This window comes from Bombina bombina, chromosome 4 (assembly GCF_027579735.1).
Source record: "Bombina bombina isolate aBomBom1 chromosome 4, aBomBom1.pri, whole genome shotgun sequence".
Taxonomy (NCBI): Eukaryota; Metazoa; Chordata; class Amphibia; order Anura; family Bombinatoridae; genus Bombina; species Bombina bombina.
Window position 1 is genome coordinate 538,566,301 of NC_069502.1, and position 288,358 is coordinate 538,854,658.

The window sequence follows — 288,358 nt, forward strand, 5'->3', positions numbered from 1 at the left end:
AAACTAGCAACTTGGAAATACTTTTCAAGTAATTTACTATAATATGAAAACGTACTGTGCCTATAAGAAGCACAGAAAAAGTTATGACAGTTGAAAATTAATAAACTGAAAAGTTATAGCATCAAATCTTTGTAAAAAACACAATTTTAGCAAAGGATTGCTCCCATTAGCAAAGGATAACTAACCCTGATAGCAGAAAAAAAAATACAGAAATAAATGTTTTTTTTTTTATCACAGTCAACTACAATCTCACAGCTCTGCTGTGAGTGATTACCTCCCTCAAAACAAGTTTTGAAGACCCCTGAGTTCTGTAGAGATGAACCGGATCATGCAGGGAAGACAATAAACTTCTGACTGAATTTTTTGATGCGTAGCAAAAGCGCCAAAAAAGGCCCCTCCCCCTCACACATAACAGTGAGAGAGATCAGTAAACTGTCATAAATTAAATAAAACGACTGCCAAGTGGAAAAAAATAGTGCCCAAAACATTTTTTCACCCAGTACCTCAGAAAATTAAACGATTTTACATGCCAGCAAAAAACGTTTAACATTAATAAATTGAGTGTTATTAAAAAGCCTTTTGCTAGTCCCTGCAAATTAGGCTAAAGTTTTATGCATACAGTATAATTCCAGTGAAGTGCCATTCCCCAGAATACTGAAGTGTAAAATATAAATACATGACAGCCTGATACCAGTTGCTGCTACTGCATTTAAGGCTGAGTTTACATTATATCGGTATGGCAGAATTTTCTCATCAATTCCATTGTCAGAAAATAATAAGCTGCTACATACCTCTTTGCAGATTAATCTGCCCGCTGTCCCCTGATCTGAAGTTTACCTCTCCTCAGATGGCCGAGAAACAGCAATATGATCTTAACTACTCCGGCTAAAATCATAGAAAAACTCAGGTAGATTCTTCTTCAAATTCTACCAGAGAAGGAATAACACACTCCGGTGCTATTATAAAATAACAAACTTTTGATTGAAGGTATGAAACTAAGTATAATCACCACAGTCCTCTCACACATCCTATCTATTCGTTGGGTGCAAGAGAATGACTGGTAATGGCAGTTAGGGGAATAGCTATATAGCAGCTCTGCTGGGTGAATCCTCTTGCACTTCCTGTTGGGGAGGAGTTAATATCCCATAAGTAATGGATGATCCGTGGACTGGATACACTTAACAAGAGAAACATCCTTTGCCTCTGAAGCTGTCTCACTCTGCTGACACGCTCCCTGAAGCCGTCCCATTCTGCTGACATCACTCCAGGTTCAAAGGCGTGTCCTTCACCTGATGCCCGTGTTTTTCCTTGCTGTGGCTTTGTGAGTACTCATTTTGATACTTTGTTGCCTGATATTCTGTTAACAAACTTTGCTTGCCTGACCACGTCTCTGTTTAACCCCTTCAAACCTGAGGATACTTTGCTGCCTGATTTACTGTTAACAAACTTTGCTTGTCTGACCACGTCTGTTTAACCCTTTCAAACCTGAGGATACTTTGCTGCCTGATTTACTGTTAACGAACTTTGCTTGCCTGACCACGTCTCTGTTTAACCCCTTCAAACCTGAGGATATTTTGTTGATATTATTACCTTACCAAATCCTTGCCTGCCTGACTACGTTTAATCCTGACCCCTTATCTTCAATCAAGCATTTTGTGGTATTACTTGGATTATGTGAGTAACATCTCACCTTGTATTATTCTTTTCCAGTGAGGCTGTCGTGGGGTCAGGTCCTGGTTTAGATTTAGTGTGCTAGTGTGTTGTTAATTATCATTCTAGCATTCAGGTCTGATTCGGGACTTCACCTAACCTGACAATTTTGGTCATGTTCTCTTCAAGGAAGATTCCTCCTGTCTCATGTCCTACAACATCCTTTAATGGCCAGAGCCTTCTTGGCATGGGTATTAGACCTGGAAACTATCATAGTACAGGAACAGAATCAAAGGATCTATTCCAATGTTTTGATTGTTCCAAAGAAAGCAGGGATCTCAAAACTAGAAAAAAAATCTTAAAGTTCTGACTTTCAAAATGGAGATGATTCGCCCTATATTTCATTTAGTTCAGGAGGGTCAATTTATGTCTACCATTAACTTAAAGTGATGGTAAATCCTAGTTTTGTTTGAAACACTAGGCCTTACAAGTGCTATAAATAAAGGGGACTTTCAGTTATGAAATATAAAAAAACTTCATGCTGAAAGTAACTTTATTTGCCCATGAGTTTATGCAGAGCTGAGTGACCTCCGGCCTCCCATAGCAAAAAAAAAATAATTTCAATAAAGTGATGCTTCCACCTTTTAGTCAATTACGGCTAGCATGGCTATTGGCTAAGCAGTGAATATGTCATCTCATTGAAAAAAAATAGCATTTTGCTGTGTTCATTCAGCTTGGCATAAACTTGCGGGCAAATAAAGGTACTTTCAGCATGAAATTTTTATACTTCATGACGTAAAGTCCCCTTTATTTATAGCACTGGTAAATCCTTGCATTTAGAAAACGCTAGTATTTACCATTACGTTAAAATATGCTTATTTGCATATTCCTATCTACATCAAGTGTTTTAGATTTTCCCTCTAACACAGGCATTATCAGTTTTTGGCACTTACTTTTGGTCTTGCAACAGTGCCCAGAATCTTTACAAAGGTTCTGAGAGTGCTACTGTCAGTAGTATGAGCTCAAGGGAATGCTGTAGTTCCATATCTAAATAACATTCTGGTACAAGCAACCTCTCTTTAAATGACAAGGAAACATACTGGTAACGTTCTTCAGTTTCTTCTCAATCACAGCTGGAGAATCAACCTATCAAAGAACTACATAATTATTCAAACCAGGGTCTTCTTCCTGGGTTGCATTATAGATTCATTGTCAATGAAACTGTATCTCATGGAACAATGCAGACCAGTGTTCCCTCTAAGGCCACATATTGTGAGCGGCAAAACAGTAAATTAGGGAACCACACCCGGCAGTTGGCAAACACTATACAATGCAGACTGCAAAGTATGGTTCCCTAATTAACTGTTTCACTGTTGGGTAGATTAAAAAATGTGATCTTAGAGGGAACAATGATGCAGACTCAAGTTATTGAAGGCATGTACACTTACAACTTACTTACCTTCCTTTAGTACACCAATGCATGGAAGTGGTAGGTCTGGTTTTCATAGCTTCAGATGTCACCCTATTTGCCAGGTTCCACCTATGTCCTCTATAACTGATAATGTAGTTTTTGTTTTTGACTATACTCTTTATACTATTGCTGTTGTAACCTGAATCTTTAGTACCTATTTAACTTGGAGGTCTCTGCTCTCAAGAGATCTGCATTTAAAGGAATAGTCTAGTCAAAATTAAACTTTCATGATTCAGATAGAGCATGCCATTTTAAGCAACTTTCTGATTTACTCCTATTATCAATTTTTTTTTTCTTTGGTATCTTTATTTGAAAAAGCAAGAATGTAAGCATAGGAGCTGGCTCATTTTTGGTTCAGACCTGGGTAGCACTTTCTGATTGGTGTCTAAATGTAGCCACTAATCAGCAAACGCTACCCAGGTGCTAAACCAAAAATGGGCTGTCTCCTAAGCTTACGTTCAAATAAAGATACTAAGAGAACGAAGAAAAATTGATAATAGGAGTAAATTAGAAAGTTGCTTAAAATTGCCTGCTCTTTCTGAATCATTATTTAATTTTGACTAGACTATTCTAACTTTAAGTTACCTGTGCGAGTTTGTCTTCGTCTGGATAGTGAGATTAAACTTTTACAAAGGTGATGTTTAAAGTACCAGAAAGTTTAGCATCCAAGTTTAGTCTCATTGCTCTCTTACCCCTATCTCCTGCTTGATTACTATGTATAATTTGCAGTGTCCCAGAAAGGGTTTGTGGTGAGTTGGGCCTCTCAGCAACAACAGTATTCCACCTGACGCAGTAAAAGGCGTGGGCCTGGCCAGGAAAACAGTGTACTGTTTGCTACAATAGAAAAGTGATAAACAAGTTAATGTAGAAAGCAATAACAGCTTCAAGGAACAGCCCTTTATTGGATACGTAGAAGCACAACTCCAGTGGTGTGTGGGTGAGACTAGTGTTGTCTGATATAATAATATTTAATATAATGAGTAGTCACACTGGCTCCATCCCTCACGCAACCCACCGTAGAAATGCGAGATTAAAGTGAAGGTAAAGTTACCTTCATCTCGATCCTGAATATTATGCTTTCCTCAAAATGAATATGACTTTCATTTATGATTTTTATTTTTTATTCTAAATCTAAAGAAAGTTATACCCATTTTTACTCACTGTTTGCCGGTCCGCAAATTCAACCCAAATATTTTTTTTTCTGTGTGGATCACGTTCTTAGCTTAGAACAGCCAATTGAAGATTTGTTCCCTGCGTGCCCTGATTTGCGCATGTGTATCAATCAATGCTGCTAATAATTTTCATTTAAATATATCAATTAAATGTTATTTTTATAAATTTGCCAAACACACTTATTTATGTGTAATACTTCTATTACACTTCCATAATGACATTTATTCAATAAATTCGCCGGTTAGCGCATGCGTAGTAGAGAGCTATGTCGCTGATTGCGCATGCGCAGTTCAAATGGGGCATAGTGAAGAGAGACGGGTGGGACCGCTCTATATGTCAAAGAACAGAAAAGCAGGAAATTGGGTTTGGGAGGCTCCAGTAATAGAAACGGTAGGGAATTATAAATGTATATGTTTTGAAAAGTGAAAATTATATAGAGATAAGAAGTTAGCAATTAGCTTATGTAAGGATCAAAAGAAGCTTTGATGTGTTCCAACTCGGAAAACTTTACCTTCACTTTAATATAAGGAGAGCCTGGATAAAATGCTGTGACACCAACTGCCCACTCACTTCCTGTGGTATCAGCGTGGCAGCTCACATTTAAGTCACCTATCCCTGTGTACACCACAATGTAAGGATTAAAATCCTGGATTCAAAATTCACTTACCCGCACACATGATGTGTAATTCTTGTGAGATATTCCACTATTAGACCAAACTTGGCCAGTAGTCTTCTTATCCCGGCGTCAAGTGGAATGATAGGAAATATCCCAGAGCAGAGAGAGAGTTTGTAAAAGGAGGTAAGCAGTACTCACAGCAGGCAACAGGAAGGTAATCCAGCAGTATGGCAGTTCAGGGGTAAACCAATAGAAGAACTGGGAACAGGCAGGAGTAAGCAACAAAAGGGTATCCAGCAGTATAGCAGTTCAGGGGTAAACCAATAGAATGGTCAGAGTAGTCAAAACAGGCAGAGTTCATTAACAGTAAAGCAGTCCTGCAATTCAGGGGTTAAGGCAAGCAGAGTAGTCAAAACAGGCAGAGTTCATCAACGGTAAAGCAATCCAGCAATTCAGGGGTTAAGGCAAGCAGAGTAGTCACCTACCGAAAAGGCACGAACAGAAGTTCTATGATGATCAGTAAACCTCTTGTATCTGGAGACAGCTGAACGTAACTGAGAGCTAATACGTTGCCAATGAGTAGTGAGGTTAGTAACGTGTCGGTCTGCAGCAGGAACCCCTGTGGACAGAGCAGAACGAGGAAAGACACAAGGTTGGTAAGCTGCTGAAATGGAGAACATTGTAGAGAAGAATGCCAATGAGTGTTCTTTGCCAGCTCAGCTAGGGGCAACAACTCAGACCAGTTGGTATGGAGAGAATTAACAAAAGTTCTGAGATAGGCTTCGAGATCTTGATTCCTGATCAAATTTGAATCCACAGTTACTATGTATTTGCTGATTTTACAGAATAAAATAAATACATAAATAAAACAATTAATGTGGCGTGTACAAACGTTTGGGCACCCTTCCAGTCAGTACTTAGTGAATAACCCCACCCTTATCAGAAATCACATCCTCTAAGCTGTTTTAAAGTCAGCTAATAGTCATTTGATTCTTACTTTAGTAATATTTCCTCACTCTTCCTTACAGAATGCTTCTAGTTCACAAATCAGAGATTTTGAATAATATTCAAGCCTGAGAACTGCAAAAGTAATTTTAAAACCTGGATCTTTAGTTTAAATATTTTCATAGACAATTTTGGGATGTTTAGGATCATAGGCTTGTTGGAATATCCAACCTCTTTTTAGCCTGTTTCATTGCTGACTGTAGAACATTAGCTTCTAGTATTTGTTAATATTTAGTAGAATCCATTATTCCCTCTACATCCTATAATATAAAAGGCCAAGTGTGTTTGTCCGAAGCTGTCATGCGCAGTAGAGACAGCACGAGGACAAACACACCTGGCCTTTGAGTCCCTAGCTGATCTGCTGCAGAAGTGGGCATGGTCGGTGTGAAGGGGGCATGGCTGGATGTGAATGGCCGTGAAGGGGGCGTGGTCGGGTGTAAAGGGGGCGTGGCCGGGCGCATTCGGGCGATAGAGAGGAGAGAGAGATAGAGAGGGGGGAGAGTTAAAGAGGGGAGAGAGATAGAGAGGGGAGAGGGATAGAGAGGGGGGAGAGATAGAGAGAGGGGGGAGAGATAGAGAGAGGGGGGAGAGATAGAGAGAGGGGGGAGAGATAGAGAGAGGGGGGGAGAGAGAGAAGGGGGGAGAGAGAGGGGGGGAGAGAGCGCAAAAGAGATGGGGGGGAGAGAGAGTGAAAAAGAGAGGGGGGAGAGAGAGCGCAAAAGAGAGGGGGGAGAGAGCGCAAAAGAGAGGGGGAGAGAGAGCATCAAAGAGGGGGGAGAGAGAGCGCAAAACAGAGGGGGAGAGAGAGCGCAAAACAGAGGGGGAGAGAGAGCGTGCAAAAGAGAGGGGGGAGAGAGAGAGCAAAAGAGGGGGGAGAGAGAGAGCAAAAGATGGGGGAGAGAGAGAGCACAAAAGAAAGGGGGAAGAGAGCGCAAAAGAGAGGGGAGGAGAGAGAGCGCAAAAGAGAGGGGGGAGAGAGAGAGCGCAAAAGAGAGGGGGGAGAGAGAGAGCGCAAAAGAGAGGGGGGGAGAGAGAGAGCGCAAAAGAGAGGGAGGAAGAGCGCAAAAGAGAGGGGGGAGAGAGAGCACAAGAGAGGGGGGAGAGAGCGCAAAAGAGAGAGGAGGGAGAGAGAGCGCAAAAGAGAGGAGGGAGAGAGAGAGAGAGCACAAAAGAGAGGGGGAGAGAGAGAGCGCAAAAGAGAGGGGGGAGAGAGAGCGCAAAAGAGAGGGGAGAGAGAGAGGGGGGAGAAAGCGCAAAAGAGATGGGGGAGAGAGAGAGCGCAAAAGAGAGGGGGAGAGAGAGAGCGCAAAAGAGAGGGGGAGAGAGAGAGCGCAAAAGAGAGGGGGGGAGAGAGAGAGCGCAAAAGAGAGGGGGAGAGAGAGAGCTCAAAAGAGAGGGGGGGAGAGAGAGAGATAGCTCAAAAGAGAGAGAGAGCAAAAGAGAGGGGGGGGGAGAGAGAGAGCAAAAGAGAGGGGGAGGGAGAGAGTGCAAGGGGTGGGACCGCTGTACTGCAAAAAATGGCCCGGGTGAACGGGCTTTAGGACTAGTTTACAATATTTCTGTGCTACTGACAGCCACACAACTGCAAAGCATAACAAATCCATCCCCAGCTGGCAAGGTGTTCTGTTTATCAAATGATTTTCATTCTGCTCTTTTACTTATTTTTGGGTTATTGTAGTCAAAGAGCTGAGTTTTTGCTTTGTAAGACCCCTGCACTTCTTTCTAAAATGCTTCTGGTGTATATACGTGTTATATTTTATAATTCATGTATTGAGTTTTGTGATGGAAATGCAGATAAACTTTCTGTCTACCCTTCCATTTAAATCATGCACGTGCAGCGAAGGCCAGTGCAGCACTATTCCAATTCCAATGCTAGTTAAATCTTATAGGAAATTGGTTTTGCATTCCTGACAAGTCTACAACTAGTTCAACAGAATATTTTGCCTACTCTTACGAATCTTCTTTACTTTAACCCCTTAAGGACGGGGCATTTACGACTAAAACTTCCCCAAAAGACCAGAGATTTTTGCCATCACTCCATTTAAACAGAAATAAAGCCTTGTTATGTTTTTATTTAACTATCAAAACTATATATATCTATTTTTTAGTAGACAACCCAAAGTATTGATCTAGGCCCATTTTGGTATATTCCATGCCACCATTTCACCCCCAAATGTGATTGAGTATAAAAAAAAAGTTAACTTTTTCGCAAACTTTAGGCTTCTCACTGAAATTATTTACATACCGCTTGTGCAATCATGGCAAACTTGGTTGTAAAAGTTTCTCTAGGATCCCCTTTGTTCAGAAATAGCAGACAATTATTCCCAGCAGTGAAGGGTTTAATCAGGTATCTTATAAGGTTAATTTTAGCTTTAGTGTAGAGATTACCCTCCCATCTAACACTTCCCACCCCCTGATACCTCTCAAACAACTCTCTTCCCACCCTCACCCCCCCCCCCCCACTGGTCACCCCCATCATAGGTACTGGCAGACAGTCTGCCAGTATGCAGTTTTAGACTTTTTTTTGGAGTCTTTTTTATTATTATTACTTTCTTCAATGTATGATTACCCCCTTACCTTCCCACCTCCCTGATCCCTCCCAAAAAGCTCTCTAACCCTCCCCCTCTAATTTCTGCCATCTTAGGTACTGTCTGCCAGTACCCAGTTTTCAATAATGTTTTCTTTAATAAAAAAAACAAAACCTTTTTTTTCTGAAGTGTAGCTGACCCCCTCCCTCATTTACCCCACCTCCCGCTCCAAGATTGTTTCCCCTACCCTCCCTTCACCCTCTCCACTCTAGGACCCCCCCACCTCTATTTCCCCTCCTCCCGCTCTTAGTATTTATTTTTCCTGCAGTGTAGCGGTCCCACACATTCCCGCCTCCCCTCCAGAGATGGGCCGCTCACCCACCTCCCTCCTAACCCTCCCACACCACCGCTACCCAATGCAGAGAGGGACATAGAGTGTCTCTCTCTGTATCAGTAACTCTGCAACTCTATTTCTACACTGCCCCACTCGTGGGGCATGCAGAGATAGCGCTATCTCTACTGTTAGTGAGATTGCGGCAGTTTTTGAGATTGTAATATAAAACGTTTAATTATGCAACGAAAAACAGCTTAGCAATATATTTTCATTATCTATTTTGCCCATTTTACCTGTAATTGAAGCACAAAAATGAAGCAATTTTTATTAGCTCAGTGTTACCCAAACTTCTGCATATTACTTACTCTCTCCCTATATACTTTAATGCCCCTTTAATTTACGAAGCTGTGCCAAGTCTATTCACGAATTATACCGGCCTATAAATTGCTCCTGTCCACTATACCAAATACGTAATCTATGTATCTACAATTGTTGGCATAAAAGCAATGTGGGTGCATCTCCTGTGGAATTTTATATTAATTTAGCACCCGTCTTGCATACCCTACCACATTCATTAGTGATTTAAATCCCCCCTTGCTGGTCTCTCAGTGCCTTGCGTAGGGAGCTGTAGAAAAAGGGGAGTGCTGAGATTAGCTTCTGTGTTAACACCCAACATTATACCGCCCAACATTTCAAAATTCTAAAGAGCAACACCCTTTGTAACGATATATATATCACAGAAAGACACCACACTCTCTAAATTTAAATCCAGAGAGTGCGGAAACTTTCTGTGATATTAGTGCACCCTAGTACATGAACATTTGCTATTATTATTATCATCAGGTATTTGTAGAGCACCAACAGATTCTGCAGAGCTATAAACATAGGCGGTATACAAGGTAACATTTATAGGGGGTCAAATGGGTAGAGGTCCCTGACGAGAATTGCACTGTTGTAATTGGCTCTTATGTGGGTGATCTACAAACAGCTGGGCTCATAGACTTACATGCTAAGGGGTTCAATGGGATAACAGTGGAGTTAGGAAAGGTTAGTGTAGGTTGTATGCATCCCTGAATAGTACATTCTTTAGGGAGCGCTTGAAGCTTTCAAGACTAGGGGAGAGTCTTGTGGAGCGTGGCAGAGAGTTCCACAAGATGGGAGCCAGTCTGGAGAAGTCTTGTAAATGGGAATGTGAGGAGGTAACAAGAGAGTAGTAGAGGAGGATAGACGTACATATACTAGCTTTTAGAGAAGTTTTGAGGAAAGAGGGAGTAGGGAAATAGGGCGGTAGTTGGATGGGGAGGTTGGGTCGAGAGGTTTTTTGAGGATAGGTGTGACCAGTGCATGTTTAAGAGAGGAGGGAAATATACCAGTGCTTAGGGAGAGGTTGAAGATGTGTGTGAGTATAGCGGTAAGGGTAGAAGAGAGGGCGGGGAGTAGCTGTGAGGGGATGGGGTCGAGGGGACAGGTAGTGAGGTGCCCAGAAGCAGAACTTTTTTTTCACTTTCTGCGATGAGATTTTTTGTAGTAAAAAAATGTCTGCAGGTCATTTTGAAATAAATTTCAGTTTTAAATTGTGTGTGTGTGTGTATATATATATATATATTATATACACCCCCCGTGCATATCAATATCACCCTGGTCTCTTCATGCATACCCCTCTGCATATCCATATCACCCTGGTCTCTTCATGCATACCCCCCTGCATATCCATATCACCCTGGTCTCTTCATGCATACCCCCCTGCATATCCATATCACCCTGGTCTCTTCATGCATACCCCCCTGCATATCCATATCACCCTGGTCTCTTCATGCATACCCCCCTGCATATCCATAACACCCTGGTCTCTTCATGCATACCCCCCTGCATATCCATATCACCCTGGTCTCTTCATGCATACCCCCCTGCATATCCATATCACCCTGGTCTCTTCATGCATACCCCCCTGCATATCCATATCACCCTGGTCTCTTCATGCATACCCCCCTGCATATCCATATCACCCTGGTCTCTTCATGCATACCCCCCTGCATATCCATATCACCCTGGTCTCTTCATGCATTCCCCCCTGCATATCCATAATATCACCCGGTCTCTCCATGTATACCCCCATATCACCCTGAACTCTTTACACATACCCCCTGCATGTCAATATCATCCTCTTCTCTCTATGTATACCCCCTGCATATCAATATCACCCTGGTCTATTTATGCATACCCCCTGCATATCCATATCACCCGGTCTCTCTATGTATACTCCCTATGCAGTTTTTCACAAACTCTCCATGTTGTAAAAGTGACAGCCCAATACCATTTATTTAAACCGTACTGTACTGGGCAAGCAGGCACATAGTTAACATATATATTATTATTATTATTAAGAAGCTGGGAATGAAAGGGAGGCACTTGTCAGTGTCACATGTACTGCTGCTTTCAAAACAGACTTTGGACCGGCGGCTACAATAACTAAATGACATGCTGTAATTAGTGCACTACTCACCACCTCCTGCACACGATAGCGCGACAGCGATCCAGGGAAGGGACTAAATAAGTTTCAAACAGGAGCTGCAATGATAAAAAGCTTGCGGTTGCGGTACACTTACTCACCTCGCAGACAGTCACAGAGATCGTGTGAAAGCAACTCCTCCTCCTGTTCTGGAGGGTCAAAGTAAAAAAAAAAATAGCGCATCTAAGTATCAATTTCAGGAGCAGCCAATAATTGCACAGTACTGCACTAAAAATGTTTGTGTGCCGGTTGTCAGTTTGAAATCACTGCGCTGGCCAATCAGAAAATAAAAAAATCGGGTTGAAGAAAATTCTCTGCACAACGGACCTGCCCATTCTTTCTGCGGGTAGGCTGCAGTTTCTGCGATGAGATCGCAGATCGCACTATGTTCTGCCTTGGGGGTGAGGTGAGAGGGTAGTAGGAGATGATGGTCCCAAAGAGAAAAAGGGGAGTTTGTGAAGGAAAAGGGGAGTTTGTGAAGTTTGAGATAGTGCATTGATAGCTGAAAATCAGATCAAGGGAGTGACAATCTTTGTGAGTGGGAGAGTCAGTCCATTGAGACAGGCCAAAAGAGGAAGTGAGTTGCAGAAGTTGTCTTGCAGAGAAGGCAGTGGGGTTGTCAACAGGGAGGTTGAAGTCGCCAAGAATGAGAACAGGGGTGTCTGAGGAAAGGAAATAGGGTAGCCAGGCAGCAAAGTGATCTGGAAATAAAGTTGATGATGGCAAGATACCAGTGCTGAGGGAGAGGTTGAAGATGTGTGTGAGTATAGCAGTAAGGGTAGAAGAGAGATGGGGTGGAGGGGACAGGTAGTGAGGTGAGAGAATAGTATAAGGGCAGAAACTTCATTTTCTGTAACAGGGGCAAAAGAGATAAATTTATAGTTATGTGGGTTTTGGATGATAGTGAGGTTTTGAAGGGGTTTGAGACCGTTTGCATGTTGAGAACTGATTTCATTTCTGATGGAGTCTCTTTTTTTATTGAAGTAGCTAGCAAAATCTTGAACTGAGAGAGAAGTTGTAGTAGGAGGTGGGGGTGGGCGGAAAAGAGTATTGAACGCTGAGAACAGACGTTTTGGGTTTAAAGAAAGAGTAGAGATAAGAGTGGCGAAGTAATGTTGCTTATATAGATTAAGGGCAGAATAGTAAGAGATCTAGATGAACTTGTAGTAAAGAAAGTCAGCTGAACTCAGAGATTTTCTCCAGTGTCGCTCAGCAGTACGGGAACATCTGCATAGGTACAGTGTCAGAGGAGTATGCCAGTGCTGAGGATGAGTGTATGATTTCCGAGCTATAGTAAGTGGGGCCAGATTGACAAGGACCAATGTAAGGGTGGAGTTATAGTGGCAGATAGATTCATCAGAGCAGAAAAAGGAGGGGATGGAAGAGAGGAGAGGTTTGAAAGAGCTAGCCAGCTGTTTCTGATCTAATGACTTGATGCTTCTGTGAAGTTTAGTGTGAGGGGTAAAAGGAGGGAGAGTTGTAGGGAGGGATGTGATGTTACAAGTGAGGAGATGATGGTCCCAAAGAGGAAAAGGGGAGTTTGTGAAGTTTGAGATAGGGCTTGGCACCCACGGGAGCCGGATTTACTGCACGGCTATTGGCTAAGAGGTGAAAACGTCAACTCTTAGCAAAAATTTTTTGAAGCCGAGGGCTGCTGTAGCAGCTAAGAACGGCGATCGGTTGAAACAAATAAAGGAGCTTTCTACATAAAGTATCTTATACTTCATGAATGAAAGTCCCCTTTATTTGTTTCAATAGTCAATCCTAGCGTTTGTACAACGCTAGGATTGACTTTCACTTTAATATATAGGTTTTCTCAATCGTTGTACATAGCTCCTCTAGGTTTCTGTTTAGTTAAATAGTTTTGCAAATACATAAATTTATTTAAATCTGTAAATAGTTAATTCCATAAACCTTAGGTCCGATCACTTTATGTAAACTATGTAGACACTAGACAACTGTAAGATTTTTTGGGGCCACATGACACTGTACATTAATTTTTTTAATTGTTGATAATTTGGGATTCACATTTTTTTAATATTATTTCAAATTGTATGTTTGTTCCCCCCCATTGCAACTCGCCTGTATAAATCCTGGACCCTCTGATGCCGGTGTTCTGGTAAGAGGGCAAACTTTGGAAAACAGCGAACCTTGTCACTTCCTGTGACGTTACATCAGCTGTTTCACAAATGTTGGACCTAATGGGCATGCGTGCCAGCGTCATCACATACCTGGCCGCATACGTCACTGGTAAAATATTTAGAGCTGTGAAATTCCGGAACCCTTTCTAGAGCGCATGCGTGGGATTTTGTATCTCAAATGGTGCGCTCATGGAAAGCTGTTTATTCGGCTCCTCTGCAATATTCGGAACTCCGCCCCCCACTGCAACTACTCCCATTACTACTACTACTCTAAAGCTGAGTCTCTGTGCTCGTGCATGACAAACAGCTGCTTCTTCTGCTGATCCAATGCAGCTTTTCACAGGCTCCCTTCAATGTCATTGTGTTTCATACATCTCCAATTCATTGTTCTCTTTATTAATCAACAATAGTAATGGGAGTAGTTGCAGTGGGGGGGCGGAGTTCTGAAAATTGCAGAGGAGCCGAATAAACAGCTTTCCATGAGCGCACCATTTGTGATAAAAAAATCCCACGCATGCGCTCTAGAAAGGGTTCCGGAATTTCACAGCTCTTAATATTTTACCAGTGACGTATGCGGCCAGGTATGTGATTACACTGGCACGCATGCGCATTAGGTCAAAAATTTGTGAAACAGCTGATGTAACTTCACAAGAAGTGACATGGTTCGCTGTTTTCCAAAGATCGCCCTCTAACCAGAACACTGTGCGTATGGGCGGAGTGTAGTGAGCGCATGCTAGGGTTGCCACCTGTCCCTTAAAATACAGAACACTTATAAGTTACACATGCTGCAGGGTGTGCAGGGAGGAATATAAATAGTGCTGTCCAGAAACACAATACATGTTCCTCCCTGCACACCCTGCAGCATGTGTAACTCATAATTATCCAGGAAAACATGGCTGAGGTGGCAACCCTAGCGCATGCGCAATAAAGGCTAATGTCCATATAACTCCTTGACCCTTTGCTGCCACCCAAACATCTGATTTTGAGAGGTTGGCCACACCCCAACAGCTGATGACGTCACCGGAAGTGACGCGGGTCCTGCATTCTTATGCGTCGAGACAAATTTTAGAAGACCTCCTCCACTAGTAATAAAAAAAAAGTAATTTCCAAATCCTCAGCCCTTCTAAGATTTGTATGTTTAGCTAATGTTATATGAAAGTACAAAACGCATCATGCGCTGTGACCTACTACCGATAATAGAAAAATTCGCTTATAAAAATGTAAAAAAAAAAAAACTATAATAACATTAAACTACCTGGTTTCCATGGGATTTTCTTTTCCCTTTTGGCAATAAAACACCCCACGTTCCTGTTTATATGTGTCCTTACCTGAACAAAAATGGTGGCGCAGGTTACAACTAGGGTAGCATAGTATGACAATCACTTCCTGTTCCGCTTGTCCAATCGGCTCCCACAGTTGCGGATGTTGCGATTTTCAAATCCACAGCGGGCTGAAAATAGGGCTGCGGCAGGGAAGTTGCAGGGTTTTTGAAACGGGACTAGCAATAACAAGTGGAGAATAAACAATATCTAAAGTAAGTTTATATGGATGCGATAAAGAGAGTTAAAAAACGTTACTGTATATTATACCGCGAACGAATCAACGTCCACTGTTTATGTTATATTGTGAAATACAGAGATCAATGGGTGCATTGTGTATGTTGCACCGAGACTACACACTGGACGTGGTACAGTGTGTCTGTTGTTCAGAACCTAAGATAGACAGTGTGTGTGACATGCAGTCTACTCTAGACACAGGAGTTTTTATACAGAGGTGAGACCCAAAATATGTCGTTGTATGTAGTGGCAAGACTCAAAGCTGTCACTCTGTATGCTACTTATACTGGGGAACCTCAAAGTGTGTCATAGGGATATCTGGACTAATCTCAGTCTTATATCCTTATATAACTGCACCAAGTTGTCAACTTATGTATGTATGTTTCAGTTTTACAGCAAGAGAGGTGTTGTGTTAGATTCAAGGTTGGGACATTTTGAAATGTACTATTGTTGACCATTTATTTTATATTCATTACCGAATCAGAAATGTATGCTTTGGCCACATATTGAGAGTATGTATGTGATAAAATAAATGTGTGTTTATATATATATATATATATATATATATATATATATATATATATATATATATATATATATATATATATATATATATGTGTGTGTAAATTCCGCACTCACTGGACTTCATCCTGGTCTGAAGAATCATTCATAAATTACAATTTGGTACAAGTCCAGTGAGTGCAGATTTTACGTTATATGGATTAATTTATGTTTCTTGACACCATGCCGGATGTATATGGAGGTGTGAGTGCAAATCCACTTTTGTTAACTGTATGTACAGTATATAACTGTGTGTGTCCTTCCAAAATAACAAGAGTGCCAATTTGGTGTCCATGGCTGTTCCAATGATTTGTAGATAGACCGAATTATTGAAGGTGAAATAATGGTGGTTGAGTATAAATTCTGTAAGTTTACTTACTATATTAGAAGCACTGTATTTACAGTTTAGGCTGCCAGAGGAAAGGAATTTTAAGCAGGCATACCACAGTATACAGACCTCTTTATGGCTGACTTTGAGCAGAGATTCCTAGCCACTCACCCTCGCAAACCCTTCAAATACTTTCACTACATTGATGATATATTCATCATATGGACAGGAGGAGAAGACAATCTTGAACATTTTCATAAATCATTTAATTTATTTCATGCTTTATTTCAATCAAGCTTTACATTAACTTTTCTAAAGACTGTCAGTTTCTTTGGGACCAAGGACCATGATACACACCTTATCACACTGTCCAAATCATTCAAACAAAATGGATACAAAACAAGTTATAAAAAAAATATATATATCTGCCCTCAATACACCACGTTAAAGGGACACTGAACCCAAATTTTTTCATTTGTGATTCAGATAGAGCATGCAATTTTGAGTAACTTTCTAATTTACTCCTATTATCAAATTTTCTTCATTCTCTTGGTATCTTTATTTGAAATGCAAGAATGTAAGTTTAGATGCCGGCCCATTTTTGGTAAACAACCTGGGTTGTTCTTGCTGATTGGTGGATAAATTAATCCACCAATAAAAAAATGTTGTCCACAGTTCTGAACCAGAAAAAAACTTAATGCCTTCTTTTTCAAATAAAGATAGCAAGAGAATGAAGAAAAATTGATAATAGGAGTATATTAGAAAGTTGCTTAAAATTGCATGCTGTATCTGAATCACGAAAGAAAAAATTTGGGTTCAGTGTCCCTTTAACACATAATACAGAAGAAAAATATATCACGTATCCCACTAGTAGTCAATTACAACCCTACTTTGGAGGGGATACGAAAAAGCGTAAGACTTACAGCTACTACTCACAGAGGATCTCACACTCAAAACTGGTCCAACATAAACTACCCCTTGAGAAAGAGAAGACTCAGAATGGAACCAAGCGCTGCAATAAAGCTCTGTGCAAACTATGTCAACATATTTGTGAAAACAGCTCAGCAAATTACAAGAATAAATCCTATAACTTTAAATGGTCATATTCATGTATATCTACAAATGTGGTATACATGATACATTGCTCTGCTTGTGAAATTGGATGCTATACTGGAGAAACAAGCCAAAAAATGCACCTTGGGAAGAACTTACACAGACACTCAATCAAAAATCACTGTGAAACAAAATACTGTACTCCTGTTGGTCACCATTTCACCCAACCTGACTACTCCATCCAAAACCTCAAAATCAAGATTCTCAGAGGCATCTTCAAAAACACCCTGGAAAGAAAAACATTTGAAATTTAAAATAATGCACTTCAACTCGTTAAATTCTGGACTAAATGCTAAGTTTGGGTTCTTATAATGTGATATAAGGTGGCGAAATCTGAATTGCTGATCCCCAGTAAATAATCTGATAAAAATATAGCATTTTTTTTATAAAAATATATATAAAATTAACAATATATATATTATATATCTTATAATATGTGCATATGGACAACCAGTATATTATATACTCCTGTTTTAAAGATGAAACACACTTTGTAGTGTGTGTATGTGTGTGTGTGTGTATATATATATATATATATATATATATATATATATATATATATATATATATATATATATATATATATATATATATATATATTACGATAATAAAATGTTATAAACAAACAAGTTCCAAAATATATAGAATGATAGAGTGAAATCGACACCGGTGTCAACAATATGTGTATCTGTGTGAAGATATTGGGCTCTAAATATAATACGGGATAGTACATAAATCATGTATACCACACAAAACAGATAGTCAAATCAACGACAATATATAAGCTGCAATAATGTATAAATGGCAGCAATATGTTACATAAATATTGTAAACAACGAAAGTATATACGCAGCTACAATGTCTCTGCAACAATAGTATGTTAGCTGCAACAATATATAAGCGGCTGTGTATGCAACAAAATTATGGCCAGTGTTCACTAGAAAGGTGATGATTAATCCTTGATGAATTTCTTAAATGTCCCAATGTTAGTTGTTCAAATTTTAAGGATGTGTGGTAGTAGATACATATGTATTTCTTTGGCTTAGTAGCCCAAAACAGTACCTGATAGTGTTCCGTGTGGATACACTACTGGATGTAGTAAGAAAGGGGGTCTCCGAGTCCTTCGAAAGGATCCGGCTTGTAGTCTCACCTGCAGTCTCTTTGCTGCGCTCTGTGTGTCTGTTCCGGTCCTTGCTGGTATAGCGGTTTCGCTTACAGACGTCTTTAATGTGTGTCTTCACCTTCTCACCGCGGTCAATATATATACCTCTTGTCTCTCTGAAGTGGCAGACCTTGTTGGTATAGTGGATCCGTTTAGGACGTCTTTGCTGTAAATCTTCACCACCTCTTCGCGGTCAGTTTGTATGCCGCTTGTCTTACTGAGGTGGCGGTTTTGAGCTGGGATTTGAGTCCGGGAGTGTTCAAACGTTTATCACTCCATACCTTGTCTCCTCAATCAATATGCCATTATTATTTTTTTTCTGACTTTTATATTCCCCCCCCCCTCTCCGTATACATATATATGTATCTTGATGCCAGGTAGATATAAATTATGTCAGTATATGCTCTGTGTATAATTTATGTTTCTCATGTCTGTTTCCTTGCACTGGATATTGTCAGCCTCTTTACACCTCAGCCACCCTCATGATTTTACAAAACCCTCTCCTCTCCCTAAACTCAGACCTCTTTAACACTTTCTTTCCTGTTTTAAAGGTACAAACTGTAAAATACATATATATATATATACATATACATACATACATACATATACATACATACATACATACATACATACATACATACATACATACATACATACATACATATATATACAACTTTAACAGGTAAGTCCAGCACCTTTCTTAATGCTATTTTTTCAGCATTTTTTCAGCAACCTTTTTTCAGATTACAACAGTGCACGATCACTGAGTGGGGTCTGCCAGCCCACATTTATAGATATGGAAAAAGCAAGATAGCGTCAGCACTTCTTCATATAAAATTTCACTTTATTGAGGTTTCAGACAAAGATAAAAACAGCGACGTTTCGAGTCAACACAGACCCTTAGTCATGCAATGGATTATGGGAAAAATCACCTTCTTTTATAGCACCTGTGTATCAATTAACTTGATTTGCCTACAAATAATCAAAATGCCATTTTGGAAATTTTGACCCCTAACAGGTCAGAATGATTAGTGAATAATCTTTGTATCTAAATTACAATTTTTCTTATGATGCAAGGTTTATGTTTGGTGATTTTAACCCAAGGCTATGTTACAACATATGTGATACAACCCACATTGTTAAAAACATATCATACAAAGTTACAAAACTATTTTATACTAGTACTTATAAAAACAAATGAAGATCATAGTCTTTGTTTAGACCATTCGGACTGAGTGTTTTTAGATGCTGTATCCACCATACCTCTCTTTTCTTTAACAGTAACTCTCTGTTACCCCCTCTCCTTTGTTTTGGTATGTGGTCAATTATTTGGAATCGTAGCTGGCTAACTGTATGTCCAGCATTGATAAAATGTGATGACACAGGTAGTGTCATGTCCTTACATCTGATGGAAGATTTATGGGCACTTATCCTATCCTTGATAGGGTTAAAGTGAATGTAAATGTTGATGCTGAAGTGCCCGGTTTTTAAAACTTTGATTAAAAACAGGGTCACTTTAATTCATCAAAATTTACATTTCACTCCTGTTGTGTAAAAAAACTTACCTTTTAAACTTCACAGCAGCTCCAGCTTCTTTCAGTCTCACAAGCCATTTCTGGTGTCAGAAATGATTGATAGGTCATCCTCCAATCACAGCTCCCCCCCCGGGGGATTCAGTGTCTGATTCACTGCTGTGATTGGAGGAAGCCAGATATCTCATTTTAGACCCAGGAAGAGGCTTTGAAATGGGTGGAGGTAGCTGGAGCTGCTGTGAAGATTAAAAGGTAAGTTTTTTTTCACAACAGGAGTGAAATGAAAATTTTGATGAATTAAAGTGCCCCTGTTTTTAATCAAAGTTTTAAAAACCGGGCACTTTAGCATAAAAATTTACATTCACTTTAATGGTCTCTCCCACATAGCCCCGCCCACATGGACATTTCAGAATATACACTACATAATCAGTATAGCATGTATATAAGCCTTTAATTTCACGTTTCTTGTTATCATTTATTTGTGCTATGTATTTCCCCTTAATCATGGAATTACATTGGGCACAGTTAAGGCAGGGGTATGATCCTTTGTTAGCTGTTGTAAGATAGTTTATGGTATCTTTCTTATTGGTACCCACATCAGATTTTACAACTAGGTCTCTAATATTTTTGACCCTCTTAAAGGAATTAATTGGTGTTTTTTTAAATTCCTCAATGTGTGGATTCGTTTTGTTCAATATATACCAATGTTTTTTTAACAATTTTTGTGATATTATTACTAAATTGATTATATGTTGAAGAAAAAATAAGTTGTTTTTTATCAATCTGATTTTTGTTTTTGCTTTTATTAGATGTTACATCATTTGGTTCTCTAGTTTTTTTAATTTAACTGTTTGTTCATTAGTGGTTATGACAGCTTGTGGGTAACCCCTATCTAAAGATTTCTTTCCCATTTGTTTTAATCTTACTTCTTGTTGATCTTTTTCTTTTACATTACGCATTGTTCTTATGAACTGACTCTTGGGGATGGCGTTAAATACCCTATCTGGGTGGTAGCTGTCAAAATGAAGCAATGTGTTACGATCTGTTGGTTTACAGTATAGATCCGTTACTAAACAGTCATCTTTTTTGTATACCAAAGTATCAAGATAGCTTATTTTGAACTGTGAGTGGCTGATTGTGAATTGCAAACTTGTTGTACAATTGTTTAATTCCTCCACAAAGTTCTCAAGGGACTCCAATGTGTCCCCCCCCATATGCCAAATATATCATCTATGTAGCGTAGCCATATTTTACAGTGGCTTTGATATTCATTGTTTAAATAAACATATCTGTTTTCAAATTGGCTTACGAATATATTGGCATATGAGGGGGCCACATTGGAGCCCATGGCGGTTCCCTTCCTCTGTATATAATATGTGTCTTGGAACAAAAAATAGTTAAGATGTAATATTATATTCAACATATCTTCTATGAAATCACATTGAGCATTAGTATATATCTTATCTTTTTTGATAAGATCCAATACAGATTGAACTCCTGATTCGTGTGGAATTGAAGTGTATAGACTCACTATATCTAGTGTAAATAATATATCCTTTTCACTTATTCTTACTTCATCTATTCTAGTCAGGAAGTCCCCTGTATCTTTTAGAAATGATTGCTGGCCTGCCGCTATTGGGTTCAAAATTTTATCTAGAAAAATTGCTATGTTTGCAAAAACTGATTCCGTGCTTGCCACTATGGGTCTACCCGGTGGTTCCTTAAGATTTTTATGAATTTTCGGGGTAGTATAAAATACAGGCGTAATGGGGTCTATTTTTATGAGAAATGTGGCTAAATTCTTAGTAATAACTTTATTTTCCAAAGCCTTGTCTATTACTGCCGTTATTTCTTTTTTGATGTCTGGTAAAGGGTCATGGTCTAATATAAGATATATTCCACCATCTGATAGTTGGGACAAAATTTCCTGTATGTAATATTCCTTATCAAGGACCACTACCGCACCGCCCTTGTCTGCATTTTTAATCTCAATTAGATTGTTGTTGGATAGGTTTTTTAGGGCCTTACATTCTGCTGTAGTGACATTGGAACTCATTCCATATTTAGGTGTTATATATAATTTATGGATATCCTCTTGAACTAGCTTAATGTATGTTTCAACTCCAGAGTTGGAAGTACTGGGTACATACTTAGATTTATTTGTCAGTCCTAATGGTCTAATGTCAAATGTCTCCCTCTCATTTACTGTGTTGCTAAATACTTTATCAGTGTCTACAATATTACCAAAGTATGCTTTCAACCTTAAATTTCTAAAAAAACGATATAGATCTTTCTCTATGGTAAATTGATTAGCATGTACAGTTGGACAAAAGGATAGCCCTTTATTAAGGACACTTAGTTCATCTTTAGTGAGTTCATATTTTGAAATATTAATGACTAATGTCTCTGCCGGGACTGGCATCTCGCACTGGTTAGTGCCATTACATATCGTATCATTTGATGTTATGCTATATACGTTACCACTCCCGGCAGTTTGTTGTAATATATCGGAAGTCCCATTTATTTCTTGCGACCCTTCGGGAACCGTTTGTTCCTCAACCTGTTCGATTGCCGGTGGTCGGGGTTTCCAGCTCTTATGTTTCCGTCCTCCCCTCCGGTATCGGTATCTGTGCCCATGTATAAAAAATCCTCCGATGAGGATGAATCTGTGGCTGTTGTTGTCTTTTCTATGGCGTGTCTCCTTCCTCGCCATGCTCCGCGTCCTCTTCCTGGTCGCCTCCATCCGACGTCATGAACCTCTTCCTCATTGGTCCAGCGGTACACGTGATTTGCCTTGTAATCCTCGTCGTCTCGATTGAACTTATTTCTCTTAATCTCCTTTAACTCCTTCTGGTAGTCGTCAAGGATCTTGTCAATCTCTTTCTTTGTCTTTAGCAAATCATCAGCAGAGAAGTGAGTATTTACTTTATTTTCACTTTCAGATACCACTCTTTTTTGTATCTCAATCTCTTCCTGCAGGCATTCCACTGTCCAAACAATGATATCGAATGAACACTTATTCAGTATACATTCAAATCTTTTTTTGTATTTATCATTGTTGGTCATGATTGTCGGTCTCAGCTTTATTCTTAAGCCCCTTGGAATTCGTCTTACACGGAAATATTCCGCAAGGGTGACACTATGTAGTTCATATGACAGGAGCTTTTTCCTTGCCTTTTCCCACACTTTGACAATGCTGGCATTTGATATTCCTTTCAAAAAGTCTCTTGGACCTCTGGCTAAAGCCGTAATTCTTGAAGCATCTAAATCCGAATATGAAAAAACATCCGTGTCTTCATCTGTTACCTCCATTTAGTTCTCAGGTGCACGTAACTTGTAGCAGGAAAGTATAGACACAACTTTAACAGGTAAGTCCAGCACCTTTCTTAATGCTATTTTTTCAGCATTTTTTCAGCAACCTTTTTTCAGATTACAACAGTGCACGATCACTGAGTGGGGTCTGCCAGCCCACATTTATAGATATGGAAAAAGCAAGATAGCGTCAGCACTTCTTCATATAAAATTTCACTTTATTGAGGTTTCAGACAAAGATAAAAACAGCAACGTTTCGAGTCAACACAGACCCTTAGTCATGCAATGGATTATGGGAAAAATCACCTTCTTTTATAGCACCTGTGTATCAATTAACTTGATTTGCCTACAAATAATCAAAATGCCAAAATGGCATTTTGATTATATGTAGGCAAATCAAGTTAATTGATACACAGGTGCTATAAAAGAAGGTGATTTTTCCCATAATCCATTGCATGACTAAGGGTCTGTGTTGACTCGAAACGTCGCTGTTTTTATCTTTGTCTGAAACCTCAATAAAGTGAAATTTTATATGAAGAAGTGCTGACGCTATCTTGCTTTTTCCATATCTATAAATGTGGGCTGGCAGACCCCACTCAGTGATCGTGCACTGTTGTAATCTGAAAAAAGGTTGCTGAAAAAATGCTGAAAAAAGCTGAAAAAAGGTTGCTGAAAAAATGCTGAAAAAATAGCATTAAGAAAGGTGCTGGACTTACCTGTTAAAGTTGTGTCTATACTTTCCTGCTACAAGTTACGTGCACCTGAGAACTAAATGGAGGTAACAGATGAAGACACGGATGTTTTTTCATATTCGGATTTAGATGCTTCAAGAATTATGGCTTTAGCCAGAGGTCCAAGAGACTTTTTGAAAGGAATATCAAATGCCAGCATTGTCAAAGTGTGGGAAAAGGCAAGGAAAAAGCTCCTGTCATATGAACTACACAGTGTCACCCTTGCGGAATATTTCCGTGTAAGACTAATTCCAAGGGGCTTAAGAATAAAGCTGAGACCGACAATCATGACCAACAATGATAAATACAAAAAAAGATTTGAATGTATACTGAATAAGTGTTCATTCGATATCATTGTTTGGACAGTGGAATGCCTGCAGGAAGAGATTGAGATACAAAAAAGAGTGGTATCTGAAAGTGAAAATAAAGTAAATACTCACTTCTCTGCTGATGATTTGCTAAAGACAAAGAAAGAGATTGACAAGATCCTTGACGACTACCAGAAGGAGTTAAAGGAGATTAAGAGAAATAAGTTCAATCGAGACGACGAGGATTACAAGGCAAATCACGTGTACCGCTGGACCAATGAGGAAGAGGTTCATGACGTCGGATGGAGGCGACCAGGAAGAGGACGCGGAGCATGGCGAGGAAGGAGACACGCCATAGAAAAGACAACGACAGCCACAGATTCATCCTCATCGGAGGATTTTTTATACATGGGCACAGATACCGATACCGGAGGGGAGGACGGAAACATAAGAGCTGGAAACCCCGACCACCGGCAATCGAACAGGTTGAGGAACAAACGGTTCCCGAAGGGTCGCAAGAAATAAATGGGACTTCCGATATATTACAAAAAACTGCCGGGAGTGGTAACGTATATAGCATAACATCAAATGATACGATATGTAATGGCACTAACCAGTGCGAGATGCCAGTCCCGGCAGAGACATTAGTCATTAATATTTCAAAATATGAACTCACTAAAGATGAACTAAGTGTCCTTAATAAAGGGCTATCCTTTTGTCCAACTGTACATGCTAATCAATTTACCATAGAGAAAGATCTATATCGTTTTTTTAGAAATTTAAGGTTGAAAGCATACTTTGGTAATATTGTAGACACTGATAAAGTATTTAGCAACACAGTAAATGAGAGGGAGACATTTGACATTAGACCATTAGGACTGACAAATAAATCTAAGTATGTACCCAGTACTTCCAACTCTGGAGTTGAAACATACATTAAGCTAGTTCAAGAGGATATCCATAAATTATATATAACACCTAAATATGGAATGAGTTCCAATGTCACTACAGCAGAATGTAAGGCCCTAAAAAACCTATCCAACAACAATCTAATTGAGATTAAAAATGCAGACAAGGGCGGTGCGGTAGTGGTCCTTGGTAAGGAATATTACATACAGGAAATTTTGTCCCAACTATCAGATGGTGGAATATATCTTATATTAGACCATGACCCTTTACCAGACATCAAAAAAGAAATAACGGCAGTAATAGACAAGGCTTTGGAAAATAAAGTTATTACTAAGAATTTAGCCACATTTCTCATAAAAATAGACCCCATTACGCCTGTATTTTATACTACCCCGAAAATTCATAAAAATCTTAAGGAACCACCGGGTAGACCCATAGTGGCAAGCACGGAATCAGTTTTTGCAAACATAGCAATTTTTCTAGATAAAATTTTGAACCCAATAGCGGCAGGCCAGCAATCATTTCTAAAAGATACAGGGGACTTCCTGACTAGAATAGATGAAGTAAGAATAAGTGAAAAGGATATATTATTTACACTAGATATAGTGAGTCTATACACTTCAATTCCACACGAATCAGGAGTTCAATCTGTATTGGATCTTATCAAAAAAGATAAGATATATACTAATGCTCAATGTGATTTCATAGAAGATATGTTGAATATAATATTACATCTTAACTATTTTTTGTTCCAAGACACATATTATATACAGAGGAAGGGAACCGCCATGGGCTCCAATGTGGCCCCCTCATATGCCAATATATTCGTAAGCCAATTTGAAAACAGATATGTTTATTTAAACAATGAATATCAAAGCCACTGTAAAATATGGCTACGCTACATAGATGATATATTTGGCATATGGGGGGGACACATTGGAGTCCCTTGAGAACTTTGTGGAGGAATTAAACAATTGTACAACAAGTTTGCAATTCACAATCAGCCACTCACAGTTCAAAATAAGCTATCTTGATACTTTGGTATACAAAAAAGATGACTGTTTAGTAACGGATCTATACTGTAAACCAACAGATCGTAACACATTGCTTCATTTTGACAGCTACCACCCAGATAGGGTATTTAACGCCATCCCCAAGAGTCAGTTCATAAGAACAATGCGTAATGTAAAAGAAAAAGATCTACAAGAAGTAAGATTAAAACAAATGGGAAAGAAATTTTTAGATAGGGGTTACCCACAAGCTGTCATAACCACTAATGAACAAACAGTTAAATTAAAAACTAGAGAACCAAATGATGTAACATCTAATAAAAGCAAAAACAAAAATCAGATTGATAAAAAACAACTTATTTTTTCTTCAACATATAATCAATTTAGTAATAATATCACAAAAATTGTTAAACATTGGTATATATTGAACAAAACGAATCCACACATTGAGGAATTTAAAAAACCACCAATTAATTCCTTTAAGAGGGTCAAAAATATTAGAGACCTAGTTGTAAAATCTGATGTGGGTACCAATAAGAAAGATACCATAAACTATCTTACAACAGCTAACAAAGGATCATACCCCTGCCTTAACTGTGCCCAATGTAATTCCATGATTAAGGGGAAATACATAGCACAAATAAATGATAACAAGAAACGTGAAATTAAAGGCTTATATACATGCTATACTGATTATGTAGTGTATATTCTGAAATGTCCATGTGGGCGGGGCTATGTGGGAGAGACCATTAACCCTATCAAGGATAGGATAAGTGCCCATAAATCTTCCATCAGATGTAAGGACATGACACTACCTGTGTCATCACATTTTATCAATGCTGGACATACAGTTTGCCAGCTACGATTCCAAATAATTGACCACATACCAAAACAAAGGAGAGGGGGTAACAGAGAGTTACTGTTAAAGAAAAGAGAGGTATGGTGGATACAGCATCTAAAAACACTCAGTCCGAATGGTCTAAACAAAGACTATGATCTTCATTTGTTTTTATAAGTACTAGTATAAAATAGTTTTGTAACTTTGTATGATATGTTTTTAACAATGTGGGTTGTATCACATATGTTGTAACATAGCCTTGGGTTAAAATCGCCAAACATAAACCTTGCATCATAAGAAAAATTGTAATTTAGATACAAAGATTATTCACTAATCATTCTGACCTGTTAGGGGTCAAAATTTCCAAAATGGCATTTTGATTATTTGTAGGCAAATCAAGTTAATTGATACACAGGTGCTATAAAAGAAGGTGATTTTTCCCATAATCCATTGCATGACTAAGGGTCTGTGTTGACTCGAAACGTCGCTGTTTTTATCTTTGTCTGAAACCTCAATAAAGTGAAATTTTATATGAAGAAGTGCTGACGCTATCTTGCTTTTTCCATATCTATAAATGTGGGCTGGCAGACCCCACTCAGTGATCGTGCACTGTTGTAATCTGAAAAAAGGTTGCTGAAAAAATGCTGAAAAAATAGCATTAAGAAAGGTGCTGGACTTACCTGTTAAAGTTGTGTATGTATGTATATGTATATGTATGTATATGTATGTATATGTATGTGTATATATATGTATATATATATGTGTATGTATGTATGTATGTATATATATGTGTGTGTTACTATGCATACACAATATAGTTTTTCCTTCCTGACACCCCATAATTTGCACCTATAAAAAAAAATTAGTTTATACCTGGATTTATTCAAATGTATATCAATTATCCTTAAAGGGACAGTTACTCAAAATTTTTCTCCCCTTTAATTTGTTCCCAATGATCCACTTTACCTGCTGGAATGTATAAAATTGTTTACAAGTAGCTCCTTTACCCGTATATTGGCATTTGAAATAGTTGATATAGGGCTAGATTTATCAAAGCTGAGGCGTACAGGGGCACGTATACGCGCCCCTGTACGCCTCAGCTCACCTGTGGCGGGGCGAAATTACCTGCAGGTAATCAACATTGCACACAAGCGCAATTTTGCGCTCACGTGCTATCCCGCCCCCTGCCCGCACACAGCCAATCAAGCGCTGGCAGGAGCTGTCAATCTCCTCGGTCGGACTCGATCACGGAAATTGAATTTCGCCACCTTAGAGGTGGCGAAGAGCTTAGGGAAGCAGCAGTCTGGTGACTGCTGCTTGATAAATTACGGCGAGCAAGTTCTTGTGAGAACTTGGCAGCCGTAAGGGCTTGATAAATTGAGCCCATAAAATGTGCTATCCCCACCTATGCTGAAAGTTTATGGCCGCAGGTCCAAGCTATAGATAAGCTGTGTAAACACAGCCAGCAGAAGAAATTACACTCCCAGTGGGATAAAGCAGAGATAACGTAATAAAATGTTGATTTTCCATTGTTCTCTCCAAGTATTGGTGATTGGTTTATGGACAGATATAAGATAAAGAAACAGGTATGTGTACACAATGTGATAAAGTAATGAGATCTGATTATACCTACAAGCTCAACCCATTTTATTAGGTTGTGGCTTCAAAACACAAAATCAGAGCTTTAATATACACAAACCTTAAAAAGCTAATTTTCATACATTTTTAACTCTGCAGTTGGTAAAAAAAAAGCAATTGTAAATGCATTAAGGGAAAAACAATTTTACAGTATACTATCCCTTTAACTGATGTCGCTTCTAAGATTAATTTGTCTTTTTAAACTTAGATTATTGATTGCAATGGAAGAAGAAGATATAAGTGAGAGGAAACTGAAAATTGCTTCTATCTTGGATAGAGTTAAAAGTTTTAAAACAAAATATGGCCTGGAAGACAACTGGACAGATGAACTGACTTTTACAAAGTCTTCTGCTGACACTACAGGTGGGGATAGTTTTGTTCTTATGTTTATCCTTTCTTTGTTCTTTCTGAAAGCTAAAAAACAATACCCTTTTTCTCTTTATAGAACACTCAGGCTTTTTTGGCCATTTGGTGACTGAAAAGACTCCTGAGGAGTGGCAGATTTATCTTATAAAACTGGAGAATACGGGCCTTCCTCAGAGTGATAGGGCACTACTTGGTAAACTGATTGATAACTACAGTCAGGCGGTCGAGTCATTGCCTGCAGACCAACACAGCAATAATGAAAGTTATGCTAAAATTCTTGTTCGATTTGCTGAACTGAAAGCGTAAGTATATTCTTTTGTCTTTATTACATTTCATATTGTTTTGCCTTGATTTGAAGTAAAAAATACCTGCAAAATGCGTTACTGATCTTGGTTGTTTAGATTTCTTTTTAGGATAGATTATAGTTTTTTTACTTACACTTTATCTGGACATCAATTTCTAAAAAATAATAAAACAAAATCGGTATGCTCAATATTTTCCTTTGCTTATAACACCCTTTTAGTCTGTTATTTCACTTTTATCAAGAGGTTTGTAGAGTGTTAAAGCAAAATAACCTTCACAATTATGTTTAATGTGTCACAAATGACTCCTTATTAAAAACTTGTTTAATAATGTTAGATATTGTTGCTACTTGTTAGCATCAAGCTATTAAAGGGACATAAACATTTTTCTTTCAGGATTCAAATAGAGCATACAATTTTGAACAATTTTCCAATTTGCCTCTATCATCAAATTTTCTTTCTTGTTATCCTTTGTTTAAAAGCAGGGATGTAAGCTCAGAAGTGTGCACGTGTTTGCAGCAGTATGTGGCAGAAGTTTTGTAAAAATGTTATAAATTAGTAAGAGTCCTAGATGGCAGCACTATTTCCTATATATGTAGTGCTTCAGGCATGTGCACGATACCTACCTAGGTTTCTTTTTAACAAAGAATAACATGAGAACTAAGAAAGTTTGGTAATAGTAATACATTGTAAACCTTTTTAAAATTGTATTCTCTGAATAATGAAACAAACATTTTGGGTTCCATGTCTATTTTAAAGAGGTATAAAACAGTCTGTTTCATTGTTGTAATAAAAAATCACTAAGCTGTAAGTTATACTTAAAGGGGCAGTCTAGTCATAATAAAATTTTCATGATTCAGATAGGGAATGCAATTTTAAACAACTTTCCAATTCACTTTTATCATAAAATTTGCTTTCTTTTATCAAATTTGCTTTGTTCTCTTGGTATTCTTTGTTGAAAGCTAAACCTAGATAGGCTCATATGCTAATTGAAGATCGCCCCTTATTTCAATGCATTTGGCATTTTTTTTTACACCTAGAGGGCGTTGGTTCATGTGTAACATACAGATAATATTGTGACCCCACCCGTGGAGTTACAAATGAGAGGGCACTGATTGGCTAAATGCAAGTCTGTCTATAGAACTGAGATAAGGGGGCAGCGTGCCGAGGCTTAGATACAAGGTAATCGCAGAGGTAAAAAGTATATTAAAATAAATGGTTATGCAAAATAGGGGAATGGGTAATAAAGGGATTAGCTATCATTTTAAACAATAACCATTCTGAAGTAGACTGTCCCTTTAACAGGAATCATTAGAATATTTATTATTGGTCATTTTGACATACATTGTATGCGACAAAGCTTAAATCATACAAAATTGCAAGATAACTTGGTGCTATAGACTATCGACTGTCCCATTGCTAGTGTCACACATTGTCTATTATTGCTGTTGTTCTTTGTTCTTCAGTTCCTCGTATTGTTGGGTTGAGCATTTACTGAGTTCAGTCCATACAGGATTAACATAGGTCAAGTTCAAGTCTTTCTGACATCAAGGTTAGATATTTCTAGAGTCCAGTTTTGTTCCAAATTCACAGGGCACTACGTGTCTATGTAATATATAAACAACTATCAATATACAATCAATAAGATTCTAACCACTCGAGCCTCTCCATGCAGTAACTATAGAGAGTTATTAGGGGAGACTGATCCCCTTACATTATGTACGTCAGCTTGTGTTTAGAGTGTGCCTCTGATTGTTAAGGTTTGGAGAAATGTTTCCACATGAGTGTCATTAATTTGTGTGTTTCCGTGGTGCCTGATTGTAAATGGTGGTATCTTTCCAAGTGGAGAAAATTTTCCACTTGTGCTCTCCATTCCTCTACTGTGGGTATTGTGCTTGATTTCCAGTGTTTAGGAATTAACGATTTAGCACTGTTTTTTTTTTTTTTTTTTTTTTAAATAATTTTTTTATTGAAGTCATAAACAAATATAACAATAATGAAACGTCCAACAATAGTAACAAAGGAGAAAAGTACAGTACTAATACCATGATCTTGCCAGGTAAACAGCACAAGTTATGCCATCATTGTATACATTCAAAAATTTCAAGAGTAGTACTCTATAATGAGTAATAAAAGAATGGAGAAGCAATAACTGGTTAGTGTTATGAAGGAGCATGGTGGTTTACTAGGCAATAAATCTAAATAGAAGGGGCATATAAATCCCGTTTATTAAAGGGACAGTCTAGGCCAAAATAAACTTTCATGATTCAGATAGAGCAAGTAATTTTAAACAATTTTCCAATTTACTTTTATCACCAATTTTGCTTTGTTCTCTTGGTATTCTTAGTTGAAAGCTTAACCTACAAGGTTCATATGCTAATTTCTTAGACCTTGAAGCCCACCTCTTTCAGATTGCATTTTAACAGTTTTTCACCACTAGAGGGTGTTAGTTCACATATTTCATATAGATAACACCGTGCTCGTGCACATGAAGTAATCTGGGAGCAGGCACTGATTGGCTAGACTGCAAGTCTGTCAAAAGAACTGAAAAAAGGGGCAGTTTGCAGAGGCTTAGATACAAGATAATCACAGAGGTTAAAAGTATATTATTATAACTGTGTTGGTTATGCAAAACTGGGAAATGGGTTATAAAGGGATTATCTATCTTTTAAAACAATAAAAATTCTGGTATAGACTGTCCCTTTAAAGGTATTAGTAAAGAGTTTGGACTATCCAGATTAAGACCTCAGTTTTTATTTTTTTATATGATATGTAGACTAGAAGTGACCCACCTTGTGATGGATAAATACACCATAAAATATTAATTTAGAAAATATAAAAGCAAGGAAGGGTTGGTTTTATGGGGGTAAAGGGAGGGGGGAGATAGAGTATATTCTCCACATTATCATGAAAAAAGCATTTATAGCGTTATATAATCTAGTAAAAGTAGGATAAATGTGGAATGGCCTGTGTTTGGTCACTTATGGACCAATTTAGCGGGGAGAGGGATAAGGGGACGCAGCGGGCAAGAGCCGCTCAAAGTGGAGTGGGGCGGGGAATGGGGGGCGGAGCCAAATAGGACTTGAGAGCAAGTATGGGAAGACTTATTGGATGGATATAAGGGTGGGCTTCACAGGGGGGACCTGTTATTTACATAACTACTGGGATGGGCATGGCTCCATCAGAGCGAAGTAGCTATCTAAATATAGTGTTATGCTCATATAATGAGAAAGTAGTGACAAATGCGTAGAATATGCGACCAGGATAAAACCAGAGCTCAATTATGGGAAGTAAGGGGCCTTACTAATCACACTGTATTATTATGTGAAGAGGGGGGGCTGTAGAATGTTCGGGATATAGAGAATCTCCAGATGAGCCCCTCTCCTAGGGGAGTGTCATCTATAGACGAGGCTGGAAAAAGGAGTGGGGATATGACCCGCCGGCAAAAAGCTCCGGCGAGAAAGGGAGGAGAGAGGCTTATCATGGACAAGGGATGTATACTGATAATGTGGAAAAAGCCATGAAGGAGCTAGTTATGACAGTTCTTCAGTCACTAATAATGATAGCATATACGTATATAGATATTCATACATACATTAACTGCTATACTCGTGGGCGATGGAAGTAATTGGTATGGAGTAATAAATATTACCTATATGTTGAAACTAACCTTCAGCCTATGAGAATCTGATAACTGTGTGCTCCAACCACTGAACTATAAAGTGGGGAGGGGGACATTAGCGTGTATGGAACGTAAGAGATTTCCAGGTGAGCCCCTCTCCTAGGGAATTACCAGCTATAGGCGATGTGGGAAAAAGGCATAGGGATATGACCCGCAGGCCACCAGTACCGGCGGGAAAGGGAGGGGAGGAGCCCACCAGAGACAAATAATTTTGTATTAATATAGAACCCAACATAAGCCCTAGGAACATAAATATAATAATAAAGCCTAAGCAGACCATGATTCCATAAACAGTTAGAAGAGCAAAGAGTATGAAATACATTAAGTGTATCTACTAGTGCCTAAACATATACACATCTTTGCGGGCTAATGGAAAAAAAAAAAAAAAACTCTATATATATATATATATATATATATATATATATATATATATATATATATATATATATATATATATATATATATATATATATATATATATATATATATATATCTATATCTTAGCTTAGTCTTTGAACCTCTGAATAAGAGAGCTATCACTCTTAGATATAATGATCAATCAGCCACTACTGCAGTAGGAGGACTGGTTGTAGTGTTTGAATGTAGTTTTAAATAGCTAAGGGTATAGGCATAATTTACATTGCACCAAGTAAAACACGTGTACTAAAAAACAGCTATATACCTAGGTAGACCCAAATAGGACAATTCAAGAGATTATCATGGTTCTGGTTAGTACTTATACATGAGAATGGGGATTGATAATCCTCACTACCTAACTTAATCAGGATAGCCAAGGGAATGCATCCCAATATAATTACTCTATGTTCACTATAAAGGCAGTAACTGAGGTGGAGTAATATAACATCTAAAGCATATAGAGGAGGAATTCAAGAGTACTCCTACCTCAGAAACTTAAGGGGCTGGACATTGATAGGGACATCGCAGAGTAGGACATTAACAAATAAAACAGAGGGCTATTCTGTAAAACTCTGCTTGCATGGGAGATGGGGGCGGGAGCATCTATTCTTCTGGCGATGACGTGGAACATAAAATGAATAATAAACTGAACTATGCACCTATACGAGTGAAAACTAGTTAAACAAAAACATGGTGTATATGCAAATATGTATATAACGCTAGAACCATAATATAGGCAGTTTGTTATAAAGACATAGTCTAATTTAGATCATAGGTTAGAAAAGGACCAGTCTAGATAATGTATATATAAATAGAAATATTGTCCAAAATACACAAGCCAAAAGTGAGTTAGCTGTATTAGGGGTAACTGGCACCAGCAGAGAGCGCAACTTACTCTAAATTAAAGAGATATATAACAAAAATATAACAAGTGTAGTGGAATGGAATGGACACCGCTATCTAACGTAACCGTTCTCATTAAGGTGTCTTAATCTGTTAGTCCTGCAAAGTTAGTTCAGACTATAATGACGGAGTCTAAACGCTGGGGATTCCTGGATAGGAAGAAGAGTACAGATTTTACCCCATTCCGGTCCTAAAGCGGCACAAGAACAGTGGCGGCAAACAGCGGGCCAGTCGCAGTGTCCATTGTAGTAAACCCAGCAGTGATGGTGAAGTGAAAAAGTCAAAGTCAGAGGCCATCAGAGACCGGCAACCAGATGTCATCTCTATGTTACTCTGAAAATTATAGTTCCCGATGCAATGCAAAGATTTGTCGCTCTCTCGCAGGCCAGCCAGAATTCGTGTTATAGTCCATGACCACCCATAAACCTCATCTTCACCTACAAAGAGGCCAATCTCCCCTCCTCGGGTTTTGGGTAAATAGAGTTCTGTGGGATAGTCCCTGCACTGTGCGGTATGGACAAGGACAGCTGTCGTATTATGTTTAGGGGACTGCAGCGCTGCTGTGTCAAAGTGTGGCTCCACTTCCTCTGTGACCGCACTTAATATGTGACCCTGAGTTTGTTCAATATAGTGCGGTATGTCGACCATAGTAGTCCGCAGAGAGCGACACTGAGAACGATGTTGCTCGCAGTATACCGGTAGATCTACTGTGCTAGGCGCAGAGCTCCGTTCGTCTACATAACTCCTGTCTTCTAGATCTGGAGGTACGTCTCCGCCATAGTATGACCCGTTAGGTGCCCAGAGTCTTGTAGCCTCCTCCGCCACACATGGCATCGATGCCTCACTTAGGTTCACCACTCCTCTCAACTCTTCTATGAGGTCTTGGTGGCGGGCTTCCATATAGGCTAGCAGGGTGCGTAGTGCCAGTGTAACTTGCTTCTCCATAGGTGGACTTAGGTCTGGGTTCATGTACAGGAGAAGGGACATAGCTCTGATGATATCTGTATAGCGGGGATGAATTGTATAATGGCGGCTTTCCTCACATAATCATCAGATCAGGCCAAAAAGGTCCCAGAGCTGTTGCGACGGTATATTCTCACACAAAATAGCTGATATCAGTTACAACTCATTCCAGGGTGTAATTAGAGTAGGAATTCCAGTGTAGGATACTATTTCTTATTTCAAATAATAACTTAGTGGATCCTACAGCAGGAGCTCAGGAAAAAGGCGTCTTGTTGCTCCAACAGCTGGCTCCGCCCCCCACGATTTAGCACTGTTAATCATAAGAGTTAGGAGGTGTTTGGCTATGTTATTGCTGAGTTTGTGGAGAGACAGGTATAGAAGGATTAGTGGGTCGTTGGGCAGTTGTTTTCCTATTATATCTGCCATGTGTCCGAGTATCTCCGACCAGAATGCGTCCAGTCTATTACAGCTCCACCATGTGTGTTGGATTACCCTCCTCTCCGCAACCCCTCCAGCATTTGTTGCTTGCTGTCTTGTATATTTTGTGCAGTCTGCTAGGATTAAGGTACCACCTCATGAGAAATTTGTAATTTGTTTCCAATACCCTAACGGAAATGGACGATTTTTTGGTTGCAAGAAATGCTTTTTGCCAGTCCCTTACTGTTATGTCTGTCCCTAACTATTTCTCCCAAGTTCTAGTGTAGTTGGGTAATTTTTGTGTGTCTCCTTTCAGTAATTGTTTGTATAATATAGAAATTAAATGTCTGAGGGTAGTTTTTGAAAGGCAAAGAGTTTCAAAGGGGGTTAGTTTTCTGGTCGGGTACTGTTTTTTGGGATGTGTGTGAATATAGTGGCATATTTGCATATATGTATACCAGTTTACTGAGATATCTGTGTGGGAATCCGTGATAGATTCCAAGGGCCTAAGTTTCCCGTCCTGAAGAAATATAGATAGAATTCTATGTTTAATGTGGGTCCCAGGGGCCCTCTGGCTATCTTTGTGATTCCAAGGGAGAACCGCATTGTTGCATATGGGCTGCATGGGGGAGAGGGTATTAGATATGTAAGTAGAAGTGTTTGTCAATCTGTCCCACGTCTGAAAAAAGTCATCCAGCACCTGGTAGTGTTGTATAATTGCAGGTCGCTGTCTAGCAGGGAGCCATGCTGCCATGCCAGCGTTGCTCAGTCCCATTATATGTCTATCAATTTGGACCCATTGTTTGAGTGTTTGTGCACCATTCTACTAGATTTTGTAGGGCTATTGCTGTTTTGTATGCATAGACATTTGGAACTCAGCCCTCTGCTTTCTCTCGACAAATACATTGTTTATTTAGCTATTCTTGGTTTAATTCCCTGCCAGATGAATTGTTCCATTAATGATTGAATCTTAGGTAAGTATTGATGTGCGAGTTGTATAGGGGTGGTTTGCAATAAATATAAGAGCCTGGGGAGGACATTCATCCGAAATGGACTTGCTCTTCCAGCTAGAAAGGTCTGTAATGAATGTAGCTTCTAGCTCTTTATAATTAGCCTGAAATACTACTTTAGGGTCTGTCGCAAGGTAGACACCTAGGTATTTAAGTTTCGATTTTTGCATTTTTAGTGGACAATTTTGTGTCAGTTGGTGAAACACTTTTTCATCGTACGTTTAGTAGTAAGTTTAGCATCTCTGATTTGGTGGTACAGTATTTATTAAAAAATGGGACACCTTCCCGTAGTTCTGAAGTATTTCTAGTGTCATTGGTAAGGACTTCTCTAGCTCCGTGAGTGTAAGTAGGACATCATCTGCATACAATGCTAACTTGTGTTCAGTGTCTACTTGTATACCTTTTAATTTGTGTGTTATTTCTGGGTTTTTTTGTGCCAGCGCTTCTATAGATAATGCGAAAAGGACTGGTGAGAGTGGGCATCCCTGTCTTGTTCCATTTTTAATATAATACTTATCTGACAGCAGGCCATTTACTTTAATCTTAGCCATAGGACATGTATAGAGGGTGAATGCGTGTTTAATAAATTTGTCGCCAAATTTCATTTTATGCATTACTGCTTTTAGAAATTGCCAATTTACCCTATCAAAAGCTTTCTTCACGTCAGTAGAAATCAGGACCGCTGGTATTTTGTTATGTTTAACATGGGATATAAGTTGTAAAGCCTTTAGGGTGTTGTCTTAGCCTCTCTCCCCGGGATAAAACCTACTTGATCTGTGCTTATTAATTTGGGTAAGAATTGGTTTATTCTATTAGCTAGAATTTTAGCGAAGATTTTGACGTCCGAATTCAATAATGATATCGGGCGGAAATTCTCGGGCCTATTTGGTTCTTTCCCTGGTTTCGGTAAAACGGTAATGTGGGCTTCTAACATGCTCTCTGGGAATCCATTTGTGTCTAGGAGTGAATTAAACATATTTGCTAACGGAGATACTAGGTGTTGAGGGTATGTTTTGTAATACTTCATGCTAAATCCGTCTGGCCCCGGGCTCTTACCGCTTGGCATGGTCTGAATTACTTTTTTTATTTCTTCTATAGTTATAGGGAGTTCCAAGCTCTTGGTCTCTTCTGCATCTAGTGCAGATAAATTTAGATCTGATAGATAACTCTTAATACTCTGTGGTGTAGTTGCGTCTTGTATGTTGTACAGTGATGCATAGTGTTGTCGAAATGTCTCTGCAATGCTTTTGCTGTCCTTGTGTGTGGCCCCTTGTGTATCCTTGACGTAGTGAACATATGTGTTGAGTTGACGCCGTCTCAAGGCCTTTGCCAGTGATGTGCCTGTTTTGTCCTTTACATCAAAATATTTTTTTTTTTAGTAAGGCTGCTTTTCTTTGATATTCTTTTGTGAGATAATTCCTAAGGGATTGTCTGATTTGTGTTAGTGATGCTAAAATGGTTTTGCTTGTGTTCTTTTTCCCAATACCCTATTTGTGCCAGTGTGGAGTTTAGAACTCTTTTTTTTTTTTTTTTTTCTTTTGCCTTCCACGCTATAAGTTCCCCTCTAACTACACATTTGTTTGCCTCCCAAACAATCCTTTTAGATATGTCCTCCGAGTCATTTTCTTTAAATAGTTGCCTAATGTCTAATCTATTGCTTGCTTAGTTAAGGGATTTCCCAACATATGCTCATCTAATCTCCATATATATGGTCTATGTGGCATATCCGGCTATTCCACCACACATTGTAGCGGAGCGTGATTTGACCATGTGATGGGTAGGATCCTGGATTCTGTAATCAAGGATAGCCCTAATTGATCAGTAAGTATATAGTCTATTCTGGTAAACGTATTATGTGGATTCGAGTAGAACGTGTAAACTCTGGTGTGGGTGTTTATTGTTCTCCATACATCATGTAATTTCAGTTGGTGTATATAGTTCTTAACAATCTTCATCACTCGCTAGGATGCACTAGTGGACCCTGTGGATGTATTTATCTGTGGTTCTAATGGTAGATTAAAATCCCCTCCCAGGAACAATGTCCCCTTGGTGTGGACCAACAACGAGTGGAATACTGTTTTAAATAGATGATGTTGATCTTTGTTTGGCAGATATATATTTGCTAGGGTGACTGGTCTATTATATAAGAGGCCCACTAAAATTATATATCTTCCATTTTTGTCTTTTTCTATGTATGTGGGTTGAAACTGGACTGAGTTTTTAAATAAGATGCCTACTCCACCTTTTTTGGATGTACCAGAGGCCAAAAATACGTTCCTGTATTTGTGTCAGTAGTTTGGCTCTCTGCCTCTTTTAAAATGTGTTTCCTGTATAAACAGGATGTCGCCAGTGGTTTTGTATAGGTCTCTGAAGACCATAGATCTCTTTTCCGGGCTATTTAAGCCATTTACGTTCACCGTTGTGAGTGTAAGTGAATGTAGATTTGACATCTTTTCGGTTTTGATTATTCTAAACTTATCTGGTATAAATATATTATCGTGTCCTAGCGATGTTTGTGACCCTAGATGGTGTCTGGTATTCTGGTTTTTTTCTATAGCAATATCTTGATATAAGACCTGTGGTCAGCACTATGCTTCTGTTAACAGTCTAAACAACAAAACAATATCCAGTGCTCGATTTCTTCTAAATTAGAAGTTAAAAGTGATAATATGAACTGTTGCTACAGTAAGGCAACTAACAATACAAATTTCAAATATTATAGCAGTAAATTCGGTTATAAGTGTAGTATACCCACCCCCAAACGTATTTCAAAACATATTTTAAATAAAGATAAATATATGACCTTTAGCTACAAAGGCATGGTCAGTCCAGGCTAGACAGGTTCTGATATCAGATGGCTGCTATATCCGTTGTTTGCATCCTTGCTGGAGAGTGATGCGTTGACTGTTCTTTCTGTGTCACCGTAGTAGTAGGCCTGTCTGATTGTGCTTTCTCTTTTGTATAGGGCCTTTCTTCTTCTGGGTGTTTGATGTTAAGTTGTAGAACCTTGTTGAAGTGGGGGAGATCATCCAAATTTTTGAAAATGGCTGTGGTGTTGTCTTTGGTAGCGATGATGCTGACAGGAAAACCCCACCTTTAAGGGATCTTTTGCTCTCTTAGTATTGATGTGACAAAGTGGAGGTCCCTTCTCTTCTGTAACATTGTCAGGCAAAGGTCCGCAAACATCTGTATATGGTTGCCTGCATGAGTGAACTTCTGTTTCTGCCTAGCATGGCAAAGAATTTCCTCCCTGTCCTTGTGATTAAGGAGTTTTAAGATTATGTCTCTGTGTGGAGCTTTTGGTGGTGGCTTTGCACGCAGAGCTCTATGTGCTCTCTCAATACAGACATCCAGGGAGTCATTTGTACCTTTTGAGGGTACTAAACAGGTCTTGGAGGCATCCTTCTATAGCAGGCTGTTGTACTGATTCTGGGACACCGTGTATGCGTAGGTTGTTACGCCTACCCCTGTTATCAAGGTCTTCAACTCTTTCTAGCAGACGATGGATGGTCTCCTCTTGCTCATAAGCTAGCTTTGAAATATATGTTGTATATCGTTGAAGGTGGTATTGTGATTCTCCTCTAAGGCTGATACCCTGTTAGTAACTTTTGACAGATTTTTATTAAGTTCACCATACCAGCCCTTGACTTCTCCAATGATTTCTTTTATATCTTCCTTTGTACATAAGGCTCTCAGATCATCTTTGGTTAGTGGAGTGCTGGTTCCCGGTTCTATTGGCGGTTTCTGTGGTGCCTCAGATTCCTGAGCAGTTACTCTCTCCATTTCTGTGTCTGTAGAAATTGATTCCTGAGGTTTTAGATATTGGTGGATTGGTTTAGACCTGTTTTTATCTGCTCTGTTTAATCTGCGGCCAGGCATGACCACCATAAAGAGTGCAGGTGAAGAGGTTATACTTTAATGGGCAAACAACCACCATAAACACTTGGGTAAAAAATTTTCAGGGAGCTTAGGAATATCACTCCCAAGGTTTTTTGCACAGTGGGTTCTGCGATTACGTTTGTGCTTGAGTTGCTCACTGTCTGCTGTATAGTGCTTATGTCCCTATAGCTGCGTTAGCTCAAACATGCAGGAGGGAAAGTATTATGTGGGTACTTCACAGTATGTGGGAATCTCAGGCTACATACCCTCCACTGACTTCCTCATTGATGGTTTTTAAGCCCCTTAGTGTAGTGCCAATGGGGCCATGCAGCCTTCTTTCTTATATAATCCCTGTTTGTAGTTTGCTGCTAACCTGCACGAGTGAGAGAGGTTGGACTATATCATACCCTTCTGCAGATCACGTAGCCTGACTTTTTCCCTCTGTCCCTTGCAGCTAATATATCCAACCGGGACTTGCTCTCCCCTCCTTCTATTACCGCTCACATAACGGATCCCTCTCCTCTGTGTATACTGCACTAGCGTATCTCTGTTCCTGTGTGGCCTGCGGTGTACCTTTATTGCCGCCCCATGTAGCGGAGGAGGGTCTGACTGCACTTCTCAATGCGACTGCTGTCTACGGTGCCCTATTCTCCCCTCCTCTTCCCCTCCACTTCTGTGTCTGTTTCGGGGTCCGCTCTCACCTTTTGTTATGCCCCAGGGTCTCTAGGTTCTCTTGCCGCACTGAGTGCTGTTGCCGGAGCACCACGTGGGAGTTGCGTATGTCACTGTCAGCTGAATACGCAGTGCTCCTGGTGCTATACTTTTCTGTAAGTTCTCTCGTCGCGTGTTCTGGAGAGGTTCAGTGGGCTCCTGTTTTATTTTTATATTGGCCAAGTAGCTTTTTTATCATGTTTGGGCAGTGGGGCCAAGGAGCTAGTGTCTTAAGCGGCCATTTCCCAGCGTGGCCAAGCTCCGCCCCCCTATTATTGGTCATTTTTAAAGGATTTTACTTTTTTATTTTTATTTTACTTCCTGTCATAGCCACACAAGGGGGCTGTGGTCTATACAGGAAGGCAGAAGAGGAGCTTCCCCTCTTGGTTGCTAGATGTACTAGCTCTAGTCAGTTTCTTGACCCTGCTCTGTAGAGTAAATCAAAGTAAACGATGCTCCGCTGACTCCCCAATCCGAACTGCTAACGGTGAGTAAACAGATATAAGGCAATGGTCTCACCTTCTCCAATTGATTCCACCGTCTCACCCGTCTATTCGCAATCGGTCTTTAGCCTCGGTTCTTCGCTACACCACGCTTCCAAGATCGTGGGATTCCTCCGATGGCGTCTGACGTCACTTTTCACGTGACCTTGTTTGACCAATAGCGGGACAGGTTTGGTTTTCCTGTTGGACCAAATGCCGGCTGTTGTGAAAAATTTTTATTCCCCTCACCGATCCTGGCAGTAAAGTAAGTGTAAACCTCCGGAGCTCCAACGGGTAGTTAGGGCTGCTAGCCCAGTTGCAGCAAACAACGGCCCTCTCCTCTGCCGTAATGATACAAATAGAAGCAGGATGCTGCTATAATAAAACGTTCATTTTATTGGATAATGTTAAAACTTGATGCAAACATGCAGTAACAAGTGCTTAAAACAGCTGTTCATGTCATAAACAGGCCAGTCTATGACATGAACAGCTGTTTTAAGCACTTTTACTGCATGTTTGCATCAAGTTTTAACATTATCCAATAAAATGAACGTTTTATTATAGCAGCATCCTGCTTCTACCTGCTCTGTAGAGGTCTTTTGCGGCAAAAGTCATGTGATAGGATGAAAAAAAACATACTGCCATATAGCAATACCACCTCTTCCGAAAGGCAATTAAGTATGTACTATCCGAAATGACTACTACTGAAAATGATTGTCCTTTTTAATATTTTGTATTTGATTCTTGCCACTATTATTATTTACAGTAGTAGTTATAGCCTTAAACTGCGTGTCAGAAGAGGTGGTAAAAAAACACTTATGTACAAATACTAACTCTTCCGAAAAGCAATACAAGGTAGGAGTGGGCAAAAATGTGGCATTCGTTATATAAACAAATGCCGAATATCTCTACTGGCTGCAGCATATGGCTATTTTAGGCACCTAATTCCTAAGTGCAACACACAAATGTCTGGATTTTCATAGATATTTGTGTGTTGGACTTTTACACTTATAAATCTGACGCAGAAAATAGCAAATGCTCTGAGATACAAAAATCATAGTAGGCGCCTCCTAGTGGCCTCTGTGATCATTCGTATAAACCACTATAGCAATGTAGTATTTCTACGTTGTACAGGGTAATGTTATTTTCCCTTTTGATTTGAAATCTTATTGATGGTTTTAATACATTTATTTAACACTATTTGGAGATTTAACAGCAGGTGAGAGTGCTGCTCCATTTGTGAGTATATTGACTAATACAACTGATCACAGAGACTCGCAGGTGAACCACTGATTTACACTAGGCAAAAATTCTGCATTTGTTTCTATAATGTCAAATTTTTTTTGCCAATGCCTAATTCAGAGTATGTATTAATACTAAAATGATTGGCGATTTTTTTTTTTTTTAAATAATCATCTGATTCTTGCTACCATTATGACTAATGGTAGTTATTACCGTTTTAACTGCTAATAAAAAAAAAAATCTACATAAGCTTAACCCTTTCCTGACTGTGCTAATTTGGCTACATCGGAACGAAGTTCTTATGTAAACAAATTGAATTCACACGATCGTTCATGCGATCGCTTGATTTTAATATTGGGATCAGGTCAGGGGGGAGTGCCTATGACGCTAGGCACGCCCTCCAAGCCGCTATGGCTTTAGGACAGCCAAAGAGCTAGGACCTTTCATGCTGTCCTAACGACACTAAAGCCCAGCACAGTTAGGGCGGCACGAAACGTCCTAACGGCGGGAAAGGGGTTAACTTGAGCTGGCTTTATAGGATACACGGCCTACCTGGGTTCCATTGTTGTGGATGTGCGCGGTACCCTGCGCAATGCCTGTTCATTACTGCTGACGTTACCAGTAATCCAACATGCGCACAGCAGCTGTGCTCGTTTTGTTTATGCTGTTCTGACTGGGGGTCACGTGATAAGCTTCCAGACATCATGTTGATTATACCCTTATTTTCTCCAACATAGGTGTGTCCGGTCCACGGCGTCATCCTTACTTGTGGGATATTCTCTTCCCCAACAGGAAATGGCAAAGAGCCCAGCAAAGCTGGTCACATGATCCCTCCTAGGCTCCGCCTACCCCAGTCATTCTCTTTGCCGTTGTACAGGCAACATCTCCACGGAGATGGCTTAGAGTTTTTTAGTGTTTAACTGTAGTTTTTATTATTCAATCAAGAGTTTGTTATTTTAAAATAGTGCTGGTATGTACTATTTACTCAGAAACAGAAAAGAGATGAAGATTTCTGTTTGTATGAGGAAAATGATTTTAGCAACCGTTACTAAAATCCATGGCTGTTCCACACAGGACTGTTGAGAGGAATTAACTTCAGTTGGGGGAACAGTGAGCAGTCTCTGGCTGCTTGAGGTATGACACACTCTAACAAGACGATGTAATGCTGGAAGCTGTCATTTTCCCTATGGGATCCGGTAAGCCATGTTTATTAAGATAGTAAATAAGGGCTTCACAAGGGCTTATTAAGACTGTAGACTTTTTCTGGGCTAAATCGATTCATTATTAACACATATTTAGCCTTGAGGAATCATTTAATCTGGGTATTTTGATAAGATTATATCGGCAGGCACTGTTTTAGACACCTTATTCTTTAGGGGCTTTCCCAAATCATAGGCAGAGCCTCATTTTCGCGCCGGTGTTGCGCACTTGTTTTTGAGAGGCATGACATGCAGTCGCATGTGTGAGGAGCTCTGATACATAGAAAAGACTTTCTAAAGGCGTCATTTGGTATCGTATTCCCCTTTGGGCTTGGTTGGGTCTCAGCAAAGCAGATACCAGGGACTGTAAAGGGGTTAAAGTTAAAAACGGCTCCGGTTCCGTTATTTTAAGGGTTAAAGCTTCCAAATTTGGTGTGCAATACTTTTAAGGCTTTAAGACACTGTGATGAAATTTTGGTGAATTTTGAACAATTCCTTCATATTTTTTCGCAATTGCAGTAATAAAGTGTGTTCAGTTTAAAATTTAAAGTGACAGTAACGGTTTTATTTTAAAACGTTTTTTGTACTTTGTTATCAAGTTTATGCCTGTTTAACATGTCTGAACTACCAGATAGACTGTGTTCTGAATGTGGGGAAGCCAGAGTTCCTTCTCATTTAAATAAATGTGATTTATGTGACAATGACAATGATGCCCAAGATGATTCCTCAAGCGAGGGGAGTAAGCATGGTACTGCATCATTCCCTCCTTCGTCTACACGAGTCTTGCCCACTCAGGAGGCCCCTAGTACATCTAGCGCGCCAATACTCCTTACTATGCAACAATTAACGGCTGTAATGGATAATTCTGTCAAAAACATTTTAGCCAAAATGCACACTTATCAGCGTAAGCGCGACTGCTCTGTTTTAGATACTGAAGAGCATGACGACGCTGATAATAATGGTTCTGAAGGGCCCCTAAACCAGTCTGAGGGGGCCAGGGAGGTTTTGTCTGAGGGAGAAATTACTGATTCAGGGAACATTTCTCAACAAGCTGAACCTGATGTGATTACGTTTAAATTTAAGTTGGAACATCTCCGCGCTCTGCTTAAGGAGGTATTATCCACTCTGGATGATTGTGACAATTTGGTCATCCCAGAGAAACTATGTAAAATGGACAAGTTCCTAGAGGTCCCGGGGCTCCCAGAAGCTTTTCCTATACCCAAGCGGGTGGCGGACATTGTAAATAAAGAATGGGAAAGGCCCGGTATACCTTTCGTCCCTCCCCCCATATTTAAAAAATTGTTTCCTATGGTCGACCCCAGAAAGGACTTATGGCAGACAGTCCCCAAGGTCGAGGGGGCGGTTTCTACTCTAAACAAACGCACCACTATACCCATAGAAGATAGTTGTGCTTTCAAAGATCCTATGGATAAAAAATTAGAAGGTTTACTTAAAAAGATGTTTGTTCAGCAGGGTTACCTTCTACAACCAATTTCATGCATTGTCCCTGTCGCTACAGCCGCGTGTTTCTGGTTCGATGAGCTGGTAAAGGCGGTCGATAGTGATTCTCCTCCTTATGAGGAGATTATGGACAGAATCAATGCTCTCAAATTGGCTAATTCTTTCACCCTAGACGCCACTTTGCAATTGGCTAGGTTAGCGGCTAAGAATTCTGGGTTTGCTATTGTGGCGCGCAGAGCGCTTTGGTTGAAATCTTGGTCAGCTGATGCGTCTTCCAAGAACAAGCTACTTAACATTCCTTTCAAGGGGAAAACGCTGTTTGGCCCTGACTTGAAAGAGATTATCTCTGATATCACTGGGGGTAAGGGCCACGCCCTTCCTCAGGATCGGCCTTTCAAGGCCAAAAATAAACCAAATTTTCGTCCCTTTCGTAGAAACGGACCAGCCCAAAGTGCTACGTCCTCTAAGCAAGAGGGTAATACTTCTCAAGCCAAGCCAGCTTGGAGACCAATGCAAGGCTGGAACAAGGGAAAGCAGGCCAAGAAACCTGCCACTGCTACCAAGACAGCATGAAATGTGGGCCCCCGATCCGGGACCGGATCTGGTGGGGGGCAGACTCTCTCTCTTCGCTCAGGCTTGGGCAAGAGATGTTCTGGATCCTTGGGCGCTAGAAATAGTCTCCCAAGGTTATCTTCTGGAATTCAAGGGGCTTCCCCCAAGGGGGAGGTTCCACAGGTCTCAGTTGTCTTCAGACCACATAAAAAGACAGGCATTCTTACATTGTGTAGAAGACCTGTTAAAAATGGGAGTGATTCATCCTGTTCCATTAGGAGAACAAGGGATGGGGTTCTACTCCAATCTGTTTCATAGTTCCCAAAAAAGAGGGAACGTTCAGACCAATCTTAGATCTCAAGATCTTAAACAAGTTTCTCAAGGTTCCATCGTTCAAAATGGAAACCATTCGAACAATTCTTCCTTCCATCCAGGAAGGTCAATTCATGACCACGGTGGATTTAAAGGATGCGTATCTACATATTCCTATCCACAAGGAACATCATCGGTTCCTAAGGTTCGCATTCCTGGACAAGCATTACCAGTTCGTGGCGCTTCCTTTCGGATTAGCCACTGCTCCAAGGATTTTCACAAAGGTACTAGGGTCCCTTCTAGCTGTGCTAAGACCAAGGGGCATTGCTGTAGTACCTTACTTGGACGACATTCTGATTCAAGCGTCGTCCCTTCCTCAAGCAAAGGCTCACACGGACATCGTCCTAGCCTTTCTCAGATCTCACGGATGGAAAGTGAACGTGGAAAAGAGTTCTCTATCTCCGTCAACAAGGGTTCCCTTCTTGGGAACAATAATAGACTCCTTAGAAATGAGGATTTTTCTGACAGAGGCCAGAAAAACAAAACTTCTAGACTCTTGTCGGATACTTCATTCCGTTCCTCTTCCTTCCATAGCGCAGTGCATGGAAGTGATAGGTTTGATGGTAGCGGCAATGGACATAGTTCCTTTTGCGCGCATTCATCTAAGACCATTACAACTGTGCATGCTCAGTCAGTGGAATGGGGACTATACAGACTTGTCTCCGAGGATACAAGTAAATCAGAGGACCAGAGACTCACTCCGTTGGTGGCTGTCCCTGGACAACCTGTCACAAGGGATGACCTTCCGCAGACCAGAGTGGGTCATTGTCACGACCGACGCCAGTCTGATGGGCTGGGGCGCGGTCTGGGGATCCCTGAAAGCTCAGGGTCTTTGGTCTCGGGAAGAATCTCTTCTACCGATAAATATTCTGGAACTGAGAGCGATATTCAATGCTCTCAAGGCTTGGCCTCAGCTAGCGAGGGCCAAGTTCATACGGTTTCAATCAGACAACATGACAACTGTTGCGTACATCAACCATCAGGGGGGAACAAGGAGTTCCCTGGCGATGGAAGAAGTGACCAAAATTATTCTATGGGCGGAGTCTCACTCCTGCCACCTGTCTGCTATCCACATCCCAGGAGTGGAAAATTGGGAAGCGGATTTTCTGAGTCGTCAGACATTGCATCCGGGGGAGTGGGAACTCCATCCGGAAATCTTTGCCCAAGTCACTCAACTGTGGGGCATTCCAGACATGGATCTGATGGCCTCTCGTCAGAACTTCAAAGTTCCTTGCTACGGGTCCAGATCCAGGGATCCCAAGGCGGCTCTAGTGGATGCACTAGTAGCACCTTGGACCTTCAAACTAGCTTATGTATTCCCGCCGTTTCCTCTCATCCCCAGGCTGGTAGCCAGGATCAATCAGGAGAGGGCGTCGGTGATCTTGATAGCTCCTGCGTGGCCACGCAGGACTTGGTATGCAGATCTGGTGAATATGTCATCGGCTCCACCATGGAAGCTACCTTTGAGACGAGACCTTCTTGTTCAAGGTCCGTTCGAACATCCGAATCTGGTCTCACTCCAGCTGACTGCTTGGAGATTGAACGCTTGATCTTATCGAAGCGAGGGTTCTCAGATTCTGTTATCGATACTCTTGTTCAGGCCAGAAAGCCTGTAACTAGAAAGATTTACCACAAAATTGGGAAAAAATATATCTGTTGGTGTGAATCTAAAGGATTCCCTTGGGACAAGGTTAAGATTCCTAAGATTCTATCCTTCCTTCAAGAAGGATTGGAAAAAGGATTATCTGCAAGTTCCCTGAAGGGACAGATTTCTGCCTTGTCTGTGTTACTTCACAAAAAGCTGGCAGCTGTGCCAGATGTTCAAGCCTTTGTTCAGGCTCTGGTTAGAATCAAGCCTGTTTACAAACCTTTGACTCCTCCTTGGAGTCTCAACTTAGTTCTTTCAGTTCTTCAGGGGGTTCCGTTTGAACCCTTACATTCCGTTGATATTAAGTTATTATCTTGGAAAGTTTTGTTTTTGGTTGCAATTTCTTCTGCTAGAAGAGTTTCAGAATTATCTGCTCTGCAGTGTTCTCCTCCTTATCTGGTGTTCCATGCAGATAAGGTGGTTTTACGTACTAAACCTGGTTTTCTTCCAAAAGTTGTTTCTAACAAAAACATTAACCAGGAGATTATCGTACCTTCTCTGTGCCCGAAACCAGTTTCAAAGAAGGAACGTTTGTTGCACAATTTGGATGTTGTTCGCGCTCTAAAATTCTATTTAGACGCTACAAAGGATTTTAGACAAACATCTTCCTTGTTTGTTGTTTATTCCGGTAAAAGGAGAGGTCAAAAAGCAACTTCTACCTCTCTCTCTTTTTGGATTAAAAGCATCATCAGATTGGCTTACGAGACTGCCGGACGGCAGCCTCCCGAAAGAATCACAGCTCATTCCACTAGGGCTGTGGCTTCCACATGGGCCTTCAAGAACGAGGCTTCTGTTGATCAGATATGTAGGGCAGCGACTTGGTCTTCACTGCACACTTTTACCAAATTTTAAAAGTTTGATACTTTTGCTTCTTCTGAGGCTATTTTTGGGAGAAAGGTTTTGCAAGCCGTGGTGCCTTCCATCTAGGTGACCTGATTTGCTCCCTCCCATCATCCGTGTCCTAAAGCTTTGGTATTGGTTCCCACAAGTAAGGATGACGCCGTGGACCGGACACACCTATGTTGGAGAAAACAGAATTTATGTTTACCTGATAAATTACTTTCTCCAACGGTGTGTCCGGTCCACGGCCCGCCCTGGTTTTTTAATCAGGTCTGATAATTTATTTTCTTTAACTACAGTCACCACGGTATCATATGGTTTCTCCTATGCAAATATTCCTCCTTAACGTCGGTCGAATGACTGGGGTAGGCGGAGCCTAGGAGGGATCATGTGACCAGCTTTGCTGGGCTCTTTGCCATTTCCTGTTGGGGAAGAGAATATCCCACAAGTAAGGATGACGCCGTGGACCGGACACACCGTTGGAGAAAGTAATTTATCAGGTAAACATAAATTCTGTTATCCTGCGCTACATTGTACTTAATGAATAAAGTGCAATGCACATTAAAAACACATTGAGCTGTAACAGCAGTTAGCCGATGCTGCGTTGCACTCTGCATGTTTACAATTTCACCAGGGCTTGTTATGACAGGTGGTCATGTGATCGGCATGTATTGATTTTGTATTGAGCACCCGGTCTCAATTGGCTTGTGTTTGTCTATTTTGCTATTGTGCATGCAATGGGGAGCGAGCTGGCATAATGAATATTATGCTAAGACTCATTATGCAGAGCGCCTGCAGTTTCAGTTGGCAGTCTGGAGCTGTTAAACGGAAGACAGACTATTTTAAAGTAATGTTTATTAAACATTTTAAATGGGTAATGCACAGTTATATTAAAGGAAACATACATTTAGGTTTAGAAAGTATTTACAAATACAAAGTTTACTGTTTTTTTTTTTTGTGTGTTTTTTTTTTTTTTTTTTTTTTTTACTAAAGGTATGCCGTTTCATATTCTTTAATTTGGTTTAAATATGAAAGCTATAAATGTAATGAATCATATAGGTAAATACATTGATCAGCACTCCTTATTCAAACATTCGGTTACTTGATGGGCTGGCAGTCCATACAGTGGGTGCAAACTATTCTGATCTTCCCCAAGCTCAAATGTACAATCCAAACGAGCAGAAAAACGGCTGCACTCCCAGTAATGTCTGTTAGTATTGAGACCATATCTTTTGTTTGAAGGAGGAGTCATGGAAAATGCAATTCAAAGAGCTCGTTTTTTGCATTTCAGATTTTGCATAAATTTCATAGGCTTAAAGACTTTGAAGAGCTTTGTGCTAAAATATAAACCAGAATGAATTGAACAGATAACAAGGAATTTTTTTTTATTTTTTTTTCCCTTAAAGGCTTATTGACCCAGATGAGGCACGTGACCAATTTCAATTTGCCAGATTAAACTGCAAGAAATATGCTTTTGTACACACATCTTTTGCCCAGTTTGAACTATCTGAAGGTATTTGCATTTTACAACCATTAATGTATGTCTTTTATAGTGTTGATTATATATATTTATATAAAAAAAAAAGTATTTTAAATAAAGTTTGGCTGGGTAGTAAGTGCTGTTGATCCCAACATGACAGAAGATGCATATACAGGTGTAGGTCGTATCCTTATTTTGTATTGAAAGATGTGGGGGATAACATTTGTTTGATAGTGTAAAGAATTTTAAAAATTTGAATTTTCTATCGGCATCCAATAAAACAAAACTCCACAAAATGTTGCAATAGCATTCACCTGAGACAGAACCGAGTTCAGGAGTGTTATAACTCTGTTATTAGTAAGATGTTACTTATATACTTAAATTGACAGTCTACTTCAAAAATGTTATTGTTTAAAAAGATAGATAATCCATTTTATTAACAATTCCCCAGTTTTGCATAACCAACATGGTTATATTAATATACTTTTTTCCTCTGTGATTACCTTGTATGCCCAGAGGCAGAAATTTTTTACACTTTCTGTGATGAGTTTTTTTTTTTTGTGAAACATTTTCTGCAGGTCATTTTGAAATAAAATTTAAATTAGTTTACCCTACAGCACCGGCTCAATTGCAATGTGTTGATTAATTAAAGAATAAAGCATCAACCAATGTGCTTTGGTCTGTATTTGACTGCTCTCTTCAAACGTTTCTTCACTCTTGCTGCACTGTATTGAGTAAAACATACACAGTGAAGCCAGAACACAGCACTTTTTGAAGAAAACAGCCTGATGTGGAGCAGTGCCGTAAAGAAGTTTCTGCATATGTCCCATTTTATATTTATATATATATATATATATATATATATATATATATATATATATATATATATATATATATATATATATATATATAATTTATTTAAGACACAGTGAGTCCACGGAATCAAGGGACAGTACACTGTAAAAAAGTTTTTCCTTTAATGTATTTTCAATGACTTGTTATACCAGCTGCAGAGTATAAAATATTTGAGAAATTGTATTTTCAGGTTTATTTGTTTATATGAAGTAGCTGGTTTTGTGCTTTGAAACCACAGCCTTTTTTCAATGGGTTGAGTGAACCTTTTTGGTTACACCCCACTGTGCTTGTCTTTGGATTGTCCCTAACGGAGCTGAGCATTGATTGGCCCTTCAAGCTAAAACATTTGATTGGCCTACTGGGAACATATGTTTTAAACAGTTAATTCGTTTGGCTGTCATACCAGTTTTAATCCCCTAGGGGACAGTAAACAACCAGAAATGCAGTCTCATTATCAATATTGCTAACAGCTTAATTATCTAACCTTTAAAATGTTTATCAAATACTTTAATTTCCAGTATTCATCACTTACAATTTTAATATAGATGGGACCATAACGTGCCATTTAATACAATTTTATTCTGAGTATTTCAAGACTAGGCATGAATATAATATCTTAAAATTGCGTTTAAAAAACATATTTTCTATGGAAAGATTTAAAAGTATTATAATACCTTCATCATGGACTCAATTACTTTCTCAGTTATCATCTTAATATCACATACATACCTTGAGATCAGCAATTGGATGTGGTTTCATATTTATTACTATCCCATATAAATATTTCATATCTGTATATCTCTTGCTGAGTGTATAAAACATATATTACTTAAAGGGACAGTATACACTTATTTTCATATAACTGCATGTAATAGACACTACTATAAAGAATAAGATGCACAGATACTGATACAAAAATCCAGTATAAAACTTTTTAAAAACTTACTTAGAAGTTCTAAGTTTAGCTCTGTTGAAAAGGTGGTTGGAAAGCCCACTGCAAGCTGGAAATAAGACACTCCCCCCTCCCCCTTCTTTTGCATATAAAAAGACCCTTTACACAAACAGGAGCAAGCTGCAGAAGGTAGCTGACGGTATTCACATAAAACTTTGGGGCTTGGTTAGGAGTCTGAAAATCAGAACAATGTTACTTAAAAATAAGCAAAACTATACATTTAAAAAAAACAAAAAACTTTATGGGCTATATAAATAGATCATCTACAAAACATTTATGCAAAGAAAAAATGAGTGTATAATGTCCCTTTAAAACACCAATTATATATGTACTTATTAGATGCCTGAAAAATATAAGAATATGTTATCCATTAAATTTATTACAAACCTGAAATGCATTTCTCAGATCCATGGACATATACATCTTTATACAAGATTGAAAATTATACAAGTTTGTATTTTAAAAATTAATTTCAGATACCTGACACATACTAAGCCTCAATAGAAGTCCTTTATATCTTATCATTGGATTTTATAACTACATACATAACTATGACGTTGCTTATATTATACACAACCTTATGTGTATGGTTCATAGTTTGCAAATAAGGGGTGACATCATGTGTTTGGCTGGGCTCGCCTTTAAGGATGTATACAGATCTTCTCTAGCCTACTAAACATGTATTTCTATATATAATTAGGTTCACTGAGCTAGACTACATATATAAGCCCCTAGTGGTGGGTGTTCTGCTTCTATGATCGGGATCCTAAAATGTTTTTATATATATATACGACAGCTCCCTTATGAACATCTTTATGTTGACGCTCCTCAAATAGTTAGCTTTGTATAAAGTTTTTCCCCAACATTTTTTACAAATTGCTGTTAGATATACTATTAGGCAAACTAATTTACTTGAGAGGATTGCTTACTTACCTATTTTTTTAGTTTTAAATAATTATCATAACCCAGCAGAAATATAAAGTATATATACATCAAGCTTGATTAGTTGGGTTTCAATATTTAGTTTGGATATTTATATGTGATTAAGATATGTTACCTATAAGGATGTCTGTATTTTGTGACATTGTTTTCTTTTTTGTTGTATATGTACAGGCTGTTACATATCAGAGATGTTATGTATATCATTACAGTAATCATATTGTTATGCTAAATACCTTAATAAAAATCTCTGATTTAAAAAAAATGAATTTCAGTTACAATACAATATATGTTTCTTGGCTCAGTGCAGATGTGTATCCAACACAGCAGGGGTAATCAACTCTTGCTATTTTCCCTTTGAGACGTCTGTCTTCGTGTATTCAAACAGCAGGGGTAATCAACTTCCACATATATTTAAGCCTCAAAGAGATTTTTTCCAACAGACAAAACATGTCCGTTTATTTACAGGGGTCATTATCTGATAACATTTTATTTCATAGAAGAAAGGTCAGGAAATCAAACTTTAAACACAGCAGCCATATAGTGAACATCTCTTTGAAATAACTGCCTGAACTAATGAGACCAAATGTTTTCCCTTTGTTCTCATTTGGATGTACTGTATTGTAATCAGGATAAAATGGGTGTTGGGGCTGGTCTGTTATGAGACCAATTCACATCATATTAGATTTTACGATACACCTGTAGTTTATTTAATGTTACTCACAGATACCCTTAAGTGTGTGTGTGTGTGTATGTATGTATGTGTATGTGTGTATATATATATATATATATATATATATATATATATATATATATATATATATATATATATATGTGTATATATATATATATATATATATATATATGTGTATATATATATATATATATACGTGTGTGTGTATACTCAAATATGTGTGTGTGTATGTGTGTGCATTTCTTTGTGAATCTAGATATTCTATTTTCAATGTTCCCCTTGACATCTGCCTGTTGTATGAGCATCTAGGTATGTAACTTGGTGAGTAATTTTTGAAATGGTGGGGATATTCTGTCCGCCCAGTTTTGTAATATCAGTTGCCTTGCAATTAAAATGGTTATATTAACTAGAGTGTCGTAAGTGCATGCTGTTTTCTGGGAGTAGAAACAAGACTCGCTGCGCCGAGAGAGATGTCTGCCTTTTAGTCACTTTGGTCAGCCAGTATGTTTTACTCCAAAACCACTTTAACTTGGGACAATCCCAAAATAAATAAATCCAGTCAGGGTTCGCTTGGTTACATTTAATACATACGTCTTTTGCACCAGGTATACATTTGGCCCTAAGGGCTGGGGTGATGTATGCTTGTTGAAGGATTTTGGTATGTGTTTCTCTCAAGTTTGCAGATAAGGTTATGTTCCTAATCTCTGTGAAACTGTCCGCAAGCCGTTCACTGTCGGTCTCAATGGCTCTACACTTGGCCGATTTCAATTATATTTTTTTAGTAGCAAGGGTGTCATGGTGCTTAGGTATGAGATCATACATGTTTGCTAGCTTATATGAGCCCTGTTTAGCCAGTGAGCATAATGTAGTGATATTGTTTTCCATGCTGAGGAGACCATCTGTTTTTAACTTTGTGACATAATGCCTGCATTGGAGATAAGCGAACCTGTGTGTGTTTGGGAGTCGATATGTGGTTTGCAACTCCTGAAATGGGTGAATATCAAGGGTTAGTGGGTTAAAGAGTTGTCCGATTTTAGTGAGGTTTTTCTCCTGCCATGTTTTTAAACACCTCTGTGGTGTGTCCAGGTAAGAAGGATAGATTACCCTGGATAGGGAGGAATTTACTGGTAGTAAATTGTATTCCATACAGCCTACACCATTTGGAAGGCCGAGGTGATAATGAATGAGAACGTACCTAATGAGATGTGTGTAAGAAGTTTAATCCTAGCAAAGACACATAAAAGCATACAATAAAAACAGTGATAATAAAATTATACAATAAAAAATAGCATGGATCCATGTAAACTGTACAGTGATTGCAAATGACTACAAATGACAGGTAAACTACAGTAATTGCATATGAGAGGTAAGATTGATAACCTGTGCAATAATTACAAGTGACAGGTGGAGTACATAAAATTGGTGTTAGTACCAAATATGGAGCTAGTGAGCACCAGTGGTAGCAAAAGCAAAAATAAAATTCCAGCAACAAATGAAATGCAAATGTCCAAAAGTCAATCGTGTCAATTGGTCCTATGTGAAGAAAAAGATCAAATTGATTCCTTAGTGAAGTGAAGCAAGTGGAAAAATCCAAAAAGTGAAAAAATGTCTACAATAAAAAAATGATGAAAAAATGTGAAATGTGGGGATAAAAATAAAACCAAATGCAATGAGTAAATGTGATGCAGTAATCCTCAAAGAGAAAACCAAAAGGTACCCCACCTTATTATTTGCAGAATAATATAGTTCATATATAGTTCTGCAAGTCCCTGTAAAAAAATAATAGTGTAGATGGTACAGGTCTATTAAGTAATATTGAAATAGTTCTTACCAGTTGTCAACGTATTTCGGCCTATAACAGGGCTTTTTCAAGACCGTAATAAAATTAGGGGCATCAATGGCTTTATATAAGGTGACTGATCAAATCATAAGTGGTCATTTTGGTGCCAAAATAGTGATACGCCCACTTCCTGTTTAGGGAATTGTGGGTTATTGAGATGCATAGAGATACGCCCACTTCCTGTTTAGGGAATTATGTTTGTTTTTTTCTTTGTTTTTGTTTTTTTCTTTGTTTTTTTTTCTTACACACAGTGGCACATAACTGTCGGCAGTAAAAGAAAAAGGGGGGAAAAAAGGGAAATTACAATAGTTAAGGATGTCGGGAACATGATCCCGAACTGGTGACAGTTAAATGAGACCATAATATGGGGACATATATTACTAGCTCCTAGTATGATTATGGTCCTGTAGGACTGATCCAGAGGGCATGGGGATAAAGAGACAAACCAAAAAAACACAATTATAATTCGATTCCATATAAATATAATTAGAAATGTATATATTAGCCAATTACGGTGCGGGTAAGTGGCATTTATTTACGGTACTGGAAATTTATAGATAGGGATCATGATCCAAGACAAGGAGAAGGGTGGATACATTGAATAGATCCATAATATTAACTTTGTAATTAGATACATAATATTAACTTTGTAGGTAGAAACATAATATTAACTTATAGATCCGGACACAAGAAATGTGTGTAAAATTGTAAATAAACTTATACTTATAATAAAGCATGAACAAAAACAATTGAATGAGATGAGTGGGACATAGAGTATAGGAGAGGGCTTTTTTCGTTTGATGGGTAAAAATCTACTCCAAAATTTACTGGAGAAGATAATTAGATAAGACTTAACATAAACTGCCATAGAGGAGGTGATATGGCAATACATGGGAAATACCTATGTGGAGATACAGGTGATCCTAGAATGTCTTAAGAGACCACTCTAAAAACAGTATTTAAAGTGGTTAAATATTTAGGAGGTGGGCAAGATCTTCTTTGTTGTTGAGTCCTTTTGGATGTAGACAATCCAACAGAAATATCCATTTCTCTTGTTAAGTGTATCCAGTCCACGGATCATCCATTACTTGTGGGATATTCTCCTTCCCAACAGGAAGTTGCAAGAGGATCACCCACAGCAGAGCTGCTATATAGCTCCTCCCCTCACTGCCATATCCAGTCATTCTCTTGCAACTCTCAACAAAGATGGATGTAGTAAGAGGAGAGTGGTGTATTATAGTTAGTTTTTTAACTTCAATCAAAAGTTTGTTATTTTTAAATGGTACCGGAGTGTACTGTTTCATCTCAGGCAGCATTAGAAGAAGAATCTGCCTGTGATTTCTATGATCTTAGCAGAAGTAACTAAGATCCACTGCCGTTCTCACATATTCTGAGGAGTGAGGTAACTTCAGAGGGGGAATGGCGTGCAGGTTTTCCTGCAATAAGGTATGTGCAGTTAACATATTTCTAGGGATGGAATTTGCTAGAAAAATGCTGCTGATACCGGATTAATGTAAGTTAAGCCTTAAATGCAGTGATAGCGACTGGTATCAGGCTTATTAACAGAGATACATACTCTTATAAAAGTGTAATATAAAACATTTGCTGGCATGTTAATCGTTTTTATATATGTTTGGTGACAAAACTTATTGGGGCCTAGTTTTTTTCCACATGGCTGGCTTGATTTTTGCCTAGTAACAGGCTTTCCACTGTTGCAATATGAGTGGGAAGGGCCTATTTTAGTGCTTTTCTGTGCAGATAAAAATACTGACAGAGACATTCAGCTTCCCTTTGCATGATACAGGACATCTCTGAAGGGCTCAAAAGGCTTCAAAGTCGTGTTTGAGGAGGGTAACAATCACAGTAGACTGTGGCAGTTGTTGTGACTGTGTTTAAAAAACGTTTTTGTCATTTATTATTCTGTTTTTGTTATTAAGGGGTTAATCATCCATTTGCAAGTGGGTGCAATGCTCTGCTGACTTGTTACATACACTGTAAAAATTTTGTTAGTGTAACTGCCTTTTTTCACTGTTATTTCAAATTTTGTCAAAATTTGTTTCTCTTAAAGGCACAGTAAAGTTTTTTTATATTGCTTGTTAACTTGCTTTAAAGTGTTTTCCAAGCTTGCTAGTCTCATTGCTAGTCTGTACAAACATGTCTGAAACAGAGGATACTTGTTCATTATGTTTAAAAGCCATGGTGGAGCCCCATAGGAGAATGTGTACTAAATGTATTGATTTCACCTTAAACAGTAAAGATCAGTCTTTATCTATAAAAGAATTGTCACCAGAGGCGTCTGTCGAGGGGGAAGTTATGCCGACTAACTCTCCCCACGTGTTGGACACTTCGCCTCCCGCTCAAGGGACGCACGCTAATATGGCGCCAAGTACATCAGGGACGCCCATAGCGATTACTTTGCAGGACATGGCTGCAATCATGAATAATACCCTGTCAGAGGTATTATCCAGATTGCCTGAATTGAGAGGCAAGCGCGATAGCTCTGGGGTTAGACAAGATACAGAGCGCGTAGATGCTGTAAGAGCCATGTCTGATACTGCGTCACAATATGCAGAACCTGAGGACGGAGAGCTTCAGTCTGTGGGTGATGTCTCTGAATCGGGGAGAACTGATTCAGAGATTTCTAATTTTAAATTTAAGCTTGAGAACCTCCGTGTATTGCTTGGGGAGGTATTAGCTGCTCTGAATGACTGTGACACAATTGCAGTGCCAGAGAAATTGTGTAGGCTGGATAAATACTATGCAGTGCCGGTGAGTACTGATGTTTTTCCAATACCTAAAAGGCTTATAGAAATTATTAGTAAGGAGTGGGATAGGCCCGGTGTGCCCTTTTCCCCACCTCCTATATTTAGAAAAATGTTTCCAAAAGATGCCACTACACGGGACTTATGGCAGACTGTCCCTAAGGTGGAGGGAGCAGTTTCTACTTTAGCAAAGCGTACCACTATCCCGGTTGAGGACAGTTGTGCTTTTTCAGATCCAATGGATAAAAAATTAGAGGGTTACCTTAAGAAAATGTTTATTCAACAAGGTTTTATTTTACAGCCCCTTGCATGCATTGCGCCTGTCACTGCTGCGGCGGCATTCTGGTTTGAGGCCCTGGAAGAGGCCATCCATACAGCTCCATTGACTGAAATTGTTGACAAGCTTAGAAATCTTAAGCTAGCTAACTCATTTGTTTCTGATGCCATTGTTCATTTGACTAAACTAACGGCTAAGAATTCCGGATTCGCCATCCAGGCGCGTAGGGCGCTATGGCTCAAATCCTGGTCAGCTGATGTGACTTCAAAGTCTAAATTACTCAACATTCCTTTCAAGGGGCAGACCTTATTCGGGCCTGGTTTGAAAGAAATTATTGCTGACATTACTGGAGGTAAGGGTCATACCCTTCCTCAGGACAGGGCCAAATCAAAGGCCAAACAGTCTAATTTTCGTGCCCTTCGAAATTTCAAGGCAGGTGCAGCATCAGCTTCCTCTGCTTCAAAACAAGAGGGAACTTTTGCTCAATCCAAGCAGGCCTGGAAACCTAACCAGTCCTGGAACAAGGGCAAGCAGGCCAGAAAGCCTGCTGCTGCCTCTAAGATCTAGTAGGGGGCAGACTCTCTCTTCGCCCAGGCGTGGGCAAGAGATGTTCAGGATCCCTGGGCGTTGGAGATCATATCTCAGGGATATCTTCTGGACTTCAAAGCTTCTCCTCCACAAGGGAGATTTCACCTTTCAAGATTATCTGCAAACCAGATAAAGAAAGAGGCATTCCTAAGCTGCGTACAAGATCTCCTTGTAATGGGAGTGATCCATCCAGTTCCGCGGACGGAACAAGGACAGGGGTTTTATTCAAATCTGTTTGTGGTTCCCAAAAAAGAGGGAACCTTCAGACCAATTTTGGATTTAAAGATCCTAAACAAATTCCTCAGAGTTTCGTCATTCAAGATGGAAACTATTCGAACCATTTTACCCATGATCCAAGAGGGTCAGTACATGACCACAGTGGACTTAAAGGATGCCTACCTTCACATTCCGATTCACAAGAATCCTCATCAGTTCCTGAGGTTTGCCTTTCTAGACAGGCATTACCAATTTGTAGCTCTTCCATTCGGGTTGGCTACAGCCCCAAGAATTTTTACAAAGGTTCTGGGCTCACTTCTGGCGGTCCTAAGACCGCGAGGCATAGCGGTGGCTCCTTACCTGGACGATATCCTGATACAGGTGTCAAGCTTTCAAATTGCCAAATCTCATACAGAGATAGTTCTGGCATTCCTGAGGTCGCATGGGTGGAAAGTGAACGAAGAAAAGAGTTCTCTATCTCATCTCACGAGGGTTTCCTTCCTAGGGACTCTAATAGAAATGAAAATTTACCTGACTGAGTCCAGGTTATCAAAACTTCTAAATGCTTGTCGTGTTCTTCACTCCATTCCGCGCCCCACGGTGGCTCAGTGCATGGAAGTAATCAGCTTAATGGTAGCGGCGATGGACATAGTGCCATTTGCGCGCCTGCATCTCAGACCGCTGCAATTATGCATGCTCAGTCAGTGGAATGGGGATTACACAGATTTGTCCCCTCTACTAAATCTGGATCAGGAAACCAGAGATTCTCTTCTCTGGTGGTTATCTCGGGCCCATCTGTCCAAGGGTATGACCTTTCGCAGACCAGATTGGACAATTGTAACAACAGATGCCAGCCTTCTAGGTTGGGGTGCAGTCTGGAACTCCCTGAAGGCTCAGGGTTCATGGACTCAGGAGGAGAAACTCCTCCCAATAAATATTCTGGAGTTAAGAGCAATATTCAATGCTCTTCTGGCTTGGCCTCAGCTAGCAACACTGAGGTTCATCAGATTTCAGTCGGACAACATCACGACTGTGGCTTACATCAACCATCAAGGGGGAACCAGGAGTTCCCTAGCGATGTCAGAAGTCTCCAAGATAATTCGCTGGGCAGAGACTCACTCTTGCCACCTGTCAGCGATCCATATCCCAGGTGTAGAGAACTGGGAGGCGGATTTTCTAAGTCGTCAGACTTTTCATCCGGGGGAATGGGATCTCCATCCGGAGGTGTTTGCTCAATTGGTTCTCCGTTGGGGCATACCAGAATTGGATCTCATGGCGTCTCGCCAGAACGCCAAGCTCCTTGTTACGGATCCAGGTCCAGGGACCCAGAAGCGGCACTGATAGATGCTCTAGCAGCGCCTTGGTTCTTCAACCTGGCTTATGTGTTTCCATCGTTTCCTCTGCTCCCTCGTCTGATTGCCAAAATCAAACAGGAAAGAGCATCCGTGATATTGATAGCGCCTGCGTGGCCACGCAGGACCTGGTATGCAGACCTAGTGGACATGTCATCCTTTCCACCATGGACTCTGCCTCTGAGACATGACCTTCTAGTAGAAGGTCCTTTCAATCATCCGAATCTACTTTCTCTGAGACTGACTGCATGGATATTGAACGCTTGATCCTATCAAAGCGTGGCTTCTCCGAGTCAGTAATTGATACCTTAATACAGGCACGAAAGCCTGTCACCAGGAAAATTTACCACAAGATATGGCGTAAATATCTTCATTGGTGTGAATCCAAGAATTACTCATGGAGTAGGGTTAGGATTCCTAGGATATTGTCCTTCCTCCAAGAGGGTTTGGACAAAGGATTATCAGCTAGTTCTTTAAAGGGACAGATTTCTGCTCTGTCTATTCTTTTACACAAGTGTCTGGCAGAAGTTCCAGACTTTCAGGCATTTTGTCAGGCTTTAGTTAGAATTAAGCCTGTGTTTAAACCTGTTGCTCCTCCATGGAGCTTAAACTTGGTTCTTCAAGGGGTTCCGTTTGAACCCCTTCATTCTATTGATATCAAACTTCTTTCATGGAAAGTTCTTTTTCTGATGGCTATTTCCTCGGCTCGAATAGTCTCGGAGTTATCTGCCTTACATTGTGATTCTCCTTATCTGATCTTTCATTCAGATAAAGTTGTTCTGCGTACAAAACCTGGGTTTTTACATAAGCTGGTTTCTAACAAGAATATCAATCAAGAGATTGTTGTTCCATCATTATGTCCTAATCCTTCAAAGAAGGAACGTCGTTTGCATAATCTAGACGTAGTCCGTGCCTTGAAGTTTTACTTACAGGCTACTAAAGATTTTCGCCAAACATCTAACCTGTTTGTTGTTTACTCTGGACAGAGGAGAGGTCAGAAGGCCTCGGCAACCTCTCTTTCTTTTTGGCTTCGGAGTATGATCCGTTTAGCCTATGAGACTGCTGGAGAGCAGCCTCCTGAAAGGATTACAGCTCATTCTACTAGAGCTGTGGCTTCCACCTGGGCCTTTAAAAATGAGGCCTCTGTTGAACAGATTTGCAAGGCTGCAACTTGGTCTTCCCTTCATACTTTTTACAAATTTGATACTTTTGCTTCTTCGGAGGCTGTTTTTGGGAGAAAGGTTCTACAGGCAGTGGTTCCTTCCGCTTAATCCTGCCTTGTCCCTCCCATCATCCGTGTACTTTAGCTTTGGTATTGGTATCCCACAAGTAATGGATGATCCGTGGACTGGATACACTTAACAAGAGAAAACATAATTTATGCTTACCTGATAAATTTATTTCTCTTGTAGTGTATCCAGTCCACGGCCCGCCCTGTCTTTTTCAGGCAGGTCTAAATTTTAATTAAACTACAGTCACCACTGCACCCTATGGTTTCTCCTTTCTCGTCTTGTTTCGGTCGAATGACTGGATATGGCAGTGAGGGGAGGAGCTATATAGCAGCTCTGCTGTGGGTGATCCTCTTGCAACTTCCTGTTGGGAAGGAGAATATCCCACAAGTAATGGATGATCCGTGGACTGGATACACTACAAGAGAAATAAATTTATCAGGTAAGCATAAATTATGTTCTTGATACTGTAGTTAGAAGTCTTTTTTTCATAGTCACCACCTCTCCAGTTTTTTGTTACCTTTTTGTATACCCATAAACTTCAGATGTTTAATATTACCATGATGTTTGGTAGAAAAATGCTTGTACAGGACAGTGTCCATGTTTAATTTTTCTATCTGCAATATATGTTCCCTTATTCGATCTTTTAGAGATCTCGATGTTTGTCCAATATACTGTAATCCGCATGAACATTCTATTAAATAGATTATTCCTTTATCTTGGCATCTAATTGGGTCATATATCTTATACTCCTCTTTATTATGGTATGATTGAAATGTCTTGGTTTTTCTCCCACATTTACAGGCCTTACAGTTCGAGCATGGGTAGAAACCTTTAATTTTCTTTCCAAAGACATTGTTTGTATCTGACCTCTTTATCCTTTGTATGCTTGGTGCCAATTTGTTTTTCAGGTTATCTGTTTTTCTATAGACAAATTTAGGCTGTTCAGGAAGTTTGTCTCCAATAAGATCGTCGTCTTTTAATAGCGGACAGTATTTTTTAAAGATGTTCTCAATAATATGTCTGTTGCTACTATATTTGGTTATCATTGGTATATTAATTAGTTCATCTGTAACTGGTTTGCTTCGATCTTTATATCCAATAAGTTCACTTCTTTCAGTCCCTCTTATTCCTTCTATTTTAAGATCTAGAAGTTCTTCACAGTACCCCCTTTCCATAAACTTGTTTTTCAATTGCATGGCTTGTTTTTCCCACTTTGTGTTTGAGCATTTTTTTCTAATCCTCAGAAGTTGACACTTAGGAATGTTATTTTTCCACTTTTCGTGGTGATAACTAAGGTTATGAATGTAGTTGTTACTGTCTACTTCTTTAAAATGGGTGGATGTCTCCCATTCTCCATCGATAGTTTTAATTGTTAAATCCAAAAAGATAATATCTGTCTTGCTCCAAGTGTATGTAAATTGCAGATTAAGCATATTTCTGTTCATGACCTCTATTGTGTATTCAAGGTCTTCGGATGTGCCTTTCCAAACGATCAGTATATCATCGATATACCTACGGTATAGGACCAGGTCCGCGCTCGCTGGGCATGACTCCCAGAAGATCTTCTCCCATCTACCCATGTAGAAATTTGCATAACTGGGCATGAACCTGGTCCCCATAGCTGTTCCACAGATCTGCTTGTAGTATTTTCCCTCATTTCAGAAGTAATTGTGGGTGAGGATAAACTTGATACTGTCCAGTATAAAATTGGCTTGTTCTTAGGCAAATCAGGATCATTATCTAAAAAGAAGCTAACTGCTTCACAGCCTTCTTGGTGTGGAATACTAGTATATAAGGATGTGATATCACATGTTGCCAATAGATATCCTTCTTCCCAGGGGGTAAAATTTAGAATGTTAAGAACCTGTGTGGAATCTTTCAGAAGCGAGGGGAGTCGCCTCACATATTTTTGCAAGTTCTTGTCCACATACTCCGATAGATTACTAGTGAGTGATCCTACCCCGGAGATAATTGGTCTACCGGGGGGGTTATGTAGTGATTTATGTATCTTCGGTAGATGATATAATATTGTTGTGATTGGGTATCTGACATCTAGATATTGGAATTCTTTCTCATTCAGTATTCCTTTTATTTTGGCTTTCTCTAGCAGGTTTTTTAATTCCTTCTGGAATGTGACTCCAGGATTGTTATGGAGTTTCTCGTACGTTGATCGATCACTGAGTAGTCGTTCATTTTCCTTAGTGTAATCATCTCTATTGAGGATTACAATCCCTCCTTTGTCAGCCGGTCTAATGGTTAGCTGAGTCACATTCCAGAAGGAATTAAAAAACCTGCTAGAGAAAGCCAAAATAATTATTTACTGCTGACAGTTATGTGTCACTTTCAATTATGTGTGTAAGAAAAAAACAACATAATTCCATAAACAGGAAGTGGGCGTATCTCTATGCATCTCAATAACCCACAATACCCTAAACAGGAACTGGGCATATCACTATTTTGGCGCCAAAATGACCACGTATGATTTGATCAGTCACCTTATATAAAGCCATTGATGCCCCTAATTTTATTACTGTCTTGAAAAAGGCCTTATATAGGCCGAAACGTGTCGATAACCGGTAAGAACTATTTCAATATTACTTAATAGACCTGTACCATCTACACTTATTTTTTATTTTTTACAGGGACTTGCAGAACTATATATGAAATACAAGAAGTATATAGCACCCCACCTTTTGGTTTTCTCATTGAGGATTACTGCATCACATTTACTCATTGCATTTGGTTTTATTTTTATCCTCACATTTCACATTTTTTCATCATTTTTTGATTGTAGACATTTTTTCACTTTTTGGATTTTTCCACTTGCTTCACTTCACTAAGGAATCTATTTGATCTTTTTCTTCCCATAGGGCCAATTGACACGATTGAATTTTGCACATTTGCATTTCATTTGTTGCTGGACTTTTATTTTTGCTTTTGCTACCACTGGTGCTCACTAGCTCCATATTTGGTACTAACACCAATTTTATGTACTCCACCTGTCACTTGTAATTGTTGCACAGGTTATCAATCTTACCTCCTCATATGCAATTACTGTAATATACCTGTCATTTGTAATCATTTGCAATCACTGTACAGTTTACATGGATCCATGCTTATTTTTATTGTATAATTTTACTGTATGATTTTATTATCACTGTTTTTATTGTATGCTTTTTTGTGTCTTTGTTAGGATTAAACTTCTTACACACATCTCATTAGGTACGTTCTCATTCATTATCACCTCGGCCTTTCATTTAGACGCTTTGTACATTACACCACCAAATTCTTCTTCCTTTGGCCGGCTAGGCGGCCTTTGTACACAGCTAGAGGTATCCCCAGGGCGCTTGGTCCATTTCCCTTATCCTCTTCTATACAATTTGGCCCATGCTCTCAAAGGATCTTTAAATAGTATATGTTGCTGAGCTTCCGGGGGCAGAGAGTTTAATTTTGCGTGTGGTAGAAAGGCTAGGTGCATTGGGTACGTAAGACCTGTCTCTAAAGTAGGAATTGTAAACTGCTCTTCCCAACCAGCCAGTCCATCACTATCTTTGTCAATGTCGTCCAGTTGTAACAAAGGATGTTCGGGAGGCGCAACCCATTCCTGGCAAATGGCATGACCAGACTTGACCTGCTTATCCTCTGTTTCTTTCCTTTTCAGATAAATTGGCCTAAAGCCTACTATAGTTTTGGCATCCCTTTGTGTTAATAGCAGAGGAAGCTTCTGTAAAGGATAAAGTATCTTGGGTAAGGCTATCATTTTATAAAGGTGTATTCTACCGGTTAAGGATAGGGGAAGCTTATCCCATCCACGCAACACATCCCTTATGTTTGAGATTGTTACCTATGTTTAATGGCTATAATTTGTTTGGATCTACATGTATTTGTATGCCCAGGTATTTGAACATGCCCTCCGTTATTTGAAGGCAAGTGTTGTTGAGTGTGTTACGTGTTGCGTTTTTCAGCCAAGTGACTTCCGATTTGTCTTTGTTAATTTTGTATCCAGAAAAGGTTCCGAATGTATCAATAATGTCAAGGAGTTTGGGTACATTTAACTCTTGGTTTCCTATAAACAAAAGCAGGTCATCTGCATACAATGATAAATGCTGTCTAAGGCCTTTAATGTCAATTCCTTCACTATGTTACCAAATATAGCAGGCTAGCGGTTCTATAGCCAGATCAAAAAGGAGTGGGGAAAGGGGGCATCCCTGTCGGGTCCCTCTTTGTAGACAAGAGTATTGAGGCTTTAGGGGCTGTGTATAATTTGTGGATGAGATTAAAAAAAGTGCCTGTGACGCCAAAGCGTGTCATGGATGTGTATAGATTATCCCATTCAATCCTATCGAAGGCTTTTTCGATGTCTAGCGCCAATAGACATGTGTCTTGTAGGTCGGACTGTATGCTTGAATGGGTTCTATACCAATAGTAGGAAGATATCGCCAGGGTTTTCCTTATATTTACCACAGAGGAGCGTCCCGTGACAAATCCAGTCTGGTCAGGGTGAACCAGCAAAGGGAGGACTAGCGCTAATCTGTCCGCCAGTATCTTTGTCAGTAACTTGTAATCACTGTTATGCAGTGAAATTGGCCCATAGGAAGAGGTAAGTGTGGGGTTTCTGTCAGGCTTGGGTAGGATACATATATTGGCTTCTGTAAAACGCATGTTGGGCTGAGCATTAGTCGTTGGGTAATCTGAGTATAGGGATGCCAATATGGGGCTAACCTCCTTCCCCAAGAGTTTGTAATATTCAGCCTGCAGCCCATCAGGCCCTGCCGCCTTACCTAATTTGAGACGTTTAATCGCTCTGGATAACTCTTGTGCTTGTATTGGGGCATTTAGTTTTTCTGTTCATCCGTCAAGGTAGGAATTTTTATATCCTTCCAGAATTTGTTTTTCTTCTCTACATCTGTGTTGTTGGGAGTATAGTGTTTGATAATATTTGACAAATTCAGCCATGATCTCCTTCGTTTGTGATGTCATACCCGAGTGCGTTTGGAGTGAAGTTACACATGACCTAGGATTGTTAGCTCTAACCAAGTTGGATAATAATTTGCCCGCTTTGTTGCCGTGACTATAAAAATGTCCCTGCCTGTGGAAATTATATCTGTTGTCTTGTTGGGTTAGAAAGGTTGTCCCTGTTTTTTTTCAGGTCGTAATAATTTTGTCTCGTTGTGTGAGAGGTATTAGAAAGATAATTGTTATACACCTCTGTTAGTTATGACAAAAAGTTTCCGTCTAAAATGATGAGCTATAAAGTAAGTGATATGGCCTCTCATAACTTCTTTAGAAGCATGCCAAATCAGGTCCAGATTCTCCAAGTGCTGGTCATTGTCTGTTGTATATTGTATCCATGCTTGTGTAAGACATTGCCGGAATTCTACGTTATTCTACAAGTGAGAGGGAAACCTCCATGATTTATTTGTATGGTCCTGCACTACGGGTTGGAGCCTCAAATGTATCGGGGCGTGATCCGATATCGTTATTCGTCCGTAGGTGGGTGAATGGACCTGAGGTGTCAAAGCGGTAGAAGTCAGGAAGAAGTCAATATGCGATAATGTGTTGTATGACTTGGAGACGCAGGTATAATCCCTCTGGTCTGGGTTCTGTTCCCTCCAGGCATCGATCAAGCCCAAGGTTTGAATGTGTTCATTAATTGTGTGTCTCTCTCTCTTATGTCGTGAGGTGTCCTTTATGGTTGTGGTACATGTACTGGGGTCTTTGAACCTGTCCAGTGGCAAGGTCTGTGCCAAGTTAAAATCCCCACCAATAATTAGAAGTGGGTTGTCGTATGTGGCCAGCTTGGCTAGCAGTGTGGACCAAAAGCTGGGACAATATGCATTGGGGCCATATACGTTACATAGGACATATGCAAAGGTATGGATGTGCATTATTGTGATTATGTATCTATCACGGTGTCTGTAAAAGTTACTGGTAGTCCCTTCCTGACCAGTATCGCCACTCCCCGCTTTCTACCCTCTGTTGGTGTGTAGAGGATTTGACCTACCCATCTCGATTTGAGTTTTTCATGTTCAACAGCAGAAAACCTGGTTTCCTGGAGTAAGGCTATGTCTGTCTGCAGTTTATTAAGATGCTGTAATATCATACTCCTCTTCGCAGGGGAGGCGATTCCTCCAATACTACAGGAAGTTATTTTATATCTCATAGCCATATTGGCGTTTCACGATTTGAAATGCATGAACCGCCAAGGGCTTCAAATAGGTTCCATTTTGTTTTAGTTAAACGACCAGTCAACACAGTAGATTTGCATAATCAACAATTGCAAGATAACAAGACAATGCAATAGCACTTAGTCTGAACTTCAAATGAGTAGTAGATTTTTTTTTTCTGACAATTTTAAAAGTTTTGTCTATTTCCACTCCCCCTGTACCATGTGACAGCCATCAGCCATTCACAAATGCATACACGTACCATGTGACAGCCATCAGCCATTCACAAATGCATACACACTTATTCTTGCACATGGTGACTCAAAAAGTTTAAATATAATAAGAATGTGCACATTTAGTTAATGGAAGTAAATTGGAAAGTTGTTTAAAATGGCAGGCTCTATCTGAATAATGAAAGTTTAATTTCGATTGAGTGTCCCTTTAAGGGTGTATGTGTAAAGTGACCAGGGGAAGAACTTATTATGTGCATCAGGCTATGTAAATATCCGTGGCCGGCAAATTCTAGGAAAAAAAAGAACCATCATCAGCAAATTTCGATACCACACAATCACAGGCAATACATTAGAACCACAGAAACTGAGTTGCCAGTGCCCCACTAAACCTTAATACAGGTCATAGCATAGTAGTGAATCAAGATATTAACCATCCCCACTCTGCAGTGTTACTACCACCCCCCCCCCCCCCCACAAATTAGCAAGATGTCTAAAGCCTTAAGTCCCACCAGTGTCGGGAGGTAGGGTCAACAACATCTGAGACCTCTTGTCAAACATTGCTGACATTATCAGTTGAAGGTGTGAGTTAAAGCTGCTAGGAAGTATATACCGTCTGTGAAATAAGTACCATAAACCGCTGTCCGTGGGGACAGTGTCTCCAACTCTAAGTGTTTGATGAAACGCTACCGTCACATATAGTGTATCAGAGGTCAAATGGTAGACAGTAATACAGTTAAGGGTGTTTGTAGGCGACTCCCCACTATTACAAGACTTTACAGTGTACTGTAAGGGTAAGTAAGGTCTGGTGGGTGTTGAGAAATATCTGATCACAAACCACATGGCACTATGGTCTTTTGTCTTACTAGGTGTTGCGGTGGTCAAATATGGCGTGACATGTGACTGCCGATGGTCTGTGGTTTAGTGATCTATGATCCCCGGAAACACTTTCGGGACTTAAAACTACAACTTAACAGTATTGTCTTACTGAGTAGCCCTGAGGTAAATAAACTTACACAGCCCAGGACATAGCAACCAAAAACAATCATAAACAGAAAATAGATAACAGTAAACATTAAGGTTCAAAGTTCTTGTTGTTTTGGTTCAGCCATCTTCCCATCTGCTCTCTGATGCCAAAAAGGCCTGCACAGCTGCCGGTGTGATGAAAAACTTTGGACCAGATAGATAAGTAGATAAGGGCTACCTGACGGCCTTGTCCATGCAAGCGGGAACAAAGCGGGGAAAACTCTTTTCTTTTCCTTGTTATTCCAGCAGAAAAGTCTTTTAAATAGAAGGCGATGTTCTTCAAATTTGGCTTCTTTCATTGCCCGAAATGCTCTCATCAAAGATAGCTTTTCCTGATAATTGAGGCATTTTAGAGTCACTTGGCGAGTTCTTTAAGTTGTCTAATTGCAGTTCAGGGCCCAGTCGGTGCGCTCTCTCTATATCCAGTGGTAGACTGTCTGGGGAGATGCCCAGTAGCTTTGGGAAAGTCAATGTTGTAAACTCTAGCAGGTCTTTGTCTTTTATGGATTCTGGTACCCCAACAATGCACAGATTGTTCCACCTGCTGCGGTTCTCTAGGTCTTCCAGACAGTCTTGGAGAACTTAATTTTGCTTTAATATGTATTTCAGGGAACCTTCTGATTCATGCTGCTTATCTTCCACCTCAGAAATCCTATGTTTAGCAGATATGAGCATGGTAGAAAACTGTTGCACTTCGCTCGTTAGAGTGTCTACTCCAGCTTGTAGGGAATCCATTTTTGGCAAAAAGAACGCTTTGAGCTCTTGTAAAAAATTTGAGCTGTCGCCCACAGACATGGCCTCAGTGTCAGGTTGATTTTGTGTAGCTGGTTGTGCATCAGCAGTCTGCCGCAGCTTTCTTTCATTACCCTTAGACTTGTGACTCATGATATCTGCTTTTGGAGATGCTAGTCTCTGGAAATATTTGTCTACTTTCATAGAGTATGTATTGATTAACTGTCTGCAATTGGGCTGCAGGCTGCAGAATTAGGTTAAGGCAGGCAATTGTGGCCCACAAAAATTAGGAAAGTTCCAGCATGTGCAGTTCCAATAACATTTATCAACAAGGAGGTAGATGAGCTATGATTACGCCAGTAAAGTAATATAAATAGCTCTGGAGGGTTCAGTAGTGATAGTACTATAACTGACGACTTTTTGTTTTTATTGTTTAGGTCCTGTCAGTTTTATCTCACAGTACCAATGAAGTTACTGAGGTATAGAGGAGATCAATCTCTGTTACTATTTTATTTTTGTTATCCTAGAGGTAACCCCTGATAAACTGGTTTAAGGGGTGAGTGTGTAAGAGCTTAAATGTAGTATTCCACTGCTCTTTCCCCTCTCTCCCACAAGGCTCTTTAATAGGGCTTTTGGTAGAACCTAGTGATTTTCAGTCAGTATCCCAACATGACAAACACGATGACCCCTAGGTCCCTATCAATAAAAGCTTCAAACCACATGTAGATCCTTCCTTCTCCGGTGTCCAGCAGATCTTTGTTGGGTAATTGTAGGAAGAGGTTAGCGTTGGTTCGTTGCAATAGGGATGCTTGTCTCAGCATGTTGCGCAGCTAGTCCTAATCTGCATATCCAAGATGGCGCCTGATGCTTTTAGGATCTGTGATCCGACTTGTCATTTGTAAGTGCGATGGTGTTGCTGCTTACACGCCACAATATCCAGCTGTGGCAAGTCTAAGGTTGCCCTGAGGTTGATGCCCAGTAAGGATGAGAGCGTGGGGGCTGCGATAAACACCTTTTGTTCCGCTCTGATTACGGAGCTCTTCCACTTCGTGGCAGTCTGCTAGCCCTGCCCACCGGAAGTCCATGAATAATTAATTTTTACTTTAATCATACGTTTTCAATATGGCAGTGATTACTTTTTATAGTTTGTTTTTTTTGCTGTAGATTCCAAAAATGCCATTAAAATTTGTTTTGTGCTTATTTGTACAACTTTTTATATGTTTCCTAGGGAACTATAAGAAAAGCAAGCAAATTCTTCAGAAAGCAATAGATTGTCGTGCTGTTCCAATTAAAATGCTGGAGCTAGCTCTGAAGAACTTGAATTTGAAGAAACAGCAGCTAATTTCTTTAGAGGAAAAAGAAAATTTGTCAGGTTTGTGAACACATTTTAAGCCAACCCACTTCTTGCTTTAAAGGGATACTAACCTCACATTTTTTCTTTCCTGGTTCAGAAGGAGCATGCAATTTCTTCTGTTATGTGTGATCAGTCCACGGGTCATCATTACTTCTGGGATATAACTCCTCCCCAACAGGAAATGCAAGAGGATTCACCCAGCAGAGCTGCATATAGCTCCCCCCCTCTACGTCAGTCCCAGTCATTCTCTTGCACCCAACGACTAGATAGGATGTGTGAGAGGACTATGGTGATTATACTTAGTTTTTATGACTTCAATCAAAAGTTTGTTATTTTAAAATAGCACCGGAGCGTGTTATTACTTCTCTGGCAGAGTTTGAGGAAGAATCTGACAGAGATTTTTTACTATGATTTTAACCGGAGTCGTTAAGATCATATTGCTGTTCTCGACCATCTGAGGGAGGTAAAGGCTTCAGATCAGGGGACAGCGGGCAGATGAATCTGCATTGAGGTATGTGGCAGTTTTTATTTTCTGAATGGAATTGATGAGAAAAGCCTGCCATACCGTTAAAATGACATGTATGTATACACTTCAGTATTCTGGGGATGGTATTTCACCGGAACTACTGTGTTAAAGGTCACTAATCCTTTTAATAACTATTCTCATGTTAAACGTTTTTGCTGGAATGTAGAATCGTTTACATTGCTGAGGTACTGTGTGAATAAATATTTGGGCATTATTTTCCACTTGGCAGTTTTTTGCTTTAATTGTGACAGTTTCGTTTCTCTTCACTGCTGTGTGGGAGAGGGAGGGGCCGTTTTTGGCGCTCTTTGCTACGCATCAAAAAATTCCAGTCAGCTACTTTTATATTTCCTGCATGATCCGGTTCATCTCTGACAGATCTCAGGGGTCTTCAAACTTCTTTGAAGGGAGGTAAATTCTCTCAGCAGAGCTGTGAGAATTCTTATAGTGACTGTGAATAAAAAACGTTGTTTTGTTTTCTTATGTACAAATTTAATTAGTGTTGTTTTTTACTAATGGGAACAAACCTTTGCTAAAAGTTGTGTTGTTTTAAAGTTTGATGCTATAACTGTTTTTCAGTTCATTATTTCAACTGTCATTTAATCGTTAGTACCTCTTTGAGGCACAGTGCGTTTTTTTGCTAAAAAAGATTATAACCAAGTTGTAAGTTTTTTTGCTAGTGTGTTAAACATGTCTGACTCAGAGGAAGATATCTGTGTCATTTGTTCCAATGCCAAGGTGGAGCCCAATAGAAATTTATGTACTAACTGTATTGATGCTACTTTAAATAAAAGTCAATCTGTACAATGTGAACAAATTTCACCAAACAGCGAGGGGAGAGTTATGCCGACTAACTCGCCTCACGCGACAGTACCTGCATCTCCCGCCCGGGAGGTGCGTGATATTTTGGCGCCTAGTACATCTGGGCGGCCATTACAGATAACATTACAAGATATGGCTACTGTTATGACTGAAGTTTTGTCTAAATTACCAGAACTAAGAGGCAAGCGTGATCACTCTGGGGTGAGAACAGAGTGCGCTGACAATGCTAGGGCCATGTCTGATACTGCGTCACAGCTCGCAGAGCATGAGGACGGAGAGCTTCATTCTGTGGGTGACGGTTCTGATCCAAACAGATTGGACTCAGATATTTCAAATTTTAAATTTAAATTGGAGAACCTCCGTGTACTACTAGGGGAGGTCTTAGCAGCTCTCAACGATTGTAACACCGTTGCAATACCAGAGAAACTGTGTAGGTTGGATAAATACTTTGCGGTACCGGCGAGTACTGACGTTTTTCCTATACCTAAGAGACTAACTGAAATTGTTACTAAGGAGTGGGATAGACCCGGTGTGCCGTTCTCACCCCCTCCAATATTTAGAAAGATGTTTCCAATAGACGCCACCACTCGGGACTTATGGCAAACGGTCCCCAAGGTGGAGGGAGCAGTTTCTACTTTAGCTAAGCGTACCACTATCCCGGTGGAGGATAGCTGTGCTTTCTCAGATCCAATGGATAAAAAATTAGAGGGTTACCTTAAGAAAATGTTTGTTCAACAAGGTTTTATATTACAACCCCTTGCATGTATCGCGCCGATTACGGCTGCGGCAGCATTTTGGATTGAGTCGCTTGAAGAGAACCTTAGTTCCTCTACGCTAGACGACATTACGGACAGGCTTAGAGTCCTTAAACTAGCTAATTCTTTCATTTCGGAGGCCGTAGTACATTTAACCAAACTTACGGCTAAGAACTCAGGATTCGCCATACAGGCACGCAGGGCACTGTGGCTAAAATCCTGGTCAGCTGATGTTACTTCTAAATCCAAATTACTTAATATACCTTTCAAGGGGCAGTCCTTATTCGGGCCCGGTTTGAAAGAAATTATCGCTGACATTACGGGAGGTAAGGGCCACGCCCTACCTCAAGACAAGGCCAAAGCTAAGGCTAGACAGTCTAATTTTCGTCCCTTTCGGAATTTCAAGACAGGAGCAGCATCAACCTCCACTGCACCAAAACAGGAAGGAGCTGTTGCTCGTTACAGGCAAGGCTGGAAGCCTAACCAGTCCTGGAACAAAAACAAGCAGGCCAGGAAACCTGCTGCTGCCCCAAAGACAGCATGAACCGAGAGCCCCCGATCCGGGACCGGATCTAGTAGGGGGCAGACTCTCTCTCTTCGCCCAGGCCTGGGCAAGAGATGTTCAGGATCCCTGGGCACTAGAGATCATATCTCAGGGATACCTTCTAGACTTCAAATTATCTCCCCCAAGAGGGAGATTTCATCTGTCAAGGTTGTCAACAAACCAGATAAAGAAAGAAGCGTTTCTACGCTGCGTACAAGATCTGTTAACAATGGGAGTGATCCATCCGGTTCCGTGGTCGGAACAAGGACAAGGGTTCTACTCAAACCTGTTTGTGGTTCCCAAAAAAGAGGGAACTTTCAGGCCAATCTTAGATTTAAAGACTCTAAACAAATTCCTAAGAGTTCCATCGTTCAAAATGGAAACTATTCGGACAATCTTACCCATGATCCAAGAGGGTCAGTACATGACCACAGTGGATTTAAAGGATGCTTACCTTCACATACCGATCCACAAAGATCATCACCGGTATCTAAGGTTTGCCTTCTTAGACAGGCACTACCAGTTTGTAGCTCTTCCATTCGGATTGGCTACGGCTCCAAGAATCTTCACAAAGGTTCTGGGTGCCCTTCTAGCGGTACTAAGACCGCGAGGGATTTCGGTAGCTCCGTACCTAGACGACATTCTAATTCAAGCTTCAAGCTTTCAAACTGCCAAGTCTCATACAGAGTTAGTTCTGGCATTTCTAAGGTCGCATGGATGGAAAGTGAACGAAAAGAAGAGTTCTCTCTTTCCTCTCACAAGAGTTCCATTCTTGGGGACTCTTATAGATTCTGTAGAAATGAAGATTTACCTGACAGAAGACAGGTTAACAAAACTTCAAAATGCATGCCGCGTCCTTCATTCCATTCAACACCCGTCAGTAGCTCAATGCATGGAGGTGATCGGCTTAATGGTAGCGGCAATGGACATAGTACCTTTTGCACGCCTACACCTCAGACCGCTGCAATTATGCATGCTAAGTCAGTGGAATGGGGATTACTCAGATTTGTCCCCTACTCTGAATCTGAATCAAGAGACCAGAAATTCTCTTCTATGGTGGCTTTATCGGCCACACCTGTCCAGGGGGATGCCATTCAGCAGGCCAGACTGGACAATTGTAACAACAGACGCCAGCCTACTAGGTTGGGGCGCTGTCTGGAATTCTCTGAAGGCTCAGGGACTATGGAATCAGGAGGAGAGTCTCCTACCAATAAACATTCTGGAATTGAGAGCAGTTCTCAATGCCCTTCTGGCTTGGCCCCAGTTAACAACTCGGGGGTTCATCAGGTTTCAGTCGGACAACATCACGACTGTAGCTTACATCAACCATCAGGGAGGGACAAGAAGCTCCCTAGCAATGATGGAAGTATCAAAGATAATTCGCTGGGCAGAGTCTCACTCTTGCCACCTGTCAGCAATCCACATCCCGGGAGTGGAGAACTGGGAGGCGGATTTCTTGAGTCGCCAGACTTTTCATCCGGGGGAGTGGGAACTTCATCCGGAGGTCTTTGCCCAAATACTTCGACGTTGGGGCAAACCAGAGATAGATCTCATGGCGTCTCGCCAGAACGCCAAACTTCCTCGCTACGGGTCCAGATCCAGGGATCCAGGAGCAGTTCTGATAGATGCTTTGACAGCACCTTGGAACTTCAGGATGGCTTATGTGTTTCCACCCTTCCCGCTGCTTCCTCGATTGATTGCCAAAATCAAACAGGAGAGAGCATCAGTAATTCTAATAGCACCTGCTTGGCCACGCAGGACTTGGTATGCAGATCTAGTGGACATGTCATCCTGTCCGCCTTGGTCTCTACCTCTAAGACAGGACCTTCTGATACAGGGTCCATTCAAACATCAAAATCTAACTTCTCTGAAGCTGACTGCTTGGAAATTGAACGCTTGATTTTATCAAAACGTGGTTTTTCTGAGTCGGTTATTGATACCTTGATTCAGGCTAGGAAGCCTGTTACCAGAAGGATTTACCATAAAATATGGCGGAAATACCTATACTGGTGCGAATCCAAAGGTTACTCCTGGAGTAAGGTTAGGATCGCTAGGATATTGTCTTTTCTACAAGAAGGTTTAGAAAAGGGTTTATCAGCTAGTTCATTAAAGGGACAGATTTCAGCTCTGTCCATCTTGTTACACAGACGTCTGTCAGAAAATCCAGACGTCCAGTCCTTTTGTCAGGCTTTAGCTAGGATCAAGCCTGTGTTTAAAGCTGTTGCTCCACCATGGAGTTTAAACTTAGTTCTTAACGTTTTACAGGGTGTTCCGTTTGAACCCCTTCATTCCATTGATATAAAAATGTTATCTTGGAAAGTTCTGTTTTTAATGGCTATTTCCTCGGCTCGAAGAGTCTCTGAGTTATCAGCCTTACATTGTGATTCCCCTTATCTGATTTTTCACTCAGACAAGGTAGTTCTGCGTACTAAACCTGGGTTCTTACCTAAGGTAGTCACTAACAGGAACATCAATCAAGAGATTGTTGTCCCATCCTTGTGTCCAAATCCTTCTTCAAAGAAGGAACGTCTTTTACACAATCTGGATGTAGTTCGTGCCCTCAAATTCTACTTGCAGGCAACTAAAGATTTTCGCCAAACTTCTTCCTTGTTTGTCGTTTACTCTGGACAGAGGAGAGGTCAAAAAGCTTCTGCTACCTCTCTCTCTTTTTGGCTTCGTAGCATAATACGTTTAGCCTATGAGACTGCTGGACAGCAGCCTCCTGAAAGAATTACAGCTCACTCCACTAGAGCTGTGGCTTCCACTTGGGCCTTTAAGAATGAGGCCTCTGTTGAACAGATTTGCAAGGCTGCAACTTGGTCTTCGCTTCATACTTTTTCCAAATTTTACAAATTTGACACTTTTGCTTCTTCGGAGGCTATTTTTGGGAGAAAGGTTCTTCAGGCAGTGGTTCCTTCTGTATAATGAGCCTGCCTATCCCTCCCGTCATCCGTGTACTTTTGCTTTGGTATTGGTATCCCAGAAGTAATGATGACCCGTGGACTGATCACACATAACAGAAGAAAACATAATTTATGCTTACCTGATAAATTCCTTTCTTCTGTTGTGTGATCAGTCCACGGCCCGCCCTGTTTTAAGGCAGGTAAATATCTTTTAAATTATACTCCAGTCACCACTTCACCCTTGGTTACTCCTTTCTCGTTGATTCTTGGTCGAATGACTGGGACTGACGTAGAGGGGGGGAGCTATATGCAGCTCTGCTGGGTGAATCCTCTTGCATTTCCTGTTGGGGAGGAGTTATATCCCAGAAGTAATGATGACCCGTGGACTGATCACACAACAGAAGAAAGGAATTTATCAGGTAAGCATAAATTATGTTTTTAAGCAACTTTCTAATTTACTCCTATTATCAATTTTTCTTTGTTCTCATGTTATCTTGATTTGAAAAAGCAGTAATAAAAGGTTAGGAGCCGGCCCATTTTTAGTTCAGCACCTTGGTAGAGCTTGCTGATTGGTTTGCTAAATTTAGCCACAAATAAGCAAGTGCTACCCAGGTGCTGAACAAAAAATGGTCTGGCTCTAAAGCTTACATTACTGCTTTTTCAAATCAAGATAGCATGAGAACAAAGAAAAATTGATAATAGGAATAAATTAGAAAGGTGCTTAAAATCTCATGCTCTATCTGAATCATGAAAGAAAAAAAATTGGGTTTAGTATCCCTATAAATGTTTTATTTGAAATTCAACTTCTCTTTTTGTTTTTCAGTCGTGTACATTAGATTGTTATTCAACAAAGTATCTTAATGCTCTTTTGATATAGAATCTAATGAAGAGCCAGCTGGATATCAAAGTTGCATTCTGGGAAATAGCCAAACAACGAGAAATGGAAGTCCAGAGGATGTCTCTGTGCACATAAATTTTTTGGAAGGGTACTAATATAACTTCCTATATTTTTATATTGCATGAATTTGTTGTGTTTTCCTATAACTGAAACTTTGTTGTTTTTACAGAGAGAAGTTTAGCTCTCCTGAAGAATCTTATGGCATTGGGAGTAAGCCTTTAAAAACCACGGTAAGATATGTAATACAGTCTTCTTCCAATACACTACATGCAATATGATTTTGGATAAACCATACTTTTGCTTTGAGATATATACTTTTTCTTTCTTATAGACCTGTCCGTTTGGAAGAGTTCCTCTTCATTCAGTAACTCCTCCAGACATAATAAGTGATGATTCAAGCACTTCCAGTAATGCCAAAAGGTATGTATTTTGCTTTTACAGGTCTATGTCTGTCCTGTATATGGGATACAACATTCAGTTTACAACACCATTTATCTGTAAGGTATCTAAAGCAAATTAGAAGGATGTTGAGCTTGTAATATAGTCTTGCATTTATTTAAAAAAAAATCTACTACTCATTTGAAGTTCAGACTAGGTGCTATTGCATTGTCTTCTTATCATGCATTTGTTGATTATGCAAATCTACTGTATTGACTGGTCCTTTAACATATTTTATCCAAGGGGTAAAATAATAGGTTGCACAGACTACATTTAGTCAAACTTCCATTAATCAGGTTTTTTGTGTTGTGATCAATAGTGAAATAGAGCAAGAGACGTGTTTTTAAGAAAATAAATATCCTCTGATTGGTCATATTGCTATTATGCTTTCTTAATAGAAGCGCAGAAGCACAGGGCTTTGCCTTTAAAATTGCTTGTTTTCGATGGTGAGTTCTGTGAAGTCACATGTACATTTTAGTGCTACTTGAATGGCATGCAGGTGCTTTTGTTCAGATACTAAACAGAAAGAAACTGTCGGTCGCATTTTATGGGAATGGTGTCGCGTGTGTGCTGCCACAACATACAATCTTCCTCTAAGGAGATTTTTATTTATACTGTGCACACAGCTTAAACCAACATTTTGAGAGATGGGAAGCTGGATGGGTGGGGAAATGGTAGAGCCCTCCCAGCATACTGACTCCTCTTGCTCTTACAGGGTGCTGTATACTGTCTTAACAGAAAGGCTCAAAGGGAGAACCGTTAATGGCAGATGTGATTAAAAGTGGCATATGGCCAGGGATTTTTCTATTTCTCAGCTCGATCAGGAGGATAATTAGTACATCAGCCTATTAAATAGACTTACCAGTTACTCAAAACAGTGACTGAAATATATTCTACTTTCTCCAACATAGGTGTGTCCGGTCCACGGCGTCATCCTTACTTGTGGGATATTCTCTTCCCCAACAGGAAATGGCAAAGAGCCCAGCAAAGCTGGTCACATGATCCCTCCTAGGCTCCGCCTACCCCAGTCATTCTCTTTGCCGTTGTACAGGCAACATCTCCACGGAGATGGCTTAGAGTTTTTTAGTGTTTAACTGTAGTTTTTATTATTCAATCAAGAGTTTGTTATTTTAAAATAGTGCTGGTATGTACTATTTACTCAGAAACAGAAAAGAGATGAAGATTTCTGTTTGTATGAGGAAAATGATTTTAGCAACCGTTACTAAAATCCATGGCTGTTCCACACAGGACTGTTGAGAGGAATTAACTTCAGTTGGGGGAACAGTGAGCAGTCTCTTGCTGCTTGAGGTATGACACATTCTAACAAGACGATGTAATGCTGGAAGCTGTCATTTTCCCTATGGGATCCGGTAAGCCATGTTTATTAAGATTGTAAATAAGGGCTTCACAAGGGCTTATTAAGACTGTAGACTTTTTCTGGGCTAAATCGATTCATTATTAACACATATTTAGCCTTGAGGAATCATTTAATCTGGGTATTTTGATAAGATTATATCGGCAGGCACTTTTTTAGACACCTTTCTCTTTAGGGGCTTTCCCAAATCATAGGCAGAGCCTCATTTTCGCGCCGGTGTTGCGCACTTGTTTTTGAGAGGCATGACATGCATTCGCATGTGTGAGGAGCTCTGATACATAGAAAAGACTTTCTGAAGGCGTCATTTGGTATCGTATTCCCCTTTGGGCTTGGTTGGGTCTCAGCAAAGCAGATACCAGGGACTGTAAAGGGGTTAAAGTTAAAAACGGCTCCGGTTCCGTTATTTTAAGGGTTAAAGCTTCCAAATTTGGTGTGCAATACTTTTAAGGCTTTAAGACACTGTGGTGAAATTTTGGTGAATTTTGAACAATTCCTTCATATTTTTTCGCAATTGCAGTAATAAAGTGTGTTCAGTTTAAAATTTAAAGTGACAGTAACGGTTTTATTTTAAAACGTTTTTTGTACTTTGTTATCAAGTTTATGCCTGTTTAACATGTCTGAACTACCAGATAGACTGTGTTCTGAATGTGGGGAAGCCAGAGTTCCTTCTCATTTAAATAAATGTGATTTATGTGACAATGACAATGATGCCCCAGATGATTCCTCAAGTGAGGGGAGTAAGCATGGTACTGCATCATTCCCTCCTTCGTCTACACGAGTCTTGCCCACTCAGGAGGCCCCTAGTACATCTAGCGCGCCAATACTCCTTACTATGCAACAATTAACGGCTGTAATGGATAATTCTGTCAAAAACATTTTAGCCAAAATGCACACTTATCAGCGTAAGCGCGACTGCTCTGTTTTAGATACTGAAGAGCATGACGACGCTGATAATAATGGTTCTGAAGGGCCCCTAAACCAGTCTGATGGGGCCAGGGAGGTTTTGTCTGAGGGAGAAATTACAGATTCAGGGAACATTTCTCAACAAGCTGAACCTGATGTGATTACGTTTAAATTTAAGTTGGAACATCTCCGCGCTCTGCTTAAGGAGGTATTATCCACTCTGGATGATTGTGACAATTTGGTCATCCCAGAGAAGCTATGTAAAATGGACAAGTTCCTAGAGGTCCCGGGGCTCCCAGAAGCTTTTCCTATACCCAAGCGGGTGGCGGACATTGTAAATAAAGAATGGGAAAGGCCCGGTATTCCTTTCGTCCCTCCCCCCATATTTAAAAAATTGTTTCCTATGGTCGACCCCAGAAACGACTTATGGCAGACAGTCCCCAAGGTCGAGGGAGCGGTTTCCACTTTAAACAAACGCACCACTATACCCATAGAAGATAGTTGTGCTTTCAAAGATCCTATGGATAAAAAATTAGAAGGTTTACTTAAAAAGATGTTTGTTCAGCAGGGTTACCTTCTACAACCAATTTCATGCATTGTCCCTGTCGCTACAGCCGCATGTTTCTGGTTCGATGAGCTGGTAAAGGCGGTCGATAGTGATTCTCCTCCTTATGAGGAGATTATGGACAGAATCAATGCTCTCAAATTGGCTAATTCTTTCACCCTAGACGCCACTTTGCAATTGGCTAGGTTAGCGGCTAAGAATTCTGGGTTTGCTATTGTGGCGCGCAGAGCGCTTTGGTTGAAATCTTGGTCAGCTGATGCGTCTTCCAAGAACAAGCTACTTAACATTCCTTTCAAGGGGAAAACGCTGTTTGGCCCTGACTTGAAAGAGATTATCTCTGATATCACTGGGGGTAAGGGCCATGCCCTTCCTCAGGATCGGCCTTTCAAGGCCAAAAATAAACCTAATTTTCGTCCCTTTCGTAGAAACGGACCAGCCCAAAGTGCTACGTCCTCTAAGCAAGAGGGTAATACTTCTCAAGCCAAGCAAGCTTGGAGACCAATGCAAGGCTGGAACAAGGGAAAGCAGGCCAAGAAACCTGCCACTGCTACCAAGACAGCATGAAATGTTGGCCCCCGATCCGGGACCGGATCTGGTGGGGGGCAGACTCTCTCTCTTCGCTCAGGCTTGGGCAAGAGATGTTCTGGATCCTTGGACACTAGAAATAGTCTCCCAAGGTTATCTTCTGGAATTCAAGGGGCTTCCCCCAAGGGGGAGGTTCCACAGGTCTCAGTTGTCTTCAGACCACATAAAAAGACAGGCATTCTTACATTGTGTAGAAGACCTGTTAACAATGGGGGTGATTCATCCTGTTCCATTAGGAGAACAAGGGATGGGGTTCTACTCCAATCTGTTCATAGTTCCCAAAAAAGAGGGAACGTTCAGACCAATCTTAGATCTCAAGATCTTAAACAAGTTTCTCAAGGTTCCATCGTTCAAGATGGAAACCATTCGAACAATTCTTCCTTCCATCCAGGAAGGTCAATTCATGACCACGGTGGATTTAAAGGATGCGTATCTACATATTCCTATCCACAAGGAACATCATCGGTTCCTAAGGTTCGCATTCCTGGACAAGCATTACCAGTTCGTGGCGCTTCCTTTCGGATTAGCCACTGCTCCAAGGATTTTCACAAAGGTACTAGGGTCCCTTCTAGCTGTGCTAAGACCAAGGGGCATTGCTGTAGTACCTTACTTGGACGACATTCTGATTCAAGCGTCGTCCCTTCCTCAAGCAAAGGCTCACACGGACATCGTCCTGGCCTTTCTCAGATCTCACGGATGGAAAGTGAACGTGGAAAAGAGTTCTCTATCTCCGTCGACAAGGGTTCCCTTCTTGGGAACAATAATAGACTCCTTAGAAATGAGGATTTTTCTGACAGAGGCCAGAAAAACAAGACTTCTAGACTCTTGTCGGATACTTCATTCCGTTTCTCTTCCTTCCATAGCGCAGTGCATGGAAGTGATAGGTTTGATGGTAGCGGCAATGGACATAGTTCCTTTTGCGCGCATTCATCTAAGACCATTACAACTGTGCATGCTCAGTCAGTGGAATGGGGACTATACAGACTTGTCTCCGAGGATACAAGTAAATCAGAGGACCAGAGACTCACTCCGTTGGTGGCTGTCCCTGGACAACCTGTCACAAGGGATGACCTTCCGCAGACCGGAGTGGGTCATTGTCACGACCGACGCCAGTCTGATGGGCTGGGGCGCGGTCTGGGGATCCCTGAAAGCTCAGGGTCTTTGGTCTCGGGAAGAATCTCTTCTACCGATAAATATTCTGGAACTGAGAGCGATATTCAATGCTCTCAAGGCTTGGCCTCAGCTAGCGAGGGCCAAGTTCATACGGTTTCAATCAGACAACATGACAACTGTTGCGTACATCAACCATCAGGGGGGAACAAGGAGTTCCCTGGCGATGGAAGAAGTGACCAAAATCATTCAATGGGCGGAGTCTCACTCCTGCCACCTGTCTGCAATCCACATCCCAGGAGTGGAAAATTGGGAAGCGGATTTTCTGAGTCGTCAGACATTGCATCCGGGGGAGTGGGAACTCCATCCGGAAATCTTTGTCCAAATCACTCAACTGTGGGGCATTCCAGACATGGATCTGATGGCCTCTCGTCAGAACTTCAAAGTTCCTTGCTACGGGTCCAGATCCAGGGATCCCAAGGCGGCTCTAGTGGATGCACTAGTAGCACCTTGGACCTTCAAACTAGCTTATGTATTCCCGCCGTTTCCTCTCATCCCCAGGCTGGTAGCCAGGATCAATCAGGAGAGGGCGTCGGTGATCTTGATAGCTCCTGCGTGGCCACGCAGGACTTGGTATGCAGATCTGGTGAATATGTCATCGGCTCCACCATGGAAGCTACCTTTGAGACGAGACCTTCTTGTTCAAGGTCCGTTCGGACATCCGAATCTGGTCTCACTCCAGCTGACTGCTTGGAGATTGAACGCTTGATCTTATCGAAGCGAGGGTTCTCAGATTCTGTTATCGATACTCTTGTTCAGGCCAGAAAGCCTGTAACTAGAAAGATTTACCACAAAATTTGGAAAAAATATATCTGTTGGTGTGAATCTAAAGGATTCCCTTGGGACAAGGTTAAGATTCCTAAGATTCTATCCTTCCTTCAAGAAGGATTGGAAAAAGGATTATCTGCAAGTTCCCTGAAGGGACAGATTTCTGCCTTGTCTGTGTTACTTCACAAAAAGCTGGCAGCTGTGCCAGATGTTCAAGCCTTTGTTCAGGCTCTGGTTAGAATCAAGCCTGTTTACAAACCTTTGACTCCTCCTTGGAGTCTCAACTTAGTTCTTTCAGTTCTTCATGGGGTTCCGTTTGAACCCTTACATTCCGTTGATATTAAGTTATTATCTTGGAAAGTTTTGTTTTTGGTTGCAATTTCTTCTGCTAGAAGAGTTTCAGAATTATCTGCTCTGCAGTGTTCTCCTCCTTATCTGGTGTTCCATGCAGATAAGGTGGTTTTACGTACTAAACCTGGTTTTCTTCCAAAAGTTGTTTCTAACAAAAACATTAACCAGGAGATTATCGTACCTTCTCTGTGCCCGAAACCAGTTTCAAAGAAGGAACGTTTGTTGCACAATTTGGATGTTGTTCGCGCTCTAAAATTCTATTTAGACGCTACAAAGAATTTTAGACAAACATCTTCCTTGTTTGTTGTTTATTCCGGTAAAAGGAGAGGTCAAAAAGCAACTTCTACCTCTCTCTCTTTTTGGATTAAAAGCATAATCAGATTGGCTTACGAGACTGCCGGACGGCAGCCTCCCGAAAGAATCACAGCTCATTCCACTAGGGCTGTGGCTTCCACATGGGCCTTCAAGAACGAGGCTTCTGTTGATCAGATATGTAGGGCAGCGACTTGGTCTTCACTGCACACTTTTACCAAATTTTACAAGTTTGATACTTTTGCTTCTTCTGAGGCTATTTTTGGGAGAAAGGTTTTGCAAGCCGTGGTGCCTTCCATCTAGGTGACCTGATTTGCTCCCTCCCATCATCCGTGTCCTAAAGCTTTGGTATTGGTTCCCACAAGTAAGGATGACGCCGTGGACCGGACACACCTATGTTGGAGAAAACAGAATTTATGTTTACCTGATAAATTACTTTCTCCAACGGTGTGTCCGGTCCACGGCCCGCCCTGGTTTTTTAATCAGGTCTGATAATTTATTTTCTTTAACTACAGTCACCACGGTATCATATGGTTTCTCCTATGCAAATATTCCTCCTTAACGTCGGTCGAATGACTGGGGTAGGCGGAGCCTAGGAGGGATCATGTGACCAGCTTTGCTGGGCTCTTTGCCATTTCCTGTTGGGGAAGAGAATATCCCACAAGTAAGGATGACGCCGTGGACCGGACACACCGTTGGAGAAAGTAATTTATCAGGTAAACATAAATTCTGTTTTCTCAATGTTATTATGCATGTATGGTTATTTTAAGGATTCACTGATTCTAACATTTTTCTTTTTGTATTTTATTCAAGGAAACCATTAACTTCCATAAATGTGACAAACTTCCCTTCCTTCTCTAAACCAAAAGAGGCTCGAGATGAAAACCAGTATAGTTTTGGAAATGTTAAGGTTAGAAATATCCATTCCCTCTACTTTTAAAACGTTCAAATGTCTTTCTCCCTTCCGTTCTTGTTTTGATTACCTTATTAAAGTGACATTGTAGGGGGGGGGGGTGAATGACATGATGTACTGCATGTTTCCACTGCTACTTGTGTTGCTCTATGTGCATTGCAGCTACTAAACTAATCACAGCTGGTGATTGGTGAGAGACTGCCAATTGGTTCACTTTCCGTTTCCAGCTCAGGGCTAGCAGTGCTCTGTGGCTTTTGAGCATGACTATACATTTTCCACAATTTAAAGGGATACTAAACCCAAATTTTTTATTTTTATAAGCAACTTTTTAATTCACTCCTATTATAAATTTTTCTTCTTTGTCTTGCTATCTTTATTTGAAACGGCAGGAATCTAAGCTAAGAAGCTGGCACATTTTTGGTTCAGCACCTCGGTTATACTTGCTGATTGGTGGCTAAATGTATCCACCAATCGGCAAACCCTATCCAGGGTGCTGAACCAAAAATGGCCCGGCTTCTTAGCCTAGATTCCTGCTTTTTCTACTAAAAAGAGAACGAATTAGAAAGTTGCTTAAAATTGCATGCTCTATCTGAATGAAAGAAAAAAAAAAATTGGGTTTAGTGTCCCTTTAACCTTATTGTGATGATGGCAATTCAATATTAGGTACAATAGAGACCTGCAATAGATTTATTTGAGGACTGTCTAACGTGGGATGACATTGAGTAGTTTAGATCAGTGCTTGACAAATGTATGTTATATTATGTGTTCTGAGTTATAGAATATTGAATATAGCTATGGCTTTCTTAGGGTAGGTAAGAAATAATACCAACATATTATTTTTAGGCAATGAATTTTGGTTACAACTGTGTTTCCTTCTCATTATCTAAATACTTTATTTCTCTTGTAAGGTGTATCCAGTCCACGGATCATCCATTAATTGTGGGATATTCTCCTTCCCAACAGGAAGCTGCAAGAGGATCACCCACAGCAGAGCTGTCTATATAGCTCCTCCCCTAACTGCCAACCCCCAGTCATTCTCTTGCAGCTCTCGAAAAGGGAAGTAGCTAGAGAGATGTGGTGACTTAGTGTAGTTTATCGGAGTTGTACTGTTTTTACCTCAGGCAGAAATTAGAAGTGTTTTGCCTGAGGTTTTTGATGATCTTAGCAGGTTGTAACTAAGATCCACTGCTGTTCTCACAAATAACTGAAGAGTATGGGAAAACTTCAGCTGGGAGAACGGCCTGCAGAATTAACTGCTTTGAGGTATGTTCAGTATATTTATTTCTAGAGAGATGATAAGAAGTCTAGAAAATGCTGAAAGTGCCTGATTTATTTGAGGTAAGCCTGATTACAGTGGTTTAATAATGACTGGCATCATGCTTGCAGTAAAGGGTAATTTTTATGTTACTTGCCCTTATGGCTTAGTATGTTAAACGTTTACAGGATGTATAAGAAACGTTTTTTTTACTAAGGGTGATAAATCTTTATTTGGGGCCTAGTTTTCCACATGGCTGTTATTTGACTCCTAAGGGTAGTTTTTTTAGGGCCTCTGACTTTGAGTGCATGGTGGGAGGGGCCTATTTTCGCGCTCTAATTGCGCAGTAGTTTTTACATTCTGAGACATCCAGCTTCCCTGATGGAGTCCCCTGACATATTGGACCTCTGTAAAGGGTTTTTGTGCCTACAAAAGTCGTTTTATGGGAAGGTAGGAGCCACAGTAGAGCTGTGGCAGTTTGCCTGTGACTGTTATAACGGTTTTACTGTTTTTTTGCTTCGTTTTTTGAGCCTAAGGGGTTAATCATCCATTTGCAAGTGGGTGCAATGCTATTTTAGTCTAGTACATACACTGTTAAAATTTCATAGAGTTAACTGCTTTTTTCACTGTTTTGCAGTTTTTGTGTTTGTTTTTTTCCCTTAAAGGCACAGTACCGTTTTTTATATTCTGCTTTTTTACATTAATTAAAGTGTTTTCAAAGCTTGCTGCTCTCATTACTAGTCTGTTAAACATGCCTGACATAGAGGAAACTCCTTGTTAATTATGTTTAGAAGCCATTGTGGAACCCCCTCTTAGAATGTGTACCAAATGCACTGATCTTACTATAAGTTATAAAGATCATATTCTGGCTTTAAAAGATTTATCACCAGAGGAAACTGACAAGGGGGAAGTTATGCCGACTAACTCTCCCCACGTGTCAGAACCTATAACTCCCGCTCAAGGGACGCCCGCTCAAGAGACGCCAAGTACATCTAGCGCGCCCATAGCGTTTACCTTACAAGACATGGCGGCAGTTATGGATCATACCCTTACAGCGGTATTGTCCAAACTACCAGGGTTACAAGGAAAGCGAGACAGCTCTGGAGCTAGAAAAAATACAGAGCTCTCTGACGCTTTAGTAGCTATGTCTGATATCCCCTCACAATATGCAGAAGCTGAGGAAGGAGAGCTTCTATCTGTGGGTGATTTTTCTGACTCAGGGAAGATGCTTCAACCTGATTCTGATATGTCTACATTTAAATTAAAGCTTGAACACCTCCGCGTGTTGCTCAGGGAGGTTTTGGCTACTCTGGATGACTGTGACACCATTATAGTCCCAGAGAAATTGTGTAGATTGGATAAATACTATGCAGTGCCTGTTTACACTGATGTTTTTCCAATACCTAAGAGGTTTTCAGAAATTATTACTAAGGAATGGGATAGACCAGGTGTACCGTTCTCTCCCCCTCCTGTTTTTAAAAAGATGTTTCCCATAGATGCCGCTACACGGGACTTGTGGCAAACGGTCCCTAAGGTGGAGGGAGCAGTCTCTACCCTAGCTAAGCGTACAACTATCCCTGTCGAGGGCAGTTGTGCTTTCCTAGATCCAATGGATAAAAAATTACAGGGTTACCTTAAGAAAATGTTTATTCAACAAGGTTTTATTCTCCAGCCTCTTGCATGCATTGCCCCTGGCACTGCTGCTGCTGCCTTCTGGTTTGAGTCTCTGGAAGAGGCTCTACAGGTAGAAACCCCATTGGATGATATACTTGACAAGCTTAAAGCTCTTAAGATAGCCAATTCATTTGTTTCTGACGCCGTCGTTCATTTAACCAAACTAACGGCTAAGAACTCAGGTTTTGCTATTCAAGCGCATAGGGCGTTATGGCTTAAATCCTGGTCTAAGCTTCTCAACATTCCCTTCAAAGGGCAGACCCTATTCGGGCCCGGACTGAAGGAGATCATTTCTGATTTTACTGGAGGAAAAGGTCACGCCCTTCCTCAGGATAGGTCCAACAAATTAAGGACCAAACAGACTAATTTTCGTGCCTTTCGAAACTTCAAGAGTGGCGCAGCTTCAACTTCCTCTAATACAAAACAAGAGGGAAATTTTGCCCAGTCCAAGCCGGTCTGGAGACCTAACCAGGCTTGGAACAAAGGAAAGCAGGCCAAAAAACGTGCTGCTGCCTCTAAGACTGCATGAAAGATTAGCCCCCGATCCGGTAACGGATCTAGTAGGGGGCAGACTTTCTCTCTTCGCCCAGGCTTGGGCAAGAGATGTCCAGGATCCCTGGGCGTTGGAAATTGTGTCCCAGGGATATCTTCTGGACTTCAAAGTTTTTTCTCCAAAAGGAAGATTTCATCTCTCACAATTATCTGCAAACCAGATAAAGAGAGAGGCATTCTTACATTGTGTTCAAGACCTCCTAGTTATGGGAGTGATCCACCCAGTTCCAAAGGAGGGGCAGGGCTTCTATTCAAATCTGTCGGTGGTTCCCAAGAAAGAGGGAACCTTCAGACCAATCTTAGATCTCAAGATCTTAAACAAATTTCTCAGGGTCCCATCCTTCAAGATGGAGACTATTCGAACCATCCTACCTATGATCCAGGAGGGTCAATATATGACTACCGTGGATTTAAAGGATGCTTATCTTCACATTCCGATACACAGAGATCATCATCGGTTTCTCAGGTTCGCCTTCCTAGACAGGCATTACCAGTTTGTGGCTCTTCCCTTTGGGTTAGCCACGGCACCAAGAATCTTTACAAAGGTTCTGGGGTCACACCTGGCGTTTCTAAGGCCGCGGGGTATAGCAGTAGCCTCTTATCTAGATGACATTCTGATACAGGCGTCAAATTTTCAAATCGCCATGTCCCATACGAACATTGTTCTGGCATTCCTGAGGTCTCATGGGTGGAAAGTGAACGAAGAAAAGAGTTCTCTATCCCCTCTCACAAGAGTTTCCTTCCTAGGAACTCTGATAGATTCTGTAGAAATGAAGATTTACCTGACAGAGGCCAGGTTTTCAAAACTTCTAAATTCCTGCCGTGTTCTTTATTCTACTTCTCGCCCTTCAGTGGCTCAGTGTATGGAAGTAATCGGCTTAATGGTAGCGGCAATGGACATAGGGCCGTTTGCTGTCTACATCTCAGACCGCTGCAACTCTGCATGCTCAATCAGTGGAATGGGGATTACACAGATTTGTCCCCTCTACTAAATCTGGATCAAGAGACCAGGGATTCTCTTCTCTGGTGGCTATCTCGGGTCCATCTGTCCAAGGGTATGTCTTTCCGCAGGCCAGATTGGACAATAGTAACAACAGATGCCAGCCTTCTGGGCTGGGGTGCAGTCTGGAACTCCCTGAAGGCTCAGGGCTCGTGGACTCAGGAGGAGACACTCCTTCCGATAAACATTCTGGAACTAAGAGCGATATTCAATGCTCTTCAGGCTTGGCCTCAGCTTGCTGCGGTCAGGTTCATCAGATTTCAGTCGGACAACATCACGACTGTAGCTTACATCAACCATCAAGGGGGAACAAGGAGTTCCCTAGCAATGTTGGAGGTTTCAAAGATAATTTTGTTGGCAGAGATTCACTCTTGCCATCTATCAGCTAACCATATCCCAGGAGTAGAGAACTGGGAGGCGGATTTTCTAAGTCGACAGACTTTTCATCCGGGGGAGTGGGAACTCCATCCGGAGATATTTGCACAGTTGATTCAACTTTGAGACAAACCAGAACTGGATCTCATGGCGTCTCGTCAGAACGCCAAGCTTCCTTGTTACGGATCCAGGTCCAGGGATCCCAAGGCAGCACTGATAGATGCTCTAGCAGCGCCTTTGGTCCTTCAACCTGGCTTATGTGTTTCCACCGTTTCCTCTGCTCCCTCGTCTGATTGCCAAGATCAAGCAGGAGAGAGCTTCAGTAATTTTGATAGCACCTGCGTGGCCACGCAGGACTTGGTATGCAGATCTGGTGGACATGTCATCCTTTCCACCATGGACTCTGCCGCTGAGACAGGACCTTCTACTTCAGGGTCCTTTCAACCATCCAAATCTAGTTTCTCTGCGTCTGACTGCTTGGAGATTGAACGCTTGATTTTATCAAAGCGTGGTTTCTCCGAGTCGGTCATTGATACCTTAATACACGCACGAAAGCCTGTCACCAGGAAAATCTATCATAAGATATGGTGTAAATATCTTCATTGGTGTGAATCCAAAGGTTACTCATGGAGTAAAGTCAGGATTCCTAGGATATTATCCTTTCTCTAAGAAGGATTGGAGAAAGGTTTGTCAGCTAGTTCCTTAAAGGGACAGATTTCTGCTCTGTCTATTCTTTTGCACAAACGTCTGGCTGAGGTTCCAGATGTTCAGGCATTTTGTCAGGCTCTGGTTAGAATCAAGCCTGTGTTTAAACCTGTTGCTCCGCCATGGAGTTTAAATTTAGTTCTTAAAGTTCTTCAAGGGGTTCCGTTTGAACCTTTGCATTCCATAGATGTTAAGCTCTTATCTTGGAAAGTTCTGTTTTTAGTAGCTATCTCCTCGGCTCGAAGAGTTTCGGAGTTATCTGCTTTACAATGTGATTCCCCTTATCTCATTTTCCATGCAGATAAGGTAGTGTTACGTACCAAACCTGGTTTTCTACCTAAGGTGGTGTCTAATAAAAATATCAATCAGGAGATTGTTGTTCCGTCACTGTGTCCTAATCCTTCTTCAAATAAGTAACGTCTATTACACAATCTTGACGTGGTTCGTTCTTTAAAGTTTTATTTACAAGCTACTAAAGATTTTCGTCAAACATCTGCATTGTTTGTTGTCTACTCTGGACAGAGGAGAGGCCAAAAGGCTTCGGCAACTTCTCTTTCTTTTTGGCTAAGGAGTATAATACGCTTAGCTTATGAGACTGCTGGCCAGCAGCCTCCTGAAAGAATTACAGCTCATTCTACTAGAGCGGTAGCTTCCACATGGGCTTTTAAGAATGAGGCTTCTGTTGAACAGATTTGTAAGGCGGCGACTTGGTCTTCTCTTCATACATTTTCTAAATTCTACAAATTTGATACTTTTGCTTCTTCGGAGGCTATTTTTGGCAGAAAGGTCTTACAGGCAGTGGTGCCTTCCGTTTAAGCGCCTGCCTTGTCCCTCCCTTCATCCGTGTCCTATAGCTTTGGTATTGGTATCCCACAAGTAATGGATGATCCGTGGACTACACCTTACAAGAGAAAGCAAAATTTATGCTTACCTGATGAATTTATTTCTCTTGTGGTGTATCCAGTCCACGGCCCGCCCTGTCATTTTAAGGCAGGTGTTTTTTTATTTTTAAACTACAGTCACCACTGCACCCTAGTTTCTCCTTTCTCTTGCTTGTCTTCGGTCGAATGACTGGGGGTTGGCAGTTAGGGGAGGAGCTATATAGACAGCTCTGCTGTGGGTTATCCTCTTGCAGCTTCCTGTTGGGAAGGAGAATATCCCACAAGTAATGGATGATCCGTGGACTGGATACACCACAAGAGAAATAAATTTATCAGGTAAGCATAAATTTTGTTATTTATTATGTAAATGTGTGACATCAAATCATCTAGCATAAGTCTATCCCTATAAAATGAATAATGTTTTATCTAGTTTCCAGTGAACCACAGCCCTACAAACATGGAACAGTCCACTGAAGACAGCTTAGAAATGAATCACTTTAACAGAACTAGTTCAACCCTCACTGTCAAAGGAAATCAAGGTAAGTTTTTTTTTTTTTTTAGTCTGTTTTCACTTGTATGTTTTCTGAAGCTTTCTATACTCGTGTTTTTAGTGTTATTTTCTTTTTAACACTGAAAATGGCAATGTATAAATAAAAGAAATATAATAATTAGGCAAATCTGCAGCTATTTATCAAAATGGCAACTACAAAGAGGCAACAGTGTTATACAACAAACAACAATTATGGGATTGTCTACAGTCTGACTTTCTGTTTATTTTAATTGCAATGCCCTTTTAATGATCTGAATCCCTATAACATTTTAGCCATTTCTGTTGTTTTCAATTAACCCCAGTTTGCTGTAATTATTCCACTACAAATGTTATTCAAATATAAATAAATATTTGTGGATAAATATTTTTCCTGATGATACTGGCGATCTAGTGTCAGTCAATAGGGTGTTTTGTGTGATGTGTTTAATCTATTTTGGTTTTAATACAATATATATTTATATACTTCTTTTAGATGTACATACATTTGATCAAGATACTCCTGTACCTCAAATTAATTTTCAAGAAAATAACACTCCATTCAAACCTGAGCCAAAGGTTATGGCAGATACAAAGCAGCCTGATCCTCCCAAACCAAACAGTGCTGAAAAAGAATGGAGATGGAAAGTCCCGGAGACACCAAATGACATTTTTTCATCGGAGGTAATTCTGGGTTTCAAAAAAATGAGTGATAATTGAAAAAAAGTTCAAAGTAAACGGTTTTCTCTGTAACATGAAACTTATGGAGAAATCTTTTTTAGGGTAGACGAATGAGTCTGGAGCCACTTTCTAAACCGGTTTCCAGGTGTGTGCAGGGACCATCGCTTAGGAAATGTGATCCGGTACCTGAGTGTAAAACACCAGTTCATAAACCAAAAGAGGACTATATGGATTGGTAACTAGAAAATACAATTCATTTTGTTTTTATTTGTAACACTGCATTTATATGTAATGTCTGTCCAAAAATAATTTAATAATTAGAGATCTTTTTAAAGGGCCATAACCCCCCCCCCACACACACACACACACAAACAAAAATATTTCATGATTCCGATAGAACATACAATTTCAATGAACTTTCCAATGTTGCTTCTATAATTACATTATTTTTATTTTTGTTTTCTTGGCATCCTTTTTTGAAAAGTAGGGAGAGAAGCTCAGGAGTGTGCACATTACTGCTGCAATATATGGCAGCAGTTTTGTAAGAATATTATACATCAGCAAAAGCACTAGATGGCAGCACTATTTCCTGCTATGTAAGTCTCCCAGGCATGTGCACGTTACGTCTAGATATCTCTTCAATAAAGTATACAGAGAGAATGAAGCAAATTTGATAATATAAATAAATTGGAAACTTTTAAAATTGTATGCTCTGTCTGAATCATGAAATAATTTTTTTGGATTTAAAGTTCCTTTACGTTAAAACTGTTTTATAAATGTTGTTTAGTACCCATGAAAACATTTAGCGCTAAGATGAATTCAGAGACACTACACAGTGACTACTACATGTATAGTGTAAATTTTTTATATATATATTGTCTTTTAAACATTCTCTTTTCTTATTGTGTTTAACCCAAGCAAATGATTTCAACACAAAGTCCCGCGCTGTAAATGACCCTAATTTGTTAATCTTACAAATAGCTTGTTTTGTTTCTCAAAGGTCATTATTTGCACCTTAAACAATTCCAAAAAAAGCAGTTCCTCTGGAGAAAGAACGAAAAAAGCCTTGGACGCAATGTACAGGCTAAGCAAGCAGTGGTGTCTTATAAGTCAGAAATCAAAACCTTCTAGTTTTATGGCTGATTCTAAATTTATTTTTACATTCTGAGGTTTTTCTATTATAATGACTAAAACATTGTTTCTTCTTTAGTTTTCGAACCCCCGTGATGAAAAAGGAAGTTGGACCAATGTCCACTCCATACGATAGACTGTCAGATTGTGGGCAGCCTCAAACTCCAGCAAACCTATTTCTACGACCTGGCAGTTTTCCGGTATTATTATTTATTTTTAGTTGAAGAAACGTTTTTAAATGCTTTGTTTCATTAGCTATTATTTTTCACATGAATCCATTCTATATACCATCAATTAAGCGTTCATATATACTTGTGAATTTTATGAGAAATATTAACATTTAATGTTCATTTATATATAGAGGCTAAGAGGGCTCAAATTTAATTTTTGGAAAATGATTGCCAGTTTTGACACATGCTTTTGAATAGATATTTGCATGTTAACATTTGTATTTTTAGTTAGTAAATCCAAGATTAAACTTTTCATAGGCTTGAAGGAAAACCAAAAAAGGAATAACACTTTTACGTCTTAAAGGGACGTTTAAGAAAATATCAGCTGCTACAAAAGCTACATTCGCCCCCCCCCCCACACACACACACACATACACAATTTGTAAACAACTTTCTAATTTACTTCTATTATCTGAATATCTTTGTACTCTTGGCATCCTTTGTTAAAAAGCAGGGGCTTAAAGGGACAGTTTACTCAAAAGATTTATCCCCTTTAATTTCTTCCCAATGATCCACTTTACCTGCTGGAGTGTATTAAATTGTTGACAAGTATTTCCATTACCCTTATATTGGCAGTTAAAATAGTTTATTTAGCCTTTGGTATCCCCACCTATCCTGAAAGTTTTTGGCCTCCAGGCCAAGCTCTGTTAACACAGCCAGTAGAAGAAATTGCACTCCCAGTGCGTCACCGCGCAACTTTATTAAAAAAAGACAATGGACAGTATAGGGAAAGGGGGCATGCTGCTTAGAAGCCTATATCTCTGGCATCCAAGCAGCTACAGACCCCCAATACCCACCGTTGGAAAGGTAATCGCCAAACCTTTCCAATGGTATAAGTCTTGGGGATCTGTGGGGGGGGGGTTGTTAAAAAAATATATATTTTAAATTTTTTAAAAAAAACCTCAAATCAGCTTAGCACCCAGGTGGGAAAGTGCTTAGCATTCAAAGGGTTAAGGGAAAACAATTTTATAAAAATCAAAAGAGAGAGAACAGCACTCCATGAGATAGAACAGAAGCTGGAATAACTTCCATGCATGTTCATTTTTATTGAATTCCTCAGGGTGCGCGTTCTTTTAGCACACTATGCCCCTTCACAGAGAAAAAATATCCTGTAGCATATCAGTCTGATCCTGCCCAATGACAGTCCAGCGCCGAAATACCAGGCAATTCTTCTCTGAACAAGGGAAGCAACAACCCCAGACAATCGTTTGGGTTGTTGCTTCCCTTGTTCAGAGAAGAATTGCCTGGTATTTCGGCGCTGGACTGTCATTGGGCAGGGTCAGACTGATATGCTACAGGATATTTTTTCTCTGTGAAGGGGCATAGTGTGCTAAAAGAACTGGCACCCTGAGGAATTCAATAAAAATGAACATGCATGGAAGTTATTCCAGCTTCTGTTCTATCTCATGGAGTGCTGTTCTCTTTCTTTCAATTTAAATTTTGAAAACAATTTTATAGTATACTGTCCCTTTAATCTCAGGTGCATGCACATATTTGGAACACTTTAATGCTGCAGGTTTGCGGCAATGTTATCCACTAGATGGCAGCACTATTTCCTGCCATGTTGTGCTTTAGACAACAAAGAATACAATGGGAACAAAGCAAATTTGATAATAGAAGTAAACTGGAATCCTTTTTCTCCAACATAGGTGTGTCCGGTCCACGGCGTCATCCTTACTTGTGGGTTATTCTCTTCCCCAACAGGAAATGGCAAAGAGCCCAGCAAAGCTGGTCATATGATCCCTCCTAGGCTCCGCCTACCACAGTCATTCTCTTTGCCGTTGCACAGGCAACATCTCCACGGAGATGGCTAAGAGTTTTTTGGTGTTTAAATGTAGTTTTTATTCTTCAATCAAGTGTTTGTTATTTTAAAATAGTGCTGGTATGTACTATTTACTCTGAAACAGAAAAGAGAAGAAGATTTCTGTTTGTGAGAGGAAGATGATTTTAGCAAACGTTACTAAAATCGATTGCTGTTTCCACACAGGACTGTTGAGATGAAGTAACTTCAGTTGGGGGAAGCAGTTGGCAGACTTTTCTGCCTGAGGTATGATGGCCACATTTCTAACACGACTTGGTAATGCTGGAAGGCTGTCATTTTCCCTATGGGGACCGGTAAGCCATTTTCTTAGATTAAGTATGAGAATAAAGGCTTTATAAGGGCTTAAAAAAACTGGTAGACATTTTTCTGGGCTAAAACGATTACTTGCTAAGCATATTTGACAGATTATAGCGCTTTATAGTTATTATAATCTTGGGGATTGTTGTTAGAAAACGGCAGGCACTGTATGAACACCTTTTTCAGATGGGGGCCTTTCTCTAGTCATAGGCAGAGCCTCATTTTCGCGCCACTAATGCGCAGTTGTTTTTGGAAGGCAAGGCATGCAGATGCATGTGTGAGGAGCTAAGATCCACTGAAAAAGCTTACAGAAGGCGTCATTTGGTATCGTATTCCCCTCTGGGCTTGGTTGGGTCTCAGCAAAGCAGATTCCTGGGACTGTATAGGGGTTAAATGTAAAAACGGCTCCGGTTCCGTTATTTTAAGGGTTAAAGCTTTCAAATTTGGTGTGCAATACTTTTAAGGCTTTAAGACACTGTGGTGAAATTTTGGTGAATTTTGAACAATTGCTTCATACTTTTTCGCATATTCAGTAATAAAGTGTGTTCTGTTTAAAATTTAAAGTGACAGTAACGGTTTTATTTTAAAACGTTTTTTGTGCTTTGTTGACAAGTTTAAGCCTGTTTAACATGTCTGAACCATCAGATAAACAATGTTCTATATGTATGAAAGCCAATGTGTCTCCCCATTTGAATATATGTGATAATTGTGACATGGTGTCCAAACAAAGTAGGGACAATGATGCCACAGATAATAATAGTGCCCAAGATGATTCTTCAGATGAGGGGAGTAAGCATGGTACTGCATCACCCCCTTCTGTGTCTACACCAGTTTTGCCCACACAAGAGGCCCCTAGTACATCTAGTGCGCCAATACTTATTACTATGCAACAATTAACGGCTGTTATGGATAATTCTATTGCAAATATTTTATCTAAAATGCCTACTTATCAAAGAAAGGGCGATTGCTCTGTTTTAAACACTGAAGAGCAAGAGGACGCTGATGATAACGCTTCTGACATACCCTCACACCAATCTGAAGGGGCCAGGAGGGAGGTTTTGTCTGAGGGAGAAATTTCAGATTCAGGGAAAATTTCTCAACAAGCTGAACCTGATGTTGTAACATTTAAATTTAAATTAGAACATCTCCGCGCACTGCTTAAGGAGGTATTATCTACTCTGGATGATTGTGACAATTTGGTCATTCCAGAGAAATTATGTAAGATGGATAAGTTCCTAGAGGTTCCGGTGCCCCCCGATGTTTTTCCTATACCCAAGCGGGTGGCGGATATAGTAAACAAGGAATGGGAAAGGCCCGGCATACCTTTTGTACCTCCCCCTATATTTAAGAAATTATTTCCTATAGTCGACCCCAGAAAGGACTTATGGCAGACAGTCCCTAAGGTCGAGGGGGCGGTCTCTACTCTAAACAAACGCACTACTATTCCCATAGAAGATAGTTGTGCTTTTAAAGATCCTATGGATAAAAAATTATAGGGTTTGCTTAAAAAAATGTTTGTTCAGCAAGGTTACCTTCTTCAACCAATTTCATGCATTGTTCCTGTCACTACGGCAGCGTGTTTCTGGTTCGAAGAACTAGAAAAGTCGCTCGATAAAGAATCTTCGTATGAGGAGATTATGGGCAGAGTTCATGCACTTAAATTGGCTAACTCTTTTATTCTAGATGCCGCTTTGCAATTAGCGAGATTAGCGGCGAAAAACTCAGGGTTTGCTATCGTGGCGCGCAGAGCGCTCTGGCTGAAGTCTTGGTCAGCGGATGTGTCTTCCAAGACAAAATTACTTAACATCCCTTTCAAGGGCAAAACACTGTTTGGGCCTGATTTGAAAGAGATTATTTCAGACATCACCGGAGGAAAGGGCCATGCCCTTCCTCAGGATAGGTCTTTTAAGGCTAGAAATAAGCCTAATTTTCGTCCCTTTCGCAGAAACGGACCAGCCTCTACTTCTACATCCTCTAAGCAAGAGGGTAATACTTCTCAACCCAAACCAGCCTGGAGACCGATGCAAGGCTGGAACAAGGGTAAGCAGGCCAAGAAGCCTGCCACTGCTACCAAAACAGCATGAAGGGATGGCCCCCGATCCGGGACCGGATCTGGTGGGGGGCAGACTTTCTCTCTTTGCTCAGGCCTGGGCAAGAGATGTTCAGGATCCTTGGCCACTAGAAATAGTTTCTCAAGGTTATCTCCTGGAATTCAAGGAACTAACCCCAAGGGGAAGGTTCCACAGGTCTCAATTATCTTCAAACCAAATAAAAAGACAGGCATTCTTACATTGTGTAGAAGACCTGTTAAGGATGGGAGTAATTCATCCAGTTCCAATAAGAGAACAAGGGATGGGGTTTTAATCCAACCTGTTCATAGTTCCCAAAAAAGAGGGAACGTTCAGACCAATTCTAGATCTCAAGATCCTAAACAAATTTCTCAGGGTCCCATTGTTCAAAATGGAAACCATTCGATCGATCCTTCCTACCATCCAGGAAGGTCAATTCATGACCACGGTGGATTTAAAGGATGCGTACCTCCATATTCCTATCCACAAGGAACATCATCAGTTCCTAAGGTTCGCTTTTCTGGACAAGCATTACCAGTTTGTGGCACTTCCTTTCGGGTTAGCCACTGCTCCGAGAATTTTCACAAAGGTACTAGGGTCCCTTCTAGCGGTTCTAAGACCAAGGGGCATTGCAGTAGTACCGTACTTGGACGACATCCTGATTCAAGCGTCGTCTCTGTCAAAGGCAAAGGCTCATACGGACATCGTCCTAGCCTTTCTCAGATCTCACGGATGGAAAGTAAACATAGAAAAAAGTTCTCTTTCCCCGTCAACAAGAGTTCCCTTCTTGGGAACAATAATAGACTCCTTAGAAATGAGAATTTTTCTGACAGAGGTCAGAAAATCAAAACTTCTAAGCTCTTGTCAAGTACTTCATTCTGTTCTTCGTCCTTCCATAGCGCAGTGCATGGAAGTAATAGGATTGATGGTTGCAGCAATGGACATAGTTCCTTTTGCACGAATTCATCTAAGACCATTACAACTGTGCATGCTCAGACAGTGGAATGGGGATTATACAGACTTGTCTCCGACGATTCAAGTAGATCAAAGGACCAGAGATTCACTCCGTTGGTGGCTAATCCTGGACAATCTGTCACAGGGAATGAGCTTCCGCAGACCAGAGTGGGTCATTGTCACGACCGACGCCAGTCTGGTGGGCTGGGGCGCGGTCTGGGAACCCCTGAAAGCTCAGGGTCTATGGTCTCGGGAAGAATCTCTTCTCCCGATAAACATTCTGGAACTGAGAGCGATATTCAATGCTCTCAAAGCTTGGCCTCATCTAGCAAAGGCCAAATTCATAAGGTTTCAATCAGACAACATGACGACAGTTGCTTATATCAACCATCAGGGGGGAACAAGGAGTTCCCTGGCGATGGAGGAAGTGACCAAGATAATTCAATGGGCGGAGGATCACTCCTGCCACTTGTCTGCAATCCACATCCCAGGAGTGGAAAATTGGGAAGCGGATTTTCTGAGTCGTCAGACATTCCATCCGGGGGAGTGGGAACTCCACCCGGAAATTTTTGCCCAAATAACTCAATTATGGGGCATTCCAGACATGGATCTGATGGCGTCTCGCCAGAACTTCAAGGTTCCTTGTTACGGGTCCAGATCCAGGGATCCCAAGGCGACTCTAGTAGATGCACTAGTAGCACCTTGGACCTTCAACCTAGCTTATGTTTTCCCACCGTTTCCTCTTTCCCAGGCTGGTAGCCAGGATCAACCAGGAGAGGGCTTCGGTGATCTTGATAGCTCCTGCGTGGCCACGCAGGACTTGGTATGCAGACCTGGTGAATATGTCATCGGCTCCACCATGGAAGCTACCTTTGAGACAGGACCTTCTTGTTCAAGGTCCATTCGAACATCCGAATCTGGTTTCTCTCCAACTGACTGCTTGGAGATTGAACGCTTGATTTTATCAAAGCGTGGGTTTTCAGATTCTGTAATAGATACTCTTATTCAGGCTAGAAAGCCTGTAACTAGAAAGATTTACCATAAGATATGGAAAAAATATATCTATTGGTGTGAATCTAAAGGATTCCCATGGAACAAGATAAAAATTCCTAGGATTTTATCCTTTCTACAAGAGGGTTTGGAGAAGGGATTATCTGCAAGTTCTCTGAAGGGACAGATTTCTGCGTTATCTGTTTTACTTCACAAAAGGCTGGCAGCTGTGCCAGACGTTCAGGCGTTTGTTCAGGCTCTGGTTAGAATCAAGCCTGTTTACAGACCTTTGACTCCTCCCTGGAGTCTCAATCTAGTTCTTTCAGTTCTTCAAGGGGTTCCGTTTGAACCCTTACATTCCGTAGATATTAAGTTATTATCTTGGAAAGTTTTGTTTTTGGTTGCAATTTCTTCTGCTAGAAGAGTTTCAGAGTTATCTGCTCTGCAGTGTTCTCCGCCCTATCTGGTGTTCCATGCAGATAATGTGGTTTTGCGTACTAAGCCTGGTTTTCTTCCTAAAGTTGTTTCCAACAAGAATATTAACCAGGAGATAGTTGTACCTTCTTTGTGCCCGAATCCAGTTTCAAAGAAGGAACGTTTGTTACACAATTTGGACGTAGTCCGTGCTCTAAAATTCTATTTAGAGGCCACTAAAGATTTCAGACAAACTTCTTCTTTGTTTGTTGTTTATTCTGGTAAAAGGAGAGGTCAAAAAGCAACTTCTACCTCTCTTTCTTTTTGGCTTAAAAGCATTATCCGTTTGGCTTATGAGACTGCCGGACGGCAGCCTCCTGAAAGAATCACAGCTCACTCCACTAGGGCTGTGGCTTCCACATGGGCCTTCAAGAACGAAGCTTCTGTTGACCAGATATGTAAGGCAGCGACTTGGTCTTCACTGCACACTTTTGCCAAATTTTACAAATTTGATACTTTTGCTTCTTCAGAGGCTATTTTTGGGAGAAAGGTTTTGCAAGCCGTGGTGCCTTCCATTTAGGTGACCTGATTTGCTCCCTCCCTTCATCCGTGTCCTAAAGCTTTGGTATTGGTTCCCACAAGTAAGGATGACGCCGTGGACCGGACACACCTATGTTGGAGAAAACAGAATTTATGCTTACCTGATAAATTACTTTCTCCAACGGTGTGTCCGGTCCACGGCCCGCCCTGGTTTTTTTAATCAGGTCTGATGAATTATTTTCTCTAACTACAGTCACCACGGTATCATATGGTTTCTCCTATGCATATTTCCTCCTGTACGTCGGTCGAATGACTGGGGTAGGCGGAGCCTAGGAGGGATCATATGACCAGCTTTGCTGGGCTCTTTGCCATTTCCTGTTGGGGAAGAGAATATCCCACAAGTAAGGATGATGCCGTGGACCGGACACACCGTTGGAGAAAGTAATTTATCAGGTAAGCATAAATTCTGTTTTTTTTTTTTTTTTAAATTGAATGCTCTAAATCACAAAAGACATTTTTGGGGTTTCATATCCATTTACAGGGACTTAAATGTTCTTCCATGATTCATATAGGACATGCAAATTTATACAACGTGACTGGAGCAATAAATGGCATCCGTTTTATAGCTGTTTTATTTATTCATAAAACACAGCAAGATGGAGAAACTACTTAAAGGGACACTCAAGTCAAAATTAAACTTCATTATTCAGATAGAGCATGCAATTTTAAACAACTTTCCAATTTACTTCCATTAACAAAATGTGCACAGTCTTTTTATATTTATACTTTGGGTCACCAACTCCTACTGAGCATGTGCAAGAGTTCACAGCATATACGTATATGCATTTGTGATTAGCTGATGACTGTCACATGGAAATAGACATAACTTTGCAATTTATTTAACAAAAATCTACTACTCATTTGAAGTTCAGACTAAGTGCTATTGCATTGTCTTCTTATCATGCATTTGTTGATTATGTAACTCTACAGTGTTGACTGGTCCTTTAATTTGCAGTTGTCATGCTGTTAAAGTACCAGTCAACACAGTAGATTTACATAATCAACAAATGCAAGATAACAAGACAATGCAATAGCACTTATTCTGAACATCAAATGTGTAGTCGATTTATTTTCTCTTGTTAAGTGTATCCAGTCCACGGATCATCCATTACTTATGAAATATTAACTCCTCCCCAACAGGAAGTGCAAGAGGATTCACCCAGCAGAGCTGCTATATAGCTCCTCCCCTAACTGCCATTACCAGTCATTCTCTTGCACCCAACGAATACATAGGATGTGTGAGAGGACTGTGGTGATTATACTTAGTTTCATACCTTCAATCAAAAGTTTGTTATTTTATAATAGCACCGGAGTGTGTTATTCCTTCTCTGGTAGAATTTGAAGAAGAATCTACCTGAGTTTTTCTATGATTTTAGCCGGAGTAGTTAAGATCATATTGCTGTTTCTCGGCCATCTGAGGAGAGGTAAACTTCAGATCAGGGGACAGCGGGCAGATTAATCTGCAAAGAGGTATGTAGCAGATTATTATTTTCTGACAATGGAATTGATGAGAAAATTCTGCCATACCGATATAATGTAAACTCAGCCTTAAATGCAGTAGCAGCAACTGGTATCAGGCTGTCATGTATGTATATTTTACACTTCAGTATTCTGGGGAATGGCACTTCACTGGAATTATACTGTATGCATAAATCTTTAGCCTAATTTGCAGGGACTAGCAACAGGCTTTTTAATAACACTCAATTTATTAATGTTAAACGTTTTTTGCTGGCATGTAAAATCGTTTAATTTTCTGAGGTACTGGGTGAAAAAATGTTTTGGGCACTATTTTTTTCCACTTGGCAGTCGTTTTATTTAATTTATGACAGTTTACTGATCTCTCTCACTTTTATGTGTGAGGGGGAGAGACCTTTTTTGGTGCTTTTGCTACGCATCAAAAAATTCAGTCAGAAGTTTATTGTCTTCCCTGCATGATCCGGTTCATCTCTACAGAACTCAGGGGTCTTCAAAACTTGTTTTGAGGGAGGTAATCACTCACAGCAGAGCTGTGAGATTGTAGTTGACTGTGATAAAAAAAACGTTTATTTCTCTTGTTAAGTGTATCCAGTCCACGGATCATCCATTACTTATGGAATATTAACTCCTCCCCAACAGGAAGTGCAAGAGGATTCACCCAGAAGAGCTGCTATATAGCTCCTCCCCTAACTGCCATTACCAGTCATTCTCTTGCACCCAACAAATAGATAGGATGTGTGAGAGGACTGTGGTGATTATACTTAGTTTCATACCTTCAATCAAAAGTTTGTTATTTTATAATAGCACCGGAGTGTGTTATTCCTTCTCTGGTAGAATTTGAAGAAGAATCTACCTGAGTTTTTCTATGATTTTAGCCGGAGTAGTTAAGATCATATTGCTGTTTCTCGGCCATCTGAGGAGAGGTAAACTTCAGATCAGGGGACAGCGGGCAGATTAATCTGCAAAGAGGTATGTAGCAGCTTATTATTTTCTGACAATGGAATTGATGAGAAAATTCTGCCATACCGATATAATGTAAACTCAGCCTTAAATGCAGTAGCAGCAACTGGTATCAGGCTGTCATGTATGTATATTTTACACTTCAGTATTCTGGGGAATGGCACTTCACTGGAATTATACTGTATGCATAAAACTTTAGCCTAATTTGCAGGGACTAGCAACAGGCTTTTTAATAACACTCAATTTATTAATGTTAAACGTTTTTTGCTGGCATGTAAAATCGTTTAATTTTCTGAGGTACTGGGTGAAAAAATGTTTTGGGCACTATTTTTTTCCACTTGGCAGTCGTTTTATTTAATTTATGACAGTTTACTGATCTCTCTCACTGTTATGTGTGAGGGGGAGGGGCCTTTTTTGGTGCTTTTGCTACGCATCAAAAAATTCAGTCAGAAGTTTATTGTCTTCCCTGCATGATCCGGTTCATATCTACAGAACTCAGGGGTCTTCAAAACTTGTTTTGAGGGAGGTAATCACTCACAGCAGAGCTGTGAGATTGTAGTTGACTGTGATAAAAAAACGTTTATTTCTGTATTTTTTTTCTGCTATCAGGGTTAGTTATCCTTTGCTAATGGGAGCAATCCTTTGCTAAAATTGTGTTTTTTACAAAGATTTGATGCTATAACTTTTCAGTTTATTAATTTTCAACTGTCATAACTTTTTCTGTGCTTCTTATAGGCACAGTACGTTTTCATATTATAGTAAATTACTTGAAAAGTATTTCCAAGTTGCTAGTTTATTTGCTTGTGTGTTAAACATGTCTGATTCAGAGGAAGATATCTGTGCTATATGTGCTAAAGCCAAAGTGGAGCCCAATAGAAATTTATGTACTAACTGTATTGATGCTACTTTAAATAAAAGTCAATCTGTACAAATTGAACATATTTCACCAAACAACGAGGGGAGAGTTATGCCGACTAACTCGCCTCACGTGTCAGTACCTGCATCTCCCGCTCGGGAGGTGCGTGATATTGTAGCGCCGAGTACATCTGGGCGGCCATTACAAATCACATTACAGGATATGGCTACTGTTATGACTGAAGTTTTGGCTAAATTACCAGAACTAAGAGGTAAGCGTGATCACTCTGGGGTGAGAACAGAGTGCACTGATAATATTAGGGCCATGTCAGACACTGCGTCACAATTTGCAGAACATGAGGACGGAGAGCTTCATTCTGCGGGTGACGGTTCTGATCCAAACAAACTGGATTCAGATATTTCAAATTTTAAATTTAAGCTGGAAAACCTCCGTGTATTACTAGGGGAGGTGTTAGCGGCTCTGAATGATTGTAACACAGTTGCAATACCAGAGAAAATGTGTAGGTTGGATAAATATTTTGCGGTACCGGCGAGTACTGACGTTTTTCCTATACCTAAGAGACTTACTGAAATTGTTACTAAGGAGTGGGATAGACCCGGTGTGCCGTTCTCACCCCCTCCGATATTTAGAAAGATGTTTCCAATAGACGCCACCACACGGGACTTATGGCAAACGGTCCCTAAGGTGGAGGGAGCAGTTTCTACTTTAGCTAAGCGTACCACTATCCCGGTGGAGGATAGCTGTGCCTTTTCAGATCCAATGGATAAAAAGTTAGAGGGTTACCTTAAGAAAATGTTTGTTCAACAAGGTTTTATATTGCAACCTCTTGCATGCATTGCGCCTGTCACGGCTGCAGCAGCATTTTGGTTTGAGTCTCTGGAAGAGACACTTGAATCAGCTCCATTAGATGAGATTACACACAAGCTTAAAGCCCTTAAGTTAGCTAACTCATTTATTTCAGATGCCGTAGTACATTTAACTAAACTTACGGCTAAGAATTCTGGATTCGCCATTCAGGCACGCAGAGCACTGTGGCTAAAATCCTGGTCAGCTGACGTTAATTTTCGTTCCTTTCGTAATTTCAAAGCAGGAGCAGCATCAACTTCCTCTGCACCAAAACAGGAAGGAGCTGTTGCTCGCTACAGACAAGGCTGGAGACCTAACCAGTCCTGGAACAAGGGCAAGCAGGCCAGGAAACCTGCTGCTGCCCCTAAGACAGCATGAATCGAGGGCCCCCGATCCGGGAACGGATCTAGTGGGGGGCAGACTTTCTCTCTTCGCCCAGGCTTGGGCAAGAGATGTCCAGGATCCCTGGGCGTTAGAGATCATATCTCAGGGATACCTTCTAGACTTCAAATTCTCTCCCCCAAGAGGGAGATTTCATCTGTCAAGGTTGTCAACAAACCAAATAAAGAAAGAGGCGTTTCTACGCTGCGCACAAGATCTTTTATTAATGGGAGTGATCCATCCGGTTCCGCGGTCGGAACAAGGACAAGGGTTTTACTCAAATCTGTTTGTGGTTCCCAAAAAAGAGGGAACTTTCAGGCCAATCTTGGATTTAAAGATCCTAAACAAATTCCTAAGAGTTCCATCGTTCAAAATGGAAACTATTCGGACAATTTTACCCATGATCCAAAAGGGTCAGTACATGACCACAGTGGATTTAAAGGATGCTTACCTTCACATACCGATTCACAAAGATCATTACCGGTATCTAAGGTTTGCCTTTCTAGACAGGCATTACCAGTTTGTAGCTCTTCCATTCGGATTGGCTACGGCTCCGAGAATCTTCACAAAGGTTCTGGGTGCTCTTCTGGCGGTACTAAGACCGCGAGGAATTGCGGTAGCTCCGTACCTAGACGACATTCTGATACAAGCTTCAAGCTTTCAAACTGCCAAGTCTCATACAGAGTTAGTACTGGCATTTCTAAGGTCGCATGGATGGAAGGTGAACGAAAAGAAGAGTTCTCTCTTTCCACTCACAAGAGTTCCCTTCTTGGGGACTCTTATAGATTCTGTAGAAATGAAGATTTACCTGACAGAAGACAGGTTAACAAAGCTTCAAAATGCATGCCGTGTCCTTCATTCCATTCAACACCCGTCAGTAGCTCAATGCATGGAGGTGATCGGCTTAATGGTAGCAGCAATGGACATAGTACCCTTTGCACGCCTACATCTCAGACCGCTGCAATTGTGCATGCTAAGTCAGTGGAATGGGGATTACTCAGACTTGTCCCCTACTCTGAATCTGGATCAAGAGACCAGAAATTCTCTTCTATGGTGGCTTTCTCGGCCACATCTGTCCAGGGGGATGCCATTCAGCAGGCCGGACTGGGCAATTGTAACAACAGACGCCAGCCTACTAGGTTGGGGCGCTGTCTGGAATTCTCTGAAGGCTCAGGGACAATGGAATCAGGAGGAGAGTCTCCTACCAATAAACATTCTGGAATTGAGAGCAGTTCTCAATGCCCTTCTGGCTTGGCCCCAGTTAACAACTCGGGGGTTCATCAGGTTTCAGTCGGACAACATCACGACTGTAGCTTACATCAACCATCAGGGAGGGACAAGAAGCTCCCTAGCAATGATGGAAGTATCAAAGATAATTCGCTGGGCAGAGTCTCACTCTTGCCACCTGTCAGCAATCCACATCCCGGGAGTGGAGAACTGGGAGGCGGATTTCTTAAGTCGTCAGACTTTTCATCCGGGGGAGTGGGAACTTCATCCGGAGGTCTTTGCCCAAATACTTCGACGTTGGGGCAAACCAGAGATAGATCTCATGGCGTCTCGACAGAACGCCAAGCTTCCTCGTTACGGGTCCAGATCCAGGGATCCGGGAGCGGTTCTGATAGATGCTTTGACAGCACCTTGGACCTTCGGGATGGCTTATGTGTTTCCACCCTTCCCGATGCTTCCTCGATTGATTGCCAGAATCAAACAGGAGAGAGCATCAGTGATTCTAATAGCGCCTGCATGGCCACGCAGGACTTGGTATGCAGATCTAGTGGACATGTCATCCTGTCCACCTTGGTCGCTACCTCTGAAACAGGACCTTCTGATCCAGGGTCCCTTCAAACATCAAAATCTAATTTCTCTGAAGCTGACTGCTTGGAAATTGAACGCTTGATTTTATCAAAACGTGGTTTTTCTGAGTCAGTTATTGATACCTTAATACAGGCTAGGAAGCCTGTTACCAGAAAGATTTACCATAAGATATGGCGCAAATACTTATATTGGTGCGAATCCAAGAGTTACTCATGGAGTAAGGTTAGGATTCCGAGGATATTGTCTTTTCTACAAGAAGGTTTAGAAAAGGGTTTATCCGCTAGTTCCTTAAAGGGACAGATTTCAGCTCTGTCCATTCTTTTACACAAACGTCTGTCAGAAGTTCCGGACGTTCAAGCTTTTTGTCAGGCTTTAGCTAGGATCAAGCCTGTGTTTAAAACTGTTGCTCCACCATGGAGTTTGAACTTAGTTCTTAATGTTTTACAGGGGGTTCCGTTTGAACCCCTTCATTCCATTGATATCAAGTTGTTATCTTGGAAAGTTCTGTTTTTAATGGCGATTTCCTCGGCTCGAAGAGTCTCTGAGTTATCTGCCTTACATTGTGATTCTCCTTATCTGATTTTTCATTCAGACAAGGTAGTTCTACGTACTAAACCTGGGTTCCTACCTAAGGTGGTCACTAACAGGAATATCAATCAAGAGATTGTGGTTCCATCTTTGTGTCCTAATCCTTCTTCGAAAAAGGAACGTCTGCTACACAATCTAGATGTAGTCCGTGCCCTGAAATTTTATCTACAGGCAACTAAGGATTTTCGACAAACGTCTTCCCTGTTTGTCGTTTATTCTGGTCAGAGGAGAGGTCAAAAAGCTTCGGCTACCTCTCTCTCCTTTTGGCTTCGTAGCATAATACGGTTAGCCTATGAGACTGCTGGACAGCAGCCTCCTGAAAGAATTACAGCACATTCTACTTGAGCTGTGGCTTCCACTTGGGCCTTTAAGAATGAGGCTTCTGTTGAACAGATTTGCAAGGCTGCAACTTGGTCTTCTCTTCATACTTTTTCCAAATTTTACAAATTTGACACTTTTGCTTCTTCGGAGGCTTTTTTTGGGAGAAAGGTTCTTCAGGCAGTGGTTCCTTCCAAATAAAGAGCCTGCCTGTCCCTCCCGTCATCCGTGTACTTTAGCTTTGGTATTGGTATCCCATAAGTAATGGATGATCCGTGGACTGGATACACTTAACAAGAGAAAACATAATTTATGCTTACCTGATAAATTTATTTCTCTTGTAGTGTATCCAGTCCACGGCCCGCCCTGTCACTTTAAGGCAGGTAATTTTTCCATTAAACTACAGTCACCACTGCACCCTATGGTTTTCCTTTCTCTGCATGTTTTCGGTCGAATGACTGGTAATGGCAGTTAGGGGAGGAGCTATATAGCAGCTCTTCTGGGTGAATCCTCTTGCACTTCCTGTTGGGGAGGAGTTAATATTCCATAAGTAATGGATGATCCGTGGACTGGATACACTACAAGAGAAATAAATTTATCAGGTAAGCATAAATTATGTTTTCTGTATTTTTTTTTTTTTTTTTCTGCTATCAGGGTTAGTTATCCTTTGCTAATGGGAGCAATCCTTTGCTAAAATTGTGTTTTTTACAAAGATTTGATGCTATAACTTTTCAGTTTATTAATTTTCAACTGTCATAACTTTTTCTGTGCTTCTTATAGGCACAGTACGTTTTCATATTATAGTAAATTACTTGAAAAGTATTTCCAAGTTGCTAGTTTATTTGCTAGTGTGTTAAACATGTCTGATTCAGAGGAAGATATCTGTGCTATATGTGCTAAAGCCAAAGTGGAGCCCAATAGAAATTTATGTACTAACTGTATTGATGCTACTTTAAATAAAAGTCAATCTGTACAAATTGAACATATTTCACCAAACAACGAGGGGAGAGTTATGCCGACTAACTCGCCTCACGTGTCAGTACCTGCATCTCCCGCTCGGGAGGTGCGTGATATTGTAGCGCCGAGTACATCTGGGCGGCCATTACAAATCACATTACAGGATATGGCTACTGTTATGACTGAAGTTTTGGCTAAATTACCAGAACTAAGAGGTAAACGTGATCACTCTGGGGTGAGAACAGAGTGCGCTGATAATATTAGGGCCATGTCAGACACTGCGTCACAATTTGCAGAACATGAGGACGGAGAGCTTCATTCTGCGGGTGACGGTTCTGATCCAAACAAACTGGATTCAGATATTTCAAATTTTAAATTTAAGCTGGAAAACCTCCGTGTATTACTAGGGGAGGTGTTAGCGGCTCTGAATGATTGTAACACAGTTGCAATACCAGAGAAAATGTGTAGGTTGGATAAATATTTTGCGGTACCGGCGAGTACTGACGTTTTTCCTATACCTAAGAGACTTACTGAAATTGTTACTAAGGAGTGGGATAGACCCGGTGTGCCGTTCTCACCCCCTCCGATATTTAGAAAGATGTTTCCAATAGACGCCACCACACGGGACTTATGGCAAACGGTCCCTAAGGTGAAGGGAGCAGTTTCTACTTTAGCTAAGCGTACCACTATCCCGGTGGAGGATAGCTGTGCCTTTTCAGATCCAATGGATAAAAAGTTAGAGGGTTACCTTAAGAAAATGTTTGTTCAACAAGGTTTTATATTGCAACCTCTTGCATGCATTGCGCCTGTCACGGCTGCAGCAGCATTTTGGTTTGAGTCTCTGGAAGAGACACTTGAATCAGCTCCATTAGATGAGATTACACACAAGCTTAAAGCCCTTAAGTTAGCTAACTCATTTATTTCAGAAGCCGTAGTACATTTAACTAAACTTACGGCTAAGAATTCTGGATTCGCCATTCAGGCACGCAGAGCACTGTGGCTAAAATCCTGGTCAGCTGACGTTACTTCTAAATCTAAATTGCTTAATATACCTTTCAAAGGGCAGACCTTATTCGGGCCCGGGTTGAAAGAAATTATCGCTGACATTACAGGAGGTAAAGGCCATGCCCTGCCTCAAGACAGAGCCAAACCTAAGGCTAGACAGTCTAATTTTCGTTCCTTTCGTAATTTCAAAGCTGGAGCAGCATCAACTTCCTCTGCACCAAAACAGGAAGGAGCTGTTGCTCGCTACAGACAAGGCTGGAGACCTAACCAGTCCTGGAACAAGGGCAAGCAGGCCAGGAAACCTGCTGCTGCCCCTAAGACAGCATGAATCGAGGGCCCCCGATCCGGGAACGGATCTAGTGGGGGGCAGACTTTCTCTCTTCGCCCAGGCTTGGGCAAGAGATGTCCAGGATCCCTGGGCGTTAGAGATCATATCTCAGGGATACCTTCTAGACTTCAAATTCTCTCCCCCAAGAGGGAGATTTCATCTGTCAAGGTTGTCAACAAACCAAATAAAGAAAGAGGCGTTTCTACGCTGCGTACAAGATCTTTTATTAATGGGAGTGATCCATCCGGTTCCGCGGTCGGATCAAGGACAAGGGTTTTACTCAAATCTGTTTGTGGTTCCCAAAAAAGAGGGAACTTTCAGGCCAATCTTGGATTTAAAGATCCTAAACAAATTCCTAAGAGTTCCATCGTTCAAAATGGAAACTATTCGGACAATTTTACCCATGATCCAAAAGGGTCAGTACATGACCACAGTGGATTTAAAGGATGCTTACCTTCACATACCGATTCACAAAGATCATTACCGGTATCTAAGGTTTGCCTTTCTAGACAGGCATTACCAGTTTGTAGCTCTTCCATTCGGATTGGCTACGGCTCCGAGAATCTTCACAAAGGTTCTGGGTGCTCTTCTGGCGGTACTAAGACCGCGAGGAATTGCGGTAGCTCCGTACCTAGACGACATTCTGATACAAGCGTCAAGCTTTCAAACTGCCAAGTCTCATACAGAGTTAGTACTGGCATTTCTAAGGTCGCATGGATGGAAGGTGAACGAAAAGAAGAGTTCTCTCTTTCCACTCACAAGAGTTCCCTTCTTGGGGACTCTTATAGATTCTGTAGAAATGAAGATTTACCTGACAGAAGACAGGTTAACAAAGCTTCAAAATGCATGCCGTGTCCTTCATTCCATTCAACACCCGTCAGTAGCTCAATGCATGGAGGTGATCGGCTTAATGGTAGCAGCAATGGACATAGTACCCTTTGCACGTCTACATCTCAGACCGCTGCAATTGTGCATGCTAAGTCAGTGGAATGGGGATTACTCAGACTTGTCCCCTACTCTGAATCTGGATCAAGAGACCAGAAATTCTCTTCTATGGTGGCTTTCTCTGCCACATCTGTCCAGGGGGATGTCATTCAGCAGGCCGGACTGGACAATTGTAACAACAGACGCCAGCCTACTAGGTTGGGGCGCTGTCTGGAATTCTCTGAAGGCTCAGGGACAATGGAATCAGGAGGAGAGTCTCCTACCAATAAACATTCTGGAATTGAGAGCAGTTCTCAATGCCCTTCTGGCTTGGCCCCAGTTAACCACTCGGGGGTTCATCAGGTTTCAGTCGGACAACATCACGACTGTAGCTTACATCAACCATCAGGGAGGGACAAGAAGCTCCCTAGCAATGATGGAAGTATCAAAGATAATTCGCTGGGCAGAGTCTCACTCTTGCCACCTGTCAGCAATCCACATCCCGGGAGTGGAGAACTGGGAGGCGGATTTCTTAAGTCGTCAGACTTTTCATCCGGGGGAGTGGGAACTTCATCCGGAGGTCTTTGCCCAAATACTTCGACGTTGGGGCAAACCAGAGATAGATCTCATGGCGTCTCGACAGAACGCCAAGCTTCCTCGTTACGGGTCCAGATCCAGGGATCCGGGAGCGGTTCTGATAGATGCTTTGACAGCACCTTGGACCTTCGGGATGGCTTATGTGTTTCCACCCTTCCCGATGCTTCCTCGATTGATTGCCAGAATCAAACAGGAGAGAGCATCAGTGATTCTAATAACGCCTGCATGGCCACGCAGGACTTGGTATGCAGATCTAGTGGACATGTCATCCTGTCCACCTTGGTCGCTACCTCTGAAACAGGACCTTCTGATCCAGGGTCCCTTCAAACATCAAAATCTAATTTCTCTGAAGCTGACTGCTTGGAAATTGAACGCTTGATTTTATCAAAACGTGGTTTTTCTGAGTCAGTTATTGATACCTTAATACAGGCTAGGAAGCCTGTTACCAGAAAGATTTACCATAAGATATGGCGCAAATACTTATATGGGTGCGAATCCAAGAGTTACTCATGGAGTAAGGTTAGGATTCCGAGGATATTGTCTTTTCTACAAGAAGGTTTAGAAAAGGGTTTATCCGCTAGTTCCTTAAAGGGACAGATTTCAGCTCTGTCCATTCTTTTACACAAACGTCTGTCAGAAGTTCCGGACGTTCAAGCTTTTTGTCAGGCTTTAGCTAGGATCAAGCCTGTGTTTAAAACTGTTGCTCCACCATGGAGTTTGAACTTAGTTCTTAATGTTTTACAGGGGGTTCCGTTTGAACCCCTTCATTCCATTGATATCAAGTTGTTATCTTGGAAAGTTCTGTTTTTAATGGCGATTTCCTCGGCTCGAAGAGTCTCTGAGTTATCTGCCTTACATTGTGATTCTCCTTATCTGATTTTTCATTCAGACAAGGTAGTTCTGCGTACTAAACCTGGGTTCCTACCTAAGGTGGTCACTAACAGGAATATCAATCAAGAGATTGTGGTTACATCTTTGTGTCCTAATCCTTCTTCGAAAAAGGAACGTCTGCTACACAATCTAGATGTAGTCCGTGCCCTGAAATTTTATCTACAGGCAACTAAGGATTTTCGACAAACGTCTTCCCTGTTTGTCGTTTATTCTGGTCAGAGGAGAGGTCAAAAAGCTTCGGCTACCTCTCTCTCCTTTTGGCTTCGTAGCATAATACGGTTAGCCTATGAGACTGCTGGACAGCAGCCTCCTGAAAGAATTACAGCACATTCTACTAGAGCTGTGGCTTCCACTTGGGCCTTTAAGAATGAGGCTTCTGTTGAACAGATTTGCAAGGCTGCAACTTGGTCTTCTCTTCATACTTTTTCCAAATTTTACAAATTTGACACTTTTTTGCTTCTTCGGAGGCTGTTTTTGGGAGAAAGGTTCTTCAGGCAGTGGTTCCTTCCGTATAAAGAGCCTGCCTGTCCCTCCCGTCATCCGTGTACTTTAGCTTTGGTATTGGTATCCCATAAGTAATGGATGATCCGTGGACTGGATACACTTAACAAGAGAAAACATAATTTATGCTTACCTGATAAATTTATTTCTCTTGTAGTGTATCCAGTCCACGGCCCGCCCTGTCACTTTAAGGCAGGTAATTTTTCCATTAAACTACAGTCACCACTGTACCCTATGGTTTTCCTTTCTCTGCATGTTTTCGGTCGAATGACTGGTAATGGCAGTTAGGGGAGGAGCTATATAGCAGCTCTGCTGGGTGAATCCTCTTGCACTTCCTGTTGGGGAGGAGTTAATATCCCATAAGTAATGGATGATCCGTGGACTGGATACACTACAAGAGAAATAAATTTATCAGGTAAGCATAAATTATGTTTTTCTCTTGTTAAGTGTATCCAGTCCACGGATCATCCATTACTTATGGGATATATTCTCCTTCCCAACAGGAAGTTGCAAGAGTCCACCCACAGCAAAGCTGCTATATAGCTCCTCCCCTAACTGCCATTACCAGTCATTTTCTTGCAAGTCTCAACATAGATAGGAGGTCGTGAGAGTCTGTGGTTTTTTATACTTAGTTTAAAGACTGTATCTGGGACTGTATAGGGGTTAAATTGAAAAACGGCTCCGGTTCCGTTATTTTAAGGGTTAAAGCTCTGAAATTTGGTGTGCAATACTTTTAAGGCTTTAAGACACTGTGGTGAAAATTTTGGTAATTTTTGAACAATTCCTTCATACTTTTTCACATATTCAGTAATAAAGTGTTTTCTGTTTGAAATTTAAAGTGACAGTAACGGTTTTATTTTAAAACGTTTTTTGTGCATTGTTGACAAGTTTAAGCCTGTTTAACATGTCTGTACCTTCAGATAAGCTATGTTCTATATGTATGAAAGCCAATGTGTCTCCCCATTTAAATTTATGTGATAATTGGGCCATAGCGTCCAAACAAAGTAAGGACAGTACTGCCACAAATAATGATATTGCCCAAGATGATTCCTCAAATGAGGGGAGTAAACATGATACTACATCATCTCCTACTGTGTCTACACCAGTTTTGCCCATGCAGGAGGCCCCTAGTACATCTAGTGCGCCAATACTTATTACCATGCAACAATTAACGGCTGTAATGGATAACTCCATAGCAAATCTTTTATCCAAAATGCCTACTTATCAGAGAAAGCGCGATTGCTCTGTTTTAAACACTGAAGAGCAAGAGGACGCTGATGATAATTGTTCTGTCATACCCTCACACCAATCTGAAGGGGCCATGAGGGAGGTTTTGTCTGAGGGAGAAATTTCAGATTCAGGAAAAATTTCTCATCAAGCTGAACCTGATGTTGTGACATTTAAATTTAAATTAGAACATCTCCGCGCACTGCTTAAGGAGGTATTATCTACTCTGGATGATTGTGACAATTTGGTCATTCCAGAGAAATTATGCAAGATGGACAGGTTCCTAGAGGTTCCGGTGCCCCCCGACGCTTTTCCTATACCCAAGCGGGTGGCGGACATAGTAAATAAAGAGTGGGAAAAGCCCGGCATACCTTTTGTTCCTCCCCCTATATTTAAGAAATTATTTCCTATGGTCGACCCCAGAAAGGACTTATGGCAGACAGTCCCCAAGGTCGAGGGGGCAGTTTCTACTCTAAACAAACGCACTACTATTCCTATCGACGATAGTTGTGCTTTCAAAGATCCTATGGATAAAAAATTGGAAGGTTTGCTTAAAAAGATTTTTGTACAGCAAGGCTACCTTCTACAACCAATTTCATGCATTGTTCCTGTCACTACGGCAGCGTGGTTCTGGTTCGAGGAACTAGAAAAGTCGCTCAGTAGAGAAACTCCATATGAGGAGGTTATGGACAGAGTTCACGCACTTAAATTGGCTAACTCTTTTATTTTAGATGCCGCTTTGCAATTAGCAAAATTAGCGGCGAAAAATTCAGGGTTTGCTATTGTGGCGCGCAAAGCGCTTTGGCTAAAGTCTTGGTCAGCGGATGTGTCATCCAAGACAAAATTACTTAACATTCCTTTCAAAGGTAAAACTTTATTTGGACCTGATTTGAAAGAGATTATTTCAGACATCACTGGGGGAAAGGGCCACGCCCTTCCACAGGATAGGTCTTTTAAGGCTAAAAATAAGCCTAATTTTCGTCCCTTTCGCAGAAATGGACCAGCCTCTAATTCTGCATCCTCTAATTCTGCATCCTCTAAGCAAGAGGGTAATGCCTCACAACCCAAACCAGCCTGGAAACCAATGCAAGGCTGGAACAAGGGTAAGCAGGCCAAGAAGCCTGCCACTGCTAACAAGACAGCATGAAGGAGTAGCCCCCGATCCGGGACCGGATCTGGTGGGGGGCAGACTCTCTCTCTTTGCTCAAGCTTGGGCAAGAGATGTTCAGGATCCTTGGGCGCTAGAAATAGTTTCTCAAGGTTATCTCCTGGAATTCAAGGAACTACCCCCAAGGGGAAGGTTCCACAAGTCTCGCTTATCCTCAAACCAAATAAAGAGACAGGCATTCTTAAATTGTGTAGAAGACCTGTTAAAGATGGGAGTGATACACCCAGTTCCAAGGAACAAGGAATGGGATTTTATTCCAATCTGTTCGTAGTTCCCAAAAAAGAGGGAACGTTCAGACCAATTTTGGATTTGAAGATCCTAAACAAATTTCTCAGGGTACCTTCGTTCAAAATGGAAACTATTCGAACGATTCTACCCACCATCCAGGAAAATCAATTTATGACTACCGTGGATCTAAAGGATGCGTACCTACATATCCCTATCCACAAGGAACATCATCAGTTCCTAAGGTTCGCTTTTCTGGACAAACATTACCAGTTTGTGGCTCTTCCATTCGGATTAGCCACTGCTCCAAGGATTTTCACAAAGGTGCTAGGGTCCCTTCTAGCGGTTCTAAGACCAAGGGGCATTGCAGTAGTACCTTACTTGGACGACATTCTAATACAAGCGTCGTCCCTGTCAAAGGGAACAATAATAGATTCCTTAGAAATGAGGATTTTTCTGACAGAGGTCAGAAAATCAAAACTTCTAAGCTCTTGTCAAGTGCTTCATTCTGTTCCTCGTCCTTCCATAGCGCAGTGCATGGAAGTAATAGGATTGATGGTTGCAACAATGGACATAGTTCCTTTTGCACGAATTCATCTAAGACCATTACAACTGTGCATGCTCAAACAGTGGAATGGGGATTATACAGACTTGTCTCCAATGATTCAAGTAGATCAAAAGACCAGAGATTCTCTCCGTTGGTGGCTGACCCTGGACCATCTGTCCCAGGGAATGAGCTTCCGCAGGCCAGAGTGGGTCATTGTCACGACCGACGCCAGTCTAGTGGGCTGGGGTGCGGTCTGGGAATCCGTGAAAGCTCAGGGTCTATGGTCTCGGGAAGAGTCTCTTCTCCCAATAAACATTCTGGAACTGAGAGCGATATTCAATGCTCTCAGAGCTTGGCCTCAACTAGCAAAGGCCAAATTCATAAGGTTCCAATCAGACAACATGACGACTGTTGCTTATATCAATCATCAAGGGGGAACAAAGAGTTCCCTGGCGATGAAAGAAGTGACCAAAATAATTCAATGGGCGGAGGATCACTCCTGCCACTTGTCTGCGATCCACATCCCAGGAGTGGAAAATTGGGAAGCGGATTTTCTGAGTCGTCAGACATTTCATCCGGGGGAGTGGGAACTCCATCCGGAAATCTTTGCCCAAATAACTCAATTATGGGGCATTCCAGACATGGATCTGATGGCGTCTCGTCAGAACTTCAAGGTTCCTTGCTACGGGTCCAGATCCAGGGATCCCAGGGCGACCCTAGTAGACGCACTAGTAGCACCTTGGACTTTCAACCTAGCTTACGTATTCCCACCGTTTCCTCTCATTCCCAGGCTGGTAGCCAGGATCAATCAGGAGAGGGCCTCGGTGATCTTGATAGCTCCTGCGTGGCCACGCAGGACTTGGTATCCAGACCTGGTGAATATGTCATCTGCTCCACCATGGAATCTACCTTTGAGACAGGACCTTCTTGTTCAAGGTCCATTCGAACACCCAAATCTGGTCTCCCTCCAACTGACGGCTTGGAGATTGAACGCTTGATTCTATCAAAGCGTGGGTTTTCAGATTCGGTGATAGATACTCTGGTTCAGGCCAGAAAACCTGTAACTAGAAAAATTTACCATAAAATATGGAAAAAATATATCTGTTGGTGTGAATCCAAAGGATTCCCATGGAATAAGATAAACATTCCTAAGATTCTCTCCTTTCTTCAAGAAGGTTTGGAGAAAGGATTATCTGCAAGTTCTCTAAAGGGACAGATCTCTGCTTTATCTGTCTTACTACACAAAAGACTGGCAGCTGTGCCAGACGTTCAAGCATTTGTTCAGGCTCTGGTTAGGATCAAGCCTGTTTACAGACCTTTGACTCCTCCCTGGAGTCTAAATCTAGTTCTTTCAGTTCTTCAAGGGGTTCCGTTTGAACCCTTACATTCCATAGATATTAAGTTACTATCTTGGAAAGTTTTGTTTTTGGTTGCAATTTCTTCTGCTAGAAGACTTTCAGAGTTATCTGCTCTGCAGTGTTCTCCTCCTTATCTGGTGTTCCATGCAGATAAGGTGGTTTTGCGTACTAAGCCTGGTTTTCTTCCTAAAGTTGTTTCTAACAAAAATATTAACCAGGAGATAGTTGTACCTTCTTTGTGTCCGAATCCAGTTTCAAAGAAGGAACGTTTGTTACACAATTTGGACGTTGTCCGTGCTCTAAAGTTCTATTTAGAGGCTACTAAAGATTTCAGACAAACATCTTCCTTGTTTGTTGTTTATTCTGGTAAAAGGAGAGGTCAAAAAGCGACTTCTACCTCTCTTTCCTTTTGACTTAAAAGCATTATCCGTTTGGCTTATGAGACTGCCGGACAGCAGCCTCCTGAAAGAATCACAGCTCACTCCACTAGGGCTGTGGCTTCCACATGGGCCTTCAAGAACGAGGCTTCTGTTGACCAGATATGTAAGGCAGCGACTTGGTCTTCACTGCACACTTTTGCCAAATTTTACAAATTTGATACTTTTGCTTCTTCGGAGGCTATTTTTGGGAGAAAGGTTTTGCAAGCTGTGGTGCCTTCCGTTTAGGTGACCTGATTTGCTCCCTCCCTTCATCCGTGTCCTAAAGCTTTGGTATTGGTTCCCACAAGTAAGGATGACGCCGTGGACCGGACACACCAATGTTGGAGAAAACAGAATTTATGCTTACCTGATAAATTACTTTCTCCAACGGTGTGTCCGGTCCACGGCCCGCCCTGGTTTTTTAATCAGGTCTGATGAATTATTTTCTCTAACTACAGTCACCACGGTATCATATGGTTTCTCCTATATATATTTCCTCCTGTCCGTCGGTCGAATGACTGGGGTGGGCGGAGTCTAGGAGGGATCATGTGACCAGCTTTGCTGGGACTCTTTGCCATTTCCTGTTGGGGAAGAGAATATCCCACAAGTAAGGATGACGCCGTGGACCGGACACACCGTTGGAGAAAGTAATTTATCAGGTAAGCATAAATTCTGTTTTTTACAAATAGAAATATTTTGCATGCTTGCCTAGGTGGATTTGATCTGTATTGCTGTGCTTTTCAAATTCACCTGGGTCCCCCCTAAAGGGACACTAAACCCAATTTCTCTTGTTAAGTGTATCCAGTCCACGGATCATCCATTACTTGTGGGATTTTCTCCTTCCCAACAGGAAGTTGCAAGAGGATCACCCACAGCAGAGCTGCTATATAGCTCCTCCCCTCACTGCCATATCCAGTCATTCTCTTGCAACTCTCAACAAAGATGGACGTAGTAAGAGGAGAGTGGTGTATTATAGTTAGTTTTTTAACTTCAATCAAAAGTTTGTTATTTTAAATGGTACCGGAGTGTACCGTTTCATCTCAGGCAGCATTAGAAGAAGAATCTGCCTGTGATTTCTATGATCTTAGCAGAAGTAACTAAGATCCTCTGCCATTCTCACATATTCTGAGGAGTGAGGTAACTTCAGAGGGGGAATGGCGTGCAGGTTTTCCTGCAACAAGGTATGTGCAGTTAACATATTTCTAGGGATGGAATTTGCTAGAAAAATGCTGCTGATACCGGATTAATGTAAGTTAAGCCTTAAATGCAGTGATAGCGACTGGTATCAGGCTTATTAACAGAGATACATACTCTTATAAAAGTGTAATATAAAACGTTTGCTGGCATGTTAATCGTTTTTATATATGTTTGGTGACAAAACTTATTGGGGCCTAGTTTTTTTCCACATGGCTGGCTTGATTTTTGCCTAGAAACAGTTTCCTGAGGCTTTCCACTGTTGTAATATGAGTGGGAGGGGCCTATTTTAGCGCAGTTAGAATTACAGACTGAGACACTCAGCTTCCTTCTGCATGATACAGGACATCTCTGAAGGGCTCAAAAGGCTTCAAAGTCGTGTTTGAGGAGGGTAACAACCACCGTAGACTGTGGCAGTTGTTGTGACTGTGTTTAAAAAACGTTTTTGTCATTTATTATTCCGTTTTTGGTATTAAGGGGTTAATCATCCATTTGCAAGTGGGTGCAATGCTCTGCGGACTTGTTACATACACTGTAAAAATTTTGTTAGTGTAACTGCCTTTTTTCACTGTTTCAATTTTTGTCAAAATTTGTTTCTCTTAAAGGCACAGTAAAGTTTTTTATATTGCTTGTTAACTTGCTTTAAAGTGTTTTCCAAGCTTGCTAGTCTCATTGCTAGTCTGTACAAACATGTCTGAAACAGAGGATACTTGTTCATTATGTTTAAAAGCCATGGTGGAGCCCCATAGGAGAATGTGTACTAAATGTATTGATTTCACCTTAAACAGTAAAGATCAGTCTTTATCTATAAAAGAATTGTCACCAGAGGGGTCTGTCGAGGGGGAAGTTATGCCGACTAACTCTTCCCACGTGTCGGACCCTTCGCCTCCTGCTCAAGGGGCGCACGCTAATATGGCGCCAAGTACATCAGGGACGCCCATAGCGATTACTTTGCAGGACATGGCTGCAATCATGAATAATACCCTGTCAGAGGTATTATCCAGATTGCCTGAATTGAGAGGCAAGCGCGATAGCTCTGGGGTTAGACGAGATACAGAGCGCGTAGATGCTGTAAGAGCCATGTCTGATACTGCGTCACAATATGCAGAACCTGAGGACGGAGAGCTTCAGTCTGTGGGTGACGTCTCTGAATCGGGGAGACCTGATTCAGAGATTTCTAATTTTAAATTTAAGCTTGAGAACCTCTGTGTATTGCTTGGGGAGGTATTAGCTGCTCTGAATGACTGTGACACAATTGCAGTGCCAGAGAAATTGTGTAGGCTGGATAAATACTATGCAGTGCCGGTGAGTACTGATGTTTTTCCAATACCTAAAAGGCTTACAGAAATTATTAGTAAGGAGTGGGATAGGCCCGGTGTGCCCTTTTCCCCACCTCCTATATTTAGAATTTTTTTTCCAATAGATGCCACTACACGGGACTTATGGCAGACAGTCCCTAAGGTGGAGGGAGCAGTTTCTACTTTAGCAAAGCGTACCACTATCCCGGTTGAGGACAGTTGTACTTTTTCAGATCCAATGGATAAAAAATTAGAGGGTTACCTTAAGAAAATGTTTATTCAACAAGGTTTTATTTTACAGCCCCTTGCATGGATTGCGCCTGTCACTGCTGCGGCGGCATTCTGGTTTGAGGCCCTGGAAGAGGCCATCCATTCATTGACTGAAATTGTTGACAAGCTTAGAACTCTTAAGCTAGCTAACTCATTTGTTTCTGATGCTATTGTTCATTTGACTAAACTAACGGCTAAGAATTCCGGATTCGCCATCCAGGCGCGTAGGGCGCTATGGCTCAAATCCTGGTCAGCTGATGTGACTTCAAAGTCTAAATTACTCAACATTCCTTTCAAGGGGCAGACCTTATTCGGGCCTGGTTTGAAAGAAATTATTGCTGACATTACTGGAGGTAAGGGTCATACCCTTCCTCAGGACAGGGCCAAATCAAAGGCCAAACAGTCTAATTTTCGTGCCTTTCGAAATTTCAAGGCAGGTGCGGCATCAACTTCCTCTGCTTCAAAACAAGAGGGAACTTTTGCTCAATCCAAGCAGGCCTGGAAACCTAACCAGTCCTGGAACAAGGGCAAGCAGGCCAGAAAGCCTGCTGCTGCCTCTAAGACAGCATGAAGGAGCGGCCCCCTATCCGACAACGGATCTAGTAGGGGGCAGACTCTCTCTCTTTGCCCAGGCGTGGGCAAGAGATGTTCAGGATCCCTGGGCGTTGGAGATCATATCTCAGGGATATCTTCTGGACTTCAAAGCTTCTCCTCCACAAGGGAGATTTCACCTTTCAAGATTATATGCAAACCAGATAAAGAAAGAGGCATTCCTCAGTTGCGTACAAGATCTCCTTGTAATGGGAGTGATCCATCCAGTTCCGCGGACGGAACAAGGACAGGGGTTTTATTCAAATCTGTTTGTGGTTCCCAAAAAAGAGGGAACCTTCAGACCAATTTTGGATTTAAAGATCCTAAACAAATTCCTCAGAGTTCCGTCATTCAAGATGGAAACTATTCGAACCATTTTACCCATGATCCAAGAGGGTCAGTACATGACCACAGTGGACTTAAAGGATGCCTACCTTCACATTCCGATTCACAAGAATCCTCATCAGTTCCTGAGGTTTGCCTTTCTAGACAGGCATTACCAATTTGTAGCTCTTCCATTCGGGTTGGCTACAGCCCCAAGAATTTTTACAAAGGTTCTGGGCTCACTTCTGGCGGTCCTAAGACCGCGAGGCATAGCGGTGGCTCCTTACCTGGACGACATCCTGATACAGGCGTCAAGCTTTCAAATTGCCAAATCTCATACAGAAATAGTTCTGGCATTCCTGAGGTCGCATGGGTGGAAAGTGAACGAAGAAAAGAGTTCTCTATCTCCTCTCACAAGGGTTTCCTTCCTAGGGACTCTAATAGATTCTGTAGAAATGAAAATTTACCTGACGGAGTCCAGGTTATCAAAAATGTAAATGCTTGCCGTGTTCTTCACTCCATTCCGCGCCCCACGGTGGCTCAGTGCATGGAAGTAATCGGCTTAATGGTAGCGGCGATGGACATAGTGCCATTCGCGCGCCTGCATCTCAGACCGCTGCAATTATGCATGCTCAGTCAGTGGAATGGGGATTACACAGATTTGTCCCCTCTACTAAATCTGGATCAGGAAACCAGAGATTCTCTTCTCTGGTGGTTATCTCGGGCCCATCTGTCCACGGGTATGACCTTTCGCAGACCAGATTGGACAATTGTAACAACAGATGCCAGCCTTCTAGGTTGGGGTGCAGTCTGGAACTCCCTGAAGGCTCAGGGTTCATGGACTCAGGAGGAGAAACTCCTCCCAATAAATATTCTGGAGTTAAGAGCAATATTCAATGCTCTTCTAGCTTGGCCTCAGCTAGCAACACTGAGGTTCATCAGATTTCAGTCGGACAACATCACGACTGTGGCTTACATCAACCATCAAGGGGGAACAAGGAGTTCCCTAGCGATGTCAGAAGTCTGCAAGATAATTTGCAGGTGTAGAGAACTGGGAGGCGGATTTTCTAAGTCGTCAGACTTTTCATCCGGGTGAATGGGAACTCCATCCGGAGGTGTTTGCTCAATTGGTTCTCCGTTGGGGCAAACCAGAATTGGATCTCATGGCGTCTCGCCAGAACGCCAAGCTTCCTTGTTACGGATCCAGGTCCAGGGACCCAGAAGCGGCACTGATAGATGCTCTAGCAGCGCCTTGGTTCTTCAACCTGGCTTATGTGTTTCCACCGTTTCCTCTGCTCCCTCGTCTGATTGCCAAAATCAAACAGGAAAGAGCATCAGTGATATTGATAGCGCCTGCGTGGCCACGCAGGACCTGGTATGCAGACCTAGTGGACATGTCATCCTTTCCACCATGGACTCTGCCTCTGAGACAAGACCTTCTAATACAAGGTCCTTTCAATCATCCGAATCTACTTTCTCTGAGACTGACTGCTAGGAGATTGAACGCTTGATCCTATCAAAGCGTGTCTTCTCTGAGTCAGTAATTGATACCTTTAATACAGGCACGAAAGCCTGTCACCAGGAAAATTTACCACAAGATATGGCGTAAATATCTTCATTGGTGTGAATCCAAGAATTACTCATGGAGTAGGGTTAGGATTCCTAGGATATTGTCCTTCCTCCAAGAGGGTTTGGACAAAGGATTATCAGCTAGTTCTTTAAAGGGACAGATTTCTGCTCTGTCTATTCTTTTACACAAGCGTCTGGCAGAAGTTCCAGACGTTCAGGCTTTTTGTCAGGCTTTAGTTAGAATTAAGCCTGTGTTTAAACCTGATGCTCCTCCATGTAGCTTAAACTTGGTTCTTAAAGTTCTTCAAGGGGTTCCGTTTGAACCCCTTCATTCTATTGATATCAAACTTCTATCATGGAAAGTTCTTTTTCTGATGTCTATTTCCTCGGCTCGAAGAGTCTCGGAGTTATCTGCCTTATATTGTGATTCTCCTTATCTGATCTTTCATTCAGATAAAGTTGTTCTGCGTACAAAACCTGGGTTTTTACCTATGGTGGTTTCTAACAAGAATATCAATCAAGAGATTGTTGTTCCATCATTATGTCCTAATCCTTCTTCAAAGAAGGAACGTCTTTTGCATAATCTAGACGTAGTCCGTGCCTTGAAGTTTTACTTACAGGCTACTAAAGATTTTCGCCAAACATCTAACCTGTTTGTTGTTTACTCTGGACAGAGGAGAGGTCAAAAGGCCTCGGCAACCTCTCTTTCCTTTTGGCTTCGGAGTATAATCCGTTTAGCCTATGAGACTGCTGGACAGCAGCCTCCTGAAAGGATTACAGCTCATTCTACTAGAGCTGTGGCTTCCACCTGGGCCTTTAAAAATGAGGCCTCTGTTGAACAGATTTGCAAGGCTGCAACTTGGTCTTCGCTTCATACTTTTTCCAAATTTTACAAATTTGATACTTTTGCTTCTTCGGAGGCTGTTTTTGGGAGAAAGGTTCTACAGGCAGTGGTTCCTTCCGTTTAAGTTCCTGCCTTGTCCCTCCCATCATCCGTGTACTTTAGCTTTGGTATTGGTATCCCACAAGTAATGGATGATCCGTGGACTGGATACACTTAACAAGAGAAAACATAATATATGCTTACCTGATAAATTTATTTCTCTTGTAGTGTATCCAGTCCACGGCCCGCCCTGTCCTTTTAAGGCAGGTCTAAATTTTAATTAAACTACAGTCACCACTGCACCCTATGGTTTCTCCTTTCTCGGCTTGTTTCGGTCGAATGACTGGATATGGCAGTGAGGGGAGGAGCTTTATAGCAGCTCTGCTGTGGGTGATCCTCTTGCAACTTTCTGTTGGGAAGGAGAATATCCCACAAGTAATGGATGATCCGTGGACTGGATACACTACAAGAGAAATAAATTTATCAGGTAAGCATAAATTATGTTTTTTTTCTTTTATGATTCAGACAGAGCATGCAATTTTAAGCAACTTTCTAATTTACTCCTATTATCAATTTTTCTTCGTTTTTTTTTTTGGTATCTTTATTTAAAAAGCAGGAATATGATGCATAGGAGCCAGACCATTTTTGGTTGAGAACCTGGTTTATGCTTGCTTATTGGTGGGTAGATGTAAGCATTCAATAAGCAAGCGCTATCCATGGTGCTGAACCTAAAATTGGCTGGATGCTAAGAGTTACATTCCTGCTTTTAAAATAAAGATAGCAAGAGAATAAAGAAAAAATGATAATAGTAAATTAGAAAGTTGCTTAAAATGTCATGCTCTATCTGAATCATGAAAGAAAAAATTTGGGTTCAGTGTCCCTTTAAGTGCTGAAATATTATGTTAAAGGTATGTGAATAACTGTAAGCCCTGTTATTAGAGTGTGCATAGCAAAATGGGTTAATAGGTCATTTATATATTTACATTTTTGCTTGGCACTCCCATCACCAACTGATTTTAGCCAGCTCATGCAGAATTCTTTTGTATTTGGAAGAGCTTTATTAATACTACTCCAGTTTTGGGGAAAGTGCCTACTTGACAATTGCCAATCTATAATTTTGGAGTTTTTATTACAGATAACCAAGTACAAAAAGGAAGCACAGAGGAAATGAAACGAATACTTGGCCAACTCATTGGTCTAAATTCTCCAAATTCTATATCACGAGCCGCCAGAGTAAGTATTTGGGCTTCACACTAAGATTCTGGTTATTTTTCTGTGCAGAATAAAGTTGATAGATGTTTGCATGCAACATAGATTTTGTATACCTGAGAGTAATTTAATCGAGGATTGCCCCACACAGTACCTGGGAGTGGGGACCACAATACTGAAAAAGTATATAGCTTGTTGTTGTTTTTTTTTTTTACCTTAAAGGGACAGTCTACACCAAAATTTTTATTGTTTGGAAAGATAGATAATCCCTTTATTACCTATTCCCCAGTTTTGCATAACCATCACAGTTATACTAATATATGTTTACCTATGTGGTTACCTTGTATCTAAGCCTCTGCAGACTGTCCCCTTATCACAGTGCTTTTGACAGAAATGCAGTTTAGCCAATTAGTGCAGACTTCTAAATAACTCCACGGGAGTGAGCACTATGTCATCTATATGACACACATTAACTAGTACTGTCTGTAAAAAACTTTCAAAATGCTCTAGGCTAAGAGGTTGTTTTCAACGGTTTGGAAATCAGTTTGAGCCTACCTAGGTTTAGCTTTTCAAAAATACCACCAAGGGAACAAAGCAAATTTGATGATAAAAGTAGATTGGAAAGTTGTTTAAAATTGCATGCCCTGTCTGAATCATAAACGTTTAATTTTGACTAGACTGTCCCTTTAAGCTGAATAGTATGTGTTTATAAACCAGCTGTCTTATGATTTGAACAGGATGGATGTTGGTATTGTTGCTACTCTAAGAATGGCAATGTTGAGTAGTCTGCTGTGGCCTAGTGGTTTGCGTTGCAGTATTGGAAGCAAAAGAATGGCAATTTTGCAACTCTTCTAATCCTAATGCACCCACCTTCCATATGACTCGTCCATGCAAATGGTAGACAACATTGTCAAGATACCGGAGTATTCTATTGTTGATTTATTATTACGCTATGTAAGAGAACATATTATAGAAAACATCCTGTGCAGTTATGTGTAGGTTTGTGTGCATTCCTGTATAACATTGGTCTGCAAGAAAAGGTTTGTCCCTTTACATAGCTGGATGCCTTTTTTTTTAAATGTAGATTTTAAGCTGCCATGTTTTCCTTTTCTAACATTGCATGTTCAGCAAAATAGAAAGGAGCAGTTCAATACCTTGCAGTGATATTAAAAGGACCTACATCTCAAAATTTAAATACATGTGGATGCATTTTAGTTTTGAGTACAAGCAATTTTGCAATACACGTTTTAGTAAAAGTTATGACCATTTCAGTGACCGCAGAGTATACGTACACACTCCCTGTGCACCGACATTAAAACCTGGTGCCTACTTAGAGAGGTGTGTTGGCATCTATTCCTGTCACTATGTGCTCTCTCTGCAGCTGCAGTGTTTGAATGCGTGTGCACAGGACACATGCTCTGTGCATAATTAAAGCTATCACTGGAAACAGATGTAACCTTTACTAGAAGCATTTTTGTAATACATATTTTTTCTTTATATAACTTTTAAAACATTTATTTTTATTTTAATTCATTACATTTTGCTGATTATCCATGTGAATGGAGAAAGTATTCATTTGTGTCCCCCTCACGTAAAGGTTTGTTACCTATTGATTTAAAATTGTTACTTTGTTTCCTAAGACATGGAGAGTCCACAGGAGGAGGCAAAGAGCACCCCAGCAAAGCTGTTAAGTGTAACTTCCCTTACATATAATCCCCAGTCATTCTCTTTGCCTCTGTCAATGGAGGATGTGCGAAATTGGTGTCTGAAGATATAATACTTTCATGGGTACTTTTCCCTGCAAGCAAGGATTGGTGTCTTGCTGTGTCCATGTCAATATCTTTAGTAAGAGTAGTGGTGACTTTTAGCAGTTAAAAGGCAGCGAGGTTGTCTTTGCTTTACTTTTTTTTTTTTTTTTTTAAATAGTTTTTATTCAAAGAAATGTCAATAACATCAACAATGGTAGATTTTACAAATAACATCAATGCATAGTGTCACAATTTCTATGTATTACATTTTTCATTTTTTCCTTATAAATACTTTCCAGAGGGATACGCAAAACAATGTAAACCAGTGTCCATGGCTAATCTAGTCTCCTCTGGATCATCTGAGGGAGATCATCACAATCTATCTTATACAAAAAGACAATTTACTGTCCCTTAGTCCGGGTATGATAGCATTAGGTACATAGTGTGTGAGACCATGAGAGAGCTGTCATTACCAACACCATAATGTATCCATTGTGTGTATAGGAGTAGAATACTAAACTGATCTTTTCAAGACCGTGCTGAGCCTTGAAAGAAAGAAAGAAAGCAAGAGAGAGAGAGAGAGAAAAAAAAAAAAATATTTCTGGGGATAGGGTGGGATAGAGGGTTTCATGTTAAGGAGGGGAGTAGGAATAGGGGAAGTAGATAGGGGGATGTGGGGTATAACCTGAGTATTCGTACAGAGACAAAGGGAGGGTGAGGTGTGCAAGCAGAAATTATTCCGGACCATATGACCAGATCATGATCTGGAGGTTCTCCGATCCGTGTATGTGAGAGACATAAGATTCCATAGTCCTCACATACCGTAGTATGTCTACCACCTGATCCCAGGTGGGAGGGGTTCGCTGCAGCCACTTACGAGCTATTGCCAATTTTATGGCAAGGAATAGGTAGATACAGAACAACTTTTGTGGCATTGTCAGATGCGTGGGTAGTATATGGAATAAACCCATGCTTGGGGATAGCAGTCTTTGCTTTACTTTTAACACTTTGCTACCCTTTTTTTATAGAAAGCCAGAGTTGGTTACTCTGTTCTTTATTTTCTTACAGGTCCATGACAGGGACTGAAGTACCTGACACAGCCTAAGGAGCAGCATCTGTCTTGCATTTGGATCTAAGGTAAGTGCCTTTGCCTTCTAGGTACAGAAGGACAGCAGCACTTAAGAGGTTATTCCTCATTATCAGATCCATTTTGGCACATAATAATCCTTATCGGTTAAGGATTCATATGGGGACAATTCTTGGCATTTATAATCCTGTATGAGACTTAGGGAGTTCACTTGGCTAAGGGATGCTAGGGGTTAATGGTAGAAGATTTCCTTTATTATATGACCTATCATATTTTATTCTATGTTCAGAGGACTATTCTTAGTTATTGCTCTGCATGGGGCTTATCTGTTCCTGTATTAAAACGGTTTTATTAAACTGCCGTTTTTTCAGATGGCGCAGTTCATTCGGGGCCCGCTCACGTGACGCCCGCACTTCCGGTTTTTGGAGCAGAGCCATTGAGGAAGATAGTGAGAAAACTTTCCTACACAGCTAGAGGCTTCTCATGTTGGCTGCAGCTAGAAGGTTGTTTCTAGCATCTACCCTGATCATTTAAGAGAAGAGGATCTCTGCAAAGAGTTCCCACTAGTAAGAGGAAAAAATGGGTGTTTTTCTGGCCAGTAGGAGCCTCAGGCAATCTGAGGTTGTTTTCAATACAATCGACAATCTATATGTATTATTAAATTTGATGTTTAAATTTCATATTTTCCCTTAATCATTTTTTTGGGTAGATATTTAAAAAAATATATTTTATTTTGTCATTGCTAGTGGGAACTGTTCTACTATAGCTATGAACTCAATCTATCTCTATGGATAAATATTTACTGTGTTTAGAGGCCCAAATTGGCCTGTCTATGCAATTTTGCTCCTCATGTTTAATTAAAACTTTAAAATTTAAAGACGTTACTTCCTTCTGAGCCAAGTGTCTCTCAGGATAATGCTTTACGTGACATGCCTCAGCTTTCTCCTCAAACGTCCCAAGCCTTAGTTGTTTCTCATACTGTGACTTCTATGTCCTCACAACCACCTGGGGGTGTTTATTTACCTGGGGATTTTGCTGCTCAGATTACCTCTGCAGTTTCAGCGGCGTTGTTGGCTTTACCTTCCTCGGGTAAGCGTAAGAGAAAATCTAAACAGTTGCCTGATAGTAAGGCTTCTGATTCAAAGTCTGCATTAGTCAGTCTTTCTCAATTGTCTGATGAGGAAAATACTTCAGTAGCTTCTGAAAGTGAAATCTCAGACTCTTACACTTTAGCAGAAAAATCTTTATAATCTGAAGAGGTTAATTTTAGATTTAAGCTTGAGCACCTCTGATTACTACTGAAGGAGGTTCTAGCTACTTTGGATGACTCTGAACCTCCTTCTGAGGAGGTTTTTCCTGTTCCACGGAAGATGTCTGAAATTATAGCTCAGGAATGGGATAAGCCAGGGGTTCCTTTTTCCCCTTCCTGGTTTTAAAAAAAGATGTTTCCTGTTGCTGACTCTATTCGTGACTCATGGTGCACTGTACCTAAAGTAGGAGCTATTTCTACTTTTGCTAAGAGAACTACCATTCCTATAAATGATAGTTGCTCTTTTAAGGATCCAATGGATAAGAAGCTAGAGGCTTACTTTAAAAAGATGTATATCCATCAAGGATTACAGTGGCAACCTGCAGCGAGTATTGCCACGGTTGCGGGAGCAGGATCGTATTGGTGCAATGCCTTGTCTGATCTCATTTCAGAGTAAACTACGGTAGAGGAGATCCATAATAGGATCAAAGCTCTCAAACTGGCAAATACCTTTATCTGTGATGCCAACATGCAGATAGACTGGGAGCTAAGATGTCTAGCTTCACTGTGCTAGCCCGCACAGCTCTCTGGTTAAAATCTTGGTCGGCTGATGTTTCTTCAAAGGCGAAGCTTTTGGCTTTACCTTATAAGGGTAAAACTCTGTTTGGACCTGGTCTGGCGGAAATCATTTCTGAAATTACAGGTGGAAAGGGATCTTTCCTACTCCAGGACAAAAAGAATAGACCTAGGGGTCAACAATCTTCTAATTTTCGTTCCTTTCGCAACTTTAAGGGACAGAAGTCCTCCTCTTCCAAACTAGACCAATCAAGGTCTACTTGGAAATCAAGCCAGCCCTGGAACAAAGGAAAAAAACAAAACAAAAAGCCTTCTGCTGACTCTCTAAATCAGCATGAAGGGTCCGCCCCCCGATTTGAGTTCTTTTTTCGGCAGGCTTGGATACGTGATGTCCCAGATCCTTGGGCTGTGGACATAGTATCCCAGGGTTACATAATAAGATTCAAGTCTTGCCCTTCAAGGGGCAGATTTCTCCTGTCAAGATTATCCTCAAACCAGGTAAAGAGGGAGGCCTTCTTAAATTGCGTAAAGTATCTATTCTACCTGGGAGTTATTGTACCAGTCCCTCTAAAGGAACAAGGACTAGGATTCTATTCAAATCTATTGTGGTTCCTAAAAATGAGGTAACTTTTCTTCCCATCCTAGATCTAAAGTGTCTAAACAAATTCCTCAGGGTTCCGTCCTTCAAGATGGAAACTATTCGTTCCCTTCTTCCATTGGTCCAGGAAGGTCACTTCGTCACGACCATAGACCTGAAGGGCGTGTATTTACACGTTCCCATTCACACGGATCATTTGCAGTTTCTAAGGTTTGCCTTTCTGGACATGCATTTCCAGTTTGTTGCCCTTTCTGTTTGGTCTGGCTACAGCTTCCAGAATATTCACAAAGGTTCCTGGAGCCCTTTTGGCAGTGATCAGATCCCAGTGAATTGCTGTGGCGCCTTATCTAGACGACATCTTGGTTTAGGCGCCATCTTTCTTTAAGACACAGTGAGTCCACAGAATCATCATTTACTGTTGGGAATATCACTCCTGGCCAGCAGGAGGAGGCAAAGAGCACCACGGCAAAGCTGTGCCTCTAGTGTAAGGAAGATGTGAAGTAATTAGGAATTTGCCTCCACTGAGGCTTCCTTTGGGAGAAAGGTTCTGCAAGCAGTGGTGCCTTCTGTTTAGGTTACCTGTCTTGCCCTCCCTCATCATGTGTCCTCTAGCTTGGGTATTGATTCCCAACAGTAATTGATCCCGTGGACTCACTGTGTCTTAAGAAAGAAAATGAAATTTATGCTTACCTGATAAATTTCTTTCTTTCTTGACACGGTGAGTCCACAGCCCTCCCTGTTTTTCAGACAGTTTCTTTATATAAACCTCAGGCACCTCTGCACCTTGTGTTATTTCCTTTCTCTCCTTTCCTTTCGGTCGAATGACTGGGGGTTGTGGGAAGGGAAGTTACACTAAACAGCTTTGCTGGGGTGCTCTCTGCCTCCTCCTGCTGGCCAGGAGTTAAATATACCACTAGTAATTGGAATGATGTTGTGGACTCTTACAGCTAGATTTAGAGTTTTGCGTTAGAAGGGGTGCGTTAGCTACGTGTGTTTTTTTTCCCCCCGCACCTTTTAAACATCGCTGGTATTTAGAGTTCTCTGAAGGGCTGCATTAGGCTCCAAAAAGGGAGCGTAGAGCATAATTTACCGCCACTTCAACTCTAAATACCAGCGTTGCTTACGGACGCGGCCAGCTTAAAAAACGTGCTCGTGCACGATTCCCCCATAGGAAACAATGGGGCAGTTTGAGCTGGAAAAAAACCTAACACCTGCAAAAAAGCAGCGTTCAGCTCCTAACGCAGCCCCATTGTTTCCTATTGGGAAACACTTCCTAAGTCTGCACCTAACACCCTAACATGTACCCCGAGTCTAAACACCCCTAACCTTACACTTATTAACCCCTAATCTGCCGCCCCCCCGCTATCGCTGACCCCTGCATTACACTATTAACCCATAATCTGCCGCTCCGGACACTGCCGCAACCTACATTATAGCTATGTACCCCTAATCTGCTGCCCCTAACATCGCTGACCCCTATATTATATTTATTAACCCCTAATCTGCCGCCCCCAACGTCGCCGCTACCTTACCTACACTTATTAACCCCTAATCTGCCGACCGGACCTCGCCGCTGCTCTAATAAATGTATTAACCCCTAAACCGCCTCACTCCCGCCTCACTCCCGCCTCAAAAACACTATAATAAATAGTATTAAACCCTAATCTGCCCTCCCTAACTTCAAATATTAACCCCTAATCTGCCGACCGGACCTCACCGCTACTATAAGAAATGTATTAACCCCTAAAGCTAAGTCTAACCCTAACACCCCCCTAAATTAAATATAATTTAAATCTAACAAAATAAAATAAATCTTATTAAATAAATTAATCCTATTTAAAGCTAAATACTTACCTGTAAAATAAACCCTAATATAGCTACAATATAACGAATAATTATATTGTAGCTATTTTAGTATTTATATTTATTTTACAGGCAACTTTGTATTTATTTTAACCAGGTACAATAGCTATTAAATAGTTATTAACTATTTAATAGCTACCTAGTTAAAATAATTACAAAATTACATGTAAAATAAATCCTAACCTAAGTTACAATTAAACCTAACACTACACTATCAATAAATTAATTAAATAAACTACCTACAATTAAATCAACTAAACTAAATTACAAAAAAAAAAACACTAAATCACAAAAAATAAAAAAAGATTACAAGAATTTTAAACTAATTACACCTACTCTAAGCCCCCTAAAAAAATAACAAAGCCCCCCAAAAAATGCCCTACCCTATTCTACAAAAAGTTTACAGCTCTTTTACCTTACCAGCCCTTAAAAGGGCCTTTTGCGGGGCATGTCCCAAAGTAAACAGCTCTTTTGCTTTTTAAAAAAACATACAATACCCCCCCCCCCCCCCAACATTACAACCCACCACCCACATACCCCTAATCTAACCCAAACCCCCCTTAAAAAACCTAACACTAAGCCCCTAAAGATCTCCCTACCTTATCTTCACCACGCCGGGTATCGCCGATCCGTCCAGAAGAAGGTCCGAAGTCTTCATCCTATCCGGCAAGAAGAGGACATCCGGACCGGTAGACATCTTCATCCAGGCGGCGTCTTCTATCTTCATCCATCCGGCGCTGAGCGGGACCATCTTGAAGCAGCCGACGCGGATCCATCCTCTTTTTTTCGGCGACTCCCGACGAATGAAGGTTCCTTTAAGGGACGTCATCCAAGATGGCGTCCCTCGACTTCCGATTGGCTGATAGGATTCTATCAGCCAATCGGAATTAAGGTAGGAAAAATCTGATTGGCTGATTGAATCAGCCAATCAGATTCTAGTTCAATCTGATTGGCTGATCCAATCAGCCAATCAGATTGAGCTCACATTCTATTGGCTGATCGGAACAGAATGTATCCATCAGAACTAGTACAATGCCTGTTGTTCCTTCAACATCTAATGTACATGATATCCCTGTGAATATAAGATTTTATTGCTGATGCAATTTGCTATTCCGCCTTCTAATAAACGTAAAAGGTCTTTTAAAACTTCTCATAAGGTTGATCAAGTTTCAAATGACCGACAACATACTGATTTATCCTCCTCTGATGAGAATCTATCTGATTCAGAAGATCCTACCTCAGATATTGACACTGACAAATCTACTTCTCTCTTTAAGATGGAGTATATTTGTTCCTTGTTAAGAGGTGTTGATTACTTTGGATGTTGAGGAAACTAGTCCTTGATATTAAAGCTAGTAAACGTTTAAATTATGTTTATAACCCTCCTGTGGTTACTCCAGAGGTTGTTCCAGTTCCTGATGCTATTTCTGATATGATTTCAAAGGAATGGAATAGGCCTGGTGGTACTTTTATTCATTTTTCTAGGTTTAAAAAGTTGTATCCTTTGCCAACAATTAGATTGGAGATTTGGGAAAAAAATCCTCAAAGTTGATGGGGCTATCTCTACTCTTGCCAAACGTACTACTCTTCCTATGGAAGATGGTACTTCCTTTAAGGACCCTTTAGATAGGAAACTTGAATCTTATCCAAGGAAAGCTTATTTATATTCTGGCTATCTTCTCAGGCCTGCCGTTTCTATGGCTGATGTTGCAGCTGCATCAACCTTTTGATTGGAAAGTTTAGCTCAACAGTTAACAGATCCTGATTTGTCTAGCATTGTTCGCTTGCTTCAACATGCTAATAATCCATTTTATCTGTGATGCTATTTTTGATATAATCAAAATTGATGTTAAATCTATGTCTTTAGCTAGAAGAGCTTTGTGGCTTAAATATTGAAATGCTGACATGGTATCTAAGTCTAGATTACTATCTATTTCCAAGGTAACAATTTATTTGGTTCTCAGTTATATTCAATTATTTCAACTTTCTCTTGTTAAGTGTATCCAGTCCACGGATCATCCATTACTTATGGGATATTAACTCCTCCCCAACAGGAAGTGCAAGAGGATTCACCCAGCAGAGCTGCTATATAGCTCCTCCCCTAACTGCCATTACCAGTCATTCTCTTGCACCCAACGACTAGATAGGATGTGTGAGAGGACTATGGTGATTATATTTAGTTTTATACCTTCAATCAAAAGTTTGTTATTTTATAATAGCACCGGAGTGTGTTATTCCTTCTCTGGTAGAATTTGAAGAAGAATCTACCTGAGTTTTTACTATGATTTTAGCCGGCGTAGTTAAGATCATATTGCTGTTTCTCGGCCATCTGAGGAGAGGTAAACTTCAGATCAGGGGACAGCGGGCAGATTAATCTGCAAAGAGGTATGTAGCAGCTTATTATTTTCTGACAATGGAATTGATGAGAAAATTCTGCCATACCGATATAATGTAAACTCAGCCTTAAATGCAGTAGCAGCAACTGGTATCAGGCTGTCATGTATGTATATTTTACACTTCAGTATTCTGGGGAATGGCACTTCACTGGAATTATACTGTGTGCATAAGACTTTAGCCTAATTTGCAGGGACTGGCAACAGGCTCTTTAATAACACTTAATTTATGTTAAACATTTTTTGCTGGCATGTAAAATCGTTTCATTTTCTGAGGTACTGGGTGAATAAAATGTTTTGGGCATTATTTTTTCCACTTGGCAGTTGTTTTATTTAATTTATGACAGTTTACTGATCTCTCTCACTGTTGTGTGTGAGGGGGAGGTCAAAAAATTCAGTCAGAAGCTCATTGTATTTCCTGCATGATCCGGTTCATCTCTACAGAACTCAGGGGTCTTCAAAACTTGTTTTGAGGGAGGTAATCATTCACAGCAGAGCTGTGAGATTGTAGTTGACTGTGATAAAAAACGTTTATTTCTGTAACTTTTCTGCTATCAGGGTTAGTTATCCTTCGCTAATGGGAACAAGCCTTTGCTAAAATTGTGTTTTTTACAAAGATTTGATGCTATAACCTTTCAGTTTATTAACTTTCAACTGTCATAACTCTTTCTGTGCTTCTTATAGGCACAGTACGTTTTCATATTATAGTAAATTACTTGAAAAGTATTTCCAAGTTGCTAGTTTATTTGCTAGTGTGTTAAACATGTCTGATTCAGAGGAAGACATCTGTGCTATATGTGCTAATGCCAAAGTGGAGCCCAATAGAAATTTATGTACTAACTGTATTGATGCTACTTTAAATAAAAGTCAATCTGTACAAATTGAACACATTTCACCAAACAACGAGGGGAGAGTTATGCCGACTAACTCGCCTCACGTGTCAGTACCTGCATCTCCCGCTCGGGAGGTGCGTGATATTGTAGCGCAGAGTACATCTGGGCGGCCATTACAAATCACATTACAGGATATGGCTACTGTTATGACTGAAGTTTTGGCTAAATTACCAGAACTAAGAGGTAAGCGTGATCACTCTGGGGTGAGAACAGAGTGCGCTGATAATGTTAGGGCCATGTCAGATACTGCGTCACAACTTGCAGAACATGAGGACGGAGAGCTTCATTCTGCGGCTGACGGTTCTGATCCAAACAGATTGGATTCAGATATTTCAAATTTTAAATTTAAGCTGGAAAACCTCCGTGTATTACTAGGGGAGGTGTTAGCGGCTCTGAATGATTGTAACACAGTTGCAATACCAGAAAAAATGTGTAGGTTGGATAAATATTTTGCGGTACCGTCGAGTACTGACGTTTTTCCTATACCTAAGAGACTTACTGAAATTGTTACTAAGGAGTGGGATAGACCCGGTGTGCCGTTCTCACCCCCTCCGATATTTAGAAAGATGTTTCCAATAAACACCACCACACGGGACTTATGGCAAACGATCCCTAAGGTGGAGGGAGCAGTTTCTACTTTAGCTAAGCGTACCACTATCCCGGTGGAGGATAGCTGTGCCTTTTCAGATCCAATGGATAAAAAGTTAGAGGGTTACCTTAAGAAAATGTTTGTTCAACAAGGTTTTATATTGCAACCCCTTGCATGCATTGCGCCTGTCACGGCTGCAGCAGCATTTTGGTTTGAGTCTCTGGAAGGGACACTTGAATCAGCTCCATTAGATGAGATTACACACAGGCTTAAAGCTCTTAAGTTAGCTAACTCATTTATTTCAGATGCCGTAGTACATTTAACTAAGCTTACGGCTAAGAATTCCGGATTCGCCATTCAGGCGCGCAGAGCACTGTGGCTAAAATCCTGGTCAGCTGACGTTACTTCTAAGTCTAAATTTCTTAATATACCTTTCAAAGGGCAGACCTTATTCGGGCCCGGATTGAAAGAAATTATCGCTGACATTACAGGAGGTAAAGGCCATGCCCTGCCTCAAGACAGAGCCAAACCTAAGGCTAGACAATCTAATTTTCGTTCCTTTCGGAATTTCAAAGCAGGAGCAGCATCAACTTCCTCTGCTCCAAAACAAGAAGGATCTGTTGCTCGCTACAGACAAGGCTGGAGACCTAACCAGTCCTGGAACAAGGGCAAGCAGGCCAGGAAACCTGCTGGTGCCCCTAAAACAGCATGAATTGAGGGCCCCCGATCCGGGAACGGATCTAGTGGGGGGCAGACTTTCTCTCTTCGCCCAGGCTTGGGCAAGAGATGTCCAGGATCCCTGGGCGCTAGAGATAATATCTCAGGGATACCTTCTGGACTTCAAATACTCTCCCCCAAGAGAGAGATTTCATCTGTCAAGGTTGTCAACAAACCAAATAAAGAAAGAGGCGTTTCTACGCTGCGTACAAGAGCTTTTATTAATGGGAGTAATCCATCCAGTTCCACGGTCGGAACAGGGACAAGGGTTTTACTCAAATCTGTTTGTGGTTCCCAAAAAAGAGGGAACTTTCAGGCCAATCCTGGATTTAAAGATCCTAAACAAATTCCTAAGAGTTCCATCGTTCAAAATGGAGACTATTCGGACAATTTTACCCATGATCCAAAAGGGTCAGTACATGACCACAGTGGATTTAAAGGATGCTTACCTTCACATACCGATTCACAAAGATCATTACCGGTATCTAAGGTTTGCCTTTCTAGACAGGCATTACCAGTTTGTAGCTCTTCCATTCGGATTGGCTACGGCTCCGAGAATCTTCACAAAGGTTCTGGGTGCTCTTCTGGCGGTACTAAGACCGCGAGGAATTGCGGTAGCTCCGTACCTAGACGACATTCTGATACAAGCTTCAAGCTTTCAAACTGCCAAGTCTCATACAGAGTTAGTACTGGCATTTCTAAGGTCGCATGGATGGAAGGTGAACGAAAAGAAGAGTTCTCTCTTTCCACTCACAAGAGTTCCCTTCTTGGGGACTCTTATAGATTCTGTAGAAATGAAGATTTACCTGACAGAAGACAGGTTAACAAAGCTTCAAAATGCATGCCGTGTCCTTCATTCCATTCAACACCCGTCAGTAGCTCAATGCATGGAGGTGATCGGCTTAATGGTAGCAGCAATGGACATAGTACCCTTTGCACGCCTACATCTCAGACCGCTGCAATTGTGCATGCTAAGTCAGTGGAATGGGGATTACTCAGACTTGTCCCCTACTCTGAATCTGGATCAAGAGACCAGAAATTCTCTTCTATGGTGGCTTTCTCGGCCACATCTGTCCAGGGGGATGCCATTCAGCAGGCCGGACTGGACAATTGTAACAACAGACGCCAGCCTACTAGGTTGGGGCGCTGTCTGGAATTCTCTGAAGGCTCAGGGACAATGGAATCAGGAGGAGAGTCTCCTACCAATAAACATTCTGGAATTGAGAGCAGTTCTCAATGCCCTTCTGGCTTGGCCCCAGTTAACAACTCGGGGGTTCATCAGGTTTCAGTCGGACAACATCACGACTGTAGCTTACATCAACCATCAGGGAGGGACAAGAAGCTCCCTAGCAATGATGGAAGTATCAAAGATAATTCGCTGGGCAGAGTCTCACTCTTGCCACCTGTCAGCAATCCACATCCCGGGAGTGGAGAACTGGGAGGCGGATTTCTTAAGTCGTCAGACTTTTCATCCGGGGGAGTGGGAACTTCATCCGGAGGTCTTTGCCCAAATACTTCGACGTTGGGGCAAACCAGAGATAGATCTCATGGCGTCTCGACAGAACGCCAAGCTTCCTCATTACGGGTCCAGATCCAGGGATCCGGGAGCGGTTCTGATAGATGCTTTGACAGCACCTTGGACCTTCGGGATGGCTTATGTGTTTCCACCCTTCCCGATGCTTCCTCGATTGATTGCCAGAATCAAACAGGAGAGAGCATCAGTGATTCTAATAGCGCCTGCATGGCCACGCAGGACTTGGTATGCAGATCTAGTGGACATGTCATCCTGTCCACCTTGGTCGCTACCTCTGAAACAGGACCTTCTGATCCAGGGTCCCTTCAAACATCAAAATCTAATTTCTCTGAAGCTGACTGCTTGGAAATTGAACGCTTGATTTTATCAAAACGTGGTTTTTCTGAGTCAGTTATTGATACCTTAATACAGGCTAGGAAGCCTGTTACCAGAAAGATTTACCATAAGATATGGCGCAAATACTTATATGGGTGCGAATCCAAGAGTTACTCATGGAGTAAGGTTAGGATTCCGAGGATATTGTCTTTTCTACAAGAAGGTTTAGAAAAGGGTTTATCCGCTAGTTCCTTAAAGGGACAGATTTCAGCTCTGTCCATTCTTTTACACAAACGTCTGTCAGAAGTTCCGGACGTTCAAGCTTTTTGTCAGGCTTTAGCTAGGATCAAGCCTGTGTTTAAAACTGTTGCTCCACCATGGAGTTTGAACTTAGTTCTTAATGTTTTACAGGGGGTTCCGTTTGAACCCCTTCATTCCATTGATATCAAGTTGTTATCTTGGAAAGTTCTGTTTTTAATGGCGATTTCCTCGGCTCGAAGAGTCTCTGAGTTATCTGCCTTACATTGTGATTCTCCTTATCTGATTTTTCATTCAGACAAGGTAGTTCTGCGTACTAAACCTGGGTTCCTACCTAAGGTGGTCACTAACAGGAATATCAATCAAGAGATTGTGGTTCCATCTTTGTGTCCTAATCCTTCTTCGAAAAAGGAACGTCTGCTACACAATCTAGATGTAGTCCGTGCCCTGAAATTTTATCTACAGGCAACTAAGGATTTTCGACAAACGTCTTCCCTGTTTGTCGTTTATTCTGGTCAGAGGAGAGGTCAAAAAGCTTCGGCTACCTCTCTCTCCTTTTGGCTTCGTAGCATAATACGGTTAGCCTATGAGACTGCTGGACAGCAGCCTCCTGAAAGAATTACAGCACATTCTACTAGAGCTGTGGCTTCCACTTGGGCCTTTAAGAATGAGGCTTCTGTTGAACAGATTTGCAAGGCTGCAACTTGGTCTTCTCTTCATACTTTTTCCAAATTTTACAAATTTGACACTTTTGCTTCTTCGGAGGCTGTTTTTGGGAGAAAGGTTCTTCAGGCAGTGGTTCCTTCCGTATAAAGAGCCTGCCTGTCCCTCCCGTCATCCGTGTACTTTAGCTTTGGTATTGGTATCCCATAAGTAATGGATGATCCGTGGACTGGATACACTTAACAAGAGAAAACATAATTTATGCTTACCTGATAAATTTATTTCTCTTGTAGTGTATCCAGTCCACGGCCCGCCCTGTCACTTTAAGGCAGGTAATTTTTCCATTAAACTACAGTCACCACTGCACCCTATGGTTTTCCTTTCTCTGCATGTTTTCGGTCGAATGACTGGTAATGGCAGTTAGGGGAGGAGCTATATAGCAGCTCTGCTGGGTGAATCCTCTTGCACTTCCTGTTGGGGAGGAGTTAATATCCCATAAGTAATGGATGATCCGTGGACTGGATACACTACAAGAGAAATAAATTTATCAGGTAAGCATAAATTATGTTTTTACTGGGGGAAGGGAGTTTTTTTACCTCAGGATAAAACATCTAAGGGTAAATCTAAAGCTTCTAATCGTTTTTTGTTCTTTTCGATAGAATAAGGAACAGAAAGCCAATCCTTCCCCCAAAGAATCTGGTTCCTATTGTAAACCCTCTTCAATTTGGAATAAATCCAAGCCGTTTAAGAAACCAAAGCCAGCCCCCAAGTCTGCATGAATGTGCGGCCCTCATTCCAGCTCAGCTGGTGGGGGGCAGATTAAATTTTTTTCCTAAACATTTGGGCAGATTCTGTCCAAAATCAATGGATTCAGAGCATTGTCTCTCAAGGATATCGAATAGGATTCAGAGTAAGACCTCCTGTAAGAAGATTTTTTTTTCTCTCGTGTTCCAGAAAATCCAGTGAAGGCTGGTGTGTTTCAGAGCTAGAACTTTCAGGGGTAATTATACCAGTTCAGTTTCATGAACAGGGTCTGGGGTTTTATTCAAATCTATTTATTATCCCAAAGAAAGAAAATTCATTCAGGACAGTTCTGGATCTGAAAATTTTGAACCGTTTTGTAAGAGTGACAAGTTTCAAAATGGTGACTATAAGGACTATTTTGCCTTTTGTTCAGCAAGGTCATATGTCCACGATAGACTTACAGGATGCATATCTTCATATTCTGATTCATCCAGACCACTATCGGTTTCTGAGATTCTCTTTTCTAGACCAGCATTACCAATTTGTCACTCTTCCATTTGGCCTACTCTCTGTAATCAGAGAACAGGGTAATGCAGTGTTTCCTTATTTGGACAATATGTTGGTACTAGCTCAGTCTTTACATTTTGCGGAATCTCACACTAAACTATTGTTGTTTCTTCAAAGACATGGTTGGAGGTTCAATTTACCAAAAAGTTCCTTGTTTCCTCAGACAAGGCTCTCCTTTATTGTTTTCCAGATAGATTCAGTGTCCATGACTCTGTCTCTAACAGAAAAGAGGCAAATGAAATTGGTTTCAGCCTGTCAGAACCTTCAGTGGCTATGTGCATGGAGGTTTTAGGTCTCATGACTGCAGCATCGGACGCGATCCTCTTTTTCTTTTTCATATGAGACCTCTCCAGCTTTGCATGCTGAATCAATGGTGCAGGGATTATACAAATATATTACAATTAATATCCTTAAATCCCAATGTTTAACTTTCTCTGGCTTGGTGGTTAAATCACCACTGTATAATTCAAGGGGCCTCTTGTGTTCGTGCAACCTGGTCTGTAATCACAACAGATGCAAGTCTTTCAGGTTGGGGGCACAAGGGGTCTGGAAATCTCAAGAGGCGAGGTTACCAATCAATATTTTGGAACTCTGTGCTATTTTCAGGGCTCTTCAGTTTTGGCCTCTGTTGAAGAGAGAACCATTCATTTGTTTTCAGACAGACAATATCACAACTGTGGCATATGTCAATCATCAGGGTGGGACTCGCAGTCCCCTAGTTATGAAAGAAGTATCTTGGATACTTTCTTGGGCGTAATCCAGCTCTTGTCTAATTTCTGCGGTACATATTTCAGGTGTAGACAATTGGGAGAGTATTATCTCAGCTGTCAGACTTTACATCCGGGGGAGTGGTCTCTCCATCCAGATGTGTTTTTTTAGATTGTTAAGATGTGGGGTCTTCCAGAAATAGATCTGATGGCTTCCCATCTAAACAAGAAACTTCACAGGTACTTGTCCAGGTCCAGGGATCCTCAGGCGGAGCCGGTGGATGCGTTAGCAGTTCCTTGGTTTTACCAACCTGCTTATATCTTCCCGCCTCTAGTTCTCCTTCCAAGAGTGATCTCCAAGATCATCATGGAACATTTGTTTGTGTTTCTGGTAGCACCAGCATGGCCTCACAGGTTCTGGTATGCGGACCTTGTCTGGATGTCCAGTTGTTAACCTTGACCACTTCCTTTAAGACCAGACCTTCTGTGTCAAGGATAATTTTTCCATCAAGATCTCAAATAATTGAATTTGAAGGTATGGAAATTGAACGCTTAGTGCTTAGTCATAAAGGTTTCTCTGACTTAGTGATTGATACTATGTTACAGGCTCGTAAATCTGTTTCTAGGAAGATTTATTATCGAGTTTGGAAGACTTTTATATTTCATGGTGTTCTTCTCATAAATTCTGGCATTCTTTTAGAATTCCTAGAATTTTATAGTTTCTTCAGGATGGTTTGGATAAAGGTTTGTCTGCAAGTTCCTTGAAGGGACAAATCTCTGCTCTTTGTTTTATTTCACAGATTGCTAAGCTTCCTGATATTCAATGTTTTGTTCAGGCTTTGGTACGTATCAAGCCGGTCATTAAATCAATCTATCCTCCTTGGGTTCTTAATTTGGTTTTGAAAGATTTACAGACTCCTCCTTTTGAGCCTATGCATTCTTTGGATATTAAACTACTTTCTTGGAAAGTGTTGTTCTTTTTGGCTATCTCTTCTGCTAGAAGAGTTTCTGAATTATCCGCTCTTTCTTGTGAGTCACCTTTTCTGATTTTTCATCAAGATAAGGCAGTTTTGCGGACTTCATTTAAATTTTTACCTAAAGTTGTGAATTCTAACAACATTTATAGGGACATTGTTGTTCCCTCGTTGTGTCCTAATCCTAAGAATTCTTTGGAGAGAGCCTTACATTCTCTGGATGTTGTAAGAGCTTTGAACTATTATGTTGAAGCTACTAAAGATTTCAGGGAAAACTTCTAGTCTATTTGTTGTCTTTTCTGGTTCTAGGAAAGGTCAGAAAGCTTCTGCTATTTCCTTGGCATCTTGGTTAAAGCTTTTGATTCATAAGGCTTATTTGGAGTCGGGTCAGGCCCCGCCTCAGAGAATCACAGCTCATTCTACTAGATCAGTCTCCACTTTGTGGGCTTTTAAGAATGAAGCTTCAGTTGATCAGATTTGCAAAGCAGCGACTTGGTCTTCTTTGCATACATTTAATAAATTTTCCGCTTTTATGTATTTGCTTCTTCGGAAACAGTTTTTGGTAGAAAAGTTCTTCAGACAGCTGGTTCAGTTTGTTTCCTCTGCTTATGTTTTCAGTTTTTTTTCTTTTCAATTATGAGAAAAACTTATTTTTTTGGTTGTGGATTTAATTTTTTTAGCAGAAAATGGCTGTTTTGTTTGTTTTATCCCTCCCTCTCTAGTGACTCTTCTGTGGAGTTCCTCATCTTGGGTATTACTATCCCATACGTCACTAGCTCATGGACTCTTGCCAATTATATGAAAGAAAACATAATTTATGTAAGAACTTACCTGATATTCATTTCTTTCATATTGGCAAGAGTCCATGAGGCCCACCCTTTTTATAGTGGTTATGATTTTTTGTATAGAAAAAACAACAAGGAAGAGGCGCCAATGGTGCAGATCAATGATGGTTCTTATAGTGTGCTGATAGTGTATGAACACAGGGTACTCACAATTGATAAAGGCAATCAATTATGCCAGTAGGGGCAGGCTGGATTTCAACAGCAATCCAGCTGGCTGATCGTAAAGGCAGCTCTCTACCTGCATCCAACAGGAGAAAATCTAAAAGTAAAAGCAATAGATAGAGGTGCCAATGGTGCAGATCAATGATGATTCAGTAACACTAGTACCCAATGGTATACAGGGTACTCACATGTGTTAAAGGCAATCACTTATGCCTATAGAGACAGGCTGGATTTTAACAGCAATCCAGCTGGCTGATCCAAAGTATAATGGCAAAAATGTGGGTGTCAGCACGTTAACACTCTAGAAGTAGCATAGCAAAAGGATACCATACACAGCACTCAGAGTGGATTTATATAAAAACAGATTTATTAAAACATATAAAAAAGTTTACCACTCATCTTAGTGTCAGATTGTATATGGTATGTAGGGAAACAATGTGACGCGTTTCTCAGATATACTGTTTCCTCAGGCATGTTACTCAACAGATCTTTACCTCCTTATATAGGGCTATGCTACTAGAGTACACCCATATCCGACCCCTAACAGTTATCAGATGTCAGACCAATCAAAAACCGTCATTTGGAAAGACACCACCCCTGCTGCAATATAATACTATATATTTCTATGGGAGATACTATTGCCAATAAAATTTGTAAACATATTCGATGTTTCTTGCATTATATGTGTATATTTTAATATTTGGCAATAACATGTTACTTTTTATAGTGAAAATTTAGTAATTTGTGATAATCGTCATTCCTGTAATCTAATTGGATGTTATGACCATCCATCAAAAAGTACTGGGGCAGATCATATTAGCGGCTCGATGATACGTCTATATAGCCGTCAATCAAATGTTTCTGCGCGGTAAATAATCTCCGGGCATACTAACCACTCGTAAGCTATCACTCAGAGGAGAGGCTTCCAATAGGAGTGCCGATAAAGGGCCGCGCCTCTGGTGCCATTCAAACAGGCTGTATGCCATCATTGACGCCCATTGGTGTCTAGGGAGAAATATCATTGGTCCCGGGTAGACGTAAACAAAGGCGCCCATTGGTCCTACCTACGGATGTCTTTACTGTGAGAAAATCTATCATTGGTCCGTGGTGGATGAAAACATAGGCCCCCATTGGTCACACCTCCGGATGACAATAATACTATTGCTGCAGTTAAAAGATATTTTTGACAGTACGATCGCACACCAAAAACAATACGTTGGCAATTATGCGATTAAAATAAACACTTGATTGCTGTATAATTGTAATTGTAGTTACTGTGATTGTGATGATGATATGATCTGCCCCATTACTTTTTGATGGATGGTCATAACATCCAATTAGATTACAGGAATGATGATTATCACAAATTACTAAATTTTCACTATAAAAAGTAACGTTATTGCCAAATATTAAAATATACACATATAATGCAAGAAACATCGAATATGTTTACAAATTTTATTGGCAATAGTTTCTCCCATATAAATATATAGTATTATATTGCAGCAGGGGTGGTGTCTTTCCAAATGATGGTTTTTGATTGGTCTGACATCTGATAACTGTTAGGGGTGGGATATGGGTGTACTCTAGTAGCATAGCCCTATATAAGGAGGTAAAGATCTGTTGAGTAACATGCCTGAGGAAACAGTATATCTGAGAAACGTATTGCATTGTTTCCCTACATACCATATACAATCTGACACTAAGATGAGTGGTAAACTTTTTTTATATGTTTTAATAAATCTGTTTTTATATAGATCCACTCTGAGTGCTGTGTATGGTATCCTTTTGCTATTCTACTTCTAGAGTGCTAACGTGCTGACACCCACATTTTTGCCATTATACTTTGGATCAGCCAGCTGGATTGCTGTTAAAATCCAGCCTGTCTCTATAGGCATAAGTGATTGCCTTTAACACATGTGAGTACCCTGTATACCATTGGCTACTAGTGTTACCGAATCATCATTGATCTGCACCATTGGCGCCTCTATCTATTGCTTTTACTTTTATGATTTTTTGTATAAAGCACAATTATTTCCAGTTCCATTTTTATGCTTTTTACTCCTTTTTCTATCACCCCACTACTTGGCTATTCATTAAACTGAATTGTGGGTGTGGTGAGGGGTGTATTTATAGGCATTTTGAGGTTTAGGAAACTTTTCCCCTCCTGTTAGGATTGTATATCCCATACGTCACTAGCTCATGGACTCTTGCCAATATGAAAGAAATTAATTTATCAGGTAAGTTATTAAATAAATTAAGTTTTTTCCTTAATGTATTTTAAATGACTTGTTATACCAGCTGCAGATTATCAAATGTGTGAGAAATTGCATTTTCAGGTTTATTTGTATATTTGACTTAGCTGGTTTTGTGCTTTGAATCCACAGCCTATTACAGTGGGTTGAGCTTGTAGGTAATATCAGATCTCAAAATGTTATCACAGGCTCAATTTATCAAGCCCTTCTCCTCTCTTCGACTGCAGGTTCTCACAAGAGAACCTGCAGTCAGGATTTATCAAACAGCTATCTTCAGACCTTCCCTACCTCCTCTTAGGTGGAAAATTTAAATCTCCCCGGTCTTGTCCAACCAGGGAGATTGACGGCTCCTGCCCAAGCGTGATCGGATGTGCACGGCAGGGGGCAGGGTTGTATGCGAGCGCAAAATAACGTTTGTGTGCAATGTTAAATTTGGGGAGCGACTTGCTGGCCGCCAGTGGAGAGCTGGTGCGGACAGGGGTGAATGTCCTCCCTTGATTGATAAATGGAGCCCTTAGTTTACACAAACTTGTTTCCTTATCTCTCTATAAACCAAAGCTCAATACTTAGAGACAACAATGGAAAATTATCATTTCTCTTGTAAAGGTGTATCCAGTCCACGGGTTCATCCATTACTTGTGGGTGTGGTTATTTATTAATTTAAAATATCTTTACTTTCTACTAAATATAATATACTTAATCTCTATGGTAAAACCACTAAAACCAACACAGATAAATTGTGAAATAAACTCTATGAGAGGGTCTCCATTATTTGCCAAACAGTTTATTTAGGAATCAATATATGTTAATAATAAGATAAATATTTACAGGTATATATATAAATCTATTTTACAGCAACACAGTCCACATTTAAGATTCAGGGCAACTTACTACAAAAATCCCAATTTGTGTAATACTGCTACACAGAATATTATACTTAGAAATACTTAGCCAGATTCTCTGTGTCCAACATCATTCATCTTTTTAGCAGGAGCAGGATAGGAAAAAAAGAGACAGAGGTTCTGGTGTTACAGTATTTTATACCCCAATTCAAAAGGGAGTGGCTTATCAAATGCCACTCAAAAAGACCATTGGGAGTGTCTTTAGCTCAGAGAGAAAGGTGTACCTGGGGGAAGGGATTTTAATAACAACTAGGTGAATATTCCAGTAATAAAATGTCACCACATTCCCTCACTTTTTCTTCTCCTATGTTGCCCCGTTTTCTAGTTATACCCACTAGTACAGAAGAACACAGTGGGAGCGAAAACCTTACAGGAAAAATTCTCCCATCATCCCTTCGGAATCATTCCCTTGGCGATATGAGCTCTTCTGTACTTTCCTAGGACTGTCAATTCCTAATCTAACTTTATACAATTCATTAGAAAAAATAATTTAAAATTATACATAGAAACACAAAATCCTATGCTAAACCCCATTAGCAACATTTATACAATGGTCTTTAACATTGGGAAAAGTTCATGTATGAGTGTGTGAGTGTGGGTACACTAGATGGGTATGCGTGTAGTAAAATCTTTATTAATAAAGTGTGAATTGTGTCTGTAAAACAAAAGTTATAATGGTTCACTGAAGTTCTTTGTTGTCATCTTTTGGCATCTGGTCCTTGCTTTTGGCATCTGGTCCTTGCTTTTGCTTTACCAAATCTCTCTTTGAACCACTTTGTTTTTTCCAAGACCCTCAAAGGAATGAAAAAAGATTAAAGCCAGGCATATATTTACTTCACACTACAACACTCCATCTGCAGTAGAAACCACATTCACAGTTATTAACTTTAAGTTGGAAAGTGCCTCTGTTATTGCATCATCCCACTCGCACCCTTACTTAACTTATGTTGCTTGATTTATATGATTATTTACCCCTTTATGCTATATATATATATATATATATATATATATATATATATATATATATATATATATATATATATATAATTATTTTGGCCTAATGCACCATTTTACATCTCCATTGTGATACATTATACTTATTTAATTTGTCCCACGCCACCATCATAGCTTCATGTGTTATTGGGGAAAAACTGGAAGGAACGGTGAGAAGCCTTCTATCTTCATTGGTTTTCTTCCTGCAAGATAAGACTTCAGACAGTTTACATAGAAATGGTATTGCATGTGGCCTCCCAAAACTAATCACAATGGAGGTATCTGTTATTGTTTTTTTAGAAAGAGAATGCATCAATTAACTATACATTCTTAATATTGGCATTTAAAACAAATATGCTTATAAACAAAAATGAATGATTTAATTTGAGCCCTCCAGCTCTGTCAGTTGTTTCTTTAGAAACCAAATTTGATCTCTCATTCTCCTGTTTTTTTGTTTGAGTTCCCAATAACTTAAGTTGGCCTTATTGTTTATCTCATTTGACCTCAGCCTCCAATTTTCTCCTCTGTTAATATCTCCATTTAAATTCCTGTCTCTCCAGTTTCCTGTATTTGATGCTCTACTATTCTGATATCCACAAACATTCCTTCTATTACCCCTCTCTGATTCCTGCCTGTGAATAGTCAGATTATTCTCCATTGACTGCTTCACTGCAGAATTTGCCTTAATGGTGTATGGGTGATAATTCCACAACTTCTCAGCTCTAGTGAGCACCATATGTAGGTTTGTGGAGTTTGGATCATACAGCTTTACAAACTCCTGACATTTTCTGGGGAGAGCTTTAAGTACCCTCTATATGTGAACTGGTGACCCCCAGACCATTTGGGTCTGTGGCTGGCGCAGCACACACCAGAATAAAACTCTTTTTGCTACTTCAAATGGCCCATCTAGTGGTCTCATGGTAATTTCACTAATCTCTTTTTCTAGACTAGTAAAATTGAAAAAGGTTTTAGCTATCCTGCCAGCCTGATCACATATACTTGAATTGAATCCTAATAACCTGTTGGCATAGGGGCCCATGGCATCTTGAAGCAATTCTGTCCATTCCAGCATGCTCATACCTAATTTTATGGCTTGTGAAACCAATGTGAAAAGTTATTAAAGCTGTTTGTGGGAATTGTGCCCCACCATTTCTTAAAAATGTCTTTATCTGCTACAGTCATTGGCCTAGTCTGATTTGAAAAACCTGTAGGAACTTTCAGGTTGTTAAAATTCTCAGAAATTATGACAGGGGCAATTGGAACAGAACTTGGGTTTTTAGTAGGGCCCATTTGCATTTTATCTTGTTTTACTACTTGTTTTGGCTCTTTCCTTTGTGGCAGTAAGTTATCACTATCTGCATTGTTCCCAGAAATATAACTATTTTCTTCTGTTAAGTGTGATCAGTCCACGGGTCATCATTACTTCTGGGATATTACTCCTCCCCAACAGGAAGTGCAAGAGGATTCACCCAGCAGAGCTGCATATAGCTCCTCCCCTCTACGTCACTCCCAGTCATTCTCTTGCACCCAACGACTAGATAGGATGTGTGAGAGGACTATGGTGATTATACTTAGTTTTATATCTTCAATCAAAAGTTTGTTATTTTAAAATAGCACCGGAGTGTGTTATTACCTCTCTGGCAGAGTTTGAAGAAGAATCTACCAGAGTTTTGCTATGATTTTAGCCGGAGTAGTTAAGATCATATTGCTGTTCTCGGCCATCTGAGGAGTGAGGTAAACTTCAGATCAGGGGACAGCGGGCAGATGAATCTGCATAGAGGTATGTAGCAGTTTTTATTTTCTGACAATGGAATTGATGAGAAAATCCTGCCATACCGATATAATGTCATGTATGTATACTTTACACTTCAGTATTCTGGGGAATGGTACTTCACTAGAATTACACTGTAAGAAATACATAAAGCTGTTTAATAACTAGAGATTATGTTTAACGTTTTTGCTGGAATGTAAAATCGTTTTCATTTGCTGAGGTACTGTGTGAATAAATGTTTGGGCACTATTTTTCCACTTGGCAGTTGCTTAATCTGTTTTTCTGACAGTTTCTGTTCTCCCTCACTGCTGTGTGTGAGGGGGAGGGGCCGTTTTTTGGCGCTTTTTCTATGCATCAAATATTTCAGTCAGCAACTCATTGTATTCCCTGCATGATCCGGTTCATCTCTACAGAGCTCAGGGGTCTTCAAAACTTATTTTGAGGGAGGTAATTTCTCTCAGCAGAGCTGTGAGAATTATAGTTTGACTGAGATAAAAAACGTTTATTCTGTAATTTGTTTCCTGCTTTCAGAATTTGTTATCTTTGCTAATGGGATTAAACCTTTGCTAAAGTTGTGTTGTTTACAAGGATTGAGGCTATAACTGTTTCAATTTATTAATTTTCAACTGTCATAGATCTTCTGTGCTTCTTAAAGGCACAGTACATTTTAATATTATTCTAATTGAATTGTATTTCCAAGTTGCAAGTTTATTTGCTAGTGTGTTAAACATGTCTGATTCAGAGGATGATACCTGTGTCATTTGTTGCAATGCCAAAGTGGAGCCCAATAGAAATTTATGTACTAACTGTATTGATGCTACTTTAAATAAAAGTCAATCTGTACAAATTGAACAAATTTCACCAAACAACGAGGGGAGAGTTATGCCGACTAACTCGCCTCACGTGTCAGTACCTACATCTCCCGCTCAGAGGGAGGTGCGTGATATTGTAGCGCCGAGTACATCTGGGCGGCCATTACAAATCACATTACAGGATATGGCTACTGTTATGACTGAGGTTTTGGCTAAATTACCAGAACTAAGAGGTAAGCGTGATCACTCTGGGGTGAGAACAGAGTGCGCTGATAATATTAGGGCCATGTCAGACACTGCGTCACAGGTGGCAGAACATGAGGACGGAGAACTTCATTCTGTGGGTGACGGTTCTGATCCAAACAGACTGGATTCAGATATTTCAAATTTTAAATTTAAACTGGAAAACCTCCGTGTATTACTAGGGGAGGTGTTAGCGGCTCTGAATGATTGTAACACAGTTGCAATACCAGAGAAAATGTGTAGGTTGGATAAATATTTTGCGGTACCGACGAGTACTGAGGTTTTTCCTATACCTAAGAGACTTACTGAAATTGTTACTAAGGAGTGGGATAGACCCGGTGTGCCGTTCTCACCCCCTCCGATATTTAGAAAAATGTTTCCAATAGACGCCACCACAAGGGACTTATGGCAAACGGTCCCTAAGGTGGAGGGAGCAGTTTCTACCTTAGCTAAGCGTACCACTATCCCGGTGGAGGATAGCTGTGCTTTTTCAGATCCAATGGATAAAAAGTTAGAGGGTTACCTTAAGAAAATGTTTGTTCAACAAGGTTTTATATTGCAACCCCTTGCATGCATTGCGCCGATCACGGCTGCAGCGGCATTCTGGATTGAGACTCTGGAAGAGAACATTGGTTCAGCTACTCTGGACGACATTACGGACAGGCTTAGAGTCCTTAAACTAGCTAATTCATTCATTTCGGAGGCCGTAGTACATCTTACTAAACTTACGGCGAAGAATTCAGGATTCGCCATTCAGGCACGCAGGGCGCTGTGGCTAAAATCCTGGTCAGCTGATGTTACTTCTAAGTCTAAATTGCTTAATATACCTTTCAAAGGGCAGACCTTATTCGGGCCCGGGTTGAAAGAGATTATCGCTGACATTACAGGAGGTAAAGGCCATGCCCTGCCTCAGGACAAAGCCAAAGCCAAGACTAGACAGTCTAATTTTCGTTCCTTTCGTAATTTCAAAGCAGGAGCAGCATCAACTTCCTCTGCACCAAAACAGGAAGGAGCTGTTGCTCGCTACAGACAAGGCTGGAAACCTAACCAGTCCTGGAACAAGGGCAAGCAGACTAGGAAACCTGCTGCTGCCCCTAAAACAGCATGAATTGAGGGCCCCCGATCCGGGATCGGATCTAGTGGGGGGCAGACTTTCTCTCTTCGCCCAGGCTTGGGCAAGAGATGTTCAGGATCCCTGGGCGCTAGAGATAATATCTCAGGGATACCTTCTGGACTTCAAATACTCTCCTCCAAGAGAGAGATTTCATCTGTCAAGGTTGTCAACAATCCAGACAAAGAAAGAGGCGTTTCTACGCTGCGTACAAGAGCTCTTGTTAATGGGAGTAATCCATCCAGTTCCACGATCGGAACAGGGACAGGGGTTTTACTCAAATCTGTTTGTGGTTCCCAAAAAAGAGGGAACTTTCAGACCAATCCTGGACTTAAAGATCCTAAACAAATTCCTAAGAGTTCCATCGTTCAAGATGGAGACTATTCGGACAATTTTACCTATGATCCAAGAGGGTCAATACATGACCACTGTAGATTTAAAAGATGCTTACCTTCACATACCGATTCACAAAGATCATTATCGGTACCTAAGGTTTGCCTTCCTAGACAGGCATTACCAGTTTGTGGCTCTTCCATTCGGATTGGCTACAGCTCCAAGAATCTTCACAAAGGTTCTGGGTGCTCTTCTGGCGGTACTAAGACCGCGGGGAATCTCGGTAGCTCCATACCTAGACGACATTCTGATACAAGCTTCAAGCTTTCAAACTGCCAAGTCTCATACAGAGTTAGTGCTGGCATTTCTAAGGTCACATGGATGGAAGGTGAACGAAAAGAAAAGTTCACTCGTTCCACTCACAAGAGTTCCTTTCCTGGGGACTCTTATAGATTCTGTAGAAATTAAGATTTACCTGACAGAGGACAGGCTAACAAGACTTCAAAGTGCTTGCCGCACCCTTCATTCCATTCAACACCCGTCAGTGGCTCAATGCATGGAGGTAATCGGCTTAATGGTAGCGGCAATGGACATAGTACCCTTTGCACGCTTACACCTCAGACCACTGCAACTGTGCATGCTAAGTCAGTGGAATGGGGATTACTCAGACTTATCCCCTTCTCTGAATCTGGATCAAGAGACCAGAAATTCTCTTCTATGGTGGCTTTCTCGGCCACATCTGTCCAGGGGGATGCCATTCAGCAGACCAGACTGGACAATTGTAACAACAGACGCCAGCCTTCTAGGTTGGGGTGCCGTCTGGAATTCTCTGAAGGCTCAGGGACAATGGAGTCAGGAGGAGAGTCTCCTGCCAATAAACATTCTGGAATTGAGAGCAGTTCTCAATGCCCTCCTGGCTTGGCCCCAGTTGACAACTCGGGGGTTCATCAGGTTTCAGTCGGACAACATCACGACTGTAGCTTACATCAACCATCAGGGAGGGACAAGAAGCTCCCTAGCTATGATGGAAGTATCAAAGATAATTTGCTGGGCAGAGTCTCACTCTTGCCACCTGTCAGCAATCCACATCCCGGGAGTGGAGAACTGGGAGGCGGATTTCTTAAGTCGTCAGACTTTTCATCCGGGGGAGTGGGAACTTCATCCGGAGGTCTTTGCCCAAATACTTCGACGTTGGGGCAAACCAGAGATAGATCTCATGGCGTCTCGACAGAACGCCAAGCTTCCTCGTTACGGGTCCAGATCCAGGGATCCAGGAGCAGTCCTGATAGATGCTCTGACAGCACCTTGGGACTTCAGGATGGCTTACGTGTTTCCACCCTTCCCGTTGCTTCCTCGATTGATTGCCAGAATCAAACAAGAGAGAGCATCAGTGATTCTATTAGCACCTGCGTGGCCACGCAGGACTTGGTATGCAGACCTGGTGGACATGTCATCCTGTCCACCTTGGTCTCTACCTCTGAAACAGGACCTTCTGATACAGGGTCCCTTCAAACATCAAAATCTAACTTCTCTGAAGCTGACTGCTTGGAAATTGAACGCTTGATTTTATCAAGACGTGGATTTTCTGAGTCAGTTATTGATACCTTAATACAGGCTAGGAAACCTGTTACCAGAAAGATTTACCATAAGATATGGCGTAAATACCTATATTGGTGTGAATCCAAAGGTTACTCTTGGAGTAAGGTTAGGATTCCTAGGATATTGTCTTTTCTACAAGAAGGTTTAGAAAAGGGTTTATCTGCTAGTTCATTAAAGGGACAGATCTCAGCTCTGTCCATTCTGTTACACAAACGTCTGTCAGAAGTTCCTGACGTCCAGGCTTTTTGTCAGGCTTTGGCCAGAATTAAGCCTGTGTTTAAAACTGTTGCTCCACCATGGAGTTTAAACCTTGTTCTTAATGTTTTACAGGGCGTTCCGTTTGAACCCCTTCATTCCATTGATATAAAGTTGTTATCTTGGAAAGTTCTATTTTTAATGGCTATTTCCTCGGCTCGAAGAGTCTCTGAATTATCAGCCTTACATTGTGATTCTCCTTATTTGATTTTTCATTCGGATAAGGTAGTCCTGCGTACTAAACCTGGGTTCTTACCTAAGGTAGTTACTAACAGGAATATCAATCAAGAGATTGTTGTTCCTTCTTTATGCCCAAATCCTTCTTCAAAGAAGGAACGTCTACTGCACAACCTGGATGTAGTCCGTGCTCTAAAATTTTACTTACAGGCAACTAAGGAATTTCGACAAACGTCTTCTCTGTTTGTCATTTACTCTGGGCAGAGGAGAGGTCAAAAAGCTTCCGCTACCTCTCTTTCTTTTTGGCTTCGTAGCATAATTCGTTTAGCTTATGAGACTGCTGGACAGCAGCCTCCTGAAAGAATTACAGTTCATTCTACTAGAGCTGTGGCTTCCACTTGGGCCTTCAAGAATGAGGCCTCTGTTGAACAGATTTGCAAGGCTGCAACTTGGTCTTCGCTTCATACTTTTTCCAAATTTTACAAATTTGACACTTTTGCTTCATCAGAGGCTATTTTTGGGAGAAAGGTTCTTCAGGCAGTGGTTCCTTCTGTATAAAGAGCCTGCCTATCCCTCCCGTCATCCGTGTACTTTTGCTTTGGTATTGGTATCCCAGAAGTAATGATGACCCGTGGACTGATCACACTTAACAGAAGAAAACATAATTTATGCTTACCTGATAAATTCCTTTCTTCTGTAGTGTGATCAGTCCACGGCCCGCCCTGTTTTTAAGGCAGGTAAATATTTTTTAATTTATACTCCAGTCACCACTTCACCCTTGGCTTTTCCTTTCTCGTTGGTCCTTGGTCGAATGACTGGGAGTGACGTAGAGGGGAGGAGCTATATGCAGCTCTGCTGGGTGAATCCTCTTGCACTTCCTGTTGGGGAGGAGTAATATCCCAGAAGTAATGATGACCCGTGGACTGATCACACTACAGAAGAAAGGAATTTATCAGGTAAGCATAAATTATGTTTTTTCTTTTTGTTCAATTTTCATCTGTAACTCAGTAATTTTGTTTGAGTATTCGTTACTGCTGTGTTCTGTTAATTTTAATTGACATTGTAATTTACTGATCTGTATGGTGTTAGTTAAAGCAGAAAGCTTAATACAATCTCTGTCAGTCTGTGTGTTATCTAACTTTAATTTAAGGTCTTTATTTTGCTCTGTTCGTTAATCCCTTTTATTGTTGAAATCACTGCCTGCGCTATCATACATTTTCTTTAATTGTTATTAATCTTTTTAAGAGTTAATACCTGTGTTAGTATATCTAAAACACTTTCACACTTGTTGTTTCTAGCTTCTGGGATGAGGAATGGACCATTATATTTATGAATGTAATTGTTAAAGTAATCACAGATTTCCTGTGAAATATGTTTTTTTTCCAGACATTTTTAACAGATAGCCGTTAGAACTAAAACAAAATAAAAAAAAAAAAAAAATATATATATATATATATATATATATATATATTAGAATAGTGTGTCTCTCACAGCATCGTAGTTTTTTTTTTTTAAATGTTAACACAGGATGTACAAGATACCATTGAGATGCTAATTTTACACAAAAAAGGACATGGCAGTTAAGCCATCTAGAAGGGGTACTAATTAGATCTGTTTATAAGCAGGTCAGCATTCCAGCAGAGGTGGTAATATAGTTGTTTTTCTAACCACTGCTCATTATTCTTTATTTTAAATCTGGGGAACAGACTTAGAATAGTGTGTCTCTCACAGCAAATTTTGCCAGACTATTTTACCTGCCCCAAATGCAAGGAATTATCATATCTATAGGGCAATGAAACACCAGACTAAACAGAAATTAAGCAGAACAAAATTAAAAAATTAAATATTGTTCTCTTTTAAAAGGTGTAAACCATCAATAATACTAACTTAAATAAAATAAATGAACAAAGCAAAGCAAGGAATCCTTTTTACTTATATTTTCCCAAATTGAGGAAAAATTATAAAAAATATTTTAAGTACAGGAAGTTTCTATAGAACGTCTGAAATGCTAATTTCAACTGTAGTTTTGGTTCCAGGATCTGCTCCAAACACAGGAAATGCAAATTTTTAACTTTGTTATCCAAACAAAGGTTACACCTTTTTGTATTTCATACAAACTTAATTAAAAATCTGAACAAAGAAATGGAAGAAGGAGGGAGAAACAAAATATGCTTTAAACTGCTTATGGCTTAGCATATTCCCAAAATTAAACTGTAATTTCTTAACTTTAAATTCTACACAATTTCCCATACAATTCAGAATGAAATTTATGTATAGGGCAAGCTACAGCTCTGGGTGTAACACATTCACAGAAATGAATCCTTTGTAAAAAAAAAAAAAAAAATGTGCAAGAAAATTATAATCTTTATAAAATGGACATTATATTCGATTTATAAAGGAGCAGAAGTCAATCACTTTAACCTTACTATAGCAGCTATTAAATAATACTGTAAAGCTTTTGTTTGCAAAAACATGTAGATGGGACCAACACAACACATGTCTCTAAAATTCATTAGAATTTTACAGAAAACAAAAATTCTAAACTATTTTACTCTCTAATTGTTTAAAATCCATGCGGTGACCAATAAAAAACAAGACACACACATGTCTAGCAGGGACAACTGATAGAATACTGGCTCAACAATAAAGTATCCAGTTTTCAAAAACAAGAAAAAAAATACAAGAGTTAAAGGGACAGTCTAGTATAAATTTTTATTATTCAGACAGGACTTTTAATTTTAATCAACTTCCCAATTTACTTCCATCATCAAACTTGCTTTTTTTCTCTTGGTATTCTAAGTTTAAGCCAAACATAGGTAGGCTCATATGCTAATTTCTAAGCCTTTGAGGGTTGCCTCTTATCACATGCTTTTTTAAAATCTCTTTTCAACACAAAGAGACACATGGGCCATATAGATAACACTGTGTTCAGGCACAGGGGTTATTTAAGATTTAGCAAGCTACAAACAATCTATAAACAACAGGCCTGCTGAAACCAACCATTATGAGCTTCCTCCATGTAACTATACAAATGCAAATTTATACAGACCAGAAATACAGGTTTTTAAAACCATGCTTTTCTTGAAAAACATTTAAAAGATATATATATATATCCTGCAATAATATTATTAACTTTGCTATAAAACACCAAAAATTTAAATTTAAAATAAATCAACATTCATTTGATTCCTGCAAAACTAAAATGGCCTATGGATTTGTCTACAACTTCGTGGCCGCCAAAATGTGGTTATTTATTAATTTAAAATATCTTTACTTTCTACTAAATATAATATACTTAATCTCTATGGTAAAACCACTAAAACCAACACAGATAAATTGTGAAATAAACTCTATGAGAGGGTCTCCATTATTTGCCAAACAGTTTATTTAGGAATCAATATATGTTAATAATAAGATAAATATTTACAGGTATATATATATATATATATATATATATATATATATATATATATATATATATAAAAATCTATTTTACAGCAACACAGTCCACATTTAAGATTCAGGGCAACTTACTACAAAAATCCCAATTTGTGTAATACTGCTACACAGAATATTATACTTAGAAATACTTAGCCAGATTCTCTGTGTCCAACATCATTCATCTTTTTAGCAGGAGCAGGATAGGAAAAAAGAGACAGAGGTTCTGGTGTTACAGTATTTTATACCCCAATTCAAAAGGGAGTGGCTTATCAAATGCCACTCAAAAAGACCATTGGGAGTGTCTTTAGTTCAGAGAGAAAGGTGTACCTGGGGGAAGGGATTTTAATAACAGGTAGGTGAATATTCCAGTGATAAAATGTCACCACAGTGGGATATTCTCATTCCCAACAGGAAGCTGCAAGAGGACACCCACAGCAGAGCTGTCTATATAGCTTCTCCCCTAACTGCCACTCCCAGTCATTCTCTTGCAGCTCTCGACAAGAAAGGAAGTATCAAGAGAGATGTGGTGACTTAGTGTAGTTTTTACCTTCAATCAAAAGTTTGTTATTTTTAAACGGTACCGGCGTTGTACTGTTTTTACTCTCAGGCAGAAATTGGAAGAGGACTTCTGCCTGGAGATTTGATGATCTTAGCGGTTTGTAACTAAGGTCCATTGCTGTTCTCACACATAACTGAAGAGTATGGAAAGAAAACTTCAGTTGGGGGGACGGTCTGCAGATTGCCTGCTTTGAGGTATGTTCAGTATATTTTTTTCTAGAGAGATAAGGTCTAGAAAATGCTGACAGTTGCCTGGTATATTTAAGGTAAGCCTGATACAGTGATTTAACAACAACTGGGATCATGCTTGCAAAAAGGGATAATATTCATGTTAATACTCATATTACTTTTGTATGATTTATAAATAAAAACGTTTTTTCTCTGAGGGTGATAAATCTTTATTTGGGGCCTAATTTTCACATGGCTTGTTAGATTACTCCTAGGAGTACTTTTTTAAGGCCCTCTGACTTTGATTGCATGGTGGGAGGGGCCTATTTTAGTTTTCAGTCTAAGACATCCAGCTTCCCTGAAGGAGTCCTCTGGCTTATAGGACCTCTATAGAGGGTTTTGTTCCTGCAAAAATCGTTTTTAAGGGCAGGTAGGAGCCACAGCACAGCTGTGGCAGTGTGTTTGACTGTTTGTTAACAGGTTTAATGTTTTTCTAATTTGTTTTTGGGCCTGAGGGGTTAATCATCCATTTGCAAGTGGGTGCAATGCTGCTTTAGTCCCTAATACACACTGTGAAAATTTCGTAGAGTTTACTACTTTTTTTCACTGTTTTGCAGTTTATGTGGTATTTTTTTTCTCTTAAAGGCACAATACCGTTTTTTATTTTTGCTTTTTTCACATTTATTAAAGTGTTTTCCAAGCTTGCTGGTCTCATTACTAGTCTGTTAAACATGTCTGACAAAGAGGAAACTCCTTGTTCATTATGTTTAGAGGCCATTGTGGAACCCCCTCTTAGAATTACCAAATGCACTGACCTTTCTATAAGTTATAAAGACCATATTATGGCTTTTAAAGATTTATCACCTGAGGTTTCTGAGACTGACAAAAGGGAAGTTATGCCATCTAGCTGTCCCCACCTGTCAGAACCTATAACTCCCGCTCAAAGGACGCCAAGTACATCTAGCGCGTCCAATGCGTTTACTTAACAAGACATGGCGGCAGTTATGAATCATACCCTCACAGAGGTATTGTCCAAACTGCCAGGGTTACAAGGAAAGCGAGACAGCTCTGGGGCTAGAACAAATACAGAGCTCTCTGATGCTTTAGTAGCTATGTCTGATATACCCTCACAATGTACAGAAGCCGAAGCAGGAGAGCTTCTATCTGTGGGTGACTTCTCTGATTCAGGGAAGGCGTTACTTCAGTCTGACTCTGAAATGACAGCATTTAAATTTAAGCTTGAACACCTCCGCGTGTTGCTCAGGGAGGTTTTAGCGACTCTGGATGACTGTGACACCATTGTAGTCCCAGAGAAATTGTGTAAAATGGACAAATACTTTGCAGTGCCTGTTTACACTGATGTTTTTCCAATCCCCAAGAGGTTTTCAGAAATGATTACTAAGGAATGGGATAGACCAGGTGTGCCGTTCTCTCCCCCTCCTGCTTTTAAGAAAATGTTTCCTATAGATGCCGCTACACGGGACTTGTGGCAGACGGTCCCTAAGGTGGAGGGAGCAGTCTCTACCCTAGCTAAGCGTACAACTATTCCTGTCGAGGACAGTTGTGCTTTCCTAGATCCTATGGATAAGAAATTAGAGCATTTCCTTAAGAAAATCTTTATACAACAAGGTTTTATTCTCCAGCCTCTTGCATGCATTGCCCCAGTCAATGCGGCAGCGGCTTTGTAGTTCGAGTCTCTGGAGGAGGCTTTACAGGTAGAGACCCCGTTGGATGATATCCTTGACAGGCTTAAAGCTCTTAAGTTAGCCAATTCATTTATTTCTGACGCCGTTTTTCATTTAACCAAGCTAACGGCTAAAAATTCAGGTTTTGCCATTCAGGAACGTAGGGCGCTATGGCTTAAATCCTGGTTAGCTGTTGTCACTTCAAAGTCTAAACTTCTCAAGATCCCCTTCAAAGGGCAGACCCTATTTGGGCCTGGACTGAAGGAGATCATTTCTGATATTACTGGAGGAAAAGGCCACGCCCTTCCCCAGGATAGGTCCAACAAGTTAAGGACCAAACAGACTAATTTTCGTTCCTTTCGAAACTTCAAGAATGGCGCAGCTTCATCTTCCTCTTCTACAAAACAAGAGGGAAATTTTGCCCAGTCCAAGCCAGTCTGGAGACCTAACCAGGCTTGGAACAAGGGGAAACAGGCCAAAAAGCCTGCTGCTGCCTCTAAGACAGCATGAAGGAGTAGCCCCCAATCCGCGACCGGATCTAGTGGGGGGCAGACTTTCTCTCTTCGCCCAGGCTTGGGCAAGAGACGTCCAGGATCCCTGGGCTCTGGAGATTGTTTCCCAGGGATATCTTCTGGATTTCAAAGCTTCATCTCCAAAGGGGAGATTTCATCTCTCACAATTATCTGCAAACCAGATAAAGAGAGAGGCATTCTTACATTGCGTTCAAGACCTACTAGTTATGGGAGTGATCCACCCAGTTCCAAAGGAGGAACAGGGGCAGGGCTTCTATTCTAATCTGTTTATAGTTCCCAAGAAAGAGGGAACTTTCAGACCAATCTTTGATCTCAAGATCCTAAACAAATTTCTCAGGGTCCCATCCTTCAAGATGGAGACTATTCGAACCATCCTACCTATGATCCAGGAGGATCAATATATGACTACCGTGGATTTAAAGGATGCTTATCTACATATTCCGATACACAGGGATCATCATCAGTTTCTCAAGTTCTCCTTCCTAGACAGGCATTACCAGTTTGTGGCTCTTCCTTTCGGGTTAGCCACGGCACCAAGAATCTTTACGAAGGTTCTAGGGTCCCTTCTGGCGGTTCTAAGACCGCGGGGTATAGTAGTAGCCCCTTACCTAGACGACATCCTGATACAGGCGTCAACTTTTCAAATCGCCAGGTCCCATACGGACATTGTTCTGGCATTCCTAAGGTCTCACGGGTAGAAGGTGAACGAAGGAAAGAGTTCTCTCTCACAAGAGTTTCCTTCCTAGGAACTCTGATAGATTCAGTAGAAATGAAGATTTTTCTGACAGAGGTCAGGTTGTCAAAACTTCTAACTCCCTGCCGTGCTCTTTATTCCATTTCTCATCCGTCAGTGGCTCAGTGTATGGAGGTAATCGGATTAATGGTAGCGGCAATGGACATAGTTCTGTTTGCCCGCCTACATCTCAGACCACTGCAACTTTGCATGCTCAATCAGTGGAATGGGGATTACACAGATTTGTCCCCTCTACTAAATCTGGATCAAGAGACCAGGTATTCTCTTCTCTGGTGGCTATCTCGGGTCCATCTGTCCAAGGGAATGAGTTTCCGCAGGCCAGAATGGACTATAGTAACGACAGATGCCAGCCTTCTGGGCTGGGGTGCATTCTGGAACTCCCTGAAGGCTCAGGGTTCGTGGACTCAGGAGGAGGCCCTCCTTCCAATAAACATTCTGGAACTAAGAGTGATATTCAATGCTCTTCAGGCTTGGCCTCAGCTAGCTGCGGTCAGGTTCATCAGATTTCAGTCGGACAACATCACGACTGTAGCCTATATCAACCATCAGGGGTGAACAAGGAGCCCCCTGGCAATGTTGGAGGTTTCAAAGATAATTCTATGGGCAGAGGTTCACTCTTGCCATCTCTCAGCTATCCATATCCCAGGAGTAGAGAACTGGGGGGCGGATTTTCTAAGTCGGCAGACTTTTCATCCGGGGGAGTGATCCAACTTTGGGGCAAACCAGAACTGGATCTCATGGCGTCTCGTCAGAACGCCAAGCTTCCTTGTTACGGGTCCAGGTCCAGGGATCCCTAGGCAGCGCTGATAGATGCTCTAGCAGTGCCCTGGTCCTTCAGCCTGGCTTATGTGTTTCCACCGTTTCCTCTGCTCCCTCGTCTGATTGCCAAGATCAAGCAGGAGAGAGCTTCTGTGATCTTGATAGCCCCTGCGTGGCCACGCAGGACTTGGTATGCAGATCTGGTGGACATGTCATCCTTTCCACCATGGACTCTGCCGCTAAGGCAGGACCTTCTACTTCAAGGTCCCTTCAAACATCCAAATCTAATTTCTCTACGTCTGGAGATTGAACACTTGATTCTATCAAAGCTTGGTTTTTCCGAATCGGTCATTGATACCTTAATTTAGGCTCAAAAGCCTGTCACCAGGAAAATCTATCATAAGATATGGTGTAAATATCTTCATTGGTGTGAATCCAAGGGTTACTCATGGAGTAAGGTCAGGATTCCTAGGATATTATCTTTTCTCCAAGAAGGATTGGAGAAGGGTTTGTTAGCTAGTTCCTTAAAGGGACAGATTTCTGCTCTGTCTATTCTTTTGCACAAACGTCTGGCTGAGGTTCCAGACGTTCAGGCGTTTTGTCTGGCTTTAGTTAGGATCAAGCCTGTGTTTAAACCTGTTGCTCCGCCATGGAGTTTAAATTTAGTTCTTAAAGTTCTTCAAGGGGTTCCGTTTGAACCTTTGCATTCCATAGATATTAAGCTTTTATTTTGGAAAGTTCTGTTTTTAGTAGCTATCTCCTCGGCTCAAAGAGTTTCTGAGTTATCTGCTTTACAATGTGATTCCCCTTATCTGATTTCCATGCAGATAAGGTAGTTTTATGTACCAAACCTGGGTTTCTTCCTAAGGTGGTATCTAATAAGAATATCAATCAGGAGATTGTTGTTCCTTCACTATGTCCTAATCCTTCTTCAAAGAAGGAACGTCTATTACACAATCTTGATGTGGTTTGTGCTTTAAAGTTTTATTTACAAGCTACGAAAGATTTTCGTCAAACATCTGCTTTGTTTGTTGTCTACTCTGGACAGAGGAGAGGCCAAAAGGCTTTGGCAACTTCTCTTTCTTTTTGGCTAAGAAGTATAATACGCTTAGCTTATGAGACTGCTGGCCAGCAGCCTCCTGAAAGAATTACAGCTCATTCTACTAGAGCAGTAGCTTCCACATGGGCTTTTAAACATGAGGCCTCTGTTGAACAGATTTGTAAGGCGGCGACTTGGTCTTCGCTTCATACCTTTTCTAAATTCTATAAATTTGATACTTTTGCTTCTTCCTAGGCTTTTTTTGGGAGAAAGGTCTTACAAGCAGTGGTGCCTTCCGTTTAAGTTCCTGCCTTGTCCCTCCCTTCATCCGTGTCCTAAAGCTTTGGTATTGGTATCCCACAAGTAATGTATGAACCCGTGGACTGGATACACCTTTACAACAGAAAACAAAATTTTGCTTACCTGATAAATTTATTTCTCTTGTGGTGTATCCAGTCCTCGGCCCGCCCTGTCATTTTAAGGCAGGTGTTTTTTATTTTTAAACTACAGTCACCACTGCACCCTATAGTGTCTCCTTTTTTCTTCCTTGTCTTCGGTCGAATGACTGGGGGTGGCAGTTAGGGGAGGAGCTATATAGACAGCTCTGCTGTGGTTGTCCTCTTGCAGCTTCCTGTTGGGAATGAGAATTACCCACAAGTAATGGATGAACCCGTGGACTGGATACACCACAAGAGAAATAAATTTATCAGGTAAGCATAAATTTTGTTTTTATTACTCAACTATCCTGCACCCCAATAAGAGTGTAATTTCTTCTGCTGGATGTGTTTACATAGGGTTATCAATAGCTTAGACTCCAGTATAGGTGGGTATACCACAGGATAAATCATCTATTTCAAATGCCGAATTAGGGGTAAAAAAGGCTACTTGTTAAAAATTTAATACACTCCAGCAAATAAAATGGATCATTTTTAACAAATTAAAGGGGAGAATTTTTTTGGGTAAACTGTCCCTTTAACAACAATTTTTATAAAACCACCTCACTACTTATTGTTTTACCCTGGTCTAGATTATCATAAGAACAGAGAATTTAAAGGGACAGTCAAGTCCAAAAAAAACTTTCATGATTTAAATAGGGCATGTAATTTTAAACAACTTTCCAATTTACTTTTATCACCAATTTTTCTTTGTTCTCTTGGTATTCTTAGTTGAAAGCTAAACCTAGGAGCTTTATATGCTAATTTTTTAGACCTTGAAGGCCGCCTCTAATCTGAAAGCATTTTGACAGTTTTTCACCATGTGTTTCATATAGATAACATTGAGCTCACGCACGTGAAGCTCATAGGTGTCAGCACTGATTAGCTAAAATGCAAGTTTGTCAAAAGAACTGAAATAAGGGGGCAGTTTGCAGAGGCTTAGATACAAGGTAATTACAGAGGTAAAAAGTGTATTATTATTATAACTGTGTTGGTTATTCACAACTGGGGAATGGTTAATAAAGGGATTATTTACCTTTTTAAACAACAAAAAAATCTGGTGTTGACTGTCCCTTTAATGTACAATTGTCAGAGTCCATTTTCTGTTGGAATGCATGCCAGGAGCCCTTGATGTATATATTTGTTTTCCTAATAGCAGGATTATACTATTATTATTTGTTCTGTTTTTCTGTTATCTTAAATGTGTATCTGCAGCCCTCTATAAAATTTACATAGTAACATAGGAAGCTCTGATTTACGTGGAACCTATTTTAATCTGAACAGTTTATAACATGTCATCTTAAAGGGTCATTAAACCCAAAAATGTCTTTCATGATTCAAAAAGAAAATACATTTTTTAAAAAGTTTCCAATTTAGTTATATTTTCAAATTTACCTAGGTAGGTAGCATGCACATATAGTGCTGCCATCTAGTGCTCCTGCTAATGTTTAAAGGGACATTAAACACTAAATACATGCTAGATATAATGATGCATTCAAAGAAAAAACATGAGTAACATGTAGATGTATTTTTTAAAGTTTCATTGGTTGTTTAAAAAGTGACAAAATAAGTGTAAAGTTTTAGTGTCTATAAAACACTGGGAGCTGCCATGTTGTAACTTGTGTTACCTTCTCTGCTGTGGCCAATTAGGGACAGTTATAAATAGGTCACTAGAGTGTGCAGCCAATGGTTGTGCTGGATTTAACAGTGTTCTGCACTTCCATTTCTAACAGGAACTGAAAAGCTCACAATTTCAGAATGGAATTACTGGCAAAGAGGACAAAATAAATAATGAAAGTATATTGCAGAGTTGTTTTATTATATACAATTTATCATTTTATATTACCATCTCAAAGTGTTTAATGTCCCTTTAACATTGTTGCAATACTGCTGCTATATAGTGCTGCAGATACGTGCACACTTTTGAGCTTACATTTCTGCTTTTCAACAAAGGATAACAAGACAATTAAGAAAGTTTGATAATCGAAGTAAATTAGAAAGTTGTTTAAAATTGTATGTTCTATCTAAATCATGAAGAAAAAAAAATTGGTTTTTATGTCCCTTTAAGTAAATGTTTTTTTTTTTCCAATAGTGTTACCATGTTCTTTATTGCAATGAAGATCTATAAGTAGGTATTTAACACTTGCTCATTCTGTTTTTCAGATATTATATGACCAGTGCAGCAGCAGCAACGGTCTTGATTTATCTTCAATAGGAAAACCAGCAAATGAAAACCCATGGACTCTGAAATGATGATTTTACAAACTACTTTTTTTTTCTCTGACAAACCAAGACAAAGCAGTTGATCGTCAGTTCAAATATAATGTGATTATTTTATCATTTTGCATAGTTTTCACAAGTTTACAGGATGCTCATAGTTTAATGTGATTATTTTATCATTTTGAATTGTTTCCACCTGTTATTTAATTCTTCAACCACTGTTGATAATAGTGATCTGTGAAACTGTTCATAGGCATGTATAACAGATTTTTATATTTTTCACACAAAAAAGCATTTGTTGTATTCGAAAATCAGTGTACATAATTTATTTCTTCTGTTGCCTTTTGTGAATTTTCATTTATTAAGAAAATGTTACAATAATACTTAAATCCAATGGACTTGTTAGATGTTTTTTGTACATATTGTGATATTTTCTTCCTTCTGCAAATAGGACATTTTTAATGGGGAACATGTGAAACAAATTTACATCTGCTGTAGAATGTGCAATTAGCTATTTAATTATACATTATTTTTCTGGAATCCTATATCTGTTTTCTTTTTTGTAGAATTTTCATCCTGTACTCCAGAGGTGCATTACTCCATTAACAGGGAACTGACCACCACACCCTATATTTAGAGATAGCTCCTAGACAGGACCTAAACTATTACTGCGTGACTAACTTCTTTAGATTTATTTTTGGGGGGGGTACATTCTCCTTGATTATATCTCATCAAAACCATTAACATTTTGCACTGCGAGTTAAGCAATAAAGAATGTCCTAAGGGACTTTTGAACTGGTATCCTGTCTGCATATTTAGTGATTTTGAATTATATACTGTGTGACAGGATGGATATCCCATCATATGATTTTGCATTTTCTGGAGCTGAGCTTTTTACCCTAGTCAGCACTGGGATTTCTAAACTCTATGCCATAACACTGAAAACAATTTGAGATGTTGACTTATCGTAGAAGAAAAAGAAGAAATCCAAACCATGAAACCTCACTTTCCCTCCTGTTGGTGTAAGACTACTGCTCTGTATTTTTTGTTTTGTTCCTTTAATCCTTTGAGTGCTCACAGCCTTCGCTAGCACTCACCAACCTTGAGGGCAATCTGGGGGCTCCCACCTACTTCCACCCGGTGATCTGGCCTGAATAGTGAGAGGCATCGTTGGGGCTTCACGATTCGTGCGGTGACGTCATGTGCAATGACGTCACAGCGCAACTTTATTTAAAATTAACAATGGACAATATAGGGAAATGGAGGAAGGCAGCTTAGAAGCTTGTATCTCAGGCATCTAACTAGCTACAGACCCCCAAGACCCACCGTTGGAAAGGTAATCACATAACCTTTCCAATGGTATAAGTTGGGGATCTGGAAAAAAAGTTGAAAAGGTAAAAAATAAATATTTTAAAAAAAAAACTCATCCAGTTTAGCAGCCAAAGGGTTAAAGGGACACTGTACCCAAATTTTTTCTTTTGTAATTCAGAAAGAGCATGCAATTTTAAGCAACTTTCTAATTTACTCCTATTATCAATTTTTCTTCATTCTCTTGCTATCATTATTTGAAAAAGAAGGCATCAAAGCTTTTTTTGGTTTCAGTACTCTGGACAGCACTTTTTTATTGGTGGATGAATTTATCCACCAATCAGCAAGGACAACCCAGGTTGTTCACCAAAAATGGGCCGGCATCTAAACTTACATTCTTGCATTTCAAATAAAGATACCAAGAGAATGAAGAAAATTTGATAATAGGAGTAAATTAGAAAGTTGCTTAAAATGTCATGCTCTATCTTAATCACAAAAGAAAAAATTTGGTTACAGTGTCCCTTTAATAGGATGGCCTGTTACAAATGAGTGATATCATTATAAAAAAGGTAGAAATGCCAAATTTATTTTTTAAAGGTCTCTTAATTGTCAGCTAGTACCTCACTGCTTCAAATCATACTCAAGGCAATCACTGGTACTCATGTTTTAGAACTCAAACAGAAATAACTAAAATATGAAGAGACTTACAGTTCATGTAGCTAGTTTTGCTATCCATGTTTATTTCTTTCATCAGATGTGTGTGGGAATTCCCCTTCTGACGACTAGGAGGCAGAAGTTACCCTAACAAAACTAGAGATTTAAATCCCTCTAACTTGACATGATTTCTCAGCTAGTTCTCTGAAGGGTCAAATTTGGTCTTTTTCTGTTTTGTCTAATAAGAAAAATACTAAAATTCCATATTTCAGACATTTATTGCTCTGATTAGAATTAAGTTATTTATCCAGTTTCTCCTCCTTGGAATCTTAATCTGGTTTTGAGCGTTATTCAGACTTTTCTTTTTGAGCATGCATGTTTTGACCTTAAAGGAACAGTATACTGTAAAATAGTTTTTCCCTTAATGTGTTTCCAATTACTTTTTTCTTTCATGTAATTAGCAAGAGTCCATGAGCTAGTGACGTATGGGATATACATTCCTACCAGGAGGGGCAAAGTTTCCCAAACCTTAAAATGCCTATAAATACACCCCTCACCACACCCACAATTCAGTTTTACAAACTTTGCCTCCGATGGAGGTGGTGAAGTAAGTTTGTGCTAGATTCTACGTTGATATGCGCTCCGCAGCAAGTTGGAGCCCGGTTTTCCTCTCAGCGTGCAGTGAATGTCAGAGGGATGTGAGGAGAGTATTGCCTATTTGAATGCAGTGATCTCCTTCTACGGGGTCTATTTCATAGGTTCTCTGTTATCGGTCGTAGAGATTCATCTCTTACCTCCCTTTTCAGATCGACGATATACTCTTATATATACCATTACCTCTGCTGATTTTCGTTTCAGTACTGGTTTGGCTTTCTACAACATGTAGATGAGTGTCCTGGGGTAAGTAAATCTTATTTTCTGTGACACTCTAAGCTATGGTTGGGCACTTTGTTTATAAGTTCTAAATATATGTATTCAAACATTTATTTGCCTTGACTCAGAATGTTCAACTTTCCTTATTTTTCAGACAGTCAGTTTCATATTTGGGATTATGCATTTGAATTATTAATTTTTTCTTACCTTCAAAAATTTGACTCTTTTTTTCCCTGTGGGCTGTTAGGCTCGCGGGGGCTGAAAATGCTTCATTTTATTGCGTCATTCTTGGCGCAGACTTTTTTGGCGCAAAAAATTCTTTTCCGTTTCCGGCGTCATACGTGTCGCCGGAAGTTGCGTCATTTTTTTATGTTATTTTGCGCCAAAAATGTCGGCGTTCCGGATGTGGCGTCATTTTTGGCGCCAAAAGCATTTAGGCGCCAAATAATGTGGGCGTCTTATTTGGCGCTAAAAAATATGGGCGTCGCTTTTGTCTCCACATTATTTAAGTCTCATTTTTCATTGCTTCTGGTTGCTAGAAGTTTGTTCTTTGGCATTTTTTTCCCATTCCTGAAACTGTCATTTAAGGAATTTGATCAATTTTGCTTTATATGTTGTTTTTTCTCTTACATATTGCAAGATGTCTCACGTTGCATCTGAGTCAGAAGATACTACAGGAAAATCGCTGTCTAGTGCTGGAGCAACCAAGCTAAGTGTATCTGCTATAAACTTTTGGTATCTGTTTCTCCAGCTGTTGTTTGTATTGCATGTCATGTCAAACTTATTAATGCAGATAAAATTTCCTTTAGTACTGTTACATTACCTGTTGCTGTTCCGTCAACATCTAATTTTCAGAGTGTTCCTGATAACATAAGAGATTTTATTTTTTTAAATCCATTAAGAAGGCTATGTCTGTTATTTCTCCTTCTAGTATACATAAAAGTCTTTTAAAACTTCTCTTTTTTCAGATGAATTTTTAAATGAACATCATCATTCTGATACTGATAATGGTTCTTCTGGTTCAGAGGTTTCTGTCTCAGAGGTTGATGCTGATAAATCTTTGTATTTGTTCAAGATGGAATTTATTCGTTCTTTACTTAAAGAAGTATTAATTGCATTAGAAATAGAGGATTCTGGTCCTCTTGATACTAAATCTAAACGTTTAAATAAGGTTTTTAAATCTCCTGTAGTTATTCCAGAAGTGTTTTCTCTCCCTGATGCTATTTCTGAAGTAATTTCCAGGGAATGGAATAATTTGGGTAATTCATTTACTCCTTCTAAACGTTTAAGCAATTATATCCTGTGCCATCTGACAGATTAGAGTTTTGGGACAAAATCTCTAAGGTTAAATGGGGCTGTCTCTACTCCTGCTAAACGTACTACTATTTCTATGGCAGATAGTACTTCATTTAAGGATCCTTTACATAGGAAGATTGAATCCTTTCTAAGAAAAGCTTACTTATGTTCAGGTAATCTTCTTAGACCTGCTATATTTTTAGCGGATGTTGCTGCAGCTTCAACTTTTTGGTTAGAAGCTTTAGAGCAACAAGTAACAGATCATAATTTTATAGCATTATTATTATTTTTATAACATGCTAATAATTTTATTTGTGATACCATCTTTTGATATCATTAGAGTTGATGTCAGGTATATGTCTCTAGCTATTTTAGCTAGAAAAGCTTTATGGCTTAAAACTTGGAATACTGATATGTCTTCTAAGTCAACTTTGCTTTCCCTTTCTTTCCAGGGTAATAAATTATTCGATTTTCAGTTGGATTCTATTATCTCAACTGTTACTGGAGGGAAGGGAACTTTTTTACCAAAGGATAAAAAAATCTAAGGTAAATTTAGGTCTAATAATCATTTTCGTTCCTTTCCTCACAACAAGGAACAAAAGCCTGATCCTTCATCCTCAGGAGCGGTATCAGTTTGGAAACCATTTCCAGTTTGGAATATATCCAAGCCTTATAGAAACCTGTAGCCAGCTCCTAAATACCCATGAAGGTGCGGCCCTCATTCCAGCTCAGCTGGTATGGGGCAGTTTACGTTTTCTTTTAAGGTACAGAATTGGCTTCAAATTAAGGCCTCCTGCAAAGAGATTTTTTTCTTTCCCGTGTCCCAGTAAACACAGCAAAGGCTCAGCATTTCTGAAATGTGTTTCAGATCTAGAGTTGGCTGGAGTAATTATGCCAGTTCCAGTTCTGGAACAGGGGCTGGGGTTTTATTCTATCTCTTCATTGTACCAAAGAAGGTCAATTCCTTCAGACCAGTTCCGGATCTATCTATATTGAATCGTAATGTAAGGATACCAACATTCAAGATGGTAACTGTAGGACTATCCTGCCTTTTGTTTAGCAAGGGCATTATATGTCTACAATAGATTTTACAATAGATTTACAGGATGCATATCTGCATATTCCGATTCATCCAGATCACTTTTAGTTTCTGAGATTCTCTTTTTAGACAAGCATTACCAGTTTTGAGCTCTACCGTTTGGCCTAGCGTCAGCTCCAAGAATTTTTTTCAAAGGTTCTCGGTGCCCTTCTGTCTGTAATCAGAGAACAGGGTTTTGGTATTTCCTTTTTTGGACGATATCTTGGTACTTGCTCAGTCTTGACATTTTCGCAGAATCTCATACGAATCGACTTGTGTTGTTTCTTCAAGATCTTGGTTGGAGGATCAATTTACCAATCAGTTCATTGTTTCCTCAGACAAGGGTAACCTTTTTAGGTTTCCAGATAGATTCAGTGTCTATGACTCTGTCCTTGTCAGATAAGAGAAGTTTAACATTGATATCAGCTTGTCAAAACCTTCAGTCACAATCATTCCCTTTTGTAGCCTTATGCATGGGAATTTTTAGGTCTTAGGACTACCGCATCGGATGCGATCTCCTTTGCTCGTTTTCACATGCGACCTCTTCAGCTCTGTATGCTGAACCAGTGGTGCAGGGATTACACAAAGATATCTCAATTAATATCTTTAAACCGATTATACGACACTCTCTGACATGGTGGACAGTTCACCATCGTTTAGTTCAGGGGGCTTCTTTGTTCTTCCGACCTGGACTATAATCTTAACAGATGCAAGTCTTACAGGTTGGGGAGCTGTGTGGGGGTCTCTGACGGCACAAGGGGTTTGGGAATCTCAGGAGGTGAGATTACCGATCAATATTTTTGAACTCCGTGCAATTTTCAGAGCTCTTCAGTCTTGGCCTCTTCTGAAGAGAGAGTTGTTCATTTGTTTTCAGATAGACAATGTCACAGCTGTGGCATACATCAATCATCAAGGAGGGACTCACAGTCCTCTGGCTATGAAAGAAGTATCTTGAATTTTGGTTTGGGCGGAATCCAGCTCCTGTCTAATCTCTGCGGTTCATATCCCAGGTATAGACAATTGGGAAGCGGATTATCTCAGTCGCCAAACGTTGCATCCGGGCGAATGGTCTCTTCACCCAGAGGTATTTCTTCAGATTGTTCAAATGTGGGAATTCCCAGAAATAGATCTGATGGCTTCTCATCTAAACAAGAAACTTCCCTGGTATCTGTCCAGATCCTGGGATCCTCGGGCGGGGGCAGTGGATGCATTATCACTTTGCCTATATCTTTCCGCCTCTAGTTCTTCTTCCAAGAGTATTCTCCAAGATTCTAAGGAATGCTCGTTTGTCCTGCTGGTAGCTCCAGCATGGCCTCACAGGTTTTGGTATGCGGATCTTGTCCGGATGGCCTCTTGCCAGCTGTGGACTCTTCCGTTAAGACCAGACTTTCTGTCGCAAGGTCCTTTTTTTCCATCAGGATCTCAAATCCTTAAATTTTGAGGTATAGAGTTTGAACGCTTGATTCTTGGTCAAAGAAGGTTTCTCTGACTCTGTGTTTAATACTATGTGACAGGCACGTAAATCTGTATCTAGTGAGATATATTATAGAGTCTGGAAGACTTATATTTCTTAGTGTCTTTCTCATCATTTTTTCTTGGCTTTCTTTTTGAATACCGAGAATTTTTCAGTTTCTTCAGGATGGTTTAGATAAAGGTTTGTCCGCAAGTTCCTTGAAAGGACAAATCTCTGCTCTTTCTGTTCTTTTTTCACAGAAGGATTGCTAATCTTCCTGATATTTCATTGTTTTGTACAAGCTTTGGTTCGTATAAAACCTGTCATTAAGTCAATTTCTCCTCCTTGGAGTTTGAATTTGGTTCTGGGGGCTTTTCAAGCTCCTTCTTTTGAACCCATGCATTCTTTGGTCGTTATATTACTTTCTTGGAAAGTTTTGTTTCTTTTGGCCATCTCTTCTGCCAGAAGAGTCTCTGAATTATCTGCTCTTTCTTGTGAGTCTCCTTTTCTGATTTTTCATCAGGATGAGGCGGTGCTGCGAACTTCTTTTGAATTTTTTACCTAAGGTTGTGAATTCTAACAACCTTAGTAGAGAAATTGTGGTTCCTTCATTATGTCCTAATCCTATGAATTCTAGGAGAAATCATTGCATTCTTTGGATGCTGTTAGAGCTTTGTATTATTTGTCATCTTTTCCGGTTCTAGAAAAGGCCAGAAAGCTTCTGCCATTTCTTTGGCATCTTGGTTGAAATCTTTATTTCATCATGCTTATGTCGAGTCGGGTAAAACTCCGCCTCTAAGGATTATAGTTCATTCTACTAGGTCAGTTTATACTTCCTGGGCGTTTAGGAATGAAGCTTCGATTGATCAGATTTGCAAAGCAGCAACTTGGTCCTCTTTGCATACTTTTTCTAAATTCTACCATTTTGATGTGTTTTCTTCTTCTGAAGCAGTTTTTGGTAGAAAAGTACTTTTGGCAGTGGTTTCAGTTTGAATCTTCTGCTTATGTTTTTCATTAAACTTTATTTTGGGTGTGGATTATTTTCAGCAGGAATTGGCTGTCTTTATTTTATCCCTCCCTCTCTAGTGACTCTTGTGTGGAAAGATCCACATCTTGGGTAGTCATTATCCCATACGTCACTAGCTCATGGACTCTTGCTAATTACATGAAAGAAAACATAATTTATGTAAGAACTTACCTGATAAATTCATTTCTTTCATATTAGCAAGAGTCCATGAGGCCCGCCCTTTTTTGTGGTGGTTATGATTTTTTTGTATAAAGCACAATTATTCCAATTCCTTATTTTATATGCTTTCGCACTTTTTTCTTATCACCCCACTTCTTGGCTATTCATTAAACTGAATTGTGGGTGTGGTGAGGGGTGTATTTATAGGCATTTTAAGGTTTGGGAAACTTTGCCCCTCCTGGTAGGAATGTATACCCCATACGTCACTAGCTCATGGACTCTTGCTAATATGAAAGAAATGAATTTATCAGGTAAGTTCTTACATAAATTATGTTTTTACCAGATGCAGAGTATAAAATGTACAAGATTTGCTATTTTAAGGCTTATTTGTGTATATGAATTAGCCGATTTTGTGTTTTGAAGCCACAACCTAATAAAATGGGTTGAGCTTGTAGGTATAATTAGATCTCATTAGTTTATCACATTGTGTACATATACCTGCTTCTTTATCTTATATCTGTCTATAAAACAATCACCAATACTTGTAGAGAACAATGGAAAATTAACATTTTATTACCTTATCTCTTCTATAACCCACTGGGAGTGTTATTTCTTCTACTGGCTGTGTTAACACAGTTTGGCCTTGAGGCCAAAAACTTTCAGGATGGGTGGGGATACCACAGGCTAAATAAACTATTTCAAATGCCAATATAAGGGTAATGGAAATACTTGTAAACAATTTAATACACTCCAGCAGGTAAAGTGGATCATTGGGAACAAATTAAAGGCGAGAACATTTTTGAGTAAACTGTCCCTTTAAGCTTGTATACAGGAAGTTTTTTATTTTCTTTAGCTAGTAGGGCTCCTGAGATTTTAGCTTGGGCATGTAAAGCTGTCTTTTCTGATTTTTCATCAGGATAAGACTGTTCTTCATACTAGCTATTCTTTTCTTCCTACGGTAGTTTGTACAGATACTATTTCTCCAACATTGGTGTGTCCGGTCCACGGCGTCATCCATTACTTGTGGGAAATGTTCTCCCCCAAAGGGAAAGGCAAGGAGAGCACACAGCAAGAGTTGTCCATATAGCTCCCCCTCTGGCTCCGCCCCCCAGTCATTCTCCTTGCCGCTCTGAACAAGTAGCATCTACCACGGGGATGGCGAGGAGTTTGTGGTGTTAGTTGTAGTTTTTTATTCTTCTATCAAGAGTTTGTTATTTTAAAATAGTGCTGGCTTGTACTATTTACTCTATAACAGAAAAGTGATGAAGATTTCTGTTTAAGAGGGCTATGATTTTAGCACAAGTAACTAAAATCCATTACTGTTACCACGCAGGACTGTTGAAACAAGAGAACTTCAGTTGGGGGTAACAGTTTGCAGACTCATCTGCTTCAGGTATGACTAGTCTCCTTCTAACAACACAGGCTAATGCTAGATGACAGTCATTTTTCCCCACAGGGGAAACGGTAAGCCATTTTTCTTTCACCTCAGCAAAAAAGATAACAGGCTTCCCCTTTTTGTTTTTTATGCTGGTAGACACTGTTAGGGGCTAAATCGATTGGTTTTTATTACAATATTATACCATTTGAAATATTTTATAAGCTCACATACACTTGGGAACGTTTTTTATTGATCTGGCTTGTTTTAGACACCTAAATCTAGTCAGGAAGGCCCCTTCACTCTAGTGTGCTGAGGGAGGAAGCCTCATTTTGGCACTTCAGCTGTGCAGTTGAATTTCAAGGCAGTGCATGCAGATTCATGTGAGAGGGTCCTGTGGTTCAGAAAGTGACTCCAAAAGGCTTTTTTCTGTGAATGGTGACCCCTAAGGAAGGTAAAAAGCTGCAGCAAGGCTGTAGCTGGGATTGTGGTGTGTAAAAACGGTTAAATCCAGCTCCGGTTTGCTTGTTTTAAGAGCTAGAGTCTCCATATTTGCTGTGCAATATTTTCTAAGCATTAAGACACTGGGGTCCAAATTTCAGAAAAATCGGATATTGCCTTCATAGTTCTTTGAACATTCAGAAATAAATGTGTCATTTTATTATTTAAAGAGACAGTAACGTTTTTGTTTAAAATCGTTTTTATTGCATTGTTTGCCTGCCTAAATCTGTTTAACATGTCTGTTCCATCAGATAACCTATGTTCTGTGTGTATAGAGACAAATGTGGTTCCCCCTTCGAGTGTTTGTGATAATTGCGCCATAGCGTCCAAACAAAATCAGGACAGCTCTGTTATTTTTCATAATGTTGCCCAAGATGATTTATCTATTGAAGGTAGTGGGGATAGCTCTACATCCTCTCCTTCTGTGTCTACACCAGCTTTGCCCGCGCAGGCGACACCTAGCGCGCCAGTGCTTATTTCTATGCAACAATTATCAGCAGTAGTGGATAATTCTATAGCAAATCTTTTATCCAAACTGCCAGTTTTTCCAAGAAAGCGTGATTGTTCAGTTTTAAATACAGATAAAAAGGATGAACAATCGGACGCTGACGATGCCTTATCTATTTTACCCTCACATCAATCGGAATTGGCTGTGAGGGAAGGGCTGTCTGAGGGTGAAATTTCTCAACAGGCAGAACCTGATCTAGTGGCATTTAAGTTTAAGCTAGAACATCTCCGCGCTTTGCTTAAGGAGGTATTAGCTACTCTGGATCAGTGTTTTTCAACCAGTGTGCCGTGGCACACTAGTGTGCCGTGAGAGATCCTCAGGTGTGCCACGGCAGACTGACAACAGTGTGACATATTTTTTAAACTTTGCTTGTTTTTTACTCCCAGTGCAGGGGTAGTTTGTAGGAGGCATGGCATAACCGCACAATACATACAGTATGTGTGTGTTTGTGTATATGTGTATATATATATGCTGTATTAGGCTACAATGTGTGATTTTTTTTTAATTTTGGTATGGTGGTGTGCCACAGGATTTTTTAATGTAAAAAAGTGTGCCACGGCAAAAAAAGGTTAAAAATCACTGCTCTGGATGCCTGTGATTCCATGGTAGTACCAGAGAAGTTGTGCAAATTGGACAAATTTTTAGAGGTCCCAGTGCACGACGACGCTTTTCCAATACCTAAGAGGGTAGCGAACATAGTGGAAAAGGAGTGGGAGAAGCCAGGTGTACCCTTTGCCCCACCTCCTATATTTAAGAAAATGTTTCCCATAGTAGACCCTAGAAGGGACGCATGGCAAACGGTCCCGAAGGTTGAGGGAGCTGTTTCAACACTAGCGAAGCGCACAACTATTCCTATAGAGGACAGCTGCGCTTTCAAAGATCCTATGGATAAAAAATTGGAAGCATTGCTTAAAAAGATTTTTGTTCAGCAAGGGTTCATCCTTCAACCAGCTACGTGTGTTATTACTGTCACTTCAGCGGCATCCTTTTGGTTCGAAGAACTAGAAAGGTCGCTCCAGAAAGAGACTTCCTATGAAGAAGTCATGGACAGAATTCACGCATTAAAGTTAGCTAATTCCTTTATATTGGATGCCGCCTTTCAAATAACGAAATTGGCGTCGAAAAACTCAGGTTTTGCTATAGTAGCGCGGAGGGCGCTTTGGCTAAAATCATGGTCGGCAGACGTGTCGTCCAAGACTAAGTTACTTAATATTCCTTTCAAGGGTAAGACCCTTTTTGGGCCGGAATTGAAGGAAATTATTTCAGACATCACTGGGGGTAAGGGCCATGCCCTCCCACAGGATAGGCCTTTTAAGGCTAAGGACAAGTCTAATTTTCGTTCCTTTCGCAATTTCAGGAACGGACCGGCTAATAACTCCACTGCCGCTAGACAAGAAGGTAACGCGGCCCAGCCCAAACCCGCTTGGAAGCCCATGCAAGGCTGGAACAAGGGTAAACAAACCAAGAAACCTGCTGCTGCTACCAAGACAGTATGAAGGGGTAGCCCCCGATCCGGGACCGGATCTGGTAGGAGGCAGACTATCTCTCTTCGCTCAGGCTTGGGCAAGAGATGTTCTGGATCCCTGGGCACTAGAGATAGTTTCCAAGGGATACCTGTTAGAATTCAAGGGACTTCCTCCAAAGGGAAGGTTCCACCTGTCTCGCTTATCTTCAGACCAGATAAAGAAACAGGCATTCTTACAGTGTGTAAGAGACCTATCAAAGATGGGAGTGATAAACCCAGTCCCCTCCAGGGAACAAGGTCTAGGGTTTTACTCAAACCTGTTTGTGGTTCCCAAAAAAGAGGGAACTTTCAGGCCAATTCTGGATTTAAAGATATTAAACAAGTTCCTCAGAGTTCCATCCTTCAAGATGGAAACCATTCGGACAATCTAACCAACAATCCAGCAGGGTCAATTTTTGACTACCGTGGATCTGAAGGATGCGTATCTGCATATCCCAATCCACAAATCTCATCATCAGTTCCTGAGGTTCGCCTTTCTGGACAAACATTACCAGTTTGTGGCTCTTCCATTCGGTTTAGCCACCGCTCCCAGAATTTTCACAAAGGTGCTAGGGTCCCTTCTAGCGGTCCTAAGACCGAGGGGCATCGCTGTAGCACCTTATCTAGACGACATCCTAATCCAAGCGTCGTCTCTTTCCAAAGCGAGGGCTCATACAGACATTGTGTTGGCTTTTCTCAGATCTCACGGGTGGAAAGTGAACATAGAAAAAAGTTCACTGTCACCGTCCACAAGGGTTCCTTTTCTGGGAACAATAATAGATTCTGTGGAAATGAAGATCTTTCTCACAGACGTCAGAAAGACAAAGCTTCTAAAAGCTTGTCGAGTTCTTCACTCTATTCCTCAACCCTCCATAGCTCAATGCATGGAAGTAATAGGACTAATGGTCGCAGCAATGGATGTGGTTCCTTTTGCTCGAATTCATCTAAGACCATTACAGCTGTGCATGCTCAATCAGTGGAATGGGGACTATACAGACTTGTCTCCCCAAATTCAAGTAGACCAGGTAACCAGGGACTCACTTCTCTGGTGGTTGACCCAGGATCACCTGTCTCAGGGAATGAGTTTCCGCAGACCGGAGTGGATAATCGTCACGGCCGACGCCAGCCTCTTGGGGTGGGGCGCGGTCTGGCACTCTCTGAAAGCTCAGGGCCTATGGTCGCGGGAAGAGTCGCTTCTCCCGATAAACATTTTGGAACTAAGAGCTATATTCAATGCGCTCCTGGCTTGGCCTCAGCTAGCGGAAGCCAGGTTCATAAGATTTCAGTCGGACAATATAACGACTGTTGCGTACATCAATCATCAGGGGGGAACAAAGAGTTCCCTAGCGATGAAGGAAGTAACCAAGATAATCCAATGGGCAGAGAATCACTCCTGCCATCTATCTGCTATTCACATCCCAGGAGTAGACAACTGGGAGGCGGACTATTTGAGTCGTCAGACTTTCCATCCGGGGGAGTGGGAACTCCATCCGGAGGTCTTTGCTCAGTTAACCCAATTATGGGGCATTCCAGACATGGATCTAATGGCGTCCCGTCAGAACTTCAAGATTCCTTGCTACGGGTCCAGATCCAGGGATCCCAAGGCGACTCAAGTGGATGCATTAGTGGCGCCTTGGTCGTTCAACCTAGCATATGTGTTTCCACCGTTTCCTCTCCTCCCCAGGCTCATAGCCAGGATCAAACAGTAGAAGGCCTCTGTGATTCTGATAGCTCCTGCGTGGCCACGCAGGACTTGGTATGCAGACCTGGTGAATATGTCATCGGCTCCACCATGGAAGCTACCTTCTAGTACAAGGTCCATTCGAACATCCCAATCTAGTTTCTCTGCAGCTGACTGCTTGGAAATTGAACGCTTGATTTTATCCAAGCGTGGGTTTTCAAATTCTGTGATTGATACTCTGGTCCAAGCCAGAAAACCTGTGACTAGAAGGATTTACCATAAAATATGGAAAAATATATCTGTTGGTGTGAATCCAAAGGATTCTCCTGGAGTAAGATTAAAATTCCAAAGATTCTCTCCTTTCTCCAAGAAGGTTTGGATAAAGGATTGTCAGCTAGTTCTCTAAAAGGACAGATTTCTGCATTATCCGTCTTGTTGCACAAACGACTCGCAGCTTTGCCAGATGTACAAGCTTTTGTTCAGGCTTTGGTTAGAATCAAGCCTGTTTACAGACCCATGACTCCTCCTTGGAGTCTAAATTTAGTTCTTTCAGTTCTTCAAGGGGTTCCGTTTGAACCTTTACATTCCATAGATATTAAGTTACTATCTTGGAAAGTTCTGTTTTTGGTTGCTATTTCTTCTGCTAGAAGAGTTTCTGAATTATCTGCTTTGCAGTGTGATCCACCCTATCTGGTGTTCCATTCAGATAAGGTTGTTTTGCGTACTAAGCCTGGTTTTCTTCCAAAAGTTGTTTCCAACGAGAACATCAACCAGGAAATAGTTGTTCCTTCTTTGTGTCCGAATCCAGTTTCAAAGAAGGAACTTTATTACACAATTTAGATGTTGTTCGTGCTTTAAAGTTCTATTTAGAAGCAACAAAAGATTTTAGACAAACCTCATCCTTGTTTGTCGTTTACTCTGGTAAGAGGAGAGGTCAAAAAGCTACTGCTACCTCTCTCTCTTTCTGGCTGAAAAGCATTATCCGCTTGGCTTATGAGACTGCCGGACGGCAGCCTCCTGACCGTATCACAGCTCACTCTACTAGGGCTGTGGCTTCCACATGGGCCTATAAGAACGAGGCTTCTGTTGACCAGATATGTAAGGCAGGGACTTGGTCTTCTCTGCACACTTTTGCCAAATTATACAAATTTGATATTTTTGCTTCTTTGGAGGCTGTTTTTGGGAGAAAGGTTTTGCAAGCCGTGGTGCCTTCTGTTTAGGTAACCTGATTTGCTCCCTCCCTTCATCCGTGTCCTAAAGCTTTGGTATTGGTTCCCACAAGTAATGGATGACGCCGTGGACCGGACACACCAATGTTGGAGAAAACAGAATTTATGCTTACCTGATAAATTACTTTCTCCAACGGTGTGTCCAGTCCACGGCCCGTCCTGGTTTTTTTAATCAGGTTGAAAAAATTTTTCTTTATACACTACAGTCACCACGGCACTCTATAGTTTCTCCTTTTTCTCCTAACCGTCGGTCGAATGACTGGGGGGCGGAGACAGAGGGGGAGCTATATGGACAGCTCTTGCTGTGTGCTCTCCTTGCCTTTCCCTGTGGGGGAGAACATTTCCCACAAGTAATGGATGATGCCCTGGACCGGACACACCGTTGGAGAAAGTAATTTATCAGGTAAGCATAAATTCTGTTTTTTCAAGAAACTGTTTCTTCTTCATAATTAGGATGTTGTGAGAGCTCTCAAATATGTGAAAGCCACAGAACACTTCTTCCTCTCTTCGTTAAACCTATATTATACATACAATATCACAACAGATACATAAGTAAAAAGGGATACACTGTACAATAAAAATACAATTACTAAGACAGAAAAACATTTTCTGGGAGCTAGTACACTTATGTGAAAAAAATGCAATCTATACAAAAGACTATATTACCATGGAAAATTGCACTAACTGTAATGATTGCACTAGCAAAGGTAATGTTCATAAGGTAAATGGCCTGTGAAAGAAGCTGCTACTGTTCCTAGATGTTCTAGTACTCTTTCAGATGCCTTCCAGAAGGCAACAATTTAAAGATATGTTGTAACCAGGGTGAGAGGAGTCACTAATGATTTTGCTAGACCTCTTTCTCATTCTGGAAGAGTGCAGATCGTGAACAGAGGACAGGGGAACACCAATAATCCTCTCAGCAGCCTACACTGTTCGTTGTAATCTTCTAATATTAGATTTGGTAGCCAATCCAAACTAGACAATTAGTGAAGTGGACAGAACGGATTCAATAGCAGCTGTGTAAAACTGAGTTAGCATCTTGTGTGATAGGTTGGACTTCTATTGGCAAAAGAAAATACAGCCCCAGTTTTGCATTTTTCAGTAAAGTATCAATGTGAGCTGGTAGAGCCCAAGAACCTGAAGGAATCTATAGCGGAAACAGTACTATTCACGATGGTGAGAAAGTGCTGTTGTGTTCCTCCTAAGGTCTACTTTCATCTCCACTGTTTTAAGTGTTTAGCTCTAAGTTGTTTTTACTGCACCAGGCAGCCAACTGACAAATTTTGTCTGTAAACAGGCTAATCTCCATTTAGAACGAGGCCAATGACAGTGGTGTCACAGGGATGTGCATTTGGGGGTTTTGTTAACCTCTGAATTCGAAAGAATTCTTGTGCAACAGCAGCACGCTAAAATATGTGCAAATCCAGCATGTTGCTTTTGCAAAAGAATTAATTTGGCAACGAAAATAGCCTAGTGGCGCAAAGGATAGTTGCCTTCTGCATTCAGGGGTTCACTTCACAAAACCTCCAAATGCACATCTCTAGTGTCATATGTGAACTTCACAAACTTAACATTGGGGTCAGATGAGGTGCAATCACTTGTGTAAAGGGAGAAGTATAGTGGGGGAGAGCACACATCCTTAAGGATTGCCAGTACTGATTGTACAAGTTTGGGCAAGAGGAGTTCTGGGATTATGGTATTAAAAGCTGAACTGAAGCCCACAAACAGGATACTTGAATAAGTCTCTGGACTGTCAAGATTTTCCAAGATGTAATGCAAGTCCCATGTTGTCTGTATCATCTACCAACCTATTTGCACGATCATCAAACTAAAATGATTCTAATGAGGGACCAGTGATGTCTTTCATGTGGGCCAACACTAATCTCTCCAATGATTTCATGACCACATACATCAAAGCAACAAGACCTGTGATCTTCGTTTTCTTTGGTAGAGCATTTAAAGCAAGAAAGGCACTGCTCTAGGGATCTGAGTGAAGATGGATGATAACTGAGCTGCACATACCTTCAGACAAGTGGGTGACAAAGTGTCTGGTCCTGGAGCTTCTGTTTCTGGAAAAGCTGGCACACCACCTCAACCAAGTTTCCGTTAAACACACAGCATCAGAGTTGGTAAAATCCCTGTTTAGTGAGTTAAAAAATGTCATCTAGAGAGAAGAGCTACGCCAGATGGATACTTGGCAGTGAAGTCCTGAAGCCAGGTTGCTGGAGTTTGAGTGCGCACACCCGCCTCACCTGCGTCTCCTGCAGCACCTACTCAGAGCTACTGCTGTTCCAACTAAAACATCTAGAAAAAGGTCTTATTGAGCAAAAGTCGGCATCTAATTAGCTGGAATGTACTGTCTGATATTCAGTAGTTTGTCTCTTAAAAAAGTTATTGATACAGTATGACCATGGACCGTACAAACAACAATAACAAACACTTAAGTGAGCTCCAAACCGAGGCAGCCATCAGTGTCAGTTAAACTGTCACAGTTTAAGAGCAGTTGCCACTTCTTTGTGCTTTCGTAATAAGTTTTAATCCGTATGCCTTTTCTGGGGCTACATTTGGTAGGAATGTTCTGTGGGCCGTAGTACCTGATAAGTAACGTACCTGCCTTCAATGTTTGATTCCACCTATAGAAATTAATTCCTTTCTTGATTGTGAGAATCCATGAGCCCTATACATTCTTTTTGTTGCGTCAGTACTTGTTTTGCCTCGCTTTACAGTTCTAATTTTTCTGTTTTCATGGTTAGTGGGAGAGATTTAAAGCTCTGGTTTATTGTAGTATCTTTTGCCTCCTCCCAGTGGTCAGAAGGGAAATTTCCAATTATTTATACTGCTTTGCCGCTGTGACGATCAATAAAAATGTAATTAGCCACTTGCAGCCATGTAGTAAAGATTTTTATTTATTGTATATATTTTAAAGATTAAAAAAAAAAAATAGAAAGGAAAAAATGAATTGCCACAGTTTGTTACTCAAATGTAAAAAAAAATAATGTAGTTTTGATTCTTAAAAGGACATAATTAGCAGCATGCATATTGCAAAACACATTTCTTTCATAAGATGATGAGAATCCACAATTGCATGTGGGATTGCTCTCCAGATCACTAGGAGGAGGCAAAAACATCTCAACATTCTTGAGTTTTAATAGCTCCTGCTTTCCCATAATCTCTTATTCAAATGTTTGCCTCCAAGATGGCAAGTAGTAAAATCTAAAGTGCTTATCTATTTTTTGATGAGAGGGTTATCTAATCAATCTGAGACCCTAGGCATTCTGACAAGGAAATGGAAAGACAGAGGGGTAGACAGGAGTTTCAGCTAGACAGTGATTATCTTTTCCCAATGTGTTGATGCAACTGGCCTCCCAAAAACCATAGAATTCAATAGGTGATACTTCCTTCACATTCCTCTGACATTCACTGTACTCTGAGAGGAATCGGGCTTCAAAATGCTGAATACTTCACCACCTCCATAGGAGGCAAAGTTTGTAAAACTGAATTGTGGGTGTGGTGAGAGGTGTATTTATAGGCATTTTGAGGTTTGGGAAACTTTGCCCCTCCTGGTAGGATTGTATATCACATACATCACTAGCTCATGGACTCTTGCCGATTACATGAAAGAAATGTTTTTTCTTTCCTTAGATATGGTGAGTCCACAGTTTGAATAATTACTGTTCGGAATATTACTCCTAGCCAGCAGGAGGCGGCAAAGAGCACCACAGTTAAACTGTTAAGTATCACTCCCTTACCCACAACCCCCAGTCATTCTCTTTGCCTTCATGCATGGAGGAGGTGAAGTTTAGGTGACTGAAGATTTTTTTTTTTTATTTAATCTACAAGAAAGTTTTGGGGTATAGCCGTATTCCACATCATTCCTTGCAGTCGGGTAGTGGTGGCTTTAAAGCAGTTAGGAACTTGTAAAGAGGTACTTACTGAGTTTTCCTAACAATTGCTGCCCTATTTTAGAAAGCCAGAGTCGGCTACTCTGTACTTTTTCAAAGGTCTCTGAAGAACTGTGTCTTCTCATACCTTGTAACTGTCTACATGCCGGACAGCTGAGCAGGTAAGTGCTTTTTCTTCCAGTTGGGGAGACCAAGCACTTAGCAAATTAAAAGACACTGCTTTTTTATTGGGACATAGATAATCCTGTTGTATGGGTTACACTGGGGCATGAAGCAAGCATTGTAGCATGTTTGAGACTAAGATGTAAACTAACATGTAAACTCTTTTAAAAAGAGGGAACTTTCCGTCCCATTCTAAACTTGAAGTGTCTAAACAAGTTTCTCAAAGTTCCACCCTCCAAGATGGAGCCTATACGCTCCATTCTTCCTTTAGTACAAGAGGGTCAGTTCATGACAACCATAGACCTAAAGGATGCGTATCTTCATGCTCCTATTCACGTGGACCATCACAGATTCCTGAGATTTGCCTTTCTGGACAAACATTTCCAGTTCGTGGCCCTTCCATTTGGTCTAGCCATGGCTCCCAGAATTTTTTCAATGGTTCTGGGGGTTCTTTTGGCAGTTATCCATTCTCATGGAATTCCTGTGGCACCCTACATGGATGACATATTGGTCCAGGCGCTATCTTTTCAACTAGCAATAGATCACATAGAGATATTGTTGTTTTTTTCTTCGTTCCCACGGTTGGAATGTGAATCTGGAAAAAAGCTCCCTTTCCCCTGCTACAAGAGTAGTGTTCTTAGGGACCATAATAGATTCTCTATTGATGAAGATTTTTCTAACAGAGGTCAGGAAAAACAAAATAATTTCCTCTTGCCTTTTTTCAAGCTTCTGCTCATCCTCAATGTATGGAGGTTATCGGTCTGATGGTGGCCTCCATTGACATCATTCCATTTGCTCGATCATAACCACCGACACCAGCCTGCTGGGCTATGGAGCAGTCCGGAACTCATTAAAAGCTCTGGGCCTTTGGACTCAGGAGGCGTCTGCTCTTCCCATCAACATCTTGGAGTTGAGGGCGATTTACAATGCTATTGGCTTGGCCTCAGTTGTCCTTAGCCCAGTTTATCAGGTTCCAGTCAGATAACATAACCTCTATGGCTTAGATCAATCACCAGGGAGGAACTCAGAGTTCCTTAGCCATGAAGGAGGTTACTCTGGATTCTTCAGTGGGCAGAGACCCACAATTGCTGTCTATCTGCAATCCACATTCCAGGAGTAGACAACTGGGAAGTGGATTTTCTGAACAGACAGACTTTTTATCCCTGGGAGTGGGAACTCCATACTGAGGTGTTTTCCAGCTTAGTCCTCGAATGGGGGGTGCCGGAGTTAGATCTGATGGCGTCCCATCAGAACGCCAAGCTTCCAAGGTATGGTTCAAGGTCAAGAGATCCACAGGCCGTTCTGATAGATGCTCTGGTGGTTCCTAGGGTTTCAGGTTGGCATACCTGTTTCCTCTGTTTGCTCTCCTTCCACGAGTCATTGCTCATATCAAACAGGAGAGAGCGTTGGTGATTCTAATAGCCCCTGCGTGGCCTCGCAGGATCTAGTTTGCAGACCTAGTGGAGATGTCATCTCTCCCACCTTGGAGACTACCTCTGAGGAAGGACCCCCTGATTCAGGGTCCCTTCATCCAAATCTCGTTTCTCTGAAGCTGTCTGCTTGGAGATTGAAATGCTTAATTCTATCTAAGCGTGGTTTTTCAGAGTCGGTCATTGAGACCATGATTCAGGCTCACAAGCCTGTTACTAGAAATATTTACCATAAGATATGGCATAAATATCTTTATTGGTGGGAATCCAAGGGCTACTCTTGGAGTAGAATTAGAATTCCTAGAATTTTATCTTTTCTTCAGGAAGGCCTGGAGAAGGGATTGTCAGTCAATACCCTGAAGGGTCAGATTTCTGCTTTATCAGTTTTACTACATAAACGTTTGGTGGATGTGCCAGATGTGCAATCTTTGTGTCAGGCCTTGGTCAAAAGCAGTCTTTAAGTCTGTTGCTCCTCCTTGGAGCCTTAACCTTGTTCTTAAAGTTTTACAGCTGGCTCTGTTTGAGCCGTTGCATTCCATAGACATTAAGTTGTTATCTTGGAAGGTTTTGTTTCTTGTTACTATCTCTTCTGCTTGAAGAGTCTCGGAACTCTCAACTCTGCAGTGTGATTCCCCTTATCTTATTTTTCATGCCGATAAGGCGGTTCTTCGTAATAAGTTAGGTTTCCTTCCTAAGGTTGTTTCTAATAGAATTTTTTTTTTTTTTAAATTGTTTCAGGAAATTATTGTTTCCTCTCTGTGTCCTAATCCTTATTCCAAAGAACGTTTGTTACACAATTTGGATGTTTTATGTGCATTCCATAGACATTAAGTTGTTATCTTGGAAGGTTTTGTTTCTTGTTACTATCTCTTCTGCTCGAAGAGTCTCGGAACTCTCAACTCTGCAGTGTGATTCCCCTTATCTTATTTTTCATGCCGATAAGGCGGTTCTTTGTACTAAGTTAGGTTTCCTTCCTAAGGTTGTTTCTAATAGAATTTTTATTTATTTTTTAAATTGTTTCAGGAAATTGTTTCCTCTCTGTGTCCTAATCCTTATTCCAAAGAACGTTTGTTACACAATTTGGATGTTGTATGTGCTCTTAAATTCTACTTACAGGCGACTAAGTATTTTTGGCAGTCCTCTGCCCTCTTTGTCTGTTTCTCTGGAAAACATAAAGGTCAGAAAGATACTGCTACTACTCTTTCTTTTTGGTTACAAAGTATAATTCATTTGGCTTATGAGACTGCTGGACAGCAGCCTCCTGAGAGAATTACAGTTCATTCCACAAGAGCTTGGGCTTCAAAAATGAAGCATCTGTGGAACAAATTTGCAAGGCTGCAACTTGGTCTTCTCTACATACTTTTTACAAAATTTTACAAATTTGATACTTTTGCCTCGGCTGCAGATTCTTTTGGGAGAAAAGTTATTTAACCCCTTAATGACAACTGACGTACCAGGTACGTCATGCATTAACTAACAGTTAATGACAATAGACGTACCTGGTACGTCAGTTGTCTAAGAGAGTGCTGGAAGCGATCGCAATCGCTTCCAGCAGCTCTCAGGGTATTGCAGTGATGCCTCCATATGGAGGCATCCTGCAATACCTTTTCAGAAGACTCCGATGCAGAGAGAGCCACTCTGTGGCCCTCTCTGCACCGGTAGCGATGGTGCCGGTTCGTTGGTGGGTGGGAGCATATCAGGGAGGCGGGTGGGCGGCCCATCGCTACCCGGCATCCGGTTCCTGTAAGTGCTATGTGCACGCCGGGAGCGTGCGGGGGCGCCCGATTACATGGCCACTGACACCAATGAGAAAGGAAGAGGGGGGAAAAATTAATGAAAAATAAATAAATATATAAGGATCTGGGAGGGGGAGGGGGTATTGTGGGGGGCTGCTACACTACAGAAAACATTAAAAATGGCAAAAAAATTGCAAAAAAAACACTTGTTTTTGGGGCAAATTGGGTACTGGCAGACAGCTGCCAGTACCCAAGATGGCGGCAATTAGGTAGGGGAGAGGGTTAGAGAGCTGGGGGGGGGATCATGGAGGTTGGGGCTAAGGCAGGGGTCCATCACAGCTAAAACATTTTAATTTTTTTTATTAAAAAAAAGAAAAACTCCTTTTATTTAGTACTGGCAGACTTTCTGCCAGTACTTAAGATGGCGGGGACAATTGTGGGGTGGGGGAGGGAAGAGAACTGTTTGGGAGGGATCAGGGGGTGGGATGTGTCAGGTGGGAGGCTGATCTCTACCCTAAAGCTAAAATTAACCCTGCAAGCTCCCTACAACCTACCTAATTAACCCCTTCACTGCTGGGCATAATTTACGTGTGGTGCGCAGCAGCATTTAGTGGCCTTCTAATTACCAAAAAGCAATGCCAAAGCCATATAAGTCTGCTATTTCTGAACAAAGGGGATCCCAAAGAAGCATTTACAACCATTTGTGCCTTAATTGCACAAGCTGTTTGTAAATAATTTCAGTGGGAAACCTAAAGTTTGTGACAAAATTTGTGAAAAAGTGAACTTTTTTTTTTATTTGATGACATTTGGAGGTGAAATGGTGGCATGAAATATACCAAAATGGGCCTAGATCAATACTTTGGGTTGTCTTCTAAAAAAATATATATACATGTCAAGGGATATTCAGGTATTCCTGACAGATATCAGGGTTCCAATGTAACTAGCGCTAATTTTGAAAAAAAGTTGTTTGGAAATAGCAAAGTGCTACTTGTATTTATGGCCCTATAACTTGCAAAAAAAGTAAAGAACATGTAAACATTGGGTATTTCTAAACTCAGGACAAAATTTAGAAACTATTTAGCATAGGTGTTTTTTTGTTATTGTAGATGTGTAACAGATTTTGGGGGTCAAAGTTAGAAAAAGTGTGTTTTTTTCAATTTTTTCCTCATATTTTATATTTTTTTTTATAGGAAATTATAAGATATGATGAAAATAATGGTATCCTTAGAAAGTCCATTCAATGGCGAGAAAAACGGTATATAATATGTGTGGGTACAGTAAATGAGTAAGAGGGAAATTACAGCTAAACACAAACACCGCAGAAATGTAAAAATAGCCATTGTCATTAAGGGTAAGAAAATTGAAAAATGGTCCGGTCATTAAGGGGTTAAGCGGTGGTGCCTTCTGTTTAGGACTGCCTGTCTTGTCCCTCCCTATTTATCCGTGTCCTCTAGCTTGGGTATTGGTCCCCAACAGTAATTACTCAAGCCGTGGACTCACCATATCTTAGGAAAGAAAAACAAAATTTATGCTTACCTGATAAATTTCTTTCCTTCCGGATATGGTGAGTCCACGGCCCCATCCTTTATTTTAAGACAGTTGTTCTTTTGACTATAACCTCAGGCACCTCTACACTTTGTGTTACTCCTTTTTCTCCATTTCTCTTCGGTCGAATGACTGGGGGTTGTGGGTAAGGGAGTGATACTTAACAGTTTAACTGTGGTGCTCTTTGCCTCCTCCTGCTGGCCATGACTGATATTCCCATCAATAATTACTCAAGCCGTGGACTCACCATATCCGGAAAGAAAGAAATTTATCAGGTAACCATAAATTTAGTTTTTTGTGTGAGGGATGAATTTCTGCACATTGCAGAATCTGTTTGACTACCTGAAGTTTGATGTAGAATACAGCCATTATATGGTCTGAGGGGACTATAGCACTTCAGGATCATTTTAGGAATATGGTGATTAAAGGACTAGATCAATATAATTATCATCAACATAGATTGTTCTGGTGACAAGGCATGCAGTGCTCCAAATTGGATACTCTACTTGGACCCTTTATTTTTATTAACCTTGTATATATTTTGAATATAGCTACATACACTCTGGCCGCTTTGAACAAATTCTGACCTGTTTTAAATTTGTTTGTTATATCTCAGGGCAGGAATATTATAGTTCTTGACAATTTTTACATAATCTCAAGATATATAACATAAACATAATTTTAATAACATAAAGACAATAACATAACTGAAAGACAATACTTTATAAATCTGTGGTCAGTGTATTTAAGAACAATTGTCCTATGAGAGTCACCTAAACTACGTGCTGAAGCTCGGGGACCCTTTTTTCCATCAAGAGAACCACTGTGTATTATAAAATGATAAATCGTGTGTGTGTATATATATATATATATATGTATATATTTGTATATATAATTTGTAAAAATGTATATATATAAATTTGGAAAGTACCACATCCCGCCGTTGGGGGGGGGGGGGGGGCATGGTTAGGTTCCCAACGGCGGTTGCGGCGCCCGGGAACGATACTGGAACAGAGCGTTGTGGTGGCCGGGAACGATATTGGAAAAGAACGATCTGTTCCAATACCTGCCCCGGGCACTGCAACTGTCGCTGGGAACCTACTCATGGTCCCCCCCCCCCCCACGTTACCTTTCTGAAGTAATTCCCATTTTTAAGTAAATGTGATGTTGATTTTTCTGTTCCAATGTTGTTCCTGGGCGTCGCATCCACTGCTGGAAACCTATCCATGGTTCATCCCCCCCATGGTGGGATGTGGTACCGTCCAAATTTAAGTCCCCCCTAACAGTAAAACCCACCACCCAACAAACCCCCAAAATAAATAAACCTAACACTAAAAAACCTAAACTACCCATTGCCCTTAAAAGGGAATTTGTATGGGCATTGCCCTTAAAAGGACATTCAACTCTTTTGCTGCCCTTAAAAGGGCACTCAGCTCTTTTAAGAAGTGCCCATAACCCTAATCTAAAAAATAACAAACTCCCCAAAATTTAAAAAAACAAAACCTGTCTAACCTCAAAAAATAAAAAAAATATATATGAAAATAAAAAAGCCCCCCCAAAATAAAAACACCCCCTAATCTAATGCTAAACTACCAATAGCCCTTAAAAGGGCCTTTTGTATGTATGGAATTGCCCTAAGGTAAACAGCTCTTTTGCAGTTACAAAAAATTCTAAGTCCCCACTAACAGTAAAACCCACCACCCACCAAACCCCCCAAAATAAATTAACCTAACACTAAAAAACCTAAACTACCCATTGCCCTGAAAAGGGCATTTGTATGGGCATTGCCCTTAAAAGGGCATTCTGCACTTTTGCTGCCCTTAAAAGGGCATTCAGCTCTTTTAAGAAGTGCCCATAACCCTAATCTAAAAAAAGCAAACCCCCCAATTTTTTTTTATAAAAACCTATGTCTAACCCCCAAAAATAAAAAAATTAAACCTAATCCCTATGAAAATAAAAAAGCCCCCCAAAATAAAAATACCCCCTAATCTAATGCTAAACTACCAATAGCCCTTAAAAGGGCTTTTTGTAGGGCATTGCCCTAAGTTAAACAGCTCTTTCTCTTGTTAAGTGTGTTCAGTCCACGGGTCATCCATTACTTATAGGATATATTCTCCTTCCCAACAGGAAGTTGCAAGAGGATCACCCAAGCAGAGCTGCTATATAGCTCCTCCCCTCACATGTCATATCCAGTCATTCTCTTGCAACCCTCAACAAAGAAGGAGGTCGCGAGAGGAGTTGGAGTTTTTACTTAATTATTCTTCAATAAAAAGTTTGTTATTTTAAAATGACACCGGAGTGTGCCGTTTTTTGTATCTCAGGCAGTTTTTGGAGAAGAATCTGCCTGCGTTTTTCTATGATCTTAGCAGACGTAACTAAGATCCGCTGGCTGTTCTCGACATTCTGAGGAGTAGGGTAACTTCAGAAAGAGGGGAATAGCATGCGGGGTCCCCCGCAAATGAGGTATGTGCAGTACATTATTTTCTGGGAATGGAATTGACTAAGAAAATACTGCTGTTACCCATATGATGTAAGTACAGCCTTAAATGCAGTAGTAGCGACTGGTATCAGGCTGATAAATGTATGCGCAGTTGAGTTATTTTCTAGGGACTAGAATTTGACTGAGAAAATACTGTTAATACTGAAATAATGTTTAAGCCTTATCTGCAGTGGAAGCGACTGGTATCAGGCTTAGTGATAACTTTGCATGACATTCAAAATGTTGTTTTTTAAAACGTTTACTGGCATGTTATTCGTTTTGTGAGGTACTTTGGTGATAAATCTTTTTGGGCATGATTTTTTTCCACATGGCTAACGTATTTTCGGCATAGAAACCGTTATATCAGGTCTCCCACTGTTGTAATATGAGTGGGAGGGACCTTGTTTTAGCGCCTTGTTGCGCAGTTAAAATTCTAGCACAGTCTTCCTGTTTCTTCCTCCTTGATCCAGGACGTCTCTAGAGAGCTCAGGGGTCTTCAAAATTCATTTTGAGGGAGGTAATCAGTCACAGCAGATCTGTGACAGTGTGTTTGACTGTGATAAAAGCGTTAAATCTTAATTTGATATCCGTTTTTTGGGTATTGAGGGGTTAATCATCCTTTTGCTAATGGGTGCAATCCTCTGCTAATTAATACATTTCTCGTTAAGAATTGTTGACTATAACTGAATTAGTTTTCTTTGTTATTCAACTGTGTTTTTAAAAGTGCTGCAGCGTTTTTTATATTGCTTGTAAACTTATTGAAAGTGATTTCCAAGCTTGCTAGCTTCATTGCTAGTCTGTTTAAACATGTCTGATACAGAGGAATCTGCTTGTTCATTATGTTCAAAAGCCGATGTGGAGCCCAATAGAAATATGTGTACCAATTGTATTGATATTACTTTGAATAAAAGTCAATCTGTACCGATAAAGAAATTATCACCAGACAACGAGGGGGAAGTTATGCCGTCTAACTCTCCTCACGTGTCAGTACCTGCGTCTCCCGCTCGGGAGGTGCGTAAGATTGAGGCGCCAAGTACATCAAGGCCCTTACAAATCACTTTACATGATATGGCTAATGTTATGAAAGAAGTATTATACAATATGCCCGAATTAAGAGGCAAGCACGATAGCTCTGGGTTAAGGACAGAGCGCGCTGATGACACGAGAGCCATGTCTGATACTGCGTCACAATTTGCAGAACATGAGGACGGTGAGCTTCATTCTGTCGGTGATGGTTCTGATCCGGGGAGACCGGATTCAGAAATTTCAAATTTTAAATTTAAGCTTGAGAACCTCCGCGTGTTACTAGGGGAGGTGTTAGCGGCTCTGAATGATTGCGACACGGTGGCAATCCCAGAGAAATTATGTAGGTTGGATAGATACTATGCGGTACCGGTGTGTACTGACGTTTTTCCTATACCAAAAAGGCTTACAGAAATTATTAGTAAGGAGTGGGATAGACCCGGTGTGCCCTTTTCCCCTCCTCCGATATTTAGAAAAATGTTCCCTATAGACACCACCACACGAGACTTATGGCAGACGGTCCCTAAGGTGGAGGGAGCAGTTTCTACTTTAGCCAAGCGTACCACTATCCCGGTGGAGGATAGCTGTGCTTTCTCAGATCCAATGGATAAAAAATTAGAGGGTTACCTTAAGAAAATGTTTGTTCAACAAGGTTTTATATTGCAGCCTCTTGCATGCATTGCGCCTGTCACGGCTGCAGCAGCATTCTGGTTTGAGTCTCTGGAAGAGGCGATTCGCACAGCACCATTGGATGAGACTTTGAGCAAAGTTAGAACGCTTAAACTGGCTAATGCATTTGTTTCGGATGCCGTAGTGCATTTAACCAAACTTACGGCTAAAAATTCCGGATTAGCCATTCAGGCGCGCAGGGCGCTATGGCTTAAATCCTGGTCAGCAGATGTAACTTCTAAGTCTAAACTACTTAACATTCCTTTCAAAGGGCAGACCTTATTCGGGCCCGGCTTGAAGGAAATTATTGCTGACATTACGGGAGGTAAGAGCCACACCCTTCCTCAGGACAGGGCCAAATCAAAGGCCAAACAGTCTAATTTTCGTGCCTTTCGTAACTTCAAGGCAGGAGCAGCATCAACTTCCTCCGCTCCAAAACAGGAAGGAACTACTGCTCGTTACAGACAGGGTTGGAAAGGCAACCAGTCATGGAACAAGGGCAAGCAGGCCAGAAAGCCTACTTCCGCCCCTAAGACAGCATGAAGACAGGGCCCCCTCTCCGGAGACGGATCTAGTGGGGGGCAGACTTTCTCTCTTCGCCCAGGCCTGGGCAAGAGATGTACAGGATCCCTGGACGTTGGAGATTATATCTCAGGGATACCTTCTGGATTTCAAAACTTCTCCTCCACAAGGGAGGTTTCATCTGTCAAGGTTATCAACAAACCTAGTAAAGAAAGAGGCATTTCTACAATGTGTACAAGACCTCTTAGTGATGGGAGTGATCCACCCAGTTCCGCGAACGGAACGAGGACAAGGGTTTTACTCAAATCTATTTGTGGTTCCCAAAAAAGAGGGAACCTTCAGACCAATCTTAGACTTAAAAATCTTAAACAAATTCCTAAGGGTTCCATCGTTCAAGATGGAAACCATTCTGACCATCCTGCCCATGATACAAGAGGGTCAATATATGACCACAGTGGACTTAAAGGATGCCTACCTTCACATACCGATTCACAAAGATCATTATCGGTACATAAGGTTTGCCTTTCTAGACAGGCATTACCAGTTTGTAGCTCTTCCCTTCGGGTTAGCTATGGCCCCGAGAATTTTTACAAAGGTTCTGGGCTCACTTCTGGCGGTACTAAGACCACGAGGCATAGCGGTGGCTCCGTACCTAGACGACATTCTGATTCAAGTGTCAAGTTTTCAAAATGCAAAGTCTCATACAGAGATAGTTCTAGCATTTCTGAGGTCGCATGGGTGGAAAGTTAACGTGGAAAAGAGTTCTCTGTTACCGCTCACAAGGGTTCCTTTTCTAGGGACTCTTATAGATTCTGTAGAGATGAAGATTTACCTGATGGAGTCCAGGTTATCAAAGATTCTCAATGCTTGCCGTGCCCTTCACTCCATTCCAAGCCCATCAGTAGCTCGGTGTATGGAAGTAATCGGCTTGATGGTCGCGGCAATGGACATAGTGCCATTTGCGCGCCTGCATCTCAGACCGCTGCAACTATGCATGCTAAGTCAGTGGAACGGGGATTATTCAGATCTGTCCCCTTTGCTAAATCTGGACCAGGAGACCAGAGATTCTCTTCTCTGGTGGTTGTCACGGGTTCATCTGTCCGAAGGAATGACCTTTCGCAGACCAGATTGGACGATTGTAACAACAGATGCCAGCCTTCTAGGCAGGGGAGCAGTCTGGAACTCCCTGAAGGCTCAGGGATCGTGGACTCAGGAGGAGAAACTCCTACCAATCAACATTCTAGAATTAAGAGCAATATTCAATGCTCTTCTAGCTTGGCCTCAGTTGGCAACACTGAGGTTCATCAGGTTTCAGTCGGACAACATCACGACTGTGGCTTACATCAATCATCAAGGGGGAACCAGGAGTTCCCTAGCGATGTTGGAAGTCTCGAAGATAATTCGCTGGGCAGAGTCACACTCTTGCCACCTGTCAGCGATCTACATCCCAGGTGTGGAGAACTGGGAAGCGGATTTTCTAAGTTGCCAGACTTTTCATCCGGGGGAGTGGGAACTACACCCGGAGGTATTTGCTCAACTGATTCGTCGTTGGGGCAAACCGGATCTGGATCTTATGGCATCTCGCCAGAACGCCAAGCTTCCTCGTTACGGATCCAGGTCCAGGCACCCAGGAGCGGTGCTGGTAGATGCACTTGCAGCCCCTTGGGTTTTCAACATAGCTTATGTGTTTCCACCTTTTCCGTTGCTACCTCGACTGATTGCCAGGATCAAACAGGAGAGAGCATCAGTGATTCTGATAGCGCCTGCGTGGCCACGCAGGACCTGGTATGCAGACCTAGTGGACATGTCGTCCTGTCCACCATGGTCTCTACCTCTGAGGCAGGACCTTCTAATTCAGGGTCCTTTCAACCATCCAAACCTAATTTCTCTGAGGCTGACTGCTTGGAGATTGAACGCTTGATTCTATCAAAGCGTGGGTTTTCAGATTCGGTTATTGATACAGGCTCGGAAACCTGCTACCAGAAAAATTTATTATAAGATATGGCGTAAATATTTATATTGGTGTGAATCCAAGAGTTACTCATGGTGTAAGGTTAGGATTCCTAGGATATTGGCTTTTCTACAAGAGGGTTTAGAAAAGGGCTTATCCGCTAGTTCACTAAAGGGACAGATTTCTGCTCTGTCTATTCTTTTACACAAGCGTCTGGCAGGGAATCCAGACGTCCAGGCTTTTTGTCAGGCTTTGACTAGGATTAAGCCTGTGTTTAAGGCTGTTGCTCCTCCGTGGAGCTTAAACTTGGTTCTTAAAGTTCTTCAGGGTGTTCCGTTTGAACCCCTTCATTCCATTGATATTAAGCTTTTATCTTGGAAAGTTCTGTTTTTGATGGCTATTTCCTCGGCTCGAAGAGACTCGGAGTTATCTGCCTTACATTGTGATTCTCCTTATCTGATCTTTCATTCAGACAAGGTAGTCCTGCGTACTAAACCTGGGTTTTTGCCTAAGGTTGTTTTTAACAGGAATATCAATCAAGAGATTGTTGTTCCATCATTGTGTCCTAATCCTTCTTCAAAGAAGGAACGTCTTTTGCATAATCTAGACGTGGTCCGTGCCCTGAAGTTCTACTTACAGGCAACTAAAGATTTTCGACAAACTTCTTCCCTGTTTGTAGTTTACTCTGGACAGAGGAGAGGTCAAAAGGCTTCGGCTACCTCTCTCTCTTTTTGGCTTCGTAGCATAATACGTTTAGCCTATGAGACTGCTGGACAGCAGCCTCCTGAAAGAATTACAGCTCATTCCACTAGAGCTGTGGCTTCCACTTGGGCCTTTAAGAATGAGGCCTCTGTTGAACAGATTTGCAAGGCTGCAACTTGGTCTTCACTTCATGCTTTTTCCAAATTTTACAAATTTTACACTTTTGCTTCTTCGGAGGCTGTTTTTGGGAGAAAGGTTCTACAGGCAGTGGTTCCTTCTGTTTAATGTTCCTGCCTTGTCCCTCCCTTCATCCATGTACTTTAGCTTTGGTATTGGTATCCCATAAGTAATGGATGACCCGTGGACTGAACACACTTAACAAGAGAAAACATAATTTATGCTTACCTGATAAATTTATTTCTCTTGTAGTGTGTTCAGTCCACGGCCCGCCCTGTCTTTTTGAGGCAGGTTCTAAATTTTAAAATTATAACTCCAGTCACCACTGCACCCTATAGTTTCTCCTTTCTCGTCTTGTTTCGGTCGAATGACTGGATATGACATGTGAGGGGAGGAGCTATATAGCAGCTCTGCTTGGGTGATCCTCTTGCAACTTCCTGTTGGGAAGGAGAATATATCCTATAAGTAATGGATGACCCGTGGACTGAACACACTACAAGAGAAATAAATTTATCAGGTAAGCATAAATTATGTTTTTTCAGTTACAAAAAATTCTAAGTCCCCGCTAACAGTAAAACCCACTACCCACCAACTCCCCCCCCCAAATAAATAAACCTAACACTAAAAAACCTAAACTACCCATTGCCCTTAAAAGGGCATTTGTATGGGCATTCAGCTCTTTTGCTGCCCTTAAAAAGGCATTCAGCTCTTTTAAGAAGTGCCCATAACCCTAATCTAAAAAAAAACCTAAGTCTAACCCCCAGGTTGGTACTCACGGTTGCTGAAGTCCGGCAGAGAAGGTCCTCTTCTAGGCGTTGAAGTCTTCTTCCAAGCGGGGACCTCTTTTTCTATCCAGTCCACGGATCATCCATTACTTGTGGGATATTCTCCTTCCCAACAGAAAGTTGCAAGAGGATCACCCACAGCAGAGCTGCTATATAGCTCCTCCCCTCACTGCCATATCCAGTCATTCTCTTGCAACTCTCAACTAAGATGGAGGTCGTAAGAGTACTATGGTGTTTTATACTTAGTTTATTTCTTCAATCAAAAGTTTGTTATTTTTAAATGGTACCGGAGTGTACTGTTTATCTCAGGCAGTATTTAGAAGAAGAATCTGCCTGCGTTTTCTATGATCTTAGCAGAAGTAACTAAGATCCTTTGCTGTTCTCACATATTCTGAGTGAGGTAGCTTCAGAGGGGGAATAGCGTGCAGGTTTTCCTGTAATAAGGTATGTGCAGTTAAAAATATTTTTCTAGGGATGGAATTTGCTAGAAAATGCTGCTGATACAGAAGTAATGTAAGTAAAGCCTTAAATGCAGTGATAGCGACTGGTATCAGGCTTATTAATAGAGATACATACTCTTATAAAAGTGTATTTTAAAACGTTTGTTGGCATGTTTAATCGTTTTTTACATATGTTTGGTGATAAAACTTATTGGGGCCTAGTTTTTTCCACATGGTTGGCTTGAATTTGCCTAGAAACAGTTCCCTGAGGCTTCCCACTGTTGTAATATGAGTGGGAGGGGCCTATTTTGGCGTTTTTTTTGCACAGCAAAAATTACAGACACAGACATCCATCTTCTTCCTGCATGATCCAGGACTTCTCTGAAGGGCTCAAAAGGCTTCAAAAGTCGTATTGAGGGAGGTAAAAAGCCACAGTAGAGCTTTGGCAGTTGTTGTGACTGTTTAAAAAACGTTTTTGTCATTTGTTATTCCGTTTTTGGTATTAAGGGGTTAATCATCCATTTGCAAGTGGGTGCAATGCTCTGCTAACTTATTACATACACTGTAAAAATTTCGTGTAACTGCATTTTTTCACTGTTATTTCAAAATTTGGGAAAATTTGTGTTTCTTAAAGGCGCAGTAACGTTTTTTATATTGCTTGTAAACTTGTTTTAAAGTGTTTTCCAAGCTTGCTAGTCTCATTGCTAGTCTGTTTAAACATGTCTGACACAGAGGAACCTACTTGTTCATTATGTTTGAAAGCCATGGTGGAGCCCCATAGGAGAATGTGTACTAAATGTATTGATTTCACCTTAAACAGTAAAGATCAGTCTTTATCTATAAAAGAATTATCACCAGAGGGTTCTGTCGAGGGGGAAGTTATGCCGACTAACTCTCCCCACGTGTCAGACCCTTCGCCTCCCGCTCAGGGGACGCACGCTAATATGGTGCCAATTACATCAGGGACGCCCATAGCGATTACCTTGCAGGACATGGCTGCAATCATGAATAATACCCTGTCAGAGGTATTATCTAGTTTGCCTGAATTAAGAGGCAAGCGCGATAGCTCTGGGGTTAGGAGAGCTACAGAGCGCGCAAATGCTGTTAGAGCCATGTCTGATACTGCGTCACAGTATGCAGAACATGAGGACGGAGAGCTTCAGTCTGTGGGTGACATCTCTGACTCGGGGAAACCTGATTCAGAGATTTCTAATTTTAAATTTAAGCTTGAGAACCTCCGTGTATTGCTTGGGGAGGTATTAGCTGCTCTGAATGACTGTAACACAGTTGCAATTCCAGAGAAATTGTGTAGGCTGGATAGATACTATGCGGTGCCGGTGTGTACTGACGTTTTTCCTATACCTAAAAGGCTTACAGAAATTATTAGCAAGGAGTGGGATAGACCCGGTGTGCCCTTTTCCCCACCTCCTATATTTAGAAAAATGTTTCCAATAGACGCCACTACACGGGACTTATGGCAGACGGTCCCTAAGGTGGAGGGAGCAGTTTCTACTTTAGCAAAGCGTACCACTATCCCGGTTGAGGACAGTTGTGCTTTTTCAGATCCAATGGATAAAAAATTGGAGGGTTACCTTAAGAAAATGTTTATTCAACAAGGTTTTATTTTACAGCCCCTTGCATGCATTGCGCCTGTCACTGCTGCGGCGGCATTATGGTTTGAGGCCCTGGAAGAGGCCATCCAGACAGCTCCATTGAATGAAATTATTGACAAGCTTAGAACGCTTAAGCTAGCTAACTCATTTGTTTCTGATGCCATTGTTCATTTGACTAAACTAACGTCTAAGAATTCCGGATTCGCCATCCAGGCGCGTAGGGCGCTATTGCTTAAATCCTGGTCAGCTGACGTGACTTCAAAGTCTAAATTTCTCAACATTCCTTTCAAGGGGCAGACCTTATTCGGGCCTGGCTTGAAGGAAATTATTGCTGACATTACTGGAGGCAAGGGTCATACCCTTCCTCAGGACAGGGCCAAATCAAAGGCCAAACAGTCTAATTTTCGTGCCTTTCGAAATTTCAAGGCAGGAGCAGCATCAACTTCCTCCGCTTCAAAACAAGAGCGAACTGTTGCTCATTCCAGACAGGCCTGGAAACCTAACCAGTCCTGGAACAAGGGCAAGCAGGCCAGAAAGCCTGCTGCTGCCCCCAAGACAGCATGAAGGAACGGCCCCCTATCCGGAAACGGATCTAGTGGGGGGCAGACTTTCTCTCTTCGCCCAGGCGTGGGCAAGAGATGTTCAGGATCCCTGGGCGTTGGAGATCATATCTCAGGGATATCTTCTGGACTTCAAAGCTTCTCCTCCACAAGGGAGATTTCATCTTTCAAGGTTATCAGCAAACCAGATAAAGAAAGAGGCATTCCTAAGCTGTGTGCAAGACCTCCTAGTAATGGGAGTGATCCATCCAGTTCCGCGGACGGAACAAGGACAGGGATTTTATTCAAATCTGTTTGTGGTTCCCAAGAAAGAGGGAACCTTCAGACCAATCTTGGATCTAAAGTTCTTAAACAAATTCCTCAGAGTTCCATCATTCAAAATGGAAACTATTCGGACCATCCTACCTATGATCCAAGAGGGTCAGTACATGACCACAGTGGACTTAAAGGATGCCTACCTTCACATACCGAATCACAAAGATCATCATCAGTTCCTAAGGTTTGCCTTTCTAGACAGGCATTACCAATTTGTAGCTCTTCCCTTCGGGTTGGCCACTGCCCCGAGAATTTTTACAAAGGTTCTGGGCTCACTTCTGGCGGTTCTAAGACCGCGAGGCATAGCGGTGGCTCCGTATCTAGACGACATCCTGATACAGGCATCAAGCTTTCAAATTGCCAAGTCTCATACAGAGATAGTTCTGGCATTTCTGAGGTCACATGGGTGGAAAGTGAACGTGGAAAAGAGTTCTCTATCACCACTCACAAGAGTCTCCTTCCTAGGGACTCTTATGGATTCTGTAGAGATGAAAATTTACCTGACCGAGTCCAGGTTATCAAAACTTCTAAATGCTTGCCATGTCCTTCATTCCATTCCACGCCCGTCAGTGGCTCAGTGCATGGAAGTAATCGGCTTAATGGTAGCGGCAATGGACATAGTGCCATTTGCGCGCCTGCATCTCAGACTGCTGCAATTATGCATGCTAAGACAGTGGAATGGGGATTACTCAGATTTGTCCCCTCTACTAAATCTGGATCAAGAGACCAGAGATTCTCTTCTCTGGTGGCTTTCTCGGGTCCATCTGTCCAAGGGTATGACCTTTCGCAGGCCAGATTGGACAATTGTAACAACAGATGCCAGCCTTCTAGGTTGGGGCGCAGTCTGGAACTCCCTGAAGGCTCAGGGATCGTGGACTCAGGAGGAGAAACTCCTCCCAATAAATATTCTGGAGTTAAGAGCAATATTCAATGCTCTTCTAGCTTGGCCTCAGTTAGCAACACTGAGGTTCATCAGATTTCAGTCGGACAACATCACGACTGTGGCTTACATCAACCATCAAGGGGGAACCAGGAGTTCCCTAGCGATGTTAGAAGTCTCAAAGATAATTCGCTGGGCAGAGTCTCACTCTTGCCACCTGTCAGCAATCCACATCCCAGGCGTAGAGAACTGGGAGGCGGATTTTCTAAGTCGTCAGACTTTTCATCCGGGGGAGTGGGAACTCCATCCGGAGGTGTTTGCTCAACTGGTCCATCGTTGGGGCAAACCAGAACTGGATCTCATGGCGTCTCGCCAGAACGCCAAGCTTCCTTGTTACGGATCCAGGTCCAGGGACCCGGGAGCAACGCTGATAGATGCTCTAGCAGCTCCTTGGTTCTTCAACCTGGCCTATGTGTTGCCACCGTTTCCTCTGCTCCCTCGACTGATTGCCAAAATCAAACAGGAGAGAGCATAGGTGATTCTGATAGCGCCTGCGTGGCCATGCAGGACCTGGTATGCAGACCTAGTGGACATGTCATCTCTTCCACCATGGACTCTGCCTCTGAGGCAGGACCTTCTAATACAAGGTCCTTTCAATCATCCAAATCTAATTTCTCTGAGACTGACTGCATGGAGATTGAACGCTTGATTCTATCAAGGCGTGGCTTCTCCGAGTCAGTCATTGATACCTTAATACAGGCTCGGAAGCCTGTCACCAGGAAAATCTACCATAAAATATGGCGTAAATATCTTTATTGGTGTGAATCCAAGAGTTACTCATGGAGTAAGGTTAGGATTCCTAGGATATTGTCCTTTCTCCAAGAGGGTTTGGACAAAGGCTTATCAGCTAGTTCTTTAAAAGGACAGATCTCTGCTCTGTCTATTCTTTTGCTCAAGCGTCTGGCAGAAGTTCCAGACGTCCAGGCATTTTGTCAGGCTTTGGTTAGGATTAAGCCTGTGTTTAAAACTGTTGCTCCCCCGTGGAACTTAAACTTGGTTCTTAAAGTTCTTCAGGGAGTTCCGTTTGAACCCCTTCATTCCATTGATATTAAACTTTTATCTTGGAAAGTTCTGTTTTTGATGGCTATTTCCTCGGCTCGAAGAGTCTCTGAGTTATCTGCCTTACATTGTGATTCTCCTTATCTGATTTTTCATTCAGACAAGGTAGTTCTGCGTACCAAACCTGGGTTTTTACCTAAGGTGGTTTCTAACAGGAATATCAATCAAGAGATTGTTGTTCCATCATTGTGTCCTAATCCTTCTTCAAAGACGGAACGTCTTTTGCATAATCTGGACGTAGTCCGTGCCTTGAAGTTTTACTTACAGGCTACTAAAGATTTTCGTCAAACATCTGCCCTGTTTGTCGTTTACTCTGGACAGAGGAGAGGTCAAAAAGCTTTGACAACCTCTCTCTCCTTTTGGCTTCGGAGCATAATACGCTTAGCCTATGAGACTGCTGGACAGCAGCCCCCTGAAAGGATTACAGCTCAATCTACTAGAGCTGTGGCTTCCACCTGGGCCTTTAAAAATGAGGCCTCTGTTGAACAGATTTGCAAGGCTGCGACTTGGTCTTCGATTCACACCTTTTCAAAATTTTACAAATTTGACACTTTTGCTTCTTCGGAGGCTGTTTTTGGGAGAAAGGTTCTACAGGCAGTGGTTCCTTCCGTTTAAGTTCCTGCCTTGTCCCTCCCATCATCCGTGTACTTTAGCTTTGGTATTGGTATGCCACAAGTAATGGATGATCCGTGGACTGGATACACTTAACAAGAGAAAACATAATTTATGCTTACCTGATAAATTTATTTCTCTTGTAGTGTATCCAGTCCACGGCCCGCCCTGTCCTTTTAAGGCAGGTCTAAATTTTAATTAAACTACAGTCACCACTGCACCCTATGGTTTCTCCTTTCTCGTCTTGTTTCGGTCGAATGACTGGATATGGCAGTGAGGGGAGGAGCTATATAGCAGCTCTGCTGTGGGTGATCCTCTTGCAACTTCCTGTTCGGAAGGAGAATATCCCACAAGTAATGGATGATCCGTGGACTGGATACACTACAAGAGAAATACATTTATCAGGTAAGCATAAATTATGTTTTTCTTCATCCAGGACAGCGGAACTGAAGACCGGCGACCCTGGAATTGAAGACCAATGACGAATGGAGCGTGGAGAATCCCCTTCATACGATCTCCGCCGTACACTGAATAGTGAATTCAAGGTACACGATTAAAGATCGAGTCTCATTAAATTCCTATTGGCTGATTTGATTCTTTAAATTCAAATCAGCCAATAGGATGAGAGCTACTGAAATCCTATTGTAATGCTCCGTTTGCCTTCGATTCATCCCGGTGGATTCTTTCACCACCGCTGCCATTTTCAAAATCCACCTGGACAGTCTGTTGGCTGCCTCGCGCTGCCAACATTCCTTTGAGGATGCGTGCGCAACTGCCGACGGCAACGGACATTACAAACGCAATTATAGTTCATTCAGCATTCATTCTCTACTTGCAAAATGGCAAAATAGCTGATCAGCTACACGTGGTTCATCTTCTGCAGCAGCTGTTGATCAGACTCATGCTGTTAGTAAGTTTATGTGAACATTTTTTGCTTTTATATATTTCTGACGTTTTTATATTTTATGGTCGTTTGTGACCTCCTACTTTGTGAACTTTTTACTGACACTCCTTTCTATATAGTAGTCCCTGGCCCTGACCCTCTTTTAATAAAGATATAGGACTTCTGACTAGCTGTACACATGGAGGTGTACTCGTCTGCAGTCTGAGTGTGTCCCAAGGAGCAGTCTGATCCAGGCAGGGGATTTCCCGGAGGAGGAGCATCTGCTACTATATTACAAGTGTCTTTACCATACCTCATACATTTGTGCTGTGCATCTTTTTATTTTGAAGTCACCCAGTTTGTCGTTTATTGCACTAGGTGCACCCCCCGTGCGCTTTTCGTTTCTCTATTTCATATATATATATATATATATATATATATATATATATATATATATATATATATATATATAACTCTACAATATACTTTCGTTATTTATTTTGTCCCCTTTTCCTGTTCCATTCTGAAATTGTGAGCATTACAGTTCCTGTTAGAAATGGTAGTGCAGAACACTATTATATTCCTCACAGCTATTTGCTGCATTACTCTAGTGACCTATTTATAACTGTCCCTAATTGGCCACAGCAGTGAAAGTAACCTAAGTTACAACAGCTCCCATTGTTTTATAGACATTAAAACGTTGCACTTATTATGTTAATGTTTAAACAGCTAATGAAACTTTTTTTTTAAAAATACATCATTTATTTGGTGTTTAATGTCCCTTTAAAATGAGTTTGAAGTTCTGTCAAGCATATGGCAAACCGTGAACCTTCTAAACAGGAACAATAATAGTGAAGAGGGATAGAAAGGTCACATCAAGAGAAGGAGAGAGTGAATAGACTAAATTACTAGGATCCCAGGTAATATGTACTTTTTATCTTCAATATATAGATTATAAATGTATAGATATAAATGTTGTAATGTCTGTGTTTGTGTGCTGTTAAATATTTCTGTGAATTTTACCTAGTAATGTGTTTTTTTGTAATTTTTTTAAAAAAGATTTTGGGTGTCAGTAAAAACTAATGTGGAATTGAACATACTTCTATTTATATATGACTAATAATTACAATAATATATCATAAGGCCAGCACACAGAGAGTTTGCTCCACAACACCACACAGGTGTGCTCCAAGCTGAAAGTTTATGTTGGCCTGATTTTGTGAAGGTAGTAGATTTGTTTCTATAATGTTGGCCTCTCACTTGTGATTTAAAATGTAAATACTGGAAGCAAAGGGTATCTCTGGAAACAGAATATCTGGAATAGAGTAGACATGCTATCAATAAGATGATGCGCAGAGTCTTGAATGTATAATTCTAGGGAAGACATTTGTAGAGTAAAAGTGCTGCCACATGGATCGAGCATACAATCTTGAATTTATAATTCTAGGGAAGAGACATTTTTTCCTCCTGGGTTCCAGTAAATCATAAAATCTAGGTCTATATAACATAACAGAGCAAAATATGTAATTAATTAATATTACCTTGAAAGCCAGGTTCTTCCAATATGTGTTTCAGTCAGAGCACTTTCCTGGTGATATTAGCTGCAACATGTCTACCATTAAACGGACAGTCAAGTCCAAAAAAACTTTCATGTTTCAAGTAGGGCATGTAATTTTAAACAACTTTCCAATTTACTTTTATCACCAATTTTACTTTGTTCTCTTGGTATTCTTAGTTGAAAGCTAAACCTAGGAGGTTCATATGCTAATTTCTTAGACCTTGAAGGCCGCCTCTAATCTAAATGCATTTTGATAGTTTTTCACCACTAGAGGGCATTACGTGTTTCACCACTAGAGGGCATTAGTTCATGTGTTTCATATAGATAACATTGAACTCATGCACGTGAATTTACCATGGAGACAGCTCTGATTGGCTAAAATGCAAGTCTGTCAAAAGAACTGAAATAAGGGGGCAGTCTGCTGAGGCTTAGATACAAGGTAATTACAGAGGTAAAACGTGTATAATTATAACTGTGTTGGTTATGCAAAACTGGGGAACTGGTAATTAAGGGATTATCTATCTTTTAAAACAACAAAAATTCTGGCGTTGACTGTCCCTTTAAGCAGATTCAGCATGATCTGGGATCATGTTTGGTTTTTCGTTTAATGATTCAGATAGAGCATGCAATTTTAATCAACTTCCTAATTTAATTAGGGTTGAAATTCCCCTAGGGTAAAGGGGAATTCAGTGTGGGAACAGGTTAAAGTTCTCTAAAATCCCTGCAGGGTCAGCCTATGTATCACTGGAGGGCAGTGCCTGATACCAAATTATATATCAAAAAAATATAGAGAAAGAAAAAGAGGTATCTGGTGGCACACTTTAATAGAGAGCTTATAATTACAATTGATGCATCAGAAAGGCACTAGGAAGGAGTTCAATTAAAATATAACTTTTATTATGTTAAAAATAAAAACCTTAATTGTGTGTATAATGGTTAAAAATAGGGTATATTGGTGTTAGTATAATACACAATACATTCCAATGTTTACTAAGTTGTCACCTACAATAAAAATAGGGACAGCTCTCTTTCTATTATTGGGTACAGTATAAACTGTATAGTACATATATAGATTGTCCTATTATTAGTATGAATATGTTAGATCAATAAGTAACATATACCCTTAATGATGATCTAAATCATCATCAATAAATAGAAATGGATTTTAAAATAAATAAAGATATTAGTTATAGAAATACTGTGTCCTGGTACACGCAGGGTTAAATAAGATATAACATGGTTGTATATGTAATTTACAAAATCATATAGTGAGGTAGTGTAGCAACTACTCCATTCAAAAAGCTGTGCTAAACTTGGATATAGCAATTATCGAAAAGGGGGGGGGGTGCCTGGAAGATATCACAGGAATCCCCCAGAAATGGTCACAAAATAGTTATCTTAGACTTAGCAGCGCAATAAACATATGTTGCCCCACAATTTTTAGTCTTAAATTTGGTAATTACCTCACCTACTAATCGTATTTATTTCACTGAATAACCCATAGTGTGTTTTTAAAGTTATTAATACAGTGGTACCTAAAAACACAGGATTAAATTAAAAAGTATGCTGCTTCTCATAGTCAAATACAGGGAAATAATCCCTGAATAGCTTTCCTTTTGTTGTTGTATAAGTTGGCTCAAAAACTGGGTAGTGTGGAGTTTGGTACGTGTCTACTTGATTATTACATATCAGAAAGAAGTCTTAAGGTATTCTCCGTTAGAGCAGTGTGGACGCACCACAAAACTGCTCCCTTACTGGCCGCAATCGTTTAATTTTACCCGGAGATAACTAACAAGCATCATAATTGTACTGAAAGTAAAAACCCCACTAAAAACCCGCCAAGTTTTTTAAGCTAAAGATGCCGAGGTGAGGTAATTACCGAATTTAAGACTAAAAATTGTGGGGCAACATATGTTTATTGCGCTGCTAAGTCTAAGCTAACTAATTTGTGACCATTTCTGGGGGATTCCTGTGATATCTTCCAGGCACCCCCCCCCCTTTTCGATAATTGCTATATCCAAGCTTAGCACAGCTTTTTGAATGGAGTAGTTGCTACACTACCTCACTATATGATTTTGTAAATTACGTATACAACCATGTTATATCTTATTTAACCCTGCGTGTACCAGGACACAGTATTTCTATAACTAATATCTTTATTTATTTTAAAATCCATTTCTATTTATTGATGATGATTTAGATCATCATTAAGGGTATATGTTACTTATTGATCTAACATATTCATATTAATAATATGACAATCTATATATGTACTATACAGTTTATACTGTACCCAATAATAGAAAGAGAGCTGTCCCTATTTTTATTGTAGGTGACAACTTAGTAAACATTGGAATGTATTGTGTATTATACTAACACCAATATACCCTATTTTTAACCATTATACACACAATTAAGGTTTTTATTTTTAACATAATAAAAGTTATATTTTAATTGAACTCCTTCCTAGTGCCTTTCTGATGCATCAATTGTAATTATAAGCTCTCTATTAAAGTGTGCCACCAGATACCTCTTTTTCTTTCTCTTGTAAAGGTGTATCCAGTCCACGGGTTCATCTATTACTTGTGGGATATTCTCCTTTCCAACAGGAAGTTGCAAGAGGACACCCACAGCAAAGCTGTCTATATAGCTCCTCCCCTAACTGCCACCCCCAGTCATTCTCTTGCAACTCTCGACAAGAAAGGAAGTATCAAGAGATATGTGGTGACTTAGTGTAGTTTTTACCTTCAATCAAGAGTTTGTTATTTTTAAACGGTACCAGCGCTGTACTGTTTTACTCTCAGGCAGAAATTGGAAGAAGAATCTGCCTGGAGGTTGATGATCTTAGCGGTTTGTAACTAAGGTCCATTGCTGTTCTCACACATAACTGAAGAGTATGGAAAGAAAACTTCAGTTGGGGGACGGTTTGCAGATCACCTGCTTTGAGGTATGTTCAGTATATTTTTTCTAGAGAGATGATAAGGTCTAGAAAATGCTGACAGTGCCTGGTATATTTGAGGTAAGCCTGATACAGTGATTTAACAACGACTGGGATCATGCTTACAAGATAAGGGTAATATTCATGTTAATTCTCATATTACTTAGTGTAAAAACGTTTGCATAACTTACAGAAAAAACGTTTTTTCTCTGAAGGTGATAAATCTTTATTTGGGGCCTAGTTTTCCACATGGCTTGTTAGATTACTCCTAGGAGTACTTTTTTAAGGCCCTCTGACATTGAGTGCATGGTGGGAGGGGCCTATTTTCACGCACTTTATGCGCAGTTGATATTCAGACTGAGACATCCAGCTTCCCTAAAGGAGTCCTCTGGCATCTAGGACCACTATAGAGGGTTTTTTCCTGCAAAGAATCGTGTTTAAGGGCAGGTAGGAGCCACAGCAGAGCTGTGGCAGTGTGTTTGAATGTTTTTTAACGGTTTTACCGTTTTTCTAATCTGGTTTGGGGCCTAAGGGGTTAATCATCTATTTGCAAGTGGGTGCAATGCTGCTTTGGTCTCTTATACACACTGTAAAAACTTCGTAGAGTTTACTACTTTTTAACACTGTTTTGCAGTTTATGTGGTAGTTTTTTTCTCTTAAAGGCACAGTACCGTTTTTGTTTAATTGCTTTTTCACATTTATTAAAGTGTTTTCCAAGCTTGCTGGTCTCATTACTAGTCTGTTAAACATGTCTGACATAGAGGAAACTCCTTCTTCATTATGTTTAGAAGCCATTGTGGAACCCCCTCTTAGAATGTGTACCAAATGCACTGACCTTTCTATAAGTTATACAGACCATATTATGGCTTTTAAAGATTTATCACCAGAGGTTTCTCAGACTAACAAAAGGGAGGTTAAACCACCTAGCTCTCCCAATGTGTCAGAACCTATATCTCCCACGCAGGTGACGCCAAGTACATCTGGCGCGTCCAATGCGTTTACCTTACAAGACATGGCGGCAGTTATGAATCATACCCTCACAGAGGTATTGTCCAAACTGCCAGGGTTACAAGGAAAGCGAGACAGCTCTGGGGCTAGAACAAATACAGAGCTTTCTGACGCTTTAGTAGCTATGTCTGATATACCCTCACAATGTACAGAAGCCGAAGCAGGAGAGCTTCTATCTGTGGGTGACATTTCTGATTCAGGGAAGGCGTTACTTCAGTCTGACTCTGAAATGACAGCATTTAAATTTAAGCTTGAACACCTCCGCTTGTTGCTCAGGGAGGTTTTAGCGACTCTGGATGACTGTGACACCATTGTAGTCCCAGAGAAATTGTGTAAAATGGACAAATACTTTACAGTGCCTGTTTACACTGATGTTTTTCCAATCCCTAAGAGGTTTTCAGAAATTATTACAAAGGAATGGGATAGACCAGGTGTACCGTTCTCTCCCCCTCCTGCTTTTAAAAAGATGTTTCCCATAGATGCCGCTACACGGGACTCGTGGCAGACAGTCCCTAAGGTTGAGGGAGCAGTCTCTACCCTAGCTAAGCGTACAACTATCCCTGTCGAGGACAGTTGTGCTTTCCTAGATCCAATGGATAAAAAATTAGAGGGTTTCCTTAAGAAAATCTTTATACAACAAGGTTTTATTCTCCAGCCTCTTGCATGCATTGCCCCAGTCACTGCTGCAGCGGCTTTCTGGTTCAAGTCTCTTGAGGAGGCTCTACAGGTGGAGACCCCGTTGGATGATATCCTAGACAGGCTTAAAGCTCTTAAGTTAGCCAATTCATTTATTTCTGACGCCATTTTTCATTTAACAAAGCTAACGGCTAAGAATTCAGTCATTCTCTTGCAACTCTCGACAAGAAAGGAAGTATCAAGAGATATGTGGTGACTTAGTGTAGTTTTTACCTTCAATCAAGAGTTTGTTATTTTTAAACGGTACCAGCGTTGTACTGTTTTACTCTCAGGCAGAAATTGGAAGAAGAATCTGCCTGGAGGTTGATGATCTTAGCGGTTTGTAACTAAGGTCCATTGCTGTTCTCACACATAACTGAAGAGTATGGAAAGAAAACTTCAGTTGGGGACGGTTTGCAGATCACCTGCTTTGAGGTATGTTCAGTATATTTTTTCTAGAGAGATGATAAGGTCTAGAAAATGCTGACAGTGCCTGGTATATTTGAGGTAAGCCTGATACAGTGATTTAACAACGACTGGGATCATGCTTACAAGATAAGGGTAATATTCATGTTAATTCTCATATTACTTAGTGTAAAAACGTTTGCATAACTTACAGAAAAAACGTTTTTTCTCTGAAGGTGATAAATCTTTATTTGGGGCCTAGTTTTCCACATGGCTTGTTAGATTACTCCTAGGAGTACTTTTTTAAGGCCCTCTGACATTGAGTGCATGGTGGGAGGGGCCTATTTTCACGCACTTTATGCGCAGTTGATATTCAGACTGAGACATCCAGCTTCCCTAAAGGAGTCCTCTGGCATCTAGGACCACTATAGAGGGTTTTTTCCTGCAAAGAATCGTGTTTAAGGGCAGGTAGGAGCCACAGCAGAGCTGTGGCAGTGTGTTTGACTGTTTTTTAACGGTTTTACCGTTTTTCTAATCCGGTTTGGGGCCTAAGGGGTTAATCATCTATTTGCAAGTGGGTGCAATGCTGCTTTGGTCTCTTATACACACTGTAAAAACTTTGTAGAGTTTACTACTTTTTAACACTGTTTTGCAGTTTATGTGGTAGTTTTTTTTTCTCTTAAAGGCACAGTACCGTTTTTGTTTAATTGCTTTTTCACATTTATTAAAGTGTTTTCCAAGCTTGCTGGTCTCATTACTAGTCTGTTAAACATGTCTGACATAGAGGAAACTCCTTCTTCATTATGTTTAGAAGCCATTGTGGAACCCCCTCTTAGAATGTGTACCAAATGCACTGACCTTTCTATAAGTTATAAAGACCATATTATGGCTTTTAAAGATTTATCACCAGAGGTTTCTCAGACTAACAAAAGGGAGGTTAAACCACCTAGCTTTCCCAATGTGTCAGAACCTATATCTCCCACGCAGGTGACGCCAAGTACATCTGGCGCGTCCAATGCGTTTACCTTACAAGACATGGCGGCAGTTATGAATCATACCCTCACAGAGGTATTGTCCAAACTGCCAGGGTTACAAGGAAAGCGAGACAGCTCTGGGGCTAGAACAAATACAGAGCTTTCTGACGCTTTAGTAGCTATGTCTGATATACCCTCACAATGTACAGAAGCCGAAGCAGGAGAGCTTCTATCTGTGGGTGACATTTCTGATTCAGGGAAGGCGTTACTTCAGTCTGACTCCGAAATGACAGCATTTAAATTTAAGCTTGAACACCTCCGCTTGTTGCTCAGGGAGGTTTTAGCGACTCTGGATGACTGTGACACCATTGTAGTCCCAGAGAAATTGTGTAAAATGGACAAATACTTTGCAGTGCCTGTTTACACTGATGTTTTTCCAATCCCTAAGAGGTTTTCAGAAATTATTACAAAGGAATGGGATAGACCAGGTGTACCGTTCTCCCCCCCTCCTGCTTTTAAAAAGATGTTTCCCATAGATGCAGCTACACGGGACTCGTGGCAGACGGTCCCTAAGGTCGAGGGAGCAGTCTCTACCCTAGCTAAGCGTACAACTATCCCCGTCGAGGACAGTTGTGCTTTCCTAGATCCAATGGATAAAAAATTAGAGGGTTTCCTTAAGAAAATCTTTATACAACAAGATTTTATTCTCTAGCCTCTTGCATGCATTGCCCCAGTCACTGCTGCAGCGGCTTTCTGGTTCAAGTCTCTTGAGGAGGCTCTACAGGTGGAGACCCCGTTGGATGATATCCTAGACAGGCTTAAAGCTCTTAAGTTAGCCAATTCATTTATTTCTGACGCCGTTTTTCATTTAACAAAGCTAACGGCTAAGAATTCAGGTTTTGCCATTCAGGCGCGTAGGGCGCTATGGCTTAAGTCCTGGTCAGCTGATATTACTTCAAAGTCTAAGCTTCTCAACATCCCCTTCAAAGGGCAGACCCTATTCAGGCCTGGACTGAAGGAGATTATTTCTGATATTACTGGAGGAAAAGGCCATGCCCTTCCCCAGGATAGGTCCAACAAATTAAGGGCCAAACAGACTAATTTTCGTTCCTTTCGAAACTTCAAGAGTGGCGCAGCTTCAACTTCCTCTACTGCAAAACAAGAGGGAACTTTTGCCCAGTCCAAGCCAGTCTGGAGACCTAACCAGGCTTGGAACAAGGGAAAGCAGGCCAAAAAAACCTGCTGCTGCCTCTAAGACAGCATGAAGGAGTAGCCCTCGATCCGGGACCGGATCTAGTTGGGGGCAGACTTTCTCTCTTCGCCCAGGCTTGGGCAAGAGACGTCCAGGATCCCTGGGCTCTGGAGATTGTTTCCCAGGGATATCTTCTGGATTTCAAAGCCTCATCTCCAAAGGGGAGATTTCATCTCTCACAATTATCTGCAAACCAGATAAAGAGAGAGGCATTCTTATGTTGCGTTCAAGACCTTCTGGTTATGGGAGTGATCCACCCAGTTCCAAGGGAGGAACAGGGGCAGTGATTCTATTCAAATCTGTTTATAGTTCCCAAAAAAGAGGGAACTTTCAGACCAATCTTGGATCTCAAGATCCTAAACAAATTTCTCAGGGTCCCATCCTCCAAGATGGAGACTATTCGAACCATCCTACCTATGATCCAGGAGGGTCAATATATGACTACCGTGGACTTAAAGGATGCTTATCTCCTCATTCCGATACACAGAGATCATCATCGGTTTCTCAGGTTTGCCTTCCTAGACAGGCACTACCAGTTTGTGGCTCTTCCCTTAGGGTTAGCCACGGCACCAAGAATCTTTACGAAGGTTCTAGGGTCCCTACTGGCGGTTCTAAGGCCATGAGGCATAGCGGTGGCTCCTTACCTAGACGAAATTCTGATACAGGCGTCGACTTTTCAAATCGCCAAGTCCTATATGGACATTGTTCTGGCATTCCTGAGGTCTCACGGGTGGAAGGTGAACGAAGAAAAGAGTTCTCTCTCCCCTCTCACAAGAGTTTCCTTCCTAGGAAATCTGATAGATTCAGTAGAAATGAAGATTTTTCTGACAGAGGTCAGGTTGTCAAAGCTTCTAACTTCCTGCCGTGCTCTTTATTCCACTTCTCAGCCGTCAGTGGCTCAGTGTATGGAAGTAATCAGCTTAATGGTAGCGGCAATGGACATAGTTCCGTTTGCCCGCCTACATCTCAGACCACTGCAACTTTGCATGCTCAATCAGTGGAATGGGGATTACACAGATTTGTCCCTTCTGCTAAATCTGGATCAGGAGACCAGGGATTCTCTTCTCTGGTGGCTATCTCGGGTCCATCTGTCCAGGGGAATGAGTTTCCGCAGGCCAGAATGGACTATAGTGACGACAGATGCCAGCCTTCTGGGCTGGGGCGCAGTCTGGAACTCCCTGAAGGCTCAGGGTTCGTGGACTCAGGAAGAAATGCTCCTTCAGATAAACATTCTGGAACTAAGATCGTTATTCAATGCTCTTCAGGCTTGGCCTCAGCTAGCTGAGTTCAGGTTCATCAGATTTCAGTCGGACAACATCACGACTGTAGCCTACATCAACCATCAGGGGGGAACAAGGAGCCCCCTGGCAATGTTGTAGGTTTCAAAGATAATTCTATGGGCAGAGGTTCACTCTTGCCATCTCTCAGCTATCCATATCCCAGGAGTAGAGAACTGGGAGGCGGATTTCCTAAGTCGGCAGACTTTTCATCCGAGGGAGTGGGAGCTCCATCCGGAGGTATTTGCCCAGTAGATTCAACTATGGGGCAAATCAGAACTGGATCTCATGGCGTCTCATCAGAACGCCAAGCTTCCTCGTTACGGGTCCAGGTCCAGGGATCCCAAGGCAGTGCTGATAGATGCTCTAGCAGCGCCCTGGTCCTTCAGCCTGGCTTATGTGTTTCCACCGTTTCCTCTGCTCCCTCGTCTGATTGCCAAGATCAAGCAGGAGAGAGCTTTGGTGATTTTGATAGCTCCTGCGTGGCCACGCAGGACTTGGTATGCAGATCTGGTGGACATGTCATCCTTTTCACCATGGACTCTGCCACTGAGGCAGGACCTTCTACTTCAAGGTCCTTTCAAACATCCAAATCTAATTTCTCTGTGTCTGACTGCTTGGAGATTGAACGCTTAATTCTATCAAAGCGTGGTTTTTCTGAATCGGTCATTGATACCTTAATTCAGGCTCGAAAGCCTGTCCCCAGGAAAATCTATCATAAGATATGGTGTAAATATCTTCATTGGTGTGAATCCAAGGGTTACTCATGGAGTAAAGTCAGGATTCCTAGAATCTTATCCTTTCTCCAAGAAGGATTGGAGAAGGGATTGTCAGCTAGTTCCTTAAAAGGACAGATTTCTGCTCTGTCTATTCTTTTGCACAAACATCTGGCTGAGGTTCCAGACGTTCAGGCGTTTTGCCAGGCTTTAGTTAGAATCAAGCCTGTGTTTAAACCTGTTGCTCCGCCATGGAGTTTAAATTTAGTTCTTAAAGTTCTTCAAGGGGTTCCGTTTGAACCTTTGCATTCCATAGATATTAAACTTTTATCTTGGAAAGTTCTGATTTTAGTAGCTATCTCCTCGGCTCGAAGAGTTTCAGAGTTATCTGCTTTACAGTGTGATTCACCTTATCTGATTTTCCATGCAGATAAGGTAGTTTTGCGTACTAAACCTGGGTTTCTTCCTAAAGTAGTATCTAATAAGAATATCAATCAGGAGATTGTTGTTCCTTCATTATGTCCTAATCCTTCCTCAAAGGAGGAACGTCTTTTACACAATCTTGATGTGGTTCGTGCTTTAAAGTTTTATTTACAAGCTACGAAGGATTTTCGTCAAACATCTGCTTTGTTTGTTGTCTACTCTGGACAGAGGAGAGGCCAAAAGTCTTCGGCAACTTCTCTTTCTTTTTGGCTGAGAAGCATAATCCGCTTAGCTTATGAGACTGCTGGCCAGCAGCCTCCTGAAAGAATTACAGCTCATTCCACTAGAGCGGTGGCTTCCACATGGGCTTTTAAAAATGAGGCCTCTGTTGAACAGATTTGTAAGGCGGCGACTTGGTCTTCGCTTCATACTTTTTCTAAATTCTACAAATTCGATACTTTTGCTTCTTCTGAGGCTATTTTTGGGAGAAAGGTCTTACAGGCAGTAGTGCCTTCCGTTTAAGTTCCTGCCTTGTCCCTCCCTTCATCCGTGTCCTAAAACTTTGGTATTGGTATTGGTATCCCACAAGTAATGGATGAACCCGTGGACTGGATACACCTTTACAAGAGAAAACAAAATTTATGCTTACCTGATAAATTTATTTCTCTTGTGGTGTATCTAGTCCATGGCCCGCCCTGTCATTTTAAGGCAGGTGTTTTTTATTTTTAAACTACAGTCACCACTGCACCCTATAGTTTCTCCTTTTTTCTTGCTTGTCTTCGGTCGAATGACTGGGGGTGGCAGTTAGGGGAGGAGCTATATAGACAGCTCTGCTGTGGGTGTCCTCTTGCAACTTCCTGTTGGGAAGGAGAATATCCCACAAGTAATGGATGAACCCGTGGACTGGATACACCACAAGAAAAATACATATATCAGGTAAGCATAAATTTTGTTTTTTTGAACTTCCTAATTTACTCACATTATAAAATTTGCTTCATTCTCTTGGTATTTTTTGTTAAATTAGCAGTATTGCACTACTTGGAGCTACTTGAAGCATTGGGTCAGCGAATAATAAGAGGCATATATGTGCAGCCCCCAATCAGCAGCTAGCTCCCATTAGTGCATTGCTGCTACTGAGCATACCTTGGTATGCTTTCCAACAAAGGATGCCAAAAGAACAAAGCAAATTAGATCATAGAAGTCATTTGGAAAGTTGTTTAAAATCACATGCTCGGGGGCGGAGCCAACTACTAAGCAGTTTAGAAGCTTTATCAAGGAGCTCCTCAGTAATATTACCTAAATAAGCTTATTGATAGCAAAAGGGGCATCCTATACCCTATACCACATCTATACAGACTGGCAAGGCGACCCTGCACATGTGGGGGTCTTTCTTTTCTAGTCAGTGGCAGAAAATTGGTAACAGACAGACAGGAGGAACCACTGGCCTTGCAACACAGCCCTCAAGCATGCACCCCATACCGAGTCTGTCACAGCTCACACCAGAGACTATCATCCTAATCCGGAGGGCAGTGAGCTATAAGTGAGGAGGCTCTGGGTGTTGGCTTGAGGCCCTTCCTTCAGATGGGCCAGAGATCCGGATTAGAGTAAGTTACCTTATGCTCTACAACAGCACTCTCTATCGTAGGGACCCCGGGCTCAGTATCTCCCCATATTACGGCCACAGCCTCCATAGGATTACATAAGGGGTCTTCTTTTCCCTGCAGCTGCAGCTAGACGTAACAGTTTTGGCACAAGTCACCATCTTCCTCATCTTCATTGCCACTGCTCCTTGTTCAGCTCAGCTTGCCACGTAGGGACAGCATTGGCAACACAACACAGCCCTGATAACATAAAGGGCTGGAGAGCATTTGTCTGGCTACTCTGATCCCTGCATTAACAATAGGACACAACATTAGAGGGGGAATTTAAAGCTACCAACTACCCACCCCATATATATATTTTGAGTGGACCTCCCTATTGCATTGCATTAATACAGGACAGACATACAGCACATAATTTGGCCAGTTAGAGACCCTTCTGACCTGATTTGAGGGGAAAGATACCACAAGTGGAAATACCATTTGACTGCCAGAGAGACTACATAAGGTTTTAAGGGAGCTGTATGTATGTATTGGGTACTTGTAAAGCTCGACTAATCACCCGTAAGGGTCTCACGGTGCTGCTCATTTTATCAACCTTGGAAGGATTAAAGAGCTAGAGAGCCACAGTGCATTAGCATGCTGAGCTATTTGTATCTGCAGTGGTACACTGTTACTAAAAGGTACTTTGGCACTCTCCCCCTCCTTTCCTGCTGAGCTTAGTATCAGTGGGTCATATCCCGTCCTAGTCCAGTGGTGACACCTGCCCTGGGGAGTAGTGCCTTCATCGGATATCATCTGCAGTTTTTAACCATCAACCTGCCTTATGTCAATAATATTACTGAGATTGGATGTTAAAATGAACAAAGAACTCAATATTATGTATACCCACAAGAAACATCCGGATGGGGGGACGGTATCATTGCAGATCCATAGCTGAGATTGTGGGTGTGATAGGGGGGCAGATATTTAAGAAGGTTATAGTGTGTCACAAAATACAAAATTACACCCTTAACCAGAAAGTATGTCAGCTAACACACTTGGGCTAGGTTACAGTAGACTGTCTCTGATCAAAAATGGCTCATTCCAAAACAAAAAAGCAACAGCAGAGAAATACTGAGGGCCCCAAACACACAGTTGCTGATCACTTTAACAGCAAGATGCAGCTGGACAGAGATGGCTCAGAAGATGATTCTAGAGAATCCCATCTGACATACACAGATATACCAGACATGGAATCTCCAACTAGGGTAAGATCATCACCTTCAGATTCACAAGCATTAACTTCTAAAATAGATACCCACTATTCTTCACTCAAAAATGAGATAAGAAACTCTGTAGCTGAATTACGGAGATATCTGAATACACAGGGTGAAAGAACAGAGGCATTAGAAAGGAAACAATAAGATCTTGCTATAGACCAAGCAAACTTGTTATCATAAGCTCAAACTCTAGCGGAAAACATAGCAGATCTAGAATTCAAAATGGCTGATATAGAAGATAGATCTCGTCGCAACAATGTGCGGGTATTCCTGAGGATATTGGCACGGCAGAATTACCTGCATATCTCATGAGCTTGTTCAAGGAACTTTTTGGCCCCCTGCAGGATTCAGAAGCCTTGATAGATAGGGCTCATAGAGCCCTTCGGCCTAGATCAGCGTCCACGGATCTACCTAGAGATGTCATCATAAGACTCCATTACTTCACCTTCAAAGAGCGCTTACTCAGAGCATCATTCACCAAATGAAAAAAATCGCAGACATACAGTTGTTTCCTGACCTTTCTTCATTCACACTTGCAAAAAGAAGATCATTTGCTCCTATCACACAGAATTTAAGGAAATCAGGGATAAAATAAAGATGGGGGTTCCCAGTGAAGCTGTTCTTTCAGAATGAGGGCAAGAATTATGTTGCTTCTTCATTGAATCAAGGACTGAAGATGCTTTCATCATTGGGTTTGGGTGCACAGGCCCCTCACCCAGATATGGTTCCTGAAACATCAAAGAACCTCAGACCCTCGGCTGCCAAGGGGCAACCCCTAACAAAGAGGCCAAACAGACAGCAAGACAGAGCGAATTTAGACACTAACGGGGATTAAGAGTTCCCCTGTCACTTCATTTATTCTAGTTATATTGCTAAATCCAACAGTTGTCTCAGTATGGGATAGTCACTATGCAAATTTACAGAAGAAGAGGTGGTAAGATCATAACCTTGATTGTATAAGTGAACTTACTATCTTCCTGAAATATCTAATTGCAATGTTTGTTTTTAGCTAAGTTGTGCGCTAGTAAACACTTTAAGAAGAGCATGGTTGTAACCCTCATATAGCACAGCTCCGGTTACATGTAAAACTCAGTTACCTATTTTCATTGTCTCCAGAGTTTAGTTACCCAGCAAGACCTGGGTGTATGGTAGGAGTGTAGATGTTCCATAATTGGTTATAAGTTACTTTATATTCCTATTTCTAGAGTGGGGAGTGTTAGGTTTTCACTAAAGGCCACATTAAGGGAAGTCTGATCAGTTCCTGAGGGAGGAAGTGGGATATTAACATGGAAAAAGAAGGGGAAAAACAAAAAGAAAGAAAAAGTAATGGGGGACACAATCTAATATGTGTTATTTTCCTAATGCTTTATGCTCTGTTGTTAAAAGTTGAGAAGTTACATTTAATGTTTGTAAAGTCATTACTGATAAGTAAGTTAAGATAAGCATAGTTTAAATTTTTAGATATTGCTTCCAAGAAATCTAAAAAAAGTTGGTAACCAGTTAAGTTAATTGGATTCTTGCTACCTAATGTGTTATGAAAAATGGACTAGCCTAATATAAGTAATTTATGGACTGCGAAATTTAATTGAGTGGTGACACTATATCCCCTACCCTAAGTCCCCTTCTAATGTTACTGATAAAACTTATAATTTATCTTGGACTTCCTCACCTATACATTGTGAGAATATCCACTTTAAACTATAAAAATAAAACTAGTTAGTCTATAATTTGCACTATTTTTCCCCTCTCCCCCCTAATTGATTCACCCATTTCAATGAATTCAGTAGCCGAATAAACCCGCTGTTCAGTCAGCAAGTTATCAAGACGCAAATATAATTTATTGAGTCAACAAAAGTTATGAGCCTACGACCTGAGAATATATATATTAGTTTATGCATACGTAAAGAAGATTGCCAAAAATAAGGGAGACAGCGGTTCATCTTATATTGTAAACACTTGATGCCTGACTCCCTCCGCTGTCTCCCCCCCATATGCCTTTTTTCTTCCTATCCCCCACCTATCTTTCTTTCCCTTTCCTCCCCCCTTTTTCTTTCTTTTTTTTTTTCTTTCTCCTCTTCCCCTCATCATGGTTGAGCTTATGTTTGCCACTCATAATGTCCAGGGCCTGAACACTCTGGCCAAGAGGAGCCTTCTTAATAATTATCTTAGGAGTAGTAAAGTCGATGTGGCCTTTACTCAAGAGACGCATTGGTTACATTCACAGGGGAAGGTGTTCAATTTCCGCAATTACTCACATGTTTATAGAGCATCCTACCACACAAAATCCAGAGGAGTAGCCATAATGATAAGGGACTCTATAGGTTTCGAGGAGATAAACTCAGAGTGTGACCCACAAGCCAGGTATATAATCTGTTTGTAAAATGAATAATATTTTAACTACATTGGTCAATGTGTATGCACCTAACTCAAAGCAAATTCATTTTTTTAAGAAATTGTTAAGGAAAGTGACAAACATTAGACAGGGGGAACTATGCATAGGAGGTGACTTTAATATAGCTTGGGACACAGAAACCAACAGGCTTTTGCCTCCCTTACAAAAGAGAGATTGATTCAGTCCAAGTTGGAAGCCTTTAGAAAAGTAATGTATCAACATCAGCTAGATGATGCCTGGAGGGCCATAACTCTGCTAAGTGGGATTTTACCTTTTATTCAAACCCACATAAGTCGTATATTAAAATACATACCTTCTTTACCTCACCCAAACTTCTAGATAAAATCATAAAATCCAAAATGTTTCCTATATCATGGTCAGACCATAACCCGATGAGTCTGGAGCTTGGTCCAATCATCCCTAATGAGGGTTTTTCTTGGAAGTTGGCTGACTCATTACTACAATCTCCCACAGCTTTAACTACAGCATCAGGGGCCTTATCGGAGTTTCTGAGGGTAAATGATGACAACCAAACTAACATACAAAATCTCTGGGCCACTTCAAAAGCATACATGAGCGGCCATTTCATTAAACAGGCTGCCATTTTAAAATGGAAACAAGGGGGCACCTTAGCTGGATTAACATGTAAATTAAGACGCAGTCAGATCAAGCTATCCAGGCACTATTCAGATGATTTTAATAATCAGATACAAACTTTAAAATCCCAAATACGACATCTAGAGCTCCTTAGAGTCCAAAGAACTCTAGAAAAGTTTAGTCAAAAGTTCTACTACAGTAACAACAAGCCAACTATATTTTTGGCAAACAAGTTGAGACATAAAACAGCCCAGAGCAGGATGGCTTCCATCAGACAGGGTAATATGTTAGTGTCCTCACCAAAGGACATCGGAGAGGCATTTTGTAAATTTTATAAATCACTGTATAAACACCAATCAGAATCGGAGGACACGGCCTTCACCTCTCAAACTGTTAAGGCTTTCTTGGGGAACTTACCAACATTGTCAGTGGACAAAGTAGAATTTTTTAAGGGCCAAATTTCTAGTGACGAAATAAAATTGGCGATTAAACACTTAAAAATGGGAAAGGCCCTGGGTCCAGATGGGTACACAGGGAAATTCTACAAAACGTTTTCTTCATAGATTTTTTAACAATATTATGTCATCAGGCAAAACAGTCCCGTAATTTCTAGAAACATCTATAATAACTTTTTTAAAGCCACCTAAGGACCCATAAGAGTGTACCATCTCTAATCAATATTGACACAAAAATGTATTCCAAAATTCTGACCAATTGCCTCTCAAAGATTATCCCTCTCGTAATATATGGGGATCAGGTAGAGTTAATTCCTGGAAGAGAGGGACCAGACAATACAAAATGCCTGATGCATATCATGACAGAAGATAAAAGACGGCGTTACCCATCCTCCTCATTAGATGCGGAAAAAGCGTTTGACAGGGTGAGGTGGGAATATTTATGGGAAACTTTGAGAACTTTTAATCTGCCAGATCAGTTCATCAAGGCGGTAGGTGCCTTATATTCCTGCCCCACAGCATCAGTACGAGAGATAGGTTTTCAGTCTGAAAAATTATTTATATCTAATGGAACAAGGCAAGGGTGCCCATTGTCGCCCCTGCTGTTTGCTCTAGCAATCGAACCTCTTGCTCAGGCCATCAGGGGAGAAGACAGGATAGAGGGGGTTAGTTTTAGAGATTTGTTGCATAAAATAGCACTTTTCGTTACCGTATTGCTGACATCCCCAGGTCATCTTTACCAGTACTCATGAATCTAATTAATCAGTTTGGAGAAATTAGTTTCTATAAATTAAATTTGGACAAAACTGAGGCTTGTGAGTATGGAGGACTCAGAGATAGAATGCCTAAAGAGAGATTTCATGTTTAGGTGGACAAAAGAGTACATTAAACATTTGGGAGTTTTTCTCAGCTTAGATATATCAGTTATAGTTACTAAAAATTTTACAGATAGACTTCATGAGTTTCGGCTACTTATAGAGTCATGGGAATTATCGGAGATATTGTGGTCAGGAAGGATAGCGGTGATAAAAATGTAATTCTTACCAAAACTTACATACCTCTTTCCCTTTATTCCTCTACAGGTCCCTAGAACTATTCTAAATAGACTCCAAGGCCTAGTCTCATCCTATATCTGGAGAGGGAAGAGACCGCGGGTATCAAGACATACTCTTCAGAAGGCAGTTAACAGGGGCGGGGGGCTAGCTCTTCCAAATATTTTAGCTTATCATGATGCTTCAAGATTAACCCACATCTTAGGTTGGAGTATTGTGGACCCTTCTCTTAGATGGCAAGAGGTAGAAAGAGACCTCAAACTGAATAATCTGAGGTTGTCAGACCTCATATGGATACCTCCATACTATAGAACTAGTAGAAATAGTCTATCCAATAATGTTGGATACACTACAATTATGGGACAAACACCCCCATAGACACAATATAGCACCACACCCATCCCCAGTGCACGCTGTAGCGAGTATAGTTTGGTGCCTTCAGGAATCCCACACAAGATTTTGATCAAATTTAGGAAATTTATCAATGAGAGACCTATGTGAAAATAATGAATGGATTGATCCTCAAACTTTCATAGAGAAATATTCAGCTCCAGGAAGATTTCATTTTGAGATTTCCAGATTTTTTTTGTTTTACACATAATTGGGGACGCATGAAAGGTCAAGCCAAAGAAAGATCTAGTTGGGAAATGTTTTGTCAAAAATAAACCAAGCCTAGAGGGCTGTTGTCATTCACATACTCCTTGTTGACGAATGACCACCATTTAACCAAAGCACGTACTCAGGTAGCCTGGGAAAGAGATTTAGGTATGGCAGTAGATATCAAAACCTGGTACAGGAAAATAATTGTGGCTAAACAATATCTACATTGCTCTACCCTCTGGGAAACCCATTATAAGATGGCACCTAGTCCCTAAATGTCTACACCAAATTTTTAATAATGCTTCCCCATTATGTTGGAGGGATTGCGGACAGATTGGTTCGTGGATGCATGTGTGGTGGGAATGCCCGAAAATTAGACCTTTGTGAAGAGCTTGTTTTAGGCTCTTAGGCGACAAACTATAACCTCCATGTATCTCCAGAGATAGGATTACTACACCTGCAGCTTCCTAGAATGCCCCTTCCGAGCAAGATCTTTCTCATTTATTTTTTTACAGTGACAAAATTAACTATAGCCAGGAATTGGAAGCAGACTCTTATACCCAATCTCAGGATGGTTATAAATCTAATTAAGTATATTAATAAAATAGAATCATATGTATTTAACATATTGGATAAGGCAGAATTGTACTGAAACATCTGGTGACAGTGGTTTGAACTATTCACTGACTGAAGGGGTAAATTAGCACTGAGTAGGGTTACTTCCCCCATCCTCCCCCTTTTTTTTTTCCCTCTTCCTATCTCCACCCCCCCCCCCCCTCCTTTCATATCGCTGGTCGGGAAGTGATATCCCAAATTTGACATAGGCAACTTGAACAAATCAGTATTATACATTGTTGACTCTTTGATAATAATCACAACTTGTTATTATTCCCATCTTATGCAATTAGCCACATATCATCATTTTTCAGAACTCTCATGGAAGATGTCATCTTATAAGGCGATATAATTTATCAGGGAGTAAGATTTTATTTTTCTAATGTAGATAAAATAGGTATCGTATTTTTTTATACATTTTGAGATTTATTTGGATATAATAGAATATTTGTTTGAAAGGTATCTTACTATATATTGTCGGTAATCTCCAAAAATGTTTTGCAAACGTTCCTATATGAAGAAGTATGTAACGGTAAATTTTACTTTATTGTAATTTTGACCCAACAATGTGAGATTGTCAATTATGATGTACAGAAAACTGTTGTAGTTACAAACACAGAAAATAAACTGTATATGTAAAGTGATTGTTATTATTCAAAATACCTCAATAAAAAAGTTTGATTTATAAAAAAATCACATGCTTTGTCTGAATCATGAAAGATTATTTTGGGGTTTTATATCCCTTTAAGGTTCACACTGTGAAATTTAAAATATGCCAGATGTAGACAATAGGCAGAAATCCCAACTCTCCTTGAAGTTCCGGGAGTCTCCTGCATTAAAATAGCAGCTCCCTGACACGCAAATTAAACTTAATATCCCGGAAACAGCAGCAAAAATTGAGCCTGCGCTTTTCATTTCCACCTGTAGGTGTCACTGTTCTGTTGTAGCTCAATGTAAATAGTTGCTGCGTTCCTCTCTGTACTTTTCTCCCCCTTCCTGAACTCTAGTGCGGTACGAGACCAAGCAGACCTTATAAATATAGGGGAGATGTGCAGACTCCCTCCCATACACTCTATATTGTACAGACTCCCATGCTTTATATTGTGCAGACTCCCATACTTTATATTGCGCAGACTATACCCTATATTGTTCAGATTCCCATAATTTATATTGTGCAGACTCCCATACTTTATAGCTATAAAATGGTTATATAAAAGGTTCATCTTGTCATTTTTATTTCTCCAACATTGGTGTGTCCGGTCCACGGCGTCATCCTTACTTGTGGGAATATCTCTTCCCCAACAGGAAATGGCAAAGAGTCCCAGCAAAGCTGGCCATATAGTCCCTCCTAGGCTCCGCCCACCCCAGTCATTCTCTTTGCCGTTGCACAGGCAACATCTCCACGGAGATGGTTAAGAGTATGTGGTGTTTAGTTGTAGTTTTTTTTTTTATTCTACTATCAACAGTTTGTTATTTTAAAATAGTGCTGGTATGTACTATTTACTCTGAAACAGAAAAAGATGAAGATTTCTGTTTGTGAGAGGAAGATGATTTTAGCAGACAGTAACTAAAATTGTTTGCTGTTTCCACATAGGACTGTTGAGATGAAGTAACTTCAGTTGGGGGAAACAGTTAGCAGACTTTTCTGCTTAAGGTATGACTAGCCATATTTCTAACAAGACTGTGTAATGCTGGAAGGCTGTCATTTCCCCTCATGGGGACCGGTAAGCCATTTTCTTAGTCTCAAACAGAATAAAGGGCTTAATATGGGCTATAAAACTGGTAGACACTTTTATGGGCAAAATCGATTGCTTTATTTGGGCATTTTATACATGTTTATGCTGGTAATTCACACTTATAAACTTGGGGAACGTTTTTTAACGTCAGGCACTGTGTTAGACACCTTTTCCAGTCAGGAAGGGTCTTCCCAGTTGTAGGCTGAGCCTCATTTTCGCGCCATTACTGCGCAGTTACTTTTGAGAGCAAGACATGCAGATGCATGTGTGAGGATCTGAAAGTAGATGGAAAAGTTCCTAGAAGGCTTCATTTGGTATCGTATTCCCCCCTGGGTTTGGTAAAGTCGCAGCAAAGGCTGTAGCTGGGACTGTAGAGGGGTTAAAACTGTTATTTTAAGGGTTAAAGCTCTGAAAATTGGTGTGCAATACTTTGAATGCTTTAAGACACTGTGGTGAAAATTTGGTAAATTTTGAACAATTCCTTCATATTTTTTCACATATTCAGTAATAAAGTGTGCTCTGTTTAAAATTTAAAGAGACAGTAACGGTTTTGTTTTAAAACGGTTTTTGTGCTTTATTGACAAGTTTAAGCCTGTTTAACATGTCTGTACCTTCAGATAAGCTATGTTCTATATGTATGAAAGTCAATGTGTCTCCCCCTTCAAAATTGTGTGATAATTGTGCCATAGCGTCCAAACAAAGTAAGGACAGTACTGCCACAGATAATGAAGTTGCCCAAGATGATTCATCAGATGAGGGGAGTAGACATGGTTCTACATCATCTCCTTCTGTGTCTATACCAGTGTCTATACCAGTTTTGCCCACGCAGGAGGCCCCTAGTACTTCTAGCGCGCCAATGCTTATTACTATGCAACAATTGACGGCAGTAATGGATAACTCCATAGCAAATATTTTATCCAAAATGCCTGCATATCAGAGAAAGCGCGATTGCTCTGTTTTAAACACTGAAGAGCAGGAGGGCGCTGATGATAATTGCTCTGTCATACCCTCACACCAATCTGAAGGGGCCATGAGGGAGGTTTTGTCAGATGGGGAAATTTCAGATTCAGGAAAAATTTCTCAACAGGCTGAACCTGATGTTGTGACATTTAAATTTAAATTAGAGCATCTCCGCGCACTGCTTAAGGAGGTGTTATCTACTCTGGATGATTGTGACAACCTGGTCATTCCAGAAAAAATTATGCAAGATGGACAAGTTCCTAGAGGTTCCGGTGCCCCCCGACGCTTTTCCTATACCCAAGCGGGTGGCGGACATAGTGAATAAGGAGTGGGAGAAGCCCGGCATACCTTTTGTCCCCCCTCCTATATTTAAGAAATTATTTCCTATGGTCGACCCCAGAAAGGACTTATGGCAGACAGTCCCTAAGGTCGAGGGGGCAGTTTCTACTCTAAACAAGCGCACTACTATTCCTATCGAGGATAATTGTGCTTTCAAAGATCCTATGGATAAAAAATTGGAGGGTTTGCTTAAAAAGATTTTTGTACAGCAAGGTTACCTTCTGCAACCCATTTCGTGCATTGTTCCTGTCACTACAGCAGCGTGGTTCTGGTTCGAGGAACTAGAAAAGTCGGTCAGTAGAGAGACTCCATATGAGGAGGTTTTGGACAGAGTTCACGCACTTAAGTTGGCTAATTCTTTTATTTTAGATGCCGCTTTGCAATTAGCTAGATTAGCGGCGAAAAATTCAGGGTTTGCAATTGTGGCGCGCAGAGCGCTTTGGCTAAAGTCAGCGGATGTATCATCCAAGACAAAATTGCTTAATATCCCCTTCAAGGGTAAAACTCTCTTTGGGCCAGAATTGAAAGAGATTATCTCAGACATCACTGGGGGAAAGGGCCACGCCCTCCCACAAGATAGGCCTTTCAAAGCCAAGAATAAGTCTAATTTTCGTTCCTTTCGTAATTTCAGGAACGGACCGGCCTCTAATTCTGCATCCTATAAGCAAGAGGGTAATGCTTCACAGACCAAACCAGCCTGGAAACCGATGCAAGGCTGGAACAAGGGTAAGCAGGCCAAGAAACCTGCTGCTGCTAACAAAACAGCATGAAGGAGTAGCCCCCGATCCGGGACCGGATCTAGTGGGGGGCAGACTCTCTCTCTTTGCTCAGGCTTGGGCAAGAGATGTTCAGGATGCCTGGACGCTAGAAATAGTTTCTCAGGGTTATCTTCTGGAATTCAAGGAACTACCCCCAAGGGGAAGGTTTCACATATCTCACTTATCCTCAAACCAAATAAAGAGACAGGCATTCTTACATTGTGTAGAAGACCTGTTAAAGATGGGAGTGATACACCCCGTTCCAATGGCGGAACAAGGAATGGGATTTTACTCAAATCTGTTCGTAGTTCCCAAAAAAGAGGGAACCTTCAGACCAATTCTGGATTTAAAAATCCTAAACAAATTTCTCAGAGTACCATCGTTCAAAATGGAAACCATTCGAACGATTCTACCTACAATCCAGGAAGGTCAATTTATGACTACCGTGGATCTAAAGAATGCGTACCTACATATTCCTATCCACAAAGAACATCATCAGTTCCTAAGGTTCGCCTTTCTGGACAAACATTACCAGTTTGTGGCCTCCCATTCGGGTTAGCCACTGCTCCAAGGATTTTCACAAAGGTACTCGGGTCCCTTCTAGCGGTTCTAAGACCGAGGTGCATTGCAGTAGTACCATACTTGGACGACATTCTAATACAAGCGTCGTCCCTTTCAAAGGCAAAGGCTCATACAGACATCGTTCTGGCCTTTCTCAGATCTCACGGATGGAAGGTGAACATAGAAAAAAGTTCTCTGTCTCCGTCGACAAGAGTTCCCTTCTTGGGAACAATAATAGATTCTTTAGAAATGAGGATTTTTCTGACAGATGTCAGAAAGTCAAAACTTCTAAGCTCTTGTCAAGTTCTTCATTCAGTTCCACGTCCTTCCATAGCTCAGTGCATGGAAGTTGTAGGGTTGATGGTTGCAGCAATGGACATAGTTCCTTTTGCGCAAATTCATCTAAGACCATTACAACTGTGCATGCTGAAACAGTGGAATGGGGACTATACAGACTTGTCTCCAGTGATTCAAGTAGATCAGAAGACCAGAGAGTTGGTGGCTAACCCTGGACCACCTATCCCAGGGAATGAGCTTCCGCAGACCAGAGTGGGTCATCGTCACAACCGACGCCAGTCTAGTGGGCTGGGGCGCGGTCTGGGAATCCCTGAAAGCTCAGGGACTATGGTCTCGGGAAGAGTCTCTTCTCCCGATAAACATTCTGGAACTAAGAGCGATATTCAATGCTCTCAGGGCTTGGCCTCAGATAGCAAAGGCCAGATTCATAAGATTCCAATCAGACAACATGACGACTGTTGCTTATATCAATCATCAGGGGGGAACAAGGTGTTCACTGGCGATGAAAGAAGTGACCAAAATAATACAATGGGCGGAGGATCACTCCTGTCACCTATCTGCGATCCACATCCCAGGAGTGGAAAACTGGGAGGCGGATTATCTGAGTCGTCAGACTTTCCATCCGGGGGAGTGGGAACTCCACCCGGAGATATTTGCCCAGTTGACCCAATTATGGGGCATTCCAGACATGGATCTGATGACGTCTCATCAGAACTTCAAGGTTCCTTGCTACAGGTCCAGATCCAGGGATCCCAAGGCGACTCTAGTGGATGCAGTTGCACTAGTAGCGCCTTGGACCTTCAACCTAGCTTATGTGTTTCCACCGTTTCCTCTCATTCCCAGGATCAAGCAGGAGAGGGCCTCGGTGATCTTGATAGCTCCTGCATGGTCACGCAGGACTTGGTATGCAGACCTGGTGAATATGTCATCGGCTCCACCATGGAAGCTACCTTTGAGACAGGACCTTCTTGTACAGGGTCCATTCGAACATCCAAATCTGGTCTCCCTCCAGCTGACGGCTTGGAGATTGAACGCTTGATTCTATCAAAGCGTGGATTTTCAGATTCTGTGATAGATACTCTGGTTCAAGCCAGAAAACCGGTAACTAGAAAAATTTACCATAAAATATGGAAAAGATATATCTGCTGGTGTGAATCCAAGGGATTCCCATGGAATAAGATAAAGATTCCTAAGATCCTTTCCTTTCTACAAGAAGGTTTGAAGAAAGGATTATCTGCGAGTTTTCTAAAGGGACAGATTTCTGCCTTATCTGTCTTACTACACAAACGACTGGCAGCTGTGCCAGATGTTCAAGCTTTTGTTCAGGCTCTGGTTAGGATCAAGCCTGTTTACAGACCTTTGACTCCTCCCTGGAGTTTAAATCTAGTTCTTTCAGTTCTTCAAGGGGTTCCGTTTGAACCTTTACATTCCATAGATATTAAGTTGTTATCTTGGAAAGTTTTGTTTTTGGTTGCTATTTCTTCTGCTAGAAGAGTTTCGGAGTTATCTGCTCTGCAGTGTACTCCGCCCTATCTGGTGTTCCATTCAGATAAGGTTGTTTTGCGTACTAAGCCTGGTTTTCTTCCAAAGGTTGTTTCCAACAAAAATATTAACCAGGAGATAGTTGTACCTTCTTTGTGTCCGAATCCAGTTTCAAAGAAGGAACGTTTGCTACACAATTTAGATGTAGTCCGTGCTCTAAAATTCTACTTAGAAGCTACAAAGGAGTTCAGACAAACGTCTTCTCTGTTTGTCGTCTATTCTGGTAAAAGGAGAGGTCAAAAAGCAACTTCTACCTCTCTTTCCTTTTGGCTTAAAAGCATAATCAGATTGGCTTATGAGACTGCCGGACGGCAGCCTCCTGAAAGAATCACAGCTCACTCCACTAGGGCTGTGGCTTCCACATGGGCCTTCAAGAACGAGGCTTCTGTTGATCAGATATGTAAGGCAGCGACTTGGTCTTCACTGCACACTTTTGCCAAATTTTACAAATTTGATACTTTTGCTTCTTTGGAGGCTATTTTTGGGAGAAAGGTTTTGCAAGCCGTGGTGCCTTCCATTTAGGTAACCTGATTTGCTCCCTCCCTTCATCCGTGTCCTAAAGCTTTGGTATTGGTTCCCACAAGTAAGGATGACGCTGTGGACCGGACACACCAATGTTGGAGAAAACAGAATTTATGCTTACCTGATAAATTACTTTCTCCAATGGTGTGTCCGGTCCACGGCCCGCCCTGGTTTTTTAATCAGGTTTGATGAATTATTTTCTCTAACTACAGTCACCACGGCACCCTATGATTTCTCCTATTTTTTCCTCCTGTCCGTCGGTCGAATGACTGGGGTGGGCGGAGCCTAGGAGGGACTATATGGCCAGCTTTGCTGGGACTCTTTGCCATTTCCTGTTGGGGAAGAGATATTCCCACAAGTAAGGATGACGCCGTGGACCGGACACACCGTTGGAGAAAGTAATTTATCAGGTAAGCATAAATTCTGTTTTTATTTTTTTTTCTCACTTTTTGTGATAACATTTTCAACTATTTCATAATCAGAGCACTGTGGAATTCTGAATTGTGGCAGGGGGGCACTTCCTTTAAATTCGTTTTTTGCAGGTTGGGATGTCTGAATAGGGCACCCTGAAATGAGAAGGGTTAATTGAGAGTAATTGTCATACTCTATACATTTGATACAAAATTCCAGAAAACTCAGATTAATTTTTATTTGACAAACACAAATACTGTATATATATGTATATATATATATATATATATATATATATATGTATGTATAAATATATATATATAGGCACACAGGTGTATATGAAGTAAAAAAAATATAAAAAGGGAAATAAGGAGAAGAAAATATGATGTGAATGATGTGAATACTAATGAACAGTAAAGTGTAAAAAAAAAAATGAAAAATGTGTGTAAAAAATAAATGATGTACACCACTGTTACTAAGGTCCTGATATTTAAAACCTTGCCAGCATGGAGAAAAATCACTCAAAATTATTGGAAAAAAGGTTTGAAAAGTTATGTTTATTTTTGTTTAACCCTTACACGTCGGTACTATATTGTAGTAAAGTCCATGGGGGTTAAACAAAAATAAACATAATCTTTCAATACTTTAATAATAATAATTCCATATATGCCCATAATATTTATCATGGTTGCTTACTAAGGAAAATCTCAGTTGAAAACTATGACTGCTCATGCAGACAATCACAGACAATCACAGTGGAATTTCTTCGCCATCAATAAAAGCTACCCCTTTCACTGCGCATGGGCTCCCATACATCTCAGCATTCCACACATGTTTGTGAAACTACTCAAGAAATGACCCACATGTACTGTAGGTATTCATTTACTTACTCCAAGGACCACAGGTTGATCTATTACAAGTGTACTATGATTACATTTGAGAATGTTCAGGACAACATTTATTGCCACTGAACTAAGTTAACATAGAAATGCTCATAAACATTGTTCATTAAATGTCCCCGAGTGGTACTTTGCACAGGTTAATTCCATGGGATTGCAGGGTCAGATGTGCTAACATTACATGCTCTAAATAATTAGAGCTTGTTGTTTTTGCACTATAATGTTCCTTTAGAGGGACATGATACTCAAGTGTAGTAGCACTTCAGAGTGATGCAGCATAGCTGTAGAAAGCTGACTATGAAGTATCACCTAACATATTTATGTAACAAAGGAAGATATCTTACCTTAACATTTCCTCAGTAGCGACATCCCATTGTAAAGGGACTTGAAGCAGCCAATTAGAATGCTAGTCCTGTGACTTGTAAGGGAGTGTGCATATGGCATGTGCAGGCACATTCATGTTATTTCCCTACTCGGTTTAAGGAAGTTTACAATGAAATTAGCTGTTTGTTTGTTTTTCAAGCTGCACAGTAACTGAAGCATAACTATTCACAAAGCACTTACTATTGTGAGCTGAAGAAATTTTGAGATAAAATATCTTCCTTTTTACATAGAGATTTTCATGTGACAAGAAACTCAAATTTTGTCTTTCATAATTTAAATAGAGCATGCAATTTTAAACAACTTTCCAATTTACTTATTTTATCTAATGTGCTTAATTTGCTTGGTATCCTTTGTTGAAGGACCAACAATGCACTACTGGTTTCTAACTGAACACATGGGTGAGCCAATGACAATCAGTATTTAGAAAAGTAGATAGTGGTTAAAGAGATAACCACTGGAAAGAGTACACTTTTAGCACTCAAGAGCTATATAAATATAATAGGTTATACCTTGATGTTGAATATGACCGATTATTTGGTTCAGAAGTAACGCAGATCTCTAAATATACAATTACCTAAGTAAAATTAAAACAACGTTTATTAATCAAACTGTGCTTAAAATTTGCGGAAAAGAACGAGTGATTAAAAACACAAACTAAAATTGGTGTAATTATCTCAAATAGATCAAATAACAGGCTAGTAGGATCGTTTGGAGGGTCTATATTGGTATCCACCTGTAAAGAGGCTGTGAACTAGGTTATAATATACATTGTATTGTATATAGGTTGTATATACCTAAGGTCAGTAATGTTCAACTATGGGTGTATTAATTACCAGTTATGCCAGATGAATTAGCAAAATTGGGTTATTGTATACACTCAGGATAATTGGGAATGTCTATGCCCTTCTGTTATTGCCCCGTGTTAGCTGATTAGATAAAGTGTTACTCAAACCTTATGTTAGTGTGATATGATTAAAGTGGAGTTGTCTGAGTCCTGACTGGATTATCCAGTTAATAGGCTGACTCTATCACATTAGTTCCTTGCTGTTTTGAGCTATGAATAATTTAAAGTATATAGATAGTGAATAGCTTTGTGCAAAGGTTATATCCTTTATTAAATTGGTATTGCATCAAAGAAAAATCATAGCTTAAGTTGTATAGGATTGAGTTTTTCACAACGTCTGAGTTTATAGACTTGACAGTAAATTTAGGTACCTTTAAATAAATGTTATTATATAAGACTCAGATTATGTTTTTTATTATGTATTTTCCTGGGCTTAAAGCATCATTCCCAGTGCTTGGGTGCAAGGTAATATTGGTAGTATTTGTAATTGTGTGTTAAAGGGTTAAGTTGGTAATGTTTGTAATTGTTAGTATAATCTTAATACATAGTAGCAAACACCCTTCCTTTATATCCTGGTATATGTATTTCCACACTGCTTTATTTAAATTCTAGCACTCTGATTCTTAATGTAACCATTCATTCGGATACAATATTATAGTTTGGTATGCGCTTGTGCAGTAAGGGGATGGGTTATAAACCGTGGCTTATTTATTCACCACAGATTAGTATAGATTGCTCATCTTTCACACACAAACAGTAACTGGACTTATCCAATATTTAGTGCAGTAAATTCCGGAATGTTTTGCGAGGGCGTTTGTGCATATGTAAACCATAAGTAACACAACCTCTCAGTTCAAAGCTGAGTATTGCTTGTGATTGTTAGTTTAGTTTAATACATTATATCAAGCACCCTTTCTTAGTAACATGTTACTGTTTTTGCAACACCGTTTTGTCTGAATTCAGGCACACCAATTATTTATGTAACCTCTCATTTAGTTACAATATTAAAGTGTTATATGTGCTAAAGAAATAAACAATTTTATTTCGTAGCTCATTAATCTGTAGCAGGTTGATTGGAATTCCTAATCTCATGCATACACACAGTAGTTAGAGTTCTCTTATATTTTATAACGTAAATTCCAGTGTTATACAAGGTGTTTGTGCACTTTAAGATTTGGGTAACACGATCTTTCCATATAAAGCTGATAGTTAATTTACCAACAAAAGAGTAAATAAATCTAATTATCCTTAGATTAGTATAGCCTCGGGTGAACCCCTCAATATATAATAATAGTATAAACCAGCCACTGAAGTGGAATATAAGGTAATACCCGGTGTTTTATAAAGGTGGTTTGGCACTTAAATTATCAAGTTAACTGACCGCTAAGGCAATATAGCTGCCAGCGGTAGCTAAATCCTACCAAACACCCGTTTAAATTGTACTTCAGAGCTTACAAGTTATACTACAAATAATACCCCATAATGAAAGTACTTTTTAGTAAAGCCTGTTTGTATAAGAAGTCATTATATTACACCAATTAAAGTAAGCAACTAAAATACAGGAGCTCGCAACGACTCCTCACCATTTCCCTAGGTCCCTAAACTTAGAAAAGTAGATAGTGGTTAAAGAGATAACCACTGGAAAGAGTACACTTTTAGCACTCAAGAGCTATATAAATACAGGGAGTGCAGAATTATTAGGCAAGTTGTATTTTTGAGGATTAATTTTATTATTGAACAACAACCATGTTCTCAATGAACCCAAAAAACTCATTAATATCAAAGCTGAATAGTTTTGGAAGTAGTTTTTAGTTTGTTTTTAGTTATAGCTATTTTAGGGGGATATCTGTGTGTGCAGGTGACTATTACTGTGCATAATTATTAGGCAACTTAACAAAAAACAAATATATACCCATTTCAATTATTTATTTTTACCAGTGAAACCAATATAACATCTCAACATTCACAAATATACATTTCTGACATTCAAAAACAAAACAAAAACAAATCAGTGACCAATATAGCCACCTTTCTTTGCATGGACACTGAAAAGCCTGCCATCCATGGATTCTGTCAGTGTTTTGATCTGTTCACCATCAACATTGCGTGCAGCAGCAACCACAGGCTCCCAGACACTGTTCAGAGAGGTGTACTGTTTTCCCTCTTTGTAAATCTCACATTTGATGATGGACCACAGGTTCTCAATGGGGTTCAGATCAGGTGAACAAGGAGGCCATGTCATTAGATTTTCTTCTTTTATACCCTTTCTTGCCAGCCACGCTGTGGAGTACTTGGACGCGTGTGATGGAGCATTGTCCTGCATGAAAATCATGTTTTTCTTGAAGGATGCAGACTTCTTCCTGTACCACTTCTTGAAGAAGGTGTCTTCCAGAAACTGGCAGTAGGACTGGGAGTTGAGCTTGACTCCATCCTCAACCCGAAAAGGCCCCACAAGCTCATCTTTGATGATACCAGCCCTAACCAGTACTCCACCTCCACCTTGCTGGCGTCTGAGTCGGACTGGAGCTCTCTGCCCTTTACCAATCCAGCCACGGGCCCATCCTTCTGGCCCATCAAGACTCACTCTCATTTCATCAGTCCATAAAACCTTAGAAAAATCAGTCTTGAGATATTTCTTGGCCCAGTCTTGACGTTTCAGCTTTTGTGTCTTGTTCAGTGGTGGTCGTCTTTCAGCCTTTCTTACCTTGGCCATGTCTCTGAGTATTGCACACCTTGTGCTTTTGGGCACTCCAGTGATGTTGCAGCTCTGAAATATGGCCAAACTGGTGGCAAGTGGCATCTTGGCAGCTGCACGCTTGACTTTTCTCAATTCATGGGCAGTTATTTTGCGCCTTGGTTTTTCCACACGCTTCTTGCGACCCTGTTGACTATTTTGAATGAAACGCTTGATTGTTCGATGATCACGCTTCAGAAGCTTTGCAATTTTAAGAGTGCTGCATCCCTCTGCAAGATATCTCACTATTTTTTACTTTTCTGAGCCTGTCAAGTCCTTCTTTTGACCAATTTTGCCAAAGGAAAGGAAGTTGCCTAATAATTATGCACACCTGATATAGGGTGTTGATGTCATTAGACCACACCCCTTCTCATTACAGAGATGCACATCACCTAATATGCTTAATTGGTAGTAGGCTTTCGAGCCTATACAGCTTGGAGTAAGACAACATGCATAAAGAGGATGATGTGGTCAAAATACTCATTTGCCTAATAATTCTGCACTCCCTGTATAATAGGTTATACCTTGATGTTGAATATGACCGATTATTTGGTTCAGAAGTAACACAGATCTCTAAATATACAATTACCTAACTAAAATTAAAACTTAACGTTTATTAATCAAACTGTGCTTAAAATTTGCGGAAAAGAACGAGTGACTAAAAACACAAACTAAAATTGGTGTAATTATCTCAAATAGATCAAATAACAGGCTAGTAGGATCGTTTGGGGGGTCTATATTGGGATCCACCTGTAAAGAGGCTGTGAACTGGGTTATAATATACATTGTATTGTATATAGGTTGTATATACCTAAGGTCAGTAATGTTCAACTATGGGTGTATTAACATTTCCTCAGTAGCGACATCCCATTGTAAAGGGACTTTAAGCAGCCAATTAGGATGCTAGTCCTGTGACTTGCAAGGTAGTGTGCATCTGGCATGTGCAGGCACATTCATGTTATTTCCCTACTCGGTTTAAGGAAGTTTACTATGAAATTAGCTGTTTGTTTGTTTTTTAAGCTGCACAGTAACTGAAGCATAACTATTCACAAAGCACTTACTATTGTGAGCTGAAGAAATTTTGAGATAAAATATCTTCCTTTTTACATAGAGATTTTCATGTGACAAGAAACCCAAATTTTGTCTTTCATAATTTAGATAGAGCATGCAATTTTAAACAACTTTCAAATTTACTTATTTTATCTAATGTGCTTAATTTGCTTGGTATCCTTTGTTGAAGGAGCAACAATGCACTACTGGTTTTTAACTGAACACATGGGTGAGCCAATGACAATCAGTATTTATATGCAGCCACCAATCAGCAGCTAAAACCTAGGTTCTACTACTGGGAGCTAGCTGAAAGCCAATAGGAAGAGCTATATATATGATACCACCAATCAGCAGCTTTTGAGCCTACCTAGGTATACTAGTAACAGTAACATAAAAACTTAATTTATGCTTACCTGATAAATTAATTTCTTTCATGGTGGTGAGAGTCCGCAATCCATTACTCCTGTGAATTATTCTTCCCTGCAACTAGGAGGAGCCAAAGATTTTCCAACCCAAGAGCTCTATAAAACCTCTCCCACCTAACTGGTAAATTAGTCTAACAAACAGCCAAGCAAAAGTGGTAGGAAAAGAAATAAGAGCAAAATAAACAGAGCGGGGAAAATAGATGTGCGCCAAAATAAACCTTTAAAAAAATAAAAACTGTGTGGGGTCTCGTGGACTTTCACCACCATGAAAGAAATTAATTTATCAGGTAAGCATACATTATGTTTTCTTTCATACAGGTGGTGAGGGTCCATGATCCATTACTCCCGGGAACTAATACCCCAGCTGTGGAGTCCACGGGTAATGAGAAATAAGGGCCGGATTAAAAGAACATCTTTTTTTTTCACAGAGAAACTAAATCCACAACCCCAAATAGAACCCATATGAAAAACAGGGTAAAGACCTTTCCTACTAAAGGCTGCCTCAAGATGAAAAAAATAACAAAATGGTAGAAAAGTATGCAAAGAAGACCAAATAGCTGCCTTGCAAATTTGCATCATTCTTAAAAGCCCAAGAAGTGGCAATTGATCTGGTAGAATGGGCAGTAATCTGCTAAGGTGGATGTTGTCCCATCTCCAAGTAAGCACAGGGAATCAAAAGTTTGAACTAAGAAGCTAAATGAACGATAGAAGCTTTCTGACCTTTCCTAGAACCAGAAAAGTGAACAAACAAACTAGAAGTTTGTCTGAAATTTTTAGTAGCATCTACATAGTACTTCAAGGCTCTTACAACATCCTATATCATAAAAGGCCAAGTGTGTTTGTCTGAAGCCGTCATGCGCAGTAGAAACTGCGCGCGGACAAACACATCTGGCCTTCAGCTGCAGAGTAGTGCGCACTGCGGAAGCTGCCTGTTGGGGGCGTGACCGGCGTCGGGCGTGCCGTGATGGGGGCGTGGCCGGCATGACGAGGGGGTGTGGTCGGCAGGTGTGGCGAGGGGGCGTGGCCTCGCGGGAGCGCGTGGGAGGGGCGTGGCCGGCGGGAGAGAACAAAACAGAGGAAGGAAGGAAAGAAAGAAAGCGAGCAGAAAGAGGGGGGAAGAGCAAAAGAGGGAGAGAGAGCGCAAGAGAGTGGGAGAGAAAGAGGGGGATAGAGAGCTCAAAAGAGAGGGGGGAGAGAGAGAGCTCAAAAGAGAGGGGGGAGAGAGAGCTTAAAAGAGAGGTGGGAGAGAGAGTGCAAAAGAAGGAGGGAGAGAGAGCGCAAAAGAGAGGGGGAGAGAGAGCGCACAAAAGAGGGGGAGAGAGAGAGCTCAAAAGAGAGGGGGGAGCGAGAGCGCAAAAGAGAGGGGGGAGAGAGAGCGCAAAAGAGAGGGGGGAGAGTTTAAAAGAGAGCGCAAAAGAGGGGGGAGAGAGCGCAAAAGAGAAGGGGGAGAGAGAGTGCACAAAAGAGGGAGAGAGAGAGCGCAAAAGAGAGGGGGAGAGAGCGCAAAAAAGAGGGGGAGAGAGCGCAAGGGGAGAAAGCACAAAAGAGAGGGGGAGAGAGCGCAAAAAAGAGGGGGGAGAGAGCGCAAAAGAGTGGGGGGAGAGAGCTCAAAAGAGAGGGGGGAGAGAGAGCTCAAAAGACAGGGGGGGAGAGAGAGCTCAAAAGAGAGGGGGGGGGGAGAGAGTTTAAAAGAGAGGGGAGAGAGAGAGTGCACAAAAGAGGGGGAGAGAGAGTGCAAAAAGAGAAGGGGGAGAGAGCGCAAAAGAGGGGAAGAGAGAGCAAAAGAGAGGGGGAGAGAGAGAGCAAAAGAGAGGGGAAGAGAGAGCAAAAGAGAGGGGGAGAGAGAGCAAAAGAGAGGGGGAGAGAGAGCAAAAGAGAGGGGGGGGAGAGAGAGAGAGCGCAAAAGAGGGGGGAGAGAGAGCAAAAGAGAGGGGGGGAGAGAGAGCGCAAAAGAGGGGGGAGAGAGAGAGCAAAAGAGGGGGGAGAGAGAGAGCAAAAGAGGGGGGAGAGAGCAAAAGAGGGCGAGAGAAAGCAAGAGGGGGGAGAGAGCAGATGAGGGGGGGAAGAGAGAGAGCGAGCAAAAGAGGGGAGAGAGAGCAAAAGAGGTGGGAGAGAGAGAGCAAAAGAGGGGGGAGAGAGAGCACAAGAGGGGAGAGAGAGAGCAAAAAAGGGGAGAGAGAGAGAGCAAAAGAGGGGGGAGAGTGCAAAATAAGGGGGAGAGAGAGAACTCAAAAGAGAGGGGGGAGAGAGAGAGCGCAAAAGAGAGGGGGGAGAGAGAGGGAGCAAGGGTTGGAACCGCGGTACCTAAAAAATTGGCCCGTGTACACGGGCTTTAGGACTAGTCCAAGTTATAAAGAAGCCTCTCTTAAGAACTCTTAGGATTAAGACATAAAGGGCCAGATTACGAGTGGAGTACAAACAATTGCAAGCGATAAGGGGTTTATCGCGGGTGTTTACACTTGTCTGGCTAACTGGGGGTATTACACGTTGAAAGTAAACACGACCGTGTATTCAGAGCTTTGGTTAACTGTTTCACAAAACAAATAAGTAGCACAAAGCACATCAAAAATACATTACAAAGTTCACTTACACTGATAATAACAACCAGGGATAGGCAAGGTGTCCATACACGGACACTGGTGTCCGTGACTAGCCCTTGCAGTGTCCACCACATCCTTAGTATATCTTTTCTTTCTGATTAAATGATAGGAATAAAAAAAAATATGTAGTGTGAATAAAGTTAGTGGCTTGTCAAGAGACTGCTAGCGATATTGGGTGATAATTTATGGAATTAATAAAGCCTGAGTGAAATACTTGTTGTGTATCTGCATCTGTATAATAGCACCCAGCTCTATACAAAGACACAGTAGTGACACTGGCACATGCGTATAGCCAGACAAGGGCTGGTTATAGGGTCAGTGGTATCTACATCAGTATAATAACACCCAGCGCTATATAATGACACAGTAGTGACACTGACTCATGGGTATAGCCAGAGGAGGGCTGGTTATAGGATCAGTGGTATCTGCATCAGTATAATAACACCCAGCACTATATAATGACACAGTAGTGACACTGGCTCATAGGTATAGCCAGAGGAGGGCTGGTTATAGGATCAGTGGTATCTGCATCAGTATAATAACACCCAGCACTATATAATGACACAGTAGTGACACTGGCTCATGGTGGGTATAGCCAGAGGAGGGCTGGTTATAGGATCAGTGGTATCTGCATCAGTATAATAACACACAGCGCTATATAATGACACAGTAGTCACACTGGCACATGGGTATAGCCAGAGGAGGGCTATTTATAGGATCAGTGATATCTGCATCAGTATAATAACACCCAGCACTATACAAAGACACAGTAGTGACACTGGCACATGGGTATAGCCAGAGGAGGGCTGGTTATAGGATCAGTGGTATCTGCATCAGTATAATAACACACAGCGCTATATAATGACACAGTAGTCACACTGGCTCATGGGTATAGCCAGAGGAAGGCTATTTATAGGATCAGTGGTATCTGCATCAGTATAATAACACCCAGCACTATATAATGACACAGTAGTGACACTGGCTCATGGTGGGTATAGCCAGAGGAGGGCTGGTTATAGGATCAGTGGTATCTGCATCAGTATAATAACACCCAGCGCTATATAATGACACAGTAGTGACACTGGCATGTGGGTATAGCCAGAGGTGGGCTGGTTATAGGATCAATGGTATCTGCATCAATATAATAACACCCAGCACTATATAATGACACAGTAGTGACACTGGCACATGGGTATAGCCAGACAAGGGCTGGTTATAGGGTCAGTGGCATCTGCATCAGTATAATAACACCCAGCACTATATAATGACACAGTAGTGACACTGGCACATGGGTATAGCCAGACAAGGGCTGGTTATAGGGTCAGTGGTATCTGCATCAGTATAATAACACCCAGCACTATATAATGACACAGTAGTGACACTGGCACATGCGTATAGCCAGACAAGGGCTGGTTATGGGGTTAGTGGTATCTGCATCAGTATAATAACACCCAGCTCTATATAATGACACAGTAGTGACACTGGCATATGGGTATAGCCAGAGGAGGGCTGGTTATAGAATCAGTAGTATCTGCATCAGTATAATGACACAGTAGTGACACTGGCACATGGGTATAGCCAGAGGAGGGCTTGTTATATGATCAGTGTTATCTTCATCAGTATAATAACACCCAACACTATATAATGACACAGTAGTGACACTGGCACATGGGTATAGCCAGAGGAGGGCTGGTTATAGGATCAGTGGTATCTGCATCTGTATAATAACACCCAGCGTTATATAATGACACAGTAGTGACACTGGCACATGGGTATAACCAGAGGAGGGCTGGTTATAGGATCAATGGTATCTGCATCAGTATAACAACACCCAGCACTATAAAATAATGTTTTTAATTTCAAATGTACCTTGGTGTCCTTCACTAAGGTCTGTACTTTGGAAAATGTCCGCCACAGCCTTTGTCTGTGCCTATCCCTGATAACAACATATAATAAAAAATATATTGGACACAAAAGTTATAAGGGCTCAAAGATATGAGATCTCAGGTGTAAGAAAAGAAAGGCATGTAAAGGGCTTTAACATAGAGAGAATAATAACAACTAGTATTTATATAGCGCCTTTCTCCCAGTGGGACTCAAAGTGCTTTTTCAGCGCTCGCAGTTACCCAAATCAGCAGCTGAATAGTAATAGTTGTTATTATTACCCAATTTAATGGTACTCACTTTACCAACCTCGGAAGGATGAAGGGCTGAATTGGCTCTTCCAGGATTTGAACCTGTGACGTTTGAACAGGCTTTTGTAGTCAGGGCATTTTACCAACTGAGCTACCTGACTGGCATTTCTAATTATGTGTATATATATTTATATTTATGTCTATATATGTGTACATGTAATTATGTATTTATATGTGTATATACATATGTATTTACAGACATATATACACATATAAACACATAAATACATATGTACACATATATAGACATAAATATTAGTGCATTGGAGCCATTTGCAGTTAAGTAGATGAAAACATAAAAAAAACATATTTATGCAATATTAATTTTTAATAAAAGTTTTAACTATGTATTCACTGTAAATATTTCACATTCCAATGTTCTGCATATAGCAGAATATGTTATATGTATTTCTAAATAGATATTCTTATATATGTCTGTATATATCTATATATAACTCTCTCTCTCTCTCTCTCTCTCTCTCTCTCTCTCTCTATATATATATATATATATATATACTGTATATATATATATATATATATATATATATATATATATATATATATATATATGCACAATGAAGATGTCCAGGTACTCTAATATGTAAAACATCCAAAAGTTTATTCATAGAAAACTTTTAAAAACAGGAGGTAAATGTCTACAGCATAAGACACTTGACTAACAGGTTATATACAAAAAGCTGCAGGGAAGAAGGTCAGCTGGGTTCCCATGCAGCAGACATGTTTTGTGCCTGTGTGGAAGAGGATGCTCTGCGTCGGATGGCTTGAAGATGGACCCGCTCTGCTCCGGATGGATGAAGATAGAAGATGTCGTCTGGATGAAGACTTCTTCCAGTCTGGAGGTCCTCTTCTGCCCGGATCGGATGAAGACTTTTGGCCGTCTGGAGGACCACTTCTGCCCGGTTGGGTGAAGACGTCTCAAGGTACGGTGATCTTCAAGGGGTTAGTGTTAGGTTTTATTAAGGGGGGATTGGGTGGGTTTTAGAGTAGGGTTGGGTGTGTGGGTGGTGGGTTTTAATGTTGGGGGGGTATTGTATTTTTTTTTACAGGTAAAAGAGATGATTACTTTGGGGCAATGCCCCGCAAAAGGTTTTTTTATGGGCTATTTGCAATTTAGTATAGGGTAGGGATTTTTATTATTTTGGGGGGCTTTTTTATTTTATTAGGGGGATTAGATTAGGTATAATTAGTTTAAAAAAACTTGTAATAATTTATTATTTTCTGTAATTTAGTGTTTTTATTTAATTATATTTAATTGTAGTTAATTTAGGGAATTAATTTAATTGTAGTGTAGTGTTAGGTGTAATTGTAACTTAGGTTAGGGTTTATTTTACAGTTAAATTTGTACTTATTTTAACTAGGAAGTTATTAAATAGTTAATAACTATTTAATAACTATTGTAGCTAGTTAAAATAAATACAAAGTTGCCTGTAAAATAAAAATAAACTCTAAACTAGCTACAATGTAACTATTAGTTATATTGTAGCTGGCTTAGGGTTTATTTTATAGGTAAGTATTTAGTTTTAAATGGGAATAATTTAGTTAATAATAGTAATTTTATTTAGATGTATTTAAATTATATTTAAGTTAGGGGGTGTTAGGGTTAGACTTAGATTTAGGGGTTAATAACTTTATTATAGTGGCGGCGACGTTGGTGGTGGCAGATTAGGGGTTAATAAGTGTAGTTAGGTGGCAGAGACATTGGGGGCCACAAAGTAGGGGTTAATAAATAAAAAGAAGGTGTCGGCGATGTTGGGGGCAGCAGATTAGGGGTTCATAGGGATAATGTAGGGGGCGGCGGTGTCCGGAGTGCAAGATTAGGGGGTAATAATAAAAAGCAGGTGTCGGCGATGTCAGGGGCAGCAGATTAGGGGTTAATAAGTGTAAGATTAGGGGTGTTTAGACTCGGGGTTCATGTTAGGGTGTTAGGTGTAGACATAAATGTGTTTCCCCATAGGAATCAATGGGGCTGCGTTAGGAGCTGAACACTGCTTTTTTGCAGGTGTTAGGTTTTTTTCAGCCGGCTCTCCCCCATTGATCCCTATGAGGAAATTGTGCACGAGCACGTTTAGCCAGCTCACCGCTACTGTAAGCAGCGCTGGTATTGAGGTGAGATGTGGAGCTAAATTCTGCTCTACGCTCACCTTTTTGCGGCTAACGCCGGGTTTAAAATAACCCGTAATACCAGCGTTACTTTAGTTGAGCGGTGAGGGAAAACTGTGCGTTAGCCACGCACATCATTACCGACAATAACTTGTAATCTAGCCGATTGTTTTTCCAACATATTGTTTAAAACACTCCCTACAGGTCAACAAGTAAATTACATGTGTGGTAGCACAATTAATGTAAAGTTTAATGTCATGAGATTTCTGGGTACTGGTAGAGGTGAAATTATCGCCTTCTACAACATACTCACATGTTTTACAGATGTTATTATTATTAATTTGTATAGCGCCCTCAAATTCTGTAGCGCTGGAAAGACCCCACGTCCCTGGGTGGGCATGAACCACCAACCTTTCGGTTAACAGCGAATGCGCTAACCGATTGCGCCACAGAGACGATGTTGCGTCTACACCGAAAAAATTATTTTCTTTGTTTAAGCCAACATTTGTTACTTATTTTACCTGAACATTCTGATGGGGATATATAGTTTCCTATCGTCTTACCCTTTCTAGGTATGAACTCACACCCCCCTTGTATGATCCCTTTCAATATGGTATCCGAGTATAGGATAGGAATACTTTCTCTGACAATATGGCAAATATTCCAATATTCCAAACTGTAAGTTGTAATGAATTTAGGTTTTTCTTTCTGTTTTCCCTTAGTTCCTTTTCCCGTTTTTTATATTTCAAAACCTCACTCCCAGGTAAAGCATCCACTTCTTCCCTAGCTTCAATAAGGGTCTGTTTATCATACCCTCTATTTCTCAGACGATCAGTAATTATGTCTGCCTATTTCATATAATTCTTTTGTTTAGTACAATTTTATTCCACTGTCATTTTGGTTTAGATAATCACAGAATATTTCTACATTTTGTTCATCACTGTCTATAATAAAAAACAGATTATCTATGAATCTGGCACACATAATGATCTTTTCCTGTAGTGGGTTCCTGTCTCCAAAGACGTGGAACCGCTCCCACCATCCCATAAAGAGATTGTCATAGCAGGGGGCAAATTTCGCCCCCATGGTGGTCCCACGTCTTTGGAGAAAGAAACCCCTCAAACATAAAAAACTTGTGTGTAAGTAGATATTCAATTGCATTTATAATGAACTGTTTGGTCATTGTGTCATAGTTACTGCAATGTTCCAAGAAAAAACCAACTGCCTGTATGCCTTTCTCGTGAAGGATGGATGTATACAGAGATGCCACATCTACCACTAGGAATCTATAACTAGATTTCCATTTTCCAACTTTAATAATAGAGATGTGGTATCCTGTATGTAACTCGGTAATTTTCTATGGGTTGAAGAAAACTATCAATTATGTTAGAAAGGGGTTCATTAAACGAGTTAATGCCAGCAATTATAGGGCGCCCCGGGGGATTGTCAAGGTCCTTTTGGACTTTGGGGAAGTAGTGGAAAATTGGATTTACAGGGTTATCAGGAATCAACATTTCCTCTGTGGCTTGTGTGATAACAATATTGTATCTAGCAGTTTTGACTATACCAGTCAAAATTTTTGTATATTGTTTTGTGGGATTTTCTCTCAATCTGCTATATACTTTGGTATCATGGAGCTGTCTAAGTGCTTCCTTGGTGTAAGCTTCTCTATCAAGCACCACCACATTTCCCCCTTTATCAGAGGACATCACCACTATCCTATTGTCTTCTGTTAGTTTTTTCAGTGCCTCTTTTTCTTTTAGTGACAAGTTTTATTTTTGTTTTCTTATGTTATTATCTAACTCTCTCAATTTACAAATTGAAACCAAAAAACAGATAATATTTTTATATACAGTATCTCACAAAAGTGAGTACACCCCTCACATTTTTGTAAGTATTTTATTATATGTTTTCATTTGACAACACTGAAGAAATTACACTTAGCTACAATGTAAATTAATAAGTGTACAGCCTGTATAACAGTGTATTTTGCTTTCCCCTCAAAATAACTCAACACACAGCCATTAATGTCTAAAATGTCCAAATTGGGCCCAAAGTGTCTATTTTGTGTGGCCATCATTATTTTCAAGCACTGCCTTAACACTTTTGGGCATGGAGTTCACTGAAGCTTCACAGGTTGCCACTGTAGTCCTCTTCCACTCCTCCATGACAACATCACAGAGCTGGTGGATGTTAGAGACCTTGCGCTTCCCCACATTCAGTTTGAGGATGCCCCACAGATGCTCAATAGAGTTTACGTCTAGAGATATGCTTGGCCAGTCCATCACCTTTACCCTCCGCTTCTTTAGCAAGGCAGTGGTCGGTTTGCCCTGCAGCCCAGTCTCCGAAGGGAGGGGATCATGCTCTGCTTCAGTATGTCACAGTACATGTTGGCATTTATGGTTCCCTCAAAGAACTGTAGCTTCCCAGTGCTGGCAGTACTCATGCAGGCCCAGACCATGACACTCCCACCACCATGCTTGACTGTAGGCAAGACACCCTTGTCTTTGTACTCCTCACCTGGTTGCTGCCACACACGCTTGACATCATCTGAACCAAATAAGTTTATCTTAGTCTCATCGGACCGCAGGACATGGTTCCAGTAATCCATGTCCTTAGTCTGCTTGTCTTCAGCAAACTGTTTGCGGGCTTTTGTTATGCATCATCTTTAGAAGAGGCTTCCTTCTGGGACGTCCATGCAGACCAGTTTGATGCAGTGTGCTGCGTATGGTCTGAGCACTGACAGGCTGAACCCCCACCCCTTCAAGCTCTGCAGCAAGGCTGGCAGCACTCATACGTTTATTTCCCAAAGACAACCTCTGGATATGACGCTGAGCACGTGCACTCAACTTCTTTGGTCGATCATGGCGAGGCCTGTTCTGAGTGAAACCTGTCCTGTGAAACCACTGCATAGTCTTGCCCACCATGCTGCAGCTCAGTTTCAGGGTCTTGGCAATCTTCTTATAGCCTGAGCCATCTTTATGTAGAGCAACAATTCTTTTTTTCAAATCCTCAGAGATTTCTTTGCCATGAGGTGCCATGTTGAACTTCCAGTGACCAGTATGAGAGAGTGTGAGAGCGATAACACCAAATTTAACACACCTGCTCCCCATTCCCACCTGAGACCTTGTAACACTAATGAGTCACATGACACCGGTGAGGAAAAATGGCTAATTGGGCCCAATTTGGACATTTCCACTTAGGGGTGTACTCACTTTTGTTGCCAACGGTTTAGAGATTAATAGCTGTGTGTTGAGTTATTTTGAGGGGACAGCAAATTTACACTGTTAAACAGGCTATACACTATTTTACATTGTAGCAAAGTGTCATTTCTTCAGTGTTGTCAAATGAAAAGATATAATAAAATATTTACAAAAATGTAAGGGGTGTACTCACTTTTGTGAGATACTGTATATGTATATATATATATATATATATATATATATATTTATATATATATATAGTATATATATAAAATATTCATGCAAACAGCCTGCACGTACTTCTGTTAAAAAGTCCAATTTATGCAACAATATTAAAAGGAAAAACTGTTATGAGCAGCTTAACAATGTTAGCAACAAAAACTTTCAGTCTGACATGTTTCGGCCGTAGCCTTAATCAAGTCTATGTCCTTTTAATATTGTTGAATAAATTGGACTTTTTAACAGAAGTACGTGCAGGCTGTTTGCATGAATATTTTTTCTACAAGTATTTCCCTACACAGCCGTGCACCTTCAGGTCCTTGGATTACATCTGCAATGAATACTTATCAAAGATCTCCTTTCTATTGGTGGCTAGTAATCACATGGTATAGTGAGGGGCTGGATTTCAAACCCTGGTGTATCACAGCGTTTCTCTCACTGAATGGTGTGAGGAACAGAGAAGCTGCAGAAGAAAGTAGTGACAAGTAGCCGCTGCATGATCACAGGAAGATTATAAACCCCTGAAAGTTAAGGAGGTAACTAGTTGGATCACAGGGTGTGATTCGCCTCTTGAGGTGCTTTGGAGAACGGCACTTTGGAAGACGAACACTGCACACCCGGCCGCCATTGAAGTAAGTTTTTCCCTTACCTTGGGGTAAAATAATAATTATTGCAGCCTGTCTTCTGTAACCACAAAACACAGCAGACGACTCCCATATACACTCAACACCCCTCACTACAACCATATTGATGGACTCATACTTTGGATTCAATTGGTATTGAGTACCTTTGACTACATCACTTGTTGACAGGAGCACAGGCATTTGGGGATTACTCCTTTATTAGTTTGTATATATGTATATATATATATATATATATATATATATATATGTGTGTGTGTGTGTGTGTAATTATGAATAAATAGAACATATTCTTCTATGTGAAGAGCATTGGAATGTCAAATATTCATATTTTTATGTCGGGTTATCACACATGAGGATATGCAATCGGGTTTGCGTGAAAGTGTTAGGTTTTTTCCACTTTTCTCCATTGACTTCTATGGGGGACTACGTGAAGGCACACTCAATAATCTTACTTTGGCTTTTTGTGCTCGCCAGGTTAGCGGGCGAGCAAAAACAGTTTACTTTCAACTCATAATACAAGCGCAACCTGACGAGCGCAAAAGCTTACTTATAGTGTTATTAACACTCAAGTGGAAGCTTTAAATAGTACTGCACTTGTAATCTGGGCCAAAGAAGGGACAACAACTTCCTGTCTTATAATATCTGAAGACAAAACCTTATGTAAAAAGTCAAATTTAGCCCTGTTATCCTGATGCAACATAAAGTAAGGAGGATCACATGAAAGAACAAACAACTCAGAAACTCTTCTAGAAGTAGAGATAGACAAAAGAAACAAAACCTTCAAAGAAAGAAGGTTAATATCCACCTTAGGCATAGGCTCAAAAGGAGGAGCCTGCAAAACTTTCAATACTAACTTTAGATTCAAGGAGGAGAAATTTGCTTAATAACAGGTTTAATTCTAGCCAAAGCTTGAACAAAACCATGGGTGTCAGGTAGATTAGCAACCTTCTTGTGGAACAAAACTGAAAGAGATATGGCCCTTCAAAATGCTGGCAGATAAACCCTTATCTAAACCATCCTGCAAAAACGGCAAAATCCTAGGAATTCTAAAAGAATGCTAGGAAAAAAACATGATTAATTACACCAGGAAATAAAGGTCATCCAGATATTAAGATAAATCTTCCAAGCCACTGGCTTGTGGGCCTGTATCAAAGTCTCAAAAACAGAATCAGAAAAACCTCTCTGTCTGATAACTAACCATTCCATCTACATGCCAACAAGCTTAAAGGTTTGAGATCCTGGTGGAAAACAGACCTTGAGATAGAAGGTCCCAATGCAGAGGAAGTGACCATGAAGGGCAACTGGACATCTGAACCAGATCTGCATACCAAACCCTGAGAGGCTAAGCTAGGACAATCAGAATTACTGATGAATTATCTTGCCTAATGTTGGAAATTACTTTGGGAAGAAGATTCAGAGGAGAAAAAACATAGGCTAGCTGAAATGACCAATTTGCTACCAGAGCATCCACAAACTCTGCCTGAGGGTCCCTGGACCTCGCATAGTATCTGGTAAGTTTGTGATTTAACTGAGATGCCATCAGATCTATCTCTGGGAGACCTCCACTATCTTTTTGAAAACATCAAGAGGAAGAGACCACTTCCCTGGATGCATTGACTGTTGACTGAAAAAATCTGCTTCCCAGTTGTTCACTCCTGGAATATGAACTGCAGAAATTAGACAACAATTGGTTTCTGCCTAGGAAAGAAACCAGTTGTTCCCTCCTGGAATATGAACTGCAGAAATTAGAAAACAATTGGTTTCTGCACAGGAAAGAATTTGAGACACCTCCTTCATAGCTAAGGAATTGTGAGTTCCCCCCTGATGATTTATGTAAGCCACTGCCATGACATTGTCCATCTGGAAATGGAGATAATACTCCCTTTTCAACAGAGGCCAAGCCTGAAGGACTCTGAGAAAAATCACAGTATTCTAAAACATTTGATAACCTAACCTCCTGAGGAAATCAAACCCTTTGTGCCTTCTGAGACTCTTAGATGCCCCCCAACCTGAGAGACTTGCATCTGTAGTGATCACAGTCCAAATTGGGTGAGAAAAAGAAGCCCCCTGTACAATAAGCTGATGATTCAGCCACCAAGGTAGAAACTGACGTGTTCTGTGATCTAGAGATCTTTTGAGACAGCTGAGAATTATCCCTGCACCATTGCTAGCGCATACAAAGTTGAAGAGGCCTTATGTGAAAATGAGCGAATAGAATGGAATAGAATGCAAAGCAGCAATGATGAGACCTAGGTTAGATACTAGACTGTTAACAATATTCATGGTGAGACTGCATTTCTGGTTATCTGCTGCCACCTATAGTTCAGAAATGGTATGACAGCCAAACGAATTGACTATTAGAACATATGCAAATCAAAATAAGCCAATCAGGGAGGCGTCTCCTAAATAACCAATCAGGGACAAGCTCCGTTAAGGGCCTATCAAAAAGAGAGCACCATGGTGCATATCCAAAAAAGGTTCACCAATGATTAGAATAAAAAGGGGTGGGGTGTAACACATTATATAACCTCATGCATAGGAGAAAAAAGGTTCTTTTGCTTGCTAAAATTTTGACTGATAATCTTGTTGCCTTTTTGGGACAGAGTCACTATAAGCAGAATTGGGCTACCTTTTCATCCATATTGCAAAAATACCTCTCTTAATTTATGAGGTGAACTTTAATTTTAACGTATAAAAGGTTATTTCATACTTTTATATTTAAATCAAAGATATTCTAAAGCTTTAGTTAGATTGTAGTAAGTATACAGGTATTTAATATTACTGTTTAGAAAGAATTTCGTATTTTAATATCATAAATTAATTACAGTTATTGCTATATATATATATATATATATATATATATATATATATATATATATATATTAGAATTTTCCTTATTGTAGCTAAATAAGAGGTCATTTTAGGTCAGACATATTGTCATATAAATTGGCTATTTGCATTAATAATATATACAATTTCTGGTGTTTTTAATTGAAGTTATATAGAATCATTTGTGGGCTAAATAACTTAATTACACTTGTCTGAAAGTTATCTTAAAGCAACAGTCAAGTCCAATTTTTTTTTCATGTTTCAAATAGGGCATGCAATTTTAAATACATTTCTAATTTACTTTTATCACCAATTTTGCTTTGTTCTTTTGGTATTCTTAGTTGAAAGCTAAACCTAGGAGGTTCATATGCTAATTTCTTAGACCTTGAAGGCCGCCTCTAATCTAAATGCATTTTGATAGTTTTTCACCACTAGAGGGCATTAGTTCACGTGTTTCATATAGATAACATTGAGCTCACGCATGTGAAGTTACCTAGGAGTCAGAACCGACTAGCTAAATTGCAAGTCTGTCAAAAGAACTGAAATAAGGGGGCAGTCTATAGAGGCTTAGATAAAAGGTAATTACAGAGGTAAAACATGTATAATTATAACTGTGTTAGTTATGCAAAACTGGGGAATTGATAATTAGGGGATTATCTATCTTTTAAAACAACAAAAATTCTGGTGTTGACTGTCCCTTTAAATCTATTGAAATCCAGTAAGATTTGGGTGAAGTATCTTGGTATATTGTTTATCTAAACACTGTGAAGTTAGTGGTCCATATTCTGGTATTTTATTGTGGTATTTTAATGCGATTCATTGTGAGTAAGGTTAATTTTAAAGGTATATTTTTATGATCAGTTGTCTAGAATATAGTAACGGAATAAGCGTGCATAGTTGATTCAAAGATAGTCTTTACTAAATATGTTTCAATGTGTTTATAAATTTAACTCAAGAATTAATCTCAAGAATTTAGGAATAAATATTAATTTCAATTGTTTCGTATATACATTTTTATTGGAGGTTGTTTTAAATAATAATATAAATAAATTGTATTATAACCCTAGTATATACTGACAGTTCTGGCAAGCTGACACCAGCTTCAACCTTCTTTGATCTGTCAAAGAGAGACTCTTCTATCTGAATTCCCAGAAAAATAACTCTCATCTGGGAAACCAAAGAACTCTTTGGAAAATGTATTCTTCAACCATGCTGTTGAAGAAACAACAACAGTCTGCTGGTGGGTGATTTTGCTAAATGTAAAGATGGAGCTTGAACCAAGCTATCGTCTAAGTAAGGAAACATTGCAATGCCCTGCATTCTGATTACAGACAAAAGAAGACACATAACTTTGGAGAATATTCTGGGAGCTGTAGCCAGACCAAATGGTAGAGCAACAAACTGAAAATGTTTGTCTAGAAGGCAAACCTTAGAAACTGATAATCTTCCATGTTAATGGGAACATGAAGGTAAGCATCCTTCAAATATATTATGGAAATAAACTGACCTTCCTGAAAAAAGGCAGAATAGTCAGAATAGTTTACATTTTGAAAGTAGAAACTCTGAGGAATGTTTTGAGAGCGTTAAGATCCCAAACTGGTCTGAAAGTCCTTTACTTTTTTGGCACAATTAATAAAATCCCATCCCCTGTTTCAAGAGAGGAACAGGAACAATCACTCCCATAGATTCTAGATCTGAAACTGACTGAAAAAAAGGTCTGAGTCTTCACCAGATTCTTTGAAACATTGGACAGAATAAACCTTCCTCTGGGGGGCCTTGTTCTGAAACCTTTCCAGTAAAACTGAGAGGGTATATTTAGAACCCGGGTTCCTGAACAGATTGAAACCATTTCTCCTGAAAAAGGCATAACCTGCTCTCTACCAGAGCCTCTGACTGGGAGCCGCACCTTCATGCAGATTTGGACGAGGGAGTAGATTTTTTTGTACTGCATAAACTTGTTCCAGTTTTAAATAGGCTTCCAGACAGACCCAGAAGAACTTCATTTCTGAACGGAGGAGTCAGATTTCTGATTAGAAGCTTTTTATTTACCTTTGGACTTGTCCTGAGGAAGAAACGTTCCCTTACCTCCAGTAACAGTAGGGATAAACCCAAACCAGAGCCAAACAAGTTCTTTCCCTGAAAAGAGAGAGATAAAAGCCTGGATTTAAAAACCATATCGGCAGACTAAGACATCAACCATAAAGCCCTTCTTGAAAGTACTGCCAAAGACATACTCTTAGAATTATTCTTAATGATTGTCAGGGTATCTGAGTATTATTAAATAATATATATATATACTGTATATATATGGTTGTTGGGACAACAGGATTAATTATATATGAGACTATTTGCATCAGTTCTCTTTACTGTAGATTGCAATCCTTTCTGCCAAATGGTTTTGGCTGGGTGAGATTTTCTTTCCTGATTAACAGGACATCTGAGAACAAAGATTATCAGATGTATGACCCCATGCAGTGATATACAGACACAATGTCTGAGAAATGGCTGGATTTCTTTTTAGATTTAATGAGATTCGTAGAGAAAAGTGTTAGCTGAAGAAATGACTAAAGTGTCACCTATGTTTAAATGATCCCCTGTTGAGCTCCATACACATCCTGCCCAACCATCTGTGCCTTGAAAATATAAAAGCCATGATTTAAGATTATATGCCTTGGACTGTATTACATGTCTATAAGGCAATTCCAATTGCAATGAATTAAATGAATGACTGCATTAGTGTATATAGAATGTTAAGTTATTTAAAAAATAAATACAGTTTTTCTGTGTTCCAGGAAGCTAATAGAAAATGACAGGAAGAACATTAATTAATATGAAATTATCTGTTCGTATAATATTAAATATGAATGTTTGCTAAATGAAAAATATAAATAACCTATTATTTTTATTTTTCAGGGATGTTAACAAATACACATGTGGTTGTCCCATAAAAAGGTGTACTGAATATGAAATATGCTGTGTTTTTATATAAATGTGGGGAAATGACCAGGTGCAATTTTTAATTGATTTTTGGGATAGTAGTAATATGATGTTAAAAACATAAGGTGTTTGGTTTTGGAGTAATCAGAAAAATGAAATGATATTACCCCATCTATAATTAATATTGTAAGTGATTAATGCAATAAGTTATAGTATGTTAAATAATCATTATATAGGGAGATATTTGGATTAGCAGTGATTTATGGTGAGACTATATTTGCTGGTTGTCTGCTGCCCCCTAGGGGATTAGAATGATATGACAGCCAAATATATTGACTATTAGAATCTATACAATGCCAATCAGGGAGACCTTTCCCAGATGACCAATGAGAGGGACAAGCATCCATAGGGCGTGACCAAAAACAGATCACTGATGATTATATACAGAAAAGCTGAATGCAAGAGAGGAGAGTCTTTAGGTTTGGTCTGTTTATACTGGTCTGATTGATAACTGGCTGCCATACTTGGGATACAATAAACTTTAAACAAAAAGCTGAGACTAACCTTTGATCTATGCAATAACTTTTCTTCAAATGAGATGATCTGAAAATATTTTGAAAAGATTGAACTACAAATTGGCTCAAACTGGTGATGTTTGATTGTTTTATGTTTTTTTTTTAGATTTAAATCAAAGGTATTTAGTAACCATAACAAATTGTAGTTCAGCAATTTTCAAAAGGTACTTTATATTTTAGACTCATATTCACAGTCCTGTATAGAGTTAAGCTTGTATTTTGTATGCTAAGTAGTTTATCTTTGCAAATATATACCTATATTTTAGAATAGTCTTAATTGTAGATAATTAAGAATTTATTTCAGCTTAGATAAATTGGCATAGGAGTTGGTTATTTGCAGAAATAATATATACAATTTCTGATGTTTTAAATTGGAATTATATAGGATAAATTGTGGCTATATAGCTGATCGTACTGTCTGAATGTTAGTGGCTAATATCTTGGTATCTCATTGTGGTATTTTAATGAAATTCAATTGTGAATAAGGTAAATTTTATGATCTTTGCATAGCATATTATAATAGTTTAAACGTGTATAGTTTGATTCAGATCTGTTTTCTACAAATATAATTCAATGTGTCTATAAATTTTAACTAATACAAAGAACTTAGAATTATATTAATTTTATGGTTTTGTATATGCATTTTATTGGGGGTTTTATTTTAAAGAATAATTTTTAAATATATTGTATTATAACCCGGCCATATACTGACATGATGTAAAAACAGCATCAAAAATAAATTAGCACTTTTAAACAATTCCAAAAGGTTAAAACAATATTCACTAACATAATCATAAGAAGACTGCTCAGAAAGACTATTTAACCAAATGGAAGAAGCAGCAGACACACTTGCAATAGAAACTGCTGTCTTAAACATTTAACCTTTATGCTGAAAAGCCCTCTTATAAAAGGATTTTAACATTCTATTTAAAGGGTCTGTAAAGGGAGAGCTGTTTTTCAAAGGGACAGTATTATGCATATATATATATATATATATATACATACACACACACACATATATATAAATATATATATATATATATATATATATACACATACTATAGATAGATATATAAATAACCTATCTGACTAATAGAGAGCACTCATCTACTGGTTTAAACTAGCAGAAAGCCAAACAAGGATCTGGAATAGGAGTATATCAACTACCCAACAGGAGGAGGCAAATGACAGGTCCCTGCAACACCAGTGGAGGGCTTGTGACTAATTCCCAACAAGTGAAAAACATGTCATTACCCATACTCCAAATTCATCCCTCCAACAAACACTGCACTCTGAGGGGAAATGGGTCTTAGCTCAGTCTGAGAACCTTCTCACTGAAGAATAACATGCACATTCTTCGCCTTCGGTCCATTGTAATAATGAACAATTACCAAATTGTAGTTATTCATCTTTATTATGATGCACATATTGAAATAATATACAGATCAACTGTCAAAGACTAGGAAAAGATGGTAAAATATTGCTAGTCACATTTTGTGGTTTGTGTTAGTGGAAGTATTATGTTCATACTTAATGACAATGCAATTTAAATGATCTTCCTCACAGCAATGCATTGCATGTGATTGGTTGCTAAAATCAATGTTAAGTTACTGACTTAAAATAACCTTATTTTACCATGCAATAAAATATAGTTCCAGACTAAAGTAAAATAGATATGTCACTAACCCATTACTGTAATTGAATTGTAAATGTTGATAGCAGACAAGATCAGAGTGGCAAATTACTCTCCACTACCAACTTGGTTACAAATATAAACAGCATTGATCTTTGGAGGTATAGACTCTAGACCACAAAAAAATGTGTATGGAACTAAAATAGCAAGTCAAACAGAAATATTAGTAAAATGGTATTGACAGTACAGTAAAGTCAAAGTTAAACCGTTTTGGTTTAGATAAAACATGTAATTTTAAACAACTTTCCAAATAACTTCTATAATCCACAATTGCTTTGTTATTTTGGTATTCTTTGTTGAAGAGTACATCTAGGTAGGCTAATAGGACCTCAGTAGCGTGCAGGTGTCTTTAGCACCCTATGGGCTAGTTTACAAGTGGGTCGGTAGTTTGTGCTTGTATTAGAGCGTTAACACTGCTAGAAGTAAAATTTTTGCGCTTGGAGATTCACGCTCGTTTTACCAGTTGAAAGTAAAAAAGTTTCCGCTCTCGCAAACGTAAAATGGCATTCCCATATAGACTTCAATGGAGCCAACACCCACAATTCGCGCAAACACGTTACTTGTTATTTAAAAATGCAACATAAGATAATATTGCATATTTCATAATCCAATGTTCTGCACATATCAGAATATGTTCTATTTATTCTTAAAGAGATGTTTAAATACATATCTGTCAGATATTTACGCAAATATAATAGTTATACCTATTTATATATATATATATATATATATATATATATATATATCTGTATCTATTTCCTAATACATCAAAAATATTCTGCTATGTGCAGAACATTGGAATATATACTATTTGCAGTAAATACACAGTTAAACACTTTATTAAATATGAAAATTGCATAAATATGATTTTACATGATTTCATCTACTTGACTGCAAAGGGCTCTAATACACATATGTATTTTTATATATGTATACATATGTTTTTATGTGTTTATATGTATGTATGTATCTCTATGGGAAAGCCCTTTGCAGTCCACCTTACACCGTCTAACTTTGAGCCCTTATAACTTTTCAATGCAATTTTTTTCAAGAAATAATTTTTATCAGCTAATTTTATTATGAGTGTAACTGTATTTTTGATGTTTTTTGTCGACTTTTTATGCAGGCGGAATTAACCAGAGCTCTGAATTTGCTGTAATCATTCTAACGTATATCACGATTGCACTCACATGTTTGCATTTACTTTCACCTTTTAATACAAGCGTAATTTAACTTGTGTGCAAATATCGCTTGTGCACAAACAACAGCGCACCGCTCGTAATCTAGTCCTGTGACAGCATTGTTTTGCAACATTGTTTGTAGTAGTTTTGCACATTGTTGTAAATCCTCTTGATTATGTTTATCTAATCTTGCTGTTGCAATTTAGAGAGAAATATAAATGAGCTCCTGCACAGATCAAGCAATTGGTGTGCGGAATGTTGCATGGTTGTAAAGTTCTGAAATCCGCAAAATGCGACAACCTCCCCTCCCCCACACACACATACAATTTATAGAGATAAAGTGCAGTAATAAAATAATATGACTGCAGAATTATCTTGTCTCCTTCCCTAACTGCAGGGAAAGGAATCCTTGAAATCACTATTTTATATATAGATGATATATATCACTCCCTTGCAAAAGCTCTGCTTTTTAAATAAACCTTTTGCATAAATAAAACTATCAAATGTGCATAACTCGGCTAGATATCAATGAACTTGTGCAGTGATGTAAGAAACCATGGAGTCGAATATTGCAGGGTTAGTAACTCTGCTAAATGTGACACGCACCCAAGCCTCTCCGGGAGAATGGAAAAAGTAACACTTTTTAGGTGTAAATTAAAGGACAGTCAAGTAAAATAAATAATGAAGTATGTTCGTTTCATTAAAAGGTTATGATACTCAAACATGTTTTCTTTCCCCTCTAAAAGAGAATGTTTCAATAAGACAACTTTTTTTCTGTAGGAGTTGTCCCTGTTAGCCAGTGAACAGTAGAGTTCCAGGACTGTTTTTATACAACTATGTTAGCTTTAACTTAAATTTAAACAGATTTCTCTTAGCCTTTTGTTATGGACAATATATTTTGAATATATTCTTTATGCTGCTATTTCATCCAGGTAACAGAAAAAAATAAGGTAATATGTCCCTTTAAACATAGTTATCTATACTTAGTTGGCATCCCAGAGGTTACATAGATACAAGTGTGTCAGTTCCCCTTAGAAAATACAAGATATTTTTTTGTTTTACATGCTTTACCTTTCTTTATAATACAACAAAAACAAAACATACAATTTATATATAAAATGTGTAATACATTTTATAGATACAACAGATATGACCATGGGAAACGACACAGCCCTAGTACTATCAGTAAGGGATATCAGACAGAGATATGTATGAATAAATAACAGTGATCATTTAGGTTTGGAGCTGTAAATCTGGATGAATATGAAAGATTAATGGGTCAATTGGATCTTATCTGCTGTCAACATCAGTATTTCAGTCATAGTAATCAGTTAATGGCACACATTCTGTTTCAATCTGGAACTGTATTTTATTGTAGGTTTATATGAGGTTATGTCAAGTCAGTAACCTAACAGGCGTAAAAGTAACATCAACACAACTTTCACATTAAAAACATTATAGCTGCTTAGTTTTAAAGTGATGGTAAATCCTACTGTTTCTGGAATGCTAGGATTTACCATTGGAACAAATAAAGGGGACTTTCAGTCATGAAGTATAAAATACATCACATGCTGAAAGTTCCTTTATTTGTTTGAAGCATTTGCAGCTCAGTGTGGCGAACGCTTCAAACAAATAAAGGTACTTTCAGCATGTGATGTATTTTATACTTCATGGCTAAAAGTCCCCTTTATTTGTTCCAATGGTAAATCCTAGCATTTCAAAAATGCTGGGATTTACCATCACTCTAAGTTTAAACAAACTTTCTGCTTATATTTCAATTTTCAAAGTTCCATAACTGGGAAACAAACAGATTTCATTGTGCTGAAATTTGGCAGTTTTGTAGCTATTATTAATGACTACAAAACTGACACATTTTAATTTAAATTGGTCTGTGTTTGAGTAGGGAGGGTTAAAGGAATGAACAGAAGCTGGTGTGTCAGGGTTGGTTGGATTAAGCGGGTGACCAGGGTGTGAGGGAAAGGCTGCTGAGAAGATGAGTTGGGGGGGAGTGAGAAGTAAAGAAACATGTGTGCGGGGGAAATGGAGGTTAGAGTGTGAGGAGGAGATGAAGACGTGGTAGCATGTGAGTGCGAGGGGGAATGAAAAGGTTACATGAGGGTTCTGTAAGGGACAGTGAGCTTAGATGATGCAGATTATACTATAAATTATAGGTGATGTCACTAGTTATGTCACTAATGATGATGTCATCAACAATGTCAGCAGTAATGTCATTGATGATGTCATGCAAAGCGCCCAAGGGGGGGGAATGGAAGTAATTGAAGTTAGGAATTTCCTTGCTTTTAAACATTTGTCTAAAAACTTAAACTTTGGCTTTACAGTAAGTATGTCAATTAATTATACTTAAAATGATAGCTGTAATTGGGTAATTCTGTAATAACAGAAAAATACTAAAGGAAATTCTTAACTTACATGCTGTGCTCCAAACTACATATTCCTTAGAGGGATAAGGGAAAAAAATCTAATTCTTGACCAAGACCTATTCATTTTACAACAGCTCCAAATTATCTTTCATTTTATTTAGTGAAAATTGAGAATATTCATTGATGAAGATTTTGTATTATTTTTGGCTGTTCAAAACAAATTATGTTTTCTGGTACTTGTAACTTTGGATTAAAGGAAGAAATTTATATTAAATTTGTCTATCTTGTGGGCACAATTAGTAATTGGAAATGCACCCAATTTGAAGTAAATTGAGTAATTTGTTTGAGTTATTACGTTTGTTTTTGGTTGTGACTGCACAAGCAATTGCTTGGACAATGTTAAATGCGGACAGCCGAACAAACCTTGTCTGCCTGGCAATTGATAAATGGGAACCATAAAGGTTTTAAAATACCTTATTTTGAAATATATATATGTGGAAGTGTGACTACACACACAATAAACATAGCACACACACACACTACACACCACACACAAACATTACACACACTTCTTCCATACTTCATGCACACACACACCAAGTCCATGCACACATATACATTATTGTAATAATCGGAAAAGGAATTTTAAAATGTGTTTTGTATAATGTTACCAGAGTTGCAACACCAATAAAACAATAAGTCCAGCAAACTCCTTAGGCAGATGGGATTAACAAGATTTTGCAGCAAGGCAAACTCATTGTTAAACCTCATAGAAAGTAGGCACTCCTCTGATTGACTGGAACACATTCATTAGATTGGTTCTGTTTTAGCTATTCAATAGTTGAATTGCTGACCAATTAAGAACTGCTGCAGTGGACTATCTGCTATTGGCTGATTTACCATCATGCTGCTAATTGGTCACACTTCCTCAATTCTAGGTTCCCTTGCTGCTAATTGATCATTGTGTAAGAAAGGGGAGTTTTTTTATTGTTTTACGGCACCTTTAGCAAGATAAGAAGTGCTATTTATTTTTATAGAAGAGAAGCATATGTAGACAGAAAATATTACTGGTACAGGCTGGATATGAAAAAATATATTGGTGGTAATAGCATCCAATTATGGAACTGATTGTAAGGCTAAGTTGTTGCAAAATGATGTAAGGTGGCAGAAAGCCCATTCCTGCATAAAACAACATAGTCTTACCCTGTCTCCCATTACTAAACTCATAGTGCACATATGTCGTCCTCAAGAGGTTTTACCTTCCTATGTGGATTACAGGGAGTTCACTATGCAGTGGGGGAAGAAGATTGGAGGCTCCACATGGCTTTTCCATGTGCGCATGTGCACGTGTGATAATGTCACAGGGAACAAGGAAGTGCCTTCTGATGCAGCAATTTCCATGTTAGTTAGAGTCTGCTGCTGAGGGGGCTTCAAAAGACCATATCTCAGCTCCCAGACCACTTACAGGTTCTACCATTTCTCTTGTAAGATGTATTGAGTCCACGGATTCATCCTTACTTGTGGGATATTCTCCTCCCCTACAGGAAGTGGCAGAGAGAGCACCCACAGCAGAGCTGCCTATATAGCTCCCCCCTTAGCTCCACCCCCCAGTCATTCTCTCTGCCTGCTTAACTGCTAGGAAGGGCAAAAAGGAGTGTGGTGACAAAAATGTTAGGTTTTTATTTTCTCAAGCAAAAGTTTGTTATTTTAAATAGTACCGGTGTGTACTATTTACTCTCTGGCAGAAAAGGGATGAAGATTTCTGCAAGGAGGATGATGATCTTAGCATTTTTGTAACTAAGATCCACTGCTGTTCTCATAAGGGCTGAAGAGTACAGGAAAACTTCAGTTGGGGGAACAGTTTGCAGGCTAAACTGCATTCAGGTATGTTCAGTCTATTTTTTTCTAGACAGACTGTGTTATTTCTAGAAAAGGCTGGCAATATTCCCATGAGGGAAGGGTAAGCTGTATTCAGACACTTGGATAGGAATTTCAGCTTGCATGAAGGGCTCATTAGTTACTGGTGACACTGTTTGGTAAAACGTTTTTGTTTATTCAGTAAATTATGCAATTATAACGTTTTTTTGAAGGGACTAAAGGGGTCATTATGGCTTGCTTTAGGGTTTTTTAACCCACATGGTTAATTTAGAGACACTCTAGTGTTTTTCTGTTAGGCCTCAAAACTCAAGTGAGGTGGGAGGGGCCTATTTTCGCGCCTCAGTTGCACAGTTTCTTTTCCTCTGAGACTTCTAACTGTTTCTCCAGAGGTTCCTGCCGTGTTTGAGGGCTGTAAAAGAAGTTTTTTCCCTCACAAATTGTTCTGAAGGGCAGGTAGGCGCCACAGCAGAGCTGTGGCAAGGTGCTGAAAGTCTTTTTTACCGGTTTTGATGTTTTTTCAATCCGGTTTTGCCATTAAGGGGTTAATTGTTTATTTGCATAGCTGTGCAAAGTTACTAAGGCTATATGATGCTACTGTAAAAATGTTGTTATGTTTACTGCTTTTTTACACTGTTTTGCAGAATTTGTGCAGCTTTTTTTCTCTTAAAGGCACAGTACCGTTTTATTTCTTAGTCTTATTTACTTTGATTACAGTGTTTTCCAAGCTTGCTTGTTACATTACTAGCCTGTTTAACATGTCTGACACCAAGGAAAATCCTTGTTCAATATGTTTGGAAGCCATTGTGGTACCCCCTCTTAGAATGTGTCCCAATTGTACTGATATGTCTATAAACTATAAAGAACATATATTAGCACTTAAAATAGAGCAATAGATCTATCTAGCTCTCCCCAAGTGTCACAACCAGTAACGCCCGCACAAGTGACGCCAAGTACCTCTAGTGGGTCTAATTCATTTATTTTACAAGACATGGCCACAGTTATGAATACATCCCTCACAGAGGTTTTATCCTAACTGCCTGGTTTACAAGGAAAGCGGGACAGCTCTGGGTAAAGGAAAAATGCTGAGCAGTCTGACGCTTTAGTAGCTGTATCTGATATGCCCTCACAATGCTCTGAGGTAGGGGTGAGGGATTTGTTATCTGAGGGAGAAATTTCTGATTCAGGAAAGACGCTTCCTCAGACAGATTCTGATATGACGGCCTTTAAATTTATGCTTGAACACCTCCGCTTATTGCTCAGGGAGGTATTAGCGGCTCTAGATAATTGTGACCCTATAGTGGTCCCAGAGAAATTGTGTAAGATGGATAAATACTTAGAGATTTCTGTTTACACTGATGTTTTTTTCCAGTCCCTAAGAGGATTGTGAATATTATTGCTACAGAGTGGGATAGACCAGGTATTCCGTTCATTCCCCCTCCTGTTTTTAAGAAAATGTTTCCCATATCTGACACCATGCAGGACTCGTGGCAGACAGTTCCTAAGGTGGAGGGAGCTATTTCTACTCTGTCTAAGCGTACAACTATACCTATTGAAGTCAGTTGTGCTTTCAAAGATCCTATGGATAAAAAATTAGAGCGTCTCCTGAAGAAAATTTTTGTTCATCAAGGTTTTCTTCTTCAACCTATTGTGTGCATTGTTCCTGCAACTACTGCAGCTGCTTTCTGGTTTGAGGCTCTAGAAGAGGCTCTTCAGATGGAGACTCCATTAGAAGAAATTTTGGATAGAATTAAATTGGCTAATTCTTTTATTACAGATGCCGCTTTTCAACTGGCTAAATTAGCGGCAAAGAATTCAGGTTTTGCCATTTATTATTTCAGACATCACTGGAGGGAAAGGTCATGCCCTCCCTCAGGATAGATCAAATAAGATGAGGACCAAACAAAATAATTTTCGTTCCTTTCGGAATTTCAAGAGTGGTCCCGCTTCAGCTTCCTCTGTTGCAAAGTAAGAGGGGAATTTTGCCCAATCCAAGTCAGTCTGGAGACCTAACCAGGCTTGGAACAAGGGTAAACCGGCCAAGAAGCCTGCAGCTGCCTCTAAGACAGCATGAAGAGGTAGCCCCCCGATCCAGGACCAGATCTAGTAGGGGATAGACTCTCTCTCTTCGCTCAGGCCTGGGCTTTAGAAATTGTGTCCCAGGGATTTTTTCTGGAGTTCAAAGGCTCTCTTCCAAGGGGGATTTTTCACATTTCTCGATTGTCTGTAAACCAGACAAAGAGAGAGGCGTTCTTACACTGTGTAGAAGACCTACATACCATGGGGGTGATCCGCCCAGTCCCTAAAGAGGAACAGGGGCTAGGATTTTACTCAAACCTGTTTGTGGTTTCCAAAAACGAGGGAACTTTCAGATCAATCTTGGATCTCAAAATTCTAAACAAGTTCCTCAAAGTCCCATCATTCAAGATGGAGACTATTCGGTCTATTCTACCTCTGATCCAGGAGGGTCAATATACGACCACCGTGGACTTAAAGGATGCGTATCTACACATCCCTATTCACAGAATTTTCACAAGGGTGCTAGGGTCCCTTCTGGCGGTTCTACGACCACGGGGCATAGCAGTGGCGCCTTATCTTAATTCAGGCGTCAACTTTCCAGTTATCCAAGTCTTACACGGACATTGTGTTGGCTTTTCTGAAATCTCACGCGTAGACGGTGAACATAAAAAAGAGTTCTCTCTTCCCTCTTATAAGAGTTTCCTTCCTAGGAACTCTGATAGACTCTGTAGAAATGAAAGTATTTCTGACGGAGGTCAGAAAATCAAAACTCTTAACCACTTGCCAAGCTCTTCCTTCCATTCCTCTGCCATCAGTGGCTCAGTATATGGAGGTTATCGGACTCATGGTAGCGGCAATGGACATAGTTCCTTTTGCCCGCCTACACCTCAGACCACTACAACTATGCATGCTCAAACAGTGGAATGGGGATTATGCAGATTTGTCTCCTCAACTGCATCTGGACCAGGAGACCAGAGATTCTCTTCTCTGGTGGTTGTCTCAGGACCACCTGTCTCAGGGAATGTGTTTCCACAGGCCAGAGTGGCTCATTGTAACGACAGATGCCAGCCTGCTAGGCTGGGGTGCAGTCTGGAACTCCCTGAAAGCATAGGGCTTATGGTCTCGGGAGGAATCTATTCTCCCGATAAATATTCTAGAACTGAGAGTGATATTCAATACGCTTCAGGCATGGCCTCAGCTTGCTGCGGCCAAATTCATCAGGTTTCAGTCGGACAACATCACGACTGTAGCTTATATCAATCATCAAGGAGGAACAAGGAGTTCTCTAGCGATGATGGAGGTAATCAAAATAATCAGATGGGCAGAGGATCACTCTTGCCATCTCTTAGCAATCCACATCCCAGGAGTAGAGAACTGGGAGGCGGATTTCCTAAGTCGTTAGACTTTTCATCTGGGGGAGTGGGAACTCCATGCGGAGGTATTTGCCCAGTTGATTCAGCTTTGGGGCACACCAGAATTGGATCTGATGGGTCCCGTCAGAATGCCAAACTTCCTTGTTACGGGTCCAGGTCCCGGGATCCCAAGGCGGTACTGATAGATGCTCTTGCAGTGCCTTGGTCCTTCAATCTAGCCTATGTTGTTCCTCTCCTTCAACTTCTGGTTGCCAGAATAAAGCAGGAGAGAGCTTTGTGTGATTCTGATAGCACCTGTGTGGCCACTCAGGACTTGGTATGCAGACCTAGTGGACATGTCCTTGGTTCTACCATGATCTCTGCCAATGAGGCGGGACCTTCTAATCTAAAGTCTGTTCATGCATCCAAATCTAATTTCTCTGCGCTTGACTGCTTGGTGATTGAACGCCTGATTCTATCTAAGCGTGGTTTCTCTGAGTCGGTCATTGATACCCTGATTCAGGCTAGAAAGCCTGACACCAGGAAGATCTATCATAAGATTTGGCGCAAATATCTTTATTGGTGTGAATCCAAAGGTTACTCATGGAGTAAGATTAGGATTCCTAGAATATTGTCTTTTCTCCAAGAAGGTTTGGAGAAGGGATTATCAGCTAGTTCCTTATAAGGACAAATATCTGCTTTGTCTATTCTTCTACACAAACGTCTGGCAGATGTCCCAGACATTCGAGCATTTAGTCAGGCTTTGGTCAGAATCAAGCCTGTATTTAAACCTGTTGCTCTGCCATGGAGCCTAAATTTAGTTCTTAAAGTTCTTCAAGGGGTTCCGTTTGAACCTTTGCATTCCATGGATATTAAGCTTCTATCTTGGAAAGTTTAGTTTTTAGTAGCTATCTCTTCGGCTTGAAGAGTTTCTGAGCTATATGCTTTACAGTGTGATTCCCCTTATCTTATTTTCCATGCAGATAAGGTGGTTTTGCGTACCAAACCTGGGTTCCTCCCTAACTTTGGTTCTAACAGGAATATCAATCAAGAGATTGTTGTTCCTTCTCTGTGTCCTAATCCTTCTTCAAAGAAGGAACGTCTGTTGCACAATCTTGATGTGGTTTGTGCTTTAAAGTTCTACTTACAAGCAACTAAAGATTTCCGTCAAACATCTTCATTGTTTGTTGTTTATTCTGGTAAGCGGAGAGGTCAGAAGGCTACGGCTACCTCTCTTTCCTTTTGGCTGAAAAGCATCAGACTGCTGGACAGCAGCCTCCTGATAAAATTATTGCTCATTCTACTAGAGCTGTGGCTTCCACATGGCTTTTAAAAATGAGGCTTCTGTTGAACAGATTTGTAATGCGGCGACTTGGTCTTCGCTTCATACTTTTTCCAAATTTTACAAATTTGATACTTTTGCTTCTTTGGAGGCTATTTTTGGGAGAAAGGTTGTACAAGCAGTGGTGCCTTCCGTTTAAGGTCCCTGTCTTGTCCCTCCCTTCATCCGTGTCCTAAAGCTTTGATATTGGTATCCCACAAGTAAGGATGAATCCGTGGACTTGATACATCTTACAAGAGAAAACATAATTTATGCTTACCTGATACATTTATTTCTCTTGTGATGTATCGAGTCCATGGCCCGCCCTGTTTATTAAGACAGGCATATATATTTTTATTTTTAAACTTTCAGTCACCACTGCACCCTATAGTTTCTCCTTTTTCTTCCTAGCCTTCGGTCGAATGACTGGGGGGTGGAGCTAAGGGGGGAGCTAGATAGGCAGCTCTGCTGTGGGTGCTCTCTCTGCCACTTCCTGTAGGGGAGGAGAATATCCCACAAGTAAGGATGAATCCGTGGACTCGATACATCACAAGAGAAATAAATTTATCAGGTAAGCATAAATTATGTTTTTTCAACATTTTTAAACCAATTTGTTCTCTATAATGAATGACATATTCACACTTTAACCCCTTAAGGACAGAGGTTTATGTTCTTAAATTGACAGGCGATTTTGGCATTTATTCCCAGTATTAGTTTCACCATACATATTATATACTATTTTTAACAGGCATACAGGTCTTTCTAGTGATACCCTATATGGGAATATAAAATAATAATAAATAGGAATTTAATACTGAAAAATATGGTGAGGGGGGAATGAACAAAAAATAATTTTGTTTATAATCATTTTTACAAAACTAGTGTAGCTAAAGAAAAATACCCCAAATAGATTTATTATGTTGTCCTGATTTTAGAAATATCCCATATGTCTAGGTTTCCAAGTAATTTATACGAAATATAGCTTAATAGCGATCACAGAGTTCAAAACTGCTATACAAAAGTATATCTTTATACAACTTAGACACTGTAGGGTATTTAACTAGAGGTATTTTGACACTTTGGGCCAGATTACAAGGGGATCGCTAAATATCGCTTTTGTGAAAGCGAGTAATACCAGGGCACGCTAATGTGTGCTGATATTACAAGTTGACAGCAATGTGTTCACATTGATAGGAAGCATTGCGCTCAGGAGAGCATGCTTCCATAGGCTCCAACGGGAGCTTCATTCCTATGCCGTCATACATGGCATAGAACCAAAGAGCAGCGAAGAGGGTAAGTCACACTGCGATGGCAGCAATTTTAAATATACAGTATATGTATATAAAACTATACATATATATTTATGTTTTAATATGTGTATATACACATATCCTATATAATAAATGGCCAAGTATGTTTGTCAGATGCAGTCATGCGCAGTAGAGACTGCACGTGACAAACATACCTGGCCGTTAGGATCCTGACACTCAGCACTCAGCACAGAGCAAGGCTGAAGCGGAGTGTCAGGGGGTGTGGCCAACGGGAGCATCACAATGGGGGCGTGGCCGGGTGCGGCAAGGGGCATGACCAGGTGCAGTGAGGGGCATGGCCAGGCGGGTGTCGCCGCAATGGGGAGTGACCGGACGGGTGCCACGATGGGGGCGTGGCCAGAGAGGCAAAGGGTTTGAAAGACAGAGCCAGAGAGGGAGCAAGAGAGGGGTGGAGAAGGGCCAAAGAGAGGGGGGGAGAGCCAAATAGAGGGGGGAGAGAGCCAAAGTGGGGGAGAGAGAGCCAAAGAGGGGGAAGAGAGAGAGCAAAAGAGGAAAGAGAGCCAAAGAGGAGAGAGCAAAAGAGGGGAGAGAGCCAAAGAGGGGGGAGAGAGATCCAAAGAGGGGAGAGAGAGAGCCAAAGAGGGGAGAGAGAGAGCTAAAGAGGGGAGAGAGCCAAAGAGGGGAGAGCAAAAGATGAAAGAGAGCCAAAGAGGAGAGAGCAAAAGAGGAAAGAGAGCCAACGAGGAGAGAGAGCAAAAGAGGGGAGAGAGCCAAAGAGGGGGGAGAGAGAGCCAAAGAGGGGGGAGAGAGAGCCAAAGAGGGGGAGAGAGAGCCAAAGAGGGGGGAGAGAGAGCCAAAGAGGGGGGAGAGAGAGCCAAAGAGGGGGGAGAGAGAGCCAAAGAGGGGGGAGAGAACAAAAGAGGGGGCAGAGAGAGCAAAATAGAGGGGGGGGGGGAGCCAAATAGAGGGGGGAGAGAGCCAAAGGGGGGGGAGAGAGAGCCAACATGGGGGAAGAGAGAGAGCAAAAGAGGAAAGAGAGCCAAAGAGAAGAGGGGAGAGAGCCAAAGAGGGGGGAGAGAGAGCCAAAGAGGGGAGAGCAAAAGAGGAAAGAGAGCCAAAGAGGAGAGAGCAAAAGAGGAAAGAGAGCCAAAGAGGAGAGAGAGCAAAAGAGGGGAGAGAGCCAACGAGGGGGGAGAGAGACCCAAAGAGGGGGGGAGAGAGCCAAAGATTGGGGACAGAGAGCCAAAGAGGGGACAGAGAGAGCAAAAGAACGGGGGGAGAGAGCCAAAGAGGGGAGAGAGAGAGCAAAAGAGGGGAGAGAGAGCGCAAAGGAGAGGGGGAGAGAGCGCAAAAGAGAGGGGGGAGAGAAAGCAAAAGAGAGGGGGGAGAGAGAGCAAAAGAGAGTGGGGAGAGAGAGAGCAAAAGAGGGTAGGGAGAGAGCAAGGGGTGGGACCGCTGTACTGCAAAAAATGGCCGTGTACACGGGCTTTAGTACTAGTAACACATAAATATATACAGTACTGTGCAAAAGTCTTAGGCCTCCACAAGGCTTGTTGTTTTAGCAAAGTTTTAATGACCATCCATATTTATTTTCCGGGCTCTTTATTAAGATACAAAAAGAAAATACAGAAATTATGTATACAAATGATAAAAAGACACAATTTTTAGAACAAAATAGCTTTTTCAGGCAACAGTCAGTATTTAGTGTGAATTCCCTTGGCACTAAGTACATCTTGAGCTCTGTTAATATTTTCTGAAGTAATCTTCTGCTATTTTATACCAGGCTTCTTTCAGCACTTCCCAGAGTTCTTCTTTAGATTTAGGTTGTCTTTTACTTATTTCTCTGTCCAGGTGATCACATACTGACTTTATAATATTCAGGTCTGGACTCTGTGGAGGTCAGTCCATGACTGTCAGTGTTTTATCAACTGTTTTTTATCTCCAAATATGATTTCACTGCATTAGCAGTGTGCTTGGGATTGTTATTATGCTGAAAAATAAAACCATTCCCAATCAGGAGCTTTCCAGAAGGAATGGCATGATTAATTGAAACCTGTTTATACTTTTCAGCATTCATGAACCTATCAATTCGGACAATATCACCAACACCACTGGCAGAAATGCAGCCCCAAACCAGCACAGACCCTCCACCATGTTTCACTGAAGGCCGCAAGCACTTATTCTTCCATCTCTCTCCAACTCTTCTTCTCACGTATTGTCGACGATTGAACCCAAAAATTTAAAACTTGGATTCATCACTCCATAATAGTCTTTTCTATTGATCTTCATTCCAATATTTGTGAGCTTTAGCATATCTTAGCCTTTTCACTCTGTTCCTCTTCCGAAAAAGTGGTTTCTTGGCTGCTACCCTTACACAAAGACCATTTCTGATCAAACATCTTTGGACTGTAGAAGGGACAACTTGGCATCCTCATTAAACTGCCAGATGCTGAGCCAGATCCTTGCAGGACTTCTTTCGGTCTCTCAAATTATTATTATTATTTTTTTTTTAACTTCAAATTTTTATTGAGGTATTATGCAAATATAATACAGAAAAAAAGGAGACATTGTGTATCCAGTTACAGTTACATAAGAGCATGACAGAAGGTTATACGCAGATAACCTGAGGCATATAGCTAAGTAAAGTGCAGTTCCAAAAATTATGATTTTATAAGTCATTTCCAAGGTACTATTGTCCGGAAGAAAAGGAAACTAAAACAAAGAAAACTACCATTAGACACCTTATGTGCGACTATAGAAGAAGTGTAAACTGTATACCATATATATAGAAAAAAACAAACCAAAAAAAAACAATTAGTACTATAGCTGGATTATTATCTGGGTATATATTTGGAAATGTAAAGATGAAACCTTATTTTTTATTTATTAATAAAAAAAAAGTAGGGCAGGTGAGTATAATTGAATTGCCTATAAATTATATATGAATTTGCGGTCTATGTGAGAAGAAGCGTCCCTAGGGATGTAAAACAAACAGTAACATGTAACGTCTAGGGAATAAAAATTATATGAGTGAAATACCTGCGCATATTGATGTTTTATTTTTCTTTTTTTGGGAGGGGGGGAGATCAGCGGGCAAGAGCCGCTCTAAGTTGGAAGAGAAGGGGGAGGGGAGTAACAGGAGAGATGGTGCGTTTACTAGATATAGGTAAAAGTGAACGCAACTTGATATTGTTATAGACTTGGGGACACTATGAACAATATTATGAATGTATATCTGGGCCTACATACCTTTAACCTGCTCTCCAGGAGTGCCATCTAGTATCCTTTTTTCAATCTTATGGGTCAGCATTTCCTGTCCTATGCTTATCGTTTACTGACCTATGTAGGTTAGGGACATGAGTAAAACCTGTCTGTAATAAGGGTTAGGACCTTTGACGGGCGTAAGGCATCTAAGGGAAGAGCTAGATGGGCTTATAGTTAAGCAGGGTAAAGAGGATCTCCTGTCTGGCAGGAGTCATGAATCGTATAATAAAGTTATATGTTGTGTACCTGTTTTATATATACAGAGGGCAACATGTTCCATAAACCAGCAGTAAAACTAATGCTATAAGAAGTAAAGACAGAGGTATGTCTAGTAAGTTCTATCACCACTCTAGTGTTAACACTTTGCCCTCCAAATATCTCCCTCATTTCAGTGATAACGTTGAGCTCTAGTCTAGAGGCATAGGTATGTCGATATGGGAGTGCTGTGGTTATTAGGTTTCTATGAATTTGTAAGAATAAACAAAACATCAGGTAGCAATTTTACATAGGCACTCAAACAACAGGAAGAGAAAAAAAAGAAAAACTAGTACTACTTAAATATGAGGATATATTATATGAGGAGCTGAGATTGTAAGTCCGTACTTAGCCCACACCTAACCTGTGAGGACTCTTCGCATAGGAAGCAGTTTTCTCCACAAGTCTCGTATGTGACCATGTTACCCAATATATAAACATGCAGGGATGAGCCATAGCACCAGAGCGGCAGGCAACTGAGTATAGTATATCTAGTGACTCCGACAGAAAGCGTGCCGCTGTCTTCTCTCGTCCTTTATAAGAGGCAATCTACTCAGGGATCACGTGGCCATGTCGGGCTTCACGTGAAGGTGAAGGCAGAGGCTTTTCAATCAGAGGATTCCGACAATGGTCGGTAAGGACAATATCCTCGATAGAGCTCAAGTGTATACGGCTGAAGGTATCATCTGTGCCTGATGGAGGGCCATGATCGTCAGATGTACTCCAAGTTCCTCCAGTCTGCTGACTCACCAGATGGGGCCTCTCTTGCTGTGTCCCATTAGTAGAGAAAGATCACGTATCCCATGGTAGTTGTGTTGCCAGCTCCATAATTACCGATAGGCTCTGTCTGAGATCCGCAAAGTAGATGTCCAAGTTATATGGTTATTCGCCGAAGATTAGTTTTCTTGAAGCTACGTTAGAATGAAATGTATGGAGAGCAGGAGTATCACACGATCAGGGCCTCTTCATGTAGGAGTATGGCACCGCAGCTCCTGCTCTGCTAAGGTCTCTAAGATAATAAGTTTTAAGAATCTGAGTCTATGTAGTTGAAAGCACAGGAGAATTATAAGAGTTTTTTCGTGTGAATTAATCAAAATGTACCAAATATTGCATGCATTAGAAGGAGCTGCGAGGAAACACGTCTCATCTCTGCGCCCCCCTCAAATTATTATTATTGATTGATGAATTTATATTGATGGTTAAGTAGCAAAAATGCATTGAAGCATAAAAGGCAGTCATTATCAATATTTAATAGCCACAATATTTATGAAGCAGAATGTTTTAATATCTTCTATTTCTCTTCCCCAAAACACAGCTCATTTGTTTTAGGGATGAGAAAAAGGAGATATTAAAGGGACAGTCTAGGCCAAAATAAACTTTCATGATTCAGATAGGGCATGTAATTTTAAACAATTTTCCAATTTACTTTTATCACCAATTTTGCTTTGTTCTCTTGGGCCTAGATTTAGAGTTCGGCGGTAGCCGTGAAAACCAGCGTTAGAGGCTCCTAACGCTGGTTTTAGGCTACCGCCGGTATTTGGAGTCAGTGATTAAAGGGTCTAACGCTCACTTTTCAGCCGCGACTTTTCCATACCGCAGATCCCCTTACGTCAATTGCGTATCCTATCTTTTCAATGGGATCTTCCTAACGCCGGTATTTAGAGTCGTTTCTGAAGTGAGCGTTAGAGCTCTAACGACAAAACTCCAGCCGCAGGAAAAAAGCAGGAGTTAAGAGCTTTCTGGGCTAACGCCGGTTCATAAAGCTCTTAACTACTGTGCTCTAAAGTACACTAACACCCATAAACTACCTATGTACCCCTAAACCGAAGTCCCCCCACATCGCCGCAACTCGATTAAATTTTTTTAACCCCTAATCTGCCGACCGCCACCTACGTTATACTTATGTACCCCTAATCTGCTGCCCCTAACCCCGCCGACCCCTGTATTATATTTATTAACCCCTAACCTGCCCCCCACAACGTCGCCGCAAGCTACTTAAAATAATTAACCCCTAATCTGCCGACCGCAAAGCGCCGCCACCTACGTTATCCTTATGTACCCCTAATCTGCTGCCTCTAACACCGCCGACCCCTATATTATATTTATTAACCCCTAATCTGCCCTCCCTAACATCGCCGACACCTAACTTCAATTATTAACCCCTAATCTGACGACCGGAGCTCATCGCTACTATAATAAATGGATTAACCCCTAAAGCTAAGTCTAACCCTAACACTAACACCCCCCTAACTTAAATATAATTTACATCTAACGAAATTAATTAACTCTTATTAAATAAATTATTCCTATTTAAAGCTAAATACTTACCTGTAAAATAAACCCTAATATAGCTACAATATAAATTATAATTATATTGTAGCTATTTTAGGATTAATATTTATTTTACAGGCAACTTTGTAATTATTTTAACCAGGTACAATAGCTATTAAATAGTTAAGAACTATTTAATAGTTACCTAGTTAAAATAATAACAAAATTACCTGTAAAATAAATCCTAACCTAAGTTATAATTAAACCTAACACTACCCTATCAATAAATTAATTAAATAAAATACCTACAATTACCTACAATTAACCTAACACTACACTATCAATAAATAAATTAAATACAATTGCTACAAATAACTACAATTACATAAACTAACTAAAGTACAAAAAATAAAAAATAACTAAGTTACAAAAAATAAAAAAATATTTACAAACATAAGAAAAATATTACAACAATTTTAAACTAATTACACCTACTCTAAGCCCCCTAATAAAATAACAAAGACCCCCAAAATAAAAAAATGCCCTACCCTATTCTAAATTAATAGAGTTAAAAGCTCTTTTACCTTACCAGCCCTGAACAGGGCCCTTTGCAGGGCATGCCCCAAGAAAATCAGCTCTTTTGCCTGTAAAAAAAAACATACAATACCCCCCCCAACATTACAACCCACCACCCACATACCCCTAATCTAACCCAAACCCCCCTTAAATAAACCTAACACTAAGCCCCTGAAGATCTTCCTACCTTGTGTTCACCTCGCCGGGTTCACCGATCGGTCCTGGCATCCGGTGCTGAAGAGGTCCAGAAGAGGCTCCAAAGTCTTCCTCCTATCCGGCAAGAAGAGGACATCCGGACCGGCAAACATCTTCTCCAAGCGGCATCTTCGATCTTCTTCCATCCGGTGCGGAGCGGGTCCATCTTGAATCAGCCGACGCGGATCCATCCTCTTCTTCCGGCGTCTCCCGACGAATGACGGTTCCTTTAAGGGACGTCATCCAAGATGGCGTCCCTCGAATTCCGATTGGCTGATAGGATTCTATCAGCCAATCGGAATTAAGGTAGGAATATTCTGATTGGCTGATGGAATCAGCCAATCAGAATCAAGTTCAATCCTATTGGCTGATCCAATCAGCCAATCAGATTGAGCTCACATTCTATTGGCTGATCGGAACAGTTGCGGCGGTTTACGGAGCGGAAGATTAGGGGTTAGTAATATAATGCAGGGGTCAGCGATAGCGGGGGCGGCAGATTAGGGGTTAATAAGTGTAAGGTTAGGGGTGTTTAGACTCGGGGTACATGTTAGAGTGTTAGGTGCAGACGTAGGAAGTGTTTCCCCATAGGAAACAATGGGGCTGCGTTAGGAGCTGAACGCTGCTTTTTTGCAGGTGTTAGGTTTTTTTTCAGCTCAAACAGCCCCATTGTTTCCTATGGGAGAATCGTGCACGAGCACGTTTTTGAGGCTGGCCGCGTCCGTAAGCAACTCTGGTATCGAGAGTTGCATTTGCGGTAAAAATGCTCTACGCTCCTTTTTTGGAGCCTAACGCAGCATTTTTTTGAACTCTCGATACCAGAGTTAATTTTATGGTGCGGCCAGAAAAAAGCCTGCGTAGCGTTAACAGCCCATCTACCGCCAAACTCCAAATCTAGGCCTTGGTATTCTTAGTTGAAAGCTTAACCTAGGAAGTTCATATGCTAATTTCTTAGACCTTAAAGGCCACCTCTTTTCAGAATGCATTTTAACAGTTTTTCACCACTAGAGGGTGTTAGTTCATGTGTTTCATATAGATAACACTGTGCACGTGCACGTGAAGTTATCTGTGCACGTGAAGTTATCTGAGAGCAGGCACTGATTGGCTAAACTGCAAGTCTGTCAAAAGAACTGAAATAAAGGGGCAGTTTGCAGAGGCTTAGATACAAGATAATCACAGAGGTTAAACGTATATTAATATAACTGTGTTGGTTATGCAAAACTGGGGAATGGGTAATAAAGGGATTATCTATCTTTTAAAACAATAAAAATTCTGGTTTAGACTGTCCCTTTAAATACATTCTGCTTCATAAATATAACTAAGCGATCTGGAGGATAAGGACAGGCCAACTCTGGATCATTATGATCTTTATGATATGCTGATTGGCTAAAACAGACATTACCTAATAATTTATATGAAGCTAATGTTTTAAATAGGACATTATGAAGTTAAAAAGTGTGGAAAAAGAGTGACTTTCTGATTGGGCTGAGGGTTGTATATAAGGAAGGTGTATGATTAGTAACAGAATATGCCTGATGAAACAGCCAGCACGGATGAGAAATGCGTAGCAATTCTGTAAAAGTAGAGAGTGTATCTGCTTCTATGTTTTTATGATGTTGAAACTTTTAATAAATAATTTTTAGCTTTGTAAATTGTTTCAATAACATAATTGAATCATTAGGGAGATCTTTTTGAAAGAAAAATGGTCATTAGAGGATCTAAAAACTAGAGATTTCTTCCAGGGTTACCAAGGAACCTCAGCTAAACATTTAGCCAGAATCATTAAAATTAGAAAAGATAGTAACATGGGGGTCGATCCGATATAAAGCGTCGCCCGCAAAAGCCGGCGACGCCAATATTTGCGCGGATTTGGTATCACATATACGGCGTAACCTAGAAGTTACGCACGTATATTTCTGCCGTCGCCCGCAGTTTTTTGGGCCATAGGCAGGTATACCAAACCCGCGCAGTTTGGTATCCAATATGCAGCGTAAGGACTTACGTGGCGAAAATGGAGAAAACTTACTCCATTTTCACCTCGCCACAAAAAGCAGCCGTAAGAAGCCTTACGCTGACTATTGGAGCCCCGTAACTTCCTAAACTGGCTGCTAAAATAAACCTAACACCTAACGCATGCGCAATGTCTATCTCCCTGTCAACCGCGATCTGCTAAAATAAACCTAACACCTAACGCATGCGCAATGTCTATCTACCTGTCAACCGCGATCCCCCCCCCGAAATCCCTAATAAAGTTATTACCCCCTAAACCGCCGCTCCCGGACCCCGCCGCCATCTACATAAACTAACCCCCTACTGTGAGCCTCTAAAACCGCCGCCATCTACCTTATCTATCCCCTAATCTGACCCCTTACACCGCCGCCACCTATATAAAAATTATTAACCACTAATCTAATCCCCCTATACCGCCGCCATCTATATTAATATTATTAACCCCTAATGTAAGTCCCTTACACCGCCGCCATCTCTATTAAAATGATTAACCCCTAATTTAATCTACCTACCCCGCCGCCAGCTATATTATCTATATTAACCCTAAGTATATTATAGTTAATATAGGTATTACATTATATATATTAACTATATTAACCCTAATTATATTAGGGTTAATATAGTTAATATAGTTACTATAGTATTTATATTAACTATATTAACTCTATCTAACCCTAACTAAATTTATATTAAATTAATCTAATTCATTTATAAACTAAAATGTTCCTATTTAAATCTAAATACTTACCTATAAAATAAACCCTAAGATAGCTACAATATAATTAATATTTACATTGTAGCTATGTTAGGGTTAATATTTATTTTACAGGTAAATTGTTAATTATTTTAACTAGGTATAATAGATATTAAATAGTTATTAACTATTTAATATCTACCTAGTTAAAATAATTACCCAATTACCTGTAAAATAAATCCTAACCTAAGTTACAAATACACCTACACTATCAATAAATTTAATAAACTACTAACATCTATCTAAAAATACAATTAAATTAACTAAACTAAATTACAAAAATAAACAAACACTAAATTACAAAAAATAAAAAAAAGATTACAAGATATTTAAGCTAATTACACCTATTCTAAGCCCCCTAATAAAATAATAAACCCCCAAAATAAAAAAAATTCCCTGCCCTATTCTAAATTCAACAAATTTCAAAGCTCTTTACCTTACCAGCCCTTAAAAGGGCCTTTTGTGGGGCATGCCCCAAAGAATTCAGCTCTTTTGCATACAAGAAATACAATACCCCCCCCCCATTACAACCCACCACCCACATACCCCTATTCTAAACCCACCCAAACCCCCCTTAAAAAAGCCTAACACTACCCCCCTGAAGATCTCCCTACCTTGTCTTCACCACACCGGGCCGAACTCCTGATCCGATCCGGGCGATGTCTTCCTCCAAGCGGCAAAGAAGAATTCTTCCTCCGGCGACGTCTTCCTCCAAGCGGCAGCAAAGTCTGATCGGAACAGCCAATAGAATGCGAGCTCAATCTGATTGGCTGATCCAATCAGCCAATCGGATTGAACTTGAATCTGATTGGCTGATTCAATCAGCCAATCAGATTTTTTTAACTTAATTCCGATTGGCTGATAGAATCCTATCAGCCAATCGGAATTCGGCGGACGCCATCTTGGATGACGTCATTTAAAGGTACATCATTCCAAGTTCAGCAGTCGGCCGGGATGGATGCTCCGCGGCGGCGGAGCGAAGAAAGAAGATTGAAGATGCCGCCGGAAGAATGAAGACTTTGCTGCCGCTTGGAGGAAGACGTCGCCGGAAGAAGAATTCTTCTTTGCCGCTTGGAGGAAGACATCGCCCGGATCGGATCAGGAGTTCGGCCCGGTGTGGTGAAGACAAGGTAGGGAGATCTTCAGGGGGGTAGTGTTAGGCTTTTTTAAGGGGGGTTTGGGTGGGTTTAGAATAGGGGTATGTGGGTGGTGGGTTGTAATGGGGGGGGGTATTGTATTTCTTGTATGCAAAAGAGCTGAATTCTTTGGGGCATGCCCCACAAAAGGCCCTTTTAAGGGCTGGTAAGGTAAAGAGCTTTGAAATTTGTTGAATTTAGAATAGGGCAGGGAATTTTTTTTATTTTGGGGGTTTATTATTTTATTAGGGGGCTTAGAATAGGTGTAATTAGCTTAAATATCTTGTAATCTTTTTTTTATTTTTTGTAATTTAGTGTTTGTTTATTTTTGTAATTTAGTTTAGTTAATTTAATTGTATTTTTAGATAGATGTTAGTAGTTTATTAAATTTATTGATAGTGTAGGTGTATTTGTAACTTAGGTTAGGATTTATTTTACAGGTAATTGGGTAATTATTTTAACTAGGTAGATATTAAATAGTTAATAACTATTTAATATCTATTATACCTAGTTAAAATAATTAACAATTTACCTGTAAAATAAATATTAACCCTAACATAGCTACAATGTAATTATTAATTATATTGTAGCTATCTTAGGGTTTATTTTATAGGTAAGTATTTAGATTTAAATAGGAACACTTTAGTTTATAAATGAATTAGATTAATTTAATATAAATTTAGTTAGGGTTAGATAGAGTTAATATAGTTAATATAAATACTATAGTAACTATATTAACTATATTAACCCTAATATAATTAGGGTTAATATAGTTAATATATATAATGTAATACCTATATTAACTATAATATACTTAGGGTTAATATAGATAATATAGCTGGCGGCGGGGTAGGTAGATTAAATTAGGGGTTAATCATTTTAATAGAGATGGCGGCGGTGTAAGGGGCTTACATTAGGGGTTAATAATTTTAATATAGATGGCGGCGGTGTTAGGGGCTCACTTTAGGGGGTTATAGATATAATATAGCTGGCGGCGGGGTACGGGAGCGGCGGTTTAGGGGTTAATAGCTTTTTTATTGTTAGGCTAGTGAGGGGGGATAGCGGATAGAGGGTTAGACAGTGCGGGCTATGTTAGGGAGGCGTGTTAGACAGTGCGGGCTATGTTAGGGAGGCGTGTTAGACAGTGCGGGTGTTTTAAACTTTAGTCAGGTTTTATAGGCGCCGGCAGATTCTAACGTGGCGCAAGTCACTGGCGACGCCAGAAATTTGTACTTACGCAGATTTCTGGACATCGCTGGTTTGTGAGACTTACGGCACGTTAGCATCTGACGGCGACCTATATGGGATGGCTCGAGTTGCGAGCTGAAACTGCGGGCGACGCCGGTTCCCTCGCTTGCGCCGCAAACTGCGATCGATATCGGATCGCGCCCATGATATCAAGTATTAAGGTGGGCAATTCAAAATATACCACAGCAACCGAGATTAGAAAATCTTTCTTTAGATATTATCAGAAAATTTATTCTAATGAAATTACAGACAAATTAGAGCAAGATAGATTTTGGCAGAAAATAATTCCCCCTAAAATTTCTAATGAAGAATTACAGCATGTTAATCATACAATTACTACTGAAGAAATCGAAATGGAAGTTAAGAGAATGAAACTAAATAAAGCTCCCGGTCCAGGCGGGATAGCAGCAGAATTTTATAAAATCTTGAAGAAAGAGGTAATATATACATTAGCTAAACTATTTCATCACTATTACTGTGAGAACCTTATGAATTCCCCATATTTTTCGGACTCAATAATAACACCTATCTATAAAAAAGAGAAGGATCCGGATGATACGGAAGCATATGGCCCAATATTGCTCTTAGAGAATTAAAAAAGTAGTGGGAACAATAATACACACTGATTACACAGGGTTTTATGCCAGGAAGAAATGTAATCCATGATATAAGAAAAGTACTCATGACTATAGATTTTTATTATAAAAACCAAGCAGAATGTTAGGCCCAGGAAAGATCTGGCTCTATTGACACTAGATGCTGAAAAAGCCTTCGACTCGATTATTTGGGATCACCTGTTTATGGTTTTCGGAAATTTTGGCTTCTCTGGTAATATAAATAATATGCCCAGATTGATCTATAAAAAACCTATATCTCAATTATTAATTAATGGTGAAGTGTCTCAACACATCATATTACAAAAGGGTACGTGCCAAGGATGCCCCCTATGCCCGCTCCTATTAAATATTTCCCTGGAGCCTCTAGCAATCTGGCTGAGGCAGGAATTAAAGGGGATTTTACTGGGAAATCAAAAGGTGGTCCTCTCTTTATACGCTGATGATCTAATTCTATATTTAAGTAATTGATACAAGTATCCCTTATTCTTTACAACTTATTAATAGGTATAGTACGTTTTTGGGCTATAGAATAAATGCTACAAAATCCGAGATTATGTGGATCTATTAGATCTCAGAAAACAATCACCCTCATATCATATGTTTAAAGAGGTACAATGTATGAAATATTTGGGAATTAAAATTAGTAGGAATCCTAACGAATGATACAGCCTTAATTATAAAGATCTATTTTTGAATATGTCTAGTGAGATGAATGGATGGAAGTTATACTATCTATCCCTTCTAAGATTATGTTACTTAAGACAATTTTCTATCCGCGTATATTATTCCTACTACAGAATTTACCTCTGTTTATTATTAGGAGAGATATTATTAGATTCAATGCAGCATGCTCATTATTTTTATGGGGAAAAAAAGAGGCCTTGAGTTGCTATGATTAGATTAATACAACTCAAAAAATGGTTTCTCTATGCCTAGAACATTGTAACTGGATTTGTATTGTTAAATTTGAGATTGATTTGTTATCAGAAGCACATTATGTCACATATTTAGATATTAAGACAAATCTGGTAGCCCTGTTTGATTTAAGGACTTTACTGCACTATCCTCCTGCTAAACTTCCAAGCATTATCGCTAACTTGAGGACTTTTTCAAATATTTTACTAGCCTGGCAGAAGTACTGCAAGGCAATGGGACATGATTTTAGGGCTTCTCAATATCTATATATTGCAGGGAATCCAGATTTTATACCTGGATTATATAATCCTGTTTTTCAAAAGTGGAAACAGAAGAGAATTATTTATATCTCTCATCTTATGCAGGAAAATAATAAGGTATTTTAATCATATGAAGAACTCTCGATCAAATATACACTCCCGGCTAGGGTTGCCACCCGTCCCTTAAAATACAAAACACTTATAAGTTACACATGCTGCAGAGTGTGCAGGGAGGAATATGAATAGTTCTATTCAGAAACAGAATACATGTTCCTCCCTGCACACCCTGCAGCATGTGTAACTCATAAGCGTCCAGGAAAACATGGCTGAGGTGGCAACCCTATTCCCGGCAAAAATATTCTATGCTTATCTGCATCTTAGAAGTTACCTAGTTCAAATAATTAGACTGCATGGACTTGAATGGGGTGCTACTGAGATCCCTAACAGGATTAAACTATATAGTACAGGTGTTCGAACTATCTCTTACTGGTACAAATCTTTATTTACTAGGTTTGGTCAAACACATCTAATTAACTTAAAGGGACATAATACTCATATGCTAAATCACTTGAAAGTGATGCAGCATAACTGTAAAAAGCTGACAGGAAAATATCACCTGAACATCTCTATGTAAAAAAGGAAGATATTTTACCTCACAAATTACAAGGCTCAACAGAATAAGTCCTGTGTAAAAAGTTATACTTCAGCTGCAGTCTAGCTGCAGTTAAAAAAAGAAAAGAAGAAATTAACAGGAGCCAATCAGCATCAAAAGTACTGAGGTCATGAACTCTTTTACTGTGATCTCATGAGATTTCACTTCACTCTCATGAGATTTCATAGTAAACTTCCTTAAACTGGATAAGAAAATAACATGAGTGTGCATGAAGCTCGCTCCCTTGCCTGTCCTGGGACAGGCATACTGATTTGCTGCTTAAAGTCATTTACAATGGGGTGTGAATACTTAGGATATTTTGAGGTAAAATATCTTTCTTTTTTTACATAGAGATGTTCAGGTGATATTTTCTAGTCAACTTTTACAGCTATTCTGCATCACTTTCAAGTGTTTAAACATTTGGGTATCATGGCCCTTTTAAAGATAACCTAGCTAAATTCTCCCTGATTACATTGGAGAAGGATATTGCAAAGAGTATTAGGCTATCAGAAGCCGTTACAACTAATATAAGCGTAAATAACTATTATTTTACACCTTACAGGATATATAAATTGTCTAAAAATAAACTACTTAGTCAATGTCATAAGCGTAGAGTGGAAATGGCAGATATTTTACACTGCATGTGGGCATGCCCCAAAATCAGACAATATTGGAACAGAGTCAATTATTGGCTGAACAAATACTTAGATAATAAAATACTCATTACATGTTTTCAGGTCTTTTTCTTACATTCTGTTAGTAGCAATATTGGGGAACAATCTTTGACAAATCTTACTATTCTGGCTGTTAGGAATCAATTATTAAGGGAATGGAAATCTTCAAAGTTCCCTAGCATAGCCAAACTGATTAGTGCATTAAGTTTACAAATGACAATAGAAACGCACAATATGAAACTATTTGCTGACACACAGCTCAGAGCTTTCTTTGCAAAGTGGAAAAAAAATATTATAGCTTGGCCATTATTACTACAGCACCAATGTATAGACCCTTTCAGGAAGTCTGATGCATTTATATAACTTGTATTAGAGTGAGTTGCCCCAGCACTGGCTAGATGTCAATTAAACGGCCGCTTAGTATACTACAGATAGTAATTTAAGTCATACAACTGGCTAGGACTCCATTGAGAGAATGGATGGCATCCCATGCGCAGAGATGTCCTTTATCTTTTTTTTCTCGTTTTCCTTTTTCAAAAGCGTTAAATATTTTGCTTTTTAGGCCATAACACAGGCTGTTATGAGATGAATTGATTATTATGAGGTGACTATTTAAGCATGTGATGGTAAGCTATATCACATTTATAAGATAAAAATTGTCCATGGTATTGAATGGGTCAAGTCTGCGCACCTTCAAGGGACATTCAAACGGATGGTTATGGAAAGGCAGAGAAAGTGAAGATTTCTGTTAATTACACAGGATCATTGTTGACCCAAGACTTAATATATCTTATGTTTATATTTGTTTGTGTTTATTTTTACATGAAATCATGAACGGAGCTGCATCTCCTGAATTATGTAATACTTGATTTACTTATTTTTTACCAATTGATTTCTCTTTTGTCATGTTTTTTGCTTTTCCGGTGATGAAAAAGATTTAAAAAACAAAACAAAAACATCAATGAATCATCACCTTCTAGTAAGCAGGGAGTCACTTACTCCACATCTGGTATCAGTGAGCTGGGACACTGGGATATCCTAGCATGAGCTACTAAGCACCTTTAGGTGCTTCCATGCTTGTGAGTACTTTGCTATATCATTATATATCCATTTGAGTGTAACTGTGCTGCACCAAGAAGGCGCCTTCTTTCATTTGTATCGCCTTGTTCTTACACTGACAATTGAATGCAAAAATGACGACCACATTTATCATATATGTATTTTTTTTCATTATTTACATAACTATTAGTCTGCCACTGCACAGGCATAGATAAATTCCCACTCCAAAGCAGGACACAACAGGCGATTGATTAGCAGGGTTGTTAGAAAGCTGTTGCACATTAACAGTACGGCCACGTCCTGCTCAAGTGCTGCAAGTTTTACAACTCCCAGGTGGGAATTTTACCAATGTGTTTAACCACCTCAAAGGGGTTATGTAGGCTTAGTAATGCAAAAAGTACATGCACTAACAAATTACAGCATGTAGTTTCTGTATTATAATGTCCCTTTAATAGTGGCTCACTATTGTGCAATTCATTTCTTCCCCCCTTCATACTCTAAGGGATGATTATTTGGATTTTTTGAAAGGTATAAAAAAAACAAAGCTGCTTCTTATCAAAAAATGATTTCCCAACATCAAATCTGCTTTAAAGTTGTCAAGTATCTACACATGTATATACATTGCTTATTCCTCAGTCTTAGGTATTAGAATCCAGCATTAGCTCAAGGAAGCCCACCTGGATAGGCCTTAAGGTTATGAAACAAAAAGCATTGAAACCCATATGCTTAATTCAATATAGGATGGCTTCAGCCTCTCCACTGTGCTTGCCTTACCAAAGTAAATTATGCTTTTTGCTTTTTTTGGAGCCCAGTCTGGAGTATTAAGGATGTTGCCTGAAACTGCTGCACAGTAGGAACAATTCAATAAGAGGGGTCTACATCCTCTCCAGTTTTACCATTCTTGCTATTCTATACAGCTATTTCCATAAAGGATGGAAGAACGATTGAGCCTTGGTGTCCTGATGTGGCCTGAGAAAATGCATTTTTTCCTTCTTAGGGCTAAATCTCTCTGTAGATGCAAAAGCTTTTTTGTGTAGTGACTCAATTTTAATGACCAGTAACTACTCAGGCTACTATTTAGTATCAGCTTGCTACCAGTTATCAGGTAATTAATGACTTTAATTCCTTAAGGGGTTAATTTTTTTTTAGTTGAATCCAGTCAAGCTAAAACCTACCCCTAACTTTAACCACACATCAATTCAATAAGGACACAACACTCAGGGTTGGGAGCAAAACTAACCTCCCCCAACGGGAGGAGGGGTTGTTTTATTAATAAATACATAAATAACTTTAAATAATGAACTGCTACCAGCTGGCAAGATGATCTTGTCCTATCAACCCTGTAAGGGGTGTGGTTGCCCTGGAAATGAGGATGCCTTCATTCCGCCTACATGTCCGCTCAAGGAAGATCGACCAGCAAGCCGACCTATCCCTAACCCCTTGGCAACTAGGGTCTTAAACACCCACTGTACCTTCCTTCTATGATTGTTACGGTAAATTTGATTTTTTTTGCCACACCCCTTTCCGCCGCCCTGAGAAAGCATGATGCCATGCAAACCCACAAAACCTGCTTAAGGGTTGAGAGGTCTCGAACACTGGATAGTCATCGGTCCCCCAGCCAAAAGGCTGTTAGTCCCAAAGGGAGACCCCATACTACCAATTAACGCCCTTGGGCTTACAAAGGTCCACATGACTATAGAGCCCCCTGCCAAGGGAAGACTAAGCCAGCTCTAATCACGTACCAAACTCATCCATCCGAATCAGAACCTGCAATAGTAATAACATAAAAAATAGGAAGGGCTGGGAGGGAAGACAAGAAACAGGTTAGTGATTTACTTTCTGTTCTGCAGTTCTTTTTATCACCTCTGAATCTCCACCTCCTAAACTCCTGCTATCCAGCAGACCCAACCTCTTTTAACCCTTTCCTATCTCTCCTTTCTACCAAAGAAATTACCCCTTAAATTGTTCAGTCCCTAAATAGGTCCTTCACTTTCCTAAGGGGTTATTTTTTTGTTGTTGAATACAGTCAAGCTAATACCTACCCCCAACTTTAACCTCACATAAATTCAATAAAGACACAACACTCGGGGTTGGGAGAAAAACCAACCTCCCCCAATGGGAGGAGGGGTTGTTTTATTAATAAATACATAAATAACTTTAAATAATGAACTGTTACCAGCTGGCAAGATGATCTTGTCCTATCAACCCTGTAAGGGGTGTGGCCGCCCTGGAAATGAGGATGCCCTCATTCTGCCTATCTGTCCGCTCAAGGAAGATCGACCAGCGAGCCGACCTATCCCTAGCCCCTCGGAGACTAGGGTCTTAAACACCCACTGTACCTTCCTTCTATGATTGTTACTGTAAATTTGAATTTTTTGCCACACCCCTTTCCGCCACCAAAAGAGGACAAGGTACTCTTGCCCCACTAACTATAACAGGAAGCCAGGACCTGCCTGATATTATCTAGGAACAAATCCGTACCCCCTTCCGACAGGTGTACTTGGTCTCTCCTGAACAAACTCGATTTTGTCATGAGAGACAACCTTCCTACCTGAAGCCAGCACCACCCTACTCACATCCTTATTGAGTTTCCTTTTCATCCGGAAACTTGTCTTCATTGTGGCCATATGCCTCCATACATTCCTTGATATAATATTTTACCATATAATGGTCACTCCCTAAAACTGTGTCTTAAGCTATCTAATGTCCGACACCATGACATCCGCCAAATCCCCCATTGGCATTGTCTCCACGTCATTTACACCCCAGATAAAGGAGAATAACATGGGGTCTGCCCCATCTCCTCCTGGCTTCAGCAACCTGCTCCTGCAAATGTGTCCACATCATGCCCCTCCTGTCTAACCACGTAATGTAAACCTTCTCTGACGGCAATCCCAGCTGCTGGCCTCTTGGCTGAGATGCAGCCTGAACAGCCACCCAAAGTATGTATGAGTGGCCCACAATCCAAATCCTCCTGCATCCTGCGACCTAACCTGAAAAGAACAGCAACACGCTATAAGGTCCTGGCTTCCACCAACTAACACTCCCAAACCCCAGAACTAACGAACAAGTGAACAAAACAACTGACAAGTAACTCCCATCCTTACACTGATTCAGGGGCCTAATATATTTCCTATATTGCCCCGATGATCACCACCCTAGTGCCTTAATCTGTCCCTCTGAAAGCTCCGACATATCCACATCCGTGGCCGACCCAATGCGGAACGAATGAGGAGACACTACCGCCGGGTCCCATCCCAAGCTGCGCACTACCCTCTTCAAAACTGTTCTGAACTGAAATTGAGACAAACACGACCTGTCCTCATGCACTAGAAACGGCCCACCCACGTACGGCCTGACCGCAACAAAATTCTTGCAAAGAACAACTGTACAGATAGATGGCTCCACCTGCGAAAGCAAATTGAGCCATCTACCCCTCCCTGCCTGATCTGTCTTAGACCTTGCCACAAACACTAAAACTGCCTGATCTTCCAATCTCACATGTTGCCCCAATAAGTCTGTACCCGTTGAGTTCTTGGACCTTGCCACTAATTCACTGATTCTAAGGGCTGCAAAGTACGCCAAGGAAAATGCAACGGAGAACAACAATGTTTTAAAACCAGAGAAACAAATACCTTCTAATTGACCCATTAACTGTGCTAGCCTGACCTTAGTAATAGGCTCCCTCACATCCTTCCATCTGCCCCCTAACCTACGAACTCCTTTCAAGGCTGCCCTAGCTAAAAAACTCTTAGTCACATCTTCTACCCCGTACAGTTTAGAGAAGAAAGCTACTGCTGCCGCCTTGCCCCCTATAGCCCCAGGAGAGCA

At 40.4% G+C, this 288,358-nt stretch overlaps 1 protein-coding gene across 1 annotated transcript; it reads left to right on the plus strand.

Moving 5' to 3' along the window:
- The first annotated feature begins 14,873 nt into the window (after window positions 1-14,873).
- Window positions 14,874-166,851, plus strand: TTK (TTK protein kinase). Its single transcript, XM_053712017.1, has 14 exons — window positions 14,874-14,961; window positions 28,634-28,788; window positions 28,871-29,093; window positions 50,278-50,384; window positions 71,442-71,585; window positions 77,992-78,100; window positions 78,182-78,242; window positions 78,344-78,432; window positions 85,293-85,389; window positions 92,265-92,373; window positions 92,857-93,044; window positions 93,143-93,276; window positions 94,252-94,372; window positions 166,762-166,851. Exons 2-14 carry the CDS (start codon window positions 28,647-28,649, stop codon window positions 166,849-166,851), a joined length of 1,614 nt encoding a protein of 537 aa, XP_053567992.1. The 5' UTR covers window positions 14,874-14,961; window positions 28,634-28,646.
- The last annotated feature ends 121,507 nt before the right edge of the window (window positions 166,852-288,358 follow it).

Bases quoted from the DNA above. Each gene is read 5' to 3' on its own strand.
- TTK (XM_053712017.1), top strand. From the start codon at position 28,647: ATGGAAGAAGAAGATATAAGTGAGAGGAAACTGAAAATTGCTTCTATC. The intron at 71,586-77,991 runs GTTTGTGAACAC...CTTTTGATATAG, and splicing joins GGAAAAAGAAAATTTGTCAG to AATCTAATGAAGAGCCAGCT. The intron at 85,390-92,264 runs GTTAGAAATATC...TGTTTTATCTAG, and splicing joins ATAGTTTTGGAAATGTTAAG to TTTCCAGTGAACCACAGCCC.